Below are 288,358 nucleotides of genomic sequence, written 5' to 3'. Positions count from 1 at the left end.
GATGGAATGCTGTGTTGAGTTTAAAAATCAAGCTTTGCAAGTGACATCTGGGTCTAACTGGAAGGTAGCTGGCAGAGAGGAAGGCTAGTCAAATTAACTGTTCATTTCAGAGGTTGATTAACACTTTCTTTTGCTAAAAATGTGTCTAACGTAACAGTTCTTTGCCCAATGTATTCTACAAATAGCAATTAAAATAACAAGCTTATCCATTATAACTATTAAAATAAAGAGAAAAAGTGTGTTTTAATCATCTCTCCTATCCACAAAAAAACCCAAACAACAACAAAACCAAACAAAAAATAAACACCACCAACACACAACAGACTGTGCCAGGCATCATACTGGAGAGTCCCTCCACAGAAGAACTTGAAATTAAATGAAAATGGCCTCTAGTTATTCTGTCTATAAAATAATTAATTTGAGGGGAAAATTAACATGAAGTATGATAGTATGATTTTTGAATATCATAGCATCAAATACCTGATCTATGGAGATGTTACAAAAGCTTTTAATATTTTTTTATATTTGTGTTTTAATTAAAAAAAAAATCGGTGTAAGAACTGAGGAGTGTAAAAGGCATAGTGAACTGGATTTCTTTCTAATCTGGCACCAGAGTGGGCTGGGACATATCTGCATTGATGTCCTCACTGTTACGTTTCTCTTGAGACCAATTATAAAGGTTCACAAGGTTGTTTTTATTTTCCTTGGTCTTGATGCCTTTTTAATGAGGCCTCCTAGTAAACAGCAAGCATTATGCTTTCCTGTTGTATTCCTGTCTGCCGCCTTTAAACATTTATTACTAATACATGTGGGAAATGATTTATAAATTAAATATTAGGAAAATGTACTTTTAAAAAACAGAAGTAGGATGGGGGTATATTTTATAATTGCCATTGGGGGAGTGGTAGAGGAAGTCATGCCAATATTTTGCTAATGGAAGCGCACTGAAAGAGACTGTTAAAGCATCATTGTGGTTTTATGTAATAAATAGAGATAATAGATGCATGGAGTTTTCAGTGTATGTATCTGGGCCTGTGGCTTGGTGTCATAGAGTCTGAATGTGGAAAAAAAAAAGCCATTTGTGGAGAGTTTCTCAGGGAAGTTTGAACGTTGCTGTTCTCCTGTGCAAGTGTGTTCTGCCTGCTCTGCTTCAAGTGCCGGTACCCGCAGCATCCTATTGGCATCATGCTTACTCAGCGTGCTTGTGAATATGTCTCAAGCAGCTTATTGCTTCATTTCTTTAAATTTGCTTCTGTGATTAAAACCACTTTTGTATGCTGCAATTTGAGCTCCTTCCTTTGCCCATCTCTTGCATGGCTGAACCACACTGAATCCCTCAGCTACTCAGAAGTGATTCAGTTGAGCGTTTGTTGTCTCTCACATACATTATCCCACCAAAAAGCCTTTTCAGAGGGAAAATGTTGGTGGAGGGAAGCACTTGTCCTTTGCTGCTGCACTGAAAGGTGTTTACTTCTCAGTGATGTCAGACTGGTGGCACTTCTTTTCTAAAACATGACTGTTCTGAGAGTATGAAATACTACTTTGATCATTTTCATCTCTTATCTTTTTAAGTAGCTGATTTTATTCTCATATGAAAGCAATTGGCTCAGATAGCTAATCAAGTTGCATGACGATAAAAAGGTCAAAGTAAAATAGTGAACTACTGTGATTCAGAGCAAAGACTGGGTTCAGCTTTCAGAGGAGTGCAGCCCATTGTCAGAACATAAACTCATTTTTCTTTTCGGTAAGAAACTAGACTATCATTTTTGCTTATCCTTTTCACTGTAAAGTCATGTTGTCACCCCCAGATGTTGTCCTGAGAATAATAAGAAGGGCGAGTCACTGACATCTCTTGTAAGGAAGAATTACGCTGAGAACGTAGAGGTCCCTAACTATATTGGAGTAATAGCAAACTTGGCACTGAGAGAGGAATGTGCTCAACAGGAGCTGTCCATTCTCCAGACAAGGATGGCAACAGCATCACCAAACTGCAAAAGCGTATCTCTCTTGCAGCAGTCTTCAAATTGCATTGCTTGAGTAGAGAGTATAGTATTGGATTCATCCAACCTTACCATGTCAGGCAGAGAACATAAAAAATTATAGGAAATAATCCTTTGGTGGTTTTAAGATTGTAATCATCTGTAGTTATCCTTTTGAGCCAAATTTGGAAGATCTTTTGTTCTGCTGTATCTCTTCTCATCCCTTACTCTGCCGTGTACACAGGTGCTGTCTGAGCTGGTGCTTGGTGGAGGTTAAAGGATTGGGCCAGGGAAGTGGATGCCATTATAAAAAGTTTAAACTTCAGTGTGTGTAATGAGAAACAACTCGGCTGAGCTGGAATTCTCCCAAGCTCTTCAGAGACGTGTGACTGGTGCGGCAGCATACACAGTTGGGTTGTTACAAGGACTTGTGATGGCATTTATTTGAGAAGGCCAATCATTTATTTCTTGGTTCTGCTGTGTGGGATTTACTTTTAGAGTAACTAACCAAATGAGTATAGAGCAGAATGGCATTGGTGAATCAAACGAACCTTTTCATGAGTAGAAGTAGCTTAATTTATTAAGTGGAATTGTAATCCAACATGAAGCATTTGATTACCCTCACACGCACTAATCCCTTTTTTATGAGATCAATTTGCCCCGAAGATCTGTGCGTGGTATTTTTTTGGCAACCTCTTTCCTTAAGACCTCAAAATGGTATAAATGATGAGCTCCAGCTGTTTCTCATTGTGTGGTTTGGTTTCTGACACACAAGGTACTGGATTTTAAGCTTCTCAGACTTTTCCCCAGTAAGTATTATTTAATAGCTATTGCTGCATGAACATTGATTTTAATTTTACCAAAATAAGTGCATTAAAATCTTTACATGTTGTTATTTATTACCAGCTGTTTTGTTAGCATTGGAGATGGTGTTTCTTATTAATTTCTGAGTATGGCGTAATTAATTTTGTGTGCTTATCTAGAGACTTTCTTGTCAGTTATTCATAGCCTGACTACTTCGTCTGCAATCTTCCAGCCATTTACTGTGTGATGTGAAATATTTCAGGGTGTTCTTGCATTGATATTTAGAATAATGTAACTGTCTTTTGATATTTGTAGCAGTCTGCGGCAGCGGGAGCCAGTTCACCTTTTATCCTCAGTGGCTTTACCCACCTCAGGGAATCGGTTCTAGCTCAGATCTGGTCTAGTTCAGGTAATTTCTGTGTGTGTATAAAAATCACAGCATTGACCAGCAGAATCTCTCACCTCCCTGGTGATATGTTTTGTGACACTCTGGGTTTGGATATGGAAAAATTGTTGTTCTTTTCTGCATGTGTGGAAAATATGTATAATATTTTACTTAAATCCACAGTGCCCTTTTGCACTGTGAAATGCATGAGGACATTGAGGAGATGTGTGAAGTTTTTGTAGTTTCCTAGGTGTTCCCTATTGCAGCACAGTCGTGATAAACTCCAAACAAAGAAAGATGAGATGGTCTGGGACTCGAGTATGGTTTCAGCAGGACTTGGGTGGTGTGTCCGTGTGATGGACACGGTTGCTCAGCTGTTGCCCAGGCTCTTGCCTCTCTGTCTTCCTGCTCCACATTCTGTTTTTCAACCCACTGATTTTGCTCTCACCAATTCTCTTTTCATCAGTGGGGTTAATGGCAAGAGCATAGTGGCACATGGTGACTTTTAAGACAGTATTATAAAACATTTCCAAAAATAAAGCCTAAGTTATGAACAATCAGATTTCCAGAGGTAGTTAGAGCAACTGTTCACAGCTATTTAAAGAAGAGAAAAATTGCATGTTACCTTTTTGCCTACTCAAAAATAAATAGCATAAATTGACATTTGTGTGTGATTCATACCTCTCAATTATAGGATCACAGATTCATTAGCAAATAGCTATAAAATCTGAGAAAACCATAGTTTTTGTTTATAAATTGCAAGCAAAATGAGATTATGTTAAGGTTAGCCTTTGAGTCAATCAATACCAAGACTAGGGTAATCTGTCTTAGTAAAAATGTGATAACTGTTGCTGCAAGATGCCTTTAACACTTAAAAACTTTGGCTTCTGTAATCCCAGCTGTTGCATGGCTTTCTGGTGTTGAGTGAGGCGATGATCAGCTTTTAGCCCTTCTTTAATTCAATAGACATCCTTAACATTTGAGGTGGTCTTATAAATGTAACATGGAAGTTGCACAAGTCATACATCTTAAATATATATGTATAAATATATACCTAGAGAGTATGGATGTCTACTGTGACCGTTAGTGAGAGTGAGAACGTGCTTACCACCATATCAGTGCTGCCAAGGTTGGTTTATGAAGGTCCTTTAATATTCTGCTCAAAATGATTTAAAGTCATTGAGAGTCAGTAAAAGAGTTTGTGCTTCTTGGTTGTTACATTTAAGTGCAGTTTACAGTTGAGCATGCACTAATTATGCAGTTTAATCAGTTTCTCCACAGGTATCAACCACTTATTTTAGAGTTTATAAAAAAAACTAGATAGCAACCTTTGAAGACTTTTTTTTTTATTTTTTTCAAAGGAGAAAAAAGAAATACCATAGTTCACAGATGATTGAGTTTTGGTTGGTTGTTTGGTTTGGTTTTTTACCAGTATTTCTATAATATCAAGAAAATGCAGAAATAAAATGAAAAACAAGCCTAGGACTGAATACAATGTAATTCAGCACCTGTCCATGGCAAGTTTCATCTTTTCCATCCAAACCAGGTATCTCTCTTATTGGGAGAGGACTTGAGTGTGTTGGTGCTGTGGAAGGAAGGATGGACAGACAGATGTCTGTCTCACTGTGTTTCCAGGGCTGCCAGACCTCTACAAAATGATGACATGTCCAAGGAGTCTCATTTCCCAGGATTCAAATTCAGAGGCATTTGTCCATCACAAGACATTACCATATTTAATTGCTGATCAACATACTGAGGTGGGATACAGCAAAGGGTGTCCCACCACCAGGGCATAGTTTGCAGAAAAACAAATGCTGACAAAGGCATGTCTCAAAAGAAATTTTCTTATTAAAATGGACAGATAGACTTCAAAAGGTTTGAAAATGGCAAATCAAACCTTTTCCGTTTTGGTGCTTTCATTAGAGAGGGGAAAAGGTGTGCTTCACTCTACTGTTTTCCATAATATACCGGGAGAGGGGAGGGAAAAACACAAAAAACCTGTTGAATTACAGTTGTTTTCCTCTGCTTGGGGGTTTCTTAACAAATATAAAATACTGGTGGTTTTCTGCATGTTTATTTGGTTTTCTGCAGTTAGATGCTGTAGCCAGATTTCATGGCAGTTTGAGTTGGTTTATCTTGTAGGAGTAGAGAGAATAAATTTGTTGGTACAAGTTTTGATTTGTTTTCATTCAGTTTTCCTAAAATGAAACTTGACGATGGGATATTTGGAGCTGATGTAAAAGAAATTCATTCTAGTTCTTCTAATTCGTTGTGCAAACTGCTAGGATTTTCCTACCTGCCCTTGCTCATACTTTTGATATGATAAAAGAGAAAAATGACACCTGAGAAAACTTGTCATCCAAATATCTACCTCAGTGGTAAATTTTTTAAAAAATACTTAACCTTTAAGTATTCTGTTAGAGGTCTAGAGTACCAGAGAAGGAGACTTAATAGTCTGAAATGTCATTGGAGGAGACCTCCAAAAAATGTCTCTCTCCAAGTCCAAAGCATACAGTTGGCTGGCTCCAAACATCAATCTTAATTCATGTGTTGGCCCTTCTATCAGAAAGAAGGGCTACCACACACCTATCTCCATAATAATTATATAAGTTATGTCCTAGAAAGTATATCTCATCCTGAATGCTGTGACTTTCTGGAAGTTGATGGGATTTTAGCAGGGATGAGCAGGACTTGGGGTTTACCTCCTGGTGACTGGGCAAGACCTTGGACCAGATGTGGCCATGTGGGCTTCCCATGGGATGCTCTCTCACCAAAAGAAAGCCTGCTTTTTAATATGCTCACTCGAGGAAATACAATAATCACATAAGTGTGACTTTATATAATATTTAAAGTGAACTTGTATGATACTAAAACTCCAGTGTGCACACTGAGAAATACTTTCAGCTCACACAAATATTACAACTAGAAGAATTTTCTTTCTGGCATTTCTTTTATAACTGCGCTTCAAAGCCTTCTTACTGAGAAGGTTATTCTAGTAATTTTTTCTTTTTTTTTCTGCAAATAAACTATTTTTGAAAAACAGATCCTTCCTAAGGGCAGTCAAGTGTCAAACACGGGGTTATGGATGGTGTCAGCTGCTTGTGGAAGCACACGCTCCATTAATTTATTACAGCTGTGAAAGCTTAGCTGTGCAAACGCCAAGTGCCACTTGTGTACCTGTCACTTCAGAGCTTTTAATGAACATTGATCATGTTCACCTAGACATTTATTTGAATAAAGTGAATGTGAAGTAATTTTTAAAAACATAGTGTGAACTTTTCTTTTTTCCCTGGCATTCTATAGTATTTAGATTGAACCTGAAAAGACCATTGTCCAATAATTCCCACTCCTGACAAATTATTACTCAATGAGAAAAGGATTTGTACATTCACTTTGGTTGTCTTGTGAAAGCTCACTTAAACTTCAGAGTATAATTTGTCGGTATACTAAATATTTATATAGATATATTATTAGTTCCAAACCCCCTGTTCTCTGTGGCTTAAGGTTGTGTTTAAATAGTTCCTTGTATTACACTTGCGAAAACAAACATCTCTCTGGCACTTCATGCAGAACTTAGTTATGCAATTTGGGCAAATAACCTTTCTTTGTTTGTCTGAGTGGGTGGTCTGGCCTCCCAGATTTCTTCAGCTGCTTAGGACTGTTCTAGGTGACAGAAAATGTGAAATGTAGAAGTGTTTCCCTGCCATATTTGTACTAAGACTCATGGATCTGTAGAGTTTGAGCCCTGAAGCACCGAGTGCTCAGAGCAGACAGATGGGGACCCAGTTAATAAACTAGGCAATAGCATCCTCCTCCAAGAGCTGTTTGCTCCTATGTAGGGCACAGTTTGCTGCATGTATCCTATAAAACATACGAAGTGAAAACTTGGTGGTGATGATGGTGATATATAAGATCTTTTGGGAAACCCACAATCAACAAATAATTTTCAGGAATCCCACTGAGAAGAAATAACATTATGTGGTCTAAAAACGCCATACTAATTTTAAGTCCAACTTCATTAACTATCCATTTCTGCATGGGCTGTTTCTGGGAAAGCAGCTAAAATATATGTATATAGATACTGTGGAATGTATCATGGTAGCTTAAATTCCTTACTGTGCTGTACAGTAAGGAATTGTACAAAAGAAAAACCCGTACATATTTTTTCAAAACAAATTTAGTGTGAGTTTCATAATTGAAAGAAACTACATGTTTGCAGAAGGAGGAGAAATATTTTAATAAAACCTGTCCAAGGTTTAGTCTAAGCCAAGCACTCAAGTCAAATCTGGAACTGAATAAATTGATCTGCAGGCTCTGCATTTGTGGTGGCTATAGTAAGAAGAAATAAATCCATAGGTCATTACAGCAAGAATAAAGCTAATATTATTAGCTTAGGAGTCACTCTTAAATGTTGTTTACATAATGATCTTGTAAGGTGCTGAGCTTTCACAATTGAATTGTGCTTTTGAAGGTAGAAACCTTATAACATAGGTGGTTTCACTCCTTCAGGGACTGCGAGTGCAATATATTAGACTTCAAGCTTTATTTTCTCATTTTCCTTTTCAAATTAATTTAACAATAACCTGTTGAATTTGAGTTGACTTGGAATTTGTGGAAGACAGGGAATATCAAAGAACAATCAATGATAATCCTAATTATGTAACCTCATGGTGGCAGCATCTAGTGTATTGTTAGTCTGCTAGGATCAGAGTTATCATTATCAGTAATTAGATGAATTTTGTCTTTTTCCTTTGAAGAAATAATTTTAGGCTTTTTTTTTTTTTTAGTATCTCTTGTTGTGGTATTTGCAAATTAAAATGAGCTTTTCAAACTGTTATTTAACAGGGAATTTCCTAGGCACTGGTTAAAGTAGAATATTGCCAACTGGACAGCCAGGGGAAGATGGATGGGTTTTTGTCTTCTGCATTGGTGGAGCTGATCAGCGTTTTTGTCATTGCCGAAGACCCCTGGGGCTCAGACTGACGATGGCTCTGTTTTGTATTCTGTTCCTCTGCACTTCCATGTTCCTCCAATGGTTACAGTGAGAGAGAGGGAGGAGAATACTAAACACCAATAAATGAGTCAGGTCACATATGGAGTGTTCAACACATGGCAGTCTCTTTTACAGTAAGCCTTGTTATTGTATAAAATTATATATTCTGTCCAACTTTCCAAATTTCCCTATAGGGCTGGGGGGCAAAGATCAATCATTGATGAAGATAACCTATGGTGATGGGTAGATAAGACTGTCAAGTCAAGTGAGAAGGCAAATAAAGAACATAAAAATATTAAAATACTTTGACTCTTAGAGGTTTCTACTTAGAATCTTTTATTTCTGTGGCCTGAGACTCCTAGTTCATCTGCAGCCTGGAGAGGTCTCAGACCTTGTGTGTACTTTTTAATGCCATGTATTGCTTTGCAGAGAACAGGTGGATAGGAGGGAGGAACATCCTTTCTGCACCAGGCACCAAACGGGAAAAGGTTTATAGGAAGAAAGAACCTCTATCAGCAAGTAAAATAAATTATGAAGTATGCAATAAAACTAACTCAAATATTTAAAGATACTTGATTCATGAGGGTCATGTTCACATTTAGTTGAGATCTGAGATTTGCAGAAGGCAGATCTCCTCACCTGCCACTGGACAGCATGTACAAAGTTCTTTAAAAAAAGAGAAACTGCCAGGTTTTCTCTGTGTGAATTTTGGGAGTCTCAAGGAGAGCTAGGGAACAAATTGCCAAAATGAAGTGTGTGGCATGTGTGCAATATATTACATGTTCCATTTCTTATCTGACTAATAGAGGGGCTGAGAAAGAGTCCTGTAATGCAAATAACACTGATGATGTGGCAAATGAAGCATAGTGTGTCTTCCCAGAAACACGGGTTTCACGGAGTGAGTCATACTGAGCCTTTTTCTAGCGAACTGTAGTGTCTGTCTCTTAGTTTCCAGCCCCCAGTCACAGTGAGTCAGTGCAGCTTGTGGAAGAGTTGGAAGCAAAAAGAAACAGATGCACCAGTCAGAAGTTACCGTATAGGACCCCAGTTTGGGGGTCTCAGCTCCTTCCTGCAAGAGTGCATGGCTTTACCCTAAAACTGTCACCTCTGTCCTTTGAGAGCACATCTGGTTTTGATTTGGGTGATGCAAAATGCCCTTTGGTCCAGGCACTGATTTGAGATCTGATGTTGGGCTCAACTCATGTGCAAGTGTCTGCAGAGGAAAGGAAGATGGTTGCTTGGAAGTAGATCTTGCTCTCTTTTTATACCACCTGGGGAATAACGTAACTGTTGAGCAATTGAGAGCTTGCGTAGAGAGGCACAGATCTTGAAACAACTGAAGGTCTTTCTCCTATTTTCTTTTTTAAAGCTTTACATTTGGTAAAGGGAAAATAACTTGTATCTGGAGCACTCAAAATAACATTTGTACCTTACTTTGTCTTTTTCAAGTAGAAAATACTGCAAACATTCTACCAGATATAAAGTTGGAGATTTATTAAATGAGACTAAATAAAATTGTCAGGTCATAGTTATGTTCACAGAGCATTAGCTTTAGCGTGCACATGGGCACCATGGAGTTGATGGTGGATTCCAAGAATGTGAATCATTCAGAAGTTACACTGCAGCTTTATAAAGTAGACCTTTCAATCAGTTTAACAGCACATCTAGAGGTAACTCAGAATTTGTTTTTCAGGTTAGATTACAGTGATTTTATTGTACGTATGGTACTAGAAAAACAAGTTTGGAGTAGTGCCATGAATCTTTCATGTTCCAATTTTATCTCTGCTATAAACAAACAAAGCATATCATAACTCTCAGGTGCTGTTGTGTGGCTTCTGGGATGATGTTTTGGGTGGCTGGAGAGAGAATAGGGAGGTCATAGATGTGCTGCCTTCCCAGCCCCAGTGAAAACAGAGTGGTCTCAGTGCTATGGGATATCTCCTCATCCCATCTGGTCCTCCTGTGAGATCTCTCCTGTCCCCAGGGGATGACCCGAGAGGAGCGGTGGGGCCTCTGACAAGATCAACCTGTGGATTTATTTGTATATTTTTGCTTCCTTCCAAGGTCTTCACCAGCCAGTTTTCAATGCTAGTCACTTTTGTAATGTAGGTTCACATCGTAACAGCCAATAAATAGGTTTGAGCATGAAACAATACATATATCAGTCTGAAATAGCTGCAAAGCAGTTTGAGGTCATTCTGGGTCAAAGGCATTGCCCGTTGTGATTTTTAAAGCATGTGTCCATCATTACCTTGAAATTTGCCAGTTTGCTGAAGGTTGGTAATAACGTGTTTGTGTGAAAATACCTACTGTTCCCAGCCAGGCTGTTTGCGAAGTGTATATAGTCACAGGAGTCTGCAGCACCAGTTTAACACACGCACAGAGTTTTGGATGCCTTCTCAGGTACCCAGATGTTTAGGGCTGCGTCTCTGAAGTTTACAACACAAACATGCCGGGTTTGTTTGTTGTTTGGTTTTTATTTTTTTAAATCCCAGAGGGATTCTAAGTTAAACCTCAGCTAAGCTGGAAGGAGAGTTAGAAGTGCAGGCACCACCTGAAATACAGGTTTTATTTAAACATTTCTTCCAGTGAGTTATTGAAGCAATTTATTTGCCTAAGCTATAAAATAGTTTTTAGTGGAAATGTGAATAACAAATGGCAAATCCCTGCTGGTGTACAATACAAAGAAAATATTATTTTAGGGACCTCTCCGCTCACTGTGGTTGATTTATGGGCTCCTTTCTAGCTACCGGCAGCCCATCCTGAAGGCAGGAGGAAATGGTGCCAGAAATGGTATAATTTGTAATGGGAGCCTGTGTTTTCTGTTGGTCTTCATGTTCCCTCTGCTCCTCCCAACCGTCCGTCCTCCTCTCTGTTCCCCTGAGATTTGTGAAGCAATGTGGACAAATGGCTGGGAATTTGGGGAAACAAAATTCAAAGCTGAGTTATTATTTTACAAGTTCCCTGTGTAATGCAGAGGGTTTAAGTGGTGCTTCTTGTACTTAAAAATGAAACAGTGCATCAAGGAGTTTGCTTCAAGTGAAATAATGTATAAAAATAAATAAACTTTCTCGTGCCCAGCTGTCAAAAAAATGAGTGAACAAACCAATTGTAACATTTTTCTAAATGAAGTTTGTAGTATCTTTTCTAAGAATGGGCATTTAAGAACAAATGGTTTTTTTTCACTGACAGCAAAAAAATTGCTTCTATAACATAACCAGTGGTGAAATGACTGCTTGAAAGATGTAACGCTGGCAGAATTTTTCTCTTTAATTGGAGAAGGTCTTAGGGCTGTAAAAATTGTTGTGTGGTTAACTAATTTTCTTTAAACTGGAGAGAAAAGCAAAGCAGAGAATGTATTTTCCCTGCTGAGCTGATATTTCTGGTTGTTTATAAGTTCCTGTATTGTCACTTTTGAAAAGCAAAACAGGAGGCATATATGCAAGAGAACATAGATCATCTGGATGTGTAAACTGAATTTTATACATACCCTAAAAATAGTTATAAACCAAGGCAGAAAGTGGCATGTTTACTAGAACTGAATGAACTGTTCCAGAAAAAACACATCATCCTTTAGCTCTTTCTCTGCCTTGTCTTCACGCCATCCCTGGAGTATTTACCCTGCGTGCGGTGGCTGCACGAGGCGAGGTTCTCGTGGTGAATAAATGTGAGGGAGGTTTTTTTAATTTCCCCTGGTGCCAGCCAGGATTAGAATTGGAAATGAGTGAACAATATGAGAAAAACTCTTGCAGGTAAAACTATTCTCCATCCTCTTGCCAGAACCCAGTAAATAGCTGTCCCAGTACCGTATCCCCATGCTTGCCCTGTTCATCCTTACTTTCTTGGAGTGGATAGTGTCTGACATTGAACTTGTGTCCAGGAATGTGAACCTGCTTAAAAAATGAATGGGAATTAGTTATTCTTGGTTTCAGTGTCTGTACAGGTAACATCACTGCAGGTCATGCTCCCTGAGCTTGATTTGGTACTGAAAAGCAGAGCACTCTCACCTCTGTTTTCTTGACATACTTTTGAAGTCTTTTTTATCACTTTAGGCATAAGATCTGAGCATTTCAAGGTCATTAAAAAATATGACATGGCCACAGCAATCTCCTTGATGTTTTTCTTAAGATGCCAGTCTTGGACAGTGGAAAAACAAATTTAAGTTATGGTGGTATTGCTGGCGACTTAACACCTGTATCATGTCTTTCCAATAAATATTCTGAAGGTGAAGGCTGGAGCTACATGTACCAAACCAACAGATGCAGTACAGAATTTGTGAAATTATTTTGCTGTGACCAGCACTGAAGTACCATCTGCATATTGTACTGCTACATCTGTGAAAACTTAGCCATGTTGCTCTGAATTCCACTTACAAGGTAACAAGAAATTGACTCAGAGAAGATTTAATTTCAATAATGACCGCTGAATAATTTATTCACCTAATTTACAAATATTTTTTATGGAAAACACTTGAGGTTTTAATTATGCACTCAGTAAACACTTTGTGCATATCAGTGATTAGAGATTTAATGAAAATCCATGTATTTCTGAATGTTTTGTTCACCTTTGGGAGCTATTTCTACTCTTTAGGCACCTGCAGAGCCTTGCTCTGCCTGGGGAGCCTGGAGTTGGATACTTCATCTTGTGCAAACATTTCCTTTCCCCCCAACTCTCCTTTTCAGAATGTCATAATCTTAGGAGAGGCATTTTGATTATGCTTGGATTCTTAAAATGTGTTTCCCTGCCAGATTATGCCCCATTATATTGTTGCATTTAAAATACTGTTGGCATGCTGTAGATTCGGGTGTGGCATAGTCTTAGGAGTGGCATTTTAAAGATATTTTGATTCTTAAAATGCACTTCCATGTGATAATAGTCAGGGAGATCATTAAATGCAGCCTAACTATAGATTGATGAGGCTGGTACAGTCTCACCCCTATTTAGTAATGAGAAAAAGAGCATTTGTAGACGGTCTTAGAAGCAATGCAGATAGATGATCCTGCCTGAGATAGTCTGTTCTCTGATTTTCCAATTGTTTTCAATCCTTCCAAAGAAGTCAAAGCAAAGTTTGTGGAGTAAGTCTCCCATCTTCAGGATACTACTTCAAAATTATCTTTGCTATTTGTTCTGTCATTTACAATACACCATGGTAGATAAAGACATTATTTAAATGCATGGTAATCTCTACAGTTCAATGTAGGAAAACAGAATACATTTGTTTGAACACATCTTAGATAGAAATAAAATCAAAATATAATGAGACAGACATAGCATCCCAGGCAAAACTGGAGTCCTTAAAAATCTATAGAATGAGTTTCTTTACCCAAGTAGTAAAAAACTCTTTAATTGTCTGACAAAATGTCTCTGGTTTTCATTGCCCCTTTGTTAGGTGGACTTCATTTTCCAGCCAAGAAGTCAATGCCATGCTCTGTGACAAGTCAGCAGCCTCTCTGACCTTATTTTATGTTTTCTGTCAGGAATTGCCACAGACTGCTCTCTTTGTTGCTCTTTAGGGAAGGAGTTACAATTCCTGGCTGAGGCAAAGTAGACAGTATTTTTTTTCAGCCTAGTACCAACAGTGATTATTCTTCCCAACTCAGATTATTCTAAGAACTCAAAAGCATCGTAACCATGGATTTCCTCAGTCTCATAAACCATCCAAGACTGTCACAGGGCTAAACACAACCCATAAAGAGCATATAATGTAGTTACAGAAAGTAGAGTGCTCTTTGCAAAAGCAAGGACCGATACTATAAAACCAACTCCCTTCTTCTTAAGCACTGCGTATCATAGTGTACCTCTAAGTAAAAAAAAAAAAAAGCATTTTAGTGAGTATTTGCCCATCAGCTACAAGCCATTCATAGCTCTAGAAATTCATTATTTTTATAAGGAATTGTTATTTCACGTTGCCAGACACAAATGTTGAGTTGATATTGATTTTTCAAGCCATGTCTACTGTTCTGGTCCCTGGCTGTTGTGCACTGGCCCCACAAGCAGACTTGGGGGCAGCTCCTGCCTCAAATCCCAGGCACAGAGCCCTGGCTCCCAGGGCAAGGGCAGCTCTGTGCCAACTCTCCTGTTAGCTTTTTAAAAATTTTCTGCTTTTATTCCTTGTTTCTTTCCATAGCATCCACTTTCTTCATTTTCTTGCATTCCACTCAAGAGAAATGTTCGATTTGAGATGAGTCATCCCGATGTTATATTGCATTGATTCTAGATTTTCAATTAGATATAGAGTAAAGTACCTGTAGTTTGTTCCAGTTTCTTGTTTTTTTGTATGCTAATAATAGGAATTATGTAGAAGGTGAGAAAATAAACAATTAAGAAAAATAATACATAGTATTGAGACAGGAATTAATCTATTAAGAAAACAGTTCAGGATAACAAATGTGTATAAATTGGAAATTTTTATTAAATAATATTTATAGCAAAAATGAAGAAAAATATGGGACTAAGGGAATTAAAGTGACCTTGAATCCAGGTACATTATTACTGTACAGATACTGTTTGACTTTTATTTTTATTAATGTAGATAATGGCTTACACGGGCCTTATGGCTGCATTACTAGTGCTCTAAAATTTAATTAGATTTTTAGAGCAGCTGTTAATGTCTTTTCTGGGATTATATAATTCAGTGGCAATGCCAGAAAACTTTATCCATTTATTAGACTCTGAAAAGAAACTGAAATAAGGTGTTTTGTCTACAATACTATTTTGAATTCCTTAGCCTTTCTCATAAAATAAATGCAATCGCAACTGCTTGTTATCCTCACATTGCAGTTTAAAGATAACGCGCTAAACCACGGACAGAAATGCTTTCTTGGAAATATTTTTAAAAGCTTTTTAGGATTAGGATTATTGTTTCTCCTTTTGTTAGACAGGCTTTGGGCCAAGGACTCGGGGCCAGTTATAATCACTTGAAAGAAGCCTCTTTCTAAGATCAATGCAAGGACTGTGTCTGTCCCCACCTCTTCTCACCAGCTTGATGGTTGTCTGCTGTACGCCTGGTGTGTGTGCATGTCACTGCAGAAATGTAGATGATAGTGGTTTATTTTTGTTAGAAAAAGAAAGTAGTAGTGGTTTTTTTTTTTTAATTGTCCTGTCTGTCAAAAAATATAAATAAATAGAAATGCATCAGGGTCTGTATTTTTTTTTAATTGATTCCAGGAGAATGTCCTGAAGAAGCAGCTGTGATGGTACTGGAAAAGAGGTATTAGAGTTGATCCAGTTACAGGCAATGGAACAAATTTCAGTGGAAAAGTTTATAGATAATCTCAAATTAATTTAGTTCAGATTAAGCAGGGTCAAACAACAGAGATCTAAAGCTGGTGCCAGGGATGTTTGGTCTGTATCTGTATGAGAGGCTAAGCAGAATAAGCTGTGAACAGAAATTTGATATACTGGTGCTTTTTTTTTTTTTCCAAGATATCTGTGTAAAATATGTTGGGTTTTTTAATGGCAAGTTATGGACTTGCATGTATAGTTCGCACTGTGTAAAGGGCCAAAGAAGTGCACGCTTTCACAGAATCACAGAATGTTAGGGATTGGAAGGGACCTTGGTGGTGGTCAGCCTGGAATTAATTTGTTCTTGGGTACTATCACTGGAATCGAGAGCAGTTCTTCCTTCACCTGTGTTTCCTGCTCTGAGATAATAGTATGATAGTTTTATGCATGGAAAAGCTATAGGAAATAATTTTAAGTGTATGAGGTGTTTTGTTTGAAGTTTGGTCCTCATCTGTATGTGTGCAGCTTCTTCTGTTTTCAGTAATTTGCTTTAAATTTGTGTTTCCTGTCATCCAGAGCTGAGCAGGTAACCTTCGCTGACTTGTTACTTCAATCAGTTTTTGAATTGTCCATGAATGAATTTCTGAAGTCTTCCTTAAATAAATATGGAATAGCTTTTGGCCTGTAAATTATCCTTGTTTAGTTAGAAAGTTAGAGCTGGATGTTCAGTTTTCACTGGATGTATGGTTCTATCCAGATAACTTTCTTTTAAATCTTCTTTGATTAGATGAGCACAGCTTTCAGAACAAGGTGTCTTGCTAGAAGTGTTTGGAGGATATGAGGCAAGGAAATATGCAGAATAATTTGAAAGCATGTTTAGGAGAAGCGTGGGGATGCTGGAAAAAACGAAATCTGATAAGCTGATGAGTAGGAAGGAGGTACTTTAGCCAGGGCGAGCTTCAGTCGTAAGGTAAAATCCATGGTTTCTCATCACGTGCTCAGTATTAGGAGAAGATTTGGAAAGGTTTGGTGCTGTTACCTCTTCTCATACGCCTGCTAATGAGGAAGACAAAAAAAATGGGTTTTTTCTGGCTTGGTAAACTTTGAGCTTTGTTCTTTGTCATGTTATGATGATGACTGAAAGTATGTATTAATGTTGCAAAGTACAAATGTTAACGGATGAAAGGATCAGATATGTTAGTTAAAGAAATTATAATGATGAATGACAGTGACCTAATTTACAAAACAATGCTCTAGTATAAAATAATTTCGTAATTTGTAATTGTACGATTAACTCACCAAGAACAAAATCAATCATGTCAGAATAATCAAGCAACGTAAGGAGTGGGCTGCAAGTTTTGTGGTAGTGCCTGGAGTGCTGTGCAACACTTTGATCCCTCCACTGAGCCCTGGGTGGGAATCTAGGGTTGAAAACTAAGATGCAAATTCAGAGGGCAGCAGTTCAGTTACTTAATATCAGCACTAACTAGCAAATGGGTTAGGAAAGTGTGTCTAGTGTGTAAGAAATTATTTCAGAGCTTTGATTGAGAAAGATTACAGGCACATTTGAAGGGTTTCCATATGGTGAGGTGCCGATGGAGTGGGGCTGGTGCTTGAGAGGAGCCGGAGATGTGAGAACCCCTGGAGCAGCCGAGGCACCAGCGTGCTGCTGCTGCCTTTCTGTGTCACAGACTTTGAAAAATAAAAATAAATAAGAAAAATTACATGTTTAACCAGTGGAAACTTTCTTCTAACAGAAATACCACTTCTAAAGACCTAACAAAACCTGTAGTGCATTCCTGTGGTCAAAATCTGTTATTGCTGTAATCCCATAAACCACTTAGAAATAGAAAGGCTGATAGTTTCAGCTGCATTTTATAGATGTTGAAGAACAGTTATTATAGGTAGTGAAGAACAGCTAAGTATGAGCTGCATTGCATCTGTTGGCAGTTGCAGAGACAGAAGCAAAACTCCTTGATAGATGGCATGGAAATGAGAGACCATGGTACGATTAAGGATCTGCAGCAGACTATTCAGCAGGCGGGTTAACATCCTCTCTGCTGGAGGAACATCTTGCATTTCATCGTGCTGAGTGGCTGGAGCTGGACTGGCAGTTCAGGAAATGACCTGAGAACTATTTATTAGCCAGGAAAAATCAGCATCCAGCGACAACTATTATTCATTCAGCATTATTGATTTAACTTAAGGCCACAGCAGCTTGTTTCATGAGCAGTTCTGGCACCATTCCATGTGAAGACTGACTTTGCAAGGAATTCATTATTAAAAAACTTGCATCAGCCAGGTGAAATATCCAAAGTGGTGTGGGAGAAAAGAAACAGAAGTTCTGGGTTTATTGTGAGCCCATGTAGCAGTATGGGAGCTGCCATTACTCACTTGGGGATCGACAGATTCAGCAAGTTATAATTAAACCAGATCTTCGATGCTTGTAAAATTGCAAGTCTGTCTGATACCTCTGTCTTCAGCTACTTATAAGCTTTATTTTACATGTACCATCCCCATTTCAATCTGAAAAGGTTCAGTGTAAATGGATTAAGGTCTTTACATTACTTCAGGGTAAGACCCATCCGTAGGAGTGATCCACCACTTCTGGAAAACTTCACTTGCCTCAGAGGGACTCTCTGGCATTTCAGATGTAAATAAAAATCATTTTGAAATCAAAGAAATCTACTCTGTAGTTAGTAGAATTTCTAAAATATGGTTAATCCTAAAAAGCTTTTCTATTTGATATTTAATAGAGCTGAGTTAATAATTCATAATTTAATGTATCTGATTAATTTTGCCTCTTTTTCTCAAAATGTCTTCAAAGTGCATAACAATTATCTCAAATGTACTTACTCAAAATGACTCGGTGGCCTCTCTTTCTAGATCACTTATTCTTGATTCAATTTTTCATTACAGCGAACAGTTTCTATTTGGTTATCAGTCATTATTTCTCTTTGCTAATTGAGTAATCACAAATCCAGAGGCAGGGGGGGAACACACACCTGTGGCAAGAATGCATGCTGAAAATGCATTTAAAATTTCTTTCTGCAAAGTGTAGTTATAAAATACGTTTTCAGTGACCTGAAAATGCATAGACATAGATTGCATGTGATGTATAGACAATAAAGTCAGAAGGAAAGATACTGGAGGTGAATTGATTTTAATAATTCAAAGAATATTCATAGCAAATCTTAAATATCTCTTCCCTCGAGATGTATATACCCGAATCAGCAGCAAAAGTGCTGTTTATACCTGCCCAGAGATGTCTGTGCATGGAAGAAAGTGAAGAATACTGACTTTTTTTTTTTTTTCCCCTGAAGAAGTAGTACTGGACACTGTCCCACTGACACTGGCTGTCCTGAGCACGCAGGGACCTGGGGTCAGGTGCCTATTCTTGCTAAGCAAAAACCCTTCCCCAGAGTGAGAGGAGGTCCTGGCCCATCTGTTCCACATCACCTTCTCAAGAGCCCCGGGGAGGGTGTGGAGGTGGACTCAGCTCCTGCGGCGGTTCACAGTCCCTCAACTGCTTTTGTGTCCAGGACTTTGCATGGACTTTGGCAGGAGTGCTCACCTCTGCTCAAGTTTGAAGCAAAATCTGCCTTCAGCAGATGCAATAATAAGCAACAACCTTGCTCAGGAGGGATGCTCAGTTATTCGATCTCCCCAAAATGATTCTATTTTTTCCTGTGTTAGGGTCCACAGCTTTTGAATTTGTGGTAGATTGTGCACTAGGAATCAACCCCTCATGATAAGACAGACATCGAGGGTACTAGAGGGAGTGCAGAGGAGGGTGACCAAGCTGGTGAGAGGCCTGGAGCACAAGTCTGCTGAGAAGTGGCTGAGGGAACTGGGGCTGTTCAACCTGGAGAAAAAAGAGGATGAGAGGAGACCTTATCGCTGTGTGAAAGGAGGTTGTAGCATGGAGGGTGTTGGTCTCTTCTCCTAAGTAGCAAGTGATAGGACAAGAGGAAACGGCCTTGAGTTGTGCCAGGGGGGGTTTAGATTGGATATTAGGAAAAAATTCTGCACGGTAAAGGGTTGTCAGGCATTGGAAGAGGCTGCCCAGGGAAGTGGTGGAGTCACCATCCCTGGAGGGGTTTACAAGGTGTTTAGACAATGTTCTTAGGGATATTGTTTAGTGCTAGAGTTATATTAGGTTAAGGTTGGACTCTCTGATCCTGAGGGTCTTTTCAAACCAAAATGATTCTATGATTCAAATCATAACACTTCTCAACTTGACATGGTTTATAGCACATTGTGACTTGTTCTATTGTTGTTCTTATTTCCATTGCTTGGGATATTTTCTTCCTTAAATTTATTTTTACACTTTTTTAACCTTTCCATAGTATTTTTATTCCAAGGCCACCTGTGTACCCTAGCCTTCTGTATCCTCTGTCATTCACTCTTTCTCCCCAATGTCCTTCCTGCCAAGTATAGGGACAGTACTCTACCACCCTTCAAGCCCTGAAGATGATTTCAGATGTGACGAGCCTGTAGAACTCATTGCATGCGCCTCTGACCCACCAGTCTTCTATGGTTTTTCAGGAAAAATTTGTAGTGTTAAACTGCACTTATTCTGCAACCTGAGCCAAATTCAAGGACTGTTCAAACACGTCTTGCTCAGTCTTCTGTCAGCTCTAACTGGACTGGAAACCTGTGAGGAATTAGGTTACCAAGAATGTTAATTTTTGCAGGGGAGTTTAACCTTCCTCCTGATTGTGGTGGGGATGAGAGGTGGCACAAATGCCAGTGAGGCTGGAAGGGACTCACCACCAGAGCAGAGTGGGCTATTCTGTTGTCTTTGTGCAAGGTCAGAGGCAAATGAGTTATTTTAAAGTGCATGATAAGCTGCCTTGTCCAGGAGCCGTAGACTTCAGATTAGGCTCCCTGAACACCTTTCCTTACTGCCTTGGAAACAAGGTACCTCCAGCTGAGGAGGACCCAGCGTTCTTTTAAGAAAAACAAGTGGTGAAATCATGTTGTCCTGGGAATTGATAGAGCTTTTATATCCAAGTGGTGATCTAACCATACAAATTGTATAAAGATAATTAACCTATGCTAACAGATGCACTGAAATCTGCCATGCCTTCATATCAAGAATTTGATTTACATAATATATTGCTAAGTGCATATGTTTATTAATATAAAGTTCAGGAGAAGGACAGTGGAATTACACGAAGGCTGAGCTGGCCAAGAATCTTAACAGTGCATGCATCTTATTATAGGGAGATTTTTTTCCTTTTTTTTCAGTATACTATTTATTTTACAATTAAAAAAAAAAATTAAAAAATCCTTAATAGCCAAATAAATGGCCTTAATGTGGTGGTTTCATTAAAACTAGGAATTATATTTGGCTGTTATCTTTCCTCCCCTCTTATTAGCAGTCTGTAGTGGTCATTTGTGGTGGCCATGTTAGCACACCAATGCAGTTTGTTAATGAATTTTCCACAAATTAGTTTTCTCCACTAAAACAGCATCAATAAACAGACACAATTATTTTATGTGGACTAGGAATAAAAGAAAGCATAACAACTTACTTGACTTTATTTTGTACAGTTAGAAGTACTTCTCTTTTGGACTTTTTTCATTACAGGCTCTACTAAATGATTGGAAATAAAGTAATGAGGCCTAGCGTGAATGCCAAGATACAACTAATAATGCCTTGGTTTAGGCTATTGACTTACCCTAATGTATTTCCAGATGTCACTGAATTTTATTGCATTAGATATATTGATAGCTTCAGGTGGCTTTTTTCTGGTTATTCATAGTCACATTTAAATAACCTTTTTCTAAAAGAAGCCTTTTGTTCCAGCTGAAGCAACTAAAAGGTATCAGCATCAAATCTGATAAATGGGTACCCCATGGTTAAGAAAATTACATAGGCTTAATACCTAAGGCAAGTGAGATGCAATCTCAGCAAAAGAAACTACAAGGAGCAGGATTATCATTCAAGGAAAAAGGGGTATTAACGCTTTCCTTGTAACTCTAATCAGAAGGAATCATCTTCAGCATCTTCATATAGTTATGGAGATTTAAAAACCTGTGTTAGATAACTTTCAGTGTAGAATTTAGGAATGTGTTTGTTAAAATAAATTACTATAAGTCAAACCTTATTAGTCCATGCAGTTTTAACAGAAAGTTTGGATAGTGAAAGTATTCAAATTTACATGGTTTTGGATATTAATTTCAAGTGTGATTTCCATACGTAACTCCTTCTCCAAGGCACCCTAATACTGCATTTGCCACATCATCAAGGCTGCTCCATTGTTTTCATGTACAAAATAAGAAATTTGTGACATTTTTGCCACTGCATTTACCTGACCTTCCAAAGGTGGTGTGGTGCGGTTCCTGCAATTGCTCCATACATAGATGTGTGTGTGTGGTAGGTCTGCTGGGCTGGGTCTAGGGAATTTGTAGAAGTGATAAAACATTTGAATAGCATGCCAGGTCAGTACTTATGTGCCCTTTTTAGGTGATCTGGGTCTGGTAACAGGTATTTGGTCTCATAAATGCACACCGCCACTCACCACTATGCTGTGTTTGGAGTTGTGGAGGTCTTACTATGTGGACCCTGGGCACTGTCCCCATGGCCCTGGCTACCACTGCTCACATTTTGGGGGGTGTCTTTGCACAGGGGAGACCAGAGCATGTTGTATTTTGGGAGTTGCAGAACTCAGCTGTGTAGCGGGTGTACATTGTGTCTGATGAGTCCCAGACTCAGTGCGGTTTGCTTTGGTGTTTCAGCTGTTAGTAAAACTGAGCTTATTATAGCATAGTGTCTTGGGTTGTTGGTGGTTTGGGTTGTTTCAGGCGCTTTTTTGTTTGTTTGGGGGGGTTTTTTGGTGTTCTTGTTGGTTTTTTTTGTTTGTTTGGTTTCTTTTAAGAAAGCAATGTTAAAGCAATATTTTTTCAACAATATATGGAAAACGTCAGGAATCTTTGTCAGTGATGGCACCTCTTTGTAAATACATTGTTTCCTTATGTATCTATTGTTTGCATGGAAAGTAGTCATGGACTATACAAACGGAATCCACACCAGCTTTTGATAGGCTGGTATGAGGATACATTGATCATTGTGGTAAATATTTTAGTGTCTGAACACTTGGCTTTAAAAACTCAGTCTTAAACCTTATGAAGGACTTCTGAAGACAATATGCTGAAAGAAATTCTAGCAGCCTACATAGCTCCCATCTGCTCTTGGACAGAGGCACACTCTGCACCAGACATTAATAACAATGAAAGATGTTTAAATGTGGGTGATGAGTGAGTATATTTTAGTCCAATTTAGGCTGAAGCTACTAGTATAATTGTCACTGAGTATGAATTTGTTTATTTGGAAATGCTAAAAATTTTGGCTTGCGAAAAGTAGATTTTACTTTGCGCTTTTTTTTTTCTGTTTTTGCACCTAAAGAAACTTGTAATACCTTCCCATTCCTCATTTCTGGTAGAACCAGGATAAGTGGGATAGAGGCATTTTAAAGTAAATAGTATAGGTTTAAGAGACCAAAATAATCCTACTGTAAATTTCCTAATGCTCTTTATCATCTGAATGTTTGAATGCCCTTTTTGAAGCGTCTGGCTTATTGTTCCAAAGTTTTGTCATTTGGAAGTGACTCAGTCCATCAGTTCAGGTATTATTATAGGCAAGGTCAAAAGCATCAAGTGTGCAGGTAGTTTGTAATTGGCTGTCTGCAGAAAACAGCAGGGAATTCAATCTATTACGTGCACTTTGATGCACTAAACTGACACTCCATGAAGCCAGCGGAGCATAGAAAAGGTTTGCTAATCTCTCCCAGGTAATTATTGCAGGTGTGCCATGCTTATATCAAAGGGGGCATTCATCACTTGATGAGCTTAAATGTTCCTAGTGTTTTCTTTTGGTTTTGCTATTAATAAAGCACTTTCTGACATTCAGAGACTTTATGTGAAATTAGGGGAAGTATGTTTGAGGCAAATCTCAAGATGTTATTCTGATAATCAGTGATGTTCTTGGGACCTGAGGGTAAATCTAGAGAGCAAAACTAGCCTGAAATCTGTTGCTCGTGTTCAGACGAATTATATTATCAGTGTGTCTGTGGAAGCAGGGAAATAAAGACACAGACGTCTGGAGGCCTAGAGTTTGAAGATGGTTGAAATTCATTTTTGAAATAAGAACTACATTTCACTATGTTAATAGGAAGCTATTATTTTGCAGAACATTAAATGGAAGAGAATTCTGATTTTGGAGGGTAAGGAAATGAGGAAAGCCAAGGCATGACATTACAGTAACTAGTTGGGAACTGTTTGTTTGTTTGTTTGTTTGTTTGTTTGTTTTTTTACTTGTTTGAAAAATAGCATGCTTACTGTTTTCTTCTGCTCTTGGCCTTCAATATGAGTGTGGGTCTTAGGTCTCTTCAGCTGTATGGCCTCTGGGTTTTTCATGGAGAACACACCCTTTCTGTGCTTCTAACCCCTAAAATGTTACCAGCCATTGAGAGTAATGAGAACTAAAGTGACAGTGGCGGTTTTTGTGTCCCTTCATCCAGGCATAATCTTTAAGTGCTCAATTACTAAGACAATGCTAAATGTATTTGGTACATCATAAAATATTTGGTTCTTGTTTCTAATCTCATTGCGTGACTTCAGATGAGTAGTTTGCAATCTATTATTTTGAAGCATTGGTGACATTTTTAATAGCTTTTACTTATATGATAATGTGAGGCTGCATATCTGTTTTCTGTTAGGCAGTTTAGCAATGGTAAATTTTGTATTTAAGTTTATGAAAAAGACTTGTTTGTTATACTGACAATGTTTTTCCCCTGTTCCTTAGATCACGTTATTAATATTTTTTTTCTGTTTTGTTTCCTCCTTAAGAATTACAGCTGATCAGGAGGTGGACTTTCTTTCCATTTTGTGTTCACACTTTGCCTGTGACACCTAGTTAACAACTGGAGTCCATAAATACTGTGCAAATAGAAGCAATAATTGAGCTGTTTCAAATGTGCGTGAAAGCGTAAAGCTTCATTTCCCACCATCAGTTACTGAGTTAAGATTAAGATGGGTACCCATCTGTGGATTTTGCTCATCACCGATATGGAGCATCATGCTTTACTGATGCTGGTCCAATGACCATATTGTTTCAGAACAAAGACAAACCAAACTACTTGTTCCTTAAGTGTTCCTTCTTTTATCCCTAGCTCTGATGTACTGAACACATCTTAGGAAAAAAATTAGACTATGTGACATTGGTTATGATGTTACCTAAGCAGCTAGCTGGGCCTACAGATGACTTGATAAACCTCAAATTGCACCAGGGGAGGTTTCCATGAAAAATTTCTTCACAGAAGGGGTTGTCAGGCATTGGAACAGACTGCCCTGGGAAGTGGTTGAGTCACCATCCCTGATTTAAAAGACACATAGATGAGGTTCTTAGGGACATGGTTTAGTGGTGAACTTGGCAGTGTTGGCTTAACAGTTGGCCTGGATGATCTTAAAGGTCTTTCCTGATCAAAACTATTCTGTGATTCTATGTTCAATGATCTTTGATACTCTAATTTGATCTTAATCAGTTCTTATTAAAGTTTTACTCTGCTTGTGAATTTCAAAATTTGTACTGGCCTTAATGACAGTGGGAAGAAGCTCATGAAAGACTCAGTGGCTTCACCATAGCTCTGCTGTCCTGTGTGGGATGTTGGGACTGGCTCATCCATCTCTCTGGTCATATAGATCTGGAGGTGAAATAAACCTCCTTCATGTCTTTGTTTCTCATCAAGGGGATCATAACCTATCAAAGCTACATCCAATGTTAATAATAGGAAACCAGATAACCGTAATTAACAATTACGAAAAACTGCTGTCAAGAAGCCAGTGCTGCTTTGAATTTGGTTTGAAGTCACTTTTCTAGTAGGAGAGATCCAAAGAAATCTGATATGCAGAACTGATTGGCCCTGGCAAAAGGTTCCTGCGACTATTCTCAGTATTTTGTCTCCAGTCTTATTTAATAGTACTTTCTCATAACTATCATACCATAGCCATACGCATTTCCTCTTTCAAACCTAATTAGGGATGTTATGCCCAGCATTAATTCAGGGCTGTGTAGCTGCCCAGGGTCAGACTAGAGCATTGCTCAGCCCGTCAGCTTCACTGTGCACTGAAGCCCAACCTGGTTTTTGCTTTTGGAATCTTTAAATTTGGATGTTTTTCTGCATTCCTTTATTCTGTGTGTTTATTCCTGTTACCAAGCAAGCTTTTTAGGTAGTGGATTGTTTAGGGTTTGGATTTTGGGTTTGCTTGCCTTTTTAAAAATTTTATATAAGTACATATATATATATATATATATTTCTGCTTTCCTTTTACTTCTATATTATACTTCTTTCCATCTTCCTGTTACCACTTATAGGCATCTTTCTGCTATAGTATTTTTTTTACTGTTTTTATTCCTACTGAGGTCAGTCTGAAGAATAGAACTCTTAAAAATAATTTCTTTACCTAAAAGTAAATTAAGTAAATTAGTGTCACATAGATCACAAACTTATAACTTCCATGCTAATTATGTTGCATTTGACTTACCCAAACAGTACTTACATTACTTCCTTTTTCAAAAACAAATGCAAGTATTTCATGTTGCTTTTCTGGTTTTTATACTGTAAATTTACTTTTCTGTGGTAGGTTTTTTCTTATTTCCCCTCATGAGCCTGTTTATATTCAAAGACGTGCTCAGCTTTACTAATTACAGTCTGGTCACCTTGGTTTAAATAGTTGTCATCTTTTAGCTGCATCTAAAGCATCTTTATCTTTTCTTTGTGTCAGCCTTAGTGTTTGCAGTGTTAGGATCACAGTTCAATAATCATCCTTTTTTTAAAGTGGTGCCTATTTTCATTTATAGAAAATTGCTTAAATTAGTCCTTTTTGTAGCTCTCTCCAAACTTACCCATGGTGGTCTGTGAAGACCTTTGACATCTAAACCTCCCCTCTTTGCTGATCTTGTATCTTTTTCCAACTTTTCCTCTTCCTGTTGGCAGTATGTTTTATTTTCATATTGTAGTTTCAGATATTATGGCTGTATTTCTAAGTCAATTAAATTATCTTTAGACTACTCCTAAAATTCTTGAAGTACTTCAGCATCTTGAAAAACAACAAAAAAAACCCTATCCAACCCCATTTATTAAAGAATTTGCAGCAGTGAGACATGAAGGTACGCCCTGTTCTTCAGCAGTATTGGACAGTCTGTTTCTTTAGCAGGCACCAGAGGTCTATGTCTAGATTTTTAGGTGCGGTTTGGCAGAAGTTACAGCTTTCATTAGAACTACTGAAATTGAGAGCAAGGTATTTTAAAAAAATGTAGTTTTGTCCCTTTTTCTTCTTCAGACTTGAAAACAGCAATGTTCAAGAGAAGTGCAGGTTGGGTGTAAGAGTTCAGTTTGCTGAAGGCAGTGTTTGAGTCCTTCAAATGTGATTTAAAGATACTTTAAAATCTGATAGCCAGTATTTTCTGGGTATAATCTCTTACATCAAACCATAATTTATATGTGTCAGATTGCCTTGCATTTGATACTCTGGTAATATCATACTTTCCTTCCTGTAGATGACACTATCAATTTTATTGAGGTATATTGAATCATTGCAAATTTTCTCCATCGCAGGCATAAATTAATGACTATATTTTCTTAATGTAACGGATCACAAACAGGAAATCAACCATAATCTAGTTATATGATGTAATCTACTCAGTGCTCTTACTGGGATATTCTTTTATTATTTACCTTTTGGATAAACTAGTAGTAGTTGATGGTGGAACTGGAATTATTGCCCCAAGATTGTCAGTGTCATGTTTGCCAGCTCCATTCCCTGAAAAGCCTTCATTAAATATGTCTAAATTTTTGCTGCATCTTTGAATTCTTTTAGTTACACAATACCAATCCATAAGATCTTTGTATACAGCAGTGAAGAGGGACTAGGAGATATATTGTGCTTAGTCCTTTGAGTAGTGCCGTGTAACCACAGGGTTGTGTTTTGGTGGGAGATGTAGTGGTCCCTCAGTTTATGCTGGTATTAACTGTGGGCCCCAGAAGCTCCAAATCAGGGAAGGCTGGAGGGTGAAATTCAACCTCCTCTTAGCACAAGGGCTGGCAGAGCTATGCTCACTCTGTACATCTGAACCCTTGTCCAGGGCCACCACCAAGTCAGGTGGGTGACAAAGGTGGCACAGTTCTTCATGTGGCCTCACATATTATCTGGTTTCACAGTGTCGTCTGAATTCAAACAAATTCAGACATGTAATAAAGTGATTGTAAATGATTTGCAATGTAGCATTAGTACATGCAAAGCATGGTTAATATAGCATCAGTTCTGCTTGCCTTTGTAACTAATTGCTGCATTAACAGATAGCGATTATAGGAACTGTGGTTAGATAAGTAGCAGTGGGCAGGAAAAGATCTAGAGAAGCAATGTTTTATGAAGCTTTCTCAGCCTTCATAAGAAGTTAATTCTCATTATCTTTTGAAAAGCCATAGATCATTGCTAATTCTTAGCTACCCACTATAACATATGGTTGGACTTGATGATCTTAAGGGTCTCTTCCAACCAAAATGATTCTATGATTCTATTTATATTAAAACTCTGCAGAGACTGTTTTGTTTTCGTTTTTTTCATGTCTGAGCGCATTCACTTGACAGCCTGGGAACTAGAAGTTGAGTTTTGGTGAGGCTGGGTAGTAGGTGGTGTCTAAGGGTAAGTGTATTTGGAAAAAGCTGTGAAAATTCACAGCAAAAGCATCCTGGAGATACCTGAAATATGCTACATTTAAGCTTTCTACAATACTTGTATAGGCAAGGTGCTGATCCTGGGCTAGCCAAGTGTTTTCAAATCCAGAGTCAAGAGGCTTAGGTCTGGGTCTGAGAACTGAGCAATTCACACACAAGCGGGTTAAGGTTGACCTAAGCCTACAACAAGAACATACCTTCTTTTCTTCTCCAAGTAATGTGTCTGGTATCTGTATGTAGCCTGGATTTCTGTCATTAGGCTTAAAGCACCTGTGCTTCTCTGGGAAATCAGCTTTAAGGTGAAGAAGAGAATTTCAGCTTTGCTGCAGACAGTTGTGGGTAAAGTGAACGAGGCTCAAAATCTTGTATGTATCGTTGGCTGTAAACAAAATGTCCAGGCTGGCACAATTGAAAAATAGCTATATTGTATTTTTGTATCAAAATGCACTTCTAAGAAATGTCAGTAAGTGGTACGGTGTGTGATTTCATGCTTTATTGTTCTTCAATCTGTTCAGTTTACAGGGAAAAGGTATTTTTCCCTCTCCTAGCTGCTAGCTTTGCCAGCTCGGAAACTCGTGCTGTGATCTTTCTGGAGTTTATATTTCCATCAGTAGTATTAATAAAGAATCTGCAGGACAAATTCTTCTCTTAGTTACACCTGCAAAACCCCATGATCTTCCAGGATTTCACAGGCAAAACTGAGCAGGGAATAGCAGCCCCTTTGAAAATCAAAAGGACAAGAGCCATCAGAGAAAAGCTTCAAGGTGGAAAAGCATCCATTTAGACTTGTACAAAGAGGAGTATAACTGGGTGAAAGGTGAAAATATAATTAAGAATACATGACAATGGAGAAAGTTTTCAGAGAGTAGGATTTACAGAATCATAGGATGTTATCTCAAGGAGGAGGTGACAGGTCTGTTGCTTGGATATTTTCAGTGAAAGAGTGGAAAGATATAATTCATCATAGCTGGAGACAATTCAGGCAGTTGGGGAACAATGGCTTGAAATATGGTCATAGATTTGCTGTATTTTAAAGTGTCCTATAATGTTTTTTCTAAGTAGGATGATTCTGTTCCCCTTTCTCTGTTTTCTTCCTAGAACATGATATTCCAGTCTTCCTGTGACTCATCAGAAGTGCAGTATGATAAATGCTAAGCCAGTTATTTCCATCTATTTCATTCTGGTCATTCAGCATAATTTACCTAATGTGTCTAATCCACATCTGTTCTTCAGCTCTAATTTCTGCAGTTTTGCATGAAGTAGATAACATTAGGATGGCATCAGGAGACCTAAATGACTACCAAGGTGCCATTCAAATTCAGTCTCAGCCCAGACTGGCTGTGGTGGCACATACACAAAAAAGTCTTCAGGTTAGCACAGAGCAGTGATCTGCTCTTGCATCCTTACTGATGGGATCACTGGGGGGATGTGCGAGATATGGGGTGGGAAATGGAGATGAAGGAGATACAGAAGCCTGGTAGGAGAGGAAGGATGGGGACTTCCAGCAGCAGGGAGGGTTGGTGAACTGCAAAGAGGTCGTGGAAGTGATAATGGTGAAGGAATCATAGAACAGCCCAGGTTGGAATTGAACTCCAAAGGTCATCTGGTCCCAGCTTTTGTGGGAAAGGGAGCCTAGATGAGATTATCTAGCATTCTGTCCAACTGCATCTTGATTCCATGATTCAATCTATTTGTTTTTCTCTACAAAGCAATGTTCTGCAATTCAAACATTTGTAATAGCTACTATAATCATGAGATGGTTTCAGAAGATTTTCTGGCATCTGAATCATTTCAACAAATATATGTACCTATGTGTATACACCCATATATATTTTAAAAATTAATATGAGTTTATGGTAGCAGCTTGTTTTGTCTACATTGATCCTTTTTTTCTTCTCATGTTTGCGGTCTCTGGAGGGCATTCAGGCTTGCAGTCTTTGCAAGCCATTAACTTGTGCAAAACTGAGCACAAATTCTAAAGTTTTCAAAACAATGTTTTAAAACCAGAACTGCTCAGTCAGACTTAAAATGACAGATGCTGTTTCATGTGAGGAAAAAACCCAGACTTATAAATGACACCAAACTTCAAATTAGAGTTTATTTAGGTTGTCTTTTTTGCATGCATACTGCTGAATGTGCTTACTGCAGGGTGTGTATGTGAATTTATTAAAGTGTTGTTGGCTTCGTGGTGTTGATGATGCCTCACAGCTAGCACAAACAAACTTACAAAGTTATAATTCTCTAAGGAGACTCAAAATACTTTGAACATCTTAAATTTACGGATGCTAGGATTAAATCTGATATTATTCTGAGAAGATGGATAAATGAAATTTTCAAAAGTAGAACAAAGTCACAGGGAGATCTAACATCTCAAAAACACAGGTTAGATTACTTTAGGACCTAAACCTGTAACATCTTTTACTTACGTTTCTGAAGAGCAACTCCTATAATGAAGTGTTTACGAAATAGCAAAAATACTGCAAACATGAAATTACAGTAGCACATGTAAGATCTTAACAAAGGGCTCATTCTGAGCAACACAGTCATCTCTGTAATGCTGTCGGGGATTGTGTAATTCAAAATGTTATTCCTTAAATAAAAGTATCACTTGGAAGTTTTAAAAACTAAACATTTCTGATGTCTGCCAGCATTTGCATGGCTGAAATGTCAGTGGAAAGTACATTTGAGAGTTCGTGCTGGTAGATTGCTGCCCTAATTAGTGTCCATCCATGCTTTTTTCAAAAACTGAAGCAGAGGCGAGGTTTTCATTTTTAGGATTTACAGCAGTTTTCCTTCTGGTTCAGGTTTCAGACCAGACCGGTTTGCCCATCACCTCTGGCTCTATCCAAGAGTCTCCTTTGCTGCTTTGGACAGTCCCATCCCTCCTGCATGTCTCCTTCTGCATCTGCCATCCTGTACGTTGCTGTCTTACAGTTGCTGCTGCAGGGCATTGCTTTGAAATATTTTGTTTGGCTTATGTCCCTTTTACATACTTTTTTAAAAAAATAGTCCTGCCCTCCCCTTGCATGCCTCCTGTCTGTTATAGCTGCGTGGAGGTTTGCTGCCTCTAGTGCCTTCAGACACTTCTCTGAGGATTAAGAGCAGTAGATGAACCTACCTACAAGAGGCTGTTGACCTGTGGACCTTCTGTCTTGCTTTCGTATGGCCATTTATCACAGTGTAAAGCTTATATAAAGTACCGTCATACAGTCAGTGACATTTTCTTCTACCCTGAATGTGTTTCTTCACTATAAATCTCAGCCTATGATAATACAAATTAGCACCGTGACTAGTTTTGTATGTGTCTCTGTATTGTGATCAATGGCAAAATGAAACGGATCCTGGAGAAATACTTAAAAATCAAAAAGCTGAGCTGGTATTCTTTTTAAATTACATAAGAAATAAAGTTTTTAAGGTGATCCATTGCCAGGCAGTCGTGAGGAGACACGTGCATCAGGCTCTCGTGCCTGGGAAACTGATGTGCTTCCGATTGCTTCAGTGCCAAGTATCTGCTCTGGGTGACTAAAGGTGATTGCGTAGGAAGTCCAGCAATGTATTTTATTAGCAGAATGATATTTATAAAGGGCCAGCCTTTAGCCACTGGAGAGAAAAACTCAGAAATAAGAGAGATTTGCAAACCAGTGCAAGGGATTTTTGCACACTTACCTCTCTGTGGGGGAAAGATGGACTCACATTTTCACATATGCGCTAGGTTTCTCTAATAACTTTTGGGGATGGCGAATCATGAATTGTCATGAGTACTACAACAGTGTTATCCAAATCACAAAGGCTACTTCACTCCATCTGCTGGGTGGACTTACTTCATTTGCCAAATCCTGTAATTCTTACTCAAAACTCATTACCATTGAGCAAAATTTTTGGAGACATGAATACTCTCCAGATTCTTGCTTTTCCACATCCGAGCATTGCCGTGACTCAAAGCCGTACTTCTTGGGAAACATTCCTACCAGATGAAATGAGCATGCTCACCCAAAGACGATCAGGGTAATACAAGATAAAGTGACAATATCTCTGCGGGAATTCATGTCTGCATGACATACAGGGCTGAAAAGAATAGAGGAGGCAGATTTTGGCAGGAAAGCAGAGAAATTTCTCTCAAGCAAAGACTAGCTGTAGAGGGTAGGACAGGTTAGGTCGGTCTTTTGCAAATGATGTCTCCTTTTATCCTGCTTTGGTCCCTAAAGAATGAACCCAAAATACAGAGAGAGTGAGCTCATGGCACACAATTTTGGAGAGTTCCTTGACTCAGCGGACCTTTCAATTTCATCTTCTCTCTCATCATCCGTGTACTTTGCCAATTAAAAGACCCAAAGCAATTAAACTGCCTATAATTATCCATGATATCACGTTGGCTTTCTGGGCATTAGCCAAACAGCACATTTAACAATCACTTACACTTCAAATACCATAATCAGCAATTATCTAAAATGCATAGTCTTAACAATTAGCAATTCAAGGTCTTGTTTGCTTGAAAAAGTGAGCAAAAGTAATTCCATAGCGTAGTGAGTTCCCTTTCATACACAATTACAGCATATGTGGGAGGTAGCATAAATCCTAACTTTGATATTTGTGCATTAACATCAGCTTCAGTTGAAGTGGCTTTTAGGAATGATGGAAAGAACTGACTGTCACAATATTATAAATTGAGTGTGGGCACCATCTCTGGTAATAGATAGTTTGGAATTCATAGATATAAAGGTACAATAAATAATACAAAAGGGACAAACCATTCATCTTAGCATTGCCATATTGAGACTTGCTGACTTGCATTACCTTTTGTTTGACATGCAGCTTTATCTTTTTACAAATTATTTTTCTGTTATGAGATGAAACATTTGCAGATTGAAAAAATACAGTTTTTGTTTTGCTGAAATTATGAACTAGTTATCTTAACAGTTCAATATTTTCTGATGATTTTAGAAATGTTATTTATTCAAGTCTTAACAGAAGAAAAATATAGGTAGCATTAAAAGAATGAGCTTTACCAAGCGTTGCTATTCTGTCTTTGACTGTAATCCATTTGGTAAGTCATCAAAGATGTAAGAGAGAATAAATCTACCCTTTCATGACTGTCACTTTTATATAGTCTAAAATAACACATAGGGTAATTTTCCTTCTTTTTCTAAACATAAGTGCTTTTTTGTGAGTCTTCCAATGTGATGTTTTTACCAAACAGTATGTATTTTTAGTTGATAGCTCTCATCTTCCATGGGAGAACTTGCTGAAGCTGAGTAATTAAAGTTATTCTTGACTTCTCTTATTTACTGGAAACAATTTAGCTGAATCATAAAAGAATAAGCATTGTACTTTGAATGTTTTCCTGTATAGGTTGTTCCTAGCAAGTAATTCCTTAATGGTATATATATAAAAAAAAAAATCTGGAAAGGAATCTGGCACTTGAATTGTGTTCTTTATTCAGCATCCTTGCCTTCACCAAGCTGAAGTGATACATGGTAGGTGTGTACCACCAAGGAAACAAGTGCTGCTTTATCACAGGATTGCCCAAACCCCTCTGTCTCCATTTGCTTTCTAAATCTTATTTTAAATCTAATATCGCCATAAAAAGATACTATCGTTCTGTCTCCTGTAACCACCTCATCTTCTTTTTTGCATGCTCTACAACTTCACCTTCTCATCCTTTACAGGCTGGACCAGAATGTAGTGAACCATCACCTCTATTAGGGTAATATGTAATTCCCTGGGATGAGACACATGAAAAAAATATGGGCAAATATACACATAAACAAAAAAACTCCGAAATTTTATTTTGATTTTTCCTGAGGATTTTCTGCACAAAGCTTGACGTTCTATAGCACTGCTTTAGGCAGGCAGAGGTGAATCCTGAGGGAGCAATCTCAGGTCTGAACTGCAGCAGTGTGCTGTGCTGCCCAGTTGATGAGTGTTTGCAGCTCAAAGCTGTCCTGGGGATCTCTGCATGGCAGCATGTGGGTATTCCCTATCTCTGTAGCATTTGTTCTGGTTAGAAAGTGGTTAAGAAACTGTGGTTTTACAGGAGTGGGTGTGTGTGGGACCTGTCTGGCAATGCAAGGTGTTCCTGTTGTCCCCAGCCGGGTTCAGCAGCATTGGTACCATGAGGGCGTCAGCCCTTCGGTCTTTTCCCCTCGCTGTGTTTGAGGGGCCTCAGCTGGTGTCAGAGGGGTAGAATCATTGCAAAACTGAGTTATTTTCTGTCCAAACGGTGGCCTAGATTTTTTGTGCAGAAGTTTTATGTGAACCCAGATTGGTAGATGTGGGATGTTGAGCCATTTAAAAAAGGCTGAGAGACAGGACTACAGATCTTTACACTTGGTATAGCTTATTAATCACAGGATCACTTTTTCATTACCTGGAATCTTCAATTATTTTTCTTTTAATTTTATTGCTATAAAGCTAGATAACTATCCAAGAGTATAGGCTCCTTCATGCAAATTACAAGGACAAAAATGACACTGCCAAGGTGATTTACTCCCAACAGGAGAACCTGTCCTTCATCAAAGGCACAAAGCTTCTGGAAAACATAAAAGAAACAAGTAACAGGAGGTGGGAGTTCTAGCAAATAGGCATAAGCTTGCTAGATGTAAAGTTTCTTTTAGGGGAGGGCTCCACCTTTAGGCAAGGAAATATCTTCGCTTTATAAAATGGATGTGGGGGTGAGCACATCCTCAGTTTGACGATGGTGTGATGCTGCCAGGAGAAAACAGATCTCAGAGAAGGGGCTGGCAACCCCTGGGAGCGTTGTCCACACTTCTGCTGTGCTTGTGTTAAAATAAATAGCTCCTTTTTTCTTTTCCGTGTCCCTAAGCACTGCCCCAATGCTATAACAGGCAGAAACACCCATTACTTTCTATGCTCTTACAAAACAAGAAGTTTAAAACATTGTTAAACAAGATTGCTGTGGTTTGTTTATCAGATTCAACCCTGTTTTGAATCACTCAATGTAATTTTTAATTTCTCCTCTGTCAGTGCTCTCTTACACAGGATGCATCAGTTCCTGTTTTGTTGGTCTGTCTTATACATGTGGAATGATTTAATAATGACTACAACGCTTACTTGTGTTTACTTCATTGTGATGTATTCTACTTCAGAGGAATAATTGAGACGTCATACAATTCAAAGTTACGGATCTTCCTGTCTTTGATAGTCTGTTTCCAAGGGAATACATACCAACAGGGATAAACAGAACTAGAAGGAATTGTGTTTACAAACTGCCACCACCATTTAGAAACAAATATGAGTCACAGGGCACCACAAAGAACCCAAAGAACAATAAAAAACCACACCTATATGATTGCTAAGGAAATGAAGACTGAATTGAACTTACAGGCAATTAAAGTCTTTATTTCCATTTTATTACTGAATACATACTTCAGAATATTTTAATTGGCTTCAGTTTTTGTTTGCTTATGGGGTCTGGTTGTTAATATAACCAGAATGTACAAAAACCTGGTTTTGTGGGCATCTCACAGCTTCTATGAAATATGTATGCTGACAGCTATGTAACAATAGTAAAAATAGAAATGACAGATTTGTAAGCAGTGGTCAATTAAAAAAATGTTCAAGAAAGGAAGTTTTTGAATTGTTGGACCAGGCTTCTCTGCAAATTGGAATTCTGTTCAGTTAATTGAATTCACTGGATCTTTGGTAATTTACATAAAGTTATAATGAAAGCACAGTTATCTTCTCAAAAGCTGCAGTTTCAGAATATTATATTAAAAATGGAACAATATAATTTTAAAATTTTTATTTTATAATAAGTGAATGCAGAAATATCTAATTGATACGCAAACAAAATCTGAAACGTGTATGCTACTCTCAATTACAAAGAATTTGGTGTGCAGTAATACTAAGAAACCTATTGTGAGTACTGTATGGATTGTACAGAAGCTAGATGTTGGTCCATTTGTCTATCACTTTTGATGAGCTTAGTCCCAGTCCTTTCCTGTATCTCAAGTGAATGGCTTTGATTTACTCCAGTATATATTGCATAAAGTAAATATTGCTTTTGTTGAAACTCTGGAAGTGGTTTCCTTAAAACGCTGATAGTCCTTGTTTCTACTGGCATCATGGGAGTGGTTGTGCTGATTCTGGGATCCATGTCCTTGGGCATCCTCTGCACCAGGCATGAGAGTACTGCAGGTGTCCTCCGGATATTTCCCTCAGCAAATCTGCATCCTGACTTTCCCTTAACTATTTCTCACCATCTGTTTGATGTACCCGTTTATGTACATCTACAAGTGTGTAAATTTAATTAGTACAAAAGCACTACAGTGCTTTGTTCCTGGGGTTGTGTTGAGAAGGTTGAAGTGCAGTCTTTACTGATTCAAAAGGACCGTGGGGAAAGAATCTGTTTACTTAAAAATGAATGTGTCAATTAAGTATTTGTTATGTTGACCTTATGAACTAGTGGGTTTGACACTTAAATAAAACATGCATAAAGCAATAAACCTGCAGTATATGTAGGAGAAAGATACATCTATATAGCTGCTCTCACTAAAATAAAATCCTGAAAAATCGTAATGATGTACAAAGGTGTTTTCTATCAATGTTTTTTAAGGGGAGACTTTGGGAAGAGCCTGCTTTGCAAAGATTAAACCTGCAGAGCATGTAAAGGTTTATGCAAGGGGAGCGAGGCGATGCTTGGGGGGTGCAGTCCTGTGCACAGTGAAACGGGGCTGCAGAGTGCTGGCACAGCCCGATGCAGGCACACGGCAGCTGGGTTAATTACGGGGATTTCTATAATCATCTTTCAGTGGTGAGGGCAGCATTACAGCCCATACTGAAGCCTGCGAGCAAGTATATTTTTTTTTTTGCATATTTTTCACCGAACTTTAAGTTCTGGGCGGTGGCTGAGCCCACAGGACGGCTCTCCTCGGCTGGGGTGCCCGGGAGGGCGGACGCTGCTCGTGGCGGAGGGTCCCTGGGGGCCGAGCACTGTCCCGGTGGGGACCTGGGGGAGCAGGTTCTGTGTTTGCTGTGGTGTAAGGTGTCAAGCAAAACTGGTCTGGTTGGCTGCACAATGCCGTGCAGACTGGTTCTCCTCCACGGCTGCCTGTGGATGGGGCCCTGCCGGCTGCTCCTGGTTTTCTATCCTGCTGCTCTTCGCTGAATCAAGCTGGTGAGACAGAATCATCTGCTCAAAACTCAGTGGTTCCTTTGGCTTTTCTTTTACAGGCATATAATTGATTCATTTAAGCAAATTAGCTGTCCTTTAGACTAAATGCTTTCTGCAGAAGTTAAAGATCCTGTCGTGTAGGAGCACACTGCATCGTCTCAGAGCCAAGCATCAATAAAACTCTTTAAGAGCAAGGAGGAACAGTTCAGCCAGATATATCAGGGACAAAAGTAGGACAAATTCTTTAGTGTAAGTAGAATTTTTCTGACTGCTGTATTCTCTGCTAGAATATTAAATATACTTGTTGACAAAGCAGCTGTTCACTGGAGATGTTGGGGTAGAGGGGTGGGACAGTGCAGTGTCTGATGACTTCCACTATGCTTTAAAACTTTTGAGACTGTTTGTGGCTTTGTTGATAGAAGGTCAGCAATACTGATTTTTTTTTTTTTTTCAGTGAAATGTTGAGAAGTGATTCAAGAGAAGCATATGCTTTGCCCAGGAAGACTTTTTTCACTTCGGTTTCTTGGACTATTATGAAAACAGAAATTAGAGTTGCATGATAAATGGCTGAAACTTTTTGGTTTTATTCTCACGAATACTTCTAGTTGCCTAGATGACCCTGTCACTGTAAATTTGGAGCAACTTAAATGACTTAGAAAGATGCATTAAGCTAATGCTGTGCTTACAGAAAGAGTTGTCCTTGCATTTTTGCAGTAGCCATTGATGGTTGAGAGCTGGACCATTCTCATCCATGTAATGGATACGTGCGCTGATGCTTGCTTCAGCCTACTGAGCCCTGTCTTGCCAAGAGCAGGATTCAATACCTCTACTACTAATATTACATTAGGGCACTGCCATGGTTTTTGCAAGGCTGTGCAAACTTCTAGGTGATGGTAGTGACATTTAAGAATGATAACACCATGTGTCCAGGTGTATGTATTTTGAGGGCATTGCATGCTTTTAGTAAATGTCACTCTGCAGTTTCATAAGCTTTTGCAACACACTGGTTTAAATGCTCTGTCTTTGGACTTTTTCTCTGGCTAGAGCTCAGAGCCTCAGGGTGCTTTGAATCTACGCTGAATTAGTCCTATTTGAGGGCGAGAGTACTTGCGCAAGTTGTGTGAAATTCTGCAATGCAGAAGGTACGTGCAAAGGAGCAGATAAGTTTTCTCCTGAATAGGCAATAAATTTCAAAGCAGAGAAGACAACAGATGGAAGTATGGAAGTGTCTTGCTAGTAAGGACAGAGTATATTCTCATTGAATTTGGTTGAGGAGAACAGCAGAAGAAGGGGGTGGCAGTATCTGGTTACCTATGTGCTACAGATATTTCTGGAGCCAAGGAGTACAATGGGGCAGAATAAGGAAAACGTAACATAGAGCAAGCAGAGATGGTGAAATATCAGTGCGGTGTTAGGGTATGTACCTGAGGGAATTGTCATCCTACCCTGCCAAGGTATGCTGGGGTTTTATTGTGAAGCTTTCTGCTTTCATGGAAAACAGTAAGTCTGAATTAAGCATGTGCAATGAGTATGTTTAAGGTTTGTTGCTTTCAGCGTGTTTTTCCTAATTACAAGAACAACTTGCCCTCATTTCAGAATAAAAGACATCCCCAGTGAGCACCAGTTGTGGAAGGGCTGATGTGAATATTATGATGATAATTTATTTTCTTAGGAATGTTGTAATTTCAGCATTTCTGTAATGATTATAAGCAGATGCAGGAAAGAATGGGGTACTTCTTCAGCATACATTACATTAGCAAAAACTGGTGGACTTAGTAATGTGTCAAGATTTGGCAAATATATATATTTTCCTTTAAAAGCATAAATAAATAAACCCACACTGAAGTCTTGCTTTTATGAGACCAAAGCTGCTACATTAAGAGGTTTTTGTCTTGTTGCTGAAAATTGACCCCACTGCCAAACTTTCCTAGCACAATTAAGCAAAACTTTACTGGTATAGTGTGAATTCTCTCATATTTTTATGCCTGTCACTTATTTTGCTTTTACTTTAAAAAGAGAAACCAAGTTGCCTCTTCTAGAATAAGCTATGGGGTATTCTCCTCCATTTCTGCTTTGGGTTAAAGAACCAAAATACTGAGTACTAGTAGCCTTGTTATTTATGTAGGAAAAATTTGAAACTATTTAAAACCTTGATACATAAAGCCATTGCAATCCCTCTGCAAAAGGCAGTCTAGCTGTATTGAAAGCACAAGTTGAATTATTAGAAACTGTTCCCTGTACTGCATGTGTGGTTGCTAATGATGCAGTTCCTAGCGAAGCCACCCTTTGAAAGCGAAGGGTTTGCATTTGATGTGTGAATGCTTAAAAGCATGCAAAAGGGAGAACTGGGAAGTTGGAGAGAAAAGCAGTGATAACTGTACTGCGGAGCAACAGCAGCACATCTACCGGCATGGCATGATCAGCGAGAGAAGGGTTGGACTGGTCTTACAAAGAGCCATATATCGAGTTAGGAAAAGTATGAAAACATGTGAGCGTCCTTTAATCACACAGCTCCTGCCCAAAGCTGGGAAGAGCATTTCCAGGCTTGAAGTGCTGTGAATGCTCCAGCATTTGTTATGTGAAGCTTTTTGATCATCCTTGGGCCGATTCTGCATCTCACGGGGCCCCTGTGCTGCACTCCTCTTTTACATGTTTAGCAATGGAAAGGGAGAGAGATTTGAGCTGGAGCACCTAGCAGGTGAAATAAAATGTGAAATTATCTGCTTTACAATCAGAAGTAGGCTGCAAAAAATATTTAATGAAAGGTTTCTTTAAAGATTGCATAAAGTAATCCCTGGTATTCTTAAAACGCTGAGGAACGTAACAGAAAACAGTATTTTCTGTATCCTTTAAGTGCTTTATTGCACGTAATTTGAATTCCTTTATTGCTAAGAGTAACAGACACTATTTCAGATTTTCTCTGCTTTGGTTTTGGTAATGTCATTTGTGATTAAACTTACATGGTATAGTATACTGAACCATGAAATAGTTAAACTTTTTATGAGCTCAGAGAAAATCCTATTGCTTTTTGGTTTCAAAGTATCAATAGCTTAGCAGAAGAAGTCAGCCCTCATTCAGAGAAAGCGCTGATGCAAGATCTGCCCTTTTTTACTGCATTCTCTTGATTTTAAAGCCAAGTATACTTCCAGCTATTCAGGGTCTGTTATGCAGAGTATAGCAATGACGGGGATTTTGCTTTCTTTAAGCTGTTAATTCTTTAGTTGCAATTTTATGTATTTACTTCAGCAACATCATATGTTTGGCTTTGAACCAATGAATCAGAAGATTTTTGAATGTTCAGCTCAATACTGCTTAGTTAATAGTTCCAATGGTGCAGCAGACAGTTTTATTGTACGGTAGGAGGCAAGCTATAAATCACAGGTAAGACCTTCCTGTATTTATTGCACAGAAAGCCTTTGTTAGGGATCTGTTTTACTACGATTAAAAGGTACGTATTCTCAAGGAACCTATAAAGTAGTTTTGCTTATAAAGCAAAGGGCTGTACCAGTATCTGCCTGGATACCATAAGGAAAACCAGTGATTGAATGTTAGAGGAAAGTATGAGAAAGATACTAAAGAAATAAAGTATATATTATAGCAAGATATAAAATGCAGTGGTGTAGATTTTAAGGGAGATGGCTGAATTTACAGAAGCTGACTGTCCCAGGCAGTTGGCAAATAGACTAAAGATGACAAATTTAAGACTTGCCAGAAGGAAACCCTGTATCAGGGGATAGAAATTCAAGTGCTCTGCGAAGAAAATGTAAATAAGGCAATAGACATCTAAGAGGACTGTGGTCAAATGAAACGCAGAGAAACAGCTTCATGCTGAGGGGAGAGGATGTGTTGTATGTGGAAAAAATCAAGTGTAAGACCACTGGGAGGAATTTGGGAACAGCTGTCACATGCGCTGGTAAGTTACTGTATAAATGATTATGAAACTTGAATAATTTATACTGAGAAGGCATGTTTAAGAAGTAATTGCCTTTAGCTACTTTTTGATGCCTGAACATGTTTAAAAAATTCTGTATAAGCTAAAAAAAAAAGCAAAAAGCAGATCCCATAGTTTTGTGGTAAGTAGTAACGTTCGTGATAGGCGTGTACTAGAATTTGGCTATTAAATGCAAGATCTCTACTATTTTCTGTGCAGGTGTTTGCTTGGTAGATGCCAGTATGCAAAGTACATAATCAAAGCATAGCAACTTGTCCTGATGAGTAGGGGGGAAGAGTAGGGTCCTAATAAACAAAGACTTTTTTTGCATGGATGATGACTACATAGATATGGGAATAAATGCATTTAGTAAAGACAACCTTGTACTTTAGCCTCCCAGCTGAAGAATCAGAGCCCGAGTAACCTAAGAGTTGCAGGCAGTTAGTAAAGTGGTTTTGGCTCCTGAATGCAAGACTCATACTAAGCAAGGTTACTAATTAGCCATACTAATGATCAAACTATTCCCTTTCATCTCTTCTGACAATTCAAATGTGTCGAAGTGTTTAGTTGTTTGTCTTAGCTCTGGAGGTGTTTATTGCAAAGGGACCTGCAATGCCCAAGAGATGCTGGATAGGTACCTTCTTTCCCCTGTTCCCTGCAGGGAAGTTACTCTGTTTTAAGGTTTTTTGAAAGAAAACACCTGGTCTGCTGAGCTTATAGAGTACCAAAAATCCTCAAACACCATGTATTATAGCTAAAATCATACAAGCAAGGGGAGAAGCAAATGATAGAAGTACTGAAATTATGAAATACTACTCAAAAAATACATTCGAGTGGATGTGTCGTGTTGCATTACTGATAATGGATGTTATAAAATTACTTGGGTTATCTGCAGTTTTTGTCTTTATGGATTATTGTGTGAAATATGTGCTGAAACTAAAGTACCAACCTAGATTTTCATCGGGAATGTAGACTCGAGTCTATCTGATATTGCCATCTTGTAAGTTGTCCACAGCATAGAATTGGTGTCCTACTAGATAAAATCTAGAGTTTCCTCAATTCCTTGGTCAAATAAAACCAAGCAGCTGCAGTTAATAAAAAGCTATTCGTTGTCCCACAACTGTCTGGGTGTGTTCGTTCACCAGCAGAGAGAAATGACGTTGGAGAGAAGATGACAGGATAGTTGCTGAGTTGTGCAAAATCTGCAATGTTGTCGTGCACTACTGCTTGGAAATATTGCAGGACTTTCTCATTTGTGCAAGGCGTTGTGTTTAGGAAGAGCATGGCACAAAACAAAAGTCAAACCGTAAAGCATTCATTATTAGACTACACTAATCTTTTTTCATATGTTAAAAAAATGTATTGAAATTGCTGTAAACTGTGGAATTTAGGCAGCATTGGTTTCAAAAACATATTTTAAGTGCAGTTGTATTTTTAAACATGCAGTTTCATTTATCTTATCTTGACAAGTGCATTTTCCGATTTATTCACAAAGTTTCTATTCCTAGTTAAAAAGACAGGGGACATGGCTTCCACAATGATGAGTTTATTTGTTATAGCCCTAAACCTGTGAAGTTCGGCATTTGGTGTAGTCTTTCTCAAAATGAAGGATTGGTTTCTAAAAAGATTATTTGAATTTTTTTCAAAACTGAACTTAGGAAACAAAGAAAAAGTTTGTGTTAAAGACCAAAAGCTCCACACCATCGTAGCTCTTCCATGGGCAGAAATTAGGCACAGCTCTGAGGTTTTATGCAGCTGAAGGTTCAATTATTGGGCACCAGTTTCAAATACAACTTCTTGTATAGCTCACATACCAGGTTCACCTCTCCCTGATTTATAAATAATTCTGGAAGTATTTCTGTAACTTTTGCAAGTGGGGCATGAGAACCTAATCAGGTTAGATGGCTGGTGAACTTACCTGCATATAAATTATGGATTTGAGGAGATTTGATGAAGTTGTGAATCTTTAGCTGTCTCCGTGTGCATGTACTCACCATCTGCTCTCAGGAGAGGGATGATAGAGGGTCATTAAACCATAATGGTATTTACTGGAGTGGAAGCATCAGAGACAGCCGGGTGACCACATCCCAGATTGAAGAAACAGGAAATAATTTAAACTCTGTTCAGAGGCTGGAAAGTGTAAACACCACATGAAGCAGCAGATAATGTAGGGGTATGCTGCAGCTCTCAGGCACAAACTAGGGAAGGAAAACAGCTAAAGGCTCACAGAAATAAGGAAAACTGGGGTGACGCTGGGAAAGTAATTTATTTGAGTCCTTGAGCTGCTTCTGGATGAGCAAAACACACAGGAAAGCTGCTGTTCCCCAGGGGAGAAATCAACAGTTCATTTACGAAAGTTGGGGTTCTGCCTGTACTATTTAAGATGAAAGTAATGCTATTTGGCTGTTTCTTAGTAGCATAAAAACTCCTGATTGTACTAAATATCTTTTTCAAATACTGATAGCACTTTAAAGATCCATACATGAGGGTTAATAAGGCTTTTGCATTTTCTAGACTAACAGTGATGCAGCCTTAAATGTTAAAAGATGCACTAAATCAATTGACCTTACATCAATGTTAGGGTTTAGTGTAATTCTCCCACAAGAAATCTCCAGAGTGATCCCTGTGCTTGATAGAGTACAGCTTACTTTCAGCCTATTATTCCCTGAAATGCCGTTTCTTTCCACATATTGCCTAGATGTTACATATGCTAAGTTGTGTGTAAACATAATCACAGAGTCTTTTTCATTACAAAATGACGTGTAATATCACTATCTGAGCAGCAGCTAGGACTTCAGAAAATGGTTGTCTAAGCAAGCTTTCTCCTCTGCTTTTCCTCTGGCCAAAAACCTATCTTTCATACCCATGCACCAAATTATAATGGTCTGTCCCCAGGCTGAGATTAGTGATTATGGATGAGCATCATGATAGACTTTCAATGGCCTGCTGCATGTTCATCCTCTGAAAATCAATCTCTCAAAGTATATCAAGGTAAATTCTCCAAATTGACTATAGACTAAGTTTGGCACATTGTAACTACTGGTTTTTTATTACTTATGACCAATCTTGGAGACACGTGAAAAACCCATCCTGCCTAGGGATAGGTGAAAGTATTATACTCAATTTCAAATCTGAGTGGCTTGCAAGAAGGTCTTCTGCTACAGGCATGCTAGGGTGAGCAAGAACCAAGACAAGCCAGGAAAGAAAAAGTAATTTAAGAAGCTTTTTGTTTCTTAAAAGGAGGTGATAAATGGCAGTGAAACACACTGGAAAAGTAAATGCAGCTGTGAAGGCTGTGCAAGGGATGTATTGCAGAGCTGTGGAAGTTCTCTGATAAATTGCCTTTAACACCTAAGCTGGACCACTCCGCTCACTAATCTGTCCCTTGTATTGCTGCCTGCCATGTCCCAAGCCTGGGAACAGCTGGAAAGATCTTTTTTATTATACTAGAAACAAAAAATCCTTTTCTTCCAAATATACCTGTCATATTTCTTAAAAATAAATGAACAGGATGAAAAGTAAATAAACCAACTGCCTTAGCTGGAGACACAGAAAAGATATTTGGTCTTAAAATCCTGTCTGGTTTGAAGGATAATTTCTTACATCCCATCATAGCTAAAGATAGAAATTTCATGAATTGTTTTTCATCAATTTGTTGTTATGCACACCTTAGTATAGGTTTTCGGTTTCCCAGGTTGTCAAATTTAATGTGCTATGTGTATTACAGCAGTTCAATGTAATGTAAACATTATACACTAGCTCTTTTCTTTCTCCAGAGTTTTGTACTGTTTAGTTTAGCAACTGAAATAGTCACAGGTTGAATTAGAAGGATGCAATAAGTAGATTTCCCATTTGTATTTAATCTCTTCAGCGGAAAATTTTCCTTGCGAGGTGTTGACATGGCGTTGTCCAGGAGCAGTGGGACACTGCATGGAAGTGTCCCTTGCATGTGATGCAGCTCCATGCACGGTGCCACCGTCACACGGCCGGCTGCCAAATCGCTGTACCCTGGGAGGGTCTGCACAAGTTCATGCTGCAGAAAAGCTTCTTTCCAACCAGAATTAAAATGCAGGAAGAAAACAGAAATGGGTCTGAAGAGCCCTTAAAACTGTTTTATGGGTTTCACGTTCCTCATTCTATGATATTTTTAGAAACCACCCAGTCTTTTAGTATCATCATCACTCTGTCTTCAGGCTTGCTGCAGTATATGCGTGGACTTACTGGAGGGGTTAGGAAAAAAGCTTAAAAGTGGAAATGCCGCATCCCCATTTAAAAGTCGAAATGCAAAGTTCTTGGTTTATGTTGCTTTCATTCTCGAGCAGAAACTTTATTCTCCTTGGGATTATGGTTTTGTTTTGTGAGGTGGCTGGGCACTGCTAGGAGGACGCACCTGGTAGCCCCAGTAAAAGGCTTGTGTTTCTTTTGCAGTGTTGTGTATTTCATTGCTGCAAGGGACAGATCTGGGAAAGACATTCTTTTTTCCCCACTGTCACAGTTTGATGATAACACCTACCAGAATGGGAAAAGATTAAGTATGTTCTCAGAGCTCTCTGAATAAGGTATTTCCCATGTTAGAACTTAAAGAAGGGTGATTCTTAAAAGCAGACGATGTTGATTTGCTTGGCTATCCAGAACACTTTGATGTGGAGAACCTGGAGCTGAGTGGAGTGTCAGATGAGATGGTGGCAGAGCTGGAGAGAAGAGAACCTCAAATTCATGCAGATAAAAGCCTCTTGAGTTGTTTTGAATTATCCTTTGCTTGTAATTCATTTAGCATATGTCAGCGAGGCTTTGTGTGAACGTTTCCTGGTTTTCAGGTGAAAGCATTGGCAGTAAGTCATCTCAGAGACGAGTCTTTGACAGCAGGACCTGCTTCACGCTTTGGACTCAAGGGCTCTGCTACTGTTCTGCAAGACTTTTCCAGCAGTACTTGAGAGGCTGGTAAAACAGGGTTTGTCAAAAAGCTTGTAAAGCATGTAGAGTTTGAGGAGGCTCTGTTCATTGAGCTAAATGCTTTCCTAACCACTGCTCTAAGTGACTATGTGTAGATTGAGTGCTAAGAGAAACAAAACCTCACCGAGCTGTTTAGACTCTAGTTTTCAGTTGTGTTAAGTAAAGTGTTTTGGTTTTTAGTTTTGAATCCGGAAAATATTTACCCATTTTGAATCATCCCTTCCTTTTCTGCTCCTGTGCATGCACCTCCTGCTTCCCCAGGTTGCCAGGAGATCTGTCACTAACAAATGTGCTTCTGTTTCAGCAAATGAAATCGGCAGAATCGACTTTCTGTCTATGAGGTTTGAGGGCACGTTTCAGGCAGGAAATGAGTCAATACCCAAAATATTACAGTGAAATAATTTGAGGATGTGATTTTTTTTTTGGGGGGGTGGGGGGGTGTGGGGGGGGTGGTGGCGAGTCCGTGTTGTTTTTGGTTCAGAAGAAAGTCTGTTAGCTCTATCCTGTGTAGCTATACTGCATGTACAAGGTGACAACTTTTATTCTTTAAAGCCTGTCAATTTTGTGAATGCTTTCTACTTTGTATGTGGCAAAGCTAATCAATGTGATAATTTGAATTTCCAGTCAAGGGTTGAAATTCTTATTTATCATATTTACGTTCATTCCATACAAATGTAGGCCCAAGGAAAACACCAGAGAGAGTAGTATTGCAATAGCTTGCATCACTCATACCCACTTGTCTCAACTAGAACATGATTTGTCCCTGCAAGGAAAGCATATTTTGTGAGAGAATTTGGCTTACCAGGGTTATTAATAAGCACTTATTATTGGTGCTTAAAGATGAGACTAGAGTATAGGTCTGGCTCATTTATTTGTTTTATAAGAGTGCAACTGTTTTTGTTGTCATTCGGTGCATTTAAATGGCCCTGCACCGATAGCAAGGTCAGCATTGCTAGCTCTCTCTCCCTCTATGCAAGTTTATGTGGATATTTATCATCACCATGAACTCAGTTTCTTTGGCTGTTTGAAATGTGCGTTCTGGCCGTGGTTCTGCAGCGAGCACTGGAGGTGACCATGCACTGCAAGTGGCACCGTGCTTTTGTCCCCTCGTGAACCGTGGGAGCCGCTGGATTTGTGGCCGTAAGGAGCAGCCGCAGGTCTCACAGGCACCGCGGTCAGGCTGGGGTGGTTGATCTAGACCACAGTCACAACCAGGAGACACTGGCTTTGAAGTCTTGTCTACTACCCCTAGACCCTCACTGCAATATCAGTTCACTGGGTAGTCCTGCAGAAACACTGCAAGTTATTAAGAACTATTAACTGTAGCCTTGTGCCTTGGAAGTCACAGATTATGTTGGAGACATGAGTTTGCCTTGGTTAGAGACGTGACGGATTGGCCAGTCCTGTGTCTCTGGGGAGCTGCAGGCACCAGCATGCAGAGGTCAGCACACCAGCCACCACGTGCTCCTACACCAAAGCACTGCTTATCACGGAGGGCAAAACATCTGCAGTCTTGCTTCCAGACAAAAGAAAATTTTCTGGTTTCTAGTTTTTGCAATAAATTTAAAATGTAGGTCAGGATTCATGGAAGTTGTCTGAATTTTTAAGTACATTTAAATTATCCTCTGTGTGGCTTTTTATAGTTTCTCTGAACTTTGTAGATAGCTGAATGAATATTTCTCTGAAGGGAGGCATGGAAATAACTAATGGTCATGTCTTTGTCATTATAAAAAGCAATAGTTTCACATCTGAGATTAAAAACAGACAGAGCTCAGTAGAATTAATTGATCTCTGTATAGACTGTAATATCCTAACAAACCAAAAAGTCTGAGGGCTGCTGGGCTTTTGAGAAGCTCCGCAGAAGGAAGCAGACAGAAGGAACAGGCAGATAAACTAAGGGACATTTAAAACTAGTAACTCTGTAGACTGAAATTAAATATTTTAATATATCTAAACTCAAAACAATTCAGTCTTGTGATTAGCACTCAATAGTGGTGTCTGCTGTGCCTTTACTGTGATTTTTTTTTTCTTATGTGTAGTGATTTTAAAAAAAAAAAAAAAAGGAAGAAATAGGATTTTTCCCTGCTGTGTTTGTAACTATCAGCTTTGCTGCTTTGCCTTCTGTCTAGTGTTTTCAGGGAAGACACAGCTTCCTTGTGCTCCTCGTGCCACCGCAGAGGCTGAACTCAGAACGTGTGCATTGCTTATAGTGTCTCGCTCTGAGAAGAGCCCGAGCTGTATCTCGGCTTATCTCCTGCTGCCCGGTGCCTGACTTGTGTAATGCCACTGAGCAAGTTCTCTTACAAGCATCACTTTGATTGAAATATTTATCTTTCTCCCATTTTATCTGTAACTTCTAGCTCACTTCGGGTATTTAATGGAGTTCCACTTGATAATGTGGTAGTCGTAAAATACCGGGGAATGTAATGGTTGTGCCTTTAGCTGCTGCTTTAATTAAAATAAAATGAAATAAGCGCTCCTTGTTAAATATTGGGGAAGGTTTATAATGTGTATAGTTCTTTTTCAAAGGGTAGTGTATACATAGAACTGATTTAACCGATAAAATCTATGATGCAGGTATTTATCACATTACAATATTTTTTCCATCCAGTGCCATTTCTATTTTTTCTGCTATATTCTTATCCAAAGCCCATTGGAGCTAACAGTCTTCTATTAGCATCAATGATCTGTAAGTTAGGCCATAAAATGGGCTATTTCTGCTCACTGGTTATAACTACTAGTCATTGTTTTAACTGTCTTAACAGGTGATAAATTAACATACTACTGTTGTAAGTTAAATTATAGAATTTAAGTTTTACTACATGCAGTAAATTCTTATCTAGCTATTTGAAAGTTCATGTTGATTAAATGACAAAGGAGAATCCTAGCATGATCTCGGTCTGTACTCCTTGTTCACAGCTGGAGTCTCAAACGACCCTTCAGGTTGGGCTCTGTTGTTTCTCAGGTGTCTCCTACCAACTCTAGGGCAGTTTTGTCTCCAGTGCCATGGCTTCAGTGCCTGCTCATGCACCTCTTTCGCCTCCTGATTCTGTATTTTGACCTTGGCACCTGGTTTCTCTGTTGCTCCCAGGTTTTTCTCCTACCAGACTGCACGTCTGCCTCGTGTTCTTATTTCTGCCTGCCAACAGTACTGTCTTTGGGAGAGAGGTTCCTTCCCAAGACCCCAGAGCATCCCACCAGGCTATCAAGGACACAGCTAAAGCTATGAATGAACTGCACTCCATCACGTGCTGGAAAACCAAAAAAGATTCATCTTCTGTTAAATAAACTGACTTCTTATCCTACTTTCAGTCCTGGCTTTATGATTTAGATGGACATGATTTAGGAAAGGCTAAATGGGAAAAGCCTTGAACAGCAGCAGAGCTGTCAGGGATCTGTGTCTTCCTTTGGAGTGATCATGAGAAATGATGATGATGATAATTTCAGCATGAACAGGTTCCTAACATCAAACCTATGAAGCTAAAGTAGATGATATTTTTATTCAGACATGCTTTTCATCCCTTTCTCGGTTTTAATTGTCAAATTCCGTACTCCTGTTTCCTGATGTTTTTTGGAGTCTATTCTCAATTGAAGATGTTACCATTTCTTTTTTAAAATAAGTTGTCCTAGAAATGCCCAGAAATTACTAAGAAGTTTTGCCAAATATTGAATGTATTAAATTTGACTTGACAGCTCTATCTATGCAAAATGAAAAGTGGAAAATATTGACTGTAGCTAGAAACAAGTTGGCACAGAAAGAATAAGATACAGACAAAGGTTGAAAAGTTGACAGCACTCTAGGAGATATTAAAATTGAGTTTAATATGCAATAAAAAAGAACATCTTGATGCAGTACTAGGACACATGGCTTATATGTGGTTCAGTAGGTAGCTGGGCCTGTCCACAAGCTGGTGAGAGATGAACTCCTGCTACCTCCTTGGAGAACAGGCTGAATTCAGTGTGAACTCATCCCCTTTCTTCATGCTGACTCCAGGCATACAATGTGGGAGAAAATTCTGCTGTTCAGGGAGGGTACACAGAGCCCTAAGCTGGGGATAACAGGAACACACATTTCTGTTCATGCATTTTGAAGCTGTTATACATGAATCAATCCTGCACTCAAGTTTGCAAAGCTTATTTCCTTTCATCTCTTTCCTATGACAAGAAAACCAAGGGCTTAATGTGATATCTCAATAAATCCTTGTGCTGCCATCCAGCTATTCCTGAAATACCATGAGGCTCAGATCATTTGACATAGTTTATCCACTGCAGAGATGGTTCTTCTGTTGTCTGGCCATGAGGTTGCTTCCTCCAATAATTGATATTCCAGATTGAAAACAAAAATCTGTGCGGTGCCTCCTTCTTTTGTGTGTATCTCTGCCAGCTGCTCAGCACTCACCAGCTTGACTGCCTCGGGTGATGAGGGAGCAGCTAGTCTCCTTTTTTTTTCTTTCCTACCAGGAGCTAATGCTTAGTGCAAGGATGTCTTTAAACAAATATACAACTTCTGTGAAAAATGGGAGAGGCAGACAAAGCCAGTAATATAACATAATCTGCATAGTCAATATAGGCAAATGCAAGTGTGTTTTCAGTCCTCTAATAGGGCATCGTAAACATGCAGGGTTTTATGGCATTCAGCTGAAGAATAGCTCCCATAAATTACATGCAGTGCAATTTCTTTGTTTTCATTCTGAAGTTTATTTCCTTTTATGTTTAGTAATTAAATCAGTGCAAAAGGATTGTGTTATGGAGTGTACCAAATAATAGCAGCGTTTACATGGAGGCGTCACAGGAGTCACTTTGTTTTGCTGAGCACGCCGTGTGTTGCTGGGCTGTCAGCCACGTGTCGGATCGCTGAGATGGGTCACCTCGCCCGAAATAGCCCGGATCTCCTGTCCTCCCCTTATTTTGTAGCCGGTCACATATGATTCAGCCACAAGTTTTAGAGCAGTGTAGGGGAAAGAGACCTGGGGGTCCTGGTGGACAGCAGGATGACCATGAGCCAGCACTGTGCCCTTGTGGCCAAGAAGGCCAATGGCATCCTGGGGTGTATTAGAAGGGGGGTGGTTAGTAGGTCCAGAGAGGTTCTCCTTCCCCTCTACTCTGCCCTGGTGAGACCTCATCTGGAATATTGTGTCCAGTTCTGGGCCCCTCAGTTCAAGAAGGACAGGGAACTGCTGGAGAGAGTCCAGCGCAGGGCCACAAAGATGATTAAGGGAGTGGAGCATCTCCCTTATGAGGAAAGGCTGAGGGAGCTGGGTCTCTTTAGCTTGGAGAAGAGGAGACTGAGGGGTGACCTCATTAATGTTTATAAATATATAAAGGGTGGGTGTCACGAGGATGGAGCTAGGCTCTTCTCGGTGACAACCAACAGTAAGACAAGGGGTAATGGGTCCAAGCTGGAACACAAGAGGTTCCACTTAAATGTGAGAAGAAACTTCTTCTCAGTGAGGGTGACGGAACACTGGAACAGGCTGCCCAGGGGGGTTGTGGATTCTCCTTCTCTGGAGACATTCAAAACCCGCCTGGATGCCTTCCTGTGTAACCTCACCTAAGTTTTCCTGCTCTGGCAGGGGGATTGGACTAGATGATCTTTTGAGGTCCCTTCCAATCCCTAACATTCTGTGATTCTGTGATTCTGTGAAGTTTTAAATCATCCTCTATGAAGATCTATTGTCCTGGCACGAGATATCTCCAGGGAGCTCCTAAGTGTAAAGCTGTGCATGACTGTGACTCTTCCAGCTTGAGTGTCCCTGAATTTGAACTCAGAATAACCCCAAATGACATCGTTGGCTGAGCAGCAGCACTCGCTTCTCTCCAAACACCAAGGCTTGACAAGTTTGCTTCCCCATCAGAGCTGCTATCAGGTGTCGGTGCCACTGGCAAGCAGATCCCTCCAGCCTCCACTGGTCTTCCTTTGGCTGCTTGGTTGGTTGATATTGAAGGATTTACTCTCCCAGTGGGAAGAAAAACTTTGTCTTGACTCTAGTCCGGGCTGAAGGTCCCTTCCAACTTGATATTCTATGACCTGGAGCATTTCAATCAACTGATTTCAAGGCTAAATTAACCTGTTCTGTATTACCATGGTCAAGGCTAGACCTCCATATTTCTGCTTCCCTATTGGTTTCCTTGGGGAGAAGCTCATTTTTTAATGAAACTAACACTTTTATGGTAAAAGGAGACTATTTGATAGCAAAACGTCACAAATGGGATTTTGTGCTGCATCTTTAGTTTAAACTTGCAAAGGAAACAGTGACACCAGTATTTCTGCAGTCAGAAAAATTGTGGAGGATCCCCATGAGGCGTATTGTGCCTTCACTTGATATCCTGCGTGTGATCCTGGCCTCGCTGCTGGAAATCATCCACTGATAGTGGGAGGAAAAGCAGGCTGGGAGTCTGTAAATTCTCATATTTCATTGCGTTGCCTCATTGCAGGGGTTCCTCAGTTTCACACTAACAGCTGAGCTATTTGGCTTTGAATCATGAACTGTGCCACTGCCAACTCCAGATGTGTGGTGAGAAATGGAAGACCTAAACCAGGCTGCAGGAGAACTGCTGAGAGCAAGGCTGAAGGCAGGGGCCCTCGTGCTGCCTTTGAAGACAAATAAAATAGGATTTAATATTGCAAAGAGAATGGCAGGCAGGCTGGAGAGGCTGTGAAGGCACCTGTGTTAAGGAGGCCACGTGGTCCGGGCTTTTCCTCTCCAGGGAACGGTTCACTCAGATGGCAACCCACGGAGCAGGGAATGCTTCCTGACACCTCGCGTCAAACTTCTGCCAGGGCTCATTTGTAGTACAGCCTTTAAACCACCCTGAGATGTTTTTTGTCTCTTACAAATCAATTGATAGCCAGAGGCAAGGGTAGAGCAGCCACTTTGTGTTTTAAATACGCATACAGAAATTCACTTTAAACACGATGTAATTAAGAGTGCTGCTAAGATGCCTGGGAAGTTTCTGGGTTAATGTTGTGCAGAGTTAAGACCCAGCTTCTGGTGCAGAGCAACCCCAGCTCCAGCTTTATACCTCTGTGAAACAATTTCAACCTACAAAATGGCCTATGAGCTTGGCTATGTAATGGTTTTTTTATGTAAAATGTGCAAAGTATATATACATTATTTTTCTTTTCTGTATCGTTCTGGTCTTTTATACCTTAAATTCCACTAAAGAAAAATGCTGAAAAGCTTTGAGTGGCAAAAAATCTTCTCTGAGCTCAAGAATAACCCGCTATTCTCTGGGCATTTTATCCTCTGAGACCCAGGTACAGGAGTTTAAATTCATTCGTTTTTTCTATTTCCTGCCAGCAATTTAAAAAAGAAAATAGATTTTGTACATGGTTGATTTGTTTTGTACTGCTACTCGAACAAAAGTTACACAGATAATGCTAAATATAGCCATATACTAGACAGGCCTAATAAATATATGTATTTTATTTAAGAGTGAAAAAGAACTTTGTGTAAGTTTTCCTAGACTGAGGCTAAAATCTATTCTTTTCTATACAACAACAGGAGTAACAAGCAGCTGTGAGAAATGTTTTCTGCAACTAATTTCTCATAGTTTAATTGTGGCATTTATAAAGAATTTGGTATCCCAGACGAGTGGGGGTCACAGGGACCAGGCAGTGGGACTCAGCCCCTTGCAGCTCTGGCATCCGCTGCTCATAGCCGATCTTTTAGATCGGCTTTGTTATTGTTTTGAATATTCGATGTATAACTTGTTTTGATTATTTGCATAAGTCTTCTGGAATGTTGCTCTTCCCATACTATGTAAATCTTTCAGATTCAAACTGAATAAACATACCAAAGGGTTATCAGCTGGAAGTCTTTCAGAAAATATTTTACAGGGCCATCTCACAGTCCACTAAAATTGTTACAGTATATGATCACCAATGTATAGGTTTCACTTTTTAATAAATTTGGGCACATTAAATGTTTAGCTATTATTTACCCAGCCCTTAATTCGAACCATGTTAGATTTTTGAGAGATCCCCTAAGAGCTAGAATTTAGACCTTGGTATACCAGCAAATAGCGAGAGAGAAATCTGCTCCCTTTACTTCTGCTTCCAGCGCTATAGGAAGCCTATTTTTGTCAGTAAGAAAAAAAAAAATATATGTGGCTCAATGGATGCCATTAGTTTGAAAAATCAGGGAGGATTTCTTTTTGTCTGAGAGGAGTAAAACTTTAATGGCAACCCAGCAGAAATAAAGTGCTAAGTTCCTAACCCTGTGTTTGGAAAAGTCAGAGGGTGAAAGTAGTTCCCTTCAAACACACAAATTCGAGGCAACCTTTTAAAATAATTTTTGAAGGGAAAACAAAACACTAAATCACGTAACAGGGCTTGCAAAATGGTTGGGGTTTGTGTTGTTGGCTTCGGTTTTCTTTTTTTCCTTCCCTAAATGATTTTTTAATTTAGCAAAACAGTTAAAAGCATCGTTCAGTCCAAGCATCTCAATTAAATCTGAGTTTGAAACCTTCTGCAGGTAATGAGTGATGAGGGAATTGTTGTTTTGACAGCCCGCATTCCCAGGAATATGTGGAGCGTTAGACCAGCTTCTTATCAGCTTTTCAAAGTAAAAAACTTGCTTGTCATTTTTCCCTTCAAGTTCCATTTTATACTCTTAAGAAATGTCCAATTTGTAGCACTGAAGGAAGGTGGCACGCCGGGCAAAGGGCTCTGCATAACATCCGTATATGTCCAATATGCTTGATCCCCTCTGCGGAACTCTGACAGAGAAATCTCTCCCTTTTGTCTTTGAAATAAAATGGATTATTTTGTAAGCTTCAGAAGTGACAAATGAAATGTCATTAAGATGCTGATTTTAGAGATATCACAGAAATATCTTCGATATTTTTGCATCATTTTTTGTCTCCTGGACAAGATAAAGCTCTCTGATAATATGTGTTTTGGGAATGGACCCATTCAAAAGTGAATGATAACTTTGAATGTTACTTATCTTATCTTTGTTCAGAGACTGTGAAACTGTCTTGATTCATTATCTTGAAGCAGTGACCTGGGGATAAAAGGAACTTCATTGTCACACAGAGTCCCTTGAGCCTTGTTTCTTTGGTGCAACGTTCTGTCAAACTGAGACAGCAATAAATTAACCTTTATTTTTTTAGGAAATTTATGATCAAAAGTCAGAGGGACGTTATTGCCTCACTTTGGCAGACAGTTTATTTTCACATCCTGGAGTTTGCCCATGTGTCTGTGTTCTTTGGTGTAAAGAGGCTGCTTGGAGACCAGGATGGGCTGGGTTTGCTTCAGACATTTGCTTCGGGGTCCTGCCTGGCAGCCAGATTTGGTCGTGTGCTCTGCTCTGCATTCAGGTCACTCATTGACAATCTCTGCTATTAGGAAAAAACAAAACTACAACAAAAAAAACAAACAAAAAAACCCCAACCAAACCAAAAAAACCCCACAAAAACAGTTGAGCACATAATAGACTTCACAGACTATTGCTGTAAATGGTGATATGGCTAGGAGAGAAGAGCTGGACCTGCTGAATACCAAGTCAAATCTATTTTCTTTTTTAAGTTAGTTTTGCTATCCCTAAAGCTGACATTTTATGCAGAGTTTATCATTTATTGCCTTGATAATATGGGATAGCCATTCATTTTAATCTTGCAAAATACTGTATTGAGAATTTCACTCTGCATGATATTGAGAATTGGTTTTAAATTGGTGAGTTTTAAGGTAACTGTTCTAAACAATCTTCAGTAAAAGACTCTCTAAAATAGAGTAAATTCTGATTTGTAGAAAACACCAGACTATGAAGTTTCACTGCTTGCAGCTTTTTATTATGATAATGTTACTTCTGCTTTGAGCAAAGTGCCTCCCGAGTTTGTGGTGTGATGGACTTTTTCCTGTGTGGAGAAAAGCTGGGTGTTATCCCATAGGTGCTGACTTAGGTGAGTGTTTCTCCAAATACCCCTTCCATAGAAAAGCCAGAACAATACTGAGTGACCCCTCATTAACACCAGTAGCCTTAATTTAGATTTGTCTTTAGTCACCCGGATCTTCTTACCTAGAAATGATTTATGCTTACAAATTATTCAGGTTTTACAGGGCAAAGACGGTTTCCTGGGGGCAAGAGACAAAGAGTAAGAGTTGTAATAGGGTGATGTGTGGCAGTTACTGGCTAGTAATTAAAAGGCTTTAATTACTGTCGGTTTTTTCTTTGGTGGAAAATTGCTCTCTGATTCACTGGTTCAGAAGGTGAAGGGATGTGTTGCACAGCTGGGAATATCCAGCATCTGAGATGAATTGCTGCTTCTATGAAGTTCATGAAGTTGTTTTTGCTGGTGACAAAGGCGTGCAGAGAGTATTGCAATGTGGTGAATGTTAAAAGAGTGCATGCTTGTTATTTGCTGACTATTTTCATATAATCCAGAGTCTCTAAGCGGGTTTTAAGCTGTGGCATTAGGTTCTGCATAAAGATAAACGAGGTATACTGCTTTTGGAAGTTTCTAATCTAACAAGTCAGAAAGGAATGGTGTTAGTGATAGTTATTTTTATACACCTTTTATTATATCAGCAACATAGCCTCTCCCTGCCTGCCCCACTACTGGCAGAGCTGGCCCCACCAGCCAGTGTTTTAGGGAATATATAGCCTGAGCATAAGTTACAGAGCACTGAATCAAAAAAACCTACATAGAAGAAACTGTATTTGCACTCTAGGAGTCACAATTTACAGCAGTGGGTGCTTACGGAGTTATTTCTTCAGCAATCTTTGCTAATATTGTTAGAATTATATTTATTGTCTTAATCTGATGGATGCAATCCTCGCTTCCCATGTCCGTGGGTACCTCGGCTTCCTCCCTGGGGAGGACGGAGCGGTGACAGTGTGTGATGGCGAGGAGGTGGCTCAGGCACAGTGCACACCAAAGAGCAACAGCCTGACAAATATAAATGACTGGAGTGAGTTGGGAGCTTGCATCTGTTGAGGTGCTGTGACTTCCTTGATACAGTAAAATGAAATCTCTATCTAGTAAATGTGAATGAATGCCCAAAGGAGGAAACGCAATGTAAAAACTGACATTGTTTTTTCTCTGCCTCTTTTTAGATAATTAATTTTTTGAAGCCTTTAATTCCCATTTATCATAAGCACGTCTCAGAAACATGCTGTGTATGTGTCATTTGTTTTATCAGGCACAATAAGCCTGTATATATTTCATAATGTGTCAATTGTGTATAAGAGCAACTCCAGAAGGGATAATTTCAGGAAAGAAGCTTGAGATAGATCAGGATCTGACAGACGTGCTGTGAGAAAGAGGAGAGCGTGGTGAGAGATGCCACCGGCACACTCCTGCTACCCTTTGTCTCCCCAGGCCATCTTTTCAAATTCCCTTTTCTCCTCCCTTATGCAAAAAGGAAGGCCAATATTTATCTCAGGACTCATAACAGCTATCACAGCAGAAGAAAACTGTATGGTGAGTGCTGAAAAAAATCAGTGATGTGTACATCAAAAAAGTTATTACTGTGAAGAGTTGCGCTTTTGGGGATGTATCTTTTAGGTACCTTCTATTTTTGGACGTTCAATTTTGCGGGTCACTGGCTGCATCTGCTAAAGAGCCTGTGCCTCTCCCAACATACAGACCCGATTCAGCAGAGTATTAAGAGGCTGGATGAGGGTTAGAAATCTGATGATTTGCTGAATCTGGGCCATAGCCAGTGTTCAGGAGACCAGAGCTGCCCATGCCCAGGATGCTTCTTGGAAGAGCATATCCCAGCGATGTTCTCTAGCAGCATGGGCTACCAGCTACTCCTGAGCAAAACACTTAAAAGCTGCCCATGATTTAAGCATCTTGGACACTTCACAACCCTTAGGAATAATTTCTTCCGGGATCACTGATGTCTCATTAGTTTGCCCTGGATGATGTGGTTCCTGCCCGTCACACTAACATTCTCACAAAGGTATCGAACCTCCTTGTTGCTTTTGAACACTAAATTGTGAGAAGGGCATTCTCATATCCATAGGGGCTGATGTATTGAACTGTAGTCCCATTGAATAAGGTCTAAGCCTACTGCTTTCCCTAACTGCTGTTAGCATTTGTATCTGCCACAACTTTTTTATTAATTCATTCCTTATGTTGCTCCCTTGGAATAACACTGTTTACCCCTTTCATGGATAAAGCAATTTTCTTTAATTTAGGAAAACCCTTGTTTGTCAGTTTTACTAAAGAAACCTCATTGCCTTTGTGCCATGACCCATTATGTAAGATGAACAGTTTCTTTAACCTCTGTATATAGAGGATGCCTCCATGCTACCATTCAGTCCATGAGTCTGAGTGACTTTTAATGAATTACTGGCTTAAGGTTATTGTTCTTCCAATTTCTGAATCAGATGGTGAGCAACCTCTACTTTGCAACCGGCAGCAGCGGGACTGGAGAATCCCAATGTTTGGCATTCTCTCCGTTTCCTTCCAAATATTTGTGTTCCTGGAAGCAAAATACATACTGTTTGTCCTCAATATCTAGGTCATTCTGGACTTAACTTTATCTTACAAATTGCTAAGGAACATTAGCAGTCGATATTCTGCAGCCTCTTCAGACAGCCCATACTTGTGCTTGAGCTGGCCTTAAGAAGTTTTCCCTTAAATCTAAAACTTAATCTCTTTTGCATGTTCATTCTTGTTCTATCCACTTTAGATGTGGGAACAAATTATTTCTTTCTGTTTCCAACAGCTTTATACGTTTTAATATCATTAGCATTTTTCTCTTTATTATTCTTTAGGCTGAGCAACTCCATTTGGTTTTTATTTATAGGACATGTTTAATAGGCCTCTTATCCTTTATGGTGTTCTCCTTTGGATGCTTCCGTTTGGGGCAAATGTTCCTTGACATGCAGCATTACATGCACGCGTGTAGTACCGCATCTGAGGCCCCTGGTGCTGGGGAGAGTGACAGGTTGCTTGCCTAGCAGGAATTTTCTGATGAAAAAGACCTGCCAACTTGGTTTATACATCCCAGGCAGAGTTTTTGCTGCTTTCACAGTCACAGGGCATTGCTGACACGTTCAGCTGCGTGTGGATCAGGGCAGAGCCACTTGCTCCCCAGCATATGTTTGTGCTATTTACTGCAGTACATGGCACTTGTCTCTTACACAATTCCATCCTTCTGTTTTAATCTGGTTTTATGCCCCATTTGTCGAGATGATTTTGAATTACATTCACATCCTCAGAGGTACCTGCAGCCTCTTAGTGTCACCAGCAGGCTGAATAAGCACAGCTTCTCTTCCACCATTGCTGCTAATAAAAATACTGGAAAACGTGGGACTAAAGACAGACTCATTTTCAAAGTGAACTTTCAATAATTACTTTCCAACTATGGCTTTTCAGTCAGTTAGATCCACCCTTCAGTAAAGTTACAGAATAGGCCTCCGGTGAAGTCTAAATTGAAAATTTCCAAAGTGATAAAATAGAAAAAACACATGTTCTGCAAAGAATCTGAGGGGTGAGTTCAAATCACAAATGGACTGCATGCAGACAGCCTATGTATGTTTTAAAAATAATCAGATAATTTTGCTTGCTAGGTAGAGGGAAGGAGAAAGGAATTTTGAAGTTATTAATAATTCTTTTCTCTCCCTCCTTACAAGCATTTGAGGGAAGTTGGCAGGTGTACCCAAAGGAGAAGGAGGTAAGCTGTGCTGCCAGTGAACACTGGTTTCTGGAAATGTTTCTTCTCAGAAAGGATTCCTCATTCTTTAGATTATTTGGGGATTCTAAAGGAACTGATGGCCAATCCATGTCATTGTGTTGATTTTGGGGAAAAAAAAAAAAAAGCTGCATCGTCCATTGAATGTGAGGTGGATGGGTCAAAATCAGAAGTTGAAGTAAAGAGTTTAAGATCTTCTAAAGTTAAATCATTTCACTTACAACTAAACATTTCCTTTTCAATATGTCTCTGTTAACGCTGCTCGTTAAGTGTTAAAAGCTTAAATGAACATGTGTTATAGTGTCTTATCAAAAAAAGGGACACTCCTGCAGTGCCAGGTCTCTGAAGACTCTCTACTTTTGGAAAATGCTTTCAGAGAGATGGAAATGGATAATGGTGTTTTGGTGTAGCTTTGCAGACTTTTTAGTTATGTATATTAGAAGAAAGTATCTTCATATTAGGGAAAAGGGTTCCTTTGAATCTTGGAAAACTTTCTGTAGCTTATTTTCTACTTTTTTGTGTAGATGAGATGAATTTGAGTTTATGCTAAACCTTTGTGCTCAGGTTTTGCTGGGACTGGTCTTTCTAGGCTTGACCTACAATATGCATCCAATATAGGTGTTCTTGCATACTTTTGTATATGCCCTTTTACTGAGACACACAAACATTGGGTGCTCTCAGCAGCTGTACGGTCCCAGGTTCTGTGTAACCAGACAGCAGCTGGATAACCCATAGCTTGGTTCTCTCTTCTGCATCTAAACCTGTAGATTATTTTTATGATACTATGTTTAAAAAGCTTGATAAGTCTTTGAAGGCTTTGGTACCATGAATTGATGCTTCTGTTTCGGAAAGCAGTGAATTCCCACTAGATATTTGCTCTTGCCCTGGGGTCAGACCTGTGGCAGTTGGAGGGGTGGGCACCACCTTAAATCCAACTGCTCACCTGTTAGGGCGCAGAGCGTTTCGTGCTTACCCATAGCTCTTCCTTTGTTGAGTGATTAAAAGATGTCTGTTCCTGTCTGTATGTGCAGCATGCTTCATTAACAGTGATTTATTTTGGAGTTTAGCAGAATTGGCACTGTGCAGCTCACCGATGTGCAGTAGAAAAACGTGAGATGATTGCTAAGGCTTGCTGTTGCTGCTACTGCTGCAATACTTGGGGGCCTTAGACATGTTTTGCAGATTTTCATTCAGAATAGTCACAACACTGTGAGTTCCTAGTGCAAATTGTATCTACAAAAGTATTTTTTGCATTTTGAATGCATCCATATACCTTAGCCTTAGGTGTTTCATTTCTGTTTTTTTTCCAGAAGTGCTAATTATTAAACATCTAAATGGAATTACTGACAAAGAGCCATGCCTACTAACCCACACCAATTCACCACAAATATTTCTACTGGATGCATCTTTTTTCTTTTTTCCTCATGCCTGATTGCAGTTAGGGCTCTTGGAGTCAATTTTCTTTGTCAGAATCCAATTACAAACAAAGGTGCCTTTCAGAAGAATTTGCAGTGGATTCATTGCCAAAAGTAAAGTAAAGACGACTTCTGCACATGTGTCTTGGCACTAGGTTTTCTAATGGGATGCACTTCCAAACTGAAGCACAAGCTATCTCATTTTCATCTTGAAAAAATATCTTGTATAGTCCTGAAACTACATACACTTCCTTCTGGAAATAAAATATTAAACTTTGCAAGTTTTCAGGCCTCTTATATTCTCCTTCAGAAGCAGTGCAACCCCCCTGGGATTTTATAGTCAGAAAACATTTAGAAATGGGAAGGATCTTTTCAGTTATATATATTTTTTGCTCATGCACAAATGTTTCCTTTCCCTAAAGTTGTTGCCATAAAAAGTCGGCGTTCTTCAACAGTTTTTACACAGCTCTGAACAATAGACCTGCTGATACGAATAGCGGCTATGTTTACAGGAAAACATTTTGAAGATTGAACTCATTCGCATGTGAAATAGGGAACTACCACGAGAAACGAAAACACAGCCGTATCTTAAATACCGCCATATTTTAACCTCAGAAAAATATTTTTAATGGTAATCATCTAATTTACTTTTCCCTATTTTTTATGCTAAGGCAGGCATTGTTTCTCTTGAAAACTTGCTGTGAGATATCAGCCCGTGTTAGATGTATCAGTAGAAGTCAGGGTGTGGGTTGGTGTGTGGTTATTCTGGCCAGAGCTCAGCTGGTCTCCAGGTCCCTATTTCCAGTGCAGCTCCTGGGAGGGCTGTCACAGAGCTCCGGGAGGATAGTGCTTCTGAAGCTTTAATATTAATCCAGCAATAGCATTTCTGGACAGGATGACAGAATGTGGTACTGTTCCATATATTTAGAAAATTATATATGCTGAAGCCTCTTCAAGGAATATATTAGAACGTAGTTATTACAGGATATATACTTTAGCTATCAGTGCATGGAGTTCGCATTAACATCAATGGAAATGCCAACAGGAGTCTACATGCCATGTTAATGCTAGTTCATTAATTCCAGAAGTAACTCTTTCCATTCAAATAGCTGCAAATGTTTCTTTGAAGCACACGCGTGACCCTCTGTCTGCTGGTTCTCCGATGTATGTTTTGAATAACCAAGAAATAGGGAACATTTTCAGCTTTTTCACTGGACTTAATTGTTAAGTGCGCTAAGCACTAAAAATATCCATTTTTAGCATAGCTTTTATTTTTGGCTGAAAGCAACACCCAGTGTTTGTGTCAAAATATCACAGGAGGAAAAAAAAGCCTGCTATTTTTAATGCCTTTATAAGCTAAAAATTAATTTACGCTAGTAATTTTGAAATGCTTTGTATTAGTGTTTAAAATGCTTAGAGAGATGCATGATTTCCTAAGTAGAAAAAAATCTGTTTGCAAAAACCACAAAGTAGCCAGAATTTTTGCCAAAGATGTGGTGAGTCAGGAGACGCTCTGATAAGAGAAGTTGCAGTGGGGAGGGGTAAAAAATTGAAGACTATCCAAGAATTTTCTCACATCTATGGGATTACGAGGGAATAAAATACTAAAACAGCAATTTCAGTTCAAAGAGAGTATCAGGAATGTGATGCAAATGGCGTTGGGACCTGCAAACAGGCTAGCGATCTCCATGGTTCTCCATGAAGAATTGTCCCTTATCCTCATCAAGTCTCCAGAAGCGCCATCCTCAACACCTGTAGAATAGAGACTTTTTGCTTGACTTTGCTCATATCTGGTGGTTTATATTCCTAGATTTTTTTAACCGAAAGGCACATATTATATCTTCTTGCCACTGGCACTGCTTACAAGCAGCTGAGAGCTGAGTGCTGTTGTTCCTAATCCTCATAGCAGTGGGATTCTGGTCAGCCCTTCTGCACTCTGGCAGCTCACAGACAGGTCTGCAGGTGCTTTTGATGGGTTCCTGGCAGTAGGTTAAGTTGATAAGTGCTATACCTCTTGTGTTTTTAATTAGGTATATCAAAGGTTATAAGTGATTGTTCTGTTTCAGTCCCACGTAGCTTATTGCAGAGTGAGGAGAACAATTGTAAAGCATCACATTGCAGTGTAACGAGGAGAAGCCTTATAAGTGACACAACAGGTTTACTGATGGGAATGACACATGGGAAAAGCAGAACACAAAAGAATTTCAGAAATTGCTGGTGAATATAAGATTTATCTTCAATCTCACTTAAAATAGGTAAAACCAAGGTCAACCTGCCTTTGGTAGCAATATCCTGTATAGGTGCAGTTACCAGCAACAGAATTTAGTGCTTAGAGGAAAAATAGTGTTTGCGCATGTATGAGGACTATAAAGGATAAACAAATATGTTTCTTGAGTTCACTATAAATGCACAGAGTAACTGTTTAACGATGTTAATCAATATAAAGGTCTAGGATGACATTTTCCTTCAAAAATTAATAATTAATACTCCTAATAACAACGTAAGCGGATTATTATTTTCATTGATTAGTCCTTCCTGTAACCCCCAGCTAGCTTTATCAGTCTGTGTGAGAGTAGATGAATACATGCAATTAATCTCTACTCCCTTCAAAGTTGCATCTTCAGATCAGAAGATTCTTAGTCTTCTCAGTGCATTGAACCTGTCTTTGTTAGAAGAATCTTACCAATTTCAACTCACAAAAGCAAGCAGAGACTTCTCATCATACCCCTTCACGTGCTATTAGTCATGCAGTTTGTCTTGTAAGCACAAAGGCCCCTTAACTTCCAGCCTTCAGTGATATGAATAAATTATAGGAATGTGTGTCTGGCTTGATTTATTTGTTTTTAATGTTTAACTGCCTGCTCTGGAAAAGGTTTGTTTCACGAAAGGAAGCATTTTTTCCCCCTTCAGTTGCATTGAGGGGAGGATACTTTGCAGTGATAAGCTGAGGAAGTCTTTAAATTGCCTGCTTACAAAATTTAACTATTTACAAGTTGTAACAGAGTACAAGGATAAAAAAAAATCAGGTTTCACCTGGAGATGTTTAAAGGTTTATATTTTTTTCAAAATATTCTAGGGCAATGAGAGTGGGGGTGAAATGAGAAAAGCATCCCCCTTTCCTGAGCAGGGTGGGAACAGTTCATTGAAAAGGTCACCTTGAAGAGACAGTGTCCTTCACACACCAGGTGATGTTTGTAGAGAAAAGTGAGAGTCATTCTTGTAACTTTCCTCTTAACTGTTATCTACAGAGTTAGCTAATTATACTTCAGATTACGCCAGAGAGGCAGCGAGTGAATCTGCTGATAACAAAATTGAGACAAAAAGAATCTCACAACACCCAAGTGGAAGATGCAGATACGGGGTTACAATTTATAATCCTCACCTGGTACTCAGCATAGACAGTCACAAGTCACTCCTCAGATTGATTTTAAATGAAATGTTTATAAAGGTTTCTTTGGTCTTCAGATGCAACTACCCTGGAAAGAAACAATAAACTGTCAACAAATAGAAGGACCAGCAACCCTAAATCACCTTGTAATCTGTTTTTTCTCTTTTACAGATTAAAGGTTGCCTAAAATTTCCAAGGATCCCCATTCTCTTCTATAGTTACCAGTCTCATCTCCTCTGACCCAGGAAGCTGAAGATGAGGTTGTTATGGGAACTGCTCGTGCTGCAATCATTCATGGTGTGCCTTGCAGGTAAAGTGTCATTTTAAAACTTTTGATTTTAGAATGCCACTGTATTTCACACTAATGCAAAAGTGCACTACATTTTATATGCCTGTGATAAAATGGCAAAATAAGTCCCCACTTCATGCTCAGCATTACAAAAGGTTGCTGAGCAGATCACGCTGATGCTCTTAACAATCTCCTTTTCCCATTGATCAGTGTATCCACAGCAAAAGCACAATGTTTCAAAGGTCTGCTCTACTTGTTTCCAGTTCAAAGTTGCTGTTGGTGAGAGTTGTTTTCCCATGTTCTGTGCTAAGCATTTCAGTGCTCAATTAAACCTATGTGGAGTATAGCTTTAAATCCCATTAAAATGGTGTTATGTTACTGCTAAGACCTCGCTCCATTTAACAAATAATTAGAATAACTTATTCCAGCAATATAACCATGTTCTGTAACTGCCCTTGTTTAACTTTCTTCCCTGAGAGTTGCAATGTTTTGAGCATTCCTGGCAAAATGAAGTTTCTGAGGAATGTGCCTTTATCCTAGAGCTCAAGTGGTTCGTGAAGGCATTTCAGATTTGCAGAGGGTCAGCAAAGCTTGCACCAAAGCCTTGCTGGCCCTTTCATGTGCAAGGAGTTGCTTGTCAGCTGCTGCTGGGTGTCAGGGAAGCCTTGGGAAAAGAAATTTCCCTGCCATGGGGGAACGGGGCTCAGATTGCTCCACCTCAGTGACAGGTGCTGGGATCACACTGGGGCTGTCCAAGTCTATTTTGAGTCTCTCTTTCTCTGCTGTTCATCTATCGTTGATTATTTGAATTGGTATTATTCTTTAAAATGTATTTGGTCCTGGGGGAGGGCGGTATGTTTTAATTAATGTTTATGTCACCTTGGTATTTATCTGGATTGCTCTAATTTATCTGCTGCTTGATGCTCAGAATGTTTTACTGCTTTGTTTAGTAACTTCTGCTCTCTTCCCTTTTATATGTGCTCATTGTCAGGGTACTTTTTCAGCATTTCAGGTAATAGCAAACTACTTATAATAGTGTTTACTTTCTTCTGCTTAGCTCTGCTTGAACATAAAGCCACTTTTATTCTGGTACTTATGGGTACCTATTTTTGAAATTTGCTTCCAAGTCTTTCTAAATGTGCTATGACAGTTTCTGAGCTGGCAGAAAATTGGATGCAGAGAGATTCTGCAATGCAGTGCCACACATGTTTCAAGAATTGCAACCCTAGAGAAGTTAGGTTGTGGAAATATATGAAGTATGATCCTCTATTTTAAGCAGGTAAACAAAACAGTGGAAAAACAAAAGCATGCGAAATATTTCAAGTATAGAAATTACAGTAAAAATGTATCTATTGCAAAATGTTTAGGCTCAGCAAAAAAAAGTTTTAGGAGAATGTGTTCAGGGGGCTGTTCTTATCTTTTACATCAGTTTTTTTAGAAAAATGCATCTCACAAGCACTGACTTTCCCAATACTATTCTGAAACAGCATTTTTTCTCATTTTTGTATGCCCTGAAAATCTTCAGGGCATGGCATTGGTTTCTCTTTCCTGCTGAGGGAGATTTAATAGGGTTACAGGGGAGGAGTGCCAAAAGTTTTGCCTGAGTTTTATATTAGGCGGTGAGTGAGGAAGCTGTTTCATTTTGTTGAATGATGTGGTTTGGGCTGACTTATTTGGCAAGATTTAAATGTGGAAGTTTCTGTGTGTGCCTGCAGTGTTGTACAAGCCGGCTGTAGGCAGGAAAGGGATTTTGCTGTGTGAGCCAAGGCGTTGGCACAACGCAGGGCTGACTCCCTTGGGCGCTGTGCTCTTACTAGCCAATGCACTCAGGATGCTTCCCGGTCCTGTGCGAGTGTTTTGCACAGGGCTGTGGTGTTATGGACTATGTGAACGCATTCAGCTCTTCCTGTTAAATATTCCAAAATTAAGGAGGAAACTCTACTGGATACCTCGTATTTTCGTATTCTGCATCAATGCACTCTGCAAGGTGGGAGGAGGTGACTATAAAGTAGTTAAATTTTTGTAGCTGCAAAACAGAAGTTCATAAGCAAATCTTCAGTCTTTCTTAATTTTTGTATTTTTATTTTTGCCCCCTGCCCCCTCTTTTTCTCTCCTCCCACTTTTTTTTTTTTTTTTTTGACCTAGTTTCAGGCGGTTTGTTTGCTTCTGCTGGTACTTGTGCTGCTCTTGGAGATCCTTGTTGATCCTAAGAAAAAGGCTCAAAGGAGATGAGTAACCATGTCCTGCCAGGCAGTGGGAAGGCACAGGGGGAGCTTGATGCTGCCCGCTTCTGGGGCACCACTCCTCCCGCAGCCCTGCACGGTGGCTCTGCTTTAAGGCTACCCAGGAGGGATGGAAACTTCCCTTCGCTCTGTAATATTTCTCTTCTCTGAAATTTTTCTTAAGTTCTAAGTTAAGAAAAAAAAAATACAACATTAAGTAGTAATATTTTATTTTCATGTTGATCAAGCTATTGACTCATCATTGAAAAAAAAGATTAGGAGTTGAATTATACAAGGGAAAAAAAAAGGTAAAAACAGTTGCAGAAAAGTTATCTAATAACCCACCACAGTGCCTTGTGGGTGCCCAAATGACTGGGAAACTGTGTTAAGTATTGAGTTGCCTATGAAAATTAGCTTAAACCTGAAAATTGAATACTTGTATTTAGTTCTTCCAATTGGTGTCACACGCACAGCCCAGGTATCCCTCTCATCCTTGTCTCTGCTGCTGAGAGCAGCACACACACCTGGTGGAGGATGAGCTTTTTGTGGGTTGCCCTGACAAAACTCCCCCGGAGGTCAGTGGCCCAGTGTCCCTTTGGGGACAGCCCATGGGTTCCAGCTACTGCCAGTCCCAGCACCTACTTGGGCTTTTTTTTTTTTTTGTTTTGGTATGCTTCCTAAACGAACATCTGTTCACTAGAAATTACATGAAAACTTCCAAACACATATCATTCAAGCTATTAAACAGCTGTCAAACCCAAAGCACTTAGAGCAACCGAAGATGTCGTTAAAGGTACCAGTGATCTGCTGCTGCCGGCGTGCCAGGAGAAGAAAGAAGTGCCAGAACTGTTCACAGTCTGCGTGGAATATTGCTATTGATTTTACGTACCGGGTGTTCAGATATTACAGTTCCTCGCAGCAGGATAAAGCACTCAGATAGAAAGCTCGATCAATCCCAGGACATACTTAAACCAGCTATGTAGAGGTGCAAATCTACTAATAATTTCAGGGGCTATCCAGCCTCCCTCGAAAAGGCAGCAGCATTGCGAAAGATCTTTCTGAGCTTACCTCACCCTTTCCATCCACCATCCAACCTGGGACCATATTTTTCAGCCTGCTTTTCTCACTGGTGGTTCTGAGGTTGGACTGATGAAAACTAACAGTGCTTTCTTTGCACTTGATAGTTGATGTATATCAATTAAGGGCTTCTGATTATATTTAAAGGAGTCTTCAGGTATCAGCTCTGGGAAGCAGTAACAGCAAATTATTCCTTTGCTGCCAAAGAACTGATTTGTTAGGGCTGTCAGATTCCTTAAATAGCAGTTGTGGTGGTGATGATTTTAAGTTTTGGAGAGTAAGATGAGAGGCAGAATAGGCTGCTCTTTTAAGTCGTGACTTTAAGACGTGATCTCTCTTGGGCAGCCCCACATAACGATGCATACCCTGAAGTGCATTTGTGTACAGCCTGGGAACAGTGACAGGGAAACAAAAGACATTTCACAGGATGAGCCAATCTGACTTTTGTTAATGAAGATGGGGCATAGGCTATGTGTCTGCAATGTGCTGGACAAATGTGAAAGGAAATTTTCTGTATTTTTATGACTCTTATGCAGTTCTTTGCCTCATTGACTTCCTGTAGCAGTGAGTTTCACTGTTGAAGTCATATTTACATGTTAATGAGCTGCAGTCGCATAGAAGCATTAGGTGTGTGAGTGTGCATATGCATATTTTATAATGTAATTTAACCTGTGAAGATCCGCTCGTGTTTTGACAGAAAACAAAAAAGGAACCTAGTAGCTTTTGACAATTGTTTATGATTTGCTTTATGTATGACTGGAGTCTGGCTTGCTCTCCTGCCCCCAATCTCTGTCTCAGCTTTTTCTTGGAGGCTTTGGTTTCTGGCCTTCTGCTTGCTCTTGATGTTTGAAAAGAAAAATCTCTGCTCACAACAAACACACCAGCCAGCAAGACTGGCCCTCCTTTTTTCTTAGCAAGCACCGCGTAAACACAATAACTTCAATAAACCACTTTCTCTTGGAGGTCTGTAATAATGCTTCTGTTTCAACAAGTTTATTTTGCAGCTTTATCTATTCAGTGCTCCAGGAAGGGTGACTGAAGTCACTCCAAAAAGCACAGGCCAAAATACAGGATCTAGTATTTGTTTTATTATAATGCAAATAAATAAGGAAAAACTGTTCTTTCTCTCTGCTAACTTGGCTTCTTCATGAAACCTCCCAGCTATGTAAGCCTTTGTTTTGTAACAGACAAAATGGGCTGCACAAAGATTACTGGTAATTTTTTCAGTGGAACACGGGAGGTGATTCTGAAACTTAGAAATATCTGTGTTGCCTCCCTAGAGTGGTTTCTATAGGTCATTCTGCGATTTTTGTACGCATTTACACTCTGTTACACGAAAAGCTGGAGTTTCACCATTGTCCAGGTATCCAGAATTAGTTATTAGCTCTATTGCCTCTCATATCCAAAAAGGTAAGATGCATTAATATGGAGAAGGCCACATGTGCAAAGTTTATGCATCATTTCAGCTGCCAGAACAGGGGTTAGAGTGGTATGTATCAATGGGCTGTTTGCTGGCTGGCTGTACAGGGAAACCTGTTACTGGCATCATGATAGCCCAGCAACACCCACACTTAGTTCTGTAAATCCAGGGACAGCACTGTATTTTTCAATATGAAATTCTATCATATTTTTTATTAGGGTGGAACAAAAGCATTGTTTCACCTTTTATCTGCTGAAAAACGCTATTTTCTAATCTAGTAATATGCACACAAGAGCAGAAGTTTTTAAAAAAAAAAATAGAGATTTTCGTTGTGGTCTGTTTTGGTTTGGGGTTGTTTTTTATTTGAGTTGTTTGTGTGATTTGTTTGTTTTATTTGGTTGGGGGGTTTTGTGTGGTTTGGTTTTGGTGTGGTTTTTTGGTAACTGTTTTTTACAGGAAAATACTCTCATAAATGCCTGTCCAGGCACTCTTTCTCAGTCTGTCATGTGCTGATACAGCACAACCAATACCTCAGCAGTTGTTCAGACCAGAATATTTAGAGCACGACTGTGTAATTCCTGGGGAAAAAAACCCCGTATGTATATTCAGGTGGTTTCCGTTGTTAGACAAAAATCACAGTAATTTGTATCAATGCATTCCAATAAAATAAGGCATCTAGCTCTATTAAAAATTAAAACTCAAAATCCATACAAAGATGATGAATATTCACAGGCCTATTTGAATTCATGCTTCTATCCAAGCAGATGTAGGTTACGTAAAAAAGAAATTCTGCTAATTTCATGTCTGAATATAAATAATTAAACCAAGAAGTAGTGTTGTACATATTAAATGATGGTCTTCTTTAAACGGTGCAGCAATTCAATTTGTTCAGCGTTTTTTCTGGTGCTGTGTAGTTCCCATGACTGGTGCTTTGATGTTAGTGGGTAGCTGGAAAATGATTAATCTGTTTCAGTTCTATAATTAATTAATTTATATTTTGGTCAGTTCTGCAGCACTTTGCATTTCTGTACCAAACTGCCTAATTAATGTTTGCATAGCACTTGGAACAGATAAAGCACCGAATGACTCCTATTAATATAATCACTTCTCAAACACAACCCAGCCCTTGGCTTCACGGCGCTGGATAAGCTGTCACTGAAGCTCACTGGGAAAGGTTTTGCCGATGAAATCTGGCTTGCCCTTAATACTTTGGGCTTTTTTCTGAATTATTTGAGGGGTTTTTTTGGTCACTTTAAGCTCCTGTATTTTCAAATGCTACAGCAAGACCTGTGATCAGAGCTCCCTACTCCTTACCTCATGTCAGCCATTGGTGCCTCTGCTGAGGTGTGAGTGAGTTTCCTACATGTCCTTTGAGCTCAAATTATGGTCAAAGTGTTAGAATTACCCAGTGTACAGAGGGATTTGGATGTTAAGATGGTCTGGTCTGCAGAGGGTTTTGGGGACAAATTTTGTGAAATGACCTGCTCTAGAGAGGGCTCAGGATAAAATAAATTTTCGATTGTAACAACTATTTTGTCATGTCACGGTCCTACTGATGATCCCTAAAAAAATCTGCCAGTCCCAATAGTGGTAGGTGATGAGGTCACAGGACAGCAGTGCCGTAACACCAACACCACAGTGTACTAGCTGCGAGTGTAGATTTTTCACTGAAAACCAAACACTTAACATCATACGAGCTTTACTGTCTGAGCAAACACACTGCTGGAGATTATTGCCATGAGTGCACTGGTCTTCCTTCAGAAAAGTTTTTAAAAGCTGCCTAAAAATGTGCTTTAAGTTGTCAATAAAAGGCGGTGCTGAATAGCTACTCCAGTGGAGGACTTTGAACAAGCATTTTCTGGAATAAAAGACGTTTTCTGGCATAAAAGGCCGCTCTTAGTCACATCTCGGGCAGGCCGCTACCAGCAGTAGAGGACAGTAAATGGTAAGGCTTCGTGGGAGATGAGAACTGTTTGTTCTTTGTAATTTCCCAACTTTTAGCATTTTTTCTGCTGGAACAAACATCTGTATGTCAGCTACGTCATACTTCCATGGGTGCTTCTGCTGCATGAGGGCTGGGGACTGCAGGGTCACTAGCCCCGAAGGGTGCAAGGATAGGCTGGAGATGGGTCGTGCAAAGATACAGGTCACTTCTGCAGGGGAATGGCCCTTGCTGTGGCAATTCTGTTCATTTTTTAACCATCATGGAATTAGATTTTATCCATTTCGTGTTAGTGTCTGGACTCCAGTGTGACATTAAGCTCCCCAAGACTGTTAACCATTGGTTCCATTCAAGTGTCAGCTGCACCCGCATCCCAACCAACATTGCCACCTGTTGAATGTGATTAAACTGGTTTGTGTTAAATGTGTTTTCAGAATGTCAAGAGGCAATTTTGCTATAGCTGATAGTTGTTTTGTTGTCAATGGAACACACTGCTGTAAAAGTCAAGGCTTTTGAGGTAAGAACAGCTTTAAGTGGTGAAGCTGTCATGGTTTAACCCCAGCCGGTGACTAAGCACCACGCAGCCACTTGCTCATTGCCCTGATGGGATTGAGGAGAAACTCAGAAGAGTAAAAGTGAGAAAACTCATGTGTTCAGATAAAGACAGTCTAATAGATAAAGCAAAAGCCACGTGTGCAAGCAAAGCAAATGAATTCATTCGCTATGACCCACTGGCACGTGGACGTTCAGCCATCTCCAGGAACGCAGGGCTCCATCATATGTAACGGTGACCATGCCTCTGAACATCCCCCGCTTCCTCCTTCTTCCCCCAGCTTTACAAGTTGAGCATAAGGTCATATGGTGTGGAATATCCCTTTGGTCAGTGGGGGTCAGCTGTCCTGGCTGTGCTCCCTCCCACCTTCTTGTGCACGCCCAGCCCCCTCACTGGTGGGCTGGTGTGAGGAGCAGAAAAAGCCTTGACACTCTGTAAGCACTGCTCAGCAATAACTAAAACAACCCTGTGTTATCAACACTGTTTCCAGCACAAATCCAAAATATAGCCCCGTAACAGCTGCTGTGAAGAAAATTAACTCTATCCCAGCCAAAACCAGCACAGAAACAAAAAGTGATTGTTACAGTTTGCTGTGGATAATGGTTAGCAGCATGGGACCCCAAGATGTGCCATGGAAGTGATGCAGGAGCTGGCAGAGGTCTGTTCCCTGCCTTAGCACTTGGTCTGGAGTCTTCCCAGGGAAGGTCCTTTCCTCGTACTTATTGTTCCTGGCTAGAGCTCAAGTGTCTCAAACTCACACCAGAACCAGAAAGCATTCCTCTAATGTCAAGAAAAAGTTATGCAAACTTCATACAATTAAAATTAAGAAGTAGGGTCATTAGAACCTGCAAGTGCATCTGTCATTCTCTTCTCCTGCAAACCTATAAAAGTTTGTTGTTGCAGTGAAAACTCTGCTACAGACTTTATTTGGCTGTTTCTTCTACTTCGGTAATGCCAGTCTGCTGCATTTCCTGGGCAAGCCTCGACCGTCTCTAAGGATGGACAGAAGCTTCCTTACTATATATAAACAGAATTAAATGTCTTATTGAGGTGGTGGTGAGGGGTGATAATAGTAATAATAGCTAATATTAATATGGTTCTATGTATTATGGTTTAAACTAGAGAAATAGAGTGAGAGGGGAAGGAACTTCAGAGGGGATAGGAACTAGGATGGGAACAACTGAATCTGAAGTGGGCAACAATTCGTTTAAACTGAAACCAGAAGACTTTTAGCCACCAAACTGAGATGCTACAGTATCACTCATCTGTACATAGCTGTAAAGGGGAGCTAAGAAAATGTGTGTGATTATGTGTAATTTATTTAGGGATTATATGCCAAGTTTTTCTGTGGTTGCAGATGTTTTGGCTGGGGTTCTCAAGAGCTCTATACTCATATTACTTTGCTGATCTGTCAGCAGTGAAGCCCTTGCTAGATATGACCTGACTTTGAGGACATAATTTCCCAAATTATGAAGTTAGAGACCATATCAATGCAATTTTCTCATTTCTCTTTTATATACAGGTGATTAGGTATATTATGTTTTTCTCTGTTTAACTCACGAGTCCGTCTGGGAAAGTTTAATCACATCTTTCTTAAAAGTTATTGAGGTAAGATGATGCACTTTAAATAAAACAGAGACTATACCGACATTTTTATAAGCAGATGTTCCAACTATCTGGCTGTGTATTGATCCCCTGTGCATTTTATATGATGCCTCTTTTCAATTTAGCTTCTTTGCATTTGAATTAGTATGTAGGTATTGAAATTAAATCTCATTTAGGGAGTTACAAAAATACCTACTTTTCCAAGCATCTACCAAATTAGGGAGAATATGGACCCAAAATACTTCTTAGTTGCCAATAAAAATGAAGTTTTATGGCAAAACTTGAAGTAATTATTTTATTGCTTTTTAGGTAAAATGCTGTATGATTCTTAGAAAATCCAAATATTGTTGGAAGGGGACCTAATTTGCAATGCTTGCATGGTCGTTGAGGAGAACGAGAAGGTACTGCAGTACTGGGCTACAGTGAATACTTAGAAATAATGATTTATGTATTCATTTCATGTAAGACACGGTCCTCCCACTTTTTGAGATTTCAGTTTAGAGTTTGTCTTTACTACTGTATTTTATCTTGAATTGCTGGGGAAAGTCTGGCATAACTAGTCAGAAACCTGCCTCTGGGTAAACTTTTCCTCCCCTGACACTGCCCTGCATGGGCACAAAATTTCTTTCCCCTTTCTCCACACTTTCATGTGAATTTTCATCATTTAGAATAGTAACAGGAGCCACTGGAGGAAGATCAGTTTCCACTCAGACTTCTGGGGTTAAATCCCTTGGTTTTGCCTTCTGCCCTTACCTCGTGCAATGAAGCATTAGCTGACCGAAAATGATGTTGGCAGCGATCATTATTATTTGGATAAAGGTCTTTCAGCTAAGCAGCAATCAAGGGTGATCGTCCAAACGGAATAAAAGAGGAAAGGGTCAATTCAACTTTGATAATTATAGTACTGTAAATGTGGGCAATAATAGAATTACCCTTTACTGACAGCTAAATCTGTAAATAGGCTGGCAGAGCATTGCTGGCTAATGTTATCCATAGCAGAAAGTGAGTCTCTTTGCTACATCTGCATGATTTTGTAGGGTTTCACATAGAAATACATGTTGTCTTCCACAGCTTGGCACTGGTTGTCGCAACTGCTCCAGGTCTTACAGGATTTGGGCCATTAAATAGAACAGATGCTTATGTATTCTTGTAAGTTCATGCTCAAAGTCAGTTTATGGCAAGTAAGTGGGATGTTCGCAATAAATATTCCTTTTAATGAATAGAGCACAGAATGCTATAGTGCAGTTCATTCATCTGAACATTGTTTAATTCTGGTTTACTGAAGCGTTTGTCAAATGCTGTGACAGTCTGTGCTCTGAAATTAGGATATACTCATGACATGCTGCACTGACTCATTATTGCAAGTTTTAGAAAAGTCTTCCTGTACATTATAATGAAAAACCAAAACTTGCACATTATCACTTCAGTCCTTCAATTTGGTTTTCCTTATGTATTTGATTTTTTTAATTTTGCAATAAAATATAAGTATTTAGGTTCATAAATCAAACTAAGACACAATTGTTAAGTAGCCTATATCATATTAATTAGGCTGTGAAGCAAGGCAAGCATTACAACCATTTATAATCGAGTACTGAAGAAGTTGCTAATCAGTGAAACAGGCAACTAATTAACCAGCCAGCAGTCAGCATCTTCAGCTGAAGTTGACGACTTTCAACTTAATTAAACTTTCCAGGTGTCAGTGAAAGTATGAAAAATATATGTATCTTAATAAATTTGTGTGTCTTAATTCTAATTTCCTGAGTTTAAATGTATGAAGATTGCATCTGTTTTATGGGAAATTGTCTTATATAGAATATTTATGTCCGTGTTGCATAGCTGAAAAGAAAAAAGGCAGTACGTCTGAGAAAGCTTTGTTTGAACTTTGTCCATTGCAGGTTGAGTACAGCATGAATTTAATGTCTTCCTCTTTGTGTCAGAAATAACTGCTGTACCATCTTTTAATTCATACTTTCTAAGTATTTCACAGGTGAAAAATGCATCCCTGACAAAGTTCAGAATATTATAGTCGTTTTTGCTTGTGAAAAGCAGATAATATAATGGGTGTTCAGCGAGGCTTGGAAGAATAAATTATTTCTGCCCTTGCAAGCTTGCTGTCTGTGTAAACGGACAACATGAAACGCCTGCTGAGAGCCAGATCAAGCTTCATTCCTTTAGCATTCACTTTCCTTCCGTTTTTCATATGGTCCACGTGAAATGGCGTTTTCTCTAGGTTCTCACTGTGTGTGCTTTACTAGAAAACATCTGAAGAGGAGCTTTAAAGAAGGCAGGTTGATGGTTGGGTTTTCTGGGCTGTGAAAGCAGAGAGTAATGCAGAAAACACAGCAGGATGAAAAGAGGCTGGAGATGGCTGGATGCATGGCTGGAATGAAGATGAGAAATATGCACTTCCTCAGCTACAGAAAAATTGTTTCCAAATTCTCGGTGTCAAGTAACCTACATCAGATTGTGTTTTATTATGTCCCTTAAAAGGAGAGTTATATATGAAACAAATAACGACATCGTTGTATTTCTGAGCTTTACTGCTGAAGTCCAGGTTGTGGTGATTTGGCAATAAATTGAAGTATCATGTTCTTTTACCTTGTACATTTGTCATGATTTTGTGACCTCCTTGAATGTGTAACATGGATCTGATGCCCATAGTGTGCCAGTGGTCTCTAACCCTCTTTTTGGTTGATGCACAAGTATGCTCTGAGCGTACCCAAAGAAACAAAATACAGGCAACTCCGAAATTGCAAATGTTAGTGAAGGGAATTATACTTACTGCCAATTAAAGTAAAAAAAGTAGGAAGAAAGGCTTAAGGAGAGACAAGCTTTGTTCTTGTGGTGTTCTTCTAGATGGAAGAGGTATCTTTAAAAGAGGCAGAGATGTGAGCCCAGAGCACAGGCTGAGGACTGGTACATCTGCCAGTGTAGAAATGACAGCTAACCTGACAGCTCTGAGAGAATAATTCAAAGAGACTCCCAAAAATCTCTTATAAATCTCAAAACAGGGAGCAGTTGATAGGGTCTTGAAGGACAGCCCGAGGGGTCCAGCTGTAACGAGGGCACCTGGAAGATGCTTTTGCCATTGTTTGTTTGTTCATGTGTGTTAGCTCTCTTCAGTCCCTTCAGGTTAGGAAGACCGAAGTACTTAAGGAGAGAAAACAAGTCTAAAAGGCAGCACAGTACATAATCAAACTGTTATTGAAATATATATTCCTCAACTGGAATAAAAATGCTCTCAATAGCAATATAAAGGTGATGCCTCAGTCAGGAAGCCCAGCTGCAACTCTCAAGTCAAGTGGCCAAGAACAGTTACCAGTAATGGCTGTGCCTCTCATTTTAAAGATTGGAAAAACTGTGCAGATTCTCGGTTGTTTTAGCTCTGGGTGGAGTGGGCTACCTGGGGTGCACCGTCATCTCTCCATCTCCAGGGAGGGAGGACAGGAGCTGGGTCCTTATTAATCTGTGCTCCCTAATGTTAGCTATTATTTCAAAATATGCTAGCTAATTTCCAGCGCATCTAACATACGACTGCAAGGTATTTCCTTTTCTTACTTTCAAGATCTAAATATTATGGTATGTATTGTAAAGCCCATGTCCTCTTTTTTTTTTTTTGTAGTTAAAAGCAGAGGTTCTCTGTATATTTTCTTAGCTGTTGTAACATCCTTGTGATAGCACTGTTCAAACAACTAATTGGTAAATAATCTGCGTAGAATTTTCCAAAATGTATTACTGCTAACTTTGTTTCATTAAGTTTAATAGTCATATTTCTTGATCTATACTGCATTTCTGCATGAACTTGCACGTTTTGCTTAAGATAGAATATGGAAGTTATTCCCTAATGAAATGCAAAGGAGTGATGTGCCATCAGTTAGCAGGAGCAGAGAGAATCTAGCTCTTTCCCGTGTACATTATGTGAATCCTGGATGTAAGCCAAGCATTCATTTTGTTAAAATGGGGTTTGATAATTGAAACTAATTTAACATTGACCCCATTAAGTTGCATTTTATTGCTCATTTAATATGCCTGTCTCACAAGCTCCCAGAACTAGGAAGCGGCTTTGTAACATGAGTTTATAATTTGTCAAAGCTCCAGGCATACAGGTAAATGTTGTTTGTTCTGTCAGATCAGCACCAATGTGTGCAGCAGATGTTTTGCTGATGTTTGGTAAATGCAGTATCTTTATGTAGAATTGTGTATGAGCAAGCACTTAAGATCAGCACTGATGTGAGTGGGTTAAGCTGAACAGCTTGAGTTGTGCAGATTTGCTGTGGAAAGACACTGGGTTCCTCTGGAGGCCAGCCTGTGGATGGCCCAGCAGAGCCATCCCCATCGCTGCCTGCAGCATCCTGCATCCCTCCTCCTCCTTGAGGAAGGAAAGGTTTGTCAGACCTGACAAATAACCTCTGTTCTCCAATAGTGCAAGTCATTATATTGATTTCTGTCAAAGAATGCCAGTTTAAATCAGCTGAGGAGCTGGCTCATGACACAGGATTTCCATGTTCTGCCATCCTGCTTCTCGTTTCTCCTGTCTTACTGTTTCTTTCACGTGATTTCTGTATTTCACCGCTAGCTAAATATTTTCTGCAGTTTATGAATCGCTAAATAATCTTGTAATTGGTTAGCATCTCTTTTGGTACTACTTGCAATGCAGCACTAGATGATGGTTACTCAAACGCAGTTGTATTATCGGAACAGCAATGAGGAAGGAAAGGCCAAAGGACAAGAAAATACAGATATGTGCAAACAACCCTGATGGATGTCTCTTTGCAAACATGTTCTTTTCTGCAACCGTGGCTGCAGGAGTGGTGTATGAAAGATGAATTACTGGAGCTTTACCCTTGCGAAATGGCAAGAAGAGCAAAGCAGTAAGAGTGTGCCTGGGTTACGTCATGGGGCTGGGGACAGGGACCAAAAGGCACTGAGCTGTGTGTCAGCACTGTTGAAGCATGGAAATAGGAATGCTGCAAACCTGACCAAAGTTGCTTAAAAGGAAAGTGGAGTTAAAAGGTACAGTGAATACTACTACACATGTGCAGTACAAACTAGGTAAGAATGTGTAGAACTATTGGAAATCATATCCACATCTGAAAAGCACTAAAAGAGGCATTCTGCACTCAGCTGTAGCTGCTACTTCATAATCCAGACTGTGTTTAAAGCGTGTGGCTAATGTCTCTCTTTTAAAATGTACCTGCCCGTAAATGAATATAAAGGTCAGAAAATGTGTGTGAGGCAAAGTATTCAGTTCTTTCATCATGAAATAGCAACATTTGACAGGTATTACATCAATTAAAACACTGCAGGGCACAGGAAGGGGCACTGGGATGTTATACTGATGGTGGATTTAGAGTTCCCTTGTACCATCAAAATACTTTTTCGGCAAGAGCTGACACAGGGATTCATCTATATTGGGTAGTCTCAGTGAGACTGAATTGCTGGGTCATGGTGTTGTACTTCTTCTCACCTAAACACAGTAAATTCCATTCCGGAGTAGAAATGACCTTGAAAATCAATGAGATCCCACTTTAAAAACAAAAAAAAAAATACTTTTTTCCTCTGAGTGTCCTCAGGAATCCGATCAAACCCAGAGAGAGGGAAAAACAAGTCAACCTTGTGTTCAGCGCACTGTTGCATTTAGTGTTAATACAATTCTGAGCAGATTCAGAAATCAGTGCAGCCAAGAGGGAGGAGATGAAGAAACCATGGGCAGGCTGCGAGAGTTTAGGACAAACTTCATGTGAGCCTCCAGCTGCAAACATCTGTAGCATGTGCCAGTGGGCTACAGCCTGTCTGTGGGATGAAGTCCTGATGTTACAGCACTGCTTGGACAGTTTGAAAAGGTCAGGAACTAGTCTTGGCCTAACCAAGCCAAATAAAAGCACAGAAGACAGGAATCTGACCTGAGATTTGGGGAAGAAAACCTTCATCTTAGCCTTTGGGTATTGGTAGTTATTCCTGGAATGGAATAAGAGTGTTGTGGGAAGTAATGGTCCCATTGCTACGTTGCTCATTCATTTTTTAATGGGGGATGTTGAACCAAACTTTAAAAATTTTATTTGAAGTCATGATTTCAGTTTGTTCCGACACTTAGTGGACTTGGTGTTTCTGTGCAGATGTCGTTGTGCTGTTCTTGAAACGTACCTGCTGTATATAAATTGTGCTTATAGCATTGGTTTTTCTCGGTGATACAAGCTAAGTGTGCCTGTCAGTGTTTTGCAGGATTGGTTTGTGAAAGGTTGTTAGCCTGTTAGGTCTTACACATTGGAGTCAGCAGTAGTGTTCACAGTTCTTTCAAGGTGTTGTGTTTAAAATGATGGGAGAGAGTTTTATCACTTTAATTTAACTTTCCTTAATGTGACTTGCAATTACTGGTAAAACTTAACCACCCCTTCTTATTTTTGAGTGTAGACATTTTCTGGGATTTTACTGCTTTCTTCTAAAAGTGTTTAGGAGAAGACACATGAAAATATAGCAGTTAAAATTACAGCAGTTAGTAAGGATTTTATGTAATTTGAGGAATGTCATAATATAGCTTAAAAAAAGGGGGCAGTTTTAATGTCTATCACCTGATAAAATGTGCTAGTCCAATCAGCCAAATTATGAGAGCCAAGGTCTCCATATGCTTAATAATTAGCAGGACAGATTCTAGAAAAATTTCTGTAGGAAATCTGAGTCCAAAGGGCTGAAGTTTTGCATTAATATTTGTGGGTTTTGTCTGGTTTAATTCTCTTTGCATTCTTCACAAGCCTTTTTGTGTGAAGGAAATGGAATTGCAGCGTCTGGAAGCGCTGCAGAGAGCAGAGGGGCTCTGGGTGTTGGGGTGACAGTTCCGATCTCTCCTGCCTGTGTGACCAACTGGGGTGGCACGAAGTGGGGGACGGGGCTGGTTTGTCACCATTTGCTGTGGCTGCAGCACAATGCACACGGTGCATCGTTACCAGTAGCGCAGGTTGTGCCATTCCTGGTTCTCGGTGTGTTCTGTGGGTGCAGGGATAGCGGGGGGACCTTAAGGAGCTGGGGTGCCCAGCAAGGCTCTGAGCACATGAGGCACATACGCAGCTAGAAAAACCCCTTCCAGCTGCTAATGTGTACACCTGAGAGCTGCCCCGTCTGCCCCCCGCAGAGCCAGTGGGAGCGATGGAAAAGTAGAAAAATCTAGAGAAAATGGGAGTTTTGTCCCTTACAATCATTGTTTATTGTGAGCAGGAGAATGTAGTAGTTTAAAAACTATTTAAGTTGCTTCTGAAGACTTCAGAAGATCTCATGTAAATTCATTAGTTACTATGCAGTGGCCAACATAGCATTTAAAGTAACAAAAAAAAGTATTAGTTTCATGATACAAATATATTAGCATCCAGTCTGTACTTAAATGAAAAATGTATTAGCTGAACCATATGAATGTATGACTAGCATCTCTGTAGCTATATAACGCTTAATTTGAGCTATCCTTCACTATTAATACAATCTAATATACACAATAAATGCTGCAAACAAACTTCATATAGACTTTAAGTGACAAAAACCCCCTCTGTGTTCACCACATTTCTGCGTTTATTTTCAGTGCTGGTCTCTGGCAGTGCAAGAGCAATCCTCTGACAGTGAACCAGGCACCAGGAGAGTGTTCTCATGGGTAGGAGCACAGTTTAGTTTCTGGGATTGTATTTTCCCTGTGGGAAGAAGAGTTTATTTCTGCTTGTTGTGCAACTGTCTTATGGCCATGAAAATGCTTATGTACCACTGCTTGTTTGTTTGGACTTATACCAGAAAGTCATTAATTCTTGATTCATTGCACTTCCCAAGAAGACAGAGGAAGAACAAAACCCAATGAGAAGATAGTAACGGGGACAGATGACCAAATTGCCTGAGGGAATTTGCAAAAGGGTGGGAGGTGTCAGACTGTATGGCAGACTGTGTGAATTTGTAAATCTCAGTATTTCCATTAAAAATGAGACCAAATTTCCCTAGCAGCAGAGAATTTATGGAAAGAGACAAGTCCTTGCAAATTTCCTTAAAAGTCAATTTTTTTTAAAAGTAAATTTTTAAAGTACAATAAAACCCTTTAAAATGTAGAGAGATGAAAGAAAAACTACACGATTTTTGAGTCTTTTCTTTCAGCAACGCGAGCAATAAAAATGTGGATGTCAGTAAACTATATTTTTTGGTATTGTGTAGGAAAACAAGAAAGATACATATGAGGATAAGCATAACTACAACCTGCTTGATAATATGATTCAGAATTAGGTGTTTATGGTTCAGTACATGCATTCAAGACAGGAGTGTAGGGGTGGGTGCATGTAGGCTGGTTAATTAGAAAGCTGTCTAATTTCCCTGAAGCAGCTTTGATATAGCAATAAAAATGTAATTCTCTGGTGTGCATCCTTCACTGGAGGATCAGCTGTATTAAAGATCACATTAGTTTTCACCCGAAGTAAGGCCGTAATGTCTATATACAGCGATTGCCCTGACGCTACCTACAGTGATGGAGCGGACGATGCCTGTAAAGTGATTGCAGAATATTTGGATACAGCTGCTGCTCTCATAAACCTGCAGGTACAAGATGACACTAAGTGCCTTCCCCACTGATAACCATGTACTGGGGAATCTCATCTGCGTTAAGTTGGACACCACAATATTCAGATGCCAGGGAAAACAGAGTGGAAGTTGGAAGATGCTCTGGTGCAGAGCAGTCTGTACTCACACATTTGCTCCTGCACGTTGGCTCCTTGCTCCTGGGCTGCGACACTCGAGGGAGCGAATGAGGCTCTGTGGGGCATCACAAACAGGGATTTCATCACCAAACAGGGTTTAGTGACCCATTTCATTTGAATGTTCAGTCTCAAAAGCAGTCGCTTTCCTTATCAATAGCAGTAGTGAACAAGGCAGTGCCTCCCATTCCCTTCCACTCCCACCCCTCGGTCACAGCTAGTTTTATTATTTTAAATTAGTGTATTTGTGCATTCCGATTCATTTCCAATGAGTTTGTCTCATGAAAACTTCTGCTCCCTTGACCATCTATGGCTGTAAGTTTGGTGGTGTTTTTTTTTAGTGTGTCTCAGTAGTATGTAGTATACATCTGGTTCAGATAGGTCAAATTTGGACACAAGAGGGAAATTTTTCACAATGAGAACAAATCAACCCTTGGAATAATCTCCCCAGGGAAGTGGTGGATTCCCCAACACTGGACATGTTTAAGCTTCAGCTGGACAGGGTGCTGGGCCATCTTGTCTAGACCGGGAATTTTGCCAAGAAAGCTTGAATCAGATGTCCCTTGTGGTCCCTCCCCATCAGGTATTCTGTGGCTCTGCAATTCTGTGATTTGAAATTTAGTTTTCTGTGATAACACCTTGTATTTGATAAGGTGATCTTAATACTTGCAGTACCAGTGTAAACATTATATTCCCTTTCTCTGTGGAGCACATTTTTAATATTGTTTACTCTAAATTATGTTAGATGTCCAATCTGTGAAACAAGGAACCAGAGTTAGATGACAAAATTTAGTGTAAGTCAATGAGAACGGGTGATTGGGATCCTTTATCAGAGATGGCACACTGGGCACTAATTATGGTGTCATCTATTCTGTATCTTAATCAATTCTAGTGATCTCATTTATAATTTTTACTCTTACTGACAAGTAGTTATTCAAAGAAGTAAATTGACTATCTATGTAATTTGCTTCTTGGACACAAAAGGCTCAAAATTAACAGGTGTTTTTTCCCCTGGAGAAATCATCCTCACTGCAGTGCAGTGTTCTGCTAATTATTCGTTTGTCCCTTTTTGTTTTCTTAAGGTGACAGAGAAACCTGAAAGGGATCATTATGTGCATGGTGGAGCCAGCAGCTGCTGAATGACTGCTGCTGGCAAGGTCTGCACCAACACAGAAAAATCAGGGTTTGTCACCAGAATTGCCTCGTGTTTCCAAGATCAGGCTTTTTTGTTTGCATCTGTCTGTTGCTGAGAGGAACAGAAGTTGAGGCAGTGTTTTGGTATGTGTTTGAAAACTAATAATGGAATATCATAAATCAGAGGACTAAGCAGGGTGCCCATAAAAAGGTGGTCTTGATGAGATCTTCGAAGTACCTTGTTTCATTAATGCCAACAATAAGCACCTTTAAGATACAGCCTTTCCACTTAGTTGTGCTACAGGTGGTTTTTAAAACAATCGATTTACAAAGAACATTTTTTTTTTCATGCTGTTAAGGCAAATTGGTATGTAATTAGATTTATATACTGAATAATCTTATTTGCATATCCAATTAATTCTTCGTGTTTTAATTTGTTAGGGTTGGATTCACATTAGTAGTGAAAAATAACACTTAAATTATCAAGGATTCAAATTTTCTTTTACTATAATTTCTTCAAGGTAGTGCATTCAAACTTGATTCTGGGCATCCTCCTCCTTTTAGAGGCTATTAAATAACATGGGAAAAGAAAATAAAAAGAAAACTAAACCTGTGTTATAAAAATAATAAGGGTCTATTTAACTTGACCAAAGCAAACGCGGCGTGAATTTAGGCTTTTTAAGAAACTTGCTTAGGGTCTGTAGATGTCTGAAGGCTATGTAGAATTTTTATTGTAGAGTTGTGGCGGACTTGGTGAGCATTAAGGGGATTGACAGTTCTCCACTGACTTTAATTGTTCAAGTCATGGAGTCCTCACTTTTGAAGTAGGAGCATTTTTTCTAGACATCTGTTTATCACCTGGACTGTCTTGCCTTCTCACATCTGTATTCAGAAATGCAGAAGACAAGCAAAAAAAAACCAGGAGTGGGACCTGATTTACAAAGTGCTAAGATGCCCTAAATTCCACACATTTCAACACCATAGGGAGGTATTTAGCACTGGCAAAAACAATGCCACTTTTTTAGGTACCGAAGCATATAATTTTAGCAGCTTACCATAGACCTCCACAACTCTAATAGCTAGACAGAGATTTGTTTCTTGATTTTCAGTTTGGTGTGGGTTTTTTTGCAGACATAGTCAAAGAAAAGTTCTACTTTTGCTCTGAATCAGGCAATAGCTTGGCACAATCCCTGCTTCGTAAAATCTATGCGAAGAGTAATTCCTGCCAGGCATGTGGCTGAAGGGCTTTCCATCAATGGCTCTGCTACTCTGACATGTCTTCAAACTTCTGGTTCAGTTTCAGAGCTGCTGAGGTTGAATGGAGAAGAGCTCTTCGTTCTGTGAGAGTGCTTAGGAAATAATACCAGAGCTGAAAAGTCAGCAAGCCAAATACTTATTTCAATGTGTTGAAGCCAGTTTTTTGTGTGAGACATACAGGTTGTAGCCTTGCTTCCCAGTTACCCTTACAGCTTATTTTGAGTTTGAGAGCAGAGATCTGTTAGCCATGGAGAAAAAAACAAAGGGATTCATGAGTTATTATAAATTGATAGAACAGATACCTTGTAACCTGAAAGTAAAGTGATATTTCAGTATAGTGAAAGTGCAGGCATGTAAAGGAGCCTGGGACATCTCTGGGGGGTGAGAACCTGTTAACTCGGAGAAGGAACATCTTTCAGAACCATGTCATCATGGTCTGGTGTATAAAAAAGGTGAACTGTTGTCTGCCATGGTGAGGAAGGCACCATTAAATGTTTAATGGCATCTTCATTTAATGTCACTTGAAGTACGCAGTAAATGTAGCATGTAACACGCACAGAAGCTTGACGGTGCTGTTTGACCTTAAATCTCTTAATTCAGAGGTGATTTCAGTGCAGAGATTGGGCATGATGTGATGTTTTCACCAAATGCCTGCGATGCAGTGATTGCCCATGAACTGAGGGCACAGTCACGCTGCTGCCGTTAAACTACCATGGTGAAAAATGTCTGAGCTTTAGTGGGCTAAAGTTGTCGTACTGCAGGTGGATGCACATACCTTATCTTCCATATGGGACGAGAAAACTTTGCCTGAACTTGACATATATACACAAAAATAAAATTAAGGGTCTTGATTTCAGTTTAATATGCAACCACCTTATTGCACATTTCCCTAAACATACCTCTCTGTTTTACTATGATTCCAACATTTTGAGCAGCTTGTTCTGCAAAATGTTAACTGTCTGCAGGAGATCACTGCCACTGAATATACAATATGTTAACAAAAAAATCACTGGTTTATTCTTTTTCTGTAACAAGTAGGACTTTGAGTTGGGGACTGCTTTTTTACTATTGCTGATTGTTAATGAAAGAAAGACTTGATTACAAGGGAAAAAAGTCATTACAAATGGCTGACACATAAATCCTCTCTTTGATATCAGTAGACAACTGGGCTGCATGTCAGAGAAAAAACACCCCATGATAACAGAGGATGAATCATACTGCGACTGAATGGTATGTAGGTCCATGAACCTGCTTCAAAGTGAGCAGAGGACGCTGTGGAGTAAGAGATGCAAAATTCAAAATTAAAAAAAAAATCAAACTATATTTAAATGATTTAATAAATTAGGAAAATATTACCATGATTATGTTCCAGTTATTTGAAATATGTCCTAAGGTAAATTGCGTTGGATCCTAATTAGCAGCTATTGGTTATTAGCTAAACCTAGTGCTGGGGAAAAAAAAAATGGAGGCGCAAGTGCTTAGCTATTGCTCGCATCTCCAAACACTGCATTTGTTGTGTCATTTTGTGCTATTTCTACCTAAAAGGTGAAGTAACCACTGCAGATCTAAGGCAGGCTGCCAGCAGGTCACGGGCAGCACCTCGGTTGTGTTGCAGCCTCATAGTATGAAATACGAATATGGTGACGGTGGCAAAACAAATTATGTGTACTGGTTTTATCTCATAAGGAACAACTACACCCTGCTACTTAGTAATTAAAATAAATTGTGTAACGAGGCCTGTGTCCCTGGCAGCTTTGACTATAACTGTGAGATATGAATAGGTACCCAGATAATATATTCTCTCTCTTGTTCTCTCTAATCTCTCTGTCTGCCTACTTTGTAAACTATACTTGACCAAGCTACAAACAGCTTTTAGTTTCTAAGGGCAGGAAGAGACAGTACACATCCCTGCGTGTCGAAAACTAAGTGAAAATGACCTCTAGCTCCAAGGCACTTATTGAAAACCTATTTTAAATTGAATACACAAGCCAAGATAATACAGGCTGTTTGATAAGAAACATTAGAGAAATCCATAACATGAGGCTTTTTATTATAGGTTTATTACATCAATCTCTCCGGTGGGTAATGGAACTTGTAAATATACTCTTATGTAGGAGTCTCCTTGCGGGCTTTTTATTCATGCTGAAGTAAGCACAGCAAACTTATTTGCTGTCAGGGTACATTGAATTTAAGATTAGTATTTATTTTGGTTCTAAAGAGGTTTTGCTTTTGTGAATTGGAAGTTGGCGGAACAGCTGTGTGAGGGGAGGTGGGAGCTGCAGGGGAGTGTGGAGAGTAAATGAGTTTTCCAAGCAAAGGGCTGGGACCCACTCAGGGCATGGGGTGTGGGTCCTGTGCTTAACTGCTCACCTCCGTGGGGAGGAAAATGTTGGTTTATTTAAGGAGGAACTTGCTGGTTTTCCACTGAATAAACCCAGCAAGATGGAAAATCATCTGTGGGATGAGAAAAATATTTAAGGGAAATATTTACTGCATTACCACACATACAGACATGGTCTCAGTGTACTTTTTACTGTACACATTTGTTATTCAGTGTTGGTAATACTTTTTATTCTTTTCTAGAGGTAAGTAAAGTAATGCAGCAGTAACCCAGCATGCTTTTGCTTATTTTGAGGGAAGTTAAAGGTGCATTTGTATTGAACAAAGAGTTAAGGAAAAGTTTATATAGAAGTTCAAAGGACAAAAAATGGTTAAAATTGTAACAATACTAGTAAAAAACCCCCAATTTACAAACTTTTTAAGTCTGTTCATTGGAGGATATAGTAATTAACTGGTAGTTGACTTAATATAGGGAAAAAATCTCCTTAATTAGAGGATGCTAATTGCAAAGACCAGAAACCTATTCAGGTGTCAGCAAAGTCAGCATTTAACACATGACTTTAAGAGCTTGACTGTTGCAGTTAATTCCGGTTCTAATTATAAGTGTATATTTTCAGTCATACAATACCATGCAAAAGGTGGGGTAACTGGGCTGCAAATGGCTGCAATTGTATATACATATATATTTTTTTTTAAATTGCATAGTTCGCGTATATTCTTTGTATTGCAAGACTTAATCCGAGTCACATGACCTTGAGTCAACAAGTTGATTGCAATTGACATCCATTACATTTTTCTAATGTCTAATGGAGATGAAAAAAATGCAATTGAAGAAATAAGACCAGTTTTTAGGGAAAGGCTTCCCCAGCTCCAGGTGACCTGGACAGGGGTGGTGTTTGCAGCCGCCGGGTGTTGCTCTCCAGGGAGCTGCACTGGTGCCTGCGCAGGCAGCGAGTGCTGAACGCACTGTAGGCTCAGTTGGTAACTAATGAGGAAATTCTCTGGGTGGTGGAGTATCCAGTTTTGTAAACAGCTATGTTGTGTAACAGCATAGTACCAAGGGATGTGTTTTATATTGGTGCAGAATAACCAAGACCAGGTTTGAGTGATGTTTTGTATTTCCAACGTTGAAAAAGATCTCTTTAATATGAGATTATGACTGAAGAATGAAGGATGTGTATCTTTAAGGTCTAAGGGTAATAAATGTTTTTGTACTATGAAACCACTGCTGTGTCAAACCCATGTGAAATAAACTGTCCTGTTTATCCACCTGACTGGGTGGTTTCTACTATACTGGACTATTGCACAGTAATGCTGCCGCTAATGTGCATCAGCAGATAGCATAGCACTATTTCTGTTATCTACTCACATGTATTAATTATGTATTATCATTTCCGTCTCTTGCATATTTAGAAAGGCAGCAGTTTTTCAAAAAGCACTTGTTCTCATGTCTTTGAACTATCTTTGGCTGCCCCCTCAGTGCTCTTACAAACTTCTTCAGCAGCCGCAATGCCGAGAGCGGCGGCACTTCTCATTTAAAGCCCTCTCAAGTACGATGGGTCGAGCAGCAAATGGGTCAAGAGAAACTCCCTCCGTGGCTTTGATCTCTTGCTGCTTGCAGAACACTACTCTGATGAGACAGCAGAATGCTACCATAGCAATCTGTAAAGAGGAGTTATGTTTAATTCCTTTCTCTGCATATTCTTCGTTATGGAGTGCAGTGGTATACTTCTTGAAGAAGTTAAAACCGAAGCTTTCTATTCCAGACAAAAGGCTGCTTATAGAAATTCTTATTTGTCTTTGAGGCATCTAAAAAAAACTAATCTGGAGGTTCTTTGCAGTGCAGTTCTCAATCCAGTATAATCCTTAATTTTCAAAACAGAGAAAGCCATTATTTTTTAAATTGTAATGAAAAAACTGCTGAAGCAGTACGTATTATTTTGATTACCCATTAAGTTCTCTCTTCACTAAAATGAAATTTTATGATTTTCATTAATTTTCTTGCTTTTAACTTCTGACTTGTAATTTACCAAAAGAAAAAGAAAAACCACTATCATGGAGCTGGTTTTCCCCCAATTGCCAAAGTGCTGCACGTGATCATGGCATTCAGATGAGTAATGCAAGTCAGCTCCTCTTTTGACATCTCCCTGATATTTGGGGGTATTTATAGTAAAATATAGTAAAATATAGTAAAGGATAACATTTATTAGTTAGGATTGGAGTTCTAATCTATGACTTTTTTAAAGGCTTCAATGACTTGCTGATTTGTCCTAAGTGGATATTAGGTAGCGACTAATGTATTTCACCGGTTCACAGCAACATGATAAAAGAATTTCATGCTGAACAATAAAATAAATTGTTTTTTTAATTCTAAAATGATAGGCCTCGGTCAGATGACTTCCTCCTAAATAAATACGTCATCTCCCTTCCATTTGACTTTAGACTTGCTCTCCTTATTGATACTGGATTTGTTTTTCACCTCTGTAATCATTTCATTGCAGTGCACGTCTTCAGGAGCTTTTTCTAGTGTCCTTTGTCTAACAGCAAAACAAGAGCCTCTCCCAAGAGGGACAACTAGCTGTATTTCATCTCTGGAGATGCAATTATTTTGTGTTTATCCTCGGTGCCTCTGGGTGACGAGATACAGCAGCTCGCCGTGCAGAGAGAACAGACTCCCTGGTCACCACGGTAGTGGGAAGGCCTTGGAAGATGCCGTATACTGTTTTGCCATCTGTCACAGTGACACTGGTTTGCAAATTGTTTATAGAAAATGCTATTTGTATCAGGTCAAAGTCTAATCTGAAGTGCTTGTTCAGAAGTCACTACATTTTGTATGTTCGTGTTTGAAGGATCAGGTTCCCCTGGGCAAAGAACCAGAAGTTTGAAATTTTATCCTTGGGATAGGCTGTGTTGTTTGGCAACTGCTATTCTTTGATGTCCTTATATTGCATGAAGGGCTGGGTTTCTGGGATCTGTTTTCTCCTATTATAACACCTTAAAAAGGGGCTTCTCTTCCCAAAGCTGCACTGGGTGGTGAAGGTTTAGGTGGACCATTTGAGATGAACTCTGTCTCTGGGGCAACCCCACAATGCTGCTGCTGAAATGTGAGTGAGGAATGTTTGAAAGCTCAGTCCGTAGTGTTGTAACAGATAGAAAAAGGATTTTACTCAGAAGCGCCATCAGTTTTTGAGGGTGCTAAATTGCAGTGTAAGAAGTCATAAAAGTCAGGTTTTTGACAGCTATTACTGATGTATTTTCCCTGCTGTGTTACTTAAATTTCATAACATTTTTTAAAAAATTAAAGAATTACATGCTATCCATGGGCAGATTGTACAAATTGTACTCGCGATTGCTCTTTTGATGTTTTACTGATTGAACTCCAGGAACTTTATTTAAGCCACCTATTAGTTTGGCACTCAGCAATGTTAATTTTAATGCCATATTCGTGTGGGATATTGTGTTTTCGTGTGTGTGCGCGCATTGGAGGGTCTGGTCCCTCTGCAGTGATGACTGAGCAGAATAAATGGGGATAAATGGTGACTTTCAAAAAAGAGCTGTGGAGTCCCTGTGGTGCTCAGGTCCCTGTGCTGGGGGTGGCTGGTGCATCCTGGCAGCTGGAGCCGCAGCAGCTCCCCGCACCCCACGGCTTCTTGTGCAAGAAATTGCCCTCTAGAGATCAGGAACACTTTTAGTTCCTGCTCTGCTGAGGGGTATAGAAACATTAAAAAAAAAAATTAATCAAAGGACAGCTCCTCAAATGTGTCCTGAATTGGTGCAATTCCACTGACTTCAATGAAGTCACTGAGATTTACACCAGCCCAGTGTCCCAACAGCAGACTTCAAATACCTTAAATCCATTTATATAACATAACCACCTGGAGATTATAGCATTGGATCCTGTTTAAAGGATTAAACACTTTCTTGCTTTAGTAGCAGTGGGAAGAGCTAGTGAGGTTTTCCCATCTGCGGCTGGGAGCCTGCTCAGCATCGTGATACTGTGCAGTGTGATGACTGGCACATCGCAAGCGGGCACACAGTACAGCAACGACAGCAAGAATGGCTTTAGCTCTTGATATAACTTCAAAAGTGACTTTATTATCTTTTCCTAAATATTTCAGTTCTCTTTAACCCCCCGATACCCCAGATGCCATCAGGCTTGCAGTCAAGGCAGCCAGAGACCATTACAAGCTGATGCTGACAATTTCGCACCAAAAATGTATGTATATAATAAGAATGAGGTTTCTCTCTCTCACCATTCTTTCAATTACACTATAATTTGTTACATTGAAACATTGTCTGTTTTTCTTGAGGCAAGGGTTGAACTTGCTAGAAATAGTAACAAAAATGCAGACCGTATTATTTGTAATGAGGCAGATGCTAAAAGGTGCCTGTACCAGTAGTCTATCATAGAAAGGACACAAAACCCATGTCACCTTATTCCTATTTAACTGAATATGAAGTGTTTGCTCATGGGGCCATGTGTGAAACATCGTGGTGAATTTGTAATATGTACATGCTGTAGGGCACTACACATATCCCAAGTGGGAGAGTTGGGACAGGGTTGTGAAAGGCTCCACCACCAAAGTATAGACGTGATGGTCCCTGCAGCCTTGCCAGAGCTTGAAAATGAACAAGTATTGTCTTTAATAGCCCCTGTACTCATCTCCCATGTGCTCTCTTCTTATTGTTTCTATATATTGAAATTCAATTAGAAAAATTGCAGTTCCCAAGTTTGTGTTGTTGGGGGTTTTTTTGCAGAAATGTGTTTACAGTTTAATTCTGCTTTTTCTTTTTTTTTTTTCAAAATAGCCCTTGTGTAGTAAAGAAGTTTTTCTGAAAAGAAACTTCTTTTTTCCAAAGTTTGTATGCTTTTAAAAGATTGAAAGGAATTTAATAAACAACTCAGCTGCCTTGATTTTGATGGACACTGCCTTTGTTCATATTTTTTTAAAAACAGACTTGCTAGGTCAGAATTATTTTTTGAATGCATTTAAACTGAGTGCTTCTAATCTAGACTATTCTTGGTGAAAAAAAAAAAAAGAGCTCTTCTGCAGAATCACAGGCAAATGTAGGGGAACCAGAGGCAGAGAGAAGCCACAGGAGAGATTTTTAAAGTTGTCCAAGAGAGATAGGTACCTTGTTCTTCCCAAATGTTCAGTGGGTAAACCCAGGGGCAGACCCATGGCTGTGTTAGCAGAGTCTCTGCTTTCATACACTTGTCTCTGTTAAACAGTTGTCAAATAAAAGCTGGATGCCTTGACTGCATCTGACTAGCACCTTCAGGTGACTGACACTGGGAGAAGACACAACTCCAGTAGGTGGAGATGGTGAAACTTTGTCACCCGTGTCCTGTTACAGTGTTGTCCCAGGGGTGTGGAAATGGTTAAATATTGCCAAAACCAAACAGACAAGAAGTGTGTGTAATGTGTACTGACTTAACAAATAGCTGGTTTACCCTCTGCTTTGTTCACGTTTTGAAAGTTTTGTGCCTGTCTGTTGGCAGTAAGTCATGCGTGCTGGCTGAGCACTGGTCTCCTGGGAAGGCATTCCTGATATTCCCATAATTACTCAGCAGCGCTGCCTGCTCTGGGCATGAGTTGAGGGCTTGTTATGACAGCTCTCAGCACTGCTTCTCCTAATACTGTGCAACTGCGTCTCAAAGTCATCCCTCATGTATTCTCCTGTATACAACCTTGTGTTTTCTTGGTGTAACTGCAGAAAATGTGTGTCCATGACCCAGAACAAGCAGATTTACAGTGCCCCGTTGACAAAATGAACCACCGTACATGCATTTTCTGGCCAGTGACATAGTGCAAATTAAGATACCAGCCTTTCACTCAATGTGTGCCAGACTGATGATCCCTTGCTTGCTGCTACCCGGGAGTAGTACTGCATCACTCATGAGGCACTGGTAATTCAATCTGCTTATTCACAAATATTTGAGAAGGGAAACCTAAACCTCTCAGTAAATAGCTGGATAAAAAGTTGGCAGGAATCAGCTTTACTTCTGACAGTGGATAATGTACTTAAACCTGAAAATGAAAAACGGCCTTCACCTTGAAGCCATGCACCAGAGACAGTTCCTTTCACCTTGAAGATTTCTGCAGAGTTGGGCTCCTCCATCACTTGAGAGCCTGCACACGTTGCCAGAGTTGTCTTTGTTTTTCAAGCAATAGATGATACAGAGATTATAGGTTATTGCCCCAGGGACTTCTCTTTCTAAAGCTCTAAGATTCTAAAGGAAAGAGGCTTTTTCAATACAAGTATTTATAATGTTTTACTGTCCACTGGTGGGGTGGGGAGGATAGCTTTTGTTAGCCTGGCTTTTACACACCTTCCTTATTACATGGAAGATTAAAATCAATGGAAGTTCAGAGAGGTATTGTGTAAAGAAAATATGTGGCTTTAAAATATGTGCACAGAACTACTACTTCAGCTTTTTTTTATATATATATATGCACTTTATAGTTCCTGTCATAGTCAAGACAACTGCAAATCTTACCATAATGATACATGTTCTTGGAAGACAGCAATTATATCAACACCTTAAATTTTACTAATAAATCAACAGGCAATTAGTACAGCCCCTAGAAACTTTTATCATACGTTATCCACAAACAGCTCTATATAAGAATACCCAGCACTGGAGGGATCTGCAGACTTTGAGAGGAGGTTGAAGAATAGTTGAAGGCAACTTTGTGTGCACAATGATGTACTGTATCGGGGCTTGGTCAGAGGTGAATGTCAAAGAAACCAGGTGTAAATATAAAGATTTATAATAATCTAGGATGCTGGCAACAGCGTTCTGAAAGAATTTCATAGATTCAGGTCTCTTACTAGGCAAAAGCCATTTTCAGCCTGAACTATAGTCATTGCCCATCTTTGCCCATTGCATCTAGGACTTGTTTACAACAGGGATGGAAAAAAATCAGCCCAGTACCAGTTTCTGGCTATGAGATGCAGGCACAGTCAGGATTTGTAGACCCCGGGAACAGTCCTCATCGTTGGACTTTGTGCTTTCCTGGAAGGTTACAAACCTCTCGGGAAGCCACCGCTGCCAATGGCACAGGTCTAGGAGAACCTGAGGCCACAGTTGATCATATGTGGCGTGTGTCTGCTACCCCGGCTGTGACAGGCCACCTGCGTGCCTGGTGATGGATGAGGACAACAGATTGAGGCAAGATGTCTCCAATCTGTTGTTTCAGTGGTTAAGGTTAGTGCCATGGATGGAGTAGACCGTGAGCTGCAGTTGTCTCCCTTAAGGACCAGTTTCTCTGTCGTTTACCAACCTCCTTGGTTGAAAGTATGTCATATCCTGAGTTGAAAGAATAAAAACAAAACATAAAACATAAAATACATTAAACACCAGCACTTCATCTAAGGCTCTATGTAATCCAGTCACTGGAGATGCTCTGAACTCAGTTCTTAAATACACGGTATTGAAAAGCAGAGCAGAAAAATGATGGCAATTGCCTTGGCGAGCGAGTGTCATTTTCAAGATGTTCAACTACAGTTGGTAAAGTGCGTAGTGAGGAGTTGTACCTGCGTGAGCACAGCCTTGCAGGTGATATCAAACATCCCTGTCATTTCACTTCCATCCACAGAGGAGTTTTAGCAGCCTCAGCATTTAGTCGTTATGATCATTTTATCTCCATGTATACTGGTGAAACAAAAGGAACATGCGCTAATGTGAGAGTGTGACTATTTTTAGTCTTGCAACCAGCAGATTTGACCAATTAAGTAGTGACACAGTGCCCTGAGTTGTTATAGTGATGGTCTTAAGGAAAAATGAAGTAACCAAGGAAAAATCTACCCAGCAGCTGAAGTGCCAAGTCCTGGATTTTGACATGGGCCTGATTCAGCAAACTTCTGGTGGCATCTCAGAGGGTAGATTTCTGGTCACAGCTCAAATCCGTGAGAGCTGTATATGCACAACAGCAACAAAGTTAATTACTTCATAGATCATAGAGAAACAGTTTATGGTGGCTTTTTAGATAATTTGGGTTTCGTGTTCTTATTCCATGTGACAGAATATGTTTGAACACATTCAGAATAGGTGTTATGCAGCAGCTTTAGAGAACCCTGGTGAAACTGTGATATTATTCATCTCAAAACCCGAATATATGTCTTCGTTACTTCAAGAAGAAAAATGTGTGTGTGGTTTTTTTATTACTACTGCTCAATGGTAACAATATTGCGCTAGGTAAGGACAGTATTTTAATTTCCTGTCATAATTCTGCGTTTCTAGGGTTGGATATATAACTCTGCTGAATGATTTCCTCAGGGCGAGAGCTTAACTTATGAGACACCAGAACAAGCTTGACTATTATTTATGTATTTTAAAGTGTCTTTCAAAAATGTCTCTGTGGTCATTTCTACTATTTCAGCACTGGAGATCAACAAATAATCTGATCATTAATGAACAGGTGGTTGGTTCCGTGTTGTGTTTTTTAACTGATCTTTCAGCAGAGGACCTGAAGATGCCCCAATGCTCTTCTATTGTAGTATTATTATTTTTATTACTGTTGTCTTCAAATCATTCATAGCTCTATCGTGGGCTGATATCGTCCTTAACGGAGCAGTGTGAGTTTATCTGTTTATTTTCCTGATGTCAGCTGTGATGAGTCAGGGAAAAGGTTGCTTGGTGAAGAAACTTGTGATTTTCTGCAGTAATGGAGAAATGTGCTTTTATCATATACTGAAGAGAACATCTGTGATCATAATCATGGTGTTGACTTACCAAGAGAACATGAATTATATTCTGTTAAATAAGGTTTTTGTTGTAGGACAAGTCACTCATTACGCTGCATTGGGAATTGCCTCCTCCCGGCTGTCTAGACCCAGTAGACAAAGCATGGGGAAAACTTGCTTTTGCATGTACGGATCAGGTAGCAACATTTTATTTGAAAAGTGCTGACATGATGACATCTGCTATAATTAATCATGTGGCATTTAAATAGATGAAATTACACTATGGTTGTGGTACGGACAGTCAGACCAAATGAGAGGCTTCACAGATGAGCTCCCTGTGCTGGAGTCGGACCCGCGTTTGGCATTTGCAACCGGGCAGAGGCAGCTGCGGGCTGGTTCCTGACCTCCCTGCACTGATGGACCCGGGGCTGCCCTCGGAGGTCAGAGCACACTCGCCTCGGGGTGGATGTGTTTAACCCTGCCTTTAATACAAACTGCTCTGGGTACTTGGGTCACTCGTAAATAGAGTCGTCAGACTGTTACTGTCTCCATTTTAAATTCTTGAGCTCTTCCATGCCTGCATTTATGAGAGCGAAGATTTATTTCTTCCTGTCTTCTGAGCCTCTGGATTTTTATGGCTATGTTACCATCTCTGAGGAATATCTGACACTGCTTTCGAACTCGGGTATCAGATGCTCGCCTATCAGATGTCACCTGTCAAGCACGGCTCTCTGCTTTAACTGTACTCGTATGTGGTACAGCAGCAATCTGAGAAATAAAAGTATGTCAGAAAAGAGATGTGACAGGGGGAGCAGCTATCCAGCTCACTGTCCCGATTGGAGACCTGTAAGGTGCTGCGAAACAAGGCAAATCTTGCAGCCTGGTGCTACAAGGGGTCGGGAGAGAGGTGGTGGGTCGCTCTCCTACTCATCCAGCTTCTCACCCCAGAAGCGAGCTGGCAGGAGATGTCCCCGACAAGATGTCTGGGAGGGAGTTTTGATCCCACGGCTCAGAGCATTACAGTGGAACTGCAGGAAGTGCATCTTTACGCAGTGGTGGGGTCATGAGGATGATGATGAGAAGGAGGGAAAGACCCCACATCATTTGTTTCAGCTTTGCTCCCGATGAAAGTGCCTGATTGCTGCTGTTGTTCTGATCTTGACCATTTTTTTCTTACACATGTGGGTCAGCCATGGTGCAGTGGTAGGCAGGAGCAATTAACAGCCCAACAGTGGAGGCAGGGCGGTGACTGTCTCCAGACACGTGGATCTACGAGACCCTTCCCTTAAAAATAACGCTGCCCACAGGACTTTTTAAATCTTCTTTTTTAAAAAAATATTTTTTTGTTTCTTTTGAATGGGAAGCACCTTTAGGAGGTCTTATTCACTGAGAAGTTAGTGGAAGTATTTGTAGTAGGACTGTTTGGTATAAAGAAATTTTCTTGTAATTTCAAAGCCATTAGTGCCATTTGTGTGTGCAGTTGATGTTAATAGAATTGATAGGCAAAAAGTAAAGAGCGAGCTGTCCAATTTAGTCTTTCCCTGCTCAGGACGACGTAATATAGCTGACTAACCCAAAGAACAGGCTGTTGTGTTAATCAGTGATGCCCTTGAGCTGTCCGATCCACCTCGCTCTCCAGTCTCCTGAAGAGTTGCTCTTCCCAAGGTGCAGTTTTGTCTCAAAGAAATACCGACTTGTAGCACTGTAGGAAAACACACCAGCGTACACAGCAGAAACCAGCTCCCTCGGCAACAAACAAGGAAAGGATTTTTTATCATTTATACTGGATATACTCCAAGAATTCTCTCTTCAGTTTAGTTATTATCTTTCCCTACAGTGTGGAATATTCAATTAAACCTTCTCTCAAATTGGGCATAACTTTCAATGAAAATTAAAGCAGATCTATTTAGGTAACGATATTCATCACTGGGTTTAATGTTCAGAGAGAACAGGAATGGTTTCACCTGTTCGTGTGAATTAACCTCAGATGACATTCTTCATGTTTCAATTCCTCAAAAGCGCAGAAGGATAACGAGCATTTAGCATCCTACTGGATGTGCTGGCTCTGAAGTTTGGGGTACTGGGAGGACACAGAAAATATGATCATTTCAAATGTATTTAAATTAATCTGGCATTTTTTAATAGATTTTGTGATTCTCTAGAAAAAAAAAAATATCAGCAGAAGCTAGGATAGCAGAGTGTTCTTCTAAATTATATATCATATTCTGTCCAGCATATGGGCATACACCTCGTACTGTGTTTAAAAATATTTCTTTTATCAGGAAATCTAGTGAAATTTCCTATATCCTGCATCTTAGTGAAAGAAATACACTCTGGGCAGACCCAGAGCTGTAGTACATTTGTTTCATCGGACGGGGGGGCGGGGGGAAAAGTGCTTTTTGGTAACCAATCTTGTTTGCAACTTGTCTTGAGCTGAGGGCAGCTCAGTGTTCATTCTGGGTTAACTCATTTTGGACTCGAGCAAAAGAAACGTAACTCTGAAAAATAAAATCTGTCACTGGGAAAGTGTCTCAATAGTTAGCTTATCCAGGAAGGTTACTTATTGCATTTTCCCAAGACAGTAACAAATGTGTAAGGAGTAGCACTGGTTTACAAGGTACCTGCTGAAAATCATAAAGATCAAAGTGAGCTAAAATAACTGAGCAGCTTTCATGTGTGTATATACATAGATGCACTGCTTCGTTGTTTTTTTTGACTAAATGACCAAAAGAGAGCCTAATGAACGCAATCTGATAAAGAGGGCAAGGGAAAAAGCCTGATAAGCTCAGGGAAGAGCATCCTTCTGACGTCAGTGGGCTTCTGTGGATCAAGTGGCTGATAGTGTTCATCAGTGACAAACTAAAAATGTGCTGTTGTCACTTCATGATTGCAAGCCCCTGAACATTATTGCAATAGAAATTAATTTACTGCTTTTATTAAAAAAGTGTAAAATTCACATTTTGAATTTATCTGGATAGCAAAACTTTGCTCCCGCAAAACCAGACACTGTAATAGAGCAGATGCATTTGCCTGTGCTGACACTAAAAATCTGAGATCTGTTTCTGCCCTGTAACACTGTTAGTCAAAAATGGACTATGTATGGTACAGGTACTTGTAGTTTTCTTCCTGTAAGAATCTAGACAGCAGTTTGGTTTATTTATTAGTGAATATTTAGTGTTCTTTGAACCAAATCTTCCTCTTTTGTAAGGTGCTGTGGCTCAACTCTTGTCACATGCTGCGTTAGGATCTGGGCTGCAGTGATTTCAATCACGCATTAGACTGTAGCAAAAGGACTCTACAGACTGAAGATTAAATAGTTTGGACTTGCTTATCTTGGTTATACACAGACAGCAATAAGAGAAAGAAGAAAGGCACTCAGAATCATTTTATCTACCCAGTGTTGCAAGGTTTCTCCTCCTCTTCTGTTCCACTGATATGGTGGCAGCTGCTTTCAGAGTTTCTCCCTGCCTGACCCAACGCTGTTCCCTCGAAAGCCAAGAAGCAGTCGCACCAGAGTTTTTCTTCTTGCTGGCTAAAGGAAGGGCAAGCGTTTTTTTTGCTATGTAAAAGTCGAATGTTAAACAGTGGCAGCAGCAGATGTATTTGGGGAGCGGTTTCATTTGGTGATCTTTCATGGGCTTCTATTTTAGCTTAAGCAAGTTAGATTATTTAGTCTTTTCACCTATTTTTGACTATTTCTACCTTTCTAGTTCTCTATCTTCCATGTCTGATGTATTTTTTCTAAATTATACTTTGCTTACTAATGATATAGGTGGATTATAACGTTTTACAAATGTAGCTCCCTGTCAAACTCCCTGTGGTGTTGTATGGACCAATTTTGTTGTACTTGGAAGACCAGTGTCTCACCCCAAGATGCTGCACTGTGGCAATCTGGGCCCTGATCCTGTGGCCAAGTAATGTCCTGGAGATATGGGGATGTGCTTTATGTTGAGCGTTTGGATCCTTTCATTTGCTTGTGTACCTGTAGATGAGCTGCTTTTTAATGCAAGGTGTGTTTTCTTGTGGTGGGAGGAGGACCGAGGATCTGACCTTTAGCTTGATGTGATACAATATAAATTGACACAGTATAATTGCAAATGACAGCTTAGCGTGACTTGAGTCCTTTGTGGGCTGTGAGGCAGATAACACAGCTGATGCAACGCGTACCTGAGTCAGCACAGTTCGCTAACTGGATTAGCTGAGATGCTCTGGTTTGTGCCTGTCCCGGCACAATCAAGCTCCTTGCTTATGGGACTTGAAGCAACTCTTATATAGAACCTGAACACCAGGCCAGCTTTTGTATTTTACAATTAGAAAACTGGATAAATTAGAATGTGTTTTAATTCTCTTGTTTTCAAGCTATTAATATAGTGCTTAGAGCTATAATCTTTATGGGCCAGATTGTAATATTCTTTCTTACAGAGAATGAGACTGTTTAAGGAGTGAAGCAGCCCTGGGTCTCAGAAACAAGTCAGGATATCATAATCTAGCCCTGTTTGCTTAATGGTTATTATTATCTTTTTCTGCCAGCAACCGTAAGCTGCACACAGGTATAATTTAAAGCTAGAGATATGTGAAATGTGTTTTGAATAATAGATGAGTCTCTGTCAGATATCATTAACATATAATTAAAAGTAAAGATAAATACAACCGATATGACTGTATGCTTAGTGTATTCTTTTTTGTGGTGGTGCCTGAGGGAGGAGACACGGGGGAGAGGTTGCTCCATTATAATCTTCCTGGCAAATTCTGTCTGAAATCCTTCTGTGGAGATGACAGAATTTTCTCCCTGGAGTAAAGAGCTATTGTTCTGTCCCAAATAAATTCAGCTGATTTCCCAGTATCAGGGGATATGAAGGCTATTCACATTCATTCTCACCCTCCTCCCATCAAGAAGATGCATCATCTTCTGTTCATTCCTTTTTCTTCCTAATTTTTTTGTACAGCCCATCAGCTTTATATTTGCTTGTCCTCTGACCGCCTCTACCCACAAATTTCCTGTGTGTCCGTCAAGATGGACTTCTGGCAGCAGACTAGACTGGCTGCCTGGCTAAAGTGATGTCCGTGCTTGCATCCCTGTCCCTGCCCTCGGCAGCAGCACCGTGATGGCCCATGGAATTGCCCTTTGCCCGTTGGTGCTCTGCAAGGATAGGAGCCTGCTGTGAAGATGATGGGGCAGAACACAATCAGAAAATGTTCAAGCAAGGCTCCTACCCTGCAGCTAAAAGACAGAAACTCCTTACTCGCTGTAGCTGTATTTAATAATGACTTTTTTAATACGCAGAGAAAATATTTTAGTCACTAAGCATTCTGTTTTGAAGTGAGCTGTACTATCACAATAGGATCATGCCTGTTCCCCTTCATTTGAGCTTTGGGTAAAGTTTCAATCTGTGCTGTATTTAGTGCACAAATGTTTTTCTGAATGTTGATTCCACTTGAGGCTCAGTGACTTTTGGAAAAAAAATCCAACTGTTCTAAAAAAAAAAAAAGTTTCATTATCACATCTTTTCTAGGGTGAATGGTGCATGACCTCTTGCTGCTAAGGTACTATTTTATATTTTAAAACTGGTTATGTGGAGGTTCCATCAAGTATCTGTCACATTTTTCCTCTGTTTAACACAGATGACAACACACTGCATGGGCCAGTTTTTCTTCAGGAGCCCAACAGCGTGATCTTTCCCTTGGATTCTGAGGAAAAGAAAGTGAAGCTGAGCTGTGAAGTGAAAGGAAATCCCAGACCAACCATTGGGTTTGTGGAATGTTTAACTGTTCTTTCGCACGATCTCCACACTACAGCAGTTTCCCCTAAGAGCTCTTCTGCTGGCATCACCCAGTGTAATTCAGTGATGCCCCTGGAGTCCACCACAATGCTGATAATTTTAAAAAAAAAAACAAAAGGGGCATCAGGAAATCTCTCCATATTGCAACACAATTGCAATATTTGGACAAGAGATCAAAAAGGTTACAAAGAGATTATAAATAGTCTTTGCTCCCAGACTAACCATCCTTTTCCACATAGGTGGACAAGGGTCATATTTGTTTTCAGCTTTAGCAACTGCTCTGAGATCCTTAGAGAAAAAGGTGCCATACTGCCACAGTGATGCTGCTCCTGTAAATCATTTTGGTTGTAGGGGTTTTTTTTTCCCTTTGGTGCCTTTCTCATTTTGTTCACTGTAGTAAATGACACTTTGAAACCAATTAGAGTCATCAGACCTCAGCCATCATACTGTCTTCTGACATGACTATTTAATGCAAGAAACTGTTGATTCACTGGTGCAAACATATTCAAATTGTTTCTTGGTTGGCTGTGTGGCTGTGGCTCCCTCACATGTTCCAGCCAGGGCTGGGGGGGATGAGGATTATTGTAACTGGGGCAATATGGTGCTGGAATTTCTGAGTGGCCCAGCTTGCGGCAACATCTTCTGTGAGTGAATTTTCTTAAATTTAAAAACAAACAGCCAGCAAGTCAAGAGAGAAAAAAAAAAAACCTTGGTGGACTTGAGTGGTTTAAAGATTCTGTTTCTGGGACCTCCCCTTGCAAAATTATTAACTCCAAAGGGCAGCACCACTTGTAACTACAGAAGCATTAATCATATCAGAGACTGAAATATATGTCAAGGATATTGCTCTTTTAGTTAAATACTGAAATATTTCAATACTGTGCAGGAAATCTTCATTTTCATGCTTTTTTTTAGTAAGTAGTCAAAGATGTTTTAAATCTTTATTTACTACATGTTGTATTTTCAAATACTCAGGAGTATTTATTAATAACAGCAGAATTTAACTTTGGCATTTTGTGCTACAGGTGGAAGTTAAATGGAACCAGTATTGACATCAGTATGGATTACCGCTACAGCATGGTAGAAGGCAACCTGTTGATCAATAATCCAAATAAAACCCAAGATACTGGAACATACCAGTGTGTAGCAACAAACCCATTTGGAACGATTGTCAGCAGAGAAGCGAAGCTTCAGTTTGCTTGTAAGTAAGAATTGCATCGCAACCCACATTCCTGCAGCATGCTGGAAAAACTGCCTGCCTTCCATACCTGTTCCAATGCAGTACACAGTATTCTCTGAGCTGTTCATGGAGTAGGGAAAACACCTGGATTTGGAGGGGAAATGTGAAAGAGGAATAGATGTCTTGTTTTGTGATTGTTAGTCTAAAATTTAATGTAGTATGAAGGGTAAAATGTCTTTATTTCTTTAGAAAGAGACCACCTAGGATAGTGTCTGGCAAATGGGACCTCACCACTGATTTTTCATTTCCTGGAGAATTAAAGCTTAAAAATATTTGAAGGAGTAGGCTCTCTATAAGGAATAAATTCACAGTGACAATTTTCACTAGTCCTACATTTCAGTACTCTAGGTGAGAGTGCTTTCAGGTATGGGTGGTATATTGTAACTGTGTAAAAGGGAAAACAGGCTCGTTCATATTTATTTTGGGTTTAAATTTAGAGTTGTAGCTAGTTATCTAAAGCTATGGAAAACAAGAGACAGATCGTGATGTGAATCAGCATTATATGAACTTAGAACATTTTGGGGGTACAGGATAGAGCCCATAAGAATGGGCAAATGATAACACAGCACCACGAGTCATCATTTTTCTCATGTAGTTGCAAAGGTGAAGGCAGAGAATAGATAAACAGACTTATTCATCCGTCACCTGTGTGATTTCTCTGTGCCGTTGCCTGGGGAGTGGTGTACATAGCAACTCAGTAATCACAGCAGGACCTGCTATGAAATACCCTCGCATGTGCCTGCAGGAGTTCAGGCCAGTCCGTTCCCAGACACGAAGCCATCAGTAACAGTGAGCTGGGCTTTCAGTAGAGCTTAATGAAAGATGTGTTTCACCAACTGGTAAGGGAAGCTGATGTGCTCCAGCTACGAAAATAAAAAGATAAAAATGCCAATAAACACCAGGTTCACACAATATAGAGAGGTGATTTGTAATGTGAAATATTACTGTAAAGTCAAGTCCTCTGTCTCCCTGCATAGTTTCCAATTTATTATCCATTTGCTTATGACCTGCTTGTGGTTTTCTGCGACTGAAGCTGCATTTTCCCTCTGGATGGGTAATGAACAGCTTTCTCAAGACCAATCTCATCACTCCAGATTTCAGTATGTCAAGGTGATCGCTTCATAAAATATTGCACTGGGCTGTCTCTCCAGAGACCACATCTTTCACAGCGGGCTCTGTCTTACAAACCCTGGTCTGCTGGCTGTCAGTTGGGCTTGGGCAGCAGCATCCGGAGCAAAGCACTTCAACACCCCCTTGGCTGGGGTTGTACTGTTTGCCAAAGTCAAGTCTCTAAGGACAACCTGGGTACCAGGTTAGAGCTCTTTAGATGCTGGTCCCAGGCTTCAAAGAGATAAGGAGGGAGGATGCTGATGCTGGCAAGTGCAGTTGCCACTCACAACTTTCTTGCTCATTTAAATCATTATGCACTAAATAACTAGGAGCTTGCAAACACAGAGAATTCTGCATGAAAATTAAGAAACCATCAAGCTTTAACATTTATTTTATCTTTGCTTCAGATAGAGAATGTTTATTAAATTCTGATTAATTTTTCTGTCTTGATGAATGTTACATCTGGCAAAAATCTTCCTAGTTTTCTAGTTCGCCAAAGACAAAATCAATTTGACTGATTCTTAGTTAGGAAGATTGAATTCAAACGAAAGCTTGTTCTTTTCCAGTTAAAGTAATTATGGAGAACTTGAATAAATGTATTATTTGATTCCTAAAATTTATTTTAGGTTGCTAAAACAGCGTCATCAGATTAGAAACATTTGGATTAAATTTTAAAAAATAGCATTTATCAAGGTAGGCTCTGCATTTTCATGAAACAGTAAGTCATTTTGTCTTTTATAATCAAAGAGATTGCAACCAGAATTAGCGGAGTGATGCGAAACAGAGGAGTTTAATTACAAAACCTCTGCCTCTAAGAACCAAAACAATGGGCATCTGTATTAGCAATGTTTTTCAGCCTTAACATCCAAGACGTGTGGCTGCAGTAGCACTGCTTACTGTAACTACTTGCCTTTATGTGCTTTTATTCCAAATGTGATCATTTTTTAATGGCCTTCCATAGGTTCTGTGTACGATAACCTATAGCACTGTATGGCAGGACTCTGTTTAGCCACTAGAGAACTATCTTAAGCCTGTTTGCCCTCGGTTGCTCTCTCAGGACTTTTCCCTTGTATCAAGTCATTTTCCTTGAATTTACCCCTTTGTCTGGCACCTAGACTGCACGTGCAGTCTCTGCCTCAGCTCCAGTGCTTCAACTTGGTCTCTTATGCCTCGCAATGTGACATATGACACTCGGGACTGAACTGCTTAACCTCTTTGTAGCTTCCCCCTTTGTCTGAGCAATCCCTTATTTTCCATCCTGATCACGTGTTGTGATTTTTTCGTTTGCTTGGTTGGTTTTGGTTTACCTCATTTTTATTTCTGAGGCAAGTTTTTACTGGTTCTTTTGAGACTAATGTCTGGGGTTTTGAGCTTTTTTTCCCTTCCTCTTAAAGGTTAAATTCTGAATCTTAGGGCATCATTAATATATGTTCATCCATTCTTCAAGGGCTGCGTTTTCACTGAAGATTAAACTGTGATCTAGCTGTTCAACCTCCTGTGGAGGTCAGAGGGTCAGCAATTTAATCCTTGAAATATGCATTTAGGTTACAAACTCATTGCGATAAAAGTGCTGATATTTTCCCCCAATACTTGCTTTGTGATCTATCATTTACATTTCAAATTCATTCTCTCTCAAATTTGTTCTCTCTATTTTTTTTCCTCTCAATGGTAGTTGTCTCCGAAAGCAAACATGTATTTGGAAAGTAAGGAATCTGTTGTGCCACAGTAACAGAATATGGATTAATGACACACTAAACCCTGTGCTTATGGCAATACAGGCTCTCAGAAAATTAAAGAAGCTTTAAACTCAGAGTATGGATTCTAATAATAGCTTTTCCAAAATGATATATGAAAACAAAGCTGAACTATATTATATTATGTACTTTTTATTTTAGTGGATGAGACTTAGCTTTTGACAATTTTATTCACTGTTCTGTAGTTTCTGTTTGGAAATAACGTTGAAATCAATAAGGGGTTATACCTGGAGAGAAGCGCAGCTCTGATGTGGCAGTTTAGAGATGGACTCACCCATTCAGACATATGATTAAAGGTGTTTACTATGGTTCAGATTCTGCTTCCATTTCAGTTGAAGCTAAAACTTGTATTGATTTTTAGTGGCATCAGGGCTGGACCAAGCCCCTCAAAGTGCTGAATTTGCAACTGGCTCCTGCTGCTCAGCTCCTGTTCACTTTGGCTTGGCTGGAAGGTGCTGAGCAGCTCGTGCCTGTGGCAGGAGAGCGGCACAGCGCGGTGCGGAGCCGTACACCCTGGGCGAGATGTGCTTTTAATGAGCGTCCTTGCTGAATTATTTCGTCCAACTCTGAAATAATTCACAAAATGGAACATTAGTGCACACAGGTGCTGAAAGTTGTGCTTATACTCACATCCATAGACATAAAATCACAAAGTAGAGTCCTGGGAAAGGCTTCAAGAGAGTGTATGTCCCTGGTGCGAGGCAGCATTGATGCCCTTCCTAAAGGAGCTCATCAGCCTGTTCTGCACAATATTCGCAGACCCTTTTCAGGAGTGTGTGTTTGGAGGACTGTGTATTAAGATGCATTTTCACTTATTTTGGTGGCCTCTGCTAGTGTTAATCTTATTAGTTGGCAGCTACTGCTGATTGTCCAAACTGTGCCTTGTGTGGATAATGACCCAAGGGCTTTCAGATCTATTCCTTCTCCTCTGCCGTTGACTATCAAGAGTAGTAGATGTCCAAAGGATTGTGCTTTTGGGCAGCTGAGTCCTGATGGCTTCCCACCAGAAATGTCTTTGCAGAAGCCCCCAGGCTGTCACCACATATGGGTGACCATGGTGAGTACCAGCTTTCATGTGGCTTGGGGCTTATCTGCTGTCTTTGGGTTTGCTCTTGCTTTCCCAAAGGCTGATAATGAAGAAAAGGGCCAGCTGGCCAAACTGGTTCAAAATGAGCAATGCTGGTGGAAATGGTTCAGGAATAAAAAGACTAAGCAAGGTTTCCCCTTCTGTTTGGGTTCTTTGCTAGGTGGTGTCCAGATCCATTCTTTTACAATCCCATTGGTAAGATGGGATGAGTGAGACGGGACTGTCCCAGCAAAGAAAATGGCAATTATTATCTTACCATTCAACTGATTTACGAGCACCTGTAGAATATCAACTCTAATTAGAGATTAACTTTGAGATTTACTTTACCTTGCTGAGGCCACAGTTTGGTTTTTACCACCAAAGTGTCAAATCCAGCCATTTTTACGTGTCTCTGGGAGCAGTGCAAAGAGTCAGTCAGGGCACCCCTTTGCCCCCTGCCCTGGGGAGTTTCCAGACTGTGTCTGTTCCATCACCACTGCTAATGCATCCCCGGGATGGGGCCAACGCTCCACTCTGCTTTCCCGGCAGATGACCCTTGTCTTCTCCCGTGGAGCCATCCGGAATGCTGCTAGATCAAATATCATTTCCCTGCTGTGATAACTAGACTCAATTTGGCCCTAAACTCCTCAGTAGGATTTGCAGTTTAGCCTGAAAACGCACACAAAGGCAGTGCTACCTGCAATAATGCTGGTTTAAAAATAAACCCTCCAGTGAGCCAGTGTGTAGCCATACAGTAGTCATTGCCTTTCTCATCAGCACTGATGGTTGTCAGATGCTGTTGATTTTGAAATGAGTATTTGAGGAAAATCAAGTTCTAATGGATGCGGTTTTTCAGTCATACCATTGTTTTTGCCCCCCACCTTATAAAAACTAACTAAAAGTGCTGTCTGTGGAACAGGAGCTGTTAGAGAAATGGGATCGGCTTTTCAGGGGGTTTTAGCGTTTTGCACATTATCGTACCCAGACACTGGGATGATGGTTGATGTCCTTCCTCCCGCTCTGTGCAGAGGTGCTTTTCTGAAATTGGTGCCTTTCTGACCTGTAGCAATTTTCTATGAAAGTTTCCTTCAAATCTGTAATTTAACAAGTCCATGCTGATGCTGTAGGTATTTTCTGCAGTTAGCAAAAATGGTATTGAGATGTCCGGGGGCTGATGTACCAATTTTTAAAACAAAGGAGACCCCAGGGATGATGGGGCTGAAGGGAGGTGTTCCCAGAGGATGCTGGAGCAGCAGCAAACCACCGGCTGCTGCCCTGGGAGCCTGGGCTGTGGGCAGATGAAATGAAAGGTCTCCTTCTCTTCCTGCAAACAGCCCAGATCAAGTGAAGTGGCTGATTTTGTGTATGGAATTTAGCCTGAGCTGTTTTACTGTGTTTGAAGATTAAACCATGCCTAGAGGGCAGGGTTTGCAGGTGGGCTTCCCTCTGCTGCTACCTGGGGCAGCAGCCCCAGACTTATCTGACATACAGTTTCCATTGGATTGGTCATTTATAGAAACTGTAACTTTCTTCTTCGTTACCATGAACATACTCCTAACTGCAGGGAATCACATTATTGTTTCTGAATACTGTTTCCCTCCACACGTTATTAAAGGAATTTGTTTTATTGAAGTATTTCTGTGAAAATAATTGTTATACGTGAATTAGCAGCTAGGACTCAACACTGTGCAGTGCAAATGGTAGCAGAAAATACAGTAATAATGTGGTTGTAATGAGAATACTTCAGGGCTTTGACCTACCATCCCAAAATAACTTCTCTGTGATGGTAGAAAAAGAAAATTACTCCCAACATTTTACTGAAAAGGATCTTTTTCAATATTCCCATTGCTGGAATGATTCTTTTTATATCTTCTACCAAAGCAAATCCCATAATTTTTGCTATTAGTTGCTAAGAAACAAATTATAATTGCTGCTCAAATTCTTTACTGTTGTACCCTCTTATTGCCCTGAAGTGCATTCATTTTCTTTTTGGATATTAAATGATCAATGAAGTAATTCTTTCAAGAACAATTAATAATGAAAACGTTTTCAGAAAACCGCCAAAGTATCTGCTTTGCCTTGCCTCAACAAACAAGCGCAACAACAATTGCATTGATTGATCAATGAAGCGATGCGCTACCGCTCGGCTGAATGAGGCATTCGGCAAGCAAATTAAATCATTTCCGCAGCGATTACTAACGTCTGAGTGTTGAGAAAAGATGATGTGTTTTAAACCTTCTGGAAATTAAGGAGATGGAGGGTTTGGGTTGTTTTTTTTCAGAGTTGGACTGCAGCTGGGACGGCGGGTGTGTGCGGCTCTGCTCGTCCCTTGGCAGCCCATCAGTCGCCCATGCTCATCCTCTTCACAAGGTATATTTTTTCAAGGATTTTCTGCTTGCGAAGGGCAGAAACCCAGTTTGGCACACTTTCCTGGCTCCCTCCTTGTCCTGGTTCTCTGTGAGAGCACTTGTAAAGAGCCTCTGTGGGGTACATGGTGGGGGGAGTGTTCAGCATCCTGGGTGGGAGCTGCAGACCCACACCAAGATAGGGGCAAGTGTCCCTGCCTGCCACCGCCGCTGCAGGATGTACGTGCCTGTGCTCCAAGGCAGGTTCTCACTTCAATATTGAAATACCACACTCGCTGTTTCTTGCTCAGGTACCCCTTCTGCTTTTTCAGTTCCCAGATTTCCAATCTGCTGCCCTTCCCATAGGTTAGTTCACTTTTTCCTGGCATTTTCATCACCTCCCACACGTACAGTTATAATTCAGAGATTACACCACCAGCCAGCAGCTGGAGTTTGCTTACACCCAGGGCAATGAATCTGCCCCAAAAAACTTAATTTTCTTAATTTTTCTTACGCTGTCAGGAAGTGGTTTTCTTAACGTGGTCTACTTTCCCATACACACCCCAAAATCTCTTTTGCTGTCTCTTCCCCCCCCACCCCGCTTTGAAGCCTTTCAGAGCCTCTGCACATCCAGGTTTTCCTTGTGGTGCACAGAAGCAGCTCTGCGGCAGCAACAAATGACACCGTGCTGCAAAGGCTCTGCCTCTGGCTGACCATCCTATTTCAGTTTCCAGGGAGACTAAAAAAACTCACTGTAACATTTCCTATATACACTGGATGCATTTTTCTAAATTCTGGTTCCAATAGATAAATCTGTTTTGGTACAGATTTTCTGGTAAGAGATTTCCTTAACTTTTCACTCTTCCTAAACGAACAGTTGTCTTGTAGCTCCTGAAACTTTGCAAATAGAGCATTATTTTGGAGCTTGCATATGCACTTCTGTCTACTGCCAGAGGCCGTGTCTCCCCAGGCCTCCCCAGTCCCACCAAAACGGCTGGGATGTTCTGGCCATTCCCATTTTCCTCCATGAATTTATACAAACAAAGCTGTCAGGTCACAGCTCATAAAAGCAGAGCACAAGGTGTTTGTTTGTGGTGTCTCACGTTTCTGCAAAGTTATAATGTTAAAATTGTCTGGGCCGTCAGGTAAGATTTGGGGCTAGTTACAACAAATTTGGCTCAAGGGAGGCTCCTCCTGTATGCATGTAAACAGGGTTCTTGATTCCTCCTCTGGTGTCATTTACAGGAAAAATAGCATGTATATCAATAAAGGGCCTGATGGTCTTACCCAAAATCAGACACTCCTACTGTTTGAGCCCCCAGGACTGGGTTTGGTGTGGTGCAGGGATGTGTTCTTAACAAGAAAACCACCAAATTTATTTGAATTTTTCTAAATGCACGCTTCCCAGTGTTTCTCTCCTTTGCTGAAATGCTAACTCAGCTGTGTAAAGTGCAATTGTTGGTGTTAGAGAATGAGCTCCCGACCTCTGCACCTTTGCCACAGAGTCTCTGATGGGTGGAAAACTAGGCTAAGCCTCATCATGTAAGCTCTTCATTTTCTTTCTTTTTTTTTTTTTTTTATGAATAGGACCAACAGGGAGTATGTAGCAGAGGATAGATATATAACCTACTTTCATCTGTGATAGAAGGACCCTTAATTTAGAATAGAAAAACATAGGATTTTTACCTGCTTTTTTTTCCACCCAAGGCTTACAAATAAGATGAATACATCATTACTTAAAGCAGTGGCAGGGCATTTGTAGATAATCAGCGCACCTTCTCTCAAAGCTAGTAATCTTGTAAGCCTGTGGTGTTATTTAGGAAGTGTATTTTAGTTTATACCACGCAGAAATATTGCTGCTGAGGGCAGGGAGTGTTGCACAGGGAGGTGTTGGAGGGCTGGGAGCTGCGACCAGCACCTCTGGGCATCACACCGCACTGAACTTAAGATCACAGGTTAGTCACAGCTCTGCAGTTTCTTTTTGTGGTTTACAAATTTAGGGAACAGCAAGGCACAGACTTGACAGTTTTTTCCTATCTCTCCACATTTAGTAATTTTGCCCTGAATATGTAAAGTAACATATATTCAAAACAGCTATTTTTTAATATCAAGGGGCTGGATCTTGAAGAACTAAATGCAGATGTAGGTGTTTGTTTAAAGTGAACACTTAAATGGAGCAATTTGGTCCCAGTGTGCCACAGTTCAATGATCTAAGCTTTCCTTGAAAAAAGCTCTGCTGTCATGTGAAACTCTTTCTAGTCTTGAGAAAATTATCTTAGTGCTAAATCGCGTCACGGTGCTGTGGTGAACTTCAAGAGGACCTGGAGGGAAATAAAAAGATGGTTTTCTGATTTTCTCTGATGTTCCGAGTGAAGCACTAAGTATTTGGGTTCTGAGCCTAGGTATTTGGGACAATCTCACTTTGAAATGGAGTAGATCTCTCTGCATTTGAAGATTTTCTGACCTGAGGCTTAATCAGTCACTTTGGCATCTCTCCTGTAAACTCAATATCACTCTTTTTTTTCTATGCTGAATGGTCACAAAGAAAAGACTGTAAAGCTCCTACGGTAGACTGAGAGAGCAAGATTTTGTCTTTCCCTACTTTCCTCTTGGCTTTGTGCAGGATCTGATATCGTGCTGTTTATCAGTAGAATTTCCTGTTCTTCCTCTCACTCCTGAAGCCTTTGCAACTTACCTGTATTCCAGCAAGGTAGTTCCCATCAGTGGCCCGTTCGGCCACTTACCACTAGATTATTAGAGAATCAGTACACGTTATTTAACATCTATTCCACTCTTTGAAGCCTAAAAGCAAGAATGAAAATAGTAGTGTACCGTGAATGTTAATGTGTCCTTAGCAGTAGTATTAATCCTCTGTGACTATATTTACAGAATATTTTCCTGAGCATTTGTTCTTAAATCAAACCCAAGCGTAGGAACAATTTAATAGCTATGTAGATGATATTAGAGGAGTTTTGTTTTGGCATAACTTCAGAATGTAGTCTAGCTGCCTTTATTGAGTACAGTCCTTACCTCTGATGTCCAGTGGGTTTATTCTATGACACCTAGAAAGGTGCATAAATAAGAGGAGAATAAGTTGCAGGTTTAAATTATTATTTTGACGATAATGAAATAGCCTGGAAATGTAAATGCCAATATAAAGCAGTATTGTTGCGAGTGCAGTGACCCTTCAGGGAACTCAGTTATTCAATCAGGTTGAACTACACTTTTCTTGAAAAGACAAAATCGGATATGACCAACTGAAAACTTTAAGAGAGTTCTTTCCCTCTTGACTTACAGACAATTCTTAAGATTTAATTAGGCTATTTCCTTCAAATGTTAATATTTTGAAATTTTGATTAAGAATCCCATAGAGACTTTGACAGCAATACAGTCACAAGCAGCGAGAGCAGTGGTCCTTGCTCATGATTTCACATATGCACCCGTGGTGGCCATGCTTTCTTCATGCAGGAATGAAGTTGGGGCGTTGTTTCCCTAACAATTAATCTCCGCCTGCTTGCTCTCTCCATTAGACATTAGAGGTATGTCAGGTCTGAACTGTTGCTGTCCAGATGACATGCGATGAGCCTCAAACCACATAAACATCTGTGGTTGCAGCTAAGGCTTCCTTTGATTCAGGTTCTTTCCCATTACAAATCTTTCCAAACATCTTGCAAAAACTGATCCTAGAGTGGCACAAACACCTGAAAAGCTATAAGCATATGGTTTTGTGGCATACTGTGATCACTTTTTCTGGTCTTTTAGGTTCAGTGGATAGGGAATAGGGCAGGGGATTAGGAGGTCTATGCTATTTTCTCAGTTATTAGGATAGTTCCTGGAACAGTTCCCGTTTTGGCTGAAAATCTCCTAGTCTGTCAAATGAAATAATTATTATCCTTAGGTTGAGCCTTACTGATTCTATATTGATGCAAATTAATATTGTCTTTAAATGTATGGAAAATATCAGTTACAAGACCCCCTGGTCAAGCACAGGCTATAACCAAAGGCCAGAGGTGGACTCTCTAAGATAATTGCCATTCCTGTTGATGGGATGTAAGGCCAGTGCAGAACAATTTTATCCTAGCTTTTTCATTGTTCTATTCTTTCTTTCCTAATTTCTTCTGGAAAGCCAAACCAGCGAGTCAGTGTTGGCATGCAAAGGACAGCAGAGCTTTAAATATGTTTGTCAAAAGTTGTCCCATGTTAGTTTTCCTGTCTGCAACAAACGTGACTGCCATTTCATAATTCATTAGACATGAGAGATGAACAGAATGAAAAAATATCTCCTCTCTAAGAGATGCTGCCTAGCATAGTAATGTATGTTTCCATAGGTGAGCTGAACCACCTGTGAGGATCAGGATCTCTGTGACGTCTTTTTTTGTGTGTTTCTATCAAGTAAAATGAAATTTTTCTTTGAAACTTCTAGATGAGCAGGCTTGTGTCACATTATTTGACATTATTTGGGGTCTGAATTTATATTCGTTTAGCTGCACAAAGTAAGAAGGTGCAGCAGAGCATGCGTGAGGCATTTGCAATGCTAATGCTGAGCTATCAAGTGAGAGAGGGCTGTGCAATATCTCCTGCCACCAAGAGAAGTACTGCTCTCTGCTATTGCAGAACCGTCTGTGCTGGAAGAGAGTATGTGAATAACTCATTGCTTTGCTAGGAAAATATAAAAAATTCTGAGAGTGAAATAACTCCATTCAAGTCAACCCAAGGGGAAAAGTCTGCCCAGCTTTTCCAGATTAAAGTAATAAAATACATTTTTCTGAGTCCTCAGCATTTTGTCTCAAGCAGGAGAGCTGTTTCAAAATGAACAGTTGAAATATTTCCTATAGAAGGATAGTAAACAGGCAGCTTTTATGAAATGGAACATAAAGTAGAGGGGGATTTTTTTTTTCTTTTCTTTCGGTAACAGAAAAGAAAGATTTGATTTGGGAAGAGAACAGTGTGGGTGCCTTGCAGATATTGCTAGGAGTCCCTGTTCCCCAGTAAGATGAGTGCCACAAAGGAAGGCAAAAAAGCGTGGGGGCTGCCTTGTTGCCTATTTGGAAGTGAGGATCAAATGCCAGCAAGGTGCTGACAATACTATGGGCCAGGAGGAGCCATCCTGGTGAGGAGAAGCAGCTGGTGCTTGGTGTGATGGAGGAAGGAGAAAGTGGATCCATGGCTCCTGCAGCTGGTGTTACCAGTGGCATTGGTAATGCTCAAAGAAAAGCTGTTGCAGCCTTTGGGATGCAAGGTAAAAGCCCAAGGAGGAATTTTAGCCATATGGGTAGACAAATCAGCCTGTCTTTGATAGAGGGTGGTTGGAAAGGCTTGGAAAGATTTAAACAAAGTCTCGATATGAGAACCCAGATAGAGATGTCAAAGTCCAAGATGATACATAGGTCAGAGATGGGAGTGACAGGGAGGGCTCGGGAGGAAAACACAATCTTGGCTTGCATACCAACACACCAGCTTTCTCCTTTCCTAACCCAAGAGTGGCTGCTTGCATCTTGCTCCTGGCTTAGCCGGGAGGAGCTGTGAGCCCGTCGCCCTGGCAGGAGGCAAGGAGCCTCCTCTGAGGACATCTGGTTTGAATTCAAACCTGCATCTCCTCCAGCTATGCATCTATTCTTATCACATAGCTGAGTTGAGCCTTCAGAGCAAACCCTGCCTTGAAAATCCTCCAGCTGCAGATGCCCCTGTGGCAAAGGGTTTTTGAGAATTTTTGCAGCGTGTGAGAATGATGGCAGTTTCTGTGCAGGAAATATCAGGGAAAGGAAAGGTCTAGAAGTCCAAACAGGAGCTGGCCATTTGGTAAAGATGCACCAGCAGTACCTTGTTTAATGCCTACAGTAATAAAGTCCAAGCAAAAATATTTTCTAAAGGAGAGGCAGCATGGGGGAATGGCAAGATGTTTACCTCTACAACTTTTTTTTTTCACTGAAGTAGAAATCCCAGTGAAATTGCTGTTCTAAAGGTCAAATTAGAAAGCTTTCATCCCCAGACTTGTAAACTATTTCTCAAATCAGTGACTCTAAAAATTATTCATTAGAACACCAGCTCTTAAACTGAAATTCTATTAAGCTCTGTATCAAAGCAGGTTTTATTCTGAACTGCACAGCCCACTGTGTAGTCTTGACACAGCAGCAAGGACATGGGCAGAAGAACTTAATCTTTGTATATTTGTGAAAGGGATGACATAAAACCTTGCTTTTAAAAAGTCAGGCACAGGTTTTATAGAGACAGTGTTTAGAGATATTAGAGCCATAAATATCAGAGGCAAATCTTGTCAAGTGTTTCGAGAGCAAAAAGCTTTAATGCTTTTGTGGGTGCTAGTCATCAGTTAAAGTGCTTTCAACCTGCCTTCATGTAGACGGGCTATGATTTCTTCGAGCCAATGTCCTCTAAAATCTGAAATTGATTGAGATGCACTGGAATCTCATCTTCAAGACGGTTTTATGGGCCAAATTAGCCTAGTTAATAGTCTGCAGACAATGAAGTCATATTATTCCATGGGCAGCGATGCAAATGACTTCTGTCTCCATCTGGTCATGTATTCTGTCCAGGATATGGAAGTATGCTCTGTTGTGTATGAAGAATTATGCAAATCCGGTGAAAACAATTTGGAAGAGGGCATACAAGCTATCTCTTGGTAGAAGGTTCTTTATTCAGTCTGAACCAGGAGGAGTTGGCCTAACTCTCCGCTTGCTTAATTTTTTTTGTTCAAAAAGGTGTCATTGCCAATCTATTCAGAATACCCTTGAGATGAGTCGTATGGTCTTTAATAATAAAAACCATCCCATTGACTTTGATTCAAGGACTGCATATGACCTTAAACATCATTCTAAATCTCAGATTGCTGGGATCATCTTAAAATTATAGACGAGGCATAAGAAGGCAAACCCCATTATGCTCCATAAATTTCTTCAAGTCATGCCTGAAAATTGACTTTAGGTGTCTTGGCTGTTTCTATGTACGTAAGTGGATTGTGCATTTCACGTATATGAAGAAGTAGCTACCTCTTACCTGTATCATTACTTCCTGTTGTATGAGTGCTTCAAAGTTCATTTAATATATGTAGTAAAGGTCGTGATTTGTCCACTAAAGAATACTCAAAATTGCCAGTGACCAAGTTTCAGTTTCTGGTTTGTCAGTTTTTTCCAAATAAATTTTAAAACACTCAAGTTTCTTGTATTCAGATTACAACCAAGCCTCAAGAGTGTAATACCAAACCAAAGACCCTGTGCAATTTATGTGGTCTAAAAAACTCCTTTTTTAAAAGTATGGATCAAAGGTTTGGTTGCTAATCTAACTGAATTATTAGTATCCTAACCAAAGACATATTTTGAGTACAATTACAATGATGCTAAGGCTAGAGTGCATTGTATCCCATTATTGTTAATTCCCAGTAATTATTCTGTTGCAATGGTACACACGATCTAGCACGTGTGGGTGGCATCTGCCCTTTTCCCTTCCTGTGCTCCTCCAGGATGTGAGCTGGGTGGTGTCAGCCCTCCCAGGAGGAGGCAGTTACAGCCCCTCACCTGCCTCTGGAGTTGCTTTGTTTGGAGAGCATGATAGTGGTGCTGATGGGTTTCTTCCCCAACCTGGCCCTGACTTGTGGATATTTTTATACACTTGCTGCTACTACTGTACTAATTGCTTTTTCTTCCTTGATTCCAGTCTCTGTTATGTCTGAGTTTTACTACGTGTGTTTTATATAAGTTGTGTTCTTGCTCGTGGTTCTCTTTGTTCCAGCCAAACCCACTTTTGCTCAGTCCCAAGGTGCATTCCTTTGGTGAAGAGGAGGTGTGGGTTGTGCTCACAGTTTGGAGGCATCTGTTTCTACCTTGTAGCTGCACCAACAGGGCCTTTGCAGTTATCTTGTGGCCTTATTCGCAAGGTCCTGTGTTACAATCTCTTGTTTTTCCTTCAAGCACATACATCCTCTATCAAGGTTCACTGAATAGTTCACTCTGTAGGGATAATGAGCCATTCGAAGAAATAGATAGACATATAGATATACGTATTATGCCTTGGTAGCTACTCACTATTATTAATAACATCGGTGCAGTAGAGCAATATCACTGAGGTGTTATCAAATTTGCTTTACAAAAGTCTCTAGAGATAGATTTCAAGTAAAATAAGCATAAAAGCTGATAACTGGTGGTGAATTTTAGTCATCTTTTCCTTTGGAAATTAAAATTCAGTGATGTATGAAGAAGTGATTGATGTGTGTATGTTTTTGTTAGAATATAGTCAAAGGATAAATAGTTTTATATCAGTTAAACAAGAATAATAGATAAAAATAGTATTGACATTGCTCTTCTAATCATTAGAGAAAAGCCTTAAATGTACCGACAAAGGTTTCACTAATGGTGTATGAGTTTTTGACAGTATGCCATTCAAGGCAGTGTACAGCAGTGCTTCCTTCACATGATATAGTGACATAAATTGGCTTTCTAAAAGACACGCAGACACCTGTCACCATCAATTTGAATCATTTACTATTCATGTTAATTTTCTATAATATTTTTAGTTTTGTTTGATAGTTCTAAAATAGCCTTCTTGCATAGAGAGTTCTCTCTTAATTTTACAACTGGCGTAGTTACAACAGCATTTTAGATTTTAAAAATATGTTACGCATTTAAAAAAAAAGGCAAACCATGGAAACCTTCTTCCAGCAAACAAAGAAAGGCAAAACAGAGCTTAGGTCTCATAAAAAATAGGGATTTCTCTGTCAAATCACCAGTGACCTGAGACTTGAAGCCACCTTGTTTCGGTCTGGTGTCCAGGGCACAGTGAGTTCAGCTGCTGAGTTATTTCCACGTTGCAGCCACTAACAGGACCCCAGTGGGTCTCGGGTACAAACGCTGTAACCGCTCTGCTTGGGTACAGGTCTTAAATACAGAACAATCACTGCAGCTGTAAATGAGAAGGGATATAAATACAAAAAGCAGAGGTCAAATATTATGCTGCCCCTGCCAGCGGGAACTTGTGGGAAAGTGAGCTGATGCGGTCTTGTTTGCTTGCTCATACTTTGATGTCATCTGTGAAACAGTGCTTTTAAAGAGCTAACTTTGATTTCCAGGGCTTATCTAGTAGTCTCTAACAAAAAGAATTACCAAATTTCATAAATAAAGTACAAACCTAAGTAGATCCTAATAAAGGACAAAAGGCTAGAGATCTTTTGTTTTGCTTATAATTGAATCTTCTTTGCTATAAAAATGATTTTTGTACATAAAACTTAGTGAAATTTTCCATTACTCTACCCAAATTGTAACTGTGCAAAGCCATATGTTTTTGCTTAAAATTTCCATATGCCATTTACTGAGACAAACTGCCCAGTCTTAAGGGGCTTTGAATTGTTCCAGATTGTTTAAGCTTTTATTAAACCACATTCGAGGTTTTGGAAGGAGGTTGTTCAATGCAATATCTTTCCCAAACTGAAAAACTGATAGGATGACATATGCTGCTGGCACCCTCTGGGCTTTCGAGTGTTTTTGAGGAATAAGCCTCTGTATCAGACTGGCATCACTTACCAGTACCTGTGTAACTTGTGTTACTCGAACATTAAGGCAGAGTTTTAATGGAAGCTACAGGATAATCTAGTAATGCAAGAAAATATATTCAAGTTCATATTAAAGGATGGGTGTTAGTGTGCACATGCTAACAGCATATTGCACTCTGGTGAATTTCAGCATGAGATGTCAAGTTTTTGTGCAAATATTAGCTAATTAAGTCTCTTTTGAGACACACACTTTAAGGACTTATCCTTAGAGATGTGCAAACTTTGACTCAGAGAACTTAAATGACTTTCCCAAAGTAATGCAATTGCTGGTACAGTGGTATCAGTGGTACAAATCACTGTATTTTTCACAGCTTAAATACGTACAGCTTTATACTCACATAGGTCTGTTAAGTCTGATTTAGAATTGATACTGTGGTGATGATGAAGTTTAAATGGCATCCTTACTCTTTCATTAAATAAGATCTGAGTAACAGTGCTAATTGCAATAACCTGTCTGCAGTCCTGTTACACCTCCTTGTTACAATCTCCTCTTTGCACTGAAAACATTACTAATGTGATACTGGAGTTACTGGAGCTTATACAATATTTTTCTCTTTTCAGTTGAGTCACTGGTTTAGTACTGTCTGCTCGCAATATGCTTTGGCAGGTCATTGACTTCCAGAATTGGAAAGCATTAATATTTTCTTTCTCAGTGGTTTCTCTTAATCCATTTTGATAATTGCTTCCTACGAAGAGAATGTCCAATTTAAATAGGGCAAAACCTAATATGCAAGTGTATTCTTTTCCTAACAGTCATACAAGTATCTGATCTTGTTTATTTGAAATATCACGTTTAAAATAAGAGCCTGATCTCCACGTTATTGGTGCAAATGACCTAGGATTGCTCACGCACACATATGCTGCTTTGATTAGTGAGGGTAAATTTACATCTTTTTTGTGCCTGCTATGTTGTGTTGTTTCCTTTTTGATCCTATAAATAGAAACAGTATTTTTTCATGGTCGTATACTGCCCAGCACCACAAGCCCCTGAGGTGTAGAACACTTTCACCAAAAGCGCATGTGGGGTCCTGGCTCCAACAAGGAGCAGTTTCTGTATGTGTAGCAGTCCTCAATTCTGGTCATGTTTTGTTTGATTCATATACAAATATTTTTATTGAAATTAAAGCTCCTTTCTTTTTTGATCTACACAATGATAGATCACTGTAATTGAAGCAATTTACACCCTAAAAACTTTAATTAAGTCACAAAGATGCCTGCATGCTAAAACTTAATGAACTTATTGCTTCTAGGCATTGTTTTGCTTTGTCTTGTTCTCTCTCTTCTGTTTACCAAAGCTCATTGCATTATGTCTAAAATTTCACTGTAAACTCCTAAAATGACTGGGTCTTTTATTTCTATTATGAGGTATTTAGTACCCCATGGGGTACTTAATAATTAATAATAACGTAATTGTTTTCAGATTTCTTACATACTATGTTGCCAGGTCCCAAGGAACAAACTGATGGGACTCTTGGGTCTGTGAGTGGGCATCAGGCCACCACACTATCACACTGGCTTCCAGATCTCCTCATCTTCTTTCCCAGTATTTCATGCGTCTGAAGGCTGCGTGGGTGCAGAGCCCAGTAATGTGGCTTCCTGTTGATCACTGGTGGTATTTTCCACCAGTTTATCCCTAACTGAACCTGGCTGCTTAAGCGTGATTAAAGTATAGTTAGTGTTTGTACATGTTGTAGGAAAGTGGTCTTGATCCCCAAGCATCAAAGATGCTGAACCCACTGCTCTCTGTTGTAGTTTATTCCAGCAGCTGATTATGATCACTCATAGCAAGTGCAATTTCTCATCTCCATTTCCGTCATTTCAGCTTCCTACCACTGGGTTTTATAACATCCTCCACAGGGTTAGGAAACACTTCAAGGGATGGTGGTGTCTCATCGTGACACTGCTTCTGTGGGTAAACCAGAAATGTCTCACTTCTGTTTGAGAAAGTAGTGACCAGTTTGAGGTTTTCCCTGCCTCCCTCCCAGATCTGAAATCTACACCCTCAGCTGTTTTTAAAGAACTTGTGAGATTTTTGTTGGGTGGTGTTGGTTTTTTGTTTTGTTTTAATATGGGCAAAAGTATTTGAGTCAGGAATCTGTGATCTCATTGGCAATGTACATAGGTGAAATGGATGAACGGTAAAGTGTGCAAGAATATAAGAAGTAGGAGCAGGAAACCACAACAACAAAAAAGGTGAAATATGACACAGTGAGAAAAACACGAGTAGAGGCCAGCCCTGTAGCAGCACACACTGAGTAGCTGTGCTGTGTTGTGGGGGTCACCTCCTTGGGCACAGTGGCAGGTCCAGCAGCTGGACACCTGCAAACCTCAGATTTCCCAGGTCACCTCGTTCTGCTTAGGTGTAAGTTCCAGTGGAAAGAGAGCTGGTATCGAGGGAAACATGGTGGTATGATAGTCCTGCTTCAAACCTTCTTGCACAACAGTAAGTGTACCAAAAAATAATGGAGTTTGGCTTAATAGGTTTTCTGGTGCTTTTGTGGGTTTGCCCCTTTTTTTTTTTTAATTGGCAAATAAGAACAAAAATCCTCATGTTAGCCAGGATCTTTGGGGCAAGGCAAAGTGGAACTTAATGCTCTCGTCAGGGGAGACACATACAGCCAAACCATTTATGCTGTAATTCAGAGTCATTCTGCAGCTGTGAGGGTTATTTTTGTCATCTTCTTTTGCTGTCCCATTGATTTTTAATGTCAAAAGTATAATTTCCTACCTACTCTCCAGGCAGGGGCAGAGATGCACTAGGCAGCTATGTTTCCCTTGGAGGAAGATAACAAACACGGGGAAAGAAGTGTTAGAGTGCTCCTTCTGCTTTAAAGCTTCCTGCAGGGTGGTTTTCAGCAAGTGTGTTTAACTTTTGTTTAGCAAGTGGCCTTACCTCCATGTATGAGGAATTCAGTGGTACAAAATTGCAGTGCAATATTCTGCACCCATCTGAGCAGAAGTTTGTAGGAAAGGTTTTTGTCCACTTTGCACAGCATGTGAAAGTAGAAGAGAACCTCTCGAATCTGAGCATCACTTATCTATAAGCTTTGTAACCATTCAACAACACTAATATTGTCCCTAATTTATTGGGAAAGATTGCAAGGTGGTGTTTAAATGAAGTTTCTTATTGATAAAATATTAAAGAAATTATTGTTAATTCAAGTTACTATTTACCTATTTCAAAAATAAATTTGAAGTGTGGATTTCAGGATGCATGAGCATAATCAGCCTCATCAGTTTGAGACATTAGCCTTTCTTATAGTTATCTTAATTTTGTTAGTTTACTCAGAGACAGATTTTAAGCACACACATGAGGCTTTTCAGAATTTACAGTTCACTTTCAAAGCTTGATAGGAGCAATATTGCGCTAGGAGCAACAGTGATGAATGCTCTGCTTTGTTTGCTGCCCCCACTTGATTCTGACCATTCTTCCATCATTTCCTAGTTGTTCATCCAAGCAGAGACTACTTTTCCTGGTAGCAATCCTTTTCTTGTCATAAATATATGGCTATTTATTTTGTCAACATATAGGGTTATTTCCTTCTTGCAAAAAAGTTAGAGGACTAGATTTGCATTTAAACTATTGAGTCATGCAGTTTCCCTCCATACTGTCATAATCAAGAGCCGCTGGATCACCGAGCAGGTGGCTGTTTCAACTGGTTAGTAATGAACCACCTTTCCCATTCCCTCCCCTGTGACTTACAGAAGAATTCCCTAGAGCACTGTATAACTATGCTTAAACACACAGAGCTGATGCAATTTTTCTTTCATATGTTACAAGGCTGACCTGTGTATCGCTTTTTTTAGGATTCAGGCCTGAATTCTGTAATAATCTCTGAAATGTTTTGTGTATGTATATGCATATGACATAATGTCTTAGTTTCATGAACGTGGAGGAAGATATAAACAACTGAATAGAGATATGAAGAATCTTCCATTATAGATAATTTGAGACTCTGTCCTGGTTTTGTTATAAACAAGTTTCTCTTTTAGTGAATTTTTCTGTCAGCTAAAGTCTTCTTACAAACTGTGCTTTCCTGAAAGCTACATACATGTTTTGGTAGACATAGCAATGGAATGCGAGGTCATTGATAATGATGCATCTTGCAAGATGTGCAAGCAGTAGGTGACCAAAAACTGACCAACTAAATATTCCATCCCATTCACATGATACTTCATATAAAAGTGGGGAATCACGAGGATCTTGCCCCTTTTCCTTATGGCCGACATTGGGAGAGGACCTTGCGAGTTGTCCCTGCGAACGGAGGCCCAGTGACAGACTGAATCCAGCTCCGGTTGGCTGCGAGTCCAGTCCAGGACTTCGGGTGCCGGCCCCACATCTGCCGGAGCAGCTGCCGGGACTTTCAAGATTGGTTTTGTGTATTTTGTATTATTTTCTCTATTTTTATTGGTAGCATTAGTAAAACATTTTTAATTTTTCCAACTCTCTTCTCTCTGTCCTTCTTTCCCTCCCAGTCACCTGTCCTTAGTGGGAAGCGGGGAGAGGGAGGGACTGACAGGGGGAGAGGGGGTTAACAGTACATCAGCCGCAGTTTTATTGTCACCCCGCAATCAAACCACGACAGACTCTTACAAATACTTCTGCAATACTTCTTTTTCTAGTGCATATGTATGTGCCTATATATGCATATAAAGCATCCACTTTGATGATTGGGACTTCTTTTGCTTTTACTTCATTTTTTCTTTTATTGGAAATAACATTCATGTAAAAATGTTTCCTAGTGCCTCATTTATTCCCCTTGGCATCATTTTGGTTTTAAGCTATTAATCCTTATGCAATTGTTCTCAGTGAGGATGAGATACATCCTTGTACCTGTGTGCAGCCAAAACATATTTAAATCCATGGGACCAGAAGGTGGCCAGACAAATGTAACAGTGGTTCCTGAAAAGTGCCTTTCCACCTTTTTTTTTTTTTTAATAGAACTTAGGGCAGAAATATTTTGTCTCTCCATTTTCATTGAAAATTAGTTTTCTTCTGTTTTCTCTGTGTTTTGGGTTGTATTTTTGTTTTGTTTTTCTAGGCCAAAAAAAAGACAAAGAAAATCACCCTGCTCAAAGTTATGCACTCAGATTATGACTTGAGAATGGCAAACTCCGTGCTTTATTTTCTGCCTGTACTTACACAAAGTCTGAACAAATGACTCACACTGGTGAACCTGCTATGAAATTGATACCCAGGTTCAATTTGGACCAGTTTTAAACTCAAGTGTAGTTTTGAACATCCTGTGTGAACCCATTTTGCCCAAAGGGTTTGTTAATGCAGCAGCCTCAGCACCCGGTGCAAACAGCCTGGATTGCTGGATGTTGCTTCTGCCCACGGACTTGGGCAGAAGACAGATGGAAGGGTGGCTGGTTTGGACTATTTTTGTTTTCACAAATAATTCACTGCAGTGCAGAAAGCAAGTCCCTACAATATATATTCACTAAAATAATGAAAAAAGAATAATATAATAATAAGATCTAAGGAATTTCATACAGTGTAATGGTATGGCAGAACTGTGCTGGAAATCTCACAGTGATTACTAGCACTGTAACAAATTGTTACTCACTACTTCCACTGTAGTTCTCCTTTTGCCTGGATTTTGTCCTTAATTTGGCTTTAGCAGTAAGAGTCTGTGAAGGTTTCTAAAATGAAGCAGTGACTTCTTCTGACTTTTTTTTTTTTTAAGGTATGCATGATAGTGCTTCCAGAAAACATTTTCAAGAGAGGATAAAAATCAAGGCTTAATTTTTCATCCTTGTAACCTTATAATGATGTTCCTACTAGTTCCTACTGTTAAATATTTATCACTTGTGTTTTCTCTGGTTCCCAACTGCACTGACAACAGGTTTGTAATCACCAAACCACAGCTCAGCTACACTGAAAGCAAAAGAAATGAAAATTGAAATGCAAGGGACTGTTAAGGATAAAAGTCTACCGAAGTGATTCAGTGTATTAGTGCTCCCATGCAGCAGCCGCTGGTGCTGATCAAAACCTGGTGCCACTGCCTGGCTCCCAGAGAGTCACCTCGTCACTTAATAGCAAGTTTCTTGAATTCAGTGTGCAAGGAGAGAAGAGAGGGAGTTGTATTTTTGTAGTGCACGACCCATCAAGGAGAGGAAAAGGACAGAGGCGGAAGGAGGAATTTAATTAAATTAAAGCAGTGTTGTGGCTAACATACAGCTATTACAAGAGACTTCCTTATGGGAAAGGAAGAGTTTATACACATCGGTTGCAAGGGCATCAGTAACAAGCCTCCTAAAGGGAAACAGACTGAGTTGTAGCACAAGTGATTGCTTAAGGCAGTAATTCTCCATAAATTCATAAACCAAAACTCTATCAGCATTACGGGTTACTGGAGTTTTCTCTAGACCTGTCTTCTGCCCTGAGTACATCAGCACCTTTTACCCTTTACCAGCCTCGCAACCTGTGGAGACATTTTCTGATCCTTTTGCTGTGTCTGATGCACAGCAGCCTCCGCTGCCCCACGTCCCACCCAGGTCCCACCAACCTACCTTCCACGCTGATGTTCACTTTGTCTATATGTCAGGCAGCAAAGTCCTAATGAACCTTCTGTCCTTCTCATGAGGAAAGACTATTAAGCTCCTTTTAATCGACTTCTTTCTCTCTTGGCAGATCTTGAGAACTTCAAAACCAGAACAAGAAGCACGGTGTCCGTCCGTCAGGGCCAGGGCATGGTGCTGCTGTGTGGACCACCACCGCATTCTGGGGGTAAAGTGCTTTCATTCTCTTGCTTTCAGCACTCGGGCAATTTGGAAGGTTCTCATTCTCTGAGTATGTTTCAGAAAGTTTAAAATGGCACAGAAAGCCCAATTTTACTGCATATGAGTATGCACATAGGAGATGAACTGATGCAAACTAAAGCAATATGTAGAAGACGTGGCCAAGATCTTGTGCATCTTGTAGAAGCCTTTTTGTATGGGACCTGAGTGTATCTTCTGCAAAAGGTTGAAGACTGGTGACAGAGCTACTTTTATGCTTTGCTTTTTTTTTTTTTTTTCCCCTCAAACACTCTGTCACTGTTTTTGTTCCCTGGGTGCTTGGGATCTGTTAGCAATTGTCCAGGTCTCATATGGGGATTTATTTGTGGCATGGCAATACATATTCTTCCTACCGTTTTTATGGGAGGGAGAGGCAAGGGAGAGTGTTGTAGGAGAGGAGGAAATAACTTGCCAGCAAGTTACATAGGGCTGCTGAAGACACCACTGTATTCTCTGCTGGTGGGAAACTTTGCTACCCAAAGTCCCAGAAGGTTTGTCACTGTGTGCACTGCTGGTTTTGTCTGGTGATACATTTAAATCCGTTATTACAGAGAGAGGTACTAACTGTAACTCGGGGCTTGTCGAGTGTCCAGAAATATAGACTGTGCAGAAAAGGACATACCACTGACTGTCAACCTAGGTTATTTCTAACACCTCAGAAAGAAGTAGATTTCTGACTATCACGGAGAAATGGAAAAGCTGTAGTAGCAGACAGGCAAAAAATCCCTGCTTGTGGTGTTAGAGTGGCATATTGACATGTACTCTGTAGAGTGTACTATACCTGTACTATTAAAGGAGTGATCCTCTCTTAAAATCTTACTAATTTGTTATATTTGCACCTGTCACATGTTATACTTGCTGTCTAGAGCAGGGGCAATGGCACGTACATCCCCATATGGTTACGGAAAGTGGCACCCATGGCAATTACTGGACCTGGCCCACCCCACGCCTGGCCATGGCAGAGCTGGGCAGAATCCTTGCGCTGCGTTGCCCCTGTTCCATGGTCGCTGGCCCAGGTGGCACCTCCTGTCTCAGACTGTGCCAGAGGAGATAGAATCTGGGGAATGTGCTGCAGACACCTGACTGGCTCATCAAGCATTGCCTGGGGTTTAGCTTTCAGATCTAGCCAAGCTGGGCTGGTTGAGCCCTTATTCCTTCAGACGTTTGTGTCACACTTTTCTGTAGTCCTTGGGCATTTTCTGTAGCCACATTGCTAACCTACGTTATCCTGGGGAGTGCAGAGTCAATGGCACAGTACACCCTCCCATGGGAGGGAGGGCTGAGGCGAAGGGAGGTCAGCTCCCGTGGACACGAAGGATATTTGCAACCTTCTACTAAAGATTGTCTCAAGATTTTAAGTACAGTAAAAAGCCCCTATAAATATATTGAGAATCTGGAGAACAGCAAACACTCGTGTAGCTTCTGAATTTTAACACCCAAGTGTTTGGTGTTCTCCAGATTCTCAACATAGTTATGTTACAAAGTAGTTAACAAGGAGATGAAAGGAAGACTACAATAGCTGCTGTGTGTGTCTGAGCTGTAATGGTCTCTCCTGGCAGCATGTGGTACCTGCCAAAGGCCCTTCTTTGAGAAGAGCCAGCATCATCAACTCCAGTGTGAGAAGGTTTATGAGAAATTTGTATTAGTGGCACTTAGCCAGCATTTTCTCAGCGGCCAACGCAAAATTCGGTAGGGAAAAAACAGATTCAAACCAGAGTTTACAAATAGCCGATTATAATAAATTACGTAGCAAGTACTTTGGTGCAATTTGCTTTGAAGAGGATGGAATAAATGTTTAGAAAATACAAAACAGTTCTTTTAGTTTAGCACAAATTTGTTTTAAACATTACAGTCCTGCATTTGTTGGCTAACTTCCTGAACACGTGTTGCCCTATTGCATTTATATCAAATGAATTGTTACAAAGGGAGTCAATCAGTCATCTGTTCTTGCCATATACCATTTCAGCCATGACCTGTGTGTCCAACAAACGCCGTGTGTTGTGCCACTGACCACCATGTCCAACAGCCAGTCATTGCAGCTGGCTCTTTCATCAGAGGGTTGTTTGGTACATCACGAACAAGGGGTCATTGTTTATGGATCTGTGCCCCTTTTAAAAAAATTTGCAATCCTGCTTTGAAATCTGTCTGCCCTCATCAGCGGGATGAAAACTGCCGGGCAAGCCGTTTGCTGTTAGGCTGCTTTTATTGCTTCAACAGGAGGAGACAAGTGTTTATGGAGTTTCTTCCACTTGTGTCTGACCAGCTGGAGGGCAGACCAACAGGAAACCTTGCTTTTATATACTGCGAGGAAGGAGCTGTATGGCATATGTACCTACCCAGTTAATTTATTCAGCTAGGGCCTCTCTCACCTTTTGGCTTCAGATGCTGTTTTTTCTTTTACTTCAGAGGTTATCATGAGAGTTTCAGTATCTCAGATTTCTGATGTTCCTTACTTGAAGGTGATTCTTGCACCTGTGATATCCAGTCCACAAAATTACATGTTATCACAGATCTAATTAATGATAGTGGCTCCTATAGTGTTAACTATACCCAAAGATTGCACGCCCCTTGGTCTGGATGGATGGAGCTTGCCCTTCAGCCCCCTCAGGTGGGTCTCATTGCCACATCTGAGAAGGAAGCTGCCAAAACTAGATATTAAAAACCAGTGAAGATGGGTTATGGATCAGTCACAAATTCATTTGCAGTCTTACAGTGCTATGGGTGAAGCATCATTTTTAGCTTCATTTTCACAGCAAAGAAAAAAAAAAAAAAAAAAAAGGAGGGGAGATCTGGGACAGAAATGTTTCATGATCTTTAAGCCTCATTCATTCCAGTGCCTTGAACATGAGGCTGAAGAGTGGTGCTCACCCTCATCCTGTCCCAAACTAATTGTGTGGCAAAAGGAGTGGGGCAGTGTCAATGGGCCAAGTTCAAGAAGGCCGGGAGTAGCTGGGTGCTGAGCTGCACTGCGCTGAAGAACTGAGACTTGGGGGTTTTATGCCCTTTTCCAGTTAGAAGAATGACCCCCAGCCACACAACCTGCTGCTGCTGGCACTGGTGGCTGTGGAGCTGCCTCCTGTCTCTCCCCAGGCGAGCAGGCTGGTATCTCCTAGAGCGACACGGGGACTGCACAGACATTGCAGAGACAAGGCAGGAACCATGCACATTTGTCTTTGTCTCCTTAGTGAAGCAGTTACTGAGAGTTTTCTCTTTTGCCATAAGAAATCTTCGCAGTGTTGAACACCTCGTGTGAAGATGCGGCAGCTGGTGGTGGTTCACGTTAGCAGGGAGAAGGAAATTGTGTTACATTTCTTCAGGTGATTCAGGAGAAAGTTTTGGTCCGAGTGTATGTACTGGTAATATAAAAACATCCCAGAAGGGTGCTGGTGTTATTTCCAATTTGGGTTCAGTATGTGAGAAAGAGCATCTTACAACGACTGGGAGGTAGGTGCATTTCTGGTGCCCAGAAAGGCAGAAAACTGAAGGGTAATTATTTCCCTCAGTCATTTGGATGGCAGATGACTTCCTGTGTGACCACCATCTATGACCTGATCTATTCTAGCTAGAAAATGATCTTAATTGTAGCCAGATCCACAATTAGTCTAAATTGATACTATTACGATTTGTAAGTAAGCTGGGCTGGAGTTATGCCAGTTGTTGTTTTCTGGTGTGCATATAAAGTATTTAATGGAAAGTAAAAATACAGGTCCAGGTAATTCAGACTGAAACTCTTGTTCTGCAGGACTTAATCTTCTCTGTGGCAATATTTTTTTTTACTTTTCCTTTCTCTGAAGGTTAGAAACAAGGATGCACTTTAAAAGTCACAACTACAAAGTCAGTGCTTTTCAGTTGTGTTCATTGCGTCTCCATTAGTCAACTGCATGTCTCTCCATGTAATCAAAGCTATTTGGTCTCTAGCAGTCATTGCACAATTACCACAGCTATCTCCTATTTCAACTCCGGGCAGATGGAGGTTCATAAGAGAATATAAGGTATCACTGGAAGTAGCTGCGTGTCGGAAAACCACCGTGTTTCCTTGGCAGCTTCCATCCCTGGGGACCAAGGTAGTGTTTGCAAAGCAAAGCTGTAGAGATCAGTTCCTTCCTATACCCCGATATCCCACTGCTGGGATATAACATTGCAAGTATTTAATGTTGTAGTGCAACAGTAAAAAAAAAACATTCAGGCTAGAAGTGAAAAATAATATATCTCGTTGAAAGTGTAAGTGGCATTAAGATAGAGAAAACACAATTACTTATTTTGGAATTTGATTAGGATAGCAAACCTAACTTCATCATCCTTGCAAAAAGTGTCTGGGGGCATTAACAACCAACACTGAAGTACAGGACTATCTGTGGGGAAGAAAATCTACTATCTACTTTTTTTTTTTTTTTTAACTTTAGTTTCCATACGGCATTGACAAGAACATCTTAAAAAAAAAAAAAAAGAAGAAATTAGAAGTGAAACTAATCAGTCTGAGAGTAGCTGTTGCTCTGAAGAGATGAGGTGTGAGTTTTTATGCCCTTGTCTGGTTAGAAAAATAGTAAATTAGAAGAGAATAACTTCCTATCCCCTGTTGTATCATTGGTCATCTTCAAATTTGTGGATTTTACTAAAAAAAATCTATCTGCATCCAGACCCTTATCCTTTCAACTGTAGCTCACTCTAATTCTTTCCTACTTGGAAACATCCATATTTAAAGAGCTGGCAGCTAAAAGTAAAATTATGTTGGCCTCCGTAAATTAGTTGTGGGTTTTTTTTTTTCTTCTTCTTAATGATGCCAAATAAAGAGCTTCCCATAATTCAAATGTTGCAAGAAATTCACCCTGAAAAGGAGTCCAAATGATTAACAAGTATTTTCAGCATCATAAAATGAGCCACATAGAGCTTGCACAGAACAATTTGGGCATTGCCATGTATTGTCCCAGCTTTTAGTCTAATATGAGCTGGAGATTCAGCACATGAATCTAGGCTTTCCCCCTCATCCCAGTTCCCAAAGATGAAAATGAAATGTGTATTTCTTGCAGCACGGTTTCAGCAGGGAGTCACTATTTTGTCAGGTCAGTGCATCCTGGTGTTACATTTTGTTAAGCAGCATAATGATGTGGTTGCCTCCTGTGATGAAGTGCTTGCTGAGTGCTGGAAATTTGGAAAATAAATGTTCATCTGGAGCTCAGGAAGCTGCTGGACTGAAAACTAGAATAAATGCAAATCGAACGTTTGCTTCTGTTGTATTTTCTGTTCTTGAAGCAGCAGATTCCTGAGCCCCCAAAGCCAGTCCTGCTGTATTTATGGTGCCTCATCTGCTAGAAGTTTTCAGTTCTTTTTCCTTTTTTTTTTTTTTTTTCTTTTTTCCACTTCCCCATTTGTTCACTTACATGCACTAAATCAGTGTAAGAACTGGTAGACACCTACTTGGGTTGATAGCATTTTTCTGAGAAAATTACCCTGTGCATGCAGGGTTTTCCCTCATTATTTCCACTGGTTTTTTTAATTAACAGCCTGACAATGGACATGTGTCAACCATTCTACTTAAGAGGCTCTACGGAAAAAATAATGTAAGAGTAAACATTACTATGGGAACATGGCATTCAGGGCCTGTGTAACAGCATTATGAGGAGCTATAGGTATTTAAGCGGTCAAGAGAGAACAGTCAAAAATGATAGAAGTATGTACGTAACTAAAATTTGGCTTTGGTTTTGTTACAATGAACACACAAGGGTCCCCATCACAGCTGCTGGCCGCTACTGCAGCATTAACTGGGCAGTCCCCAGAAACTCAGTCACAATAACAGGTTTGGAAATGGAACATCAAAAAGTTTTCATGGATTTATTGATAAGACTAGTTAAAATATCTCAGCGTGTCTCAGGATGAGCTCTATAATTTGGATGCTATAAAACAATGCTATATTAGTTTAGGTTTTTCAAAGCCTTACTAGATCAATATCATCTTCTGTCACTCTTCAGAAGAGCTGTAGGAGTAATTGATTGGGAAGGGGGGGGTGTTAGCCAAAGGGGGGAAAAACAAACAAACAAAAAACCAAAAACAAACAAAAAAACCCCCCACCTTTTTTCTCTGAAGTGTTTCATTTTCAAGCTTTTTTATTACATTTAGATATATTTAGAAATCATTTAAAAACATAAAATAGAGTGTTCAATTTAAGCTGTTGCTAAAAATGTTTTCCTTTTGAAAGAAGCTTTGTAGCGGGAAAACAGGTTAGCTTTTCTTGTTTGCTTTCTTTCAGTATTGTTAATCAAAATTGGCAAGATACATTTGTTTCTTAAGATAAACTTAATTGAAACAAGCAAACAAAAAGCACAAAAAAAAAACCCAAAGCAAACACTCACTTGTGTTTCTCAGGGCTCTGAATTTAAGTTGTGTTCCATGGGGAATGTGCCTTGGAAGTATTTGGAGGTCACTGCCCTTTTAACTTTATCTCCAAATTTTAAGACCAAAATATTATTTCGTGCCAAACAGTTCTTTTCATTCAATAAGTTTGTGGGAGCTCTGTCATTCAGCTGCCACTTTTACTAGATTTATGTGGTAGTCAGGCCAGATTTAGTTAATATTTTAACAACTACAGTTTTCAAATACCTTTTAATGTCCCCGGCATTTCATTGCGGGTCTAGAGATCAAAAAAAATACAATCCTAGAAAAGCATGCACTTTTCAATTGATGGGCTGGTAGCACATCCATAAGTGTGCAGAACAAATGAGTTTGTAAATCCTTCACTCTTCCTTCTTTAGGAAGATAAACGAACTTGTCTTTTAGGATTTCCTCTACTTCCCCCCCTCCCCAATTTTCTCTTGGTTCATTTTTAGAGAGATCTATAATACATGATGTTCTCATGACATTTGGCTTCCTGCACTTGTGGGAAAATCTTATAAAGATTGAGATTTCCAAGTGCCGTGAGAAATGGTGAATGTACATACACAGAGAACTGGTGCAAATGATCTCTCAGTTACTTGATTATTTAAATTTTGTATTCCCTGGAGGTATGTCTTATTTTCAGACCTCTATCTATAGGCCATACCACCACTCATTACCTCTGTAGCATATTTGTCCCCACTCCTCCTAATTTATCCCACAAATCTGTGCAAGAAATAAATCAGCTGATAGCTTCTTTAGAGAAGTGCTCAGATCTGCAGATGGAAACCTGCCGACACTTCTACAGGACGTGTCTCCTCCTGCCCACTTGCTTAGGGCCACTAACGAAGTTCCTGCTGACCCAGCACTGAACCTTCCCTACACAATTTCTAGACCTGAACCTCAATTTCCCAGGTACCTTGTCCCTCTGCTCCTTGCTGCAGAGTCATCTGATCTTCCTGAGCATCTGGGAACCATGCCTCTCTGACTGAGCAAAGGCAAGAGTTAAAGAAAAATAAGCTTTCTGTCTCTCTGCAGTGCCCATGTTGTCAATGCACTTGTAAAAGTCCATCTTCCCAAAGAGGAGGAGATTCATTAAAGTTCAGTTGTTCAAATAACTCTTTCTCATCTGATGCCATTACTCCTGTTGGAAACAGAGCGGTGGAGTCTGTGTCTGTGAGCTGAAATGTTGACAGAGAATTATTCTCACATCTTTTCACATAATGGATGTGTTCAGGTTTTCTCATTCTCTCCTGCCGTTGTTTTTTTCCCAGCAGCTAGGAGAACTTTTAGTTCTGTTGCACAGCTTAATCAAGTAGAACTAACTAAATTTTAGCATTTGACAGAAGAGATGGCAATTCTGATTTCATCTCAATCTCAGCCTTTCACGCTGTACGGTAGGTAGTGAAGTGTAGACACCAGACATGTTTTCAGAAAGCACTTTACTGATTACAGTGGTGCTAAGACCACTTCTGTGCTCTGCAGAAAAATGATTAGTGCGTGCTTACTCGTCTGGTCAGTTCTTCTCTCCTTGTATTATTATTTTTTTATAGCAATGATGGGCGCTTCATGGGCTGGAAACAGTGAAAATGTTTTGGCTGTAAGTATGGCTGATGGCCTCTATTATGTGATGAATGGTTTGAGGGGTTTGTCTCGCAAATAATCTATTGCACAAATCACAACTCGTATTCTCTCGTGCTGATACAGCCCCCGCTGCATAGTACAGGGAGGAAGGGAGTAAAAACTGGCAAAACTAATCAGAACAGTGCAGAGGGAAGAAGGCAATTATCATGCATTTTCATACCATCAGAGGATCAACATATGGGGTTTTTACTCCCTGAGTAGTGCTGCACGGCAGGGAGTGCTTTGAAACGAAGTTTTCTTCAGTTGCTGTAAAGTATTTGTGCCCTTTTACTCCCCATCCTACAGCACCAACCTTACAGTTGTTCCTCTCTCTTCTTTGAAAACTGCCACGCTGCCTTTTCATTTGTCGCTTATGAAGAATTAATACATTATTAATAAATGTTTAGAGCTGTTCTGGTAACAATGGGAACAAACATTTGTAATATTCTCCATTGGTGTCCTTACAGTCAACATTAAGCAAAGTTTATCTTAAGACTTTGGAAAACAACCAACCTTGAAACAGGTAATGGAAAGGGAAGAAATTACTCTAGAAATAGCTCATAGTCAAGGAGGCCACAGACATTTCTACCTAATGTCTGCCTAAAAGCAGGGGATTATTCCATTCTGCCCAGGCAGCATCAGCCTGTTTTGCCAACTCTGCAACGTTTATTCCGCTGTGTGAATGTATCTGGCATTTCTGCTGGGTGCCCGGTTCAGAACGGCTTTGGGCAAGACCCTTGAAGCACATGTTCCCTTAAGTGTTTAATCAGCTTCTCAGTACCAGAACTTTTTCTTGTGGTGCATTCCAAATTAATATGAAATGTTTAGAGGAATGGGAAGTTGAATCTTACAAGTTCTGTTACTTTGCTGGTTTTGCTTGGATAAGAATGCTTCTCCTGCTGTATTTCTTATACAGCAGGTGGCATGGAACATTTTGTGTCCCCACTCCACAACAGTAACTTTAATATTCAGCCTTTATTTTCCTGCAGTTTCTTCCATTGTGGTATGACCAGAGATTTTTTTAAATATGCTTCTTGCCTTACACATATGCCCAGGACTGGGCAGTTTCCTCTTGTCAAGCTGGTTGCCAAAGTGCTGAACTACCCCTGCCTTCTCCTTATTGAGGCATTAATAGTTTTTCCTCTTTCTTTCCTGTTTTAATGTCTTCATAAGCCTTTGCCGCTTGGTCATATTTGGTCGCAATTAGTGAGAAGCTAGTTTAGAGAGGAATATCTCACAGATTGGTGGGCAACGTGGTTGTAAAAGTTCCATATCTCTAGGAAACCAAGCAAAAAATCTAAGCTGGTTGCAAGTTGGTTCAACGATTTGTCAAAATGCTGCAAGGTCATTGAGCCTTTTGTGGTTTGCACCAAAGGTTGGAGTGAAAATATGAGCCAGTAAATTGTCCCTTGGGGCTGGGAAGGAAAAAGAAAAAAAGGGAGAAATGTTTTGCATTAGGACTAGTCAGTGATGCTTTTGACATGTTTGAATATGGCAATGATGGTGGGGGCAGTGTTGGCAGATGTGGTACATGCAGCACCTGGAGGTGTTGCAGATCTCTCTTGTTTGGGGGGCAGGAGTTAAACTATGTTGTGCACAGATGGTTCTGTTTGCAGGATGTAGGGAATTGCAGAGGGAAAGCTCGATTTCCAAACAAATAGGAAACTGCTGAAGTAGGGTAGTGTTCCCCAGGAGCTGCGGCTCAGCAGCTCACAGGTGTCTTTCCTAGAACAGGAAAAAATGAAGTTCAAAGAGGATTCGTCTAGGTATTGTTCATTGGAGGAGGATGCAGTGTGCATATTGGAGATATGTGGGAGATGGAAAAGACTGTAAGGAGAGCAAAGAGTGTAGCATCAAAAATATCTGAATTGATTATCAATTTCTCCTCTTAATAGCAACTACCACTCGCAAGTCCCCATGCAGTAGTCAAATGCCTGTGACTAAAGAAGTGTCAGCATTTTATAAAAGTGGTTTCTAGGACATAAGCTGTTGAGCTCAAAAAGCCTCCAAGTGATTTAGCTCAGATAAGAACAAGAAAATAACTTCCCCAAACCTGCCAGTTCCTAGTGCCTTGTAGCATAACTGCAAGACAAGGTCCCTGCTCACAAGAAGTGGAGTGATGCTCCTGAAAGCTGTAGCTGGATCTAAGCAGCCTGGCAGCATTTCTTCTTGACAGCCCAAAATTCAGGTATCTCTTTCCATAGCAGTGTTACAGAGAGCAGCTGAGTCAGACAAAGGGCTTCCCATGTAATTCTTCTGTGTCTGGTTCCACACGTTGAGGATTATTACAGTTCAGCAGAACTAGGTTTCATTTAACTTAAAATCAGGCATATGAAACTCTCATTTAAATGAGAAGTGATTGAGAGTGGTAACTTCCACTTGAAGTGCATCTCCCATCATTTCTTTTTTATACTATGCCACAGTCACTGTTTAAATTATTAAAAACAAGAAGTATAAAAGGCTTCTCAGGAGAAAGAAATGGATTAGATTAAAATTAATCTGACATAATCCTTTCTCTAAAACTGCCGATTCAGTTTGTGCACAAATTTACCAACATGTTTGAGGATAAGGGATAGGGATAAATTCTTCCTAATTTTATGAATGCTTCGGCTTGATATTTCTGACAGCACAGAGAGAACGCAGTGCTGTTTTAATTGAGAAATTTATGAAATTACAAATATTTCCAATAACACAAATGCCAAGCTCATTTTAGAGTGACACTAAGCAACAGAGTTGATGTGTGTGATCTGCCTCCTTTCAGCAGGGATGGGCTTTGCGAGCAGGAATTCCAAAAGAAGGTCGCAGCCAAGAACAGACTTCGGCACAGACGTTCAGACCAAAATCTTCAGCTTGTGTATTTATTACCTTGGGTTTTGGCACTAGTCCAGGCTTCCTACCAACCACCTACCATTATCTGTTTGTGCCCAGACAGGCAGTGGGTGTGATGTCTGGGGTTTGTAACACGTGCTGCTCACCTGAAGAACTAGAAGGGAAGAGGCTCAACTCTTCAGTAAGACCTTGGAAATACTGAAATAATAAGGAACATGACATTAATGGATTTTTTATTTATCAGTGACAGCTCATGACATCTTTAAAAAGAAATCATCAGCGAGCTAGTCATGTGGTTTATTCCCCTGTTCAATTGCAGTCAGCACTAAATGAAGATTGAAATGGTATTGAAAGGGGGTAGAGCTGGCAGGGGCTGGCTAAAGATGAGTGAAATCTGTCGTCTGACAGAATTCAGTCAATAGGCATTTATCAAAAGTTGTAACATCTTGTGATCTCTTTATAAAATAAATTAGAGATCTGAGGCTAGCTCCTAGGCTCTGCTAACCGCATTGCAACCACCCTTCGCCTCCAAACCAAGCCTTAGCTGTGTCCTTCAGACAAAGCTCCCAGAAGTGGCCAGGGAGGCTGATCTGCTTTCAGCTCCCTTGAGATGGTCGTAGCAGAAAGTGTGGTGTTGACACAAACACAGCGTGGATGTAGCTCCACTTTTGCAATCAAATTTGGGTTTCCAGATCCCTGAATGCATATACTGCCTCATGTAAATCAATAGTCCTGGCTGTGTGAGCACTGCTTTCTATGGGGCTGAGATTTTGCTGTTGGAAAATAAATGGGGGTAATGGGTCTGGCATTTTCTTTTACTGATATATAGGTCTAAATGTGCAACTGTGATGTTGGTTTTAACTGGTATATATAAAAACACTGTTCATCTATCAAGTATGTGACCAGAATGTTTTTTTCCTATGTACTATAGACAAGTGCCACAGCATCACATAGCAGTGCCTGTCCGTGCAGATATCGCCACTAAAGGACATACCACCTGCACTGCTTGGCCGGATAGTTCAGCCTTGGGGTTGATCATAATATTAATTCACTGCAGTAAAAAAATTCTCCACAACCAGCTTTATTTTTTTAGAGGTTTGATCTAATCTCTTATAGCTACAGTAAGAGGTTGATCAAAGGTAGTGAAAGCTGGTATTAAAGGATTAGCTAGGTCACATTGAAATATGTTTTAAAACAAGCCCAGGGATCTTTAGCTTTACTGAAGTAAGTGCACAAAAAAAAATATAGGCCAACTCTCTCTGACTTTAAACAGAAAACAAACTCTTGGATTAAATCTGTGAGTCATTCCTTAAGGTGATATGTGTAGTACTTTACATAGAACAAGACTAGAAAATATAAGCAAAGACTGAATCTCACAGAGCAAAAATACAGTTCAGAATTAAAAATCAGTGTAAGCATCATTTCTGCACATGCCCAGCTTACAATGTTTTTATTCTCATTTGATGTTTGCCCATAAGTGATTAGCAGTTTCAGTCCAGCCCCCTTTATCTTTTCTGCTGGCTGATCTCTTTCTGCTTTCAATTTGCTGCTGACAGTATCTGCCACAGAGGTACTTTATCTCTGGCTGTCAGGTGAAGATGAGTGTTCCTTTGGAAGGATGTTGATGCCACTCTGTGGACCATATCAAGCTATTATCTTTTTTTTTTCTTTTTTTGTGGAATTTCCTCATTGAAATAAAGCAGAGAGCATCACACAGGTCTATACATTGCTCAGTGGGAAAAGCTGTGGAATCATCTAGGCTTGAATCAGTGTCATAGGAGACCAAGTGTGTGTCTCCTGGCTTCCAGAAGTAAGGTGTTGCATTATTAGTAGGGGTAAAGGTTGTAGTAAATACATAGTTATTCACCCACTTGTGAGTACTTCGTGTATTGTTGCTCTTTTTTAAGGTTGGCTTGATATAGTTACGTGGCATGATACATTGCACATTCAGTAAGATTTTTTTCCATAATTTTTATTTCAGCATGAATCATCTGCCACAACTACCCATAGGAGCTCCTTTATGCCAGAGGTGGTGGTGTTTCATTCCTGGATCACTCATCTCATAATTTCCCATTCCTCGGTAGAAATAAGCTTCCAATTCATAATTTTCTTCTTCAATGGACCAATATCACGCTTGGTGGGCCCAACAACCCAACTTCTCAGGTGTCTGGAGCCTCATTGTTGATTGGTGCAGTTCAAGGTCAAGTCTCCATTGCGAAGGCTGGGGGAACTGGCCCTTTCCACAGAGTCTAAGAGCAGCTGGGTCACTAATGGGTGAAATCCAATGGGGGAAATCCAAAAACTTAAATTTAAACCAGAGGTACGTGAAACTGAGTGGCATCAAATCTAATCCTGGTTCCCCAAAGGTATCATAAGCCCTTTTGACAAATGCGGGTTGGGTTGGGTTGGAAGTTTCCTTTTCAGGAAAGTCCAGGCTGAGCTGTAAATGTCTATAAGATAGTTTATGAAGTTTATCAGACAAAAAAACCATATAGTTTCTTCCAAAACCTGTCAGCCCATATGCTAGATTGGTAGGGGTGTGGGAGAGTGTCTGCTGCCCATCAGACATTTTTTAAATTGGTTTGTGTATTTAACTGTAGTAAATACAACAGCACGGGACTCTCAGTCACATAACATTTTCTGTTCAGTCAAAGATAACAGCTGCTGTTGATTTTTCTCCCTGAGGGAACTTCAGGTTAAAATTTTGTCAAAATCCCCGATGGTGCAGTGCAGTAGTCATTAATGTTCCCTGTGCCATGGCAGCCGGTGTAGCCAGCCATCGACTGGCGCTGGAAGCTGTTTGTGAGAGATAAGCCAGGTCAATTGTGTACAGCCATCAAATATTTAACTATTTTAGAGATACAGAAAAATGGAGATACAGCAGATAGAGGCGACTATTGATTAGGCTTCAGGTAATTAAGACCTCTCACCTTCTTAATTACCCATATGTGAAGCTCTACATACTGGGTGAGCATGGAGTCAAGGGGCTGGGAAGCAACCACAGCCCTGCACGCATTGCAAATTGCTGTGAGGATGAGTCTGACACAGAACTTGGCTGTTTGTACATTCTCCTTCTTCTTCTACTCTTCTGGCTGATTAATGTACATGTCATATACATATGTATCCAGCTTTTCTTTTACCATAAACCAGCACTAAGAAACACATGAGTACAGTTACACACTGGTGTGTGTTGCACCCTGTTAGACCATATCAGAGTTTATACACTGTTTGTAAGAAAAAGTTTGAAAAACCTCAGAGCTGCTGTGTCTCAGGTTGCAGAGATGACCTCACAGTCTGTTCATTGCTGTCCATGATTTCACATCTTTATGGTAATTCCCATCATCACCATATTGTCACTGACAACAGTGACTCGTGGCACTTTCGTACCATTCTGAGTTAAATTCTGCAAACCAATTCACTAATTTTAGGGAAGATGAAGGGCACGTGCTTTTTTTCTGTCCCGTCTGGCAAGGGCAGCACGTTTCTTTGTGTCCCTACGATTGACTGGCTGGCTGCTGAGTAACTGCATCATCAAGTTTAGCATAGATGAGGGTTCATCCAGAAATGAATTATTAACTTTAGATTAATCTTGTTAATTATTCATTATTCTTCCTGTTAAAACTTACGTTTGAGGCACAGAAGCTGTGGTGTTACGTAGCTGGGCAGCTCTGTGTGATGGAGAGGGCAGAGCACAGAGTCAAGGGGAGAATTACCAAGTGATGTTTGCACCCAGGTTGATTCCTTTAAATTCCTCGGCAATTGTTTAAGGAGAGAAGATAAAAAATTGATCCAAAGTGCTAGTAGGGCAAGGAAATGATCTGTAGGCCCACAAAAACAAAAGTGTACAGTGCATAATTCATGTAGCTTTGCTATTAAAATAAAACTGTGAAAGAGAAAAATGGTCAAAAACTTCAGAAACCACAGTGCAGCTGCCAGCAGACAACTGGTATGGGTGGGCAGGAGCCTTGGGGGTTTGGGTGGGGCCACGTACGTGGTATATTGTGCTGCAGATTCATCTTCCCCTGATAATCCTCTTTCCTCATCCCCAGTGCACTCTCAGTGTGTTGTGGTGCATCCAGTCTCCTTTCCCGTTCATGTTGTGTTATTCGCAGGGCTATGGATGTTGATTGCTTAATCAAATCCCAGTGAAATCTGAAATTATGAATACCCCTGCAAGCAGTCAACAAAATCTAGTAAGCAAGATGAGAATACAGTATGAATTCACAGGACACTCATCAGATAATCAGTTACGCTTTATCATTGCCCAAATTTACTCTGCCAAAACACCCTGTTAGTACCTCTTAAGAGGAATTCGAACACTGGGGAATGCAAGCAATCAAAGCAGAAAAAAAAAAAAATCTACAAATTGTTCACCAAACATGAGTCTCTTATGAAGTTTATACAACACTGTTATTGACAGAGCCATTACCCACTCGAGCCCATCGCAGGGTGCAGTTGCAGAGGTATACAAAGGTGGTATTAACGGCCGGGTTCTTCCCTCGCTCCATTCAGGGCACTGTTATCCTATTAATATTTCTGTATAAATGAAAATTTTGTCTCGGCCAGACTTGGATATGATACTGAAATGTTAATGGCTTTTATTAACTGGTTGTGGGGGAGGTATGGGGTATTGTTGGAGTTTTGCATGGCAAAATGTTGTTGCAGTATCTGAATACATTAGATAAATAGGAGGTGTGACCATTCAGTACTTCCTAGGCTGGAACACAGCACATGCTGGAGGGTGAGGAAGGTCCAGGCTCACTCGTGCATCAGCATCTCTCATGGGAACCCGGATTGCAGCGAGCACAGGCAGTAACACACACAGTACCAAGAAACATGTGTCTGTGCTAAATCATATAAAAGCACAATGCTACATCCAGTTCCTTGCTACCACCAGTTGCGCTGCAATAGCTGCAGGCTGAGGGGAAAAGCTTCTCTCCAGGAAAAGCTTCCTGTGACTTCACTGTTGTTGTCAACTGTAATCTGGAAAGGCCCAGTCTACGACAGGGAAAGCAGAGGTGTCTGGTAAAATAGCAAAATTCCAGTACTTCCCATACATGATAAATAAGAATAAGTTGCATTTGAAAAGTTAAAAATGCAATCATAATTTTATGGAGCTACATGATCAAGGAAAGTGCAAACCTAACTCACAGAGCTGTATTCACCGTATCTGGATTTAAATTGTTATTTATAGCATACCGGGATGAGCCTTGACCTTTCATATCAAAATGTGTCAAAATTATGTACTGCTCTTCCGAAACGCTGTAGTACTGCAGTTATAGTCTGGGTTGCTTAGGATTGTTATGAAGAGAGGATTTTCTTCTTTTCCTATTTGTTTCTTGCTATGTGTTATGCACCATAATTTTTGTGCATTAAGATTTACAGGAAATGCTGCAAATCTTTTGTTTTACACAGAAAAGGAGTTCGTGCCTGTCCAACTTGAGAGTGACATAGTAGGTGATAATATAGAAATTATAGGAGTCATTGAAGATTGGATTAATCTTTGTAACTTTCAGTAATGCCTATAAAAAAATAATAGTGTATTGTACCACACTGTTCTTATTCAAAATGACAAATGATCCCCATTTTTTGGCTAATACTAATTTCAAAATTTCATTCTTCTATTCAGCTTTATGGTTACCATAGTCTTGATGTTTTAATAGCTTTTCCTATAACAGCTACAGAGACATATTGAAGTGGCAGCCCTGACGTTATGGAAGGGACTTGTAAAAAAAAAAAAAAAAAAAAAAAAAAAAATCAAGAAAAGAGTTTCTTGTACTAAAAGGCAAAGACAAGGAAAAGACAAAATCATATGGTTGTAAGAAGACAGAAGACCAGAGAACATCATTTTGGCAAACCATGTGGTCTAATTATAATAATTACTCATAGCAGAATTTCTGTTCAGCTTTTGGAAACATTTTTTTACCACTTGCTGTCATTTAGAGAAAGTTTAAAATTTACAGTGTCTTTATCTTTGTTTCTTGTCTCAAGCAGCGAGTATTCTGAGGGCAGCAAAGGAGAGACTCACATTTTAGAAGAGTTTATCATCAAATGCTTTAGAAAAATAACAAGATCTGAATTTGATCAGGGAAAGCAGATCCAGGAGAGTCTTTGCTGGGGGTAAGGGGGGAAATTTGTCTGTGCTCTGATAATAGAATAAAAAAACATACCTTAAATTTGCAAAATCTGCATTCAAGTGGCTTGAATAATTTATTTCCTTTTTAATTCCTAAAGCTGATGGCAGCTGCTGGCTGCTATAAATTTTGTTAAACCATGCTATTTAGCCATGCACTAGTGGAAGAAGCCTTGGGTTCTACTTTTAAATAATCATTGATATTTGCAGGTGATACAGGACATGTGTTTGTGGTTAGTACACTTGGACCTGAAACACAGAGGTAGCCTGGGCATCAGTGGGATCAACTGGTGTGAGGCAGTCTCTGAAAGGGATAAAAAGAGTGAAGAAAAAGGATTATGGCTTCTTTTGTTTGGTATTGCTGCCACACACATTTAAGGAAAACAACTTTGCAAATAGCAACTTGAGTAAAAGGCTGTCGGTGGAGCTTTGAATCAAGACTGTTCATGTCTGATGTTGTATAGATGGATGTTCGAGGCACATAGCCTGCCTGCTGTGTACTGCCTATCATGTTCTTCTGCCGATCACTAGCCTAGAGACATAAATATTAATGGCAAATGTACTGTGTTTATGTGATTGAGCTGCTCCTGAAAGCCTCTGCTGCAGTGGCAGGAGAAGGGATGTGGAGAAGAGGTTAATGATGCGGTGGACTTCCCTGCCATGCGTCTGTCTGCATGTTTGTGTCCATCACTTCCACCATCTTTCTTGGCCAAAGTCACATGGAGTTTCTGCTAACGCATCTGTGAGCTTCCCAAATTTACCTCTACTGCTCATCACAAGCCTCAATTTTCCATAGGCTCCTTTGCAATAGATGGATGATGTTAACTAATTTAGGACACTCTTCCCTGTCACTGTTGTCTTTGCTTTGGACCAGCAGAGCAAATACCTAGCAACCTGGGACCTTTTGCGCAGAAACCTGCATTCTTTTGGCAAAAATAAATCCACTTTCCTCCTAGCATGTGCCTGTGGTGGTAGTGTGTGTAAGCCATCAAGATGCATTTGTGTAGATGGAAAATGGTCTTTATGTAGTTGGTAAAGCAAGGAAAGATTTGGGATTGAATATCTTCTATCTGGTGATGGCTTGAGCCAGGGTGCGTAGATTATCTGTTCAAAAAATGTACAAGTAACTTCTCCATCACTCTGTCCTTGCCTAATAATCATTACAGAAGTGAAGATTTGCCACCCAAAAATCTTCATCTCATTCCGGTCTATCATGAAAACCTAGACCTTCAGGGCAATGAAGAAAGGGGCAGTATCAAAGTATGATATAGGTCTTTGCAGTGGATAACCGGGCAGGTGCTCTACTGCTGTCAGTGGGATTGCAGCGAGCTGAGCTTCTGCTTGTCTTTAAAAACAGCAAGTATGGGTCAGAAACATTTGGAAAATATTCTGTGTTTGATAGAGCTGCTCAAATGTGCTTTAAATGGGAAATTAAAAGCATTGTAAATTAGGCAAAATTGCATGAAAAAGGCTCCAAATTAGAAAGGAGAAGTTTGTAATGAATTCTGCAAGGATGTAGAGTCTAATGTGTAATTAGAGAACCATGAATTGCCTGTTACTGCTCGTTCTTTGTACTGAAAGATTCCATGTCTGTAGCTTTGGTAAATGTTTCAATCACGTGCAGTCACCAGGAGCCATCTCAGGCTGTATTTTAAGTGTCTGTTTACACAGTTGTTACAAATTACCTATGGGTTGTGAACTGTCTATCACTTCCAGAGCAATTAGTATGTGAAACCTTATCAAAAGAAATCCGTCAAGTTTGAAAAGCCATAAATATTGCACTAGGATCTCTAAGGAAATCAAAGTGAGTTTGATATAGTATTTATTTACATGTTGCTACACAAGCAAATGTACTTATAGATGCTCCAGTCTGTGTTATTTCCTGTGCTCTGTATTCCATCAGTCCCGTGTTGTTTGAGACAAAGAGAGAATTATCCAGTTGTTGTAAATATTGTACAGCAATAATGGACTACTCCTAATATGTAAGGCTGTGTAATTTGGGCAGATGATTTTTTTTTCTGGACAACGATTTGTTGTAGTGAAAGGAAGGCAGAATTGCAACGTTTTCGTTATGTTCCTCAGTTTTATGTAGCCAAATTAGTAGAGTTTGAAGATGGCTTTTGGGGAGATTTTGATGTTTTCCGCTCTAGAAATAGGTCTCCTTTAGTACCTACTGTGTTGGGTTTCTCTGTTTAGAGGAATCCCAGATCGTCACCATTTGGTGCCCTCTTTGATCAGAACTCTTCACTATTGCACAACTTTACATTTGCCTTCTGCTCTCCTGTGACCTGCTTACCCAGGATTTCCAACCTAGCACTCAACTCAAATGACACAAATATTCAAATCTTTTAACTAAGGCAGAGGCTGGGAAAATCTGCTACAACGATCATATGATTGGAAAGCTTGTCTTGAAAATGAAGGCAGAAGGGCTCTTGATGGCTCTCACTAGCAAAGAGGTAAGAACACTTTAAGCTAAAGGCATCATTAGCCCAGAAGCACATGGATATAGACTTGTAATGAAAATATTTAACCTGGAAATTAGAGGTTTCTTAGCAATTAGAGTAATACTATTTTACAACAGAAAAGTAGGAAACAAAACCCTTTCTGGTTCTAGGGTATATTTATGAGTAGGACTACATAACCTTCTGGGGAAGGTTAGAGTGGCAAGGGGATTGTGGATCCAGAAAGACCCTCCCAGTTCTGTGGTTTTTCTGAGGAATATGTGGTCAATTCGCCATTCCACAGTCCATGCAAAATGTTGTTGTATTGCAGAGCTTGGGGGGCTTTGGTGGAAACCTGCGATGTGAAGATTCACTCAAATTTCAATGCCTCTGTGCCTTCCAGGGCAGTGATGTTTATTGGCCTATTGCTGGATGCTTCTGGAGAACAAGATAATTGTTCACCAAGTGTAAATTAAAAAAAAATAAATAAATAAAGCTTAACTACTTGCAGAAAATAATAAGCCAGCTGAGAAGTGGTACCTTGTTTGCTCTGAGTATCCTCTTGACATCAGCATGAGGTTACTTATAATGAGATGCACATGTGTAAATATGGTGATTAGATATTCCCACATAAACATAATTATCATATCATGCTAAAAGTCTAAGTAGGCATTTTATAATCCTGTTGTTAAAAATAAATAAATAAAAGCCAACAATCTGCGTTCAGCCTCTTATATATGTAAACAGTGGAACGTGAGGGCAGAACATATTTTCTAAAGTAATGGTAGTTGAGGTCAATTACAGTTATGGCTCATTAAAGTAAGAATATGCTTTTTAGCATAATTAGTGTTCCCTTAGAAAGCTACAACAATCTTGTATTCACTTTAGTTCTTCAAGCATTTTCAGGGTGTTTGGGCATTAGTCTTAGGCAAATATTATAGGGTTATATTGCATTTAACCTCACTTACGAAGTCTGCAACCACTTGTGGCATCTCTCTCACTTACTTTTATTGTTCAAATAACTTCCAAAGATGCCATAGAAAACACAGTGTACTATCTAATTAGTCATAGAGAAGATTACGGCTGCTTAATTTAGTGTTCAGTTTTTTGCTGAGTCAGAAATTCCAAAGGAATAAAACGTACAGTGGGTGATAATACAGCTCAGTGGATCCTCCTCTGAACTGTCTTTAAAGGAGAAAAAAAAAAAAGTCATGAGTCAGGCTGAAATGTTCGTGACAAATAGATGAGATTCTTGTAAAGTGCATTATATTCTGAATTGGAAGAATTTGAAGGAGCAATGAGAATATTAGATCCATGTGTTGGCTTAGAAGTGTCACAGTTGGAAATTTATGTTTCTAGCCATAAATATGAGAACTTGCAAAATGTTAGCCTTTTTGTCATTTCACGTGCTGTGATATATCCAATTTCCCCAACCAAAGGAGGCAAGGAGAAAATCATTTGGGGGCTCTAGCTTGGAATTGTGATGTAGCTCAACATCAGGCAGTGCCCCGTGTCACACTGGTGGTACCTTGTGCTTCCAGATCTCACCTATGCCTGGATCTTCAATGAGTACCCGACCTTCGTACACCAGGACAACCGTCGCTTCGTTTCACAAGAGACTGGAAATTTGTACATCGCGAAGGTGGAAGCTTCAGATGTGGGCAACTACACGTGTGTGGTGACAAACACGGTGACGGACAGCAGGGTCCTGGGTCCCCCCACCCCGCTCATCCTCCGGAACGACGGTAGGACTTAGAGAAGGGGAATTGGGGGCTGGGGCTGGTGAGTTTGTATCGTTTTCTTTGACTGACTGTCATCCAGAAATTCAGAAATGGCCTGAAATATTTATATCAGAGTGAAGGGAGAGATTTTTCCCCCTTCACAGAAATTCAGTGAGGCTGGAGACATCTGCTTTAGTTGTGGTTCAGAGTTGCAGATGATGGTGGGGTTTATGATGCTGTGGCCAAATCTCAGTATCAGGCAAAAATTATAAAAGGAAAACTTGGTGACACTTGGCCAAAGACAGGAAATAAAATAGATTTTAGACTTTGGATATACTACAGTTTTGCTCATTTCATGCATCCCGAAAGTGAACAAAAGCACTTTGTTGTTTTGGTAACTGTTAGCTCAGGCTGTATTTCCCAGCAGAATTGGTGCTATTTTTAGTGTCTGTGGAAAAATACAAAAAAAGCAAGAAGAAACCAAAAGAGGATTTCTAAATTTATACAGACAATTGATTTGTGTCATTGTCAGTTTTGAGTAGATAAGAAAAATAAATTTGCATGCTAATTTGTAATAAAAATTAATTTACATTTGTCTGTTTAAAGGATAACAGTTAGGACATTTGTTCCAGAAATAGAAACACATTATTAGAAACTTCTTCTAGAAGAAGATTCATTGTCATCTAGTGGTATTTGACACAAGTTCCTCACTTGTAGAATACAGGCTCATTTTTGCCAGTTGTTGACTACTACAGCCCTTAGCTGTCTCCTTCACATTAGCGTCGTTCCTGTGGACAGGGAGTTTGGAAATGTTGTGATGAGAAAGCGCCGTGGTTCAGCTGGGACAGCTGTTTTTCCAGATCTGCGCCAAATCTGTTCTCTGTTACAGGGAAGGCTGCATTTCTGTAAACCCAGTGACAGTAAATCTGTTCTTCTGAGTCCAGACTAAGTCGTCTGATGTATGAAAGATAAAGAGGAATATTTTAATTTGTCTCATATTAACATTTTCAGCATTGGAGAAGAAATATTTTGAAGTATTATATTAACAGGACTTTTATGCAAACCTTACCTAGCTGAAAGTGCATCCATTTATCACGATCCAGCTTGATGTCAGCTTCTGTTCCAAGACAGGGCTGATGCTGGGATGATTGTGAAGTGCCTCACTGAGGGCTTTACCCCAGTGCATCGCTTCTCCATGCATTCTGCTTTATTTACAGGGACTGATTGCCTTCCTGAGATAATTCACAGGAATGTTCTCTGATTCCTTTGAAGTGTACTCTGCTGTTTATTAAAGATATGAAACTGTAATTGAGCCTCTGAGGGGCTGGGGAATACATCCCTGAGTTAAACAAGAAAAGTACTGTTGTAGCTGTAGAACCAAAGACAGCTGTATTCAAAAGCTGAACATGGGCTAAATGTGTATTTTAAAATAGGATTGCACTAGTATTACTGGGAAGCTTCTTTTTAAAAATCAGCAGGTCTCAATATTTGATTTCACATAGAGTAACCCTATAAAATCTGAATGTAACACACTGTCAGACTTAAAAAGCAAAATTATATATGTTACTTCAGAAGTGTGAACAACAGAAGCTAGTAAAATGTGAGGCACGTCGTATTTCCACTGAGAAATTTGTCTTGTTTATCGTTTATATTCGTATCTGACATGTCCAGTATGTCTGAATATATATGGCATGTTATTTTCCGTACAACTTTTTTGCATTAAATTAGTAGGCTCAGAGGCTAGCTCATCAACAATTAATGTTTCAGTTCCATTTAATTTCAATTAGTGAGTTAAGCGGAAAAAATGTTCATAATGGATCTTTCCTGATGAATTTACCTGCACTGAGCTGCTTCTCTGGCTGCCACCCGGGCAGGCACCAAGCTGGGGAGAATGGACAGGGAGTCCCTCTCCCCACAGCAGCTCCCCGGTTATCAAGGGGTTGTTGATGCAGCCCTAGGCTGGTGTCCCAGCCAGAGTGTCTGACCTTCCCCAATGCCCCCTTCATAAAACAGTTTGCTGCTAAAAGTTTCTAAGTTATTGCCTGGTTGGCTTCACATTGAAATACTTTTTGTGAATTCTGCAAAAGTCCTGGTACCATAAGACAATCTCCTTGTGAAATTTGTGGGTTTTTTTCAGAAGTCAAAGTTATTTTTAAACTGCAAAACATTTTTGCTGTCATGGAGAAGTAATTATAGGGCCCTGTTTCTTTGAAAGAAACTAGTAGAGTAAGACATTATCCAAAAGGAATACTGGTCATGTAGAACTAAGAATAGCACCTAGACTTGTTTTTTATTTATTTCACACTGAGTTAAAGAGAGAAAAACAGAAGACTCTTTCCTTTTGTGCCAATGATAATCTCTCACTCAAAAACATCAAAAATTCCCGATTCCAGAGCTATAGGAAGAAAATGGAGTTTATATGCTCACAGTTTGGCTGACCCTGTGCTGTTCAATATAGGGAATTTCGATTGTTTTAACAGGTGTACGAGTCACATGGTGGGTATTCTTATTGCATCCAATGTTCAGACTTCTCATGGAACTAATGAACAGTCCTCGTTCCCTCATGGATGTGTGTGTGCAGGATGGCACATGCTGAACTGAAATCTCCCTATAACCCTGAGGTTTCTTTTCACATTTTTTCTTCAATTCATGGCAGTAAGTTTTTTAGACTTAGTTGTGAATCGTTCAGGCTTTTTACGTCAAATACCTGCCATCTTTGTTGTGGTTATTTTATTTGAATGTAATCATCCTGGAAAAACAGCTTTTCAGCGTGTTTCTTTCAAGCGCTGCTTGCATTACAATGCCAGGCTATTGAGCTGTAATCTGTAAGAGGAAAAGACACGAGCGTAGGGGATGAAATCAGATCCTGTAGGCAGATTGCCTTCCCCACCTGTGCCTTTTGTGCTTCTGTTTTGCTCATTTTCAGCTGCAAGGCTCGGGAGTTACAGATCTCCCGTCATTTGCAGCATTTTTTTCTAACCAGCGGTACACGCTCTTGTTGACAGAAGTCTGCTTCCTTCCCTGTCGCTGTGCTGTGGAAACAGAAGGTGCCTCTTATCCCATTAGTTATCTTCAGACAGCTTTTCCTCATTGGAGAGATAAATATCATAGAGGGTTACAGGATGGTGGTAAGAACAGACTGTGCCAACGCAGCTGTCGTGGTCAGTGTGAGTTCAAACTCTGCTTCTATGGACAGAGGTTATCTGATGGTGATAAGTACAGTGTGAAAAGTACAATGTGTGCTGAGAAAAGGATGTTATTCCTCTGTCCCTTAATTCCCTTCCACAGATGCATGCAATCACTCACTGTTTAAATATTTTCATGTAGCTGCGGTGAGGATGCCTGCAATGCAGGTGGGTAAAAGATTTACAGACAATATTATGGAAGTGCAGCAGTCCCTGAAACTGCACATTTATAGTTTGGGACCTGTTCTCCTGAAATGTGTACCCATATTCCAGAACAGGTCTTCGTGAATGACAAGCAGCTCCCCTTTTCACATCATGTAAGTGCTAGTGTATAAAAGGAAAAAATAAAAGTTGTTATGGTTTTCTAGATTTCCCAAGGTATTGAGGTTGGGCTTTAGCTTGCATTCTGCAGGAATGGGAGGAATTAGCCCTGATGATACCAACTGGTACCTCCCATCGTGGAGAAAGGGCTCTCTGAGCTATTTTCATGTTGGGAAATATAATAAATAGCTAAATGTATATGGCACCAAAGAACGAGAATGATCCTAAAGCCTGAAGCAAGGTTTCCACTAGGATTGCAGCACTTATTGCAGCTCAGAAAAAAAAAAAAGGATTTAAATTTGAATGCCGGACAAGTTGTCTGGCAGCTCGCCGAGGGGTATGGACTGGAAGAGAGGAGGAAAGGGAACAAACCTGCAAACACTATCTCCTCCATTTAATCAAAACCTGGCTGCCCCATCCCCATCGAGGCCACAGTCTCTGCACCGTTATCCTCTGGAAGGGCAGCAGATACCAGGGCTGCCATCCCCACCACCACCTTTGGGACTCTCTGGGCCACCCTGACCCTGCAGCAAGCACCAGACAAAGCCCGTTGAGAGCCACCCAGGTTTTGGGAGCTGCTGCTCTTGCAGTACTTTACTTCTCTTTAAAATACACTTTGGATTTTTTACATCAGAACTAAAACAGTAATAGTAGGAAAGAACCAAAATAGTCCTGCAATAAAATTACCATCAGCAGCAGCTGTATGGACCAATTAAACTTTTAACATTTCACAGGTGTTGTCAGGAAATGCATATCATCTCCTCAGACAAATTAGCTTGCTTCTGAATTCCTGGGACTTTAATTCAAAAGCACGTTTTTAAGCCTTGAAATTGGAAGAAAAATATGAAAGCCTCTGAAATGCAAACACATATAGCACCTGATGTGCCATGACACTGAAAGCGTTCTCGAAGCTACAAACCTGGTGTCTATTTTAGTCCTTTTATTTTCTTCCCCATCCCTTCCACCTGCATGACTAAGCCAGGTGTTAAATCACCCAGGAACAGCACGGAAAATAAGGACTGTCTGCGTGGGAATTGGTCTTGGATCCAAGATGGAAATGTCTCAAGTGCACTGATATTTCCTGTCTAAAGCAGAGGCACCAGGCCTCACAGAATACCTTATATATACATATATATGTAGGTAGGTTATAATTGCAATGGGAGTCTTGTGATTTTTTCCAGGTACAAGTCCTGATTTTTAAGTTGTTAGAGTTTGCAGTAATGATGGTAAAACAGCCTCCCTCGCAGTTGTACGAGGCGGCAGCAGTTGCCAGAGCTGCAGGGCCGCAGGTAACAATGACCAGAGCTGATGTCCTCCGGCCCCAGGTAGCTTTCCCGTCCCGGTCCGGGGTTTTGTCACCCCTGGGATTACAGCTCTCCAGTACCAGCCCAAGGATAAGAAATGGGAACAGTAAAAGGAATGAGTGAAGAGAAGGTAAAAAAAAGCCATTTTTCCTCCCTCCTGTTCCTATCTCCTGCTCTGTCAGGTGAATAACGTATTAATGATACATTCTGCCCCAATTTCTTAAATAGCCTGTTAGTGTCACATGATACTTAACAGCCTGCTTTGCTTAAGGGAATTCGTTCCTGCTTCAGGAGTGGAGGAGATGCAGAAGAAGGAACCGTTTTTGTGGATTTTGCTTGTTGAGGACTGGTTTGTAGCTGGCCCCTCAGTGGGCAGGAGGCTCCCCTGGGCAGCTCCCTTCCTCCTGTGTTGTTTGGCCACGGCATCATCTCCCACCCTCTGGCCAGCTGCCGCAGAGCCTGTGGAATGGTTTTAGGGGAGCTGCATCCTCTCTTCTCACACACCTGGGCTGTGGTGTGGCGGGGGGTGGCCGGTGGCACAGGCACTGATGAACTCTTCACTTGAGGGTGATGGAGACTCTGATTTCTCCAGGTAAGTCTCTGATCTGAAAGGCAGCATCTTCCTAACTGAGGCAGCTGCCTGAATCTGGTCAGGCTTTCATGGGAAACATATCCTCAAGGGCTCTTCCTCTGCCAAATTTGCAGTCTTCTTTGCAAAACATGGAAATGCTTTTTTGGAAAAAGATCTCAATAAGTTCTAATATCAGCCAAACTGTGCTGCTGCTCCCAGACATTCATGCCCAGCCTTGCCCGTGGACACCGTGGGGCAGTAACCGGTTTTGGCTTGGCCAAAACTCACCCAGCAGATGTTTAGTGTGGAGAAATTCAGGCAAGACTGCCAAGATTTGGCAAGTCGCAATCAGGAGAACAGAGAGGATTTTCTATGATGTTGACTGTAACAGACACTTGAGCCCCTCAGGGCCGCAGTGTTAACGTGCAGAGGCCTAACAAGCAGCATGCCGTGTAATTCTTGTTGGTATAGTATGTAAATGCTGCAGCGCTGACACAGAGTCATGGGTTTCCTGCGGTATGTGTTGGCCAGAACGTGACTGTGGAGAGAGTTTTCTTATCGTTAATAAATTAATTTAATTTTGATAACTGATGTTGTGCAGCAGCTACTCTTTCTATAATGTAGCAGCAATGCTTGTTTGCAATTAACGGGTTGGAAGAAAGATGATATAACCCGCGGTTGCACCAGAACAGGTAATATACATGTCAGCAAGTAAAGCTAGACTTGATGTAAGCCTCATACTGAGCATTTTCAGCTTTAAAACTGTTAACTGTGAAAAAGCAAAGAAAAAAAGGCTTTTGTTGCATCCTCTTTGCAAAGCAGGGAGACAGAAAGCACCTCTGCAATCACAGGCCACCATAAGCAGCCCTGACTTACCTTGAATAGCTCTGTAAACTCGTGCTATCTCATTTCTGTATTTGTGCGTACTGGTGACATTCATCTGGTCTGATCCAACACTGCTCCCGCCCGCCCCTCGCCTGTCCTGCGCTTGGCCGATGTCCAGGATGCGCCGTGCAGTTCCGATTTGAACTGCAATCATCAATTAGCTGATAATCACTGTTGGTGAAATTAGATGTGCCGTTTTTAAGACAGTACAGTGAGTAGAAAGGTAGCCATTTATCATTAATATAAAGGCCTTTTTATGTGCACAAATTTTTAAACACAATCTCATAAAGAGGCTGCCATGATACCTGATTTACTGGGGCGGTAAAAATAAAGAAATTACCCCAAGTGTATATGATCTCCGCGCATCTAAATCCTTGGAGTTAATAGATGCCTTGATTAGCTCCAGTGCTTTTAAAACTTTTTTAATGACTACTTGTTCCACATTTCATTTTCTCGAAGGTGGTGAACCTCCCTTATTATTGCTATATTTCACAAGCTACCTGCAAAAATTGGGATCTTCAAAACCAAAAAGTAGCAGAGCCATGAAGAAATTTTAATCTTTGGCAGATGGCGAGGAGCATTGGTTCAGATATTCCTCTGGCAGTAAATGGGAGAAGAGCCCACACTGCACGGCTGTTAGAAACAGGCTGTGTTTAAAATGAATAGATTAATTGGGCAAGTAATGATGTATAGAACAGCTCTGTGCTAGCACGGGAACACTTGTGAATTTATTGCAAAAATTCAACCAAGCCTTAGCATATATTTTATGTTCACAGGGGTAATGGGAGAGTATGAGCCGAAAATAGAAGTGCAGTTCCCAGAAACAGTTCCATCTGCAAAAGGAACAACAGTGAAACTAGAGTGCTTTGCCTTGGGGAAGTAAGTTTTGATCCATTATTATTATTCCTCCAGCTTCTCACTTTGATAGTGCTATATGGTAGAGTTTGCAAGACTTGCCAGTCTTCACTTTCCTCAGCAGGAGTTACTTATTGCAAGCATTCATGACAGACAAGGGACTTGGGGAGCAGGGGCTTTGCTCACCGAAAAGAAACTCCCAAGGAAGAGATAAGACGTAACTTATTTTATAAAGATGTGTTTGTGCACCTCCTGTTTTGAGGTCTCATGCAACACTTAAAACATGTCTCTTGTTTCTAGAGTAAACACTGGCAACACTTCTAAAATAAAATGCAGGACTGGTAGGAAAATGGGTGTATTGTCACAGCAGAATCCAAAATTCAACTTCGTCAAAACAACATTTTTATAATACACAGTCTCTGCTTTCAAGGATGTATGAGCAGTACACCATTGGTGTATATATATGTTTATTTTTATTACATACAAGTCACCCGTAATAAAAGTATCCAGATCTTGTGCCAGAGTCTTCAGACTGACCATGTCTTCATCATCCTCAAAGCTGAAACAGTGTTAAGTTGATCAGACAAGTGCTTATCGGGACATGATGCGTAGTTTTTTCTGTGAGTCTTATTTTGCTTTCTTTTTTCTTATTTAGCCCAGTTCCTACAATTAGCTGGAGGAGAGCAGATGGGAAACAGATACCCAGAAAAGCCAGAAGACACAGATCAAGTGGACTTCTTGAAATCCCAAATTTTCAGCAAGAAGATGCTGGACTCTATGAGTGTGTAGCTGAAAATGTGAGAGGGAAAAATGTGGCACGAGGACAACTGGTATTTTATGGTAAGCAGTCTTCTTGCTTTCAGAGGATTTTATTTTATCGGGTGCAATATGCAGTAAATATTTTGTGAGAAGGTAATTTTGGGGAGTATTTTTAAAATTACTTTCTTCTACAAGCAACACATCTCAAAAAGGGTGTAATTTGAAATAAAACCTATCTGAATGGTGCATATTAACTTGAGAATCAGAGCAGTTGGAATGAAAATGCATTGCTGGAAGGATATTGGCGTTGTAATGTGCAGAAAACACTTGCAAATGGCTCATTTGCCTTCTTGTAGCTATGAGGGTAGAGCAGGTATTCTGGTGGAGCCTTTTTGTGGCTACAACTCAGGATTTATTATGGATCTGTTGCCTCAGCTTGTGTTAATAAATGTTAATTGCTTATAAGCAAGCAAGGACTGCTTTCAAGAGGGGTCAGTGGTTGCCCAGCCTGGGAGCTGGCAGAATCCTCTTCACCCAAAGGCTTTATACGCCTGTTCTTCTTATACTGAAATCAGAGCCAGTGATCTGAGCACTGTAAAAACGTAAAACTTCAGCTTCATAGGCCTTCTATCTTAAGTAGAAAATGCATTAGTGCCTTTCATCCTGATATAGGTGTCTGCCCATCCCCAAATTTCTGCTGTACACTGCTCCATCTTGCGAAGCAAATTAACTGTTTCTAGGAGCTGAACGAAGTTTGCAGGGGGGGAGTTTTACATGTTCTGAGTTACTGTGGATTTACCTGCGTAGAGGTGAGCAAGAGTTACCTGGAGGGTTTTAGAGATACAAATGGGCTGTTGGTTTCGTTCTTAGCTTCTGTTTGATATTTTTTGGAGGGCAGAAGGCTGCAGGTTACATACCCCACATGCAGATGTGCAGAGACTTCCCCACTGTCATAGAAATCTTTGTTTGGTTGCTGCCCTGTTGTCGTCTTCAGGAGCATAATAGAGTGTCGTTCTTTATGGAACTCATGGAGAGAAACTCAGTGTTTGCTCCCCCAAATGCTCCCGAGAGCCCAGCTTCTGTCAGCAGGGAAGATTGGGTTGAACTCCAGAGATGAAAAGAATGTTTTTGATTTATAGTAAATTTGCCACAGAAAAAGAGTTTGGGAGTTAACCATCCTGTCAAAACCGGATTGAATTTGGTGAGTAATGTAATTTTTTTTTCTTAAAGGCACATATAAGGATGTTTAAAAATTGGAAATATTTCTAAAAGGCATTTAATTTGGAAATCAGAACTTTTGGGGCTTCCGTTTTTTCTCCTTTTAAAATTAAGTAAAATGTAAAATGAGAAGACATTAAGGAGGAGAGAAATAGCAAGAAGATAGTAAAATCTTTCATGTTAAGGAAAGAATCCAGGGTTCATTTAAAGTATTTTTTCTTTTTTTAATTAAAAGAGCTGAAGATTTCTTTTTCTGTTCATCAGACAACGCATGTTTCTCCTGATTTTTCCCATGTGGACAGTAAATGAAAAGACTCATCAGTTTTACAGTTTTACTCAACCCACGGCCAAACCTGCCTTCCTTGCAAAGCAGTAAATCGAGCCTTTGGTGTACTCCCACCATAGCATATATTAAACGATAATCTAATTACGGTAATGAATTTACCAGTCTGGATCCCATTGCTGGAAGACTGCAGATCCTACACAAAAGCTGCCACCTTGGCTACTGCTGCTTTTCACACTCAGGATGGCATTTCAGCAAAGAAGCTCAAGATTTTTTGGGAAGAGGAATGTCCTCCTCTCTCTGTTTGTGATGCTGGGAACTATCTTTACATCTGCTTTTCTTCACGTGAGCAGAGGAGTTCCTTATGGAGAACCATTGGCCTGCCACCTCTCCTAGTTACTGGTTTTAAAGATAATTGACTAAAATATTGTCCTTGTCCTGAGGATGATGAGTTACTAGTTTATAAGTATTCAGTTTTCAAGGATAGCTTGTGCTTGGCAGCCATTTAGTACTGAAAACAGGTGTCTCTGAAAAAAAAATTGCTTTCTGTGAGCTAGGTTCTGGAGTTTCACATGGCAGCAAATTTTTTTCAGAGAAGGTGACTTACTGTAAATACTTTATACGAATAGCTGAAACAGAAAGAAAGTCATTTTCCTTAATCATTTTTCTATATAAAGCTGAGAAGTGTTATGTCATTATTGAAATAGGACTGTAATGTTGGCAGAGCTTTTCAGGCGTCTTGTGGTGGTTCAGGGCCGGTTCCCAGAGAAGGGAGCGATCTGGAGGAATGCGATAGGGGCGGTCGGACATGCCGCCTGTGTGCAGCGATGTGCTGTGTCACGACATGTGCCCTGGAGATCGCAATCTGACTCTAACGGCATGACTCCATTAAACCCAGTTATCTGTCTCTCTGCATAGAATAGAATAAAATAATTTTTTAAAAAAGAAAAAAGAAAAAAAATTAAAATCAAATTTGTCTGCTTGCTGTAGATAATCCAGCGTTGCCTCCGTTGTCAACTTTTTTCATTGCTCCTGAAAGTTGTCAGGGAAGGTTGACTTTTGCTGTATTTCATTCTTGTATCAATGTTTATTTTTTCCTCTGTTAGCATATCAGTGACACTGGAGTTGTTTGACATTCTTGTTGTAGCAGGAAAGGTTAATTAAACATGCAAGATCTGTTCTTCCTCCATTTTCTATGCTTTGAGCCTCTGCAACAGGCTGCGTTTTATTGCTCTCCAAAAGCATTTGTTCTGAGTGCTATATGTCCTACTTGATGGATAGACCTACACGATAGAAAACATGTTAATGTTAATGCAATTACAGTGACTTATACCTGTTTCCTTGACTATTAGAACTCTGAATGACATATCACTTGTTTTTTCTCTAGAAGTCTCTTGTTCTGTCGCCATACCTGTTCTGTCTGCCATTCCTAGCCAGATACCATGTACCTCAAATTATCTCCTAAGAACTAGCAAATTAAACTGCAAAACCTTTTCTTTCCCACCCTCATTCAGCAGCCGTAAATATGCATTGTGCGGCGTTCCTGACTTTGCAACTTGTTCCCCCCATGCCCCACGCCAGCTGAATCCCTGTGGCTGAGACAGGGGATATCGCTGGCGTCAGCTCGGCCCCGGCGCTGGCTGCACTGACCCTGCTGCTTCCAGCGCCTGCTTTTCCCTTGAACTTGGCAGTGAGGATCTGCCTCGCCGTCAGCTGTGTGTTTTGATGCGCAGCACTCCCATTGACCTGATTCTATTTTTAATCTGGCTGCTTATAAATTTTAAATTTGATAACACTCTGCAAGGCTAAGATTTATATCCTGAGCAAAAGGCAACACCAACATTTTTTTTTTAAATTTTTTGGCAGAAGCAGAGTAAACAGATTACCTTAACTCGCTAATTTAAAAAGAAATTGCCTTTTCATTCATAAAACCAGTATCAAGGTGATGCTTATCTATTATCATCATGGGTGTTGTTGCATTCATGTTAAGTTTAGATGCCATTTCAGGCAGATCTTTCTTTGTCAGACAGACAGTCACAACCCAAAGGTTGTCCTGAGCATAGGGCAAGAGACAACAGGCAGATGCACAAGCACAACGGACACATAAGGCACATAAGCTTTGGCTGCTTATTCCTTTCCCATGATGGACAAGAGTCTCACCACCCCTCTGCAGCTCTGCCGACATCCCTTGCCCAAGTTCTCTCTGAAGTTCTCCATACCACCACACCATCATATTGTTCTCCTGGACTTTTTACAAATTCAAATGTTGTTTTGGTTTTTTTTTTTATGCAAGGTGTGAAATGAGGTGGTTGTGCCAGTGCTTACTCCTTGAGCTCTACTTCAGTGTGTGTTCAGACTTTCCTATACTGACTCTGTCTGATGAGACAGTGCAACATCTTGATGTTCCCCCACCCCAACAACATGTGTAGTCTGAATAACAGAAGCCAGGAAAAACAGCGGCCAGTCTAGGTGAATAAGCGCATTTAATGAGTCTGGTAGCGACAGCACTGAGAAAGCAGCACTGGGGAGGATGCTTAGCTGGTCAGGCAAAGGGCACCCCAGGACTGGCACAAGTGCTTGGGGCTGGGGAGCTGCACTACCCCTGGGAATGTGTGGCTGCCAGAATTATGACCAAAAACATGCAATTTGGCATTGGGCTTTCCAGTCAGATCAACACTGTCTTACACAGCCTGGAAGAGGGGGAAAATATCCAAGTACTGGAATGGGTCGGTTTTGGCCAGCATGGATGCAAGTGCCGACTCAGCGTCACTCCAGGGTCCTCCAGCATCTCTCTTGTCTGAGCTCATCCGCCCCCTGCCCAGCACTTTGCTGGCAAGTCAAGACAAGGAGGAAAAAAAATGCAGTTAAAATGGCTTCTAAAAGTATCAGCGAAGCAGCATCCACATTAGCAGAGAGACAGGCTTATTTGTAACTAATTACAGTTCTTTGCAGCATTTTATAAGATATTCAGCAGAAGCCTTTTAATTCATTAGACTGCTTTTCAGATTAAATACTTCTCAAATCAAAGTCCCACCAGGAATTTATGCAGCTCCTTAATTTTGCAGTGAAAAGAGTCCCCGTTTAATCAGTGGACCTATGTTTTATTTGTGCAAAAGCTACTTTACGCCACTCTGTAAAAAAAAAAACAAAAAAAACCCCAAAAACACCACTCAAATGTAAATAATATAAATCATATTATGCTCTTATTATGGTTAGAAGTCTAAAAAGGAAATTTGCATAAGTGAAAATCAGAGAGTTGTATTTCTACTCCATTTAGGACCCAGATCATGAATAATTTGCTGAAAATTCACAGCCAATTGAAATAAAATGATTTTCTGGACTGATAAAAATACATGAAAATTCACATAAATAGCACAAGTATATATTATTATTAATCATAATTTGCATGCCTCACCAGAAAACCCAGTTTGCTACCTGTTAGACAGATACACGGCCAAGTATCACCTTCTAGCATCTCCGTGTTCATTTTATTTCAAGTTCTCAAACCCTCTGTTTCAGAATATTGTGCAATTTAACTCTTGGTTAACCACCACTTGGCAGCAGCCAAATTGATCCTTCCAGAAAGGGGCCATTGGCCTTGGGAGCAATTGTTTGCAGTGCCCAGTCTTGGTTGGTTACACTCACCCAGGGGAAAATCAACTGCTCAGAGGGAGGATGTCTCGACTCCTGCCTGTGGAATATATTTTTTTTCTCAGACTTTAGTGCAAGAGGGAGTAACTCTGAGTTTTGAATAATTTGCTGCCTGAGGGAAGTCTTGCATCCAGAACAAGTTTCTGCACAGAGAATGGACATGTTTCTCCTCCACTTTTCCTTTTCCAAGAGACTGCTGGAAACCTGCTTATAGAGAAATCAATTTTTAGGAGATTCAGAAAAAGTGCTCAAATTATTATAATTTCATCTTGGAAGAATAGCTCTCCAGCAGGAGAAGCAGAAATAGAAAGAGGTACGAGAAATGAAGTGTGGAGGCTACTACACATCTTCCTTACTCCCCTGGGTAGCTGCAATCTAGAGCGTCAGGGATAAAAAATAACTAAGTCCCTGAGGACTGGTCTTTATGAATGTACCTGTAATACCTGCAGTCCTTTGGTGTCCGGCATAACTGGGGAGAAAGTCATGTAATGGTGCAAAATACCATATGGAACAGGACATAAATAAAAGGTAGGGACAATTTAAGTAGTTTTTATCAACTAGGTTAGCTTCTTCAAATTTTCCTCTGTTTCTTTTCATCTGATATTTAATACTTTAGTCCCAAGCAGAACTCCCAGGCTGGGTCATCTTGGTCAGTCTTCTAGAAAGGCAGAACGGAGACATGGAGTGGTAGTATCTGGTGAACTTTCCAAAGATGCAGACAAATGGAGATCATTTCGGTGCAACAGTCAAGCAAATTACTTTGGTGGAGGATTTGCACGTCTTCAAAGTTGTATAGATTTCAAATCTTCCTTAATTGGCAGTAGAGGTCAGGAGGGATTAATAGGAGGAAAGGAAGAGGAAAAGTGATAACGTAAAAGTCTGGTTTCACATTCCTGTGATCATTGGGAAGGATAACAAACTGGGGACATACGGGTTTTGTTTACAGAAGCTGCATCCCTATTTGCACCAGGATGATGTGTGCACTTTTCCGCGCAAACCTTATACACTGGCATTCTTTGGTTTTAATTACTCATGTATTTTTGCCATCTGTTTTTCTTACTGCTTATGCTTGACTTCATGGTCTTTAGATTTTTCTGATCCTGGGTTCAGTCTCAATCTCCTTAGAATAGATATAGTAATGGACAAGTCATTCAGCCTTTCATCTGCCATTAATGACGAATTACACAGCCTGCACTAGGTCATCAGCTGCTATAAATTGGCTTAGGAACACTGAAATCAATATATACCGACCAAGAATTGGATTCTGTATATGTATTAGTACCTCATTTGCTTTAGTCTTTTTGGTTGTTTTGAACTCACAGACAATTGCAAAGTCCTAGATTTATTTCTGGTTTATTTCTTGCTTTGCTCCCGTAATTATTTGGTTTTGTAGCTCATTTCTGATGTGACGCATTGTGACCAGCTGTGTCATTTCATTTTGAAATGCCTTTTAGGACATGATTTCTGGTCCAGATTCCAGTGCCTACTTTTGCCTTTCAATTTATTACAAAGAAGGACAGACTTATTCTGAATTCTTTGGTCATAGAGAAGTAAGAGTAAATTTGGGCATACTGTGCTAATCACCTGGTTTAAGATGCTGCACCTTTGTATTGTGAAGATGATGAAAGGTAAACAGGTTTTTTTTCTAACTGGTACAATCATTTTTCTGTCACCCACCTGAGTATGAATTCTAAGTGTAATGCTTATATTTTTAAGCTTTTTCTTCCACTTTGTAGATTTAGCATATGGATTTTTCTTGCAACTGAAATGAATTCTTAATCAGCTTCCATGTAATATTCTTTCTTCAGTACCAGACTTTTCATCCAGCATGATTCCAACCAAGGACAGTAACACCTAAATACTCCTAATAGGGCCAAAATATTTCCAAACCCATCTTATTAAATAATTCCTCTTTGCCTAGCACCAATGAAATTATCTAAAGGGCTTTTTCTAGGACACCACTACCAGTCGCAAATTAAACCTTGTCATTATCTTGAATAATATCACTATGTAATGTTGTACCATGAAGCTGGTTTCATATCCTTATTTGAATTGTTTTAATTATCATGCTTGAAATCTTGTGTTACATTACCATGTCTTGATATGATCCCCAATGGAAGACTGTCAAATTTCATTATTTTATGGTAGTTCTCATTCGGTGGCTCAAACATATTTGCTGCATGAACCAACCCTTGTGTATTACTCAAGATTAAGTCAAGAGTGTGCCTGCTATTCTCTGAAATGAACTGTTGAAAGAAGAGGTTGACCTAATTAGAAAAGTCTCCCAAAGAGCAGCAGAGAACAAAGCTCCTGTGAAACAAAAGTCTCCCCTGGTTTTCACTGAGGTCTATTTTTTGACCTATTATGCTTGTTCTGTAGTTGTCTGCATTATAAATGGCTTTAGGATAGAAAGTTTAACTGGTTACAATAACCAGAGGGGGTGAAGAGTGGTGTGTGGTGCAAGGCTGTTGTACACAGAAGAGTGCCGTGACTAGTGGAGTGGCAGCTCCCAGCACCGCACCGTTAAATCTCAGCACTGCCACTTTGGGGCAGGAGTTCAGATGTGCGGCCTGCCCGGTACCGCAGGAAGACTGGGCAGGTCAAGTCTTTTTACTGTGTCGAGTGAGAATTTTCCTTATTTGGGGAGTCTGCCTGAAGTAATGATAAATACTGGATTTTCTGTCTTCCTCACATGAGAGTTATCTTTTTACATGGCATACATTTACATGCTCTAGAGCCCACCTTACCTTTCATGGGTTTTCTTGCTTTACAGGTTATTTTCAGTTGTTTTGTCTGAATTTCTTTGTTGTCACGTGGGAAATTGGTAAACCACTCAGTACTGCAAAAAAGGCAAGTGGATCTGTGTGGTTGTATACAGGTCCTTTTACAGTATCATAAGACTCTTCAAAATTACAAGTTGGATGCTGTTAGAATAGTAGATATGTAAATTCATGAGTAATTTGCAGATGTCCTTGAGCCACTGAACCCATTGCAGTTGTGCAGGCTGTCTCTGTTTGATGGAATTGTTCAAGTTCTTATCCAGATGACAGAATTGACTTTCATCTTCCTACATTTAAAAGCTTTCACTTTCATATCTCTTTAGATATAGATAATAAACAAGCTTAAACTATTACAGGAGCAGGAGGGGCAGTCAGAGAAGTAAACACTGCTTGCTTCTCCTTGCCAGCTACTTCTTTTGATTCTGCATTGTCATTACATTCAGTTCTCCTTTCTGCTTTCTTTGCAAGTCCCTTGCAGTTAAGATGCTGTGCAAAATTCTTCGTCTTTCTTCTGTGCTTTGTAGGCACCTGAGAAGGGAAATGTGTGGCGTGGTAGGTGTGGGATTATGGACGCATCTGTCACGGCCTGAACATGGTTTTAAAAGTCTTGAACTTATCATTTTGATATTATATTTTTTTAACTTACCCTTTCAGAACTTTCTCTGGCCCCTGTCCTTGTATATAAATTGTTACCTGCCTTTGAGTAACCCTATTTTTTTTTTTTTAATCTGCTTACATGGGAAAAAGTATTAACCAGGTTCTTGGAGACCTCTGCTGGTAATCTATTCCTACATAGTCTCTCGGATTTTCTTATGTCAAAATAGGGCAAATGACCATTAAGAAAATCTGAACTCACTCTCTTTTTTTAGTGGGACTTTCTGAAAAGTATTGTAGATATATCTAGACTGATGGGGTTTGTGAAGGTAACATATGAAAGTCAGAGGTTTTCTATGGTCTCCAAAAACATGTGGCAATTTAGGCAAAATATGATTTGCATGTGGCATCTGGCTAAACTTAAACTGTATTGGAAAAAACAAACAAACAAAAAACCTCTGGTAAACGTACGTGAAACACAACTAAAAATATAATCTTACTACGTGCCTGAAAACTGCCAGTGCCAGTTTTCACCAGATTCTGCCAAAATATATCTCCGGTATCTGCTTCTAGACTTTCTAGGTTTGTTCAATGTCATTAAAAGAATTACTGAGACCAAAGATTTCTCATACGTATGGAAGATGTTCCTGTGTCAGTACTTGCAGCTATGGCCCTAATGTAAGAAAAGACTGAGAATTTGGACCTGAAGTAGTGCCTAGAACCATGCAGGCCTAAATTACAGGAATAAGCTTAATTTCAGTGCAGAGGTAGCTCTAAGTTACAAATTTTGAAGCTGGATGCTAAATTTTAGAGCTTTGAAGCTGAAGTCATATAGATCCTTAAGAAGAAAATGTCCCTGTTTGAAGGACCAGGGGTCTAACAGTGCCATTTATTCCACTGGGGCAGCATGTGAACTGTCACTTTGTTTGTCTGCAATGATCAGGGTTTCTGCAGCTGGTCTTTTGCAGTAAGTGTTCTTATTAAAAATAAAATGAAAACAGGTTATTATCTTGCACCTGCCACCTTCAGAAAGCAGAACTGGACCCAGGGCAAAAAATCTTTAGCATTATTAAGCATTTTATTTAATCCAACTCTTAAATCTGCTATAAAGAAAGAAATGTCCATTTCCTTGCACCGAGAGAGTGTGCTGTTGCTTACAGACATGAGACTTTACTCATTACTTCTGCATTGCAGCTCAGCCCAACTGGATTCAGAAAATCAGTGATGCACACGTGGCCATCGAGGAGAGCGTGGCCTGGGAATGCCGAGCGAGCGGGAGACCAAAGCCCTCGTACCGCTGGCTGAAGGATGGGGAGCCGCTTGTGCCCCAGGTAAGTACCGCTGGAGCCCTTCAGTGGGGATGATGGTTGCAGTTTATGATGTTCAGGTGAACTTCAGCTGCTAATGAAACCTTAGAGTTTCTGCTGATCTCTTATGGCGTTCTTGCTCCTCCTGCCAAGCTGTGTCCCTGTGCAGATGACCAAGAGCATGACGTGCCGTTGCTGGGGACACAAAGAGCTGCCCAAGGACTGGTGATGTGCAGGAGGTGGGGACATGCACTCCCTCCCACTGCCCTGTCTGCCCAGCCTCTTGCTGGAGGAGCATCGCTCAGTCCCAGAATCCCCCTGTTAAAACCACAAACCAAAACAAGCCACCAAAGCATTGGTTTCATGGCAGCTGGCATGTTTCTCCCTTCACTTATTGTGAAAGAATATGGCATCTCAGATTTTATCAAACCCTGACAAAGACTGCACAAGTATTAAATTTCCACCCTACAGCCAAGTAGAAAGCCAATAGCTCTTTCTGTTACTATTTTTTCAAATGGTGAAACTCTTGGGGAGGGAGGGAACACTTTGCTGTACTTATTAAAATTGATAACAGAGCTCCATATCCTTAGGCTGACTAATGACACCCTGGTCTTTTGTTCCACATGCTAATTTTACTTGCCTCACGCTGGTCACTAGCAGATGGTCTTGTACTTAAATCGCGTTAGTGGCTGATAGGAAGTAAAGGATCATTAAATTATTAACATCTCTATTGTTTTCAGTAAACTGCAGAGGATTTTAAGTATTTCTGTGATAGCTGACAACCAGTCTTACTAACCTTCATTGCCATATAAACTCCTAATACCATTGTTTTAAATATTTTAAAGAATACAGTTAGCTGTGATATGCCACCATGGAACAGAAGTGCATTTTTTTGATTCAAGCTTGTCTACTTGAAAGGGATATTAATCTAAATGGTTTGGGTATTAAATCAATAAGAAGTCAAGGGAAGGTCCTCCAATTTAAATTGTGTTTACCAACTAATGTATTGGTTTTGCCATTTAGTATCTAACCTGACATAAATTTGTCTGGCAAACAAATAGATTGAAGCATGCAAATTCTTCCCAGTACTGCTACTTTTTTTAATCCACCTTAGTATAAAATGTGGCACAACAACCACTGGGTTTATGTTCCAAACAGGGTCCTCCTTATTTACTTTTATATTTGTTTCCCTCTTTCCTGCAGGGCAGAGTTCAGCTGGAGCAGGGCTCGCTCACGATAACGAATGTCAGCCTGTCAGACGCGGGCATGTATCAGTGTGTAGCGGAAAACAGACACGGCATCATTTTTTCCAGTGCAGAACTGAGTGTCGTAGGTAAGTTTACTTTCCTGAATGCTGCTAACCTTCCAAAACCAGCAAAGCCTCAACTCAAGCTGGTTTTGCCGAGTTTCAGCATCTGAAGCAGAAGAGCTGCTGAGGATCTTGGACAAGTTGTTGTTTTTAAGTAAGGCGTGAAATGAAAACTTGAGCAAGTGGATAGACAGAGGACAGATTTTTTTTTTTTTTTTACGTCATCCTATCTTCCCATATTCATCCAGGTGACTGGGCACAGAGAGCTGGCTAGCTCACTCAGCCTCTTGCTGCTTAGAAGCGTGTTATGGGGAAACTTGAGCATTGCCTCAGTTCAGAGCACGCTGGACAGTAACTGCCTGCTCAGAAGCTGCAGAGACTGACTCTCATGAGGAAATGTTGAGAAACCACCCATCTGAGTAAACCTTTCACCATTCAAATGGCAATCATAATGCTCCTGTCCAAACCCTCACCAACTTCTGCCCCACCTGTTTTGTGTAGACCTACTCGTCCCAGTCAACATCAGGAAAGCTCCTGTGAATCCAGGTGGTTAAATAACTGACAGGAAGGAGGAAAGATTACAGAGCTAGACTGTTCTCGGTGATGCCCGGTGCCAGGACAAGAGGCCATGGGCCACCATGAGGGTGGTTGAACACTAGAAGAGGTTGCCCAGAGAAATTGTCACCTCCATCCTTGGAGATACTCAACACCCAACTGCACATGGCCGCAGGCAACCTGCTGTAGCTGCCCCTGCTTAGCAGGAGTGTGACAGGACCATCTCCAGAGGTCCCTGCCAGCCTCACCTGTCCTGGAGTCTGTACCTTGCTCACAAACATTGCTCTTGTATGAATGGCAGGCCTGGGAACCGATATGTCAGCATAGATCTGTAGTTTCAAAGGGTTAAATAGAATTCATGATTACAAACTAGTGATTTAGTTGTTTTCAAAGGAAGTGTTCAATAGCATCATTCCCCACTTTATCTTGATGAACAAAGCATGAGGTCTTTTCTGATTATGGCATTTTCAATATCGGTCATTTTTTATCAGCAGCGATAAATGCCTGCATAGAAAAAAAAATTCATTTGAAAGATTGTCATTGTTGCTGTTCAAGAAAAGTACAATAATGCTCAATAAATTAGACTTCACAGTGCTAAGATTTATTGGATGTGTTACTGCATGAAGGAAATCGAAATAAACCCACTGATGCTTTTCCTGTCTCTTCAAAACCCTGGTAAAAATGAGCCATTGGGAGGAAGGCAGATCTTCTCAGAAGACAGGGGCTTAGCCCTTGTTGGGGGGCACCTCTAGTGCCTCCCCATGCCCGGCAGCACCCACGGGCCAGCCTCCTGCCTGCACAAGAAGCAAAGACCTTGGAGAACCTGCGCCTGAAAACCTGCTGGAGAACTTGTATTTGGCTGACTCCTCATTTGAATTATGCAATCTTCCTTTTGTTTGTCAGGTGAAAAGTGCCAGGATGGTGTGCTGCAGATTAATATAAATGGATCTGTGGTTTAATTTGGCATATTTTGAAAGAAAAACAGTATGTTTTCCTTTTCACTAGAATTTTCAAAGGAGGTCAATATTCTGAGCTCTCACTGAGTAATGTTAGCTTTTAAACAGATCTTTCTGGGTATAAAAATGGTTATTTCAAAAAGTCCTGAAGTTAAGCACTTGAAATGATTAAACACCACTAATAGCAAGTGAGACTTACAGCAAAATTAAGTGAGAAAGAGAAATGGAAGATTACAGGCAGAGCTTTTCTCAGAGTGATTCTTTATTATTGTTGCCAATTTTTTTGCCCATGAGTCTTCAGTTGAAACCAGGATCTTGTTGTGCTGGGCATTGTAAGGATGCATACTAAGATGCAGTCATTGCATTAAAGAGTTTTCAAGCTTTTTTTTAAATTTAAAAAGGAAGGGTGGGCTTAGAATTAAAAAAAAAAAAAAAGCGAGAGAGAGAAATTAAAATCCTCATTTTGCAAACAAGATGTGAAGAAATTAAATGCATTACCCATAAAGTGGCACAGCGAAGCTGTAGTAGTGCTGAGACCTGAGCCCAGAGTTTCTAAATGTCAGATGGCAACATTTTGAATGTCACAGAATAAAACCCATGTCGTGCAACTCCTGTACCTCATGCAGGACCAAGGAGGAAATAGCAAATTACTTGCAAAAAGACCAGTCTAAACTGTTCATTACAGGGATGGAAATAACAAGATTATTCAAAAATCTATTTTGCCCATAAATTTTGGACAATCATCTGAGAAATTCTTTCCAGAAGTGATAATGTATTTATTATGATAATACAATATAAATAATAATAATCCACCCGGTTCTGACTGCATTGGTGTGAAGTCATCCTCAGGATGCTTCCTTTAATTTTGAAACATTTTCTATAGCCAATGCTAGTTTTCAGATGGCTCTTTTATGATCTTTGATAACATACATGTTTTCCTTTGTGTTAAAACGAAGTCAGCCATCAAAGATTAGACATAGAAGACAAGACAGCTCAGCAATTAGTGAACTCTGATTCCCGAAAGTAGAAGCCGAGATCTATTCGATCATAAAGCCCATCCCATTAGCAGTGTAGAATTATATTTTATTCAACTCTTTTTGCAGCAGGAATGATATCTAAAAGAATTAGGGAAGATGGGGTGCCCTGAGAAGAATGAATTTGCTTTCTGTATCACGTGGCGGGTTTTTCTCTCCCAGCTGCTTCAGGTGAGCTTTAGATCATTTTATGGAGCATCAAGCAGATGCAACACATGGTGGTCTAAACTGTCACCTCCCAGAGTGCAGCAAGAAAGTATGTTAAGGAAAATGCCGAAATTTTGGGGGATACAGGGATGAGGCAGGAGGCACCGAATGCAGGCGCACAGCTGGCAAAGAGAATGGGGAGAATTAGAGGGGGCTGGGCAGATTTTGCCACCACTGATCTGTCAGAAGGTAAACTCTTGTCAGCAAAGACATAGCAACAGGGCAAGAGTTGTTCATAAAACCCTTGTGCTGCCTCACCTATCTGCTTTGAGCTTTATGTGTTGAAAAAAATTAGTTGTTGCACTTGATATAAATAAAACCTTCTTGTTGTCTTTGGGGAATTCACTCCTAGAGTCAGTTTAGAGGCAGTCGCCTCAAAGCTCTGCCTGTCATCAGGTCCCATCAAATAAATCATTAAAAATCCTTTGAGGCAGGAATCAGAAGCCAAACCATCTCCTCCCTCCCAGGCCTGCCTTACAGCCAGGCTGTAGACTGTCTGCAGGGCTTTGGTGTTTGCTTCAATGAATATCTTACTGTTTGTCACAAAACAGAGGAGTGTGCCCTGGGGGAACTAAAAAAGATTATTCGAGAGTACTTTGTTCCCTGGTGCCTTCTTAAGTCTTGCTTTGTTTTGCTTGGTTCAAGACCTGGCCATGTCAAGGTCTCCTACCTTTACAGCATGAAAATAAAACACCCTGTTTATGCAACAGTTGTGAATATAAAGCATAAAGATGTCAATTTTTCTGTATGCTGTTGCTCTGCACGTAGTAATGTTTGACAAAATGGTGAACACACTATTATGACACCAAAAAGGAAATACATTATGCAGTTCATGCATGTGTAGTTCTTATGGGTGCTACCCTGAATAAGATGTGTGTGACACTGGGTTTCTATGGCCTGCCAAAGTTACTGGTTTCTGAGGTTTCTAGCTGAACAGGCATTTCTAAACAAGTAAAGAACTGAAGCATTCAGGTGTCTGTTCACCCCTTCTGTATGTGCATATAGTTCATAAAGCCAGATCATTTAGGAATTGCAGGTGAGAAGCAGGCCTGGAATATCATAATGTTCCAAAGACCCTGACTTTGTTTTTTCCAGAGGGAATTCTGATTTGTTTTGTGTTTTGTTTTTCTTTCAGCTATCGGTCCAGACTTTTCCAAAACACTCTTGAAAAAGTTAACTCTTGTTAAAGTGGGTGGTGAAGTAATCATTGAGTGTAAGCCGAAAGCTTCCCCCAGACCTACTTATTCTTGGAAGAAAGGAAAAGACATCCTAAGAGAAAATGAGAGGTAATCTCTTAAAGTAACCATTTCTTTCATTAGCTTGCTCCAACCCAGGGGCTTTCAGCAATGAAAGCTAAATTTGTCATTAATAGCTTCCCAGAATTGACTTGCAAGTAGATGTGAAAACAGCTAGTGTTCAGTCTCAAGGAGCTGGGGGTGAGGTTTCTATTCCTTTTGTGTTCATCCCAGTCTCTGTGTACTATTAAAGCATCCCTGCCCAAAAGCTGATAAAGATACATTCTAAGAAGCAAATATTTTGCCTCTGCATTGCTCTGAATAGCCATTGTTTTTCAAAAAATTTCCCAGGAGATAAAACTCTCCACTGCAAATTACACTGCTCTGGTACATTACTAAATGTCCCACAAACAGGAATTATTTGAAGTCAGTAGTTAATTTGGCAGTCCTAATGCCTGACTTGGAGATGGCTGTTTCAGCCTGGCCAAGTCATTTTTTTTTCCAATTCAAAAGGAAAGCATTAATAGGAAGTAGGAGCATACCTTTTAAATTCACGTGCATGGTTTTGCAGTGATTTGTTGTTGACTGTGTAGAGATGCAGTTGTGCTCCCTGTCCCACTTGTGCAGCACCCGAGAGCAGGACCTGGAGAGGTCTCTGTACTTGACAGTCCTCCAAAATATGATGAGCCATTAGGATTGATGGGAAAAATCCTGTCCTATTAGTAAATGTTAAAAAGCCAGAAATTACATGAAATTGTTATTTTTAAAAGCTTAAACCTGTCATATCTGTTCTTTTGTCTTGGAAAGTCTAGTCTTGTTCCATCTTGCCTGCTTGTAATGTATGTTGAAATATATACTATAGTGATGTACACGAGTATGTGAAAAGCTATTGTGAATTTAGAACCCAATGAGTAAAGTAATGAACAACCTATTTCTGACTGATTTAGTTCTTATTACCTGGTCTTTACAAAGCTATTGTCTATGGACTGTTCAACTTCGTCTCTTGGGATAGAAGAGTTGGGTGATCAATTACACGGAGCTTTCTCTAGCAGCCAGGGTACAAAGCTGTGCAAGGTCAAAGTTATAATAGATCAAGGTATATTGATTTCTAAAACTGAAAAAACTTATCCTTCTGGTGAAAATTGTTCAAAGAATGGGAAGTATTAAGTACTGGAAGTTTTGGCCTGTCAGGCCCATGAGTTCCTATCCATCTCCCCATCCTTACTGGCACAGTTTGTAGCTGAAATGGGCTATTTTCTCTGATGCTATCCTCCTAGACATGGCACAGTTCTTTCTCTTCATTTTAATTTGGGAGTGAGAGAGGAAGCATTAGTTTATTTGAGCAAGGGCTTAGGAAAGTAAAGAAATGTGAATGACTGTGCTTCTTGCTTGGTCACTGCTGTGCAATGCTGACAACAAAGTGATTTTTTATTGGGTTTTTTTAGCACTACTCTCTCATCTGCAAACTTACTTAAGTTGGATGCTGTAATATAGCAGAAACCCCTAGAACCTGATTTCCCAAGGAATCTGGTTCGGGCACTGGTAACATAAGGCTAGGTGGTAGTTCAAGTTGCCTGTGTGTTTATTTCCAAACAACTTTTGAACTGGTTATTTGAACTGGCTGTAGATGTTTCAGATGGTTTCCACCAAGGTCAGAAGAGGAAGAGACAGAACTCGGAAACTGCAGGTTTCTTCAAAGCTTCGTGAAAATAGGCAACTGGGAAAAGGAGACATGATTATTTCCCCTCAGTGAAACCCAGTCACCTGAAGTCATGGTAGACACAAGGGACTCCACACCAGAGCATCCATGAAGGGTGGGCACATCTGTGTGAGTAGTGTAAGGCTGTACCTACAGCATGTTTCTGACCGACCTTCTCCTGAGACACAGAGGCAAGAGGCAGGTATAGTCATAAAAACTTGCTAAGTCTTATATACCTTGCTATCTGCTGGTCACGGTCCCCGTGCCCAGGCAGATGTTAAGCAGTGGCTGGGAGGACAGGTTGTGACTACAAGTCCTCTGAGCATAACTCAGTGTTGAGCTCAAACACAAACCGCATCAAGGCTGAGGTGTTGGTGCTCGTGGCTGTGGCAGGTTCACTGCTGTGCTCCTGCAAGCACACCGTGCCAGGACCAGGAGCCTCTCACCCAAGCACCAAGCCCTGGATGGGAAACTAGACATGAAATGTGCCCAAGCAGGTGTGAAATTTTCTGCTACTTCAGCCGAGGCATTTTCTGCCAGCCAGATCATCCAGTGGGGCCTATCTGGCAAAATGTCTTAATGAACACCGCTCCATTGCCTTGGCAGTTGGACCTATTTAGTTCTTATACGCAGTTGATTGTGTCTCCCATGGGGACAAGGGTGTTGAATCCTTGCCATCACTTTTATTAACAACACCATCCTTGCAGTCTGTACCTGGAAACTGTGTCAAATGTGTAATCAGGAAATTGTATTGTCTTAGATGATTGTGGCATCGTTCATCAGCACTGTCTGACTTCATAGGCAGGAGACGCCAAGTGCCTGGTCCTCTGCTTAGGGTTGCTGTGTTTCTGGTTTCTTCAGTTGCTGAAATGTTATCTTCTCTTCCCTGCTGTCCTGGGGGACAGCAGCATTGACTGGAGTCCAGTCCTAGTACCTCCTTACACTCACTCTAATGTGTGGGCTTCACACAAGAACGTTCTTGGTGGTTGAAAAAAATCTGTTGAAATATAGGAAGATGCCAGGAAAAGCTGTTGCTGAAATCTCTTCATCTAGGGCAGCAAACAGAACTTTGAGACTGGCATGGGAGAAGAAACTTAAATGAAATCTCTGACATTAAAGAGTCCTTCAAGTTTCAGAGGCACCCAAACATCTGGATAGTTCACCAAACTGAACCTGATCATGTGAAGATTAATCAATACAGATGGTCCTTCCAGTTCTAGGTGGAGTTAAAAGCAACATTAATGTGTCAGTCCTTGCTCTGAATTCTGATGTACAGCCTGGTGGCTACCATGGCAATGGCTCGAGCATTTCTCCTGGGGCTCTTGTGACTTCGCAGATGGAGTGTAATGTTAGGGAGTCCTTGCTGGAGACAAATAGTGTGTAACAGGTTTCGCTGCTGGGACTCCCTACTCCGGCAGCTACTGCTTTCCGGGAGGCAAAACTAAGTGTGTTGTTCAATGTTTCCCCGGAGGGAAGAGACTACCATGGAAAAAAAAAAAAAGAGCTTTATTGGGTTTAGTTTCATATTCTTCTCTGGAGACTGAGGTAGTGTGTAGTGCACCCCTAATGAATAACCTGCCCTCAAGGTATCTCTTACTGGTGGTTGAGGACTGTGCAATTGTATTATTAGGAATTCTGCCCTGGGGTACAATTACATTATTGCAGTCATTAAAGGTAGTCCATCTCCATAATAATGGAAATCCTGCCTTGGAGGCTTAACTGAGTCAAAATAATGTTCATAGCCTGACTCCAGAAGGTAAATTTTATATAGAAACATCTATAGCACAGATATAGATATATTGCAAATGCTGCTTGGAAACAAAGGCTATTTCTATATGGGTAGAGATACAGAGATCATTTTCTATCCTTGATCTTCCCTTCTCATTTCAGTGCAAAACAGCGGTTATACTCTATGAGAAAGGTCTTCAGTCCTACTAATGCCACTCTGTACAAAGTAAGAGCAGGTGGGACTGCTGCCTGCCACCGTACCTCCCATCTTCCACACCATCGGGACATATATACTTTGCTCCAAAGCTGTCTCAGAAACCAAATCAATCATTCCTAGATATCAGTGGGAGTTACAGAGGTAAAGGGTAGTTTTATGTGAGATTTACCAGTATAAAACAGAAATCCATAGTTATCCACAAGTCTGGAAAAATTTCCGTTAATTGATGGCCCCTGTATAACACTGAAGTGAATGAAAGCAAGTCCTTAGTGGAGAGTCCTTTAAACTTCTGAACTCCTCAAGCCAAGCATCTTCCAGTCCACAGGATTTCCTATCTGTGACAATTATTTCCTGGCATTACATTGTACATATTATGAATTGACAGGAGTAGGAGGGGAAGTCACGGTAGTCAGATTGTTCTTGCAGGATTTCATTAATCCTCTCATAAAAATTCAATTACATCTAATGCCACAACATTAGATAAATTTGTTACTTAGACTAGTGTTTTAAAACCTTTATTTTCAGGTGATCTTATCACGTAAACCTTTCATGTCTTCATAATTACAGCATGACTCCCACGGAGAATTGCACTTGGTTGCAAGTGTGAGTGGTTCATCCTTGCAGCGGTGGAAATCAGAAGTCATTGTAGTCACCAGCTCGTTCGTTCAGATTTCCTGTGTGCAGGAGGGAGAATCAGGCTGTGTGTGATTAGAGACAAATCCTGGAGCAGAGCAGCGCCAGCTGAAATTTAAATAAGCCTCTGTCACAGCTGCTCCCACGCTCCAAACTGTTGGAGGAATGTCCCGCAATGGAACTGTAATTCTCTTTGAACTGTAGATCAGGAAGCATTTTAAAAATCATTTAAACCAGTTAATTTACCAGTTAATTTAAACCAGGTAATTTAAAAACAATTAAATCTCCTTTAATTTTGATGTTATTTTCCATAGCCCACAAAAAAATGAAGTTGCAGCCTAACAAATCTGCACATGTAGGTATGCAGCATCCAAGGGTTTGGCTGCAGGAGTCCTGGGGTTTAATGTCAGAGCTGAGACTGATCCTGTGATCTACATCCACAGACTGGGGCATTTTGTTACTTGGCTGCCCAGATTGAACTGTCTTTTAATAACTTACCACCCAAGACCATTTTGTTAGAGCATCTTAAGAAAATTTCACATGGAATTGGTCAAGGGATATATTTTGCTGTTGGCATGGAATAATTTTACTGGAGTAGAGTTGGAAGGGCTTGCTAGGTGCTGGTTTGTAATACAAGATTTGCATCGCTTTTTTTTCCTAAGTCTTTCCTCTTTTCTCAGGTGCTTTGTTTTGACTTACAGAAATGACTTTAATTTGCATGCAATAATGGTAATAATTACACTTATTTCAGACAGAGTGTTTCATTTTGTATATCAGTCTGTCAGAGAGACATAATGTCATTTCCTAGAACTGTTTATATGGTTCAAGAGCAGATGAGGGAGATGTCATGTTTCGGTCTCTGTCTACCATGGCTTCCTGCTGTGCTCATTCTTCCTTGCTCCCCAAGCATAGACTATGTGGAAGAAAACCAAAACAGAGTTGATTTAGGGAAATCCTATATTTCTGCCAGTCTTGTGTTTGTTAGCAGCCACCCACCAATGTGCTGGTTACCCAAAGCACAGTGACAGGCTGTGGTGCTGCAGTGGGGTGAAGCGTTTAGGTCTGGTCTAGTGTGGCACTGTGTTGGAGAGCCCTGCTCCGGGGTGCTTTGGGCATTGCTGCAAGGAGGGCAGTGGGGCCAGCAGTGTTGTCAGCTGTCTCGCACACTAGGTAAGAGCTTGCACACGTCAAAATCTAATGTGTATTCCCTTGAAACAGTGAATGTTTAAAATACACCCGCAATGGTCTTCATTCCCAATGTTGTCCTAAAGCTATTGGAAGACACATTTACCCTGCTGCCAGACGTGTACTCAGTCCAGGACAGAAAAATAATTGTACTTTTAAGCCCCAAAACAAATTGCTTTTCTCCTTTTCTCGTTCATGTAAAGCCCTTACATCATTAGAGCTGTTTCTTTTCTATGAATATACAGTGCATGCATTGTTTATACAGTTTAATTGTAAGGAAGGAAATTCATAAAAAAACAAATGATGTTCCGTGCTGGTAGCAAAGAATATGAAAGTGTCCAATTAAACAGCCACTCACTAGGACTTGTATAATAACAACATCTGTTATCTTAATTAAACAAGTTTCTGCATAAAGGGACCCTCATAGTGCACTTTGTTAGAGCAGGATCTGACCTAGATACTCCAGGCACACTCACTCTCTTCATGGAAATTTTCCCAGTTGGTCCCATTATCTTGCAGTCTTGACAAGCTTCATGATATATGAGCGCACTCTTGCACACACAAAGCCACACTGCTTAAAGCAGGAGGATTTTTATTTTTTTTTTAGCTGAAAACCAATAAAAGCACAGAAATGCAGCATATAGTGGCATTTACCCATCAAGTTGAGTCACAGCAACATTTGGAAGTGTAAAGAGTGCCCAGCTAACTTGGACCTTGTCAAATCACGTTCAGGAGAGAGAACCACACTTGCAGAAAGTGCTCATGATTCATTTTCAAAAGTGGTCTATGTGCTTCAGGGTTTAAGTAATTTAGGTCCAGATTCTTCCAGATGTTTCTTTGCTGCTCTCCACTGTAGCCTCGAGTCAGAGACAATCTAGAAGGGCAAGTTCAGTTTTAAAAGTCCTAGTGCCCTGGTAACTTCTGAAAAGAATATGAGGACTTGCAAGACTGGGAAGGAGCAGTGGGAGTTTGATGAGGGCTTGGGTTTTTGTACCTGTCTGCAAACAAAACAAACCAACCAAACAAAAAAAAAACCCAACAACAAACAGACACCCCCCCACACCCCACCCCCCAAAATCCCAGCCTTGTCAGAAGGAGATGTGTCTGCTGCTTGGAGCTGTGCTCGGGGCTGTAGGATACCAGGCAGCTGTAGCCAAAAAGCCTCTTGGCTTTTCTCTTATTACTTCAGTGTGTCTTGAGCTTAAAAAGTTGTATAGATTCCAATTTTTTATTTGTTGCCTCAAACTTCCTAATTAGTTGTTAATTACTTTAAACAGCCAGAAAGAAAATGGCAATAGGACAGACAGCACATCTTTCCCAGTCTGGTGCCAGGGTACAAACCGTGTTAATATTTTTATACTGATTACTTGAGAGATGAATTGTCAGCAGTAGCTTTTGGACACACAGTCTAGTGACACTTCAGGAGAAAATAAAACCTCAAAGGATGCTTCCTATCATTGTTTTGCATTAGTTGTGTTGACTGTCTTCCTTTTTTTTGCTTTTTAAATGATGCACCTGTGCAATTTCTTTAAGACAGACAGGTAACCAAACCATCAATAACTTGTCGGGTTTTCATTACATCCTGCCTAGGCAAAGTGAAAAATGACACCCTACAAATAGCTTTTTGAAGTTTGAATCGACAATGCAGCATTTGTCTTAGTTTTCAAAGACAATGGCAGAAGATGGCTCTACTTCATTGGAACATCTGAAATAACTGCCATGTCAACCTTAACGAATTTTCCGCAAAAAGAGAACTAAAATGAACCAGGAAATCACTTGATTCAATGGTCAGAGGTATTGGAAAGCAGCCATCCTAGGCTTGATGGCCTCGTGTTCATGGACTGTTTGTTTCTTGGCAGAAGCTGTGTTGTTCTGTTGTTCACAGTGTGTTTTAGCTTAAGCCCGTGGTGGCTGTAGATCTGTCAACTCAGCACTAAGTACCTGTAGTTTAGTGTGTGCTAACACTAAAAACCACTGGTTTGTGTGATCTAAAATTCATTGGTGAAAACCAGTCAGTTTTGCCATAGTTCTCTTTAGGAGTAGGTCATGGACCTGTTTTCTCTGTGTGTATCTACCAAAGCTAATACATCCTGTTGCTTTTGTAGTTTGAGATATCTGTCATACGTTTCTACGTGTAACCACATAAATGGTATCTTCACAAAGCTTAGCTGTCCATCAGCTTTCTGACAATTGATCCTTTCTTCAGCATTAAGTCGGCAACTGTAGTTCATTCTTGCATTGTCTTTTCCTTCTGTTTCAGGCCAAATATTTCTAGCAAAAGGTTACCTGAGAAGAGTTAGAGATTTATTTAGAATCCAGATTCAGTGCTGTTTTATTTCGTTTGTATGTATAAAGTAATTATGTTGATCCCTAAAATTTGCACATTCATTTATCTGCTCCTGTAGAGCTGGGAAATTATTTCCTATGACCAGCCACAAATTGTTGTCGAGCATACCTGAGATGCTGATGAATGTAATCCCAACCTACGCCAAGTGCCGGTGTTCCACAAATGAGACTCTCTCTCACACCTTGACACAGTCTCCTGTAACATCAGCAATCTATTCCTGTTTTCCCAGTAGATTATTTTCACTGTGGTGTTATTGTAGTAGTCAGGGATACACATGTAGGACATCATTGCCACTACTGCTGCTGCTGGAATGAGCTTGCGACCACAGCCCAGCCATGGTTTGACCCAACTTGCAGTGCTGCTGTGACCCAAGGTACCTACAAAAGTCAATGGGCTTGTGTATTAATTTTAAAAATAGAGCCCTGCTTGCAGAGGTGGGCGAAAGGAGAGGATGAAGCATCTAGAGAGCCCCATCTTGGAGCCATCAGACCTCCAGAGCACAGTAAGACATGTCCTGTGTTTACACATCCTCAACAGAAATGCTGTCACTCGCTGTGTGCCGTTAAATAGCTGCTGCTTTTCCTGCTCGAGGTGTCTCATCTTTATGATGATTAAATTCATCTCTAGGTACCATGCATACGACTCCAAATTATTTCTCCCTCTCTGTAAAGACGCCCCAGGAAAGAGCGAGTTCCTCCCCGCGGTGCTGTTGTGTCGGAGGCGGCAGGATCTGGCTCCCAGCAGCGAGGCAGGTTTCTCTCCGTTGGGAGCATACGCTGCAGCCAACGCTTTCAAAAATAAATGCCTGTAATTAGTCTCCTAAATGCAATTTGAGATTGATGTGTGGTTCATACTTGTCCTCCAATTGAAGAAAATAGTAATAATGATTTTAGTAAGTCAGTAGCATTTTGAAGGAAAAAACTATTATCAAATATTTCTTCTCTTGGATATTTTCACAAGAGCAAGAAGGTAATGATTTTACAGTTAGAGCCACAATTTAAGAAATGCATGTTTAACATCCAAGGAAATAATTATATGTCTATGGGGGAAAAAAGATTCCTAATGAACTTTTCAGACAATCTACCAGACTTGGTGATATTTTTGGTAATTATTTAAATATCATTTTTATGTGATGTGTGTCCTTGGATCTTGCAAATCTATGTTAATGCCAGTTACAAGTGGAATGGGTAATTTATCTTTGTACTGTGGGCATTTTTTATTGAAACTAGAGGAAAAGATGTTTTATCTTTGAAAGACTATGCCTTTGGGCTTCTATTCGGGTGGTATCAGCTGGAACAAATACGCTGAGAACGCATTTACTGCTTCTGCTCTAATCTCACAAATGCTTCCAGAAATGGTTTGTGTCAGCAGCTGATGCACAGAAAATCTTGCACGGATTTTTTTTTCTCATAAGAAAATAATTTTTATGAGCTTCAGTGGAGTTCCTTTGATGCTCGTGTTCTCCAAACCTCCAAAGCATTTACTGTAGGTGATGGCTTATCCTTGTTGGGAAGGGAGTTGTTGGTGAGGGTGGCTGGAGGCTGCGCTGCCAAATTTGGTTCTTTGGACTTCTCCTGTCCTTCTTCATAGACCAGGAGAAGTCACTTAATCTCCATGCCTCTGCCTATAGTCACTGCCTTGGAAAACTAAGCACAGCGAATATTTCACCTGCTGCTTTCCACACAAGATTCATGTCTCAGAATTCTGAGTATGAGAGAATGCTTTGTGGAGAGCAGCATGTCTCTGGGTGGGTAATTGTGCAAAAAGGGATGTTTTAGCCTTGCACAGGGCAGTTTGCAAGTGTACTTTGTCCCTCCCCACCACCAGCAAGAGCTGCTCCAGAGGAGAAGTCCTGGGGTGGCTGGTACCCACGAGGAGCATCCCCGTCCTCCACTGGGCTGTTGCAGCAATCATGGTTTATGGCAAATGGCCAACTTAGTCTGTGAAAATAAACCGAGAAGTCAAAGAGCTGTGTCAAAAGGGCAGTTTCCCAGGGGGAATGGTCTTCATTTCCCACCAAAATCAATGGAAAATTGGCTCTTTGCACCATTGGACCCTTCCAGACTCTCAGAATCTTCCCACATAGCTCAAATTATCATTGTTTCATGTTTAAGGAATAGAAGCTGTAAAATTGATCTTTCCTTTGCTTTACTCAAATCTGCTTCCTCAAATATTTATTTTCATGACATGGTCTTTCTTACTGTATTTATTTTAATTTTCTGTTAGTGAAAAAAAGAGCAGTAAGGGAGAGAAGGCAAAAGGTTTCTATTATTATTATTAATATTTGGAATTCACCACAGCCTGCTCATTTCCTTCAGGGTCCTTAGCAGTGCCTGTGTATGGTTTGGTTTGGTTTGTTTTTAAGAAATATATTTTGTGGAGAAACTGGTCTTAGATAACCTAGTGATACTTTTATATTTGAATTCCGACTCTAGGAATCTTTAAACAATTTATGTGAAGTCTCTAATAGCTGTAAGTGCTCACTTCTTTCCCTCTCACCACCCCAGTCCTTTGGGATGAGGTTTTATCAATTCCAGACTTGTCTTAAAAATTTACAGGCCAAAGGGAGAATGATGACAAAACACAGCTTTTGTGTTTATAGTTATTAATATAGGCTGGATACAGTATTATTTATTTGGACTGCTCCATTATTGCAGATAAACAATTTGTTGAAAAAGAAAATTGTGGGAGAACTTAGCATGCCAGGTCCCTGACTGGTTTAAGCTGATATTGAATTCAGTGGAGTTATGTTGTTTGATGTTGCCAAAGGGGCCCCTACTATTTTCTCAAAAATACTTACGTGAGCAAAGTATGTTTTATTTTTTTTCTCTCTCTCTAGAAAGATACTTACATTTTTTTATGATAATTGGAAAGAAGTGCAGTTTATACTCTCCTCACCTTTAATTCTTCTTACTTAGCAAGCCTGTAAATGAAAAGCCTAAAAAGAAAACACATTTACACACAACAGTTCACATCTCTGGAAGAAGCATTCTTAGTATTTTCTTGGAGATCAATATTGAGAAATCACTAAGAAAAACAAGTGTAATACTCTGTAATTTTTTTTGGTGCAGCAAGGTTAAGAGCAGCTATTACCTAGAAACACCTTCCAAAAGATTTGTTTGAATTCTTTGTGCTCTCAGAGCACAGAAAATGCCAAATGAACCCAAATTCTGTGCACCATAGATGTGTAGGTGCTGTTCCTCAGTGCCATCTCCAGCCCAGTGTTTTTGACTTGAACAAAATATAAATATTTTGGAGACTGAGAAGCACACTCGTGACCCCAGTAGCCCCACGTAGTTGTGCCACACGCAACCTCAGGAGTTCAAACACTTCATCCTAAGGCTCTTTAGCTCCTTTTAAAATGCATCTCCAGCAAAGCACATGGGAAATGTCTGAACTCAATGGAACAGGATTTTACCTCAGTTTATTTTGAGCAAATATAGTTCTTACCTGAGAATTAATTATAGGGAGTTTACTGTTAAGAGACCTGCCAGTTGTCATGGATAAGGCAGGCCTTATCTAATGTCTGCTTTCACCAGGAAAAAGACATACACTAAATTAAATGGGCTTTGACTGAAGCTCTAAATTACATCAGGCTTTTCTGTGAACCATGAAAAGACAAGTAGTTATAGACAAATAAGTATCGAAGCAGCTGTAGGTAGTTATCTAAATCAAAACTAGCAGGTTCTGGACAAGAAGTTGCATATGTATAGAAGACTGCCTGTGCAGTTTGACTGTCTACATCGGGTGTGAGTTTAGATGGGTGATCAAATGGAAACTGCTGTAACGCAGATCTAACCAACGGTATCATCCTGCATTTCACCTGAAGCTATCCTAACGGCCGCTAAACATGGACCCAACTTGTCCTGTCTTTGCTCGTGTTGCTGCCCTGACCATAGCCCTTGGGATGCGTTGATGTCCCACGTTGGTGGCAGTGCAGACGCCGGCCATTTCACACTCTTTTTCAGAAACATTTGGGCTAACAGCATGTGGGCAAAGCCCAAGCCTGGAAAGCCCTGTCTGGTTATGGGGGGATGCTGAGCATTTTTCGCCAGTATCGAGGTTGGGTAGGAAGTCTCAGGTGGTGTGATGAGGCACTGGCTGGGGGTTAGCATCAACACTCCCCACTCGTCCTCTCCTCCCAGCACACCGGGGGTCACTGCGGGTGTTGAGTGAAGCCCAAGAAGTTGGCTTTGATGTTGACATATACTTCAATGGGAATTAATGTGCCAAAGCAGAAAGCTCTGCCCTTACTGTTATTTATTTACACAACATAAATGTTATAGTCACATATGAAGACAGCATCCCAGGGCCACAGAAATTATTAGCTGTGGACCATGCTCTGAACCAGCCCATACTTCAAGTGATGAGCAGGTACTCGTGAGTGGTGTCCCTGACTTCAGGGAGCACTGTGCTCTGAGCAGTAAATCCGTCTCAGGCAAACCTGTGAGTGTTTCTAAATTTCACTGCATTTTCCTGAAATAGCCTAATGTGCAATACTGCTTTTATGAGATCATTTTAATAATCCCAGTCTCTGCCTCATTGCATGGGAAGCATTATTGAAAAGGTAATAAACTGCTACAAAGACACGTGATAGAAATAGAAATAATTTGATAAATAATGCAATTGCCTGGAATAATTTACATTTGCAGTAGAGTTGTGGCATGAAGTGAAGTTGCTGTAAGGCTAAAAATTGCTCTAGGTATTCCTGCCTATGGACTATGGGAAAAGGCTGAGCAAATACACCGCGGAGATTGCAGTCTGGTATATCTCTTGCTTTTGCTTTTTTCCTCTGCTTCCAACCGCCACAGCCCAGGCAAGGCTCTGGAGGATGGACAATAGGCCATTCATCATGTCGGCTGAAATACAGTGTTTTTTCACAGGTACATTTAGCCTAAATCCTCTCTCAGAAGACAGATTATCTCTTAGAAGAACTCTAGCACCACAGTCTCTTTTCAATAGCCACGTCAACCACTGCCACAAAGGCTGTACATGAAGGGATCAATGGTAGTTTTATCTCAAATTGCACTCAGTGTGTGTTTCTTCCAACTGACATTCATTTAAATGCTTGCTCTAAGACATCTTTTCTCCCTGTAACAGAAGAAGGATTGGACATCCTAAGCATTGTTTCCTGGGGAAAAAAAAAAATTAAAATATTCACTTGGCTAAGCACAAAATATTTCAGAGGTATGTGTTTAATCAACAGTGAAAGCAAGTATAGTTATGCTTGTATTTCATTAATTAAAATGCTAAAATTATCAGATAAGAAACAACATACCTTATTTCATTGTAGCAGTGCTAATAAAACCATTTGAGAAAAAGAGGGGAAAAAAAAAAAGTCATTTTCTAGTTATGAGAACTTTGCTCGAAAGAAGCATTGGAGCTCTAATCTGCAGTCTGGTAGTTGAGCTGCCCGCCTGCATGCGGCGTCCCTGGGGAAGATAACCATGACCGTCACGACTGCCATATGCACTGCATCTGTGATCCATTCATATTCTGCACATTTCCTTCTGCTGAACAGAAAAATAGAGGGCAAGCTGAGAAGAATATATTGAGGGATACCTGCAGCATCGTCTGTCTGGTGCAGATCTTCTATCAATGATGTGTGTACTTTGCAAGTTAGAAAAAAATTTGCAATGGAAAGGTTAGTGCAAGGACCTACTACTCATCCCTGCAAAAGCTTTCACCTGGCAACTGCGAGATACAGGTGAGGCTGAACGACCCCTGGCTCTGCAGTGCTGGTTCCTGGACCCACAGAGATTTTCTTTTAATTAAACAACAGAGCAAGATGTTACAGAACATACTGTAAGTCTGGGATTTTTAAGCAAACATTTCGTCAAAGCGTGAGGTCAAACCTGAGCAGCAGGTCGTAGGTATGTTTTGGTAGATGCAAGTGATGCAGTCAGAAACCCAAAGGTCAGATTTCCTTGGAGCTGGGCTGGAGGTAATTACTGACACTCAGTTTTATTATGCACTCTGGGAGTTTTGCAGTTTTCAGTCATCATTTATATTTCAAATGAGGGCTTGATGTCGTTTTCAGAAAGTCAATGATAAAACTCTACTGATCTCAGCAAGACATATTCTATCTCTAAATGCATATGTTACTGACTGAGAAATATTTATCAGCTCCTGGGAATCCTGCCCAGCAGTGGGGAATGCTGCAGTGAGCTACACGAACCAGATCTATTGCACTCAATTCAGGGTTGGAGGTAACGTGATGGGCAACTTAACAGATGCGATGATGTGGCTGTGATGCCAAGGTGGGACCTTTCTAGGTAATATGAGTGTCTTAACATAGCAGAGCTCTGTGCAATTCTAACACGTTTAGATATTTGTCATCCATAAAGATGACTCCTTCTCCTTCATGTACATTTCAAGGTTCACACCAAGCAAACAGTCAAATGCTTTAAGAGGCTTCCAGTCCTGCAGAGCTCACAAAGGGCAGGCGCAGTTGTCGGGCACGCAGCATCAACAAAACCTGGTGCAGAAACCATGCCTGTTGGTTTTGGAAAAGGCTTCTTTAGGGTAATGCAAAGTGTTCAGCTTGCAACTTTTTGCTGCTGCAGCAGCAAAAAAAATGGGCAAGGAAGGCTAGGGAGAAATGTTTTCAGCATTTTTAAAGGTCCTTTGTCCCCAGAAGAGTTTTGATCAAAACACTGACAAGGTCAGCTCTTCCTGAGGTAGAACCCAATGCTTTGGTTTAGGAAACAAACGACCTTTTTATCTCCTAATTTCAGATGTGTCTCTGCTCTCTGTGGACCTGAAATCTCAGTTGACAACACAGACCAACAGATTCTCCCTTACAAATGCTATGTTTAAAATAGATGACCTTTCTTTATATAAGGATGCTAACCTATCTTCTATCATCTCTTTTTTTCAAATGGATATTTTTATCTTCTTTGATTTTCTCTGGTATTAGCAATGACCATGAGCCAGGTAATCAGTAGAGCAGTTGCATTAACCTGTATAAGAAGAGATTTACCTTTTTAGTTGTTGTTAGCACTGTTGTGGTTAGTAGTGACAGGGAACCCAGAACATCCAATAGCAAGTCAGGAGCTCATTTTTTGGGTTTGCGATGGTTTAAAGAGGTGCATATTCAGCAACCAGCACTCTGTTCTGAAGTAATACACATGTTTATTGGAATGTGGTTTATTTTTATGTCTTCCTAGGCATCTTATTAGATAACATTTGGGGGATCTATTTCAGCAGAAGAGGAAGAAAGCGTACTGAACAGTGCTTCATTTAATTTGAACTTTGTGTCTTGAAAAAACTTCTTCAACCAAACTGCTAAAAGTGTTTGATGAAGGGATGTTTGCTTTCAAGCCAATTAGCAGTTTGAGAACCCTTGGTGGCCCGAAATGACCCCATCCTCTCATTTAATGCAGATACGTCTACAAAGAACAGTTGTGAATAAGCAAAATCAGTGAAAGCTCTTCCTACTTTCTCAATTAACTGTAAGAAATTTCAAAGTGTTAAAATAATTACTCGTTAACTTCTAGCACATTGGATTCAAATTAGAGGACAAAACATTCAGTGTAGAAAAGCACCTTCAGCAAAAAGAACCACATAACCATAATGCCTCCTAATCAGTGAGTCACAGTAAGGTTTTAATGGTCTGATATATTTAAAAAAATCAGTTCATTTGCACAACTATTGGTCAATTTTAATGCTGGTCATTTACAAGAGTGTGCAGGAAATTAGTTGCCAGATGGGAATGAAACATGCCTGGAGCTTGTCTGGGGAAGGGGCTTGAAGAACTCGGTGCAAGTCCCACCTGAACTCTTTGCAGCATATTACCAGAGTTAAAGGATATCTTTGTGCTCAAATTGTAAAGCCAGCCAGCTGTAGCTTTCAGTTTAGAAAAGGAATGAGATAAAGACAGCACTAACTCCCTGAGATGTGCCAAAGCCAACGATGGATTGACTGTCCTTATCCAAAGGTCGTCTCGAGTGATTGAGTCCACATTAACTACAAACTAATTTTGCACTGGAAATAAAGACAACTTAGAAGGAAACCAATAACATGAGGAAGACAAAGAAAAGGCATTAGAATTTGAAATTAAAGCTAGCTTCATCAACAGATACAATTAAAATGATCCATGGAAGAGATTATCCAGCAAATAGGTTCCAAGCATATAGCTAAAAGTAAAATATAAATAAATAAAAATAAAATCTCAACTGTACAGAAATAGCCGAAAACATTACTTTCTTCTGGATTTCTTGGGATGGCAAAAATGCTGAAGGAGTGAGTGCAGAGCCTGGCATGGGCAGCACTGGAGCCACATGGTCCTTCTTGAGCTGGAGCATGTTGCTGAGCTTGTTTTGTTGTTTATATTGATTTGAATTTTAATGCATGCCAAGGGCACCTTCAACTTTTAGAAAGGCACCGTTCTTTTCGAAGACCTGCAGTTAATAAGAGCAGTAAGTAATTCCTTGGGAGCTTCTGGTGCTGCCTCTGCCCAGGCTCCAGCACTGGAGACCAGTGTGGCAAGCCCTGTGCTCCAGTGCACGTTTAATGTAATAAGTGCATTGATTTGTGCCAACATAGTCGTGAAGATAAGAGACAAGTAGCTATATACTACTCTCTTCCAATTATTGAGCTGCAGCAAGTGCTACAGAAGCAAATATATGGCACTGGAATCCTGCAATAATAAATTACGTTAGTGAATGTTACTGACTGCAACAATTTGGAGACCTATAAGCCAGTTGAGAAACTTCTATTAATATCACTGCTATTGATGTATGAATATAACCTCTGTCCCTGGTCTCTGCCAGCTGACCTGCGTGTTGTTGTGCTGCTGCAAGAGCAGGTCAGGGAGAGGGTAGCCAGGATGGAGATTTGGTGGCTGCTGTCAGAGTAGGCTGTTCTATGGCCGTAAGGGACAGAAAAAGCTCATGCTGATTCATACAGTCTGTTTCATAAAGACTTCTCAGGTAGGAAGTACTTCTGCAGTGGTGCAAGTATTGTTTGCAAAGTTTCTTTCTGCCTGATTTCTCAGTGCAGTTGCACAGAGCTTGATTGGTGTTAAGGATGCAAGAAGGCTTCTTCATTTTCTTTCAAATTAGTTAAATTGGGAAATAATTGAGCAGGAGAAGGCAGGAATTAATACAAGATTTTCAGTGTAGGTCTCAAAGGGGAGAAAGCAGATTGTGCTGCAAAATGTGATACTGAAGCAGACAACCAAGTATTTTGCTAAAAGAGGTGATATTAGGCTGGGGAAAAGATTTTTCTGGAGTCTCTTTAGATTATGCCTCCATGAGACACAGGTCATTCATGCTTTGATGGGATTTGCTGGGCAGGATCAGGTTTTCTGTTTTAATTGAAAATGGATCAGGAGACAAAGCTAATTGGGAGAACAAGGAAAGCCTCAAATGCAGCCCTTGTGCACGAGGAGGAGCCAGGGATCACCCCAGGAATTAACCTGCCATCCTCTCCTGCATCTTGCCCTCCAAGAGACATGTACCACTGCAGAATAAAAATGCTGTTGTGATGGGAATACGTATGTGAGGAGGGGATGGGAATGAAATAGTGTGTTGGTTGGTTTCTTGTTGGTTGTTTTTTTTTTTTTCAACTTGCAATGCAACTGCAGATATGCCCCATGGGCTGAGTTTTACTGCAGGCAGAGAGGTGGAATGTGCGGAGGGGAAACTTGGCAGCTTGGTACCCTTGCTGAAAAGCCATCAGCCTTCTTGGAAAAAAGCAGCAATGAAACACCTGCTTCATTTCTTCTGTTCAACAGAAGCTTTTACGTTGTTAAGCAGCAAGCGTGGAGATTTTGAGATGTAGCCTGTGTATCACGTGTTGCAAGGGTTGTCATGGTGAATGCTGAATATCAAATACAGACATGTGTAAAACCTACACAAGCTGCCGGTGTATAAATTAAAGTTGCCCCCAAGTAAAGACACAGAAACCTCATGTAAATGATGCATCAGTATTTATTAATTATGTCCTAAGAGTTTTCTGTCAGCTAAACTCCCTCTGTAATGGGCAATGCACTGTCTGTTGTTCAAAACATCAATAATTAATGCAGACTCAGAAGAGTTTTATGTTAACTTAAAAAATATGTAACTTTTCTGTCTGCTGTCTTCCCAGAATCACTGTTTTGGACGATGGGAGCCTCCGGATTGTCAACGTCACCAAATCCGATGCGGGAAGTTACACCTGTGTGGCCACAAACCACTTTGGGACAGCAAGCAGCACAGGCAGCTTGGTTGTGAAAGGTAATTGCAATTTTTGTTGCATATGACTGATATTCCATTTTAGCGTCCAAGAGCATCCCAGGCAGCTCCATGCATGTTACCCCTTTCCCATTTGATGCTGATGTAAGTGTAGCCTTGGGGATTAAATTGTCTTTTGCATCTCAGAAACCTGATGAGCCTTGTGGGTTGGAGACGTTAACAGCAAGAAGGTGTCTGTGGTCACGCTGACTGAGGGTGCTTGCAGCAAGTTAACGTATTTGTTTTCATACATAGTTTAAAATTATACCGCAAATGATACGTGAACTGTAATACAAAGCCAGATCCCTTGTCTGTATCACTGTATGACTTGTTTCTAGCAATGGCCAGTAATCATGTGTGAGAAATATTTGCTGTCACTGCAGCCAGCTGTGTCCTAAGATTCAGTTTTACAAAGGACATGCATAACGCCATGGTGCGCCTGTAGAGAAGTGTTGCCCTCAGCATGCTGAAGTTAGGTGGTGTCCTTTAAAAACATCTCTTATCTAGTTAAACTTCGTTTATTCTTGTTATTCCTAAACTTCTATTATCTTTTTAAAAAACCTTCTGAACTCTTTAATACATCTCATCTTGTTGCAGAATGATGCAAGAGTTTCAGCATTGCAATTCAATGTTATAGTTTTTGAAAAGATGCACAAACTCTGATTTAATTTCACTATTTCTTATCCAGGGCTGGATTTCTCCATTTCAGAAATTCAAAGCATTTATTTATGTGTGTTCAGAATTCTTCTGTCAAATAGTGTTTTCAAAAACAAAAGCTATAACATTTGACGAAAGTATTTCAAGTAACAGTTTGATAAACAATGAGAGACACTGACAGATGTCTTAAATTAATTTTTGGCCTGCTTACCACTAATCCAATGTCTGATGAATTATTATAGGCAATGAACATATAGATGATTACACTTAAAATCACTCTTCATTTCCTCCTTATTTGGGGAAAAACCTGTATTGGATAACAAATCAGAAAAGATTGATTACAAAGCAATAAATCAATCACAAAGCTGTAATGCTGCCAGTTTTAATTCTCCCATATATTGGCATTGATGGATAGTATTTGGTGAGAGCCTCTCCCCATCAATTATTTTTATGCTATATAGGGAATACTTCAAAATATTTCAATGCAAGTTTTAATCCATGCTTTTTTATAGTCGTAGCACATTTCAGCAAGTAATGTCAGGATCGAGCAAGCGCTGATAAAGCTGCTGAGCCCCTGTCACAGTTACGAACTGCTGGTGACAGTGGCACAGCAGCAGGTTTTCCTCAGAGCAAAACGTTTGCCTCCACCTTAGCTATCCAGCCAGGTATTTATAGTTAGATGGGATGTTTCTGGGGTTGTGCTTCATGGCACATCCCCAGGGCTGTGTTATCCCTTTGTGTCTTCTGCTGTTGCATAGTGATACCAAGAGTTCTTCAGATTTGGGATTGTTTTGAAGAGCTTGCATGGCATTTGCCCTGTGCCCGTGTCAGTCCCTGCAAACAAAAACAGAGGCAAGTGAAGATCAGCATTAGATCTGTATGTGAGCTGACTCTGCCTTTTCCTAATCTGTGTCATCCTGAGGAGGCACCCACAGCAAATAGCTACGAAAGCAATGCTGAGGAAAAACAAATGCATAAAAGACCTTGTCTATTATTAAAACAGTCGATCAGCTACGGTCTGCCCCAGAGCAAAACTGGAGAGCAAAATGATAAACGCAGCCCAAACGTCCTTTCCCGGCCTCCACGGGGACCGCAGGAGGGTGGTGGCCTGTGCTCGCAGCGGCAGGGACCGGCTTGTCTTCTCCAGGCTGCGCGCAGCTGAGGTCCTTCTGGTTTCCCGAGTGCTGCAATGCATCAAGGGCATTGAATCAGGGTCTGCAGTTCAGGGACAGCTTGTAGCACCGTGAAAAAGCCGGTCGTTGAAAACGGGAATGTGTTTTGTTTCTGTTATTGAAGAGTCATGCTTCCGTAGTTCGTGGCTTTATCCTTTCTTCCTTGCGGTACCCAAGGAATAACCCGTAACTCCGAGCACAATAGTCAGCAGCAATTGTACCTGATCTTTGGGTTCACGTGGTTTACAAATCACTTTTCTTTGCGGTAAGGTTATAAAGGATTAGCAAGTGGTTTTTTCTCCCTGAGTGCTCCGTTTTAACTCGATTCCATTAGCATTAATGGGAGCGGCACATGTGCATGAAGCAGAGAATAAACTCTTAAGCCCAAGATGTGGATATTAACAGCAAACCGAGAAATGCAATTTCCAAGTCTATCCCATAAAAAGTATAAAAGAGCAGAAACTATTCTGAACTCCAAATGAACTGTGTAAAATACTGTATTTTATACTGAAATGCTTGAGTTTCTCTGCCCTAAGTAAAACACCAGGAAGTTTTGACGGAAATATGACTGAATACCTTATTTTAACTCAGTTTTGCAGTGTACAAAAAGCCTAATTTATCAGCTGATAAGTTTTTTGACCTTAGGATATGCTTCTATTCTTTTCTAACTTATCTGATGTCATTGAGTAAAAAACCGTGAAGGTCAAAAGACATTTCCTGTGTTTTCTTTTTTTCTTTTCTTTTTTTTTTCCTTTTTTTTTTTTTTTTTTTTTAATTTTCTCTCTCGGGGCCAGGTGCTGACAGTGTCAAAGACAGTGTAGACGAGGATGGGAGGAGAAGAATATCTGTTACACCAGAACCAAGGAGCTTAAAATAAATCTCTGGCAAACAACCAGATAGGGATGAATAAATATTCATATTATGCATGAGTAGACAGCTTAAAAAATATGAAATTCTGACGGGTGCCCATAGGGCTGTGTATTAACATGCTGTTGTCAGAACTGGTGAACCTCAGTGGTTTTCCGAACCAGTGAGGTTGTGGTTTGGGTTTGTTCTGTTGGCTGGTGCTAAACAAGAACCACTCTGGCCTCTGAGACCCGAAATCTTGCAAACTTGCATGTATGGTTTGACCTTTAAATTAAAAAGCAGGATTGAATTTGTAAGGATAGAGAAGAATCCCACAGACAGTGTTCAGAGCTATGTAAAACATGCTATGTGCTTACATGTAGTATAGAAATATTTATTTTCCATCTCTTTTTCCCCATTTTTTTCTTCTACTTGAGGCTAAATGTTCAATTCTTCTGACACACAGAAAGACTATAGACTCTCTAAGTACTGGGGGATTAAATGACAAACTGTAAACAGGCATAGACTGTACAATATGAGTTTATTTGTATTTAATGCAGTAATATAAATTGGCTAATATAGCAGCAACTCTGAAATAGGAAACTAATTTCAAGACATTGCAAGCTCTGAATATAGGAAGCACAAGAAGAGGCTCCTGGTGCTAATGACCCAGCTTGTGCCCTTCAGTGGCAATGACTAAATGAAGTTTCTCTGACAGCATTAGGTATGGAAGAAGCAGCACAAACAAGCTAATGACCAGAATGCAGATGATAATAGCATATCACCACCACCAAGCATGAGAAAATCTTTGTCATGCAGCTTGTTTCCCAGCAGACCCACAAATATCTTGATGAGCCTGTGGCCAGCTTTGCTTTTGTGACTTTGGAGGTGAACGGATTGTGGTACCCACCATAGACATGTGTGGCTGCTTCTCAAACATCTGCTTTCCTCTTGGCTGTGTTCTGAGCTATAAATCTGTCTGTATAAAAATGTGTATTTATATAATTTTTTATATATAGTAGAGTCTGTACACTTCTGTTCTTGTCAGGAAGTACAGCAATTCTGGTCACATTGCTGCATCTCTGACAAGGGCAAGTTCTGATGACTTTATTTGCTGGTTTCATTATGATGCACCTTTAACATTTTCCTGCTGCCATTAGCTCATCTTGTTTGGACTGTCATGGGAGGACTCAAGGCAGTAAAAGCAAGAGAACTTTTGTTAGCTGGTATTCGTATCACTTTAGCAGAAAAAGAGTATAAAGATAATGTCAGTAGGTTATTTTTTCCTCACACTTGAATAGGCTGATAGTCTTTATTTTGTCCAGCACAGTGATCCAAATTATTTTCTGTAAAATTGCATATTTTCCATTCAAAGCCTATTCCTTTGTGTGCATGCTGAATTGGTGTATTGGACTTAGAATTGAAATGATTGATTAAATACTGTAGATTCTGGCCCATTATCGAGTAACTTTTCAGAGGCTTCAGGTGTTATTGCCTTTAAACTTGCAATTTTTACTGTGTTATTCTAGTCCTTTAAAGTAGCTGGGCTCATAGGTCAGAGGTAGTGCTGAGCTGATTGGCATGGACGCAGCCTTTGTGCTCTGTAAAAACAGCGTTGATGGGATGCAAGGGTCTACCTGGCTCACATTGCCATCTGTGGTTGTCACTGTTTCAATGTGGTTGTTGCCGTTTTGACATCACTTGATCAGTATTGAACTATGTTCTTGGAAAATGTGTTGTACTTGCCTCGTATCCATGGAGCCAGAGGGGATTTATACTACTATGGATTGTCTTAGTAGATAAGGAGTGACCATTTTTTCATCTTCAGAGATTATGAATATTATGCTGCCTATAAAGAACTGAACAGAGTTTAGTTCTCCAGCTCCACAGGCGTGTGCCAGTGGAGAGAATTTGCTCTCTAATAACTGACCATCTGTCTGCTATTACATGTTTCAGAAGTTTGGGGTTGAACGTGGCTGAGAATGCACGGTGCAGTGTTTCTTCAAGTCATTTGAGCTTAATTTCCACATAATACAGTAAGCTGATATGTGCTAACGAGCACACATGCAATCAAACGGAATTGCTTATGCCTTCTTTTCTGCCTGTGCATAATGTTCTTTGGTTGGGCTGAGGGGGCTTTGATACCTTTGTACCCATCAGCCTTCTGAAGCTGAACAGCACAGAGCCTGGTTGCAGATGTATGAGCACCAACAGTGCTCATCACGAAGTACCGGCTACTGAATTACACAGGAGTAGAGTTTGTCATTTGTAGTTCATTTTACTTTTGAAGGCATCATCATAACCCTCCATAATGGTGTTAAAGACAAATTAATATAATGCCTTCAGTTGGATTTTTTTAAAATATATTATTTGTTTATAAATGTAAGGGTTCAGACAGACTTTTAAATTAATCCCATGTTTCTGCTGTAGTAGTTTGAAGAATAAAACTCAGAAAACAGATCAAAATGAGATGGAAAAATCATACAGTCTGAATGATATCCCTCATGGGTTTTCAGAGGGTTATTTTATTCTTTTGGAAACCTTTACCCATTACCATGATTCTGATTTTTGTTGTTGTTGGATATTCATAAATAAACTCAATCTAGAGTGAATATCCAGAGTGTTATTGTACAAGTTTTAGATCACAGTTTTGTGTTCCTTACAAAATTATTTCCATCCTTAGGATGGTGTATGTGTCTATTTGTTTCTTGTTTTATACTTAAAAAGTAATTTATTTCCATTATCACAGACACTGATTCTGCATAACAGGGCTAGTATTGCTGACTGTGTTCTTTAGTATCTGCTTTGGCTTCACTACCTGCCTTAAATCTAACGCTATGGCCATTTGCACTGCTGAGATCAGCAAATACTGGACTTGCCTACTACTGAGCTAGTTCTCAAATAGTGCCATTACTGAGTCCATCAACAAAAATGGTGGTGTTTAATAAACCTGACTTTCTCTTAGTCAAAAATACATATAGCTTTTTTGAAATATATCTGCCAACCTCTGCAGAGGTGTTGGGTGCATTAACAAATGTCTTTCCTTTGTTAGGGTGTGCTCTGAAGGGATCTGGCTGCAAAGGAACTGTGCGATGTTTTAATGCTAATCTTTCAGCAAGGAATGTGTGTATTTTCATGAGTGTCCTGATTTTGGTTTTAGGTTTTTGTTCGTTTGTGTTTGGGTTTTTTGTTTGTTTGTTTTAATCAGTGAATACAAATAATTCTAGTGCCATGATTTTTACCAGCTGCTCTCACCTGTGTCTTGATTACTGAGTAACTGGGATATCAGTTGCTTCAAGTGGAGGTTTAGCTTTTTTCCCAAGAGGGGAGAGTAAGCCATACATTAAGAAGTCGGTGTTTTGTTTTGGTTTTTTTACATTGGTCAAGGGAAAAAATGCAGCAGATACAAAAATCCGTTAACTCATTTAAGCACTATCCACACTACCGAACCCCTTTCTATACCTCCTTGATTTTTCGCCTATCAGATACGTTGCTGCTTCTTTGCTCATATGGAAATCTGTCCCACAAAGCTATTGCAGGCATTTTCCATACCATCCGTCCATATGTCGTGGGTTTAGTGGCTAATCATTTTGAAACATGAATAGCCCCTTGTCACTCTAGCTGAGGTCTGTCTTGATCCAGCAGTGTTTAAGGTCATGCAAGGTCTTTTCTTCTTTTTTCTTACGGTTCAACTCAGTCTAATTTAAATTCATGGTGGTTATGCCTCAGCCCTTAAGAAAGGACCTGGTTAAATAACACCTGGTGTTGAAAGCACAAAATATAATTTTAAAAAGAGAGGCAGAATTTAAACTAATAATCCCAGAGCAGCTCTTTAGGGCTGGTCATATTTTATGGGCTTTTTATAATTATGCTGGATAGCACACTAGGTGTGTGTGTTCGGCTGGTATCAAAGCCAAGATTTTCTACACTTACCAAAGACTCAGAACTCTGAAAAAGTCAAATGAAATTTTATTATTGTTAAAGTTGGTTTTAGTAGTTTAGCAGTTTTTATATGTAGTCCAGATATAAATGAATATTCCGTATCAGGTCTAACACATTGGTTTTTAAAAATTTCAGGGGGAAAAAGTCAGTTTAGAATACAAAGTATTGCTCTCCAGAATCTCTAAATCAGGGATTTATAGGCAAAAAAGGATTAGAGAGAGACGTAGAGATATGTAAGCACTGATATATTCATGTGTACATGTTGCTGTATTCTTGTGCTTAGGAAATAAAACTTATTTCTAAGTTTTAAAATCTTTCTGAACTTCTAACTCACAACCAGTAGCAAAGACTTGATTGTAACAATTGACAATGAAAGCAATATTCTTTAGCTGTAGATTTGCAAAGGAATGTATTCAGCTCTAATTGGACTATTTCCACCAACACCAATTATTTCTAGGACACAATTAAGGGTCTTTTGCTAGGTTTCAGTAAAATTATGACCCAAAGCACTGCATGAAAGGCACAATTATAAATGAAAGCTATGCATCTGCTGCATCTACTCCTCCCTCCCTTCAACCGTGGTAGCCCCAACACTTCAGGCTGCACTGTGCTGAATCTCCTTAATGAACCCTGGGTGAAAAAACTTGAAGTAGAAGCTGGTGATGGGGCTGGTATCGAGTAGATACCTCAGGGTCCTTGCAGCTTTTAAGGAGCTCTTCTATATATGTCGCTTCAAACATAAGGTTTAATCAAGTATTTTATAGTTTCAGATGCAACTGCAAACAACAATCAAGGTTGTTATACAATGCTTATCTGAATTGACTTCTGCAGCTGTAAGGAGCTCACCTTTGTGTTTCAGAGCTGGCAGGTTCCTCTCCTCTGCACGTCTTACACATGAGCCTGGTAAACATTTAGGTTTTCTCTCATCTCTGTTCAGGTGAGAACCTCAGGTCAACAGAAAAATCAGATCTGCCCCAAAGCACCCTAGGGTAGATGAAATAGCTGTGTATCATGTCAGCATTTCCATTTTTCTGACAGTTGATTGAAGCAAAAACTGTTGTAATTATTCTGAGATTAAAGAAGTGGCAAAATGAGAAGCAGATGTTTCATCGCTTGTCAAGCCTTCCCCAAATCCAGCTCTCCTCAGGTCTGCTCAGATGCGCCTTTTGCTTTTGATTTCCTTAATGTGGACTTGTCAAACATGACAGCTGTGGACTATCAGCCACATTGTGCTGGAGAAAGTTGGTGACCTTGCCTGAACATTGATGAGGATCATAGCAAGCATTAGAGGGGCCAGCCCATGGCTGGGCATTTCCATCGGCCCCTTTGGGGACATGACGTAACACAAGTTTGTGGTCGAACTGCTGAGTGACACTTAACTGACAACAACCCGTGAATGAACAGCACTGCAAGAGCTGTTGGTTTCTTATTTAGAAGAGAAAAAAATCAGGTCAGCTGCTAAGGACAAAAACAGCGAATGGTAAAGAAACATGGAATTGAAATAAGCTGTAAAATACCAATGGTTTGCTCTTACAGCTAGTTGAATGCAGTAAGTTAGGGGTTTTTTTCCTTGTAAACACTTACCGATCATAACAAATAAAACTTGTAAACATAATACAACTGTTAAGCTTCATTAAATTTGCAGCAGACAATTAATTTTTTTCAGGCAATTCAAAGGGTCTTCTGTAGTACTGATTCAGTTTAATTGAATATATTACCACAAGCAGACAATAAGAAATATATTGAAGATATCCATCTGGCTTGTGCTAAAAACCTTGTGCATTTTGTTTTCTGTGGCTGTCACAGGCCTTACTAATTGCCTCATTTTGGCTGTTTTACAATCAGCATGATTTAGCCATTAATGTGATAAAAGTTGTCTTGGTGAAGAGCTTGATATTAAAAAGCATAAATCTCTAGCCTATCTCTCTTGCCAATTTTGGACTTATCTCTAGCATTATTAGAGTTACATTTTTAAAAGCAGAAATACAAATATATTGACTCCTACGGAGCAGCTTCACAGAATCACAGAATGTTAGGGATTGGAAGGGACCTCAAAAGCTCATCCAGTCCAATCCCCCCACCGGAGCAGGAACACCCAGATGAGGTTACACAGGAAGGCGTCCAGGCGGGTTTTGAATGTCTCCAGAGAAGGAGACTCCACAACCCCGCTGGGCAGCCTGTTCCAGTGTCACCCTCACTGAGAAGAAGTTTCTTCTCAAATTTAAGTGGAACCTCTTGTGTTCCAGTTTGAACCCATCACCCTTTGTCTTACCGTTGGTTGTCACCGAGAAGAGCCTGGCTCCATCCTCGTGACACTCACCCTTTATATATTGATAAACATTAATGAGGTCTCCCCTCAGTCTCCTCTTCTCCAAGCTAAAGAGACCCAGCTCCCTCAGCCTTTCCTCATAAGGGAGATGCTCCACTCCCTTAATCATCTTCGTTGCCCTGCGCTGGACTCTCTCCAGCAGTTCCCTGTCCTTCTTGAACCGAGGGGCAAGCTTCTCAAGGTACTTTGCCTCTCTGATTCTGATGTAGAGTACGCCATTTGGTGTGAAATGTTTGCTCTGGAGCATGGTAAATGCAGCAGATTCTTCCCTCTACTTCCCTCCCCACTTTCTCCTTTCTCCTCTCTGTTCATCCAACCCCCAGCCAACCTTCTGGCACATCAGGAGTCTTAAAACTGGTAACTTCACAGGTAAATAAAGAAGTCAAGACAAGAGGAAATGGCTGATGGCTTATTCAGCCCATAGTGTGGAAAAAAATTCCTTTTTTTAGAAAAGTTGAACCCTTATGTCTGTATACCCTGTAGGGAAAAAGAAAAAAAAAAATCATATTTTTGTTCTGTGTTTTTCTCTTAAACCCACAATGTATTGCAGGGTCAGCATTATTGCAACCTCTCCTATTATAAAAAGGGGTTTAGAATAATTCCTTAGAAAGCTCAGCTCTTTCATTTTAGGAATTTTCTTGTCCTTTCCAAAAAAAGTAAGAGATTCAGGAGTTCTCAATCATTAACAGAAGATTGGGTTGTTTAGCTCATCATTGAAGATCCAATCCATACATCAGCTGAAAGAGGACATGACCTATAGGTTAAACACAGACTCTTAATGAGACGAAAACAGGTTAATTAACACTTTTCATCAACTTGCTTCAATTTATTTTAACATGATCCATTTCAGAAAGGTTAAAATATTTTTCAGTCTTTGAATATAAATGAAAACCCAACATAGGTAAAATGAAACAGTAGATCAAGGACGTCTGCTAGATATTTTAGTCAAAATAAATATAGTATATTTGATTATATGTGTGTGTGTTTATGTATGTGATTGTATATGAAACATAAGTAACAAACTATTTTATCCAATAGTTAACTTGATCAGTGAAGAAGACCAGCCAGAGCTTATTAACTGGAAATTAGTATCAGATCGAGGGTTGTTACAAATTCATAAGAAAGGGAATGTGTTCAACCTGACATTTTCCACCCATTTCCCTGGCTGTTGCAGAGAGCTACTTTAGCCCTTGAAGAAGAGCTACAACAAGACGTAGGAAAACTGAGGTCTGTAGGAAGAGCCAGGATGGTAGGACCTGGTGAAGGAGGCAGTTCCACTGTGCAGAACACACCAGAAGTGTGCCCAAGAGAGTCAGCTGGAGGTAGCTGAGCTGATTGACCTCTCCTGTGTCAGTGGTTCTGGTGATCAACAGTTCATGCTGGTGGTTCTGTACACGGGTGGGCTACTTAAGAAGAAAGGAGTCCAACTGGCCTTGGATATAATGGGCCATATCTCAGTTGCTGCAGCTTTGTGTGTGTTAGCGGAGTTACCAGGGATTTCTGGCAGTGGAAGACATATCTCCTCGAGCTTTTAGTTTCACTGAACCATTTTGGTTTCTAGCAAATGAAACATGACAGTTGTCCAGCTGTGGGATGTAATCCCATGTCTTTTCTTTGCTCAAGAAAATCTTGTGTTGTTAAGTCTACTAACATTGTGAGTTTGATCTTCATTCCAAAGGAGGATACAGTTTGTCCTTCTCCAAGTCAGCAGTGGGATGGACTTCCAGACATGAGTTTCATGTGAAGTCCATAAATCTTGTGTAAATTAGGGCCATACTCTTAAGAGAAAACAATACAACAGAGAAAACAGATCATTGTAGCCTACAGTCCCGTTGTGGAAGATGGGAGCAACTCTCCCTAGAGCCACTTCTCTCCACACCGAAGTAATTCAGTCTGTCTGTGCAGTTAGGGATAGGGGAGATAATGATCTAAACATTACATGTATTGAGAAAGTGACTGCCACTCTCTGTTTCAGGTAAAAATGAAGGAAGCAGTGCGGGAGAATAAAGTGGGAAAGTGATGATGACTCTCTTACCCTAAGAACTTTATATCCTTGAAAACAGTGGCTAAGAACAGACTGGCCTGAAGGCTGTGTTTTTAACATCAAAGATAGAGGAAGTGTTTAGAGAGCACATTTTCTGTCATAGGAGGAAGAAGTGTAAGAGTGTTGAAGAAAATAATCTGGGACAGTACCAGGGGAAATATCAATCCTTTTGTGTGTTTTCTCAGGAGCATTTTTGGAAGCAGCTTAGCAGAACCAAACTTCTGAGGTTTTGAGCTGTTGTGACTTTTTCTCCCTAAGTCTAGCTGGATTGCAAACAGGTTACTCAAAATTGCTTATTAGATAATAATAGCCAAGTGGCACAGGGAAAAGACTGGAAATTATGTTTTTTGACACATCAGAGAGTAACTAAAGTGCTGCTGAACTATTATGAGGTTGTGGTTGCAATATTAGGGGCTCCTGGGACCTGATTTTCCCCTCTTTTAATGCAATTTACGTAAGATTATATGCAATCCCATCAAAGTTAATATGGAGACTAGAGTCCCTTGTCTTAATCTCATAATTGAGATGGCAGAGAGAATTTAATATCAGACACCACTGGAATAGGTTAAGTTCTAGGTGTGCTGTGTCACAGCATTCAAGCCAGTCATTTGGGAATACGACATGAATACAAATGGTTATGACTCAAAAGCAGGTTGACTCTGAAATACAAGGAAGTTTTGTCACTGAAGTGACTTGCCATGGCTTGGGTTGGTTCTCTCTCTCTCTCTACCACACATACATTTGGAATACGAATTTTACTTTCATCAAGTTTGAAGTTAAGTGTATTGTGAAGAACTAGTGACCGAAGTTGTAGGTTTTAGTGCTGTGTTTTCTTTAGCTACATCGGGAAGATATGTAAATAATAATCTTTATTAAAGTTTATTTAGAAAGTCAGCAGTATTTCATCAGTGAAAGTTTCAGTGCACAGTAGAAAGTCTCTGTAAAAATCCAAGCCTGAATCCATTAGTCCTGGTAACTAAACTGGTTGGTGCAGTTGACGATGAGCATCATTCCCTGCAGAAAACATCCACATGTGGGAGTTTCGAGGAGAAATATTTCAGACCGTGGCTGAAGCCCTAGCAAAGCTGTGTGCTGAGGGCCAAACTCATCCTTCAGTGAAACCAGGCTGAAAGTAGGGATGGTAGCACTGACGTGCTATTTGTTCCTCCTCTTCTCTGTGTGTATCTTTGCAAGTTGGATCTTGATTCTTATTTTGAAATGATTTACATAAGAAAAACTTGTGGTTAATTTGAAGTAAAATGCCATGTAGTGGGAGAAATGTCAGGGACGCTTTTTAGTGATGCTCTCTGTTGAATATTTATTGAGTAGAGTAGTAGCTGGGGATTTTGAGTAAGTTATGATAATGAGATGATCTTGCTGGTTGTTATTTTCATTCCACATGTGATCTATTTTGCCCCTTCCCTTAACATCAGGACCAGGGTTCAACTGAGAGAGCAAAAAAGTAGAAGGTCCCTCAGAAGAAGAGTTTGCCTTCCCAGTGTGTCACTGATTAATTGAAATATGGAGACACGAGTCATTTCCTTGCGAGAGAGCACAGATCATTGAGACATCCTACTTTCACCGGGAAACAAATTAGATCTTTGTGGCCCAGAATTTTTTTTTCAAGGTTTGTTTTGTTGCTTCGGTTCTTACTGTTGCTTGCTCTGTTCAGAAATAGGTGTTTATGCTTCAATCTTGCCTGTGGTAGCATGGAAGTCTCAACAGGGTTTCAAGAAAAAGTTAATCTTAAATAAAAATATCTGCTGTGCACAGTGGTATAAGAAGACAAAACAGTTTATAATGAAGGTCTTATTTCCATTTTATAGACCGGGCAAATAAGGCAGCAGAGACTTTTAATGGCTTGCTCAAGGTCAAACAGAAATTAAGGAGGAGAGCTCATTTTATTCCCTCTTGCTCTGAGGTCTGTGCTCGTGCAAGCTTTCACCCCACAGAGCAGCCTTGTGCTTCACTCTACTCTTCCCCCTCTTTTGCTTGTCTAATTCTCTTTTTGATGGAATTCTGTTAAGCTTAATTGTTCACATTTAGTTGTGATTCAAAGTCTGAGAATTTAAACTAGTGCTTAACATGCTGTCTCCCCTGCTGTTCTTGCCCCTAGCAGGAGCTATGTACAATCCTTGGATGTTACCAGTAACAGCAATATTTTCTAAGTGTTTAGTTTATTAAAAAGTGTGACTTTTTATTTTGAGGTTGACCTTTTAGAGCTGACCTGACAGGAATTTTTTCAAACTGAAAATAAATTTTTAAAAGTTATTTGCATAATTGGTTGCCCTACCTGTCTGCAGATTGTCATGCCTTGTCCTGCCCAATGCATAACAACTTCTTAATTATGTCTTGTTGTCTGGATGTCATTTCCTGAGGCACTAGAGAAATGCCCAGATTTATTTTCAGTGTAGACTGTAAATAGCTTGGGAATTTTAGATCTTTCTTTTGTGTAGTAGAGTCATTTCTCTATGGGAGCTATTTGCAAGAACTTATACTAATTATATTCTAATCATAAGATAGCAGGAGCAGATGCCACTTTAGAGAAATACATTTGTTGAAGGCATTAAGTGGATGGATAGAGCAACCCACCCAGCAGATAAGCCATTATAATAACAGCAAGAGATAGGTACTCTGTGGTAAAACTGGAGGTGGTATTTTTTCCTATTGATGGGTAGCCATGAGTTCCAGTGAGACACTCTCTGGATTGGTCTTGTGGTTTTTATGTTGAATTTTGTGTTCCACTGAAGATTCAAGCTCTTTAATAAAGAAGTACATTGGTACCTTCTAAAATTAGTGAATCTTGATAGCCCACTTTCTGACAATTTTTTTTTGAGATCTGCTAAGAGTTGGAGGGAAGAAGGGCAAAAAGAAATCATACTTTAGAAATGTGGAAAGTTAGAGTAAGGGAGTTAAATCCTGGTTGCTCATTAGAGCTCAACAGCACAGACCCACCAAACCTGACAGTTAAAGCATCTGAAAGCAGCAAAGAACCTGCTGAACTGGAATGGGTTTGTATTATAGAAGTACAGTTGAGAAATAGTAAAACGGCTAAAGGACAGAAGTTTGACTTTGGAATTGTTCCTGGTGCTTTTTTCATCTAATAATGACTATATATTCAGTAGGTCTTAGTTCTCTGCCTCCGTAACCAAGAAAGTCACAATGAAAATGATTTAGCAAGGATAAAACTCTCTTGTTCTTTTGTGGATATAAGTGTTTTCCCCATCCGTGCAAGGTAATCCCTCAGGAGACATTGTGCAAACCAAGTTAGCAATGGAAATACTTGGTATATTCTGCTGATATGTGGCATAGGGATCATAGTTTCAAATATAGCTATTAGTTCTGATACTTTAGTTATGTTTCTAAATGCTGGCCTTTATAAAATCTCTCCAGTCACCGTCCATAAGACAGGTCTTACAAGGGCCAGGAAATAAAGTATGCAAAGCACGCAAAAAACCACAACATTTTCTAAGTTTCTTTTTAATTGCAGCAAGAATCTGTAGCTTCATATCACAGAAATAAAATCTTAGATCCACTGCTCTTCTTATTCTGCAGCAAACTGAAATTCATGGGAAAAGCAAGGTAAAAAATCCCTAAAACCAAATACGAAAGAGACTGCAGTAAGCCTTGACTCTTGACCAAATGAAAGCGAAAATAGGTGCTTCCCTTTGGCTGGTTTTATAATACGGTTTGAGGGCAGTTGTGGGCCTGTATTTTTTACTGCAGCACATGATGGCCAAAATCCTAATGTAAAGAAGATAGTGCCTGAAGTGAGGGATATCCCTTAACATACACAGCCACACATGCATATAATAATGAAAATAAACTTTAGGTTATATGTAGATATATACCAGAGTGATACTGTGACATTCTCTATGTCTCTGTGTGTGTATAGCTCTATAGCAATATGGTCTGATTATAATAACAAGGTATTGCATATTACTGTGAAATAATTGTATTAATTTTGACAATCAAGAGGTGTTATGTCTTCCTGCAAATTGCATTATCGTATAAAATGGTATTTATACAGATACCTGTATCAAAGCATGTATGTGGGTTTTACTAACTCTGGGTAAATATATTGATATAAGAGTTTAGTGCAAAGGTTTATTTTAACCAAGTTAAAACATATTGGACATAACGTAGAATAATCTTAAATTTGCCCGATTTCTTAATATTAATGTAATATTATTTTTTTTTCCTGTTTTCAGAGGTATCAGTAGGTGCTCCCATCCAGTTGTCCTTTCCAATATGAATGGTGACGCGCTGCGTTCACACTGGGTACTTGGGAAGATGAATGTGTCTTGGGCTGCGTGATAAACGACCTGTATGCCAAGACTTGCTTATCCTAAGACATTCATGACATGTGCAAGACTTGATCTGGGTGACGTTAAGGATGCTTAAGCTATGGATCATTTACTGGGAAACTGGAAAGTCCAGCTAGTGATTTTCATACTATTCTGTAAGTTTGACAGCTCAAGATACATCCATTCCTAATGACTCTTAACTTGGGATTTATTCTTGCCTGTCAGCTAATTCCTAACATCTTGGTCCTGATGAGGAGAGTGTAGAAAATAGGCATAGAACTCAGAGAGGAAAGATGTGAAACACATACTATACCATAAAAATGCAAAGGCTGTGCCAATCACTTCATAATTTTGCAGTTTGAATGCCTGCATGTCATATTATTGCTGCTCTGCCTCTCTTTGAAATGTTTTTTATTTATGATCATTGCTATTCAAAACATAATTAAAAGTGCCAGAAATCAACCATCTCAGCAGGATAAACTATTCAAAGGGGCAAAATGCAGTTGGCCACTGTGTACATGGGCTGCACGGCAAACTGCATGTCATTACATTTGCACAATTACCTGTTCCTTGTGTTACCAGGAGAACGGTGATTGATCCTTGAGTGACTTGCAATTTATCAAAGATTAGATATTATTTCTTCTGTACCTGATTAACCTTCTATGTAAGATGGCCGTCATTTTTGCAATGGCAGTAGATTATTCCATACTTGAAAAGATGGATATCAGCTAGTTGCAATCAATAGCTCACAAAAGGTAACACCTTGAATTCACTGGGTTATCTATAAAGTGTGTCGCAAATGGTTCAATCATTTGTCAAAAATACCGATTTCATTTAAGGCATCTCTGAAGTGAAGTGGCTTTTATTTTAGTCTGAAATGCAAAGAGAGAAGGTGTTTGGGTTTTGTGGTGTAATCAGGCACTGTTGCATGCTGCTGTAAAGAGCAAGTACACATTTCTATGAGTGACAGATTTGATTGTCATTCCCAGACCCCATTACATATGATTTTGTCACAATTGTATAGAGAGAGCTTGATTTGATAAGATTGCATTGCACTAGGTAAAATGGAGGTTAAAATGAAGTATTGTGCCCTCTTGTTATTTAAGTAACAGTCTCTGTACTCTCAGTGGAGTGGAAATATTTTTGTATATTTTGTCTCTGAATCTGTTATAATGGCACATCTTTCCCCAGTATCCTTTGATGCAATTCCATTCTTAATGTGTTTTCAGATTTAAATTAACCTTCATTCATTATTCAGCCACACAAAGAATGCATATTTGAGTATGTAGAAATGCAATCCCTTGATTGACTGCCTGGTCCCTGTCTGGGAGGTGGGAGGCATTAATTCCTGGGAGGGAGACTCTTACATCAAATTTAGACAGTTTTCAATCTGTGGGAAGCTCTTTTTCAGTGTCAGTTTAGGAAATATGTTAATAACTTGTACCTCGACTGCAGTTCAGCTCTGAATGAAGCTGAGAAGGAAACTGCCATTCTGGAAGGGGAATCTTCAGCAGCTAGATGGACAGGTTAGTTAGGAGCACAGTCACAGGGAACAACATCTAAACTCTCTTAAAAAAACCTTGCCCACAGTAACAGAAAACAGAGGCTGCCTGAGAGAAAGGGGCACACATGACGTGCTGAAGCACCTGTTTAAAAATAATTGCGTTTCCCCCACACCGCTGTGGTTCTGATATGTAAGATTTAAGTCAAGTAAACTACAAGATAAGGGTCCTCTTTCAGGAAAGCAATTTTAGTGTGTCCTAAATGCCCAGCTTAACTGAGTGTATTGCTGAATCAGAGTCTGCACTCTTCCAGGAAAGGTCAAATGTTCCACCTCTCCTTTCCTTAATCCCCGTTAAATACATGGCCATGTATCACTGCCTTCCTTGCCAAAGATCGGTGCTGCCTGATTACGTGGAAAGATCTAGACCACTTACGACATACATTTCTAAAATCGGAAAAGTCACTTTAGTCCCAAGCCTAAATTCTCTTTTCTAAACTGGTGATGTCCCTTTTGCTTTTAATAAGATTACATTTTACTAGGCTGAACTGCGATAGTACACACCAGAGGATATTGTAAGTGCTGCAAAATCTTATGTTAAGAAATGTGCCTTATAAATCAGTTATTTGTCTTCTGAGTGCACATGTATAATAGCTGATTATATGGAGCAGAAGATTTACATTGGCATAAGAACCATGTGCCTGTTCCTGAAAGCATATATGACTCATCACAGCTCATGTCTGTGGTATTTGTAAAGGCCAGATATTGTAAATACTTTGCCTTTCCCTGTTTCTTTTTAATCTTGATTTTGGCCATGTCCCATAAAGTACTCAAGCAATCTATTAAGATAACTGCAGTTTGCTGTGCTAATTCATACTGTGTTTACTTCTTCACTGGTTATTAATATCTTTAGTTCAGGGTCATAGTTCCCTCTCATCAGAATTTCTCGTAGTGCCTGATGGTGACCAGAGCACTAAGAGCTCCCAGAAGCTTTGCCAGTCATCAAGTCTTGGACGCTTTTGACTTTATAGTCTTGGATAAATGTTTAATTCACAAGTAGAAGAAACTTTAGAGCACCTTTGAGTATTTGTATATTGGACTTTGATTTTTCAGTTGCTCATAGAAAACATCTGATTCTACCTCCAAGATTGATTTTTATTTTCTCCAGACATGATTTGCCTCGAAATCAATACAATAATGTAAAATGTCATTGCAGATAGAGGACATCAATCTGCAATGCACTTATTAACTCCCTCTGGTTAGAAACCAAAATGAAAACAGTAAACATGCTGGTATTCCAAAAAGTGAAAAAGCAAATCCCAAATACTTGAGTTATAGTTTATCCACAAGAAAAACCTATTTTAAAAACTTGTACATGAAATGGCTTGTGCAGATAAGTAAAAAATGTAGGTAGAACTTTAACATTGTAACACTAATGGCTGTTTAAGAGAATTAGGTAATTAGATGGTTAATCAAACTTGGAACAAATGCTTATCTGCCTAGGTGCACATATGGAATATCAGCAACGTGAATGGAAATTCAGCTCGAGGAAAGCAGCACTCTGTTTTCTCTCGTGTTGGATGCAGCCGTGTGTGCTTGGCATCACTTGCCTTTGTCTTAGCTGCTTGTTTGAAGCATCTGGTAATTGAACATAAACTCTTGCACTTGAGCATTCATGCTTGAACCTGAAATTACCTTGTCATCCACACTGGCTTTCATTAAACAGCTAACAGATGCCCTGGCATGCTCCTATCACAATACATGATGCAGAGTCAGAGCCTCGTATGCTGAAGTGGCTCTGGTCTGTATGGTCTCCTCTTGTCCAGCCTGGAGTAAATGTCCTCTCTGCATTCTGCAGCAGCAGCTCTGGCCATTATGTGTCTGAGCTGCTCACTGCTATTTAACTCAGACATGCCCTCTGAGTATAATACACAGGATACTAATATTTCTTATGTACTTGAAGAAAATGTACATAACCCTCAGCAAAAACACTTTTTTCCATTTAAAAAATCAGACCATGTTTCTTCTGTCCATAAGTAGCTGTTGCAGTTTACACTGGTTGACTTGTGTCCGTTTGCACATAATTTCCTCTCCAAAGCCATGAATATTTACAAGATACTTTGGCTATATAGACAAAAGAGTAAAGAGGAGAAGGACATATGCTGTAGACCTTCAATAAGGGATCTTTTACAAAATTTCCATTAGCTTCGATTAACCAAACCTGGTAGCATGAAAGTGCAAACAAACCTTGAATGAAGTGAAATGGGCAAGGCTGGAAGAAGAAAGGAAGAAATAAGCCTTTGCAAAATCCTGCAAAATTTCCCTTGTAAGCGTAACAATCTGAAGGCACCATTAATTTGGGGTAGGAGTTCTGATTTCTTCAGTTTTTACCCTGGATAAGTATGTCAAAACCTGAATATTCCATTCTCTTCGTTCTCCTTTGACTTCCTTCCCTATGCCAGGATAGATGTCTAAATAAGCATTTAACTATTAGGTGCACAGGTTTCAGAAACCAGCACTGGAAATGCTGACATAATCTCTTTTTTTGAATTTGTTTTTAAGATGCTCAACTCCAATGATTTGAGGCCAACAACAGGAGCTGTATCTCCTGAGGATGTTACAGTTCAATCTTTTATTATAGTAAAATACTCTCTATTCCTTCAGCAGCCAGGGCTGGCAAAGCATATCTCATTGTTTACCAAGCACTTCGATATTAAATGAAAGGCACTGCGGTTATTAGCATTGCTGAATCCCTTCCCAGCGGAGCAGAGCACACAGCCTCCACAGCTGAGCCAAATTGGAAATGAGCATGTTTGGAAACTGGATGCCAAGTAGCTATCTAACACAAATGGGTCTGCCTGTCTCTAGGTGGAAAAAACTCTCCGGTCAGTTGAAATCTTGCTGATGGGCACAATATATGTGACAGCACTTCTTGCTTTGCCCTGGTCCTCTTGTATCATTCGAAAGATGCTTGCATGCTCTGGACGGACCTAATTTTCTTTTTTTTAAAGCATTATCTCTGTCAGTCTCTGATTCTTTTTATGTCACTTATGCCGTGCCACTGTAGATTGTGTCCCACTGTGCCATGTCCTCCAGATCAATATGACACAACAGAGCACTGCGTGAGCTACCACAAGCAAACGCAGCGGTGCAAAGCTGTTTATCCTAAACAAGTAATCCCTCCTAATGGACACCCAATCAATAGAAAATCAGGGTGGGATGGTTGCTTTTCAGATTAGATAATTGTCACCCTAAGACCATACCCAGGATGTCTGCAGCCTGCTGGTATGCAGCTCAGAAATGCATCACAGCTTCCCGAAATAAGATGCAAAACACAGGCAGCGCTAACAGCTAATGACAGGTTCCCTTTAGCAGGGAATGAGGGACAAAAGTGAAGCAATTACAGCCTTCCTGCAGGTGGGAAGTGCTGCTCAGCTCCCATTCTTCTAACAAACTGAAAGCTAGCAAGAAAACTTTCTTAAATTCTCTTGTAATATAAACCAAATACATTAAATCAGTCAGAAATGCACGAAATTCTCTGCAGTTTGTTGCAGCAATAAAACTACGGGATGTAACACACAACAAAAGCAGGGAAGAACAGCTCAGCCTCAGTTCACCCCGCTGGTGAGGCCAGGGTCCACAGTGGTGGCATCCAGAGCTGTCCGGTGTGGTTGTGTGGGTCTGCTCCAGCTGAGGACCATTCTCCTGAGCTTCCACAATGCTCAAACCATCTCAGCTCTGATGATGAGCTGCAAGCTGAGCCACTCTGTGAGCTGCCAGCCTGGCTGGCATGCACGGAAAATGGCACATAGAACAAAAAAGTGCCGCTTCTATCACACACGAAGTGTGCTCCTTAAAATGCTGGCATGAAAGGACGGCTGAGAGGGAGCTTTCACGTTTCCCTGAGCCTCCAGTGACACCTACAGACAGTCACTAACCGCTCTGCGGAGGACACATCCTGGCATATGCCACGAAGAAAGATCTCCTCATTCTCTGAGGCAAAGCCAAGCCCAGGTCAATGTGAACTCACGTCTGCTGTCGTTGTCTTTGCTTTACATGGACACCTACTGAATATGTTTGCGTGTACAGTGTAGTTATTTTTTTCCCTGTTTCCTATTTGAGACTGAAACCAGATTATTTTCCCTCCTGATGACAGAGGGCTTTTCATCCCTTGAGTGCGTTCCCGGTGGCATGACAGACAAACTTTCTTGGAAGTGATCCTGAACAATTTTGCTTGGTTTTTTTGTCTATTCTTTCTGCAGGAGAGCTGGGAGGTGCCAGGCACTGCTTCCCTCTGTGGAGGGTTCAGCCAGCTTTAAGGGTGACATTACTATTAGAAATTCTTACCCTTTATCTGCAACTGAATCTTTCAGCCTTATTTATAAAACTATATCAATATGCATCTGAGTGCTCGAAATATGAATATCAGCTCAAAATGTCACCAAAACCACTTTTTTCCTTTAATTAACTGTCCTTGGCAATAGTGCCCTATCTAAGCAAAGGCATCTGAGGAAAATAGCCTGCACTTGGGGAGAAAAGGACAGTAAGAGAGCATTAAGATCAGCTCTCCCTTAGTGTCTGTCTCCCTAGATTGCTTCTCTTGCCATGCAAGTGGACGATAAATAAATGAGTAACTAGCTCAGAAAGAAACAGTTGGGGTTTTTTTTCTATTTTTTGACTTGGATGTTAACCAACAGAATTCTGGTATCATTAAAGCACTCTCCATAATTTAAAAAGTGCCTGATGTTACAGGTTTTGAAAATGCAAATCTAATAATTTTGATTACCACTCAGCTGTGTATCGCTAAGGTGTGCCTACACTCGGCTGCCCTCAATTGGCTTCTGAATAACATTTTCCATTTGATGTTCTGCTAGGGCTATTAAAGTGGGGGAGGGGATGTGTTTGTTTTCCAGCTTTCCCAGTCCTTGAGAAGAGATGGGTAAGCATTTTCCTTGGGGTGATTTGTAAAGTGCATTGCTGGGGCTGGCGCTCCTGCTGAGCATGGCTTGGGTCAGAGCCCTCCCTGCACATCGTCTGTCACCAGGCTGTATCAGCCATCCCATAACCTGCTATGTTCAGCTATTAGATTGCAATGCTTCTTGACATGATTGGATTGAAACCTGGGGGCCTGATTTTTAGAGGCACCAAGCACTTGCAGTTCCTATGATGTCCACAGGAGCTGTGCTGAGCAGCTTTTGAAAGCAGATCTTTAGCAAACCACCCATGTTCCATTCTTAAGATGCTTATAAGCGGTATGTATTGCAGCAGGAAGAATCAGATTTATGGCGTGGACTTCTTGCCTCTTGCAGAAAATGCTGTGGAGGCGAGGGTTAGCTACAGCAAAGCCTCGGTGCTGACACTTGTTAAGGACCACGGCTTACATGGATCATTCTGGGACCCATGTAGGAGAGCTCAGGGCTTTGTGGGAGGCACCCATTTCACCTCGGAGTCATGGCCTTCATAAATATTTCATACGGGCTTAGAGCAGGGCAGAGGATGAACTTCTGATGCTGAAAGGCATTTCGGTAAGTGATTCTGTGCCTGAGCCCTGCTGCAGGTGTGGGTGTTTCTGTAGCATCCTGAGCTGGGGATGCTCCAGGTCTTCTGAAGTTTTAGTAGCAGCGATCTCAAGTCACTGTAAAATCCCAATATCCTTCACTTATAATCAAAAACAATGTCATAAGTCTAGGCAAGAATTTAGCATTCTTTTAGTAACTTGCACTTATACTGCTCTTCTCCTGAGAAACTTAAAATGTTTTACTTTTATTAATTAGTTAAGCCACATAACATCTACTGTGGTTCTGCTAAGAGTTACTCTATTTTGTTAGAAGAGAAACCAAAATATAGATGAATTAAATTTGTCCAGGGTAATACAGCCAACTCCCTGAGGACTTGATCTGAAGCATATTCAAGTCAGTGATTAAATCTTTTTCACCACCTCCTTTACGCTTTTGGTAAGGTATTTGAAAACCCAGGAACAGCTTCACATGCCCTGAATTTCAGTGAATAGTTCTGCTCAGTACATATCTTTGTTGCTGTATCCTTATTATTTTAGCAGAGAATTAAGCAATTGGCCAATAGTCTCCAGAAGAAGTAGTTAAGATTTTGGTTTCATGTACCAGAGAATGAATAATTTTTGTAGTATTTTAGCATGACAGCTGTGCAGAAGAGACTTTTGGAATAAGCAAAAATATCTATCTGTATATGATTTTCAGACTTTTGGTCTCATTGTTAAGCAATATGTTTTCTTCTTTTCATTTCCTCTGAGGCCATGTAGAGAAAAATCATGGCATTTTTGTCAACAGAAATGAAAGACAAATGTTAACTTCAGAGGCAGAGAGAGTACACGAGCACAGATAGGAGCTGAAATCTGCATAATGTGTCATGGCTCATCTTTCTGTGCCACCATTTTGCTTGTACTGTATGACTAAAATGAACCAGTGGTGAAGGATCCATGTGAACTCCAGTTGTGAATAAAGGATCAGTCCTGAAGCCCAAGGTGGAGCTGATACGTGCTGCTGCCCACATTTAGCAGACAGAACTTGCTGCATCACAGGTACCTGCAGGTTTTGGGGCTTTCCTTTGCAAATGATGTGTTTAGGACAATGCCCTTTCTCACCTTTTCTCTGCTTCACCTTCCCAAAATACTTGCTCAGTTCTTGCTCGCTGGGTCAATGGCATCTCATGTAAGACCACAAAGGTCCTAAAAAGCTCTACGTCTCTCTTCCCTTCTCAGGAGGACAGGATTAATGCTGGTTTTCCCCGCTTTGTTTTCTTTGTTGTTTGTAGATCCAACCCGGGTTATGGTGTCACCTTTCAGCATGGATGTCACTGTTGGAGAAAGCATTGTCTTGCCTTGTCAGGTATCTCATGATCACTCGCTGGATATCGTGTTTACCTGGTCATTTAATGGACACCTGATAGACTTTGAAAAAGATGGGGATCACTTTGAAAGAGTTGGAGGGGTAAGTATTAATACTAAAGCAATCTCCTCACAGTAATAAAAGTAGGTAACGTAGAAAAGGGCTACTAATAGAAGGAATGGACTTGACTAAGTTAGTAGTAGGAGATGTCATCTTGTGTCCTACAGAATGAGACGATGAACATTGCCAGTGTAGTACTACATTATAGTGGGTGTAAAGTTGTGTTGATTTCTTAATGACATGGTTTGAATCTGCTCGCATGAATGATGCATTCATGTTGCAGTAGGATGGATGTCAGAAGACCGATAATATGTTTTCTCATTGCAAAAAACTGCCTTCTCATTCAAGGAAGAAGTCCATAATAGATTTTCTCTGGCTGTAACAGTAAAAGAAATGTGAAATATAACAATTGTAGAACTTTGTATCTATACAGAAAATAGCAGGAAATCAGAGAATATCCTCAAATTTGTTTAGGCAGTGTTTGTTGGCATGTTTATCTGTCTCTGTCTGTGTCCTCCTCTTGTGACCACATGCTTAGAATGAGTGTTATTCCTCTACACAAAACAACCTGTATAGCATTACAAACATCATCGACTGTCAGAGATGACATTTCTTATCAGCATTATCTGTGCTTGTTTCCTGGCAATGTCATGTTGGTATCTTTGGGTTGGTTGGTTGGTTGTCAGTACCCACTGACAGTGCAAATTTTTGCAATGTCCAAAGAATTGTTTATTTGAAGGTTGAAAAGATCATGTTCATGGAAATATGATAGCTAGGAGGAGTCAGGTGTGAAATGATGGTTAGACTGCCCATTAAATACAGCCCTGGCCACCGTTGTTGTTCAAGACCATGACCAAGTGGCAGGTATGGGGAAGAAAAGGTAGTGAAGGTAGGAATTACTTTCCTTCATTAGGAGAGGAGAAAATCTGCTTGGGTCATTTGCCATTTTCTGCCTCTCCAGGAAGGTTTAAGACTGGAGAACCCTCAGCAAGCTAAGGGTGACTGTGATGGTCCTTCTCCGCTTGATTTTTTTTTTCTGCTTTTACCTGAGTTGTAAAAGGCAGGTTGTTTCAGCTTTTCCAATAGTTTCAGATTTCCTGAAGTTGCTGTAGCATGAATTTTGGCAATCAGCAAGGGCCAGTGCTACAGGAGGTACCTCAGGACGCTGTCTGTTAGAAACGAGGTTCGCACAAGGAGGTAGCATGTCCTTCAGACCTTCCCCAGATTCTCATGCAATTCTTCTGACCAAAAATAATTTGCAAATAATTTTTACTAAAAGAGGAGCAACAATTTCACAGGCTATATCTGGAAGATGGGTAAAAAGCTTGCTTTCTTCTGCAACCATAACGTTTTCCCTCACAGTTCAGATTCCATCTAATTTAGCCTGTTGTGTATTAGGAAAGACCTGGTGAGTTTAATTTCTAACTTCCTTGCAATTTAAAAATGTTTTATCATCCTTCCTGATTATTTTTTTCCACTTTTATTGGGTGAGGGTAGCAAGAAAAAGAAGAAAAAAAATGCAACGAATTTTCAGCAGACATTGAAAACTGGAAAAGCTTTTGCATTTTGCTCTAAGGGAGGTTTTACAGAGCCACACGCTCCGCTGGGTTTCAGGCAGACTGGCAGTCCGTGTTTACCTTTGTCAGGAGTGAAATTTAATGCTGAAAGGAAAAGGAAATACAATTTACAAGCCTTGCTGTTATCCCAAAAAAAAATCATTAAAAGATGCACTTACAGATTGATGCCTAGGGCACACATCAGCAGTGACAGCTCTTCCCAGTGACTGTGCTTGATTGGCCTGCAAAGCTAACATTACAAACTTTATTAATATTCTTTGGTCAGAAAGCCACAATCACAAGGTTACCCTGAGATTTTCAATGTATCAAATGTTTTGTATCTGGAGAAAAAATTAGAGAGTTTTCAGCGTTCTATACATACAGAAATATAATTAGTTCTATTCAACAGTTAATCAGACATGCACTTGGTGTTTGGAAAACAAATTACCGCAGTTAGATGATGCAAGATTTCCTCAGAGAGTGCTGTTCTCATGATCTTTAGCACAAAAACACTGGGCAATCAAAATGCTGGCCGTAATACAAAGCCGTGAAACTATTGCAGATGTCTGGTAATTTGGGCTGGTTTTCACTTATGAAATAGATGTAGACACAACTTGGGCCTCTGAATACCAGAGAGGCTGTAAATTGGATATCCGGACAGATAAAGGAAGAATCAGAGCGAACCTGCCCTGCATAAGGTTTGTCACATTGTTTTAATGGAGAAACTGTTTAACGGACCCAAACCAGGCTCCCTTGCCCCTTGTAGGAGCCATAATTTTAGAAACACTCCCTCTCTTATCTTCAAGGCAGACTCACATAATTTTAATAGGCCACGGCTTGCATTACTAATGTTTTCATCAGCCAGTGTAAAGTAAATCCATTAGTCACAGTGTCCTTCATGTGATAATGATGTTTAGCGCTCATTAAAAAGTAATTGTAACCACTTTTCCCTACTTTATCAGCAGGATTCAGCTGGTGATTTGATGATCAGAAGCATCCAGCTGAAGCATGCTGGGAAGTACGTCTGCATGGTGCAAACAAGTGTGGACAAGCTATCGGCTGCTGCAGACCTGATTGTAAGAGGTATTTGAATTTTGTTACTGTTGTTGTAAAATCTCTTCTTTTTTTTCTTTCTTTTTTTTTTTTTTTTCTTTTTTCTCCTATCTTCTGCTGCTGGTAAGACAATTTCTGGGCTCAGAGACATTCATTGGGATCCCAGTGTCTTGTAATTGATCTAAAATATAGGCTTTAAGTACATACTGAGGTTCACAGTATGTTTTCAAACAGTACATATAAAAATTCTTTCATATATACATACTCATACAAGAGACACACAGCACAGATAAACGCACTAGTACATGTTTGTGTCCTGAATGCAAAAGTTTCATCAAGTGAGCTCATTTATTTGAGGAACTGTGCAACAGAAACAGTATCCAGCTTATTCACTGCATTTCTGCCCAGCAACATTGTTCTTTTTTTAGAGTAAACATGATTTAGTAACTTCACTGATATTTCAAGATCTATTTGTTACCATACACAGGTGATCTGTAAGACGTCAGCAGAGACACAATAAGTTAACCTGAGTCTGGATCCTTACAATAAGTATGGTAGATATTCTCCTGCTTGTTAGCTTTGAGGAAAGCAAAAAGAGGGGGCATATAGGACTTAGCAAAGAAGAATTTCATCACTCGGAGCCTGGCTACAGCAGTGCCTGCAGCTCCTTTCTCAGGGGGCATCAGGGACAGAATAGGAGGAAGAACTGAACAGAGTCCTGCCCCCAGCTTCCTCCATCCCACCTTCAGTTTGTCCTCTCAGATAAAAATTAAGATAGATGATTTATAAATAATTCAGAGCAAGGTCTGTATGCTGTTCTTACATGTTTGCATGTTCACCATGTAACATAAGTTCTCGAGCAACTGAGTGGAAGGGGGAGAGCATAAAAAAGAAATAAGAAATTCCCTTTTCACCCAAGCTGTGCCAGAGTAAAATGTACAAGATTAGCCCTGAACTTGCATTCAGAAATGTGCCTTTATCTCTAGGTGGGCATTTGTGTTATCCTCATAATATTGTTATGCTTTTCACCATGTTTCCCCCATAGGTGTGCAAACATAGACGCTCTCAGGTACGTGCTGTACAAAGGGCTGCTCTCCTGGAGGCAGCGAAGCCGCTGCTCTGCTCCCCAGGAGGTTGCTCCCCATTACACTGACTCTCTGGTTTTTGCTGTAGCATGATTTCAGATGGGGTTTTTTTGTTGGTTTTTTGCACGAACATTTCAAAACAGCCTGTTGATGGGTGCATCAGTTAGGTAATTTCCTTAGTGCTGGCTCTCTAAACAAACAGGAGGAACGCTAAATTCTCACAAGAAAATGATCCTTGATGGTGGCAAAAATACTGACCTTGTCACTCCCTAAAAACACCAACAGGGACATCTCCATCCAGGCCAGTGGTCCCACAGCTGCACTGAGGGTTGTGCTCTACCATCCCACCAACTGCATAAAAATTGGGAAATATCCCTGGGCTGTGAGACTGGAGGCAAGCTGAATAGCTGGTGCATACATAGAGCCCTCAGAATATAATTTTAGAAGTTTTCTAAATAATGGATTATGTCAGAATAATAAGAAATCAGACACTAGAATAAAAATCAGTTATTTATGTCAGGGTATGTCAAACAAGAACATATATGAGTAACCTCTGGCACTAGTACACAAAAGTCAGACCAGTTGTTCAGGGCTGAGATTTTTCCACGCCATTGAAACAGAAGCACATGTCTATCATCAGCCCTGAAATACCTGGTAAATACCACTAAGTGGTAATTTTTCCTGCTCTTGCCCTACTGTAGCCTGCACCCTGCGAATATGTATATTCTGAGATGTTGGGAATAACGGTCATTATTCCAAGACATGAAGTGGAGACAGTTTGTTTCAGCCTCTGCCAAGCAGTAGGAGTAATTTGTGACAGATCCAACAAAATAACTTGCGGTGGAGAACCAAAGGAGCTGAGTGCTCTACGAGGCCGCGTTGCGTGGCTGCTCCCCCCAGCAAAACAATTTAAAGTTTTAATTTCTGAGAAATTAAATCCACCTAGACCTGCTGAAACTTTCATTTTAAAGACAGAATATTGGAAGGTTTGGGGATATATTTGATATTTAAACATGTCCAGCTCTCTGAATATCATATGAGAATAATTTTAGTCCACAGAGTGAATTTCAGGAGAGTTTGCTTGAGAGGATGCTTTTGGGGAGAGACTTCACCTCAGGTACCACTACTGACAGTAATGTCCATATGATACAGGAGACACGTCCCCTCTCTGAGCAGTATGTCCTGCAGTGCTTCACTGGTTAGAAGGAACACAGCAGTGAAGCAGAAAATACCAGTCGCTACTCAGACACGAAGCTCGTTATAAGCAGTTCCTTCATTCTTCACTAGCCTTTGGGTGCATCCGAGGTGCAGCGCAAAGTCACGCTTGTACCTAGGCCAGACCTAACAAGCTCAGCAGAGCCGATCCTGGGTGCTGCAGCAAGTGCCTTGCTCGCTTGGGTTGCTCAGGCTGCAGCGGGGCTCAGCGCCTGCTCACGTGGAGGCACCGGGGGCTGCGGGTGCAGCTGGTCATCTCTGGATTTGTGTGTGTCTCCCCCATGCCTCAACCTCATCTAGGCAAAGAGCTGCTAAACCACAGCTGGGGCTGCGGTTAACTCTTCTGCTGGGATTCGCTTACCTCTGTCCTGAGTAAGGGAAGAAGACCAGAACGCTCCCTCTTTGAGTCACTGTGAAGCCTCAAGCATCCCTCTCCTGTAACTCTTCCAACAGGTCCCCCAGGCCCACCAGAAGCTGTGACGGTAGATGAAATCACCGACACCACCGCTCAGCTGTCCTGGAGGCCAGGAGCGGACAACCACAGCCCTATTACAATGTATGTTGTACAAGCAAGGACCCCCTTCTCGGTGGGATGGCAAGCGGTGAGCACAGGTAGGTCCATCGCCTGGTCCCTGAAGAGCTCCACCGATGGAAGGTACATCCATCAGGACCCATGCATGAGCCGAGTGGAGCAGCTCTGCACCTCGAAGTGAAAAGTAATTTCACTGGCTGCAGAGCACTGGTCTCATTAACTAGTTTCAAGTTTAGCAACCCAAAGATTTAAGGTCTAGTCAGTGCTATTACTCATCCATTTTTCTCATGAATGTTTAAGGGAAAACAGGATGAATTCCTGTCTTTTGATGCCACGCTGGAGATATACAACAGTAATTGTGGTCTATAAAGACATCCCTCAGGGACAGACTGTGTCATCTGGCCTATCTTTAAGTAGAATTATTGTCTTGATAGAGGGAAAAATCCCATGATGTAATTGCTCATTCCGTCAGAGGTTAATTTTGTTCCAGTAACCATTAAATGGAGGGAACAGTGTGGTTTAGAAAGAGAAAAATAAAAACTCTTTAAACATGTTGTCTTGACTCTGTTTTCAAAAAGCGGCAATTGGAAGAAACTCTTTAATAGCAGGAATTTCTGTGCTAAAGGCACAATGTTTTAGTGCTGCCTCTTTTACTTCTTTGTAGTTAACAAAATGTTAGAAAAATGAGTAAAGGTTTATCAATCCTTTTTCACTTTGTATTTCAGTTAATCCCTCACTTTTAAGGGTACCAGATGTGAGCTTTTCTCAGTGGTTTTCAATACCTTTAGTGGCTTTTGTTGCACTCCTGACTTGTGGCTCTCTCCTAGTTCCAGAGATCATCGATGGCAGGACGTTCACAGCGACAGTGGTGGGTTTGAACCCTTGGGTCGAGTATGAATTTCGAGTAGTGGCTGCCAACCTGATTGGGATTGGAGAACCCAGCAGACCTTCAGAAAAGAGAAGAACTGAAGAAGCTCGTAAGTAGTGGTGGGCAGCTGAGTTAAATCTTGAGGAATAAATGTTCCTCGGTGCTAATGGGTGTGTTGCACTGGAGGAAGCAGAGAAGAACTTTTCGCACCCATTGCTTTTCTCCCTCATACTTTTTGTGTGCACAGAACAGGCAGGAGAAGTTGTGGAGCTCCTGATGGGAGCTCCTGATCATTTCCTCACATCATGACTCCCACAATATATAGAAAGACTTCATGCCCTTTCCCGGCAGAAAGCAATGATTTTCAAAAAAAAAAAAATATATTGGGGAAGTTGATGAAAGAGATGAACTCTGAGAGCAGTCCCTCTGGTTTCCCACAACTGATGTGATAGAAATTCTGGAGCACAGACTACAGCACCTTGAGAGCGGGAGTTTGAGCTTCACAGCTGGAGAGTCAGCAGGCCCTTGATGCTGGGGGCTTCTGTGTTCCTCCGAGTAACTTGGACCTCACCCCTGGAACATTGGTGTTGGAGCAACCACCCTGGGCTGCCCTATGGGTTGGATCATTTCATAGGCTTTCTGAAGGTCTTCTGCAACCCTCTCCCAAACAGACCATTGCCTTCTGGAACCACTCTGCATCTTCAGGCAGCTGCAGGCAGAGCTAAACATTGACCATAGAATCACAGAAACATTTTGGTTTGAAAAGACCTTTAAGATCATTGAGTCCAACCATTAACTCAGCATTGCCAAGTCCACCTGTAAACCACGTCCCAAAGAACCTCATCTACGTGTCTTTTAAACACCTCCAAGGGTGAATCCTCAGTACTGCCTGTGTTCAGGGATTTTGGCACAAGCCTTGAGGGCTTCTTGATGCTATCCGTGTCCTTTGATCTGGCAGAAAGGGGTCACGGCAAGTCATCGACTCAGCGTGGTGGCTGCAGGGATATGTGCCTCAGTTATGGCAAACCCCTGGTAGGTGGCTCCTCTGTTCTGTTTTAGCCTGTAATGGAACAGAATATGAAATAGGAAAATAAATAAAAGCCCTTTTTTATGGAAGATAAATGTTTAGACTAAACAATTAGTGACTGAACACACAAGTTAATTGACATACTTTTAATATACTGTTATTGACAGACTTTTAATGTGCTATTTGCCGTGGCAAATTAGTAATTTCCTAATAGCGCTTCTGGTACCCAGCAGGGGAAGGCCAGCAGAGTCGTCTCACTGAGTAGGTCTGTTTCATTTCAACAAACTTTTCTGGTTTCAAAGCCATCATGTACATCCTCGGCATCTTTTTTTGCAGTTCCTGAAGTGACCCCAGCTAACGTCAGTGGAGGTGGAGGGAGCAAGTCTGAACTGGTCATTACTTGGGAGGTAAGTGGAGTCCAAACCAAGAGGAAATTAATATGGTCATCATCTAGATTTGTCCTTTCATCCCAGATCCCAGTGAAGCTTCTGTAGTTTTCAAACAGTTTTCAGTGAAAAAAGCCCAAATTGTGTCATAAAAATAGCCCAGCTATTAAAATTGAGCTGAACCCTTTCCCCATCCCAGGCCTCCATGCAAGGAAGCCAGCAGAGAAGTGCTGTGCAGGGCACTGTGTGGAACGGGCTGCACATCACTGCTCCAACACAAACTCAGCTCCCCTGGCTCTCAGCACATCTGTATGCATACAGCAAAACACAGGTGGGCAGAAACAACCTGAGGGATAAAACGGGGTTTGTGAGGCCAGGCTTGGCATGTCCTGACCTGGTTGAGAATTGTGGCTGGCTCCAAGCTCCAGCCCTTATCCCTGCGCTGGGTTATATGGCAGCAAATAGTTAAGAGCACAACGCATTGCACGCTGGCTTTCATTTCTGCTAATGAAAGCCAGCAAGAGGAGATACAGAGATGAAAAATGTTTAATATTCCTTAAGGCAGTCGGGGTTAGAACTTTAGTCATTTGTCTGCTCATATTTTCATGTTACGATGCAATGCAGCTGGCATATTTTTCCTAATAATGAACTTCACTAGACATGCTAACACGTCCACTTAGCACTATTTCTGACCAAGCTGGCAGAATGAATCACCAGAGATATTTTTAAGGTTATTAAAAAACTATAAATGGGTTTTTGTCCTTACCACACAGCTCAATGTGCTAAATTTCCTCCTCTATTGGACTAATTAGCTACGCCATGTCTCCTAAAGATACTGCAATATGTTTCGAAAACACACACGGCAAGAACATCAGCCATGACTTTGAGTTGTAATTTGCACAAAATATAATTTGTATTTTGATAGAAAAATCCATTTACTGTTTTAAATGTCCAGAGGCCTTTTCTTTATGGTCTGGTGTAATTTTTGAACCTTACAATACAGAGTAAGATGAAGTCACCAGAAGTAACCCCTGCATGTGTTTAAGCACCATGGACATCTGTGGGAGAGTGGCTCATAATTACAGGGTATTTTAACACATTGAAGCTTTGGGGTTTGATGCAGCTTTTAGGAGGCTGCAACCCTGACAGCAGGAAGTGGCGGTGTGTCCAGAAGTGACCTGGAGGTGACAGATTGTTTCTTCTGGTTGTTACCTAGCACTTACCCACCCTTCTCCATCATGTTTGTGACGAGTCACTCCCTACCATCGTGGTCTCTTAACGGACCATGTCATATGGGATGTGAATAGTTGGCTGACTTAGGTCTGGGTCACTGCATAGCAATGGGCCAGCGGGGGACCACCAGCCCCGTGCTGGCTGGGACATTGCTAGAATATGTTCTTCAGGGCTTCACGTGACTCTGAAGATGTGAGAGCAGCTGTCCTGAGTATTGGGAAGACAGGAACCATGTCCTTGGTTGACCCCAACAACCCTCAGGCTCTTAGTCATTGCAGTGCCTAAAATTACTCACATCATTACTGGAGGCTCTATCTGGTCAGTGAACGAAAGTGGGCACCTACAAAGATGAATTAAGTTTTAGGTGAGGTGTCTTCTGGAGATGCTGCTCTCCCCCCGACTGCAGTTTGCTCACAGAGCAGTAAGGCTCTAGCATGGACAGGATGGGATGAATTCAGATGCAAAGCTGGAATCCAGCCACCTCCCGTCTCTAATGTTCACGACAGCAGCTTTAGAAGCACCAAGAGCAATAGCCAACATCCAGGCAGGGATATAAATGCATACCATTGCTCAGTGCCATTTCTTGTGCTCTGCTTGCCCACAGACAGTGCCCGAGGAGCTGCAGAACGGAGGTGGCTTCGGGTACGTGGTGGCCTTCCGCCCCTTTGGCACCATCAGCTGGATGCAGACCGTCGTGGCCTCTCCGGATGCTGCCAGATATGTCTTCCGCAATGAGAGCTTGCCACCCTTCTCCCCCTATGAAGTCAAAGTGGGGGTGTACAACAACAAGGGAGAAGGGTCCTTCAGCCCTGTGACAGTCGTCTACTCAGCAGAGGAAGGTAGAGCCAGGAGCCCACCCCACCATCTCTCCCTCTCCCCCGCTGCTGGACACGAGGGCATTGTCGGGGTGTGAAAGGGCTTAGTATACACCTTGACATATCCTTTGATACCTAATCCTTGCTCTGATTTATAATAAATGACGAGCCGTGATTAATTCGTTTGATAGTCATTAAAATAACATTAATAGTAATGAAATCTTTGATATTAATGGAAAAGTAATATGTAATCTGGAAAGAATTCTGCTGAGATTTAGTATGAATTAATGTCCACTGATTAGAAAATGTTCCCTCTTGTCCTAATTACGGTACATGGTATCCTGGGTTGAGTTTAGTAATGACATCTTATTATTTCTTAGGCAGAGGAGCGGTGCCGTCTGGCACAGGCTGACAAGCCATTGTTTTGAAATGTGGGCATTTGTTGTGGTCGCGTGCTTCTTTTCTCGTGCAATGAAAAAAATAAATCCCTTGAAGTCTGAGACTAATTGAAGACAAAATTGAAAACTCTTAACTTTATTTTTGACTTCTCTACCCAGAGCCAACAAGAGCCCCAACCACTGTTTTGGCCAGAAGTCTTTCTGCCTCAGACGTTGAAGTTTCTTGGGCTCCCCCTCGGGAGAACCAGCACAAAGGAAGAATACAGGGATACGAGGTATGGAAACAGAACACGGCATCCTTTCGGTACTATGTGTTGAGGAGACACAAATATGTGATGGGCAGTCATCGTGGTGCTGCTCCTGCTTGCCATGGGTTCCCATGGCCTATTTTCTTTCTTTTGTCTGTTCGGTACACAGAGAGTTCTCTCACATGGTAAACGATTATACATTTTTTCTGTATGTAATCTGGCTGAAAACAGCGAGCAGAGCTTGCAGGGCAGAAGCTGCATGAATGTGCTTCTCCAGCCAGCCGACATCTGAGGTCCTGGGGAGAGAGCGCTGCAGCTGTGCTGGTTACCAGCAAGGAATGAGAAGTGATTATATCGGGGTGCAGGATCTGTCCCTGCGGCACTTTCGCTTTGGGCAGAATCATAAAATCATTCCAGTTGGAAGAGACCGTCAAGATCATTGAATCCAACCATAACCTAACTCTAGCACTAAGTCATGTCCCTAAGAACCTCATCTCTTCACCTTTTAAGCTCCTCCAGGGATGGTGACTCCACCGCTTCCCTGGGCAGTCCATTCCAGTGCTTCACAACCTTATCTGTGAATGATTTTTTGCTAATATCCAATCTGAACTTTCCTTGGCGCAACTTGAGGCCGTTTCCTCTTGTCCTGTCACATGTTACCTGGGAGACCAACACCCTCCATGCTACAACCTCCTTTCAGGTAGTTGTAGAGAGCAATAAGGTTTTCCCTCAGCCAGAGGTGCCAGAAGTGCCAGAGTTATTGCTGGAAGCAACCAGGGTGCTGCCAGCCCATAGCTGGAGGTAAACACCCACCCGCCTTGCTTCTCAGGTCAGATGTTGGAGAGACGATGAAAAGGAAGAAAGCGCGAAAAGGATTCGGACGGTTGGCAATCAAACATCTACAAAAGTCACCAACCTGCGAGGCAACGCACTGTATCACCTGGCAGTCAGGGCGTACAACACGGCTGGGACTGGCCCCTCCAGCGCCGCCGTCAACGTCACAACCAAAAAGCCACGTGAGTGTGTGTGAGGACGGGGAGTTCTTGCTGAGAGGGTTTCTGCCAGTGATCGCCTCTCTCGTTTTCAAGCTTCCTCGAGTCTGAAGGAGCTGTCAGACTGTTTTTTGCCAGGCTTTTGTGCAGAAGACTTACCAGCCTCTTTGGTTTTTTGTAGGGCTCTTTCCTGTGTTAAGTAAGCAGAGCATGCAAACCTGAAATCATAGCTGTGCAGGAAAATTAAATATTTATCTCATTGTTCAAGAGGGCTTTTTTCTTCTGGTCTCAGGCCTGTTGAGCAACTGACAGAATCCTTTTTTCATTTAGAGCACTGTGTTGTGTCACATCTCCTGTGACCTTGAAGACACAGATCCGTGAGACAGCTCCTTAGCTTTCCAGAGCGACAGAACTCTGGGAGCACTCAGCTGTGGTGGTGGAAGCCACGTTAGCACTGGGAGGGATTCTAATGGGAAACGCTGCTCCTTATTGATACAATGCTGTGTATTTGGTATAGCACCAAGTCAGCCCCCTGGGAATATCATATGGAATTCATCCGACTCCAAGATCATACTGAACTGGGACCAAGTAAAAGCACTGGACAACGAGTCAGAAGTGAGAGGCTACAAAGTGAGTATTTTGTCAGCACGGGCAGCTGGACATTTCCAGCCCTGCACCACCTCCCTCACCACCACCTGGTCCTGCAGTGAATCCTCATTAAGCTTCAGCATTTGCTGGATTCTGATGTTGGTCTATAGGGAACATTTCCACGAACCCCATGTCAAGATGGGGTTTATAGTAAGACCAGACAAGGTGGTTTTCATGACACTTGCATGGTTTTCCAAGTTAAAACTGGAGCATTCCTCCAGAAAGAGAGGCCATGCCCGTGCAGAGGGAGCATGTTCTGCTGGCTGCTCAGCAGAGCAGCACCCGCGTGGCTCTCTGCTCATGGCCCTCCACCATCTCCGTCCCTCTGAAGCTCCCACCTGCAGGACTGCTCTCCTGCCTTTGGTGGAAACCTTCCAAAGGCTGCAGTTGACTCCTTAATTGCAGATAAATAAAATGCTTTTTTAATAGCTCCCATTTTCTTCAGAAAGCAAAGCCAAAAGGAAAAGAATCTTAATTAGTAGCAGTTTTAATAGAGTATAATTTAACTTGAGAGAAGTCTTGGGAAGAATTCAGCTCTATCACCTTACACAAGGGTTTAATTTGGCCCAAAAAAACATTGGTGTGCAATTGCCAGCCATTGCCTTTAGGGTTGAGTTGTGCAAACACTTGCCACCAGAGCTTGAAACGATGAAGAACCTGGACATGTTTTGTATTTTGGTCACAATCCGGAATGCCGCTGGCAGCAGCTTTGTGAGCCTGTGCCAGCTCTCCTGAATTTCTGCACTAACTTTTAACTATCTTTGGTGCACTGTATCGGATTATCAGAAATAAGTAATTCCTCTGGGTTTTTAGTCAACACTCAGATGAACCTCAGCAGTTTGGACCAAATTTCCATATATATTTTAGGTTTGAAATGCAAATTAAGAAGTCAGTTGAAAGAGAGTGAGACAGACTGGCCACCCTGAAAAAGCTAGCTCCATCTATCAGGTTTCTAAAAAGACATCTTTTAACTTAACTGTTAGGATAATATAGCCAGTTTTCTTTCCTGAATCACAGCAAACATTGCCCATCTTTTTTCTTTTTTTCCTGGAAATCTTGTATTTTATGTCACAACTTATGACAGAAATCAGTAGAATTCCCAGATCTTGGAAGGTAATTCAAAAAAGTCAATTATTCTGAGAAGCTGGTCATGACACTGCATCAAATACCTCAACTCCATTTCCTGAAGACAGCTGTGGGATTTATTTTAGCTTGATGAAGCTAAAGATTTCACCAAGAGGCTCCACCAGGCACCGGTGCAGTGTTTGGTGCTCCTCATCAGCATCACCCTCCTCCTAGTGTCACCTCCCTGCCGGGGCACTGTCACAGCTGTGCTGGTGTGGGTCTCCAGCAAAAACGTTGTGGGGGGGTCCAAATGGCCCCTCTGTGACCAGACTGTGTGTCTGAGCATCAGAGGCAGGAAAAGAGCAGCAATAATTCTGGACGCCCTTGGGGCAATGAACATCTCTGCTGTTTCTGCCTCCTCTTCTCTCTCCCCTTTGCTGCAGGTTTTGTACAGGTGGAACAGGCAGAGCAGCACATCTGTAATAGAAACTAATAAAACCTCCGTTGAGCTCTCCCTGCCCTTTGATGAGGACTACATCATAGAGATAAAGCCGTTCAGCGACGGGGGTGATGGCAGCAGCAGTGAACAAATCCGAATTCCAAAGATATCAAGTAAGGATGGGAAGAACCAGGGTCAGTGCCCATTCCTGCTGCCACCAAGCCATGGGGAGCTGGCATCCCCAGACCCTCTCCTCCTCAGGACAGACCCACATTACCCCAGTCACCATTTATGTCCCCAAATGGGGATGACGCAGAGCTGGGAAGCTGAGCAGGGCCAGGCTGTGGGTCCGGCCATCTCCCAGGCAGGGAGCTGAAACCCAGACCTGCCTGGGACTGGTCGTCATTCCAGCCCATGTTTCTGGTTTCATCCTGAGTCAAGATTAAACCATAATAAATGCCATCATAAGTAGTTATATTTGTATTTAAGATTTCTAGACACTTTCCACTCTCTTACTTCCATACTCATATATATGTTGAATATATTGTTCCACGGCAATTCACTGTAACGAAATACAAAATGCGGTGTTCAGAGGCTTTTGAATGTATAAGGCTACTGCATAGCCATATTCCATTGTGTGTTGGATGCATAAATATTTATTTAGGGAAACGAGGTTGTGTAGAAGAACAAACAGCAAAGAGAGTATTTTATTACACAACGTTGCCTTTGCAAAATCTCCATGTACCATCTTTCATTAATAATGCCGCAGTTTATAAGCTGCATTAAATCAGGAGCCTCTGCAATGCAGGATGATGGCGTTAAAATTACAGCAATGTACAAAGCCCTGGGTGAGCTCAGAATTATCTCCACCGTGGTTGTGCACTGTGGCTATACAAACCATACAGAGGAATTTAATCAACAGACATAGGAGAGCAGGAACACATGCCAGTTCCTATTTGGCTCAACGCAGTGGGCCCCAGAGCAGGTCTGCAGCTCCTCCGGGACGTGGATTCTGCTGGGCTGGTACCATAAGTAACAGCTTGAATATAGTACAACTGGGGGGAAAAAAAAAGTAAACAGGCCATGAAGTAATGTGATTGTGAAAGCAGCCTCAACACAACAACTGCAGGAATTTAAGTTAAACCGAAAATTCAGTTAGAGAGGTGAAACCCAATAAACAGGAGGCTATTGCAACAGGAGGATGGGACCATGCATGGGGTCCGACCTCCCGCGAGCCACATTGCCTCCTGCCACCACCGCACTTCATCAGAGGAAACAGAATTAAAATCTGGGGGCAGGGAGAGGTTTGGTTTAATGAACGCTGCTTTCCTCACTGATCTTCTCCCCCTCTCTCCTTTGCTCAGGTGCGTACGCGAGAGGATCCGGCTCTTCGACCTCTAACGCCTGTACGCTGTCAGCCATCAGCACAATAATGATCTCGCTCACAGCTCGGTCCAGTTTATGACAAAAATTACATAAAGGACTTCTTGTTTATAATATAAGCAACATTTAGCTAGTTGTTTTGAAGACACCCAGTACTAAGTAATATTGTGGTTTGAGTACATCTTACTACTGGAAAAATGTTTATGCTTCTTTAGGAATGGCATTATACAGTACTTCCTCAAAGCAAATATAGCTTTGTCTGAAGTTTCCTTGGAAACTCTGCAATGCACTGAAAACATCTGTAATATGATGTTACCAAAGCAGTTTACATATGTCCTTATATGCATATTTTTTATTATATATTTAGTGTTTTATAGAATTTTTTAAAGTTAACATATGATGTAGATATTAATTTTTCCTCTGCTATAAAATGCTATGGACAACATTATCATGAAAATATTGTTTGGAATTTTTTCCTTTATGACAGTTCAAAATTGTTCTTAGTAAATTGGCTGCAACTCTACTGTACAGTTTTACAAGGCTACGCAAGGCAGAACCATTGCAGATTTGGTTTGTAATGCAGCTGTATTTAAATGGCAGTGAACGATGATTGTTGTGTTAAATCAAGTGCTTATAACACACAAGATGTTACATTTTATTCAGAGGTCTAAGCAAGGCAAACTCAAAATACTCAGTAAGAACATTGTAATCTTGAAAAAATACATGAATATGGGTTGTTTGTGGACTACAGGACATGTAGCTAATATTCTGGCATCATGCAGCAAGGGTCCATTTTTACTGTGTTGAAATAGCTTTGTCTTTATCATAATTAGCATTAAATTGGGTAGGAATGAAGCTACCGCAAAGATGCGACCTCTGCCTCTAGTGACAATAAGGGAAAGGTACCTGAAAGAGTGAACGATGCGGTTCTCACCTTTGGGTGTAAACCCAGCTGAATCCACCTCGCTTTGGGGGATTTTATTCCAAGGAAATTCGAATACAGCGACTCTGAGATGTAAAGCTGCCCTGGGTTCATTGTCTGAACACACGCTTGCTTTCCACGTGCATTGGAACATAATTCATCATCCTTCATAACTCCACTGTATAGAAATCGCTTAGGAAATCTGGTGGGGACCGGGAGCACCGGCAGAGCCGTCCTGATTTTCGGGGAGCGCCGGGGGCTCCCCCGGGGTGCAGGTGTCGGCGGGGAGGTGCGAGCTCCTGGCAGGTCTCTGCTGGGGACTCTGCGGTTCTCTAGAAACTCTTCATAGACGCCTGAATGCAAAATAGAGTCACGCCGGAAAACAACAATATCCACAGAAAAATAATTCTTCTTAAGAGAAGGACTGTTTGTTACTACGGGGTAATTTTGTAAGTTCACTCAGATGGGATAACACTGGTAAAAGGCAATGGAATTTTCTATAAAATTTTCAAGTTTAAATGTGCTGCAGTTGTTTATTCTTCTTTTTTTTTTCCTGATAGCTTGAATTTGCCTGTAACTTGTCTTTTTTGCTTACAAAATAATACAGTTAACTTTTAGACCTTCTAAATATATTTATTCAGTAACTCATAATCAGGATTCCACTTGTGTAAAAGTCAGGGGTGTTGACCAGAGAAATATTGTCAGTATTTCAAGCTGTGTTCCTTTCTTAGTTTGATATGGTTACTTATATGTTAAAAAAAAAAAAAAAAGAAAGAAAAAAAAATCACAAAACCAGGAAAATGGAATTAAAAAAAAAGCTGCTGTAGTTTTCTCCCCCGTGTAAATGATATTTATCAGTGATCTAGCAGATGTAATCTTTTTTTAAAGGTATTGGTAATAAATATTCTGTCATTTGTAAAGATACCTGTCTTCTATGAGCATTTTTCCTCGTTGTACCTGGTGACAAATTTCCCCATGGCCTTAGGCAGCGCCTGCTAATATTGTAACTGATGTGAAGATACAAAATAGAAGAGTCTGTTTAAGTCCAAACTTTGTGGAGGCAGAAAAAAAAAATCTATTTGTATGTCTCTGTTCTAATACTTCTTCCAAAACTGGCAACAAAACATCTGCGTGGGTGAATTTGGGGTGGTAACGTCTATTGATGTAGAGTCGTGACCTTTCCAAGCTCGTGTGGGCTGGTGCTGTCACAGTGGAGCCTTGAGAAACTCAGAGTGGGAAAAAAGGAGAAAAAACCAAACAGACTAAAGTGGCATTCATCATTGTGAACTCACTGTCCTCACGCCTGACCACGGCCACCGCAGCCGGCCGGGAGCAGCAGCGTCTCCAGGCAGGAGCTGCAGCAAGTGGGAAGAAGAGCCAGAGCATCCCCGACCCACTCTGCGCCCAGAGCAAACCCCTCCAGGTACAGCACCGCTTCTCTGCTTATCCGTGCAGATTTCTGGGGATTTTTTGGAAGCACTGCTTGAAGTCGCTAAATCCACCAAACCCACTTTTCTAATTCTGATTTTTAGGGATAGCAGTGCAGGAGTCACAGGATTGTGACAATCTGCTGGCTCTGTGTTTCAAAGGAGCCATACTGCGCTTCGTGCTCAATGAAGCCTAAAAATGAAATGGCCCGGTAGCACAAATCAGTTTTTAAAAAGCAAATTTAAAGTTGCCATCTCTAGAGAGGGGTGAGGAGCATGTTCCTGCGGCTGCTGCAGAAAGAACACGCTGGATTTGGAGCTGGGTTTAAAGAAAAAAAACCTCAGAATAAATATTCCTGTGCGTTCCAAGCACAAAACTCTAGGAGTTTGAGGATAGATAGCTTCACCAGCGGTGTGGGCTGGCATAATAGTGGCAAAATGTGACACGCAGCCCCAAGAGTGGGCCTGTCCTCTTTGCATTCCCCACTGCTGAGCTCCCGAGCGGCACGTGGCAATAAGAGCAAACGGCCTGGGCTGTACTGAACGTGGTCCATTTTCTTTCTTGCTGCCTGAAATGAAGAGTCTCTGCTCTGAGGATGATGACGGTGAGGAGGCAGCTCTGCCGGGAACTGCTCTCCTCAGCCTGTGTGGATGGATTTGGTTTAGTTCCCCCACCGCACACCAGCATAAGTCAGCACTGGGCTGCCAGCAAGGGCTGGACCAAAGGCCTGGCTGGGCAAATGAAGACACTCCTGCTACTTTACACCAGCTCAGTTTTATTTACTACGGTGAGTATAACATATATCTGATGGCTTTCAAAGCCATCAAGCTCTGGCCATCCCCAGGGAACCCATCCACCATGGAAGCAGCAAGGACCTGATGTGCCCTTGCTGTTGATCATCCAAATGGGTTTTTTCATCATCACTGGCTTGTTGCAGTTGTTTTTTCCCCAGATGCACATCCTGTTCAGTGACACAGGAAAGCAAAAGTGTATTTTTCTGCCCCAGCTACCAGCCCATGTGCCCCAGGAATGCCTCAGCTGCCTGAGGCTGCCCCTGCCCTCCCTAGGAAGTGCTGATCATTCACACACGCGCTTCCACATGGCCAAATGTACAGCTGAAATGCAAACCACACTTCTTAAATATATTGCATTAATCTCTGAAATACCTTGCTATTCATACAAAGGAAATTATATTTAGAAATCTTATTAGGCCACTCAAAGGCATAATGTAAAATACACTGCAGTAGATGAATTCTCTTTAGTCTCATTTTTAGGATTTCACTAATGAAATTCTGATTTTAGACTGTTAAAGCTGCGCACCTCAAATCCATTAAAATCACATGCAGGAGAGACATTTGAAGTGCAAACATTGTTATATTAATGAGCTACATTCATTTTGATAGAGCCGTGCTATTTCACCCAGATCAGAACTGGGTCATTTATTATAATTATTTTTAGTCTGTAGCACCTGGGAACTCCATTACATTTGGCACTTTCCAAACAATTTACTTGCGGGGTCAAATCTTTCTTTTTATTCTTTCTTAATGTGCTTAACCCTACTTCAGGACAGCTCAACAGACAGGATGTTTCTTGGAGGCAGAAGGAACTCTGCAAGAACAGAAGAGCTTCATGGTCCACAGTCAGAGACGTCAAAGCCCATGTTGTTCAAGTGGTTTCAGGCAGGAGGTTTATTTGGTAACTCACTCAGTGGATTACACAACGTAAGTAAACAAATCACAAACAGAAACTGATGCTGTCTCACACTCACGTTCTTTTGGGATGCAACAACAGTTAGCAAAGAAAAACAGGTTGCAATACTGGGCTGGGATTTTCAAAATTACCTGCAGGCAGCTGAAGTTGCACCCGAAGGAGAAGCCCAGCTCCTTACAGCTCAGAGAGGCTCTTAAGCACACCCAGAGCCCTTGGCACACTTCTTTAATTACTGTACAGTTGAAAACTCTGCATTCCCAGCTGTGTTGTGTTTTGTAGGTGCAACCAAAGAGGTTTATCAGTTTGAGACATTTTTTTCCTTTCTTTAATTTTTTTTTCTCCCCCCGCTTAAGCTTTAACCTCTTGTGCCAGGAAGAACAAACAATCCTTTCTTGTCCTTTTGCAGACGCTGCCAGCTGATGTCAAAGGCAAGAGCCTGCAGCAGAGCCTTGGACTGATAACAAGCCAACTGCGAGTCTCGCATGTGTCCCCCATCCCGCAGCCCACGATGAGCAGCCAGGTGGGCAGCCAGATGCTCTTTCAGAGCCCACCCATCCCAGGGACATTCCCTCATTCAGAGCTGAGTGTTAGAAACACAGGTGAAGCTTGTTTCATACCGAAATCGGGGTCCCGCAGCACCCAGCTTGCAGTCTCGGCCAGCTGCTGTGATCCCTGTGAAGGCATCACTCATCAGAGTCCCACCGGGCTCACACAGCCAAAATCTGGGGCTGTTTCAGCCCCAAGGAACCGCGGTGCTGGGAGTGTGAGGACCTGGCCGTGCCCAGCCAGGGCTCAGAGGCGTTTTACGCTCAGCACTGGGGTCGGTGCTCCGTGGGGGGCTGCCAAAGGCTCTTAGTTGCTGGTGGCTCACGAGCGGGAGACTCCTGTTAGGTTTTTTGCAGTGTTTCATAGCTGTTTCTCAAAATAGTTTTCGATTCCCAAGCTGTGAATTTACTGTAAGTTTACATGTGGCTCCTTGCAGGCCTGCAGTGCACACAACCCATGCAGCACCCCAGGCCACCTGCAAATCCTGCCATGCACACAGAATCTTGAGATTTCAGGAGCTGTGCCTGTGGCAGGAAGGTACCAGCTGTGTGCACAAAAGTAGCAAGACTCTAATTGTACATAAGCTGTATAAGCAAACTAACCTTGTCTTAGCCTATAAATCAGAGGCTTTTGGGGTTTATGAAGTCCTGCAACTGCCAGCCTTTTCCCAACATCCAAAGTTGGTGCTGTTTAGTTAAAAAGCAAGATGTAAGTACCTTTATGCAGTTCAAGAGGGACACGCATGGCCTGGCCATTGTACTGTTCAAGCAGGAACGGTCTGGCTGCACAGCACAGACAGACACTTCCTTTACCAATGAATTGCATTTCTGTGGAGGTCGTTCAGGTTATTTGCTGAGTTCACACTGTTTCATTACAAAGTGTATTGCTGAAGGCCAAGTGTGAGTCCTCACTCTCATGATGGATGTGCTGTAGCCATGCCAGCACCGGGGATGACAGCACTTGGATGCTCTACAGTTTGTTTTACTCTTGTCCTAATATTTGACCCACTTTGGTCACTGCCAGGGACCACGGCTGGGCACCTTGCTGCCACACACAGGGCTGTGCCAAGTCCTAGTTTGCATTTAGCATCTTGAGTTGTCAGAGTTATTTAAAACAAAACAAAAATCCAGAAGATTAAGCTGTCAACTAGAAAAAAAAGCCATTAGCTCTTTTCCAGACTTTTTTTTCCTACACAGCCCTTTTACCATGTACTTATATCCTGCTTAAACTGGGACTTTTTGTTTAGTAGCTTATCGTTACAGAAGGCACCTCATGGAAGTGAGTCTTCCTCCCCCATTGGAAATGCCACTGCAATGGAGGTGACACAAAGGCCACTCCGGCGATGCTGGGTGACATGCTGGGGCCACGCAGCCTCGCCAGCCCCGCAGCCTCTCAGAAGACAGAGTTGTCAAGGGTGCTGCAGTAGAGATCCTCAGCGAAGCTGCTGAACTCGGTCTCCGTCTCACTGGTGCAGGTACGTGCTCTCTGGAAAGCAAACACCACTTTTAGCTGGTGAGCCAGGCGATAAACTGAGGTTATCAGCTAAGCTGCACTAATTAATAGAGAGCAGTCACAATATATTGTTTTAAGCCTGAGTTGAATATTTGTTATGAAACAAATGCTGCAAAGCCCTCACCTAACAACATGTTTTGCAAAGCACTGTGTTTCAAGTTGGTGCATTTAAAGACGGACTCACCCAAAAAACATTTCACGAGGTAAGAGCCAAGAAAAATCATTGGGTTCAACAGAATTTCACCAGAAAGTTCACATAGAGCTGCTCATCATTCTGTCCAGGGCCAGCAGCCCCCTGCACCTGTAAATTTCCCATTCGGCATGTTTTGCACAACATACACCTCTCTGTAGCCAAGGATGAAGAGCCCCAGGAGGAGCTGGAGGGCGGGTTACCAGGCCCATGAATTTTTCTGTATGCACAGTACTGAAGCCCACTTACAGGGCCAGATTCCGACCCCTCGGTACCGAGCAGAGCTGTGCCGGGACAGGGTGACCCGCGGAAAGAAGCAGAAAGGGGCCGTTCCTCTGCCGAGGGGCCCGCAGGGCAGAGCCGCTCCCCGGGGCCGAGCGCAGTTCCCACGGCCATGCTGGGCTTTCATCACCTCGCCCCACTCTTCATGCTACGAATTTAGGAACTGAATGGCCATGACAAACAGCTGCTGGGGGTTTCACTCTCCTGGTCACCTCTCCCTACTGGCGCCACCAGCCAGCAGAAAGCCTCCAGCCTATCGCACCAAGCTCACTTTAAGACATGACCAAATACAAGGCAGTGCTGCTTTTGATAGCATGAAACAGCCTTTGCCAGCTCACATTTTCTAGCTGCAGTGTTAATATTTGCTATTTCTCATATTCTTATTTGTGACAGCCTGAGTCATGTTATTTTACACCAGCGACTTTAATTAAAAACAAACATTATATGATAATCTTTTAAGCCTGTTTCCTTGACCAGATGATGGAATAAAAACAATACTGCAAAAATCAAACTCCTATTCTAAGGAGACAAATTAAAATCAAGTTACTGAGCAGCGCTTCTCTTGAGCAGACAATGAGGAGTTTTATCTATCTGTAAGGCAAACGTATTTATTAGGAAGTAACAGCAAACATAATAAGGCTTAAGACCAGCTTAACAGTAGGACCAAAACATTTCCCATTGTTAGGTTTCACAGAATAAATCAGCTCTCCAGGAGTCAACCTCCAGTCTCCGCCAAGGCCGAGCCATAAGTATGGCACCGTGTCCCTGAAATTCGTTGCATATTAGAAAAATCACTTGACAGTAGCACTTTAATCCTTTTGTGCATTTTTAACCTTCCCCAAAACAGTTTATCTACAAATAAGGCCAGATCTAGAGCTACTGCAGGCTGGGACCTGTCCTCGGCAGTGGAGGTGGCCACGCAGCCAGGTGAGAACTGAGCACAGCAGTTACAATTGCAAGAACAGCCTCACAAATTTCTAAATTCCATGACTAACTCAATGTTACACTCGTAGTCAGGGCTGTGCATATCATCACGTTAACTGCACCTATGAATTTCCTATTTGGCTTTTTTGCACAACGCATTTGACAACATAGTCTATGTTTCATATGGACGTTAGAAATTCTAAGAGTTCAAAAGCCTTTAACTGAGCAGTAACAAGTTATATGCTCACAGCCTTACAGGGAAAAAGCAACACACAAACACAAGCATTCCTTCTAGTCAAAAAAGAACAAGTGACTAAAATGTTATTTTACCTCATAGTCAATTGGGAAGGTATCTCTGAATTTGTTGCTGGGTGTTGGAATTGGTGGAAACAATTTGCTCCATATGTGGTTTCTGGAAAAAAAAAAAAAAAAAGTAGTGGAGGGATGTGGAAGAATTGCTTTTTCTGATGGATGGCATGTACGACAAGCAGCACGTGTTTAGCCCCGTGAGAAAGCACGTCTCCTCACACCGCCAGCCCTCCTGCCCCCTCCCACTCAGTCATTGGCATCCGACGGCAGCAGCAGGTTCAAAAGGGGTCAAAGTGATGGATAGTGGTCCACCAGCAGACACCCCGAGGAGTGGGCAGGTGTGCCATTCTTCACAGGACACTTCTGGGCCCTGGGGACATGCAGATGACAAGGAGAAGGTGGGCTGGCGCTCTCCCCCGTCAGCCTCTCCTGTGGCAGCCGCAGCAGAGCTGGGCTGGAAGGTGGGATCCAAGGGGCACGGCCACAGCTTTTAATGGCTGGCAATAAGCCTGTCTTGGAGAGAAATTAATTACTGTCTGTTCACGCTCATGGTCTTCCCAAGGGCTGTGTTGTCAGGTACCTTGTTTGGACAGTCGAGACAGGCTGCCTCTCGCTCAGACTCTGGTTTCTGGACGTAATCTGCCCGTGTCTCACGGTAGGAGAGTAATTGTAAATAATTGCATGCCGAGGGAACAAGGAGGAGCCAAGGAATGGGACTAGAGATGGCTGACAGTAAACTGTTCTGCTTAGCAGTGTAATAACTCATCCTGCTAACACCCTCTGAGATACTCCTTCCCTGCCTGACACTGTTTAATCTGGCTCAAGCTTACAGGCATATTTATTTTTGTGATAGCATGTGCTGCAGAGTGAACTTTTTCTTGTCTTTGATGTATCCCAGAGTACAGACTTCCCATTTCAATAGCTAAACAGCATTCACTATCTCTATCCCTGGATAGCAGGATGTCCAAACAGGGACAGATTTTAATGGGAACTTGGCCTGAGTGACAATTACAGGATTTAGCCCAGAACTAGTATCTGGTGCCTGTTCTGTGGAGTAAGACTTTCGCCCACACAGCGGAGATGTGGCCAAGGTGTGGAGCCCTATCTGTTGTGACCGAGGGCAGATCTGCTCCTCCGCCCCGTTTATTTTGTGGCAATTCTCCTGGCTGATATCTGGTTAGTTCAATGCTTACTTCTTCTAAAAGCTTTCTGAGTTGTCAAGTTTTCTTTTATCCTATTATTCCTCCTCACTAGGGAAGTGAGAAAGAATAATATTTTCTGACTATCAGCTTGGAGCTAAACTTTCCTGGCTGAGCTGATGCTGCCTTGAAGGAGATACTGATGCTTAACTAATTGTTAGGCAAAGGGAAGGGCCATACCACTGCTCACACAATAGACCCAACCAAGCAAGCTGTGGGGCATCTCCCCATTGCTGCACACGGGCAATGGTGTGTGATGGCGGTGGACCGCCAGAAGTGGGAATATGGGGAAGGAAAAGCAGGGTGTGAGGGAGTTGTTTTCAGGAGACGTTTGCACCCCCTTTGTTGAAATGGAGAACACAGTCCAACCATCCCTGACTGCACAGGACAAGTCAGGCTGTGCAGTCACCACCAGCAGAGTGGAACAGTAAGGTGGCACTGGTGTAATTCAGGAGTGGGGCTGGGATGATTGCCAGTATTAACACTCCAGCGCCTGGCATTATGTCTACTCTTTCCAGCTTTCCTGCTAAGGGTTAGTTCTTTGTGACCATATCCAGGTCAGCTTTGCAAGCACTGTTGTCTTCACAGCTCCTGCACTCCATCAGGTCTCCCAAGCCTTTCAGGAGGAAGGTGCTGGCGGCCCCATGATGTCATCTCTACCTTATTTCAGCTCTGAGTGAGGTTTTGATTTATGCTATTGCTGTGCAATGTAACCAACAAGATTTGGATTTGTTTGGAATTGGCGCATTTCTAGTTGTGTCAATGAAAGATGTTGATGGAGCCATATCAAAGTTATTTATTGAGCCAGCAAAATGCATAAGTTACATATCACTTCTGGAACAGAAACACTTGAGGGGTGCACAAACATCCAACAGAAATGAGGCAGGACACTTGGGTTCGTGGGGGCTCCTTGCCCCTCAGGTGCAAGAGTCTTTGCAGTGAGGCGTTGGTAGGGGTGCTGACAGTGATGCCCTCAGAATAGTCCTGTTCTTTTTTGCAGGACACTGAAAAGTTTCAGTTATGTGATTAAACATCTTGTCAGAAAAAGTGTTCCAGATATCTCTGCTTGTCTCTACATGGGTTAGAGCACAGCCCTTTCCATTAGTGCTACTTGGACCTTCAGGCTTTGGAAGCACCCCATGGGACCCTCGTGCCTTAACTCAGCATTTCAGGGCCTCCAGTTATTGTGCTGTGTGTGTCCTACTGAAATTTGCCACTTTTCCCACCGGCTGTGACATGAAAAGGCCAAAGATAAATAAAGATAAGTAAGAGAATAAGTTCTTCTTTTCCCTCTCCTAACCGCTACGATGAGATGGATAAAATATTTGTTTTCACAGTATGTTAGAGTGCCTTTTCTAGTGTCTTGCCTCCCCTGAGATTCCCTGTGACATTTTCCAAATGACTTCCCTGTGGCTGGTGGCTGGTGACTGCTGGTCGTGGACTGGGGTGAGGTGCAGAAGGCAGGGGGTACCTGGTGGAGGTCGGGATGAGCAGGAGGTCAGGGTATGGAGGGCCACTGACTGTTCTCCTGCCAATTAAGTGGAGGGCAGCTGGGAGCAAGTTATTAACTACATCCTCCTGTGGGCTCACCTCCAGGAGAAAATGTTATTCCAAGCCACAGTCTAAGAAGTACAGAAGATGCTTGTTCATAAAGACAGAGGGCAAGCTAGGAAAACTTTCAATTGTGCTTTTTATCAAGACAGTAACCCCATCAGCTACTGCAAGCAAGTGAAGGGAAAAGACTGTCCAAACAGTCCCAAAGGGCTACTTTGCCTTGTAGCATTTCTCCCAAACAGTGGTCTGTATCTCTGATGCCTGCAATCACCAGGAAGTACAAAGAAAAATTTATAGAACTCTTTGCTATAATTAAATTCCTTACAATGGCTTCAAATTGTATGAAATTTGAGATGATTCTGTGGCTTGAATTGCACGGTACACTTCATGAATTTTCAAGAGCACTAAAAACTGAGAGTACTAATGAAACTGTGATCTAGGGAACCTGTTCTATTTTTCTTTTTTTAATATCTGTAGATACAACAAATGAGCAGGCTAAGCACTGCATTTTATCTTTTTACACTTCCCATCTCCTCCCAGGGCAGGCTGGAGGATTAGAGAAGTGGCAAGGACTCTGAACAAGCAACAGCTTGGGAAGTGTGGGGTAAAGCTAGCAACTTCATGAAATTCAGTGCACCAGGCAGATAATATTTTAATCTCTTTGGCAAAGATGGAATATAATGAACCTTTGGGTGCTAGGGAATTATGTATTAGCCAGGAAGTGAGAAAGTCCTGGGGGCAACCAATGTAACATCAAGCAGCTGAACCTGGAAAAGATAGCTTATATTTGCCTAATGTATTAAAATTCATAAAATGCATTAGTTATAGCATCTTTGAGCTGGTCCTTGAGTAGAAGTCTTTCCCTCTACCTGTTTCTTCCCTTATATCTGTTTCAGGATCTCTGCAGGGAGTAATTGCATAATATCCAAACACTTGCAGAACTCTATAGAAAAACACGGAGCAGTATGATTGCTATTAACTGCTGTTTAATCTAACTGGTGTTGGTGTTTTGCTGTCCCAGAGAGAGAGGAGAGAGCTGATGAAGATGATGCTGGAGCAGCGGAGGACCTACAGCTATACGACAGGTCAAACCATAAAAGGATCAATTATGTGAGTAAGAGCAGTTTGAGGATTTCCACCAATACACCAAGGCAGCATAGTTGGGAACAAATGCATACGAAGCACAACATGAATAAACTCTCTGGGGAGTTAATCTATCTTGTTTCAAAAAGGATTGCTTATTGAGACCTGTTACGCTAATTAAATTGATTTAAGAACAGGTTATCATAGACACCAGACACTTTGGGGAGAGTTAATAACGGTTATTGTAATATAACATTCCTGTAGACAAGACCTTTATTTGATAAAGAAAATGTGCTATGGAAAGGAAAATAGCCAAGAACACATCAGGATGACCAATAAATTAAAAGACATTAAAGAAACTAATAAGAAATAAGCAGAGTTGAGGACAGCACTTACATTACTGGGAGCTCTGTTTATTTTGGACTGATAATTGCTGCTTGACGCATGTTTCAGGGGAGAAACTTGTAATTACATTGATTCTTTAATTCACCACTTATGATTTGACTAGTCACAGCTACAGAAATTCAAAGTGTAGGTCTGCAGGCTGAACTAGACACGACTGAGAAAATGCTGGTCTGTACATTTTAGCCATGAAAGATGCTCTCAGCAGCTCTCACCAGGGTTAAAGGCAGATTTCTCCTGGGGAAATCACTGGCCCAACCAGACTCATTTAAGTGAAGAAATGAGATAAGGACAAATAGATTTTTAACAAATCCACCTCATTCAGTATATGGTTTTGTTGTTTAAGATTACATTGAATAACCCTCTTACTCCACCAGTTTTGCTGAATGTTATTATTGATAATTAATGAGGCTGATTATTATTTATTCCGTACTTTTGCTTTGTATAATTATGCATGAATACCAGACTCAGTGCCCTTTCTTAAAGTTAAGCAAACTTGTAACAGCCCCCACAACTGTTGAACATCTAGTGCTTAGTTATACTGTAATTAAAAAGAAGATGCTGATACTTACGTTTTGCATATTATAGCAACTAGCAGGAATGTGCAGCACGTGGACACACAAAGCACAGTGAGAATCCAGGTTACGGGATTCTCCAGTTTGTTTTGCCCTGAATTTCAAGGAAAAAAAAATATTATTTTAGTGCAGATTATGTTAGACACACTCTTACAAAAGATTTTATGAGCTGTTTCATGTGATTATATTCAGACCACAAATTAAAATGCAAATGATGGAGATGTATCTAGAATTAGAAATGAAATGCAAGAACAATTTCCATGAAACTGACTCTCTAATTTCAACAATAAATTTCTTTCATTTTGACGTAAAGGAGAGAACGAGCTGAGAAGCAAGAGGAGCCAGGGCCACCAGAAGGAGGACGGGGTCCGTTAGCTGCCGTCCCGAGACACGCAATGCCACGCAGTGAGCGCACGACTGGTACACAGCAAAGACGCTGTTTGCTGGTAATCTCAGGCACAAACTGTTTGTTTTCCATTAAACCATTCTTCATTTCTGTTATTCCTTTCTAATCAGGAACTGTATGTCTCTAGCTTCATAAACTTGCATGTAAAAAAGACATCAAACTCCCCCATTTTTCTTATGAGCTGGTTGCTGATACGTTTCTTCAGGAAGAATTTCTCTACTGCCTCTGCCTGTGAGCAGACATGGGTATTTCTATCAAGGTCAATGTTTATGTTTTGAAAAGGCATTGCTCAGTGACCATGACCATTATTTTGTGCCACATTATGCCATATAACAAAAACATTTACATTGAACTGCATTTTCAAAAGGCTGCTGAGTCCTCGTGTGCTTACGATAACTACCTCTCCTATGTATCAAGGTGTCAGCTGTGCCATTACCAGGTAATGGAAAGGACATAAATCAGCCAGCAGCAGGAGCACTGGGTTTATTGGTGCTGTAGACGAAACAATATTTGACTGTGGCCAGATTTGTCTCCGAGCAACGAGGCGCTGAGCCTGCTGTCTCCAATGACAGCTGCGGTCGCAGGGCAGTCCCTGCGAGCAGCACGTGGCTGACGCCGTGTGCAGTCCTGTGCGAGCTGCCCTGTGCCTTCGTGCCATTGCAATTAAAAATGAGTCGGGATGGTTTATTTTGTCTTCAGGGTTACTGCTTTTCTTTCAAGAAAATAAGATTTTGGGTGTAACTGCCAATGAGTTAAGTCTTGAGGATGACTGGGGCAGCAAACTGTGGAAAACTGTTAAGTCCCATCAACCAATTTTAAGCCTTCCAACATGACGGCTGGGAAATGTCTCCACTTCCCAAACCAAAAATGGAAGGATCTGAAGTCTCTTCCATCTTGTGTCAGTTGGCAATGGCCCCAAAAATGCATGATCAGGCAACATTAAGTCTCACTGCAACTCAGAGCAAGGTGTGGGAGAAGCAGCAACTGCAGAGACTGTTCTGTAGCCCTGAGGACCTGCCCAGGACTCTCCTCCTCAGGTTTCTCTCCAAGACGTGCCTGGAGGTCCCAGCCCAGCCCCGCACAGCATGGTGACCAGCACAAGCCCATGAACCTGCCTAGTGAGAGGTGTCCACATAATACAGGGCACAGAGGGAACAGATGAAACTTTCTCAGAGCCTCGGAGCTAGTTAACAGCAACGTAATTGCTGGCTGAAGTATGTACTGAAACCTAACAACTTATGCAATAACCAGGACTGTATCAACGAACTGCAACAAGCCTCTAAAAACCCATTTTCTTGGGAAAATCTGAAGTAAGTGGACCTGTCCTTGGCTATTTTTGAGACTTTAGTAAATTTCTGTGGAAGACTAACTTTCCCTTTTTTTTTTTTTTACCATCAGAATGAATTTTCCGTATTTGATATGTGCAGTGTGTGAGCAGAGGTGTCTGTAAGGGCGATGTTTCCAGGTTCCTCGGTCATCATCACTCTGCACAGCAGAGACAGCTCCAACAGTGCTCCGGCTCTTTCAGCCTTGCTGGGAAAGCAGAATCATGACAGCACAAATATGCTGCCAGGTACTTCTCAGCCTCAAACTTGACCTGTGGATCTTTTAAATTGTGAGCCCGGGCAGCGGCTGTTCACCTGTACTTACAGCTTCACAGATGTGGTTCACGTTGGGCTGCCATGTGTAGTTAATGAAGGTGACCAGCCCCCTTGGCTGTGCTGATGATTTTTTATCTAGCTTGCTTTGACTACAGTTCTTCTAAACAACCTTTTAGAGACAGCTGATATCAAGGTTCAGATTTATAACACTCTCTTTGGCAGCGTACGGCTGCATTTCACAGGGTTCGATCACCACTGCCCAAGGAAAGGACCCAGAACTGTGTTTCAGTTGGGAACAAAGTTGGAGGATTGCTGCTCCAGGATGGGCAGCTTAGGCCAGAGTCTTTCTCAGGACACAGGCTCAGAAGAGGTCCACTGGTCTTAAAGTTGATCTCATCAGAATATTTCCCAGATAGGCACCTGAGGCTAACAAACAGGCCCAATTTTCTTAATTAATGAGATGATTGGTCAGTTCCCCATACCCCGAGTGGTTGGGTTGCTGAGCTTCTCTTCCCAAGAGCACCAGAGCCATGGAGCCAGGTGGGAAGGTCAAGGGGATGTTTTAGAATAAGGAGGCAAAACACCAGCAGATTTGCATTCACTAGGAAATAGATACAAGAGGGGAAAATATAGTAAACAGGAGAGTGTAAGGGACTTTTTTTTTTTTTTAAGTGAAAACCAGGAAGTTAAGAAACTCAAAAGATAAGAGCAAAGGAGGATGTCTAAGAAGAAACAGTTGATAACGTGCTGTGATAAGTAAACTGTTATTTTCATAAAAACATGTTTAGCAAGCAAGAAATAGAGAACAAAATGGGGCAAATGACCATGTTCCAAAGATGCTAAAACCATGCTCTTTCTTTTTCTCCCCAACATTTAAGAGTTCAGAGAACTCCAGCAAAGTAATACTTGACATGATCACTCATATTAACTTCCAGCATAAACATCATGATGCATGCCAAGGAAATACATGTAAACACTTAAGAAGTAATGCAACCAAAAGGCCTCACCTAGAACTTAGGTGTTAAGCTAGTTCAAAGCAGTCTTTGAAAACAAAAGCATGTAAAACCAAAATACTGTCTAAAAAAACCTTCCATATGTCTAAAAGTTTGCTTGGGAATTTTTGTTTTTAATAGTTTTAATGGAACACAGATTTAACTCCCCTTGGCATTAACAAGTCAGTTTCTTCCTCCAAATACCTGTTTTCCTGGCTTCTATGAAAATTACTTGGTGTTGTGCATGCTTGTGATTAGGCAGCATTTGCTTTCCAGCAATGTAATGATATTCATTACAAGACAGAAGCATGTCATTCTTACCAACATAAATAATTTCACTCCAGTCACTCCAAAATCCTCTTGTACGACATATGCGATGATTAGCTCTTATTTGTATGGAATACCTGCTGGTAACATCAATCTGTAATCTGAAGTCATTTGAGGATATCTTCAGTATCTGTTAGGAAAACAATATTGTACTGTTATAGATGACATAAGACTAAACAATTCAAAAAACGAAACTTTAGTCATGTATGGCTTAAAAACAAAAAAACCACCCCAAACCAAACAACCAAACAAAAAACAAAAACCAACCAACCAAACAAAAAAATCCAAACTCCTTTACTAGATTAATAGTGAGCATCTGGCCTTGCTTTTGAAGTAAGATTTCTATTTTTCTAGGTGTAATTTCTCTCATAATACATCAATATTTCAGGGCAAATTCTTGAAGATGCCTCATTTTTGCATTCTTCCTTAAGAGATTTAATGCTGGATTTTCAGGATTGTCCATCCTCCTACTGTTCTGAATCTAGAAGCATAAAATTGAATAACTCCAATTTATGTCCTTCTGCTTTCATAGGTCTCTTGGGGATAGTTTGTTGCAAACATAAATGCAATCCAGAAAAAAAGAGGAAAATTCTGAAAACTGATGAGAGTTTGGCTTTGTTGAACCCTAGTCACAAATGGAACACAAGTTTCACCAAAAGCCCATAGTTTCAAAAATGTACTAATAGCAGGTTTTATATAAAATGTTTATAGCTTTGTAACATATCCATGAATAAGAAGACTTTTTCACTAGGTTGCATAAAGGCAAGTTTTAGCTATATAGGACAGTCAGCTCAGAGATGGGAACACTATGTAATACTTGGGCATCAGAGAAGCAATTACCTGCTTGTTACCCGACTTCAAGTTGAAGAGGTAAAATTCATATTCAAAACATTCTTTAGGGAAAGGAGAAATTGGCTTCTCCCACATGGCCAGGAGATCATTTTGGTCTAAGAATACAGTGACATTTCTGGGAACATTCACTTTCTCTACAAAAAAGAAAACTGTACCAGTAAGTTATTTATAAAGTTTAAATACTAATCATCGGAGCACTTCATAATCTGATAGTATTTCCAATTTCACCTTTTGGACAGAAGAGATAAGGATTTAGGAGAAATAACTGTATTGGAGAACATAGTTAAGGGAAAATAGCTTTAAAAACTCACTTAAAAGTTTTGGAAAACTAGATTACTGGGAGGTGGGGGGGGAGCTTATTAAATTAATTTTCACAAAAACATGAAATTAATGATAGAACAGTTAGAAAAAATTACTTTCAGGAGAAGAGAAAAAATATTTTAAAAAACAAAGCCCATCAGCAACAATAACAACAACAAAACATGTAACCAGGAAAGTTACTGAAAAGGTTACTACCTTTTATTTGACAGTCTATGCCTTTCTTTAAAAGGACATGATTATTCTGAACATTATGCATCTTTTTGCTTTTAAAGAAAGGCTATAAAATAAAGGTAGGTAGTAATAATGGTGCTTCAAGGTATATTGACTAAATCAACTGAAAATTAATATTGGAAATAATCCTTTGGCTAACACACAGAATAACTAATTGTCTTTTCTAGGTTTTTATTTTTGTCATTTTATAATTTAAAATAAATTATTAAAATCAAAGTTAGTTAAAACCATCTATTTCTGTCTTATAATCTCTTCCAATTTAATTAAGATGTCTGTGTAAAACCAGCACATACTTTCACCTGCATCAAGAACCATTCAATCCAGTAGTATTCTCTCACAAATCTTTTGGCAATCCTGCTAGACATTTTTAAAAAAAAATTATTTCAAAAATTTATTTTAAAAATTTTAAAAATATAAAAAATAAAAAAAAATTAAAATGCTAGACATTTTTTTAAAATATATATTTCTACTCACCAATGGCATTTTGGTTAAATAACTGCTGAAAAGGTTTGATTACAGCATACTTGCTAGACCCATTAATGTGTATTACAACAAGCTTGTCAACCTCTTCAGGATCAATATGAGTCACTGAAAATCTGCATTCAGTATTCCTGTTCCACTTGTCTTTGATATAATCTTGACATTCTTCAGTATATGTCTCATACCTAAATTAAAATACTTGTGAGACATGATGCTCCTAAAGAAACTCATTGCTGACTAAAATGGGAGAAAACACCAACCTGTAAAAGAGGGAGTACTTGGTATCTTCTGGTGCCCTTTGGCCAGGAAGCCAAGAGCAGTGGAGAGAAACAGTACTAGAAACGGTGATGTGAGTAACACAGGACAAATTAGTGACAGATGTCCCTGGAGCACCTAAAGAGTCAAGGAATTATAGAGCAGAAAGAAAAATCTTTTGTAACAAGACTCGTAAGAAATTCATGTTGCTAAAACATTTTCATTACAGTTTTTGGTCCATTATATCTATGTCTGTTGTATCCATTTCTCCTCCTTATCACACAGGTCTACCAGTTATGGACGGATGACGATTCCCAAACAGTGCAAATAAAGCTGTACCACACAGCACCATTACATATTTCATGTATACCTTGCACTTCAAGGCAACATGATCTTCTGATATCCTGGTGTATGAAAGTAGGTTATCTTAGCCTTAGCAAGGAATTTTTAGAAAATTGTATATTGGTTAAGCATGTTAGGCACCTCCAGATTGTACTCCAGGCTCCAGAGCAGTACAGAAAGGCCTGAACTAAATCGCTTGGCAAGATCAATGTAGCAGGTAGAGGGGGAAATGCTGTATTTTTTCAAGTACTAAATCTGTCACCTTTTGATGTCTAGTCCACAGACCAGGGCTGAACACAAAATTCAGACCTCCCTTGTATTTCTTCTTACCTGGTGGAGGTGGAAGATTTTCCTTCACCCAATCACTTCTCATCTGAAGGTCATTATGGAGAAGCAACGTCCGAACGTGTGCAGAGAAACCATTGTGAAGTTCAGCTGTTCGGATACTGTGAGTCTTCTTTGTATCATACTTGAAATTTTAAAATATCAAATAAGCATCACATGTGATGGGAGCTGAAATAAGCAACCTGCAAACGCTGATACATTCTTTGCAAAGAGGCAAACCAGCCAGCTAGCTTAGCTGGTTATATTTAGTGTATAAAGCTAGAGAATACAAATAATCCACACAAGAAGCGTTTAAGATTTCTCATTTAAGACAGCAGAACTCTTATCTTACCACAAATTCGTCTATAGCTTACAGCTGTGATGAAACATGGCCTGACATTTTAATGATTCCCTGTCATTAATGTGAATTAAGTGAGCTGATTTGAATGGGGAAAAATATCACTAAAACCCAGTATCCCAAGATGAATGCTGCAGACACTGCCAATTCCCAGGCTAAGCCCTGTCCCAGTAGAGCTGGACCCATAAGCATAGCTGAAAGGAAATCTCTCCAGCACCCAAAGTATTCGTTTATGATGTAAAAGAATAAGTGATTCAATATGCCAGTCGTTCAAGAGACATATGACACCTACTGCACCTTGGTTTGGTCCAACATGTTTAACTCAACAGGAATTTAACCTCCTTAGGAAACTGGTCTTACGTTTTCTTACCTCTTCAGGCACGGGGCTTAGGATTTTCACATCGTATCTAATAGTGTAGTTTTTTTGTTCTTGATTAGGGTTTGGTTCCCAGTGTAAAAGTACTTGTGCTAACGAAGAGACCGTAAGGGTGAAGTTAACAGGTGGGAAAACCTGAACTGTAAGGGAGAAAACAAAAATATTCATGACATAGTAATCCAGTTAATTGTTTAGAGTAATAGCTGTTTACAAGCAATGAGCAATACAAGCAAATACTTTCACTTCAATAGCATATTCTCTCAGCAGCTTATTTTAAAAAGTTTCTAATATCTGAAAAATATCTTAACGACCAAAGCTTCATCAAATGAGACTTTACTCAAAACTTAGCTTAAAAATAATTTTTACAACCATTTCAACTTGAAAATCACAATGATATATTACATTTGGCTTGCTAATTGAGTTCAGGCTTTTCAGCTTGATCCTTATAACCACATAGGCACTGAGCATCTGTACTGATACGGGGCTGATCAAGTGATCAACTGTATGAACAATTCCCACCCACACGAGCCTGCAGAATAGCATAACGTGGCGGGGGGGTTTAAAAGAAGGCTGACAGCCACGAGAAGTTGTATGTGTGAGAAAGAACAAATTGATGAACAGAGGAATTAAGCACAAATGGAAGAAAACATAGAAGAATGGGAATAATAATTTAAAATGACAGGGCAGGAGGGATTCCTGGAGCTTATCTGGAAATTAGGAAGACCTCATGCTGAGGGGAAATGTTAGCATATAAATAGCAAGGCAATGAAATAATCAATCCGCTCCCCTCCATTTCTGGAGTTCTTCAGAGCCTGTCCTCCCTTAATTACCATCTCCAAGGCAGCTGAGGGACATCAGTACCCACTTCTCCCATGATTTCAACCTTTGATGCCCACTAGTTCAATTTTCAAGCATGCACCTTGCATTAGGAAAATGTCCTCAGGAAGGCTCAGAAAATCCCAACACAAACCACCTTGAACTGCTTCTCTTAAAATTTTCCTCATTGAGATGCCCACAAAAAATGGCACCACTGAGGCTGTTGACACCAGGATTATGCCAGTGACACTTTGTGTAACCATGTTTCTGCAGCTAACTGCAGTTTTATTCCTCTAAGTAAAATCGCTCTCTGGAATAGTGCCTTTGCTCTGGCTGGATCAAATTGTTGAATAAACCAGGCCAGGAATCACCGTCCAGCCCAGAGGGCAAGTGGCACATCCCAGCTTGTGTCGACATGCCGGAACTCATGGCACGCCATGGACTCGTTTCTTTAGGTGTAGAACAGCGCATTTGACCAACACATAGAGGAGACTTGGTCACACAGTGGTGCTAAAGCTGCACACTGGTAGAAGATGCCTTACCTCCTGCAGCTTGAGGTATGTTTGGCTGAACCATTGTCCAAAGGAGGATCAGAAAAACTCTCATCATGTTGGCCATAACCTTTAGATGGTAAACGAGAACGGCCACGTATCAGCATATGTGCCTCGTCGCCATTTTACAGAGGCCGATAGCTAAAAATGAACACAATCCCAAGTGTTAAGCACACAAACCATGGATCACGGTATATCCACATGATCAAAGGATTGAAACTGCCACCTTGCAGGAGATAGACTCTTCTCCTTCCCTTGCAGGAAAATGCATCCTGTTATAGCTAAAATATAAATACCACCAAGCACATTTCATTTTGCTCCCTTTTCTTTTGCCAGCCCTCTTTTAAAAAGCTACTGGTTTCAAACACTGTCATGTCATGTGTGGATGTTCCAAGTAGCTGTCATGGACTTGGAGCATCTCTCCAAGGAGAACAGCAAGTTGGGTTGAGGTATATTGGCCTTCAGTAGAGTCCCACTTACTTCAAGAACAGAAATAACAATATTTTCAGCTGCCATTATATGTTAAGTGGCTACTTACTGGAATTTACTTTCCAGTTTCTATTTCAATCAAGCTTGCTAAAGAAACAGTCTCAGTGCTCACCTCGTGGCTAATTCTCCAGTGTTAATTACTGGGTGTAAGAGAAACGATTTTGTTTGTTTCTAATTAAAATGAATGACTGTTTTTAATGCTTAAAACCAGCATGTTCTTATGCTTCCTACAGATTGTTTCATGAAGTACTGGGAGAAAAAAAATCTGTGTGTGATCATTCATGTATAACCCAATATAAACAACATGGAAATACAGAACATCAGCTTTCCAAAATGTTCTTACCAAAGAGAAATACGCCCTTCCAGCTCAATCACACTACTTCCCTGGGGCACTACAGCAATTGCTTGTATGGAAAACATAATATTTTCAGATGGTAATGAGCAGAGAAAGCATCTTTAACCCATCGGTTCTCCCTGAACCTCCAATAAATAACCCAGGGACTGGAAGCACTCCAATTGATCGCAGTTGGGGTACTTCTGCTGTACAGTAACTGTTTTTCAAAATGGTGTATGAATGCTGAGTTCATCAAAATGACACATAATCTACAATACAGTGTGCTTCTTAATGCCCAAGTCCCCTTATTATCTATATATTCCTATTTTGTATGTATCTGCTATTCTGCTAGCCAAAATGTGCATGAGGCTAATTGAACCTCTGGACTTTGCTAATGAATTATTCCTGGGGAGTCAGGGTTTGCTTTCATGTGCGTTGGGTTATTGAAAGACATTTTGGGCAGACATTTTGGTTCTTTCCAAATGAATGTGAACCACAAACAACCAGGTAATTATTATTCATGCTGTACATTTATGCCTACACAATGTCTCCAAGACTGTTTCCTATTGCATTACCATTCAGGAAAAGTCTGTTCTTTCAGATTTTCTGACTTGAACACTGTACAGACCTCTGCTTCACAAGATGATGTTATTCTGGAGGGCATTAAGTGGAGTAAACCCAAATTTACAATGGCATCTGCAAAGAAGGCTGATCTCTGACCACCTCTACCACACCTATACTGCTTTATCTGATAAAAAATAATTACCAAAAAAACCTGCTAGAACACGACACACATTTCCAATATGCTTTTGTACAAATTACTAGCATCAGTTTTTTTCTGCTTCAAAAAACATCGTATAGCTCATTTACCTGATGAGACTATTAAATACACTAATATTTTTTCTCTATTTAGAAGTAAAAATGTATCGACTTCAAACAAAGCACAAGACAAACACAAGCCACTACAGATATCCCAGGAGGTTACCTGCAGAGTCTCAAAAGTTCTGTGAAGAGTCCGCTCTGTTTGTTCAAGCGTCCTCTGGGTCATCTCCCTGTGGGTTTCTTTTATAACTGCTGTCTTTCAAGTACAAATGTGATAGGTACTTCAGAAATTATGGCAGATGATAAGTTAGACAAGCATGCATTGAAAAAGGGAACTACAGATTTAACCACAGGGCGGAAGGCTCCATACAAGCACACAGTTTAGCCCAGAAATGGTTTTACTTTATTTATTTACTTATTGGGGGTTAATTATAGTCTGATAATTCTCTAATGACTTTGGAAAAGCAGGAATGTTTAATCACTGACTGAAAAGAAATAATATGTAGCTAGCTACCTACTGAGCACTGAAGTTGTTCTTCCCCAGAAAAAGAAATTCAAACATTGCTGGAAAACTGTGCAGGTTTTGCCTAATGGTTTTATACCATCTTGGTCAACGCTCTTGCTGTAGAGCCAGTGGTATTTCGAGAAGTTACCTATACCAGAGCAAGACCAGCTTCTGAACCTGAGCTGTGATCCACGGGGTTGGATAACACGGGCTCACAAGCAGGACAAGCAGCAGAAACCAAGACAAGGGCCTAGAGAAGAGCCTGCAGAAAATAGGGCTATATGTGACAGAGTTACAGGAATGGCAAGAAGGCGGCTAACAACTTACATTCCTTAACAACCTGGATTGCAAGTACAGAGAACCCTATTAAATGTGCAGGTGACGCAAGCTGGGAGAGGTGAGAGCTTTGGAGGCTAAGACCAGAATTAAGAAAATTCTTGACAAACTGATGGAAACTGGGTGCAGTTCAATACGGACAAGCTCTCAACTTCATTTAGACATTATCAACTGTAAATTACTAGCTATAAATAATCAGTTGTCAAATGATTAGGTATCTGTTCCGCTGAAAAGGATCTGGGGTTTTGGAGAGTCATAAACCGAAGAGGAATACAAAATGTTGTGCACTTGTGAAAAAGACACCCCAGGCCAGCAAAAGCAAGTGTCCTCTGCAAGACACATGAAGTAATCCTTCTGCTCTGCACCGCGCTGATAAAGCCTCCGCTCACGTGCACTGTGTCCAGCTCAGATACTGCACTTCAGAGAGCCAGGGAGCAGATGAAGAGAAGCCAGTACACAGCCAAGGATACTGAGAGAGCCTAAAAAGTACCAGTGAGGAGGCAAGTTACGGGAAGACTTGTGCAGGAATGTAACACGTTAAGGCTTCTCTCCAAGTCCATTAGGCTGGGACTAGGAGATAATGACAAGTAAAATTCAGGTTATATGTCAGGGAAAGCTGTCAGTGTTGGATAGGGAGGCAGTGGAGCAGATGCCTGAGGACTGAAACAAACTGTCACTGGGCATCTATAGACAAACATCAACCTGCAATGACAGTCGTAATCAAATCCTGCCATCAGGCACAGAGATAAATTAGGTGACCGCCTAAGATTTGGCCAGTCCATATGTCTCTGAGTAAACAGCTAATTACTGGGCTGACAATTCTGACATCTACGTTGAAATGTTTCTGTAGAAAAGAGATGATTTCTAAAGGTGAAACAGGATTTTAATAATAAACAGTAGTCACCAAAAAAGGGTAAGTAAAGGTTATGTTCTTACATAGGTCTGACTACATCACTGTATATCTGAGATGCTTTTTTGGAATAGGTCATTCCAAAAAAAAACAAAAAACCTTTTGTGCTCGCAAGCATCCTCCTGTCTGCAGAGAGGTGCTGATTGATCAGGTGCTTAAAAGGCTGGATAGATGTGTGTTATGTTTCTTCTCAGTTACCAGGAAACCCGTAGCACTGTTTTTGCTAACACAGAGATTTATTCAGGCTTCAAAGGGAACCACACTCCAAATTAACTCCCATTTGGGTGAGCTCTTCCTTTGGGCTCTGCTGCTTCCAACCCTCCCGAGATGCCTCCTGGCAGGAGCAGCACATTGGGGACCGAGGACAGCTGTGGTCTTCCCAAGCCCGGGGACGTGCAGTTGGCCAAACGCTGTGACATTTCAGTGATTTCACAGCAGTGAAATGGCACTTCTGAGGAGGGACAGACTGACACCCCAACTGCACCAAACCCCCAGGACTCCCACGTTATCCTGTCTTGACCGTACATCTCCGCACAGTAGGGAAAAATTTACTCAATCCGTGCTGACAACCTAATATTTAAAATTCACAGAGACGCTTCTCACAGTTCAGCAGCTGTGACCCGGTGGACACCGCTCCGCAGCCACCAGGATTTACACTGGCAGCGGGTCATTCCAGTGACTACAGAGGCCATCTCACAAGTGGTGTGTTGGGGCAACTAGTCCGTTTATTTTGTCACAGCTGGGCCACTACCAACATTTTTTTTCCCCCTTGGTAATCCTTTTTGTCTAAGCTGAAATCAAGCCACGGTAAAACTTTTCTATTTCGCACAGTTTGTTCCGTAACTCCCCCGTTTCGTGCTGTACTCCTTGCCGGGACAAACGCCGACCCGCTCCCTCAGCAGGTGGCACCAGCAGGCACCGACCTCCGAGGGCCGCACCGACCTCCGAGGGCCTCACCGACCTCCGAGGGCCTCACCCCCCCTCAGCCCTGCGCAGCCCCTTCTCCCCCGGGACACGCACCGCCCACACGCCCTGCCCGGCGGGCCGGCCCCCGCAGCGCTCGGGCCTCCTCCCGCTCGGCGGGCCGGGCCGCGCCTCCCGCCGGGGCAGGGCCGGGCGGGGCCGTGTCGCGCCGTGACCTCATCGCTCGGCGCCGGAAGGAACGCAGGCGGCGGGAGCCGGTTGCTCGGGCCCAGCGCCGCTGCTCCGCGGTGGGTGGGTGGGGGCGGCCGGGGTGTCTGTGCCTGCGGGGAAGGGGGGGCTCTCCGTGCGGCGGTCGGGGAGGGGAGGAGGAGGCCGGGTCCCCGTTGCCCGGCGCGGCTGACGCGCCGTGTCGCTGTTTCTCCCCAGATGTGGGCTGAGCTGTTGCTTCTGCCCTGCAGGGCCGGGCTGCGGCTGCTCCCGCCGCTCCGGCTGCGGCACCGAGCGCCGGGCGCCATGAAGCTGCAGTCCCCCCAGTTCCAGGCGCTCTTCACGCCGGGGCTCCGCAGCCTGGCGGGTGAGTACGGACCGGCCGGGGGGGACGGGCTTCCCCGGGCAGGGGAGCGGGCTCCGCGGCCCGGTTGCGGGTGCTAAAGGGCGGCCTGGGAGCTGCTGTGTCCTGGGCCTGTGCTGCTCTGGCCACCGTCACTGCAAAGTGTCTCAAAGGACGTGGTGGAGCTCGGTGTTCATCAGCTGTGCTGGGGTGTTTTATTCCTGGAGAAACTTGGATTCACAGTTCACTGTGCTCTGCCACAGGAAAACTGAGCACTTTTCTCTTGTCAGCTACTGACTGCTAAAGTGTGGCACAGCCCAGAGTCCCCCAGTATCAATTCAAGTCCTCCAGTATCAAACCTGTTAATACTTAAGTTATCATAAATGCCCTGGAAAAATACATCAGAAGTGACTGGGAAAATAGATGTGGGTGCTTAGCTGTGTACATGATCAGTGTGTTTTGCATGAAGCTGTGAGGTGTGTACATACTTGCCGCTTACTGCCTATTTTAGCAAGTATTCTCACATCTATGATCTTAATTTGTGCAAAGTTAGGTTATGGCCGACAGTGTGCTATGGTTTTTATTTGAGACAGTGCTTTTCCTTCCCTTCCCAGAATTGTTTGAGAAGAAGAACTATGAGCTGAGAATAGCAGGAGGTGCTGTGAGGGATTTACTAAGCGGAATGACACCACAAGATATAGATTTTGCCACTACAGCTACACCAGCAGAGATGAAGGAAATGTTCACATCTGCTGGTGTTCGCCTGATCAATAACAAAGGAGAAAAACATGGAACCATTACTGCCAGGGTTGGTTTATGATTTGACTTGGATCTTTTCTAACCATATCTGTGAATGTGCAGCATTTCCAATAGAAAACTGGTGGCACGTTCCTTCTTTGTTAAAGAGTTTAAATGAGACCCTGCTTTCAAGTATGGAGGTATTTTTTTTATTTTTGTTTGTAGAACTCCATTAATTACCACATTTTAAAACATTTTACCTCTGCATAACCCATTCACGCTGCTGTGTCATAACTATAAAAGATAATGTAGGCAACCCAAACGTTCAGATAAAGTGGGGAAGTTGATCCTAGTGTTCCCTGCTCCTGATTTCCTAAGTCTTCCTTCCTCTACCTTGCTCATTCCTCTGCCTCTTATTCTGTCTTCTGCAGGAAGATTTCTGCAGCATATCTAGAAAATGATTAATGAATATTTTCAGGTGTTTGTATTTCTTGGTTGTCTGCTTTATATGAAAACATGGTACCTGTTGGTTTGCATGTATCCAGCTTGAGCACTGTGTACAAATATGAGGCTGAAAAACTACACCGCTTTTACATTTATATTCATGATTGTGTTGAAGTAACAATGTCTGTGGGATTTGCAGCTCCATGAACAGAATTTTGAAATTACTACTCTTAGAATAGATGTTGTCACCGATGGACGACATGCAGAGGTTGAATTCACCACTGACTGGGAAAAGGACGCTGAAAGGAGGGATCTGACTGTCAATTCCATGTTTTTAGGTAAATTATTTCAAAAGCAAATATTTAGATGAAATGCTGCTTTTCCAATTAAGCCAGTAAATTCTCCCAGTCTGTTTCAGTTTTGGTTTCGTACTGCTATCAGTTGAAATATCTGTACAAATATGTAAGATGATCTGACCAACCAGGTCAAATCACACAATTTGTCTTCCATATGCTCAAATGAGAGTGTTTAATTGTGCCAGCCATGTTTGTAAATTCATATTCTTCTATTTTTTTTTCTTTTTTTTCTAGGTTTGGATGGGATGCTGTATGATTTTTTTAATGGATATGAAGACTTGAAAAACAAGAAAATTAGATTTGTAGGAAAGGCAAGTGAGAGAATACAAGAAGATTATTTACGAATCTTAAGATATTTCAGGTACTAGGTTTTGCCTTTCCTAGTTTACAAAAAATGAGCTAAACATTGCAGAAGGTTTCAGAAACATGCAAAAAGAGACCAGTGGTGTAAAAAAGAGTTGTAATTGTCATATTTTGAAGTTTCCTCTAGTATTTGAAATTTGAATATTTAACACCTTCATGACATTGATTCTCTGAATAGCAGTAATAAATGGAATAATTGTTCTCAATCTAACATACAAAGGCTTTATTTGGACAGGTTTTACGGAAGAATCGCAGAGAAACCTGGTGATCATGAACCCAGTACACTGCAAGCAGTTAAAGAAAATGCCAAAGGTTTGGCTGGAATCTCAGGAGAAAGGATTTGGATGGAATTGAAAAAAATTCTTCTTGGAAATCATGTAAATCATTTGGTTCGGCTTATGTATGAGCTGGATATTGCCCAATACATAGGTAAAGTGAAATGAAGATTGTTTTCCTACTCCTATATCATATACAAACAGAAGTGCAGTGTGGCAAAATGAGATAAAACTTTTTGCCTAGAAAGAAATCAGATTTTTTTTTCCCCCCCATTTATTGCTAACACTCTTTCTTGCATTTTTGTGTGTGTATTGTTTTAGGACTACCACTTGATGGAAATTTAGAGGAATTTGACAGAGTCTCTAAAAATATTCAAAATCTGTGCCCAAAACCGATGACTGTTCTGACATCGTTGTTCAAGGCAAAGGATGATGTCACCAACCTTGATCTGAGGCTGAAAATCTCAAAAGAAGAAAAAAACCTTGGCCTCTTTTTAGTGAAGCACCGGCAAGAGTTAACCAAAGCTACGGGTCCAGAACCACTTAGACCATATCAGGACTTCATAATGGATGTAAGCATATTTCATATTGCTTTATTTTGAATTTCCAGTTTGACAGGGTAGCAGAGATGACGGTGCTTAGTGGAAAGAAAGGGCGTTCAAGAGTCAAGGAAGAGCCATTTCATCGGCAGACTTGTTTATTGGTCTTAGGCAAATTTTTACCAGGGTCTTAAAGAACATGATGTTTCCATCAGAAAGGTGGGATGTACTGACAAAAGGTATTACCCAGATTTGGATTGCTGGCAGTGTAAGATCATCATAGTAACTGCAATAATAGCTCTCTGTATTGTTGATACCTGTTCCAGTTAACTAAGGTGAGATTGGCTTGGGTTTTTTTGGTTTTTCTCTCTGTTCTTCCTCTGGAGAGGGGACCGGAAATTAACAGAAATGTCCTGGCATGTCTCTGCAACATAAAGCAAAAACTTTGCTATAAAAATATTATTTTCCTTTAATATAGTTATGCAAGAGGATAAATAGCAGGCATTTCTACTTGGGTTCAAAAGTGGGGTTTTTTTTCCATCCAAAATACTGAGGCTCTAAATGAATTCTTAAGAAATTATTTGAAACAAACAAACAAAAAACCCCACCGTATTTTTAGCAGTTCTGAGCACCTTGTGTTCTACAGCAATTTTTTGATTGGCTTTAAAAACCTACCTTTGAGTCAGGCTGAAAAATGTCATGGTCAATCATGTGAAACAGAAGATTCCTGTGACCGTATGTAGGGACTGACAGTTTGCTGTGCTGTCCCAGCTGATCTCCCCTTTGAGAAGGGATCTGGACCGTTTTTATGTACAATTCAGCTCTTGAATCATGTACTGAAAGCTGGTGCAATTTGAGGAGAATCGGTTTGTGTTCTCTGGGAGGCGTGCTGTGAAGTAGGCAGCCTGTGACGTTCTTCCACAGCAAAGTTGGAGTAATTTTGGGGTGAAGTTCTGCGCTTTGACTGCAGTAACTGAGACTGAAAGCGAGAGACAGCAGTCTGAGTGAGGCCTGTCTCTCACAGGGAGGGAAATAGTTCCTCTCCAGTTGGAGGTTGAAGATGATGGTTACAGCTATTACCTGGAATTCCAGAAGTCTCCAAGGATCTTCCAGAGCCTCCAAGTTAGAACTGAGTTTTAAAACTTGTGAGGCAGGAGAGGTCCTCACTTTCGGAGTTCATCTTGTCCAGATGTTGCTTAATGAGATGTCAGGGGAATAACGCAATGTTGAGCACAGTTTGAGCTGTCTTCTACTGCTTCATAGTGAATCCTCTCATTCTTTTTTTCTTTTAGTCTAGGGAAGCTAATACAAATTCCAGGATCTGTGAGCTTCTAAAATACCAAGGAGAGGAACATCTTTTAAGAGAAATGCAGCAATGGACTGTTCCTTCTTTCCCTGTTAGTGGCCATGATTTAAGAAAAATGGGTGTGTCTTCTGGAAAAGAAATTGGAGCAGCGTTACAGCAGTTAAGGGATGAATGGAAGAAGAGTGGATATCATATGGATAAAGAAGAACTGTTAAGTTGCCTGAAGAAGTCGTGAGTCGTGAGTGAGATACCAATAAATGTTTTGTCACTGTACACACAGCCAATACAGCATTTGTCATATTTAAGATCTTCAGACAGCGCAGTTCTTCTGTTACTAATTCATAATTTCTGCAAAGAGAGGTTTTATTTTGTAGTAACGTAAAACATTATTTGCCAAATTCCCCATTCTTTAACTCTTTTTCTTGTATTTTAATGATAAACTTATTTATCATTAAAATATAAAGTAAAAAAAACGAAAAACAACCCCAAAAAAACCTACCACCCTCCCCAAAAGACATTTCACTAGATAAAATCCTGGGGTTTCTTGTGCCTCGGAGAGTGACGCAGTCCCTAGAAATAATGAGCTCAACTCTCTAATTATCTGTCTAGATACCAGATTGAAATACTCCAGCAGTTACCTAACAGTCTTACCATGTAAAGCAATTCTGTTTTCTATAAAGATTTTTATTTTCCATAATTCTAGAATCAATTTTAGATTAAAAGGATGACGTAGCTGAGTCAGTGTCACAACCTTCTTCTCTCTTCCATAGTTTTTCAGTAACTTGTTTATCACTGAGTGAGGTACGAGAAGTTAAAGGGGTTTAACTCTGAGGTAAAGCTGATGCGGGAAGGAGCCCAGACAAAAAGTTGTTGGGTGTAGTAGCTGATAACTTGTGGTAGGGTCAATGAAGAGTTTGTAGCCACCAAGTGATGCTGTGGCAGGTGGGTTTTGGCAGCGATGCTGTTCCTGGCTGGTCTTAATGAACATGTATTAACATCCCTGGCTTTTTTTGGTGTGTTTTTAAAACAAAACAGAAAAATAGCTCTGAGAGCAGCTCTTCTGTATATAAATTTTATTGCAGGCTTAAATTTTCCCATAAAACCATGGTAACTAATAAAATTGTTTGGACTTCATTTTCCTCAGATGTCATGTTTGTAACACTAGATGGCAATAATATCAGAGTGGTGCCACAACAATCAGCATTTTATGCTTTTATATAGACAACTTCCCAGCTGTGGCTTGTTGGTTTGGTTTGGTTTTGGTTTGTTTTTTGCCTAGGAAGTCAGTTACTTTAAATAAATTATTCTGAAGGTACTAAGGAACTTCAGGAAGACAGCAAGGGAAGAACAAAGTGCTGTTTTTCTCTGTTAATAAGGCAAATCTCATAAGAACATGAGGATGTTTGATTTAATTATGTAATTAATTTGTATCCTCCTTGTGCAATTTATGAACTACTGCAATCTTGGGAGGGAGACAAGTAATAAAATTTAGAACTATAGTAGACTGTCTTAAAGAACACTTCACAAAAATACATCCTTTAAAGCAATGTCTGTGGAGTTGGTAAAATACTAGCAACTACACTTTATCCAAAATTGTTGTCAGGGTCGAACTCCACTTAGAGGGATGATTTTTAAGGACACATACTTGAAACCTTTCCAGTTTCTTGCACTTGTGAAAACCAGCCAGCATCTTAATTAAACAGTCCTGCTTTGAATTCAGTGTTGTTGGCACATTTGCTCAAACAGCTCATTTAAACATCATGTTAGGCTTGAGGTTTCCAGTTGGTCTATCCAGCATTTCTGTTTTACTGTATTCAAAGGACTATGGGCCATAGATACATACATTTTGTGTGTGCATGAGTGGGCACAGCAGGGCATGTGTAATATATATAAGATATATGTATTATATAAATAAAGTTATTTTAGTAGCTATTATCTGTATAAAGTTTAGGAGTCATAAATAGATACATTATATATGTGTGTGCCTACAGTGGGGGTGTAATACATAGTTATTATATAAATGTTTATATATATATAGTTTAGGAGCTATAGATAGATCATATATATATGTATGATGGCAATACCACCCTTCTGTTCTTCTACACAAGGACCCAGGGATATTAGTGGGATGGGGGGGAAAAAAAAATGCACAGAGAGCATCAGACACAAACCCTCTGTACCAAGATTGGGGCCATGACACTAAGAAACAGGTGAAGTTTGTGCTCTAAAAGTTATATTTACCTTCTCTAGGAGAGGACTCGGATTAAGGAGTAAAACATGCTTCCATTTCAGAGCTTTTATAATTTCTCTGTGGCTTCAACACAGTCAGGGACAATCTTTTCAGATAGCCAGTGCTGTAGCAGGGCTTTCATTCAGGTGGGTGACCTTTCTTATATGCTTCAATAAACAAATCCTACAGAACACTACACAGGTGACTGGCTGTACTATAATTATGCCTTTTCCTCCCTTAAAAAGCTGCTTCCAGTTCCAGCCAGACAGTAAAGATTGTTACCATGGCAGAGGGTTAGTGCTGGAGAGACTAACAATGTCCTTCATTATCAAGCTGAGGAACAGGACAAGGATTTAAAGCTCTGACATTTTAGGCAATTTCTTTATAATGTGGTAAAACAATAGCTCCTTAAGAATCTGGAATTCAATTCAGCATCTTCCCATAACTGCTTATTGCCTGAACTACCCATCCTATAGCCTCATTTAGGCAGTGTAACTCCAGACAAAGCTACGTGGAAAGACACAGGAGCTGGGAAGCTGTGCTTCTCTGCGGCTTTCCTACAGCCACATGCCTCTGGCTTTGTGGAGCAGTGACTCTGCACTGTCACAACATCCTTGTGATATTTGTATAGTGCTTAGGAAAAAACTGCAAGACTTTTCTAACAGAGTGGCAACCATCCCAAATTCATCAGGAGTCTTAGACCTTGGGAAGTTGATAAGGAAGGAAACAATTTGGGACTAAAGCTAAGAATTATTCAGGTGGATTCAAGCAAATTAAGTGCAGAGATGAGAGAGAGAAAAGAGCTTGAGATGAAGGATTTAATGTTTCATATTTAATGTTTCATTTTGATTATTTTTTGAATGACCAACTACGCTGTCCCTATGTTATTTCTCTCCTTTGCCAGTCACGCCTGCACATTCTTAAAGCCAAAACTCTCTTTACTGAACATGTTACTTCGGGAAGCAAAGCAGTTCAAAACACAATGTAAACTCAAACATTTTCTTTCTTCCCAACAATCAGCAAAAAACCCATCAGTTTTGAAACAAGTCTGCATTTTATTCTTTGCAAATGTTTGCAAGCAACAAGATTTTTCTGAAAAGTTGTCTCAAAAGGCAGACAGAGAAAGAGTTAAAGCAGAGACTGTGCTACCCTTTCTGCAGCTTTTACAAAGCGATTAACCAAAGGTGAAAAAACAGAGAGGAACAAAATGAATTGCAGCACATACAAAAATAGCATTATTAAAACACAAACAGTAAAGTATTTGAACATGTTTTAGACCAAGAGTGCAAGTGTCCTATGTGATTCTACCTAGTCATCAAAATGAAACTAAAAGATAGGAAAACTTGCAATATTACAGGCTCTGATTGTATGACGTCTTTACACTATTGCAACAACAGCCTGAAAATGAGCAATTCTATGCTACAGACACTCCAACCCATCCGAGACCTGCTGCTGAGCAGGGCAGTCCCTCTGCTGTCCCTACAAGACACCCATTTGTCCCTCCTCCCTCCATCAGACCTGACGCTGCACAGCCAGGACACCAACCTGCCACTGCCTGGGACAGAGATGAGGGTGGGAGAGAAGAGAATAAAAACGATACCTTTTGGCAGCAGCCGGCAAGTTGATCAGATTAATTAATGCATGAAGCTACGTGCCAACCAATTAATGTAGTAAATACAGGAAATTACCATAAAAATGTGATTTCCTTTGTTTAGCTCTCAAAAGCATGTGATGTCATAATTTGCCAGTAATAATTTACCACAATCCCAACTGAGTAGTTTTCTCTGGAAAAAAAAAAATTTAAAAAAAGAGAAGCATAGAAATTATTAACCAACATATAGAACCATCCATGACTCCACATCCACCCTGTAGGTCACGTGCTGCACATTCTGAGCATTCTTACGTGTGTAGCACTACAAGGGCCAGTGGCAGGATTCACCTTGTTTGCAGCAACCTTGTTTTCAACCTGGGAAGTGTCGTGGATTTCGAAATGGTGAACATTAAACAGAAGAGTAGGCAGGTGGAACACTATCATCAACAATAAAATTACATTAGTGCTAAATTTACTCCTGACTTATCTCACTTAATTATATTAGTTTACATTTGACTATATATACACAATACCAAAAATATGCCTATTTTATACTCGAACATTGCAAACATAATGCCATTTTTAGTTGAGGCAATCCAAAAGACTCAGCCAAAAACCCAAAGACCTGATGAAGTTCAGTGATAGCTGGAAAAAAAACCTCAATAATTTTTGAAAACCTTATTTACCATATCCTCAGTGACTACCTAAAGCAAATGGCACCAAAAGGTACTTTAAAGCACCCTCAAACTTCTTGCCACCCACAAGCCCTACCGAGGGTACTGGGAACAAGAGATACTGAGTGTATTTGAGGGACAAAATAAACCAAGCCTACAGCTAAGCCGTGTGTGTGTGTACATCTGCGTGTGCCTGTGCAGGGTGTGAGCCGACAGCTCAGTATGATTTCAGTCATTACCCAAGTACAGAGGTTTCACAGTCTCTCACTCTCACCCTAGTGCTTAGCATTTCAGCCTTTTGAACGTTTATAATAGAAAGATAATCAAAATACAGAATGTTTTCTCATAGAGAATGAGCCATCATTCACCCTCTATTTGTTCAGAATTCTATTCAAAGAAGTATTGCTTTTCACAGTTCATTGGCAAGTCAGAGCACTGCACACAAAATCAAATATGGCACTAAAGATGTCTATGGAGAGAAAAAAAAAAAAAATGTTATTACAGAGCACAGAGGTAGAAGGATTCAGAGAACTACACCTGAGTTACACAATCATTAGTTTCTACATACCTAGCATAATTAACAGCCTTTCAGCATCTGGCATCTCTTCTGCTGCACTGCACCAGGTACCACTCTGTCATGTACATCAGCTACTTGCCTGGCACTGGAGGATCTGTCCTGCGTTTGCTCTCCTATATCTTAAGTAGCTTTGCGTAGTTATATTTAAACAATGCAAGTTCTGAAAGATTTACTGTGAAGAAATAAAGAGTGAATGATAAAGCTTCAAAAGAAAAGTATGTATGCACACAAACACATTGAACAAGTGTTCCGTCTCCATCACCAAAGTGCATTCTGAGGGGAAAAAAAAAAACACCCACAAAATAAATCAGTGACAAATCTGCCCTATTTTGGCACCCAATTCCTGCAGCATAGACAGCACTTCAGACAAAACGAAAAGCACTACCTTTGATTTGTGTTTTATTTAGAAATGTTTGCTCTTTCTAAGATAAGGGTGGTAACGTGAAATTTTACTTTACGATATGAATGTGTAAAAAGAAAAAATTTGAAGAGATGTTGCCTCCCACTTGTCAAAATAAATACTACTGAAAAGTCTCCATAATTACATATTTTAGAGAGTACTTTACAGAACCCTGGACATGTATGCTGGTAAATTAACCTTCACAGAAATAATTTTTCAAAAGTAAATAAGCACAAATAATTCTCAAAAGTAAATATAAGCACATTCAACAGTAAATGACAATGTAGTTTATGTTCTAGGACTGACCTTTATATTTTCTATAAATAGTTTAAAACGTAAGACTTCTAAAGTCAAACAGACTAAATAGATGGGACAACGTGTAAGGACCAACCACTTCATGTGGGTTCCTTTCAAAGGGCATCCTGTAACGCAGATGTTCCAACTGCAGGTAGCAGGAAGCTCTTGCTTCTGCGGTCGCAGCACTGCCACTGACATTGGCAACACACTATCAGCCAGAAAGGATACTTCGTTTTGTACTCTGTCTGATGGTTACTCAGCAAACATCTGAGAAACAGCATGAGCATAAAATCTGAAGTATTCTACATAGTTAGAAAGAGGGACTTTCAGCAAAAACGCTTTTAAGTGTATTACGGAAAATACTCCGCAGCAAGTAACTGGTATCTTACCACCATACATAGATTGCATAAATTATACTCTGTTTGTTTGTAATTTTAGTTTTCTCCCACCTTCTTTCACTGCAAGTTGATAGCAGTAAATTTTTTCTGAAATTATACAAGGAAGGAGAGAGTTCAGTCTCAAGTCTGTCCAGACAGATCAGATAGATTTCTTGGTGTCTCACGCCACCTCCTCTCCTCCTCTGCCATTTAAAGATTCAACCTTCAGTTCTCAGCGTGTCTGAAACAGTGATGTGGATGCACACCAAACCCAAATGCAGTGAGCCTGCTTGTTTGGTTGGTGTTTTTTGAGTGTGGGTGTGAGTTCCTGGGTTTTTAAAGTTTAAGCATCAGAAGCAGAACTGAGCAGATGCATTTCAGAGACAGATTACTGCCCATTCCTCTCCAGAGCAGGTTACTGGATCACAGGCAGAGCAAGGGTGATCTATCGTGGCCCGAGTCTTCCTCTGATTCTGGAATCCGCGGCAGGAGAGCAGACCGTGTCAATCCCCAGAATTTCTGAGGTGACAAATCCTTTTTGGTAGCTGTGAATTTCCATCCCATATGGTTCCCACATATTCTGCACTGGGCTACAGTCCAGGCATACCTACCAAAAACAAAACAAAAGGTTGATGCTAACAGGTAAGGAAAATACATTTTAAAAATACTGGAACTCAGCTCACTCGCCAGGTAAGAAAGGAATACTAGACACAAGCTAGATTTTCAAAGAATCTTCGGGAATCCAGGTGCTCAGCTAAAAACCCTGCATATGTTACTTAATGGAAATAAAAGCAATTTTTGCACTGCTCCTAGATTAACAGGGAATTGCACTTTCCAGAGCAATGGAACTTTGCTTTAACAGCCTTAAAGGGCAGAACATAAATATTTCAAAACCCTCATAGAAGAAAAGAGCTGAGAAAACACATAAGGATGAGAAAAAATTAACTCCAGTTATTACGAGCCATAAATTTTCTTCAGGGAGTCTTAAAGCATGCATGTCTTATGATAGATACGCCATACAGCCCCCAAGTCATTATTCAGTGCTAGGTGATAATCCAGAAAAACAAAACAAAACAAAAAACCAAGACCACAAGCAACATAAGAAAATGGAAGAGTAAATGTGCACATGCATTAGTCAAGAACCTTGGACTGGCTACAAATACAGCAACATACTTTATGCTGCTTTAGAACAGAACACGAAAGCCAAAGGGACAGAGTGATATCTGGCACTATGGTAAAGAAAGGACCACACAAAAAAGGGATCTGGTGAAAATATATTCAAAGAAAATTTATGTGAAGCCATGTAGAATATTTTTGTGAAACTCAAATGCAAATATAGTTGGACATTTCAGCTATTTTTAAGAGTTAAATAATCAAAGTTTTGAATGAGTGCCTGAAGCATGCTTATCTAGCTACAAAACTTAAATTTAAGCTACCAGAGAGGTATGACATATTAATGTAAGACTCTTCATTATTACGCAAACTTTAACATCTTGACAGTTAATTCTGCTGTTTCAGAGAGCAAGACTAATAAAAGAAAACAAGTCAAAAATTAATCAAAAGGCAATCAGATTACAGTGTTAGCAATTTTTAAATTAAGGTAACATTTATTCAGTTTTTCAATTTTTAAAAAAGTACCTAAGTAGAATAACTTCATTTATATATTCCTTTTCCCATTTGCACTTTATTTACTTTATAATCAAAGAAAGCTGCACAGAAACAATTATGATATTAGTTGTGGCTTATAGAAAACTAAACACAAAGAAACTCCCAGAGAATCAGGATCCTATTATAGCTCTCAGATGCAAGACTATGTTTTAAAATCTTAAGACTTCTATATTTGAAAAAATTTAAAGAGAAAGTCTGAATTTTCCATTTTATTCTGTGCTTTGAAAAAAACCCTAAGTTTACTCTCCTATTTTTCATATGAGCGAAATGATGATACATGTTTCAAAAAGTACTTCTTTACTATTCCACCATCATAGGAATAGACTTACAACCAAATTTCTGTCATTTGCTAATAAATTTTTTTTTAACTGTTATTACCCAGGAAACCAGCTGTGCTCTGTTGATGGTCGTCCACTGAGATTCAAGTTGCAGGCTTTATATACAGTAAGGGTTTCGTGGATGTACCCATGAGGATTCACGTATGCTGCCATGGGTCCACACAGGGATAAACTACAACAGGCAATTAACAACTTTGTCAGAGTTCAAGGAAGAAACAAAAACCAAAGGCTGTCAAATGTAAAACAGAGGAAAAACTGCCAACCATGCGTAAAACTATTTTTCACAGCAGATGAACCACTTCGGGCTGTAAAAAAAAAGTGTACCTTTAATTATATTATTAAAAATTGAAAGAAAATAGATGCTAACGTAAATGCCATAGGTCACATTTTTGTATAATTTCAGAAATTTAGTAAGTGCCCAATGTCGTATATACAATGCATTCCTCACTGACATAAGTTATTCATGTTATCTACTTAAGTCCCTACTTCAGGAAAGGTATTTAAAATACATATTATTGGGAGTAAGGATTAAAATATTCTTATGTTCAGACGAACCTCGCCTAGCTGTTTGTTAAATGGGAGAAGTTACTTCAAAGATAGCTGCCAGGACACCAAGGGATCTACCTCATTTAAGGCAGTTATTAATCTTTCCCTCAAAAACCTACAGCTCAGTATAAACAAGAGGCATGACAGACTCATCATTTATTTCACCTGCTGCTTCCAATAGAAGCAACAACTATATTGCTACTCTAAAATCTAACTTTAAAAGTAAGCCGAAACATTCATTCATTATACTAATTTCTCGTAATTCTTCTGTTGAAGTACACCATATCAACACAGCAGGAGTTGTGGTTTCTGGAACCCATAATTTGATTAGAAGAAATAGCTTTTAATTACAACATCGGTTCTTATCACACTGATACGGGAAAATTGTGGGGAGTCTTGTTTTGTTAAACCAAGGCATCTTTTAACCTTCACATTATCATAGGTGATGCACAGATATTAGTTATTCAAGATTAAAAGTAGTGACAAGACTGCCAGCAATTATTTGGAAAATGTATGGCCTTATTATTGTTGAACATGGAAGATATTATATAGGTCAAATATAAATTTCCTTACACGACATCATCCTGGGAGCCTATCCGTACCACACAACTAGTGCACTTTGCTGCTGACATATAGAAGTTGGGATGAAGTGCTGCAAAATAATTTTTTATCCTATTATTTCTGAATAAAGTTCATGAGATCCCAAATTTCATATGTAACAAATTCAACCTTCAAAACTCACCGCAGAGTGCATTATTCTTCAGTGGCAACGTGCCGGACTAAATGACATAACACGGCGTTTCACACTAGCTTCCCTTACAATGTACATGGTGATGTTTGGATTTACGAACTTTTTATTAAAAAAACCCAAGTAACCTGTTTTGTTTTATAAAGAAAATCCTCTATAAATATTTACTTAAATTTTATTAGAGCTGTGGAAAACACAAAAGTTATAAGACATAACACAGCTTAATCTGCTTTGCTGTGCCAATGTTTCTGATCAAGAACCTCCCAAAGTTTAAGAGCAATAAACTCACCTGAATATTTCATTCTTGGTAGTTATTTCTGTGTCTTGGCATTGCTTACAACAAAGAGATGTACACTTGAAAAGAAAAACAAGAAGGGTAATTTCATTCATTTCCAGACACTCGTAAGCACAGCAGCAAATAATAATGTCTCTCCCCTTCCCTCAGAACAGACTTTGTAACTTTTTTTTTGTTTATCTGGGCAGCAATCACTTATGTTTTCTTTTTCTATCAAAGGACAATTTTTTTTCTCTCTGCATTTTACTTATTTTACATAAACACTAATTGTTATCTAAAAGACAAAACTTTTTTTACATATTCTCCCCATTCCCCCACACAGAACAGGATCTGACTACACAAAGATAAAAAATGAGTCAACCTTTAAGGTCTTTAAAAGATAATTCAGACAAAAAAGCCTTTGCTATTCTAACATATAACACAGAAAAGGTAGATGAGTACAAAAGCAACCTCTACGTTTTTCTAAAATTTGAAAATACTGTAGATCAGTGGTTTTAATTTCCTCAAGAAAAATATGTAAGATGTATTGATCTTTCTCTTAAAGATTTTAACAAATGAATTTATCTCCTACAATTTCTAGAAAGTAGTACAAACAATTCATCACTGGCACTGCCCAGAAAACAAGCATTTAAATCAGCTTAGTAGAACACTATGATTAATTTTCAGGAGGTGCATTACTTCTACCTCTTTTTAAGGGTAATGTATATGAAATTAGCCAAAACATGATACATTATATCTTGGAAGAAAATGTCGTCTCTAGCACCTTCACTTGGACAAGTCCCTATGTGAGCGTATTCCCTTTTAAAACTTGGCAGTAAAACACAGTTTGTGCTTCTGAGTCTCCCTGAGCTCCAACTCTTGCACTCAAGTGATACTACAAGGCTTATGTCAGTCTTTACTCTCTCCTTTCCTTGGACACTCTGGGGTTGCTGCTGCATTTCAAGTTCCTCCAGCTCCTTTCTTGCAGGTGACACTGGTTCTGCTCCACATTTTCAACACACTGTCTACTGATCAGAAACTGGGGGAGGAAAACTGCTCTTACTCTACAGATACTATTTATCATATGCCAGTTCGCTTCCCTTCTTAAATCACACTTCGCCCTTCTCTCCTACCAGGGTCCTGTAACACCTGCCATCGCTTACTCTTCTAAATCACCCTTACACAAGATTATAATCTAATGCTCATATGACCCTCTCGGAATCCAGGTTTAGAAATGGGGGGATGGAATTAAATAGCTATCTATACATATTTAATTCCATTCCTCCATTTCTAAACGTAATTACTACAGTTAGTGCTCTCAAGCAGAATTTGCAGTATTATAGCTGCGAGTCATGTACACGCCTTTGAAAATCAGCACAGAAACAGTCAGCTGTCTTTAATAACAGGAAAAGCTATTAGAAGTATAATATAGTTCACTGATATCAAAGACAACAGAAAATGGATCAGGTCTTACAATCAGTTATGTTACTGTAAATTTCATTCTGAACAAAGAAACACATTATGTCCATCCTTCTAAAACAAAACTAAACATATGCTACATTGCCAGAGCAGCCCTTCTCATTAAAGAAGCCCGGCATAAGAGTGGATCTGACCAAAATACATGTTGCTAAAAAAATATTTTAAAAAACATAATGCATTTAGCATTCTCACAGTAATACAGAACAGTTAACTACACCTACAGAATAAAATGCCTCATCTTAATGAATAAAACATCTTTTTGCTGTAGGGTAAAAATCAACTTTACATTTTATGAGGTTAACTTAAGTTCTCTTGTCTCCTTGGAACTTGTACTGAACATGAACAGTTCTTAGTAGTACCTGAATATCAGAATATTTTCAGAGTTTCTGACTCAGGAAAGACAAATCAAGTTTAAGCTGATCACAGAGCCTCACGCAAAAAACTGTCCATTTTTTGTCGCAGCATCGGGAAGAGATGTTTTCTGTTTCCTTTTCTCTTTATATTCCCTTCGAGATTTTTGGTGCATGAACTTTGGGAATGGTATTAAAATCATACTCTGGTTCTCTTTCGCCCAGAAAGAGGCAGTACTTTTTAGGTAAACAGGCGAAGTTTCCACTGCTGTATATCCAGTAGACAAACACAACAGTGACCAGGGTTATGTTATACCAATGTTTGAGACTGTTCTTTGGTATCCCCAGCAAACTTGAAACCAGCAAGGCCGGGGTCAAGCAAGGTGTATATGGCTACTCTTTGTGATACCAATGTATTAACAAAATATTAATTCGGCGCTCAATTCAAGAACTGAATAGTAAACATTCCAGCTACCACTATCAAACACATAAACAACTTCACAGTTAAAATCTGTATTTATATCAAAGGCTCTTTTCCGTATTTTCCTCTTTGGAAAAGGAATAGTGACCTGAACTGCTGTTGGAGATCATGTTGCAAACGCTGTTTCTAGAACAGTGGGATTTGACAGGAGGCTGACCAATACTTAGTTGCATTACCATTTATAATATATAATATGACTCATTAAGAAAGTATATGTTATTAGAAAGAAATGTACTATGTGAAATACTACAATACTACAAAGATTTGTCTTTTTTTACAAAATCCACAAGTTTTCACAGCAGAATTCTACCTGACTGCAGTGTATTATTCTGTCTGTATGGGATTATGATGTTGCTAAGATGGTTATGAGCAACACTGGACTTCTAGCACCATCTCTTGGCTAAAAAAAGTGCTGTGAGGTGTTGAAATACCATTTCTAATGAAAGGAAGTATTATTATATGTTTCCTGCTTGCTGCCAAACATAAAGGCTAATCTTGAGCAGAGCATTTTATTTCTTGAGCAAACTTTTAAAGGGGAAGGAAGAAATAAAAGAACACCCAAAATCTCTCTCTAGAAGTATTATTTGGAAATTTCATACTTTTAATAGATTGTAACACTAACTCCTGTTTTTCTGTGAGAACAATTTAATGACAAGCAAAGAAAAAATACTCACTTTGTTCATAATATCTAATTCACACCGGAGTCGCTGAACAGCACTACCTATTTTAAGCAGCTGTATACGTAAAGCATCATCAATTGGCAGGCAAGCAGCAACTCTGTAAGAAAAATCTAGAAATAAGAAAGTACCAGGCCTGTTAGAATTTCAGAGAGAAATAAAACCTACTGCTTCTACTCAGTTACAGATAGGGTGATACAACTTAGGTTTATAATAGACTTTCAGAGCTCATCTTAGTACATTCTTGTGCCCTGAGGCTGGATCATGTACATATAAAACCTCTTCTAAGATTTGCCTAAAACACACTTGAAGATCGCCAGTGATGGAGCCTGAACAATGCTGGTAAGGTCACAGATTCTAAAACCAGAACTGAACCCTGGAGAACACTGATATAGACTTCCACTTCGACAGTGAATTACTGTGTTTTCTAGCCACTGGTGGTTATTTTTATGCTTGCACTTCCTTTTTTTTGCCCCTTCCAAAAAGAAAGACAATGCTATTATGAGAGAAGGAAAATACTAAAGAAAAAACTCTGAACATGCACCTCCTTCATAAATTACAACCAAGTTACATTACTCACGGTAGTACTAAGAAGGCATTCTTTACTGTTATATTGTGAGCAGGAAAAAAAGACATATTCTGTATACAGTATACACTCGCTTCTGGAGGGTTTTTTCCATATTTGAATGCAGAACAAAATTAGATCCAAAAATATTCAGTCAAGAAGCCAGAATTTAAAAAAAAAAAAAAAAAAGTTTTCATATAGTAGCAAATTCTCAGGCAGCAACTTCAATCAGGTATTAAAAGGCACAAGCACAAAAGGTAATGGACTTTCCTACAGTAATTCTTTACTTTAGCTAACAAAAACCTTGCTAAGCTGGAAAACATCTCATTCCTCAGAGCCTGTAAAAGAATTCAAAAGCTGAAAATTAAAACCAGCAAAATATCAGTGTGCTGTGAACAATGACAAAAGAAGTGCCCCCCAAAAAATTAATTAATTGAAGGCTGCAGTTTGAATTTTCCCCTTATTAGTCTACACAGGAAAGAATGTTTTTCCCCTTAGGAATGCCTCAACTGAAATGTCCATCTTATTAGATCCCAGAGACCTGCAGAGAGAAGAGACTTGTTCACTGGGGCGTAACCCCAACGCCAGCTAAGGCATGAAATCTGACCTCAACCTTTTTGCTGTTAGGTTACTGGTGCTATTTTCCCTCGTGTCTGTTAAGAAGTAATAAGAAGTAAGAACAAAGAGATTATATACACTAACACTTGGACTAACATCAATATTACTTTTAAAATCTAGTATGCTTTTAGCTTTTCTTATGAAACACTTAGATCACATTCCTCTTGCCATGAAGCACAATGGATTTCTATTTCTTTTACTGAAGATGTTTCTGTGTAGTTAGAGGATATTTACGTCTTTAAAAGCTCTATCATCCTTTTGTCAAAGTCATTTATCAAGATTTATTGGAAACTGCAAGTGAGGGATGGGCTGACAATAAAATGGAATTATCTAAATTCTGTTTTCTTAGAAAACTTTTAAAAAATTGAGTTCCTAAGCTAAAAAACAACATACCTATTGGGTTTGTTGGAAGAGATTCATCTTTAAGATTTTCATCCCATTCATGTAGCTGCCTCTTGACTCTTTCCATCAAGGTTTCCTTTTGTTAGAAGAAAAGCCTAATTTAAATACATAGGAATTTCTGTTTTCTTAGGAAAAAAAAAAAAAAAGGAAGCAAAATGTAGAGTAAGCTATTTTCCCTAAGTGGACATTACCTTTTAAGACCTACAATAATAACAGACTCATTTTATATCTACATATTTGAAACTAAGAGCAAAATAGGATGGGAAACGGGCCAAAATGAACCAATGCCCCAGTGTGGTTATAACTTTTGAGATAAGGAGACAACTGTTAAAACTCTAGAACTGCGCAAATGAGATGAGGGCTGGCCTCCGCCCTATTTCTGCCTCTCTTACACCAATTACTTTATGTACTAATATACACAGGTATATACAGAAATACATACTTTTTAGAGTAAACCAACTTCAACGAGAAAGAAAGACCTAAGACTACCCAGCACCCTGGTGGTTTGGACATTCACCTGGAGCATGAGGGGCAGAGGATCAAGTTTTTGCTCTGAGACCACACAGCAGGAACCTGAACCTCTGTTATCCACTCCAGACACAGACTCTGGCACAAGTGAACAGCTATACAGAGGGGGAAGCTCTTCCTGCTCTTTTACCAGTAGACTGAAAATCATACATTTCTTTGAAGCGTAACTTATGAGCAAACAAAATTAAAGCTTTTACATTACCCAACAATTAGATATTAAAACATACAAAGCTAACTGCAGATTATTTGTTAATACATAAGGTGAACTTACAGCGTCATATAGAGAGTAAAGCCAGGGAGGCCAAGATGTCAAACTCGCACAGTGGAACTTCCTCTAAAATCAAAACCAGAAATATTTATTCTTTAACATTAGCAGATTTTAGGGATGGCTCTTGTTCAAACAAATAAAGAGAAGAGATATCAGATTATTTAAAGATACAACAAACTATCACCATAAGGACCAGTACTTCAACAGGAAGCTTCCAAACCACTTCTCAAATGTACTGACAGCTAAAACTTCTGTACGAGGCAGAAAATACATGGATTTTCTCAGAAAACCTGTCTTAGTAGTAAAAATATTTCTAATGTTTAGTATTATGCCTTTCAAAAGAGCATCTACCTGAAATCTGGACAGTTCAAAAAATTTAAGTACTATTAGATAGTGCATCTGTTCCTTAGTCTCTGTCAGCTGTTACTACTCAGCAACTACAGCAAACCACTATGCAAGGTGATTAAACTGTACATACTAATTCAGTCAAATGCATAAATAAAACGAAAGAAGATTAACAGGCCTATCAGGTATTTTAAGCTGACATATATAAATTCAAAGGATATATGATGATATTTTAAATTGAAAACTAATCTGTCAAAAACAACTAAAAATACCAACACACGAGTCAGGAGTTCCAGAGGGTGCTTTCTCACAGCAGGACAATTACTGATTAAGAAAACTTCAATTCCTTAGCCACCAAATTTCCAGCAGTGTAAGGCTATTCACTTAGTTAACCAATTCTCTACACTGACTTCAGAACACTTAAATTGATAAATTTAGGTTAATAAAAATCTAAAAAGCAGTTCACTACATAACCACATTGCTTTCCAAAAGAGGATCTCAAATTGTTCTATAAATACTTGCAAATTAAATTTTCATTTTCCCTTTGAGGGCAACTATCCTTACGCTACAAATGAGAAAAATCAGGCAATAGAGACTAAAATCCACAGCAAATTAATGGCACTTTGAGGAAAGAATTCAGGAACACCAAAACTCATGTTATTGTTTTAATTAGCAAGTATATTTTCTGTAACAGCTGCCATGTATGGAGAACAAACCGTTGTTAAAATGCAAGTCCTATTGTCTGATGTTTCTCATTATATTAGTAAACCTAGAGAGGCACAGCCTGTCATATTGGAAACAGTCATAGTTCTGCTGGCATCAATAAGTGATGAAGGTCAATGCCCCTACTCTGGATCTGTATCTCAACCCATAAACCACGCAGACTGCATTTCAGCTGTCAGACAGATTCACTCTTGGAAAGGGATTTCCAGCCTCCTCCTCATGAAGCTTCATGTTTCTGGGCTTGTTAACTCATACATGAACTTGTTCAAGAACTCTGAGAATCAATAGTTTTTTGCTATTAATGAATGTTTTGGGGTTGTTTTGTTTGTTTGTTTTTGCTACAGAGTTCAAAACCACTGGAAAAAAAAAAATAATCCAAACCTCAACTGCCTCTGACAGTGAGGAGAGTTACTAGCATTCTATATTAATTTCTGGAGGTACTTCCAAAGATCTCTACAGACACAGAAGACTTCACAGTACCTTTCCTCTTACATACCACTGACTGAAACGGCAGGTTAAATAACTAATAAATAAATAAATAAATTGAAAACCCCACAATTTCTTTTTTTTCAAGAGTGTCAGCTTGCCCTGTATCACCACATCCTCCTGACGTCAGTGCTAACTCTTGTCCCATTAGCCTTCCACGCATACTTGTTAATGGCAATGACTCTTTGAAAAGCCTGCACAGTGCCTGAGAATGGGCTTGGTTTACACTCGAAAGGCTTTCGCTGGTATAACTGTGCTAGTACGACATGCTGGCACAGTGCTTATTATGGGAACATAATTTATTCCAGCAAAATTGTCCTTTTGACAGTATGTTTTATTCCAGACTCCTAAAGGAAAGTGCAGTGTACTGGTAAATGCGCACATTCACTTGTATAAATGCATCTTTTAGCACCTTTTAAACAGCACAGCTGTCTCTAGCACAAATCACACCTTATTATTCTCCTGCGCAATGCAAAAGTTTGTAGCTTAGGCCTAGCATCAGCCACTTAAGGCTCTTGAAAATTCTGCCCTACAATCTCAGTGTGAACTCCCTCCTGATTCCAAGTACTGTCACAGCTGCAGCGCTGCAAAAACACTGTAAACAAGCAAAGACGGTATTTGTGTCAGTGAAACAAAATTAGGTTCTAAGAAAGTAGAACCCAATTGCTTAACAATACCAACACCTCGACAATGATTATTTCTCCTCTACTTCTAGAGAAGTGTAAAGTCTTCATACTTATTAAAAAAGCTCTAGGAAATAAAACTGGTAAGACCATGGAACTGCTAATCTACCCACTTGATGTGTAACAGCACTGTCTTCTGCTAGTAACTACTATGTCAACATATACAGAGTGCATGAAAAAAATCAGAGATTTTTATGACCCTTTCCTATCTTGTCACTTTTAGTACCACAATAAAATTTAAGATAGCTTCTAAATTCAGTTTAACAAAAAAAAAGGGGGGGATTACTTATTAACTATCACAAAAGGTAAATCTGTTAAACAAATACTAATCAATCAAAAGACAGACTTAGAAATACATGTACAATTGGCCAGAATAAATGCATTGTATAGGAATATTGTGATCTGGCAAAGATAATGACTAAGCACAAAAGCCAGCAAGAAGTTTAGATACATATTATATAAAAATTTACCATCTGGGTGGGAATATTTGACTGAGTTAAAAAACTAGAGTCTCATTCTAAGGCAGATCCACATTTTCTGTAAACAAGTAACTGCAGGTACAGAAGTTAATCCTTCAACTGATGCAGGTTTTAAAGCAAAATTAGCAAATGGAATTGTGACTCCAAACAACTACGCCATCACAGGTCTTCCGTTTCATCACCAAAATTTGGGAGTCACCTCTAAACCACCTCTGCTCTTTCTTCTACCTAAACCAAACAGTCACAGAAAAACAAAAGCCTCCTTACTTTCAAAACCAAGCCATTAACACAAGTACAAAGTAAGAGCACTGGCACTGTCAACAGCTTGCCAATATTTTTATTGTCAAAGCAATGTCAGTAAAAGTTAGGATACTTCTTTGACCTGCCTACAAATTAAACCCTATAAACTTACTGGTTTTTTCCCACCAACGCTTCATCATCTACAAGGTTTACTAACCAGCAATCTCTCAGAGGTGTTTAATTATGTAAAAAAAGAATAATTGTAATATTACAGGATTATGTAATAATCTTAATCCAACAATGCTGTAATTGAAACCAAAAAGAACTCATAATACAAAATGCATATTTCCCCACTGTTGTTGGCTGATAAACAATCACGCAACATGTGACAAAAGCAGGAGACTGGCATCTGGTATCCCACCTGTGCACCCTCCTCTGAATATAAACAGACAGAATTTTACACTGATTTTCAAAATACCATCAAAAATTTAAAGAAAAACACCACGACCACAACTGGCTTCTAACCTTTTGATATTTCTGCCACCATTGACGTATAGCTCGGTCCTGCCACGCAGTAGGTTTTGAAGAAGGAAATATATGGCAGCGGCTGAGAGACTGAAGCTGTACTGCTGACATTGTTGAAGGCAGCACTCGCTCTGGAAGGATTTGTACTTTGGCCTGCTGGATTCTGATAAAATAATTAAATATATATATACACACATATACAAGTGTTTGAAAAAACCTTGTTTTACTGCTTATAAAAACATAGGCTTGTACAACAGATCTAGTAATCTGTACTACTACTACTATAGAATTTAAGCAGCAACCTATTTTATCAGATTTTTAAAGTTGCACTGATGTAAGTCAAATTATGTTAGGGAACATACAGCATACCTGCAGTAAACCAAACACATGCTGTTTTACAACACTGAGTATCTCATGCCTTGGCTAAATTATTAAAGCCACTGTCCTGACTGGACTTTGGTCTAACTAAATTGAAGACAGAAGCAATCTCTATTTTTCCTTTAAAAGTCAGAAATAGCTGTTTTCCAATTTTTTTTTTTTGCACTGGCACACAGAACTCCACAAAGATCACTGCTTTAACTTTCTCAGCAAAAGTTTCTTCTTTGTTTCCCCTTCGCCTTCCACACTCACAGTTGGGTATCTTTTCCACTGGCTGTGTTTTGGAGCACCAGATATCTGTGGAGATTGTGGTGGACAGAATTAAAGACAGATTGGCAGTGGCAACACAGCAGAATATTCTACCATCTCAGCATTGTATTTTTAGATTTTTGTCTTCTCAGGTTGCTTCTGGCACAAACTAACAGTCAGCTATTACATATCAAAACCTCAGAAAGGAAGTTTAGCTGAAATGCAGTTTGCTATCTTCAAACCACAAAAGCTTATGTGCTTAGCTAGAGTTCAAATTCAGCAGAAATGGGATATAGACTGATCACCTTTTAACATCCTAGCATCAACCAGGTCACCTATTCCACAAAGAGTTCAGCAACAGTTATGGGGCTAGTAAGAATACTGTCTAGCAGGAAGGACTTTACATTTTAACAGTATTATGCATCAGAAATCCTGAAATATTAAGATGCATGTCATTACAAATTTCCAATTTTACTTGCAGGGACAACACTGAACTCTTAACTTACTAGAAATTACAAAAAGATATTTTGCCATAAGCACTTAGTAATCAGAAACACAAAGAACTATGGAGATGTTCTTCTTGCTAAGAAGCTCAATATTTTTCTCTCTTTATCAAAAAGGATTTTAGACTGGTCACACTTGTTTCTTTTGTTGGTTGCCTTGAATACGTGAAAAATAGGAACATGATCTTAATGAAAATGCTTTATTTGTACAGATGGAACACTACATTCTTCTTGGGTCTGATTCCCTTCTTCTGTCCATCTGATGCACAGACAAAAGTGGCAGGACGGCAAAATACCACGGAACCAGGCTCATTCACAGAAAGAGTGAGCACAGTGGCACAGGAGTCTGGAGAGCATCTCCTAACCTGCAGAGAAGACAATTCCCTCAGGATGAACTGAAGGACACAGGCTCATACCTCTGAAGCGCACTGACAAACTATAATAGGAGCTTCACATTCACTCATCATTCCCCAAAACCACAAAATGTGAAGTATTTGAAAGTAGGGTAACTCCATATTGTTTAAGTTATTCTGACAAATCTAGAGCTTGACATGACGGGGGGGCGGGGAGAGAATCAATCTCCTTTTTCTCATACATTTAAGAATTCATATTTATGAAGGAAACTTTCGAATGTGCCATGTAAAAGTGATCTCTGCTAGTCAGTAGATATAAAACCATCAAAGGCTTTAACAGCACAACAAAATCACTGTACATCTCAACTAATTCTGGATACTGAATTCTCAGGAACAATGCTGTTGTTACTGTAGTTGTCCAAGTACTGCCATCTTGTGTTCAAGCAATGGTTTTTCTAAGCTTTAAAATTCAGAATATGTTATTTGTAACCAAATGGTAGTGAGAAATAGCAAGTAGCACACATATTCTTCATTTCTCTGCCTGCAGGTCATAAAAGGATACGAAAATGCTGAGCTCATTACTGTTCCTGGGCCTCTTTCTAAAGCAATGACACTATACTGGACAATAGCAGAATACAGCTGATCGGCTTTAGATTGAATTTGGAGTAAGATGCCATATGCCTTGCAGAAAAGATTACAAAAACCTCTAGCAATTGTGCTAAGAATGGTCACATGCTCACAGAATCCATGTCTGGTGCCTGCATCTCTGGATAGTGACACTGACAGAGGCCCGTGATGCAATACACGGTGCAGAGCACGATGTCAAGAAGAATTTGAAAATTACAGAAGAGCAACCACACTCTTACCTAATTGTTAAGGGTCTCAGCCCCTTTTATAAATGGAAAAAGGGATTAATTACCTAATATGATAAAACTGGCTAGAAGAGGAACTTCTAAATATCACAGGTATCACACTAAGATATCTAAAAGGACAGGACCAGAATACAGAAGAGAATACTCTCCTGTCGAAGTCAATCTGAGTGTTTGACCAGCACATGAAAAGAACTGTCAGCCAGTAACAGGAGAAGTAGCACTTTCCTATCAGTGAACAGTCAGAAAGGAAGAGGTGAGACTTGCTGAAGGTAAGGATGTACTGAACTGTAACAATGGTTAAAATAAACATGATTTAGTATTTGAGAAACTGAAAATGATGGGCTGCTTGTAGTTAGCAAAAATCAAGATTTTCATATTCAAATATTTATCCAGAAATCTCAGTGTGCTTTTGTTTTACAAAGGGAAAAACGAAAAAGAGAAGCAACTTTTTTCTCCATTACTATTACCAGACTCCAGTCCTCCCCATTCATGGGCAACTTCTCATGAAAACCACCACCTCTCCATATCTGAATCATGCAGCTGAATCCTCTGTATGTATTTGAGGATCAGCAGATAAAGATCACTCAAAGTACAAAACCAGACAAGCATATTGTCATTAGCTGTAGTGTCAGACCCTTGCCTGCAGCGGTTCAGAGCTGCAATTGCATATAAAGTTATTAAGTGGAACACATCCAATGCAGACCATCTCTAGAAAGGTCTCCTTTCAGAAAATGAAGGCACAGTTTTTCAAAAGAGCAGAATCTGGTCATAGAATCGTAGACTCATAGAATGTCCTGAGTTGGAAGGGATCCACAAGGATCAGGTCACTATCAGAGAGGCTTTCCATAAGAGAGCAGAAAGCACACACTTGATATGGTATCTTCTCGATTCACATCTGTTTTGAAACAAGGGTGTGAGATTTTGAAATATATCTTTAGAATTTATACTGCAGGCAAATCAACACCTTTCCACTGACTTAATTTTCAGCAACAAAGTCATTCTGACAGATCTCTTCTCACACACATCAAATCAAGCTACAGGTAGCTATTCTTTAGAGAATTTTACAGCAAAGTTATTAACAACTAAAACATCAGTCTTAGAACAGGAAATGCCATAAGTCCTTAATAACCAGAGAAGCTACTGATTAAACATTCAATTAGCATCTATACTAATTAGTCAATTGTGTGACTGAAAGGGCAGATGCACCTGCAGTAAAATGTAAACATTTTAGTGAAATGAGATTCGTAGTATATAGAATTAAACACATGATTTTCTTACCCATCTGACTGGGTTCTTATTTCAAGCACCTTGAACCTCTGTCTTCCTATTGCTTTCACTTTGACAGTTTCAATTCCATATTCCTGCTCTTCTCTGTAGGCATATATTTCTGCTGTTGTTCCAAAATGCGCTTCCCTTTCACGTACATTACTGAAAGTAACAAAATTCAAAAGGTTACCTACCCTCCAAACAGCACTGTTCATACAGATTTAATGAGTTAAGTCTACCTGCACCAACTCTACACAATTAGTCCTACAAAAAGAGTAAATTTGGTAAAATACCTTCAAGTAAGTGCAATCATTATTTTTCCATTTTAAAAGCAACTTCTAATGTTTTGTTTGATTGGAGGTTTTTGCCAGTTGACTTGGTTTTATTTTGGGGTCTAGAGGTGAAATTCTAGGAATACAGCAATCATGAGTGTATATGCATTTCAAATACAGATTCTGAAAGTAGCAAAATTCTTTAGATTGACTTTAAAAAAAAAAGTAACTGTTCCCACCTCCTACATGACTAACTCATAGTAAATTGGGGGAAGAGAGAGGTACATTCTCCATTTCTTTTAGCGCAGATTAGCCTTTTCTACTTTTCTATCACCTCCTGTCTCTCAATTCTACTGTGAAACATTTGTCTGTACTTGTTAATTTATTAAAAAAAAAAATAGCAAATATACCTTTACAACAATACAGTTCTCAAAACAAGAGTCTGATTTTTACATTTCAGATCAAGGCTTATTCTTTAAACAAAATGGAGCAGCACATTCAAACATTTACTGAAATCAAGAGGATGCTCAAACAAGGAAAGCAGATCAAAACTTATTGCTTCTCTACACAAACATGTGATACCGTGATGCAGCTACCCAACATGAGATGAATACTTCATTAAGTATTGTAAGACAATTTTTGTCAAGTAATTTCAAATCACAACTTATGTTATTCACCACAGAACTTATGCAACCATCTGGTTTTGATTCAGTATCCAAAGAAATTGTGCTAAACATACATGCTGCACACCATCAGTAAACCCACTCGTGTATTTTACCTGTATGCAAGAACAGCAAACGTTCTGTCTTTCTGAATTAAATTCCGCACCATGCTAACCTCTTGGGGGCGAAAAAGCTGAAGAGGCAACGTCTGTCCAGGAATCAACATCACCATCACGTGGGGCAACACTGGAATCACCTGACAGCTGTCATCATCATGCACCGTTCTTCCATGAAACTCTTCCATATCAGAACCTAAATACTGAAAACAGTAAGTAAGGAAATGACAACAGCATAAGAGGTTTTGGTGATTTACAAGGATAAAATAAGATTAGGTCTCTGGCTTCAGGATATTACAATATAATTACACAAAACCAATCAAAACTTCTTCAAATGGATTTAATGGACAACGTATAAAGAACATACCACATGTGATGTTGGCAAACTGGTATCAAAATTGATGATATTTGGCTTTTCAGCTTCTTTACTATCTTGATCTTCGACAACTTCCATTTCATTATCATCCTCTTCCTCACTCTCTGCTAATAAGCACATACAGAATATTGTGTAGGAAACAACCAGCAAAGACTAAGATACTGAGAAAAATCAGAGAAATGCATTCAATGCTCCCAGGCTACAGCCTTTCATGGGGAAGCAACTTTTGTATTTCTAAACTCGGAAAAATATTTTTCTTGCTGTTACAGCAAAATCACTGTTCTATAGAAAGTGTCAAAAACTGGTAATTTATTTTTGAAAGGTCAAAGAACAATTTTTCTTGGCAGAATATAATAAAACAATCCTGTCAGTTCAGATTTCCAGTACAGTTCTATTTCCTCATCTCAATTCTAAATCTCTTCTGTTTGTATACCAGGATGCCAGATAACTTAATTCCTTGCAGGATGCTGAATACAGCAATTGGAGCAGTACAAACCTGAACAATATAACTGCACACATAAAGCAAGCGAGCTAAAAGTAATCTGAAGCTCTATATTCATGCAAAGACTTGCTGGTATTTTAGGCAATTTCACTGCTGTCAGCCTCTCCTGTGTGTACCAAACACAAGAACAACTTCCAGCACACAAACCCATCAAAGGCAACTACTAAGGAAGCAAATAAAATGACCCTGCAAAGAATTTCTGGCACAAAATAGTATTTAAAAATCACTACTTTCTTCCCATTTCTCAGTTCCAGGTGTCAATTGTAAAATTACTTTCAGGCAAGAGGACAGTTAAATTATCATAGACTTTATTTTGGAAACACATACATAGTGCATTTACCAGTATAAAAGCTGTATAAATATTTAGAAGTAAATTAGAAAACATACTGAAGATAATAAAAAAATATATCTATCTATAAAATTCTGGTTTCAATGACTGTTCTGTGCATTACCATGCCTGTACATACCCAAAACAAATGCAATGTAATTAGTGCACATTTGTAACTGTATTACTTGATCCTATTTCTTTCAACACAAGCAGTATTTATATACCATGCTACATGTAAAATAGATGTTATTGTAAACTTTGCAAACCAATCTGCAGGACTCTTACACCAATAGCTGCTGGGTAATGGATAATCCCAATGGTGCTGAAAAACATAGTTTAGATCTTGAAAGCTATAATATTACAAAACAGGGAGAAAAACACTTTTACAACAGTCTATCTAGTTGCCCGCCTTTACAATTAGTATCTTCTTAAGAAATAATCCAAAGTTGAAAATGTAAAAGGTGGCGTTATTATGTTATCTGAAAGGCAGTGTAGGCAAATCTTACAAAAGGAAGATGCTCCAGAGGGAAGGAGTCTTCCTTCAGAAAGTGGAGCAGTACCACCCTCTTTCACCAAGATCTTACTTTTTCTGAGTAGGAGGACAAGAGAAGAATGAAGAAGACACTATAAGCTGGTTTTGGAGAACCTTTTCTTTCCCTCTTCGACCTTCAGACACATTTGTTAAATGTATTCTTTACAAAATGTTTAGTCAATGGTCTTCTTTCTGTTTCACCTCACTTTAAAAAAAAATCATAATTTACAGAACCTTCTCTGGAGAAAGCACAGCACAACACACTGATGTTTTGGATCCATCCTCTAGTGTACTTATATCAACAACAAATGATCCGGCACGACAAGAAATGAGGTTATAGACGCTCTCTGGTGTTTTACCTACTTACAGAATTTGAAGCAATAAGACACCATCTTCCTAGTTACTGTAAAAAATATTCCATTTCTATAGGAAATTTCTCTTCCACTATATTCAGTTAGCAGCCCTAACCACAAACAATTGCAAAATGTTTAAGATGTACAAAACATCCAGCATTTTGCTTAGCTTGATGGAGGGAGAGTAGGAAGGTTTTGCTCAGTCTGGGGCAGCAGTGCAGTGCAGGGTAGGGGAAGGAAGCTGACTTCACCAAAAATTATATTCTGGTTTGCATGCACTCTATCAAGTTGCATCAGACATTAGTAGTTTTAACAGCCTTTTAGAGAGAGGCTGTTTCATTTGTTTTTCTGAACACAAAAGGAATTAATAGCAGTTGATTAGAAAGAACTGTGCCCTGCAAACTTTAGCTCATTCTTGCCAAAAGCGCACACTAGCTGCTGTGTGGTGGCAGAGAGGAACGATGACTCATTTTACTGCAGCAGCACCATATGAATGTCAAATAAACACCGCTGTCTTCACTCTCCTCCTCAATCACACTACAGGAAGAGGAGACCGAAGGCAAAAGAAACTGCATGTTTTACACTCTTCAATATATTTTTGTTGATTTTTAAATTTCAAGATTAGCAAGACACAAAAACAAAGGAAATGTAAGTGCCAAGGGCATGCTGCATGACAAGGCTCACATTTCCTTGGTGGCAGGTTAGGCATTCCCGGGTGCTCATCCTGGCTCACTAATACTACCAGACCTACTCTCAACACTTTTGTGCAGAAATGAGAAAATATGAACCTCATTTAAAAAAAACAAAACCCAAACCAAACAACAAACAAAAAAAACACCAAAACCAAACCAAACAAAACCACAAAAAACTCCACAAAAAAACAAAAACCAAAACCAAGCAACCAATCAAACAGAAACAAACAAAACAAAACAAAAAAAAACACAGGAAGAGGGTAGGAAATATTGAGGCTGTATATCCTAAAATATTCCAGAAACATTTTCATATTATTTTAAATATACAGGCATAAAATGTTGACAGAATTTCCTGCTGTAGGAAATCACATTGGTTACTGGTAGGGCTTACTGCTACATTCTCATTTGCATGCTTAGTCTGAATTTTTTTTTTTCAGTTTAGCATGAGCTGCTTCCAAAACCATATGATCTCCTGTCGGTTTGGAGGCACCATATGCTAAACCAGAAGAACGTATGTTATTATGCAATAGGTATCCACATGTGGAATTACGCTGGTGTACACGGACAGACAAGCCAGGCTGGCCCACAAACTCCACCATAAACACTGCAGAAGTCTGGACAGTGTGTGGAATCCAGCGCTGCCCTCAAATCCTGTGCACGGCACCTCTTGCTTCCCTGCTTATTAATGGCATGAGAGAGCATTTAAATTGAGTAGAGACTTTCTAAAACAACAAGTGTTTTCCTCGGACTTTGCTCGGTTTTGCGGAGGTCCAGATTTACAGAGAAGAGTGTCTGCGTTTGCACACTTGGGCGGAAACTCCAGCGCATGTTTCACCCGATCAGCTCCCGGTGCCCGGACACCCCTGACCAAGTCTCTCCTCCCGCCGCAGAATGACGGGCTCGCTCCACTGGGCTGTAAAGCGCCCGCAGGCAGCGGCCGCGGGCAGCTGCAGCCCCACGCCCCGGCGCTCGCACCGCACCGCACCGCACCGCCCACCCGAAGCCAGCCCAGCACCGCCCGGCTCCCCATGCGCCCTTTCTCCCCACACAGCTCCGCCTCGGCCCCGCTCGCCCTCTCCCCAGCCCGGCGGAGGGCAAGCTCCGCGCCCCACATCGCCGGGGGCTCCAAGCAAGCCCCCTGCAGCCCCGACCCCCCCGATCCGCCCACGCACCGGGGTCCGGCCCCCTCCCCAGCTCCCTCCCCGGCCTGGCGCCTCACGCCCGCCCCAGCCCAGCGCCTCCTCCCGGGCGCGGCCCGCAGCCCCCCCGACTGCCTCCGCGCCCCCAGCCGGCCGCTGCCATTACCGGGCACCAGCTGTAGGTGGTTCCCCATGTTGTTCTGGGGCTCGCCACCTCCTTCCTCGGCGGCCATCGCTGTTTACCCGGAGAGGAGCCTGGGAAGCCGCCGGCGCGGGGGGAGGAGGCGGGGGGAGGAGCCCCAGCCGCCGCGGCCTGGGCGGCGTCTCCCGGGGGCACCGGAGCTGCTGGCCGGCCGGGGCCCGTGCACCGCCTTGCGGGGCTTCGTGCCGTCCCGCCCCGGCTCCCGGCGCGGTTAATACCGCAGGCCGCCAGAACGGCTTCACGGGGCTGTGCCAAGGGCGGCCGCTGCGGGCGGCGGCAGCGTCCCCCGAGGAGGGAGCGCTCTGCCCGCTCCGCCTGGAGGTCCCGGCGCTCGGGGGCCGGCAGGGGACGGCGGGGGCCGTGCGTGTCCCCCGGGTGCCGCCTCTCGGAGGCGCGGGCCATGGCGGGCCTGCGCGGGGCCTCCCGGGGCGGCACCCGCGGCGTCTCTGCAGCGCTTCGTGCCTGGAGCGCCGTGATTGAGTTCTGGGAGAGGGGATGGATGTGAGTGAAACCCACGGTGGATCACGTTTTGGGTGAAGACCTTGAAGCAGAAACGGTAGACGCAGTGGTTGGTTAGGTGCGGTCCCAGCAGAGATTCCTGAGGGCGACCACATGTCGCTGCTGCACAACTGTGAGCTGGAGAGGAGCCGGGGAGGCTGAAATGACCGGCGGTGTTTGTGGGACAGACCTTGGTACCTCTGCACAGCTGGCACTGCTGGGCCTCGCTGACCTGCTCCTGCAGCTGAAGATCCACCCGTCACCTCCTGTCTGCCGTGACACACACCTCAGCACACCTGTACGGACTCTCAGCACAGGCTCCCAACAGAACCTTCTCAAACCCTCTCACACTCGTGCCTCAGGAAAACAGCTGGCTGGGTGGCGGAGTACTTGAGGTGCATCCGTGGCTTAATGTCTTCTGTAGTGCCAAACCTCAGATGTGCTGTACGTGGCGCTTTCTGCACCTCCCCAGGCGCACAAGTAGCGTTTTCCTCTCTTTGAGAACAAATTTTTAGTAAAAATAATTTTTTACTCACACAATCAAGACACTTTTATAGTGCTGCTAAAAGAAAATGGTTGAGACGTGTCAGCTAAAATGGCCAGGTGTTGTCCTGACACCAGGTTGGTGTGGTAGCCAGGAACGGCTCACGGGATGTTCTGCTTTCTGGTGGGCCCCAAAAAAGTCAGCTCAGTGAGGCTGCACTGCCTCCGCGCTGCCTGACTTCCACAAATGCTCTGTCTCATTTCATCATTTATTATCAATACCTTCCCTTTAGAGAGAAAAACAAAAACAAACAAAAGAAAACCAAGATAAACAAACAAAAACCCCAACCAAACCCGTCATATCACGGCTCTGGGATTTCTCCCTTTCCAGTAAAATGCTTGCTTTATATTGCTGTTGGCATTCTTTGGAGACTGTTACAAATCACTAAATCCTATACTGTGCTCTCAAGCATTTCACAGTTCCTTGGTATGTCAGCTCTGTTTGTTGTCTCAAGGCCTTTTTTTTCAGGGCAAAATTCTGTACTTTCTGCTTTCTTTAATGTGTCTGGTTTCTGTTCAGCAATAAGATTCTCCCTGGACCAGTGACAGAGTAAACCAATGATTAGTCATCAAGCAAAATACTCTTTTTTTTTCTTCAGAATTAAAGTGTTTTAGAGAAACACATTTTAAAGATAAATAGCAGTCTAATTTCCTTTCCATCGTGGGTGGGAAATTTCAAAATACTATCTATACCGAACTGAGTATGTCTTCAGAGCAACAATCAAGATCACATTCACCAAGTGAAGAATGTATCAAAAACTTGCCTGTGATGACACATTAAGCATTTATAAGAATACAATAATAAATGATTAAGTTATGATTCCATAACCTTTTCTGCATTATCACAGTATAATATACATAATTCCAGGGTATTGTATCTGTTACATGTACTGTAATAATTTTTTTTTTGGTCAGGTTGGATTGCAGTCTGGCAAACCGAAGTATTACAAAAGTATGAGCCATTTCTTCTCCAGACCCTGGGGTTTTATTAAAAAACATTATGCTAACGATTTTTTGGCTTCTTTTGATATGGTAATCTATTTTGATTTCTGGTTTTTTAACTTAATTGCTGGGAGTACATTTAAGTCACACTTAAGCGTCTTTCTCCAGGCTTGATGGACAGAACTTATTTTTGAATGGCTACTGAGATTCTCAAATAATTCACGTGACTGAAGGAGCTAGGGTTTCTTTTAGGAAACATTAAATACAATAAAGCCATAATAAGATGATGAGTCTTGGAAACTCTTGGACCAAAACCCAAGTGTTCCCTAGTTCTTATTTTGGATGATATTGTATCTGTTTATAATCTTTGCACTGCTGAGAGCTATATTCATGTGCTGCATGTGTCATTCTAGTTAGTGCCTTAAATCTAAATCCAAAACACCAAACAGGGCGTTAGCTCCCAGTTAATCTCTGGCTATGAATTACAGACATCACTATCCACCAGCCTTTCCTACAGGGGTATAGTGAAGACACTGAAGATTTTTCTTGAGATATGTGAGTTCTGTTTAGGTTACGTGTTACTGTCAGAATGTTTATTAAATACTACAAGTAATGATTAATTTTTAGGTTTTTAACCTCAACCTGCTAGAAAACACATTTAACATAATAAATATTTATTATCACAAAAGGCAGCCTTTAGCGTGAAGAGTGTGAGAGTCATAAATCTCACACTTTTAATCCACCCCAGCATGTGCTGTGTTCCCAAACTCAGACTGGAACCACTGGAAGCCGTTTCCTGTTCTTCCAGCAGTATTAACCCTGAGTGAGGTTGAAAATAGAAAGCAGCAAGTTGTAGACTGAAAAACAGCTGTGTAAATCCCAAGTTATTTTATTAAATTTGGTGAGGGCAAGTATATGTATATCACAGAGTATGTTAGTTAATCTGGTCAGTGCCAATCTGTCTGAGAGTAGCTCAAATTACTGTAATTAAGATGAAGTCAGAGCACTTCAATATGATGAAGAGCATTTTTCGTTTTAGCAGCTGTTTATGAAAGATACGCTCAGCCAGCTGTGATGAATTTTCATTTTATTTTAGGAGCACTATTTGTAAGAACGTTGATTAAGAAACAAAGTTTAACTACCATGCCACCACACCTTCAAGGGTTTAATGCCCAAAATCAGATTGTCTCTCTTGTATTTTGCAATTGCTGGTTGCGAATAGTGGCTAATTGCAAAGTTGCTGTTGGTTAACCTTGTAGTAGTTTAGAGTCAGAGGAGGTTAATCACCTTTCCAGAAAAAAAAAAAAAAACACACGCACAAACAAACATGCAAAAAACAAACCACAGAGAAGGACAGCAACATAAAGGATATTAAAGCATAGCAATAGTTAGAATTTCATTTAGCATTGCTGAGGGTCATACTAGGGCTGAAGAAAGCAAAGGCTTGGGTGCTGGTTACCTGAGACATTAATTATGGGTGCAATTGTCAACAAAAAGTGTTTGCAAACAAACACCAGCCTCTCACTTGGTCATTCATACACACAAAACCATATATATGCTTTACAAAAAATGTGTCTCTGCCCCCTCCCCCCCAAAATATACAATTTGATCAGTTTGGTATTTAATCGCGGTACTTTTCCTCCCATTTTCTCAGCACATGCACTCCTGTGTCCTCTTCCCCGCTATTCTCAGGAGGACAAACTATGTGACTGGAAAGAGGATAAGAAAAGAGGAACTAACAAGAGCTCTACTGACAAAATCTCTACCATGTAAAATGCCCAAGCTCTTTTACATCCCTCAGCGCCCTTCTATCTCAAAACTAGTTGAGGGAAAATAAGTTGTCATCATGTAGAAGCAGCCCATGCACTCCCTCTTCTCCACCTACATACTTGAATTACGTGGAAAATTTAATTAATTTACTATATTGCTGGGATAAGAGGCACTAGATGGTGCTGTAACATACTTTTCCAGATTTTGTTTCTTTGTGAGAATTAATCGGGCAGCTGTGCTGCACTGTCAGCTTTGGGATTTCAATTTTTAAGAGATTCACAGCAAACAATGGAAGAGTTTGATCTCTGACCTATTCCCTTTAAATTAGGTTTTTGTGTATTTTTTCAACATGCTGTTTTGACTATTTCTGTTTTAAAAGTAGTCTGTATAGTCCAATTAAAATAGGAAAACTCCTGTGTATGTATGCCATTGATTTCTACTCTTCCAATAAATTGGCTTGTTGTACACCCAAACCCACTAGTTGTAGGTAGAACAAAGCAATATGTCTAAGTATTTCAGAATAAAAAGCAACTCTCGACCTTTAGACAATTTATTACATACTGACAGTAAGAAAGCAGTTACAGGACAAAAAGAAAAATCTATATTTTAGACATGAAAAAAAGCCAGTTACAAAAAATAAATGAAGCCATTTTTGTGCCATCAAGCAGGCACTCCCAACGCTGGAGACACTTGCCATCACTGCATACCCAAGGAAATTACTGGCTTTCAAGTTACCAGTTGAACTTACTACTCCCTTTGTCACAACTTCATTGCACAAATTAGGAAGACGTACCAGGTAACGCAGGTATTACCTGCTAGCTGATGCTCAGAGCATGACGTGCAAGCGAGTGCAGAAGTTTGGTGCAGTGCTGCCAGCCAAAGGCCCTGGTACACACACCCAGCAAATAGCAAATAATTCCTTCCTTTAATTGTAAAACCAGAACAGATCCTAAGCTGTCAGCTTTGCATATACCAGGTTATCAACTCTGCCGTCCCAAAACTACTACATCAGAGTTGTCCATTTCAATATTAAATGTACTCTAAAAGAACAGAGTAAGGCAATTCCAAAAGCAAAAAAATCAGGGATGGACAGAACTGTTCTAGAAATGTGTGGTTCGATGCTTTTGAAGTTAAATAGTAGCAGATGACTAGTTTGTCACGAAACAGCTAATGCTTGCTTCAGATGGCTTTCTAGTAAG

The 288,358-nt window shown here is 40.4% G+C and overlaps 4 protein-coding genes across 9 annotated transcripts; 2 read left to right on the top strand and 2 right to left on the bottom strand.

Moving 5' to 3' along the window:
* Positions 1–64,861: 64,861 nt before the first annotated feature.
* Positions 64,862–226,625, top strand: LOC135992861 (contactin-4). The gene is made up of 22 exons (XM_065642267.1): positions 64,862–64,909; positions 101,460–101,586; positions 102,643–102,818; positions 125,326–125,421; positions 146,405–146,608; positions 153,627–153,729; positions 154,361–154,545; positions 164,185–164,321; positions 165,501–165,630; positions 169,494–169,644; positions 187,495–187,622; positions 211,207–211,382; positions 213,859–213,979; positions 216,703–216,861; positions 217,609–217,758; positions 219,013–219,083; positions 220,900–221,134; positions 221,668–221,783; positions 222,586–222,772; positions 223,266–223,378; positions 224,905–225,073; positions 226,265–226,625. Exons 1-22 carry the CDS (start codon positions 64,894–64,896, stop codon positions 226,363–226,365), a joined length of 3,051 nt encoding a protein of 1,016 aa, XP_065498339.1. The 5' UTR covers positions 64,862–64,893; the 3' UTR covers positions 226,366–226,625.
* Positions 226,626–232,281: 5,656 nt separating this feature from the next.
* IL5RA (interleukin 5 receptor subunit alpha) lies at positions 232,282–247,242 on the bottom strand. Its single transcript, XM_065642836.1, has 10 exons — positions 247,143–247,242; positions 245,779–245,924; positions 245,057–245,195; positions 244,390–244,522; positions 244,124–244,314; positions 243,086–243,231; positions 242,240–242,375; positions 238,917–239,013; positions 234,128–234,209; positions 232,282–232,374 (listed from the first exon to the last, which is right to left on the bottom strand). Exons 1-10 carry the CDS (start codon positions 247,216–247,218, stop codon positions 232,282–232,284), a joined length of 1,239 nt encoding a protein of 412 aa, XP_065498908.1. The 5' UTR covers positions 247,219–247,242.
* Positions 247,243–251,704: 4,462 nt separating this feature from the next.
* On the top strand, positions 251,705–257,897 carry TRNT1 (tRNA nucleotidyl transferase 1). 5 transcript variants are annotated; one of them, XM_065642560.1, is made up of 8 exons: positions 251,705–251,758; positions 251,898–252,045; positions 252,636–252,829; positions 253,403–253,541; positions 253,794–253,920; positions 254,158–254,351; positions 254,519–254,769; positions 256,029–257,897. In XM_065642560.1, exons 2-8 carry the CDS (start codon positions 251,898–251,900, stop codon positions 256,275–256,277), a joined length of 1,302 nt encoding a protein of 433 aa, XP_065498632.1. In that variant the 5' UTR covers positions 251,705–251,758; the 3' UTR covers positions 256,278–257,897. The 5 variants fall into 5 exon arrangements, with proteins under 5 accessions (XP_065498632.1, XP_065498631.1, XP_065498635.1 ...); XM_065642559.1 differs by having other exon boundaries at positions 251,707–251,762; positions 256,029–257,896; XM_065642563.1 differs by having other exon boundaries at positions 251,707–251,762; positions 256,139–256,220.
* Positions 257,898–259,049: 1,152 nt separating this feature from the next.
* Positions 259,050–283,520, bottom strand: CRBN (cereblon). 2 transcript variants are annotated; one of them, XM_065642821.1, is made up of 11 exons: positions 283,371–283,520; positions 279,650–279,762; positions 279,283–279,485; positions 278,245–278,394; positions 274,612–274,774; positions 271,134–271,196; positions 270,326–270,410; positions 268,747–268,862; positions 265,778–265,842; positions 264,235–264,366; positions 259,050–262,795 (listed from the first exon to the last, which is right to left on the bottom strand). In XM_065642821.1, the coding sequence occupies exons 1-11, from the start codon at positions 283,435–283,437 to the stop codon at positions 262,612–262,614; spliced, it is 1,341 nt and encodes a 446-aa protein (XP_065498893.1). In that variant the 5' UTR covers positions 283,438–283,520; the 3' UTR covers positions 259,050–262,611. The 2 variants fall into 2 exon arrangements, with proteins under 2 accessions (XP_065498893.1, XP_065498892.1); XM_065642820.1 differs by having other exon boundaries at positions 259,051–262,795; positions 279,650–279,765.
* Positions 283,521–288,358: the final 4,838 nt, after the last annotated feature.

This window comes from Caloenas nicobarica, chromosome 11 (assembly GCF_036013445.1).
Source record: "Caloenas nicobarica isolate bCalNic1 chromosome 11, bCalNic1.hap1, whole genome shotgun sequence".
Classification (NCBI taxonomy): domain Eukaryota; kingdom Metazoa; phylum Chordata; class Aves; order Columbiformes; family Columbidae; genus Caloenas; species Caloenas nicobarica.
This window is presented reverse-complemented; position numbering and strand designations above follow the sequence as displayed.

Excerpts from the sequence above, each read along its gene's own strand:
- IL5RA (XM_065642836.1), bottom strand. The coding sequence starts at position 247,218 with ATGGCCAACATGATGAGAGTTTTTCTGATCCTCCTTTGGACAATGGTT. Across the intron at positions 243,232-244,123 it reads ATTTAACCAAAATGCCATTG|AGAAAGTGAATGTTCCCAGA; the intron begins GTGAGTAGAAAT and ends TCTTTTTTGTAG. Across the intron at positions 239,014-242,239 it reads GAGTGAAATTATTTATGTTG|GGCAAAACAAACTGGAGAAT; the intron begins GTAAGAATGACA and ends CTTGAAATTCAG.
- CRBN (XM_065642820.1), bottom strand. The coding sequence starts at position 283,437 with ATGGCCGCCGAGGAAGGAGGTGGCGAGCCCCAGAACAACATGGGGAAC. Across the intron at positions 274,775-278,244 it reads ATAAGAACCCAGTCAGATGG|AATCCAGCAGGCCAAAGTAC; the intron begins GTAAGAAAATCA and ends TTATTTTATCAG. Across the intron at positions 268,863-270,325 it reads TCTTCCAACAAACCCAATAG|ATTTTTCTTACAGAGTTGCT; the intron begins GTATGTTGTTTT and ends TCTTATTTCTAG.
- TRNT1 (XM_065642560.1), top strand. The coding sequence starts at position 251,898 with ATGTGGGCTGAGCTGTTGCTTCTGCCCTGCAGGGCCGGGCTGCGGCTG. Across the intron at positions 253,542-253,793 it reads TGTCAATTCCATGTTTTTAG|GTTTGGATGGGATGCTGTAT; the intron begins GTAAATTATTTC and ends TTTTTTTTCTAG. Across the intron at positions 253,921-254,157 it reads CGAATCTTAAGATATTTCAG|GTTTTACGGAAGAATCGCAG; the intron begins GTACTAGGTTTT and ends TTATTTGGACAG.
- LOC135992861 (XM_065642267.1), top strand. Across the intron at positions 102,819-125,325 it reads AGCGAAGCTTCAGTTTGCTT|ATCTTGAGAACTTCAAAACC; the intron begins GTAAGTAAGAAT and ends CTCTCTTGGCAG. Across the intron at positions 125,422-146,404 it reads ACCACCACCGCATTCTGGGG|ATCTCACCTATGCCTGGATC; the intron begins GTAAAGTGCTTT and ends TTGTGCTTCCAG.